Source organism: Mobula hypostoma, chromosome 26, assembly GCF_963921235.1.
Source record: "Mobula hypostoma chromosome 26, sMobHyp1.1, whole genome shotgun sequence".
In the NCBI taxonomy this organism is placed as follows: domain Eukaryota; kingdom Metazoa; phylum Chordata; class Chondrichthyes; order Myliobatiformes; family Myliobatidae; genus Mobula; species Mobula hypostoma.
In genome coordinates, this window is record NC_086122.1 from 35,422,154 (window position 1) to 35,710,511 (window position 288,358).

Genomic DNA, 288,358 nt, shown 5'->3' on the forward strand with positions numbered 1-288,358 from the left:
AGAACCATCCCATAATGGACATCAGTGTGGAACTGTAACCCATGGAATGGGAGTGTGGGACCAGTGGAAATGTACCCACAAGGATTCAGTGTGGGTACTTCACCTCGGTTAAGTCAGCTCCTAGAACTTTTGCCCCATGCAGCTGTGCCACAGAGCGAGTCAGCACCAGTGGAACTGAATCCTGGTGGCAGTCAGTGTAAATAGCCACCTGCAGAGAGAATCAGCGCCATGCAAGAGCTCTGTTCTTTCTGCCTGCTCGAGGGTAGGAAACAAGGTGCAGCGCAAGCAGAGCTGGCGATTCTCCATGGGTGCAGTTTTGTCTTCCACGCAGTTCTGCAGCTGTGACCGGCTTCAGTTCGGTGCTGCTCCGCTCTTGAGGTTTGCACCATGGTCGCAGTTTGAGATGAAGACAAACCCGAATTGTTACAAGGCAGCCAAGTTCCTACCTAATTAAACCTACTTCCTGTTTGAGAAGGAACGGGCGACATGATGAAAGGAACCACAACAAACGGAGTCACCAATAACCTCATCCTCTCACATCCTGAGAACAATGGGAGGAGGGGGCGGGGAAAAACTCAACTTACATAAATAGCGGACGATAGGGAGAATGACTAGAGAAGAGCAGTGCACATGTTCATCGAAGTAGCTGTCAGCACTAGGCACAGAAGGCTACTCCCCAGCACAGAGAGCTCACAATAGAGGCTGCATCAAATCTAATCCCTGTGACGGAGTGTCTGAAGGGCCTGTTTACAACTCATAAGACTGTGTGATATAGGAGTAGAATTAGGCCATTCAGCCCATTGAGTCTGCTCCGCCATTGCATCATGGCTGATTTATTATCCCTCTCAACCCCATTCTCCTGCCTTCTCTCCATTACCTTTTATCTGTTCTCATTGTTACCATCAGGGAGGAGGTACAGGAACCTGAAGGCACACACTCAACGATTCAGGAACAGCTCCTTCCCTTCTGCCATCCAATTATTGAATGGACAGTGAACCCATGAGCTCTATCTCACTGCTTTTTTATTTTTATTTTTGCACTACATATTTAATTTAACTATTTTATATATACATATATATACTGACTATAATTCACACAGTTTTTCTCCATTATTGTGCATTGCATTGTACTGCTGCTGCAAAGGCATCAAATTTCACAACATACGATGATGATATTAAACTTGATTCTAATTCTGATTCTGACATCCTCACTAATCAAGTACCTATCAACCACCGCTTTACATGTACTCAATGTCTTGGCCTCCACTGCCGTCCGTGGCAATGATTCCACAGATTCACCACCCATGAGGCACAATTGCTTTTCAGGGCTCTTTCTCTGCAGGTGTCGACCAACCTCTGCTCCTCACTCACTGTGTTACTTACGCAAAGCTCATGAAACCTTTGCATAATAGAGAAATACAAACGCAGAAACGTAGTACGGAAATGGCCCATTCAGCAGGTGTTTACCCACTCTACAAGCTTTTCCCCATTTGCTACATCAAGCTTTCAACTTTCTGATTCCTTTTCCCTCATTTGTGTTTCCTCTTTTGCCCTTAAAATACTCCTTAGAAACTCTGCATTTATGGACTGGGGTACCGGGGCCATTTTTGCTGTAAAGCTCCAGAAAACTACTTGTCATAATGCCATCATCAGTTGGTGGCACTAGCAGTTCAAGCACTGCTACAGGAAAGCAACATCCACACCAACCAGACCACATCCTCTTCTTGTTGCTACTGTTAGGCTGGAGGTCAGGAGCCTTGGGTCCCATACCACCAGGTTCAGGAACAGTTATACCCTACAACCATCTGGCTTACGAACCAATATAGATTACTTCCAGTAATTGCACCTCCACCTCCCCTTCACCATTCCCATTCCCATTTCCCTCTCTCTTCTCAACTCTTAACTGCCCATCATCTCCCTCTGGTGTTCCTTCCCCCTTCCTTTTCTTCCATGGTCTTCTCCCTCTCCTACCAGATTTCCACTTTGCCAGCACTTTATCTCTTTCACCTATAATCTCCCCAGCTCCTTACTTACCCCCACCCCCTTTCCCAGTTTCACCTATCACCTACCACCTTGTAATTCCCTCCCCCCAACCCTCTTGCTCTAACTTCTCATTTTTTTTCCAATCCTCAGGAAGGTTCTTGACCTGAAGTGCCAGTTGTTCGCTCTCGGCCTGGCCTGCTGCGTGCCTCCAGCATTTTATGTGTGTTGCTCGGATAACTTCACTCACCTTAATTCTGAACTGACTCCACAACCTACAAACTCACTTTCAAAGGCTCTAAAATTGATGTTCTCAGTAATACTTACTTGCACAATTTATCTTCTGTTGCACATTGCTTCTTTGTCAGTCTTTGTTTATGTATAGCTCTTCATAAATTCTGTTGTAATTCTTCATTTTCCTGTAAATGCCTGCAAGAAAATGAATCTTAACGTAGTATACTGTGACATATACATACATTGGGAGTAGTAGTGGGGATAATCTCCCACCACTTATTAAAAGTTCCAAATGGAGTACATCTCAAATAGCCTCTGACAACCAAGTCCAGCCTTGGCCTTCATGTGTAGTTTGGCTATTAAGCATGATGCAACCATTTCTACTGACAGAATTGGGTTACCGGCACCTTAAAACTAGTCGCTTCAGGAAGATGGAGCTCTTTAGCCATGGCTGGCAGCTCATCTAGGAGAAGGAAAGCTCTTATCTCAAGCCTCCACTGCCTTGTGTCTATACCCACACATGGGGAAGGCTTCTAGAGCAAACCCTGAGAAAAAATCTGGAGTTGGAGTCCCTAAGGCAGTCTTACGATGAGTCCAATGCTGACAGGCAACTCCTGCAACATGGTGGGTACCAAACTGTATTGGCCTCTGCTGTTTCTTTGGGTTCATCAGATGCATGGAGTGGAGGAGCCTGCTACATGGGCAACAGCTTGCTCTCCATATCGTACTGGCTTGCGCATCACATAGACAGTTAGGACTCAGCATCCATCGTCAACTCTGAGCAACAGAGGACCTCAATACGTACTTCAATAATAAATTGGGTTTGAACTTTGACTTTGTTCCAGACCTAAGGATAATGCCATTCAATCAATGTCTCCAATTCCTGCACTCTTGTACGTGCTACTGTAATGTAGAGTAGATCTTAAATCTGCATAGTGCCTCAAATGGTAATTTTTCATTCGTTATGTGCTATGTCATATGACGTGGGCGATCATGGTCTTTCTGTGACCATGATTGTTCTTGCAAATTTTCCACTCGTTTGCCATTGCCTTCTTCTGAACAATGTCTTTACAAGATAGGTGATCCCAACCACAATCAATACTCTTCAGAGATTGTCTGCCTGGCGTCAGTGATCACATAATGAGGGCTTGTGATGTGCACCAGCTACTCATACGACCATCTATCACCTGCTCCCATGACAGGTGCTATACCTTGCCCAAGGTGTGACCTGCAGGATAGCAGAGGAAATGAGTGTCTTACGTCTCCTTTGGATGACATATCTCAACCCTGCCACCCTCAAAATGGAAATACTTCATTGAAACTCTCTTTCACTTGATCTACTCCTAGATTTTTCCTCCAATTCCCCTGTCTTACACCTCCCAGCTTCCCACCTGCTCCACATTCCAGTACATTCAAAACTTCCTGAGGACTTCATGAGATCGGTTCTGTGGTGATTGCTCACTTGGATATTGTCATATCTGACATGTGAATCCCAGCAGTGTGAGACATAAATTCACCACATACCTTCAACTAATATAAAAAGCCATCTAATGCATGTAGTTGGTCATGGTCCACAAAGGATTCTTTGCCAACTCAGGAGCTTGGAAGCTGATATCAGACCATTTATGATCTAGCTGTATGTTACTCAGTAACTTCTCATATTTAACCCAAATCGGGAGGTTGAAATCATGGCCTGAAGAAAGCTGGATGAGGAATATCAGCTACTGAGTGTTTCCTGAATTTTCCCAACTTACCTTTACATTTTGAGAGGAAGAAACAAGAAAACTGGCCTCTAATGTAAACGAACAATCATACTTCATCCCAGGGATTTCCTTGGTTAACGGTTGGGGACCTCTGCTTTAGACAAAGAATTCTGGGCAATTAGGCAGCCAATCTTCAGAACGATCATTGGACGTACTGTATTGAGGTAAAGTGTTCAGCCCAGATTAGATTAAGAGCCTCCATTTTCTATTGCAGATTCTTGGGCTGACATTTCTGTCCCTGTATCACCAACTTCAGCACTCGTGCAATATTTACCCAGTCTCTTTAATTGTCATCCTGTGGCCACAATGAATATAAGTGTGATTTATCACTGGAACGAAGATGGAATTTAATTGTAAGTCCATTTCTACTAGGAGTTGGACTGATGAAATTACTCTGCACCCAGAACTGGCATAGCATTCAGTGGGAGTGATTGAATATAAAAGATGCAACACTGGAACAATCCCCTCAATTCCCTGTTAGTTCATGTTCAAAGTACATTTATTATCAAAGTACATATATGTCACTATACACAACCCTGAGATTTCTTTTCTTGCAGGCCTACGCAGTAAATTCAAGAAACAACAGAATCAATGAAAGACCGCACCCAACAGGAGGGACAGACAACTGATGTGCAAAAGACCACAAGCTGTGCCAATACAGAAGAAAAGAAAAGAAATAACAAATAAATAAACAGCAAATATTGAGAACATGAGATGAACGTCCTTCAAAATGAGTCCATAGTGTCATGGTCCCAATTGGTTATTCCCTGATTCCCTTTAGATTTTCTTTGTGTTACGATCGGGACCGTTGACTCCTTGCTTTCCTTTAATTCATTGTTTCCCCGTGTTTCTTGGGCTCTGTAATTAAAGGCACTTGATTCTCAGCTGAACGGTCGGTATATAGTGTCGGGCTTACAGCTGCTTGGGGCTAGACCGTCACCTCACGTCACTGAAGCAGGTGCGAGTAAGTCACCTTGCTGGAGCAAGCTAACTCACATCGCCAGAGCGAGTCAAGTCTTCTCCCCGAAGTGAGTGCCAGTAAGTCGTCTCTCCTCGCCAGAGCCAGCCTGTCAAGTTACTGCACCTGAGCGAGCCTGCTATGCTACCTCACCAGAGCGAGACCGTCAAGTTAACCCGCCGGAGTGAGTTTAGAGCCGCTATCTGTAGATTCAGGGTTGAGTCGAGAGCTCGCTGCTACTTGGAGCCACTTCGTGCCAAGATAAAAGAACTGTCTATCGTTGTGTTGTTTTGTCTCTTCATGTCCTTGTCTCTGCTGGGTAGGTCCAGCTGTTTGCCGCCACCCTGAGTGGGGAACTGTCTCTTCGAGTTCTGTGTTCTGTGTTCTGTATCCAAGGAAGAGTCCTGGCTCTGAATTTCAATGTTCTGAGTTCCGAGTTCCAAGTCCAAGTCCCAGTCTAAGTCCAAGTCCAGGTCCCGAGTCTCAGGCCAAGCCCAGGCCCTGAGTCCCAGTCTAAGTCCAGGGTCTGAGCCCAACTCCAGCCATGCATATTCCCGCTTCCACTTCATTCACTCCTTGATGTCTCTCTGTGCAATCCTTGCTTTCTTGCTTCCCTAGTAACTATTAATAAACTCTATTTTAGTTAACGCTACAAAACATGTTTGTGTCCTGCATTTGTGTCCACCCGTGCTCTGCACTTGTGACACATAGGTTGCAGGAACACTTCAATGATGGGGCAGGTGAAGTTGTAAGAGGTTATCCCCATTGGTTTAAGAGCCTGATGGTTGAGGGGTACTAACTGTTTCTGAACCCGGTGGTGTGAGTCTTGAGGCCCCTCTGTACCTCCTTCCTGATGGTGGCAGTGAGAAGAGAGCATGTCCTGTATGGAGGAGATCCTGGGTGATGGATGCTATTTTCCTGCAACAGCGCTCCTTGTAGGGGTGCTCAGTGGTGGGGAGAGCTGTCTGAATGTTTCTTAAACTTTATTATCCTATCTGCTTCTACCCCTAACCCTGGAAGTTTGTTCTAAGCACCTGCCACTTTCTTTTGCCCAAACATCTCCGTTGAATTTTCCCTTTCTTACATTAAACCGATGTCCTCTAGTATTTGATATTTCTAAAGATTCTTTATATCAACCCTATTTATTCCACTCTCAAGTTTATATGCTTCTGTAAGGTCAGCTCTCAGCCTCCGATGCTTTGGAGAAGATAACCCAAGTGTGTTCAACCTCTCCTTATTACTAACATACTTCAGCTTAGGCAGAATCCTGGTGAACCTCTCCTGTAGCCACTTCAAAGCCTTCCGTTCCTTTCCACCATGTGCGGACCAAACCTGCACACAATGCACCAAAAAATGGTCTAGCTTTAAAATATATTGCTAACTTTCATTATCCAGTAACCTGACCAGTGAAGGCAAACAATCTGTCCACCGATTTCACCCCCTATCTAGTTGCATTGCCACTTTCAGGAAGCTATTGACTTACACGCCAAGATCTGTCTGTACATGATTGCTCCTAAAGTCCTGCGATTTACTCTGTACACGCCCCCCTCACCCAGTATTTTAGCTCCCCAGTTCCATCCAGGCAATACCCATTGCCCTATCCCGATCAATTATCTTTGCACTTTCTCAAAAAAACTCAATCAAATTTGTCAGACAGGACTTCCCCAACACAATGCTATATTGACACTCCCCAGTAAGTCCATTCTTCTCAAAATGTCAGTAAATCCTGGCACTAGGAATCTTTTCCAATAATTTCCCTATCATTGATGGAAGCATCACGGGCCTATAATTTCCTGGCTTGTCCCTCTTGCTTAGTTTAGTATAAGGAAATGCTTTAGCTATTTGCCAATCTTCTGGGCCTTTGCCTGTGGCTAAAGGGGATACAACCATCTCTGTCAAGGCCTCCCCTGCAATCTCCTCCCCTACCTCTATCAATATCCTGGGGTAGATTCCAGCATTCCCTGGGAACTTACCCATCTTCATGTTTTTCATGCAATCCAATACTTCCTTCTTGTTGATGTTGACATGCTCTAAAGCAGGAGTTCCCCACCTGGTGTCTACGGACCCCTTGCTTAATAGTATTGGTTCAAGACATAAAAAAAGGTTGGGAACCCTTCTCTAGAATGTGAAGATCTCTCTTGTATCTCAACGTCATCCATGTCCTTCTGCTTCATGGAAGCTAATGCATATACTCTTTTAGGACCTTACCCTTTTCCTCCGGGAGCAAGCATAAATCCCCTCCTGGGTCTATTAGACCTATTGTTCCCCTATATACCCTCTCTTTCCTAATATACATCAGGATACTTCGGAATTTTTTTTCAACCATCTTGCTAAGAACACTTAATTACCTGATTCAGTTTAATATCAGAGAATGTATACAGTATGTAACCCGAAATTCTTACTCTTCACAGACATCCATGAAACAGGAAAAAACCCAAAGAATGAATGACAGGAAGTATTAGAACTCCAAAGCCCTCCTCCCCCTTCCACACACAAGCAGCAGCAAATGCATCAACACCCCCACCACCCACCATACAGCAATAGCAAAGCCCCCAAAGAGGCCATGGTCTAGAGTCCATCAAAAACTACTGTCCACCTCAACACTTTGACAACTCAGACAGGCTCTCTCTCTCCCCCTCACTAGCAAGGAAGAGAGAGATATCACTCCTGCAACAGATGAACCTGCTGTTTTGATGTTACCATCTGCCATGTCGCTTGCCTGAGAGAAAGAGAGAGAGAGAGGGAGAGAGCAGGGGCCTTCTTTCAACAGCAACACGCCCCGACTGCTGTCTCAATGGTTCAGTCTCCCATGATGCTTCAGTCAGCGACATTGGCAAGGAATTGGGTCACCCATGGGGCTTTTACCTTTTATGTTCCTCAAGAGTCTTATCTAACTTCAGCTTCCTAAACCTGACATATGCTTCCTTTTTGTTTTTGACAATATTTCCTGTCATCCAATGTTTTCAGCCTTTGCAGCATTGTCTCTCACTCTCACAGAATCATTCTAAATCTGAATTCTAACCAACTGGCCTTTAAAACACTCCCACACTCCAGATGCGATTTTTTCTATGATTAGCCGCCCCCAGTCTACATTCTTCAGTTCTTGCCGAGTACACTTGTAATTAAATCTTCCCCAGTTTAGCACATTCAATTCAAGACCAGTCTTATCTTTATCGAAAACTATTTTAAACCTTTGTCTGAAGGGCTACGTAATTCATATTTCACAAATTTTGACACCAGGAAATATCCAGTGGTTGAGACTATAAGATATTGAATAAAACATTTTTAATGATCAAGGCAGTAAAACTAACTTGGATGAAAGAGCGTGTGGTACATAGAAAAAGGTAAATATGGTTAAATTTTGAAGGAGCTAGGGTGAATTTAATGATTCCTCTAGGTCAGTAACTGAAAAGCAGATAAAGACTTTGTTGCTGATGCATCAAGATGTGTTTTTCACAGAATTTGGTCACATGTTTATAGATTCCCACGTCTGTATTTTGCACTTGAGATAGAGAGAGAGACGGGGAGATACAGACTGGGAGATGCATAGTCAAAGAAAGAAAGAGAAGAGAGAGAAAATAAAATGAAGAGAGCCACAGAGAGACAACATACGTGAGAGAAAGGTAGTGACAATGACAAAGATAGAGATGGAGACAGATTTTCTGAGTAGAAAGCCCTTGGATGAGAAACAGGCTTAAGTGGCTGACAGGAATATTCAGTAGATTTGGTTAAGATCATTGTAAGTGCAAAGGCCGAGACTGAGGACAACTACTACCCTGTGCTATTGACAGTAATCATCATGAAGTGCTTTGAGCACATGTCAAAAACTCTGCTCCTGCCACACTGGAACTCATCAACATGCTTCCCAATGGCAGGGCTCAACACCAACGTTGATCAGACGGCTTACAGAGGAGAGATGGAACAGCCTGAGGCCTGGTGTTAGGCAAATAAACTTTTAGTCAATGTCAACAAGACAAAGAAAATTATTATTGACTTTTGGAGAACTTGCCTCACAGTCCTCTTTACATCATGGCACAGCAGTGGAAACTGCGAGCAGTTTCAATCTCCTGGAAGAGCACATCTTGTACAGAACAAATCCTGCACAGTCAAGAAAGCTCACCAATACCTGTAGTTTCTGATGAGGCTGAGCGAAGCTGGGCTATGCACATCAATGCTCATGACCTTTGTTAACAGATTTGCAGTAGAGAGCATCCTAACATGTTGCATCACTGGATGGTGTGGTCACTGCACCCTGCCGGACACAAGGGCCTTTCAACGGGTAATCGAAACAGTCCAACACATCACTGGCCCCAGCCTACCTGCCAGCAAGCACATATCGACAGAGAGGTTCCAGAAAAAGGTCAGTTACACCCTGAAGGATCCCACCCACCCTGCTCATGGACTGTTTGTCCCACTTCCACCAGGGAGGAGGCTATGTAGCATCCACACAAGGACCACCAGACTCAAAACCAGCTACTTTCCCCAAGCAGTAAGGCTGATGACCACACTCCACCCACTAACCCACCCCCACCACCACTACTTTATCATTTCCTTTCAGAGTCACTTTATGTACCTAGTGCTACTTTATCTTAGGTATTTATAATTATTGCATTTTTATTATTGTGCCTTTTATCTTATTGTGTTTTTTTATGCTACACCAGATCTGTAGTAACTATTATTTCATTCTCCTTTATGGTTGTATACTACAAATGACATTAAACAATCTTGAATCTTGAATTTGAATTCTCAATATGCTTTGAAACGAAGCTTCACCCAGTGAAGATAAAGATAGAGCGCAGTCATGACTCAGATCGAGAGCATGAGCAAGAGCACAACCCATGCACCAATGAGTTAACTCACCCAGTCTTTAATGTTGCAAGTCATCTGATTATAAATGTTGCAAGAATTAAATAACATAGAAAGAAATATTGCCGTTGGCTTTCCATTGACTCTCCTCTTCAACACCACCTTTGTTTAATTAAGGTTGTGTCAGACTGACAGACGGCTGAGTCCACATTTCATAAGACCATAAGACATAGGAGCAGAATTAGGGCATTCGGCCCATAAAGTCTGTACCACCATTCCATCATGGCTGATTTATTATCCCTCTCAAACCCCATAACCTTTGACACACTGATTCATCAGGAACCTATCAACTACCATCTTAAATATACCCAAAAACTTGGCCTGCATAAATCTTGGCATCGGTTTGCTGTCCTGGTCCCATTCCTGCTTGTCTGGGTTATTTGGACAACGCTGACTCTTATATGTATATAGTTGACGCGAACAGTCATACAAGAGCACAAGTGAAAAAGTTACTGTCAAAACCAGTACTGCTGCTATTCGTCAATGTGACAGCACTGCACCACAAAAACATAGCAAAATACCACATAACTGATATCGTCTAGGGTAGAAATTTTTAAAAAATCACAAAATGACTAGAGCCTGTTCAACAATCTGCACAGTGCACATAGAGTCAATCCCACAATTGAAACCACCCACTAATAATCTCTCCCTACACTGGACTCCATCACACTTTCGATAAGACGCAGTTAGAAAATATGCATCCATCGCCCCTCTAATCATCCTCCAAGAAAGTAAATCTTCAGTCATTACTCAAGTTTGACATGTGATCCCAGACCCCCTTGGCAAGGCACATGGCCAGTGACCACTTTCACAAGGAAGTGGCCTAGCAAGAGACGCAATTAAATGTAGGCCATGCTTCTGATCCCCACATCCTGTCGAATAACGAAGGCTAAGCAAACAGTCAACACATCAATGACACTGTTCTTTGTAAACAATCTCTTCTCATGCCAATGTAGACCCTATCCCATCATTAATGAGATGAATAGTAGATTAGTGGACAGAACTGTCTATACATTTCTGTGTCAAATCCTGTTTGATCTGCCCCATGATATGTTTTATCCACTAATCTACTATTCACCTCATCATCATCATTGTGTGCAGTGTCATATGGCATCATCATTATGCGCCGTATCATATAACATCATCATTATGTGCCGTGTTGTATGACTTGGACAATCATGGTCTTATGACCATGACTGTTCTTGGCAAATATTTCCACAGAAGTGGTTTGGCATTGCCTTCTTCTGAGCAGTGTTCTCACAAAACAGGTGACCCCAGCCATTACTTTTCAGGGATGGTCTGCGTGGCGTCAATGGTTGCATAACCAAGACTTGCGATATGCACCAGCTGCTCATACGACTGCCCACCATCTGTCCAAGGCTTTAAATGATGCTGATTGGAGGGCTGAGCAGATGCTACACTTTGCCCAAGGGTGACTTACAGGCCAGCAGAGGGAAAGAATGCCTTACACATCCTTTGGAAGAGATGTATCTCCACCCTGCTGCTCCTACACACTACCCAAATAATAAACACTTCCAACAACATTTGAACCTTACTCTATTAATCATATCACCTATCAATTTCTTCCATCGCCTACAGTAACTTCACTCAATCATTGAAACTAACAATCATAATATCTCCTTCACCAATCCACCTACAACTGTAATTATCCGATGGACTGTAACCTGCAATGTTATGTGCACGTCTCAAGTGTTCTCCACCATATCAACCCAACCCACGGATGACCTTGTACATTCCACTCTACCAGGGGCTCCATTCACCCAGTTATTCTTCCATCAGGCCTGCACAAGCAAGGTCCTCTTAGTCTCCACCCAGGCAACAGGAGTCACCTGCCACTCTTTTCCAACTCCATACCTGTAACCTATTTAAACCCAAGTCTCATCCATAGTCCTTGTTCGCCCGTTGAACTAGGCAGCCTCTACCAGTTGTTCCTAGTCTTCAGTTACCTTGTTGTGTTAAGTATCTGTTCTGTCTTGATTTGTGACCCCTCGTGGCTTGTTATTTTGCAGTTTATTATTAAAGTGATTGCTCCCCGCTGAATCATCTCTGCTGCTTTGTTTTTGCTCAAGCCCCCTCTATATTTCCTGACTTCTTCTATACCACATGTACCATACCTTGTCACAGAATATGCACATCTGTAAGGTCTTTTGGGGACTAAGACTCGTCACCGTTATGACTGGATGAGGATACGTTGCTGGTGATTTGCCGTTTGGTCCTGATGATGTCATTTGATTCAGATCAGCATATTTATAGAAGGTCCATACTCCCGTTTGGGGCCAGCTAGGCTTGTTCATCCAGCTTCCAAATAGATATCAATTTCAGGTAACCCACTCCTCTGTGGATCTCTCCCATTGTCAACAGTCCACCCAAGGGCTCTCTCCCATTGTTCACCATTTCCAATCCTCCTTCCAACCCTCTTGGTCCAGATTCATCACTCTGCCCCATTTGGCTCCATCTACCATCACCCAAAGGGTTTCTTCTCCCTTGGATCATCTTTCCTATTCTTTCCCCATCTGGTTCCCCCTGTCCATCATTTTCCCTCATTCTGTTCTCCCTATCACCTACCAGCCTCAGTCACTACCCTTCCTCTCCCCTACCTGGCTCCGTGGGGTTAAAATGTTTTTTCTGCTTGTGCTTCCACCTATCACAGATAGCGGGTTAGAGATATGTATCTACCAAAGGAGGTGTAAGGCATTCCTTCCCTCCATCAGCCTGCAGATCACCCTCCGGCAATGTGTGGCACCTGCTTAGGCCCCTGATCAGGGACAAGTAAAGCCATGGGACCAGGTGGCGGATGGTCATATTTACTGAGGAGACTGAGGTCCTTTAACATCTGCCGGATGATGTTGAGGATGTTCTACGAGTCTGTGGTGGCCAGTGCGATCATGTTTGCTGTTGTGTGCTGGGGCAGCAGGCTGAGGGTAGCAGACACCAACAGAATCAACAAACTCATTCATAAGGCCAGTGATGTTGTGGAGATGGAACTGGACTCTCTGACTGAAAAGAGGATGCTGTCCAAGTTGCATGCCATCTTAGTCAATGTCTCCCATCCACTACATAATGTACTGGGTGGGCACAGGACACCAGAGACTCATTCCACCGAGATGCAGCACAGAGCATTATAGGAAGTCATTCCTGCCTGTGGCCATCAAGCTTTACAACTCCTCCCTTGGAGGGTCAGACACCCTCAGCCAATAGGCTGGTCCTGGACTTATTTCATAATTTACTGGCATAATTTACATATTACTATTTAACTATTTATGGTTCTATTACTATTTATTACTTATGGTGCAACTGTAACAAAAACCAATTTTCCCTGGGATCAATAAAGTATGACTATGACTATGACTAAGCATATCACAAGTCCTGGTTATGCGATCACTGATGCCAGGCAGACAATATCTGAAGAGTACTGATAATGGCTGGGATCAGCCATCTTGTAAAGACACTGCCCAGGAGAAAGCAATGGCAAACCACTGCTATAGGAAAATTTGCCAAACAATCATGATCATGGATAGACCATGATTGTCCAGGTCATAGGACACTGCACATAATGATGATGACAATGTTTCCAACTATCACCCACCAGTTTGTCTCAGCACCATCACTGCCCACCCCAGATCCATCTGCCTACGGTCCAATCCAACTCCTCAGCATCAACCAGATTCTTGTCATACCTTTCCTCAATACCCTCAATCCCAATGCAGGCCTCAATCATCCCTTTGCCACTGTTGATGGCATTTGACTCTTTGAACTCCCCCAGTGGTAGACTTTTGTGCTCCGGATTCCAGCATCAACAGTCGCTTGTGTCTGCAAAAATCACATGTATCTATTGCTTCTCTGTCAGTGAGGGGTAGTTAATACCTTGGGATTTTCAGGGCCCAAAGCAATCCTTCCAGGTGAGGCAACACTTCGCCTGTGAATCTGCCGCCATCATCTATTGTGTCTGATGCTCCCAATGTGGCCACCTCCACACTGGTGAGACTGGTTGTAAATTGGGGGACCGCTTTGTCAAACACCTCTGCACCATCCACATGAAGCAGAATTTCCTGGTGGCCAAACCTTTTCATTCCAATGCACATTCCCATTCCAATTCCAACATGTCAGTCCATGGCCTACTCTTGTGCCAAGAAGAGGCCACCCTCAGGGTGGAGGAGCAGTGTATTCTTATATTCCATCTAAGTAACCTCCAAGCTGATGACATGACTAACCAATTTCTCCTGGTAATTTTTTCCCTCCGCCTCCCTTCTTCTACTTCTCAATTTGGCCTTTAACCACCTCTCACCTGCCTATTACTTCCCCCTGGATTCCCTCTTCCTTTCCTTTCCTCTGTGGTCCACTCTTCACCCCTATCAGATTCCTTCTTCTCCAGCCCTTTACCTTTCCCATCCACCTGGCTTCACCTATCACCTTCTAGCTCTCCTCCGTCCCCTCCCATGCCTTTTCATTCTGGCATCTTCCCCCTTCCTTCTCAGTCCTGACGGAGGGTCTCGGCCTGAAACGTCGACTGTACCTCTTCCTAGAGATGCTGCCTGGCCTGCTGCGTTCACCAGCAACTTTGATGTGTGTTGCTGGGATATTGACATCAGTTTCATAGATGTTGCCAGACCTGCTGAGTTCCTCCAGCATTTTGTGTAACTAGGGGTAATGTCTGTAAAGCAAATTTAATTTGACATCGCATGTTGAGGCATGTGATTCATATCGTAATGAAAAATAGTTTTGGTTTTCTGGCATGTGTCACTCCCACATGATCAAGTGTGGGTCAAGGCTGCAGTACACCAGAAAGTCAGCAAGATTATCCTGGGTATATTTCCGAGCCTTTGCAGCTTGCCCGGTTTTCCAAAAGTTTTTCATCTCTTTATTTCCTTCATCTTCCTCTCTTTATCCTGCATGATCATTTCTCTCTTTCCTCTCTCCCTCTGCCACTCTCTTCCTTCCTTCCTCTCTGTTCTGTACCCTTCTGCTTCTGTCTCTATTCCTAGCTTGCTATCTGTCAACCTTGACTCTCTCTCTCTGACTCACCCCCACATTGCTGCCCTCGTCCACACCCTCTTTATTTCTTCCGCATTGTCTGTTGGCTCCTCACTGTCTTTCTTCCTGTTGTCCTACAAATGCCATCCACCGCCACTCCTCAACCCCTGTGTTTCTGCTCGTTTAACAGCTGAAGTCAAAAACCAGTGGAGCTGGACTTTATTTCCTTCTGGCATGTGCTGGGGCATCAGTCAGAACTGCAGTTTTAACTCAGGCACCCTTCTACAAAATAGAAAGTGTGCCCCTCAATCGGAAATCTGTGTCAGCAGCTTTTTTTTAAAAATAATTTCACTGATCTTGGCAGTAGATGAGGAGAAAGTTATAACTGACTTTCTTCAAAAGTAAATACATATGATAGCGACAGTGATAAATTGCAGATATAAACAGTGGGCGCCCCCTGAAGGCATTGGCAGGTACTACCATGTCAGGGAATTGCAAGGAAATGTGCAACTTCTTGGAAATTGGACCATGGTGTGCCAGATTTTCCACACTATGTGATTGAATTTCAATGGAGAATTAAAAACTGAAAGTTTCCTCACAGGTGGATAGGGTAGTTAAGAAACCTTATGGGGTGTTAGCTTTCATAAGTCGAGGGATAGAGTTTAAGAGTCGCGATGTAATGATGCAGCTCTATAAAACTCTGGTTAGGCCACACTTGGAGTACTGTGTCCAGTTCTGGTCACCTCACTATAGGAAGGATGTGGAAGCATTGGAAAGGGTACAGAGAAGATTTACCAGAATGCTGCCTGGTTTAGAGAGTATGCATTATGATCAGAGATTAAGGGAGCTAGGGCTTTACTCTTTGGAGAGAAGGAGGATGAGAGGAGACATGATAGAGGAGTACAAGATAATAAGAGGCATGGATAGAGTGGACAGCCAGTGCCTCTTCCTCAGGGCACCACTGCTCAATACAAGAGGACATGGCTTTAAGGTCAGGGGTGGGAAGTTCAAAGGGGATATTAGAGGAAGGTTTTTTACTCAGAGAGTGGTTGGTGCGTGGAATGCACTGCCTGAGTCAGTGGTGGAGGCAGATACACTAGTGAAGTTTAAGAGACTACTAGACAGATATATGGAGGAATTTAGGGTGTGGGCTTATACGGGAGGCAGGGTTTGAGGGTCGGCACAACATTGTGGGCCGAAGGGTCTGTACTGTGCTGTACTATTCTATGTTCTATGTTCTATGAAAATTAGGGCCTTACGCAGAAGATCACAAAATTTGCAGCATTCTCTTTGGGCCCATGAATATGATGTTGTGTCTATCGCAAAGATGACTGAATTGGCGAAGACAAGAACTCAACGCTCAGGTCAGTTGAGGGGGTGTGGTGATATGAAATATTGAAATATTGCTTCAGGAATTTAGTGCTGCACTAATAGATGACAGTATCCTAGAAGATTCCTTAAATGAGGTCACCTTTGTAAAACTTTGGTAGAAAAATATCTACTAAAATTCTCGAGCCGGAGAAAGTGCAGATAAAAAATTATGAGGCCAAAAGGGCCTGTGCTAAAGAGATTGGCCACCATGAAAATTTATCCCTTGGACATAGGAGAATAACTCGTAGACGCTTGCAAAATCATGAAGAGTATGGATAAGGCGGAAAGGATCATGGTCCTTCCTCCGGAGTTGGGGTGGCCAAATTAAGATGGGGGCAGAGATATAAGATAGGAAGTGAGAGATTTCAAAGAGATCTGAGAAGTACCGCAACTTCTTTCCACAAAGGGTAGTGAGTGCCTGGATTGTGTTGGCAGAGGAAGAGTTTGAGATGGGTAAGTGCATGAAGGGGAAGAGCTTGGAGGGGTTTGGGCTGAAATCAGGTAAATGGGACTAACAGGAGGATGCTGTGGTCAAGTGTGGACCAGTTAGTCTGAAGGTCTATTTCAGTGCTGCATTACTCTGAGACTCTATCATCTGGTCATAACCCACTCTTCAACCATGTACTCTTCACCTATCTCCTTCCAGCGTGTCTTCCCTCCCCCTCCCCCTTTTTTATTCTAGCATCTTCCCCCTTCCTTTCCAGTCCTGATGAAGGGCCTCAGCCCAAAAAGTCGACTGTTTATTCCCCTCCATAGATGCTGTCTGACCTGCTGAGTTCCTTCAGCATTTTGTGTGTATTATTTTACTGTTTTTTGGAGCTTGGTGGGCATATTGACAGCTGTAATCTCCACATGGCACAAAATATTGGCTGGAAAGTGTTACATTGACAGGTGCTATATGAATGAAAGGCCCTCCGATCATTGAATTTCTAGGAACTTGCTGAGTTCATAGGGATGTATTGGCCTTGTCAACAGTTCACAATTAATTCATTCACTGTGAGATATATTTTGTGAAAGATTCTTAAAATATTCTTTTATATCGAGGATATAATAAACATGCCTTTGTGTAGTTGTTATTGTTTATTTTAAGATGATGATGACGACAGTGACATACAGAAGGAAAAATTTGGAATTTTCCCCACCCATTATATCTCCTGAGGGAAAGTTTGGTATAACACTCCAATACAAGCAAAACCAGTTACATTCCTCCATCCCCAGGTTATGACTCAATCCTGGCCAGTTACATTCACCTTGTGATTTTGAGTTCAACTATCAGAATCAGAATTAGGTTGATTTGGTGACCTATGAAATTCTCGTCACTCCTAATAGGGACCTTCAGAGGGCAGGGAAAGTCCAGCCTAGTGTAGATCCATGCTCAAAGTTTGGGACTGATGTCTTTACCATACATGATCATCAGCAGGGGATTGTCTCAACTCACACAATGAAGGCTGGCAATATTGGAACCCAAGTGCAGAGGGAAGACCGACTCCAATGTAGAGATGGTGACAAGAGTTTATTCATAATAATTCCAAAAGAACATAGGCAGCACCTTACAAAGAGCGAGTCACTCAAGAAAAACACAAGGACCACTAAATCTTGCCCTCCCCCCCCCTGCATTCCGCAGGGATCGCTCCCTACGCAACTCCCTTGTCCATTCGTCCCCCCCATCCCTCCCCACTGATCTCCCTCCTGGCACTTATCCGTGTAAGCGGAACAAGTGCTTCACATGCCCTTACACTTCCTCCCTTACCACCATTCAGGGCCCCAAACAGTCCTTCCAGGTGAGGCAACACTCCCCCTCCTGTCTTCTCCTATCATTTTGGATCTCCCCCTCCCCCTCCAGCTTTCAAATCCCTTACTCACTCTTCCTTCAGTTAGTCCTGACGAAGGGTCTCGGCCTGAAACGCCGACTGCACCTCTTCCTATAGATGCTGCTTGGCCTGCTGTGTTCACCAGCAACTTTGATGTATGTTACTTCACCTGTGAGCCGGCTGGGTTGATATACTGCATCCAGTGCTCCCGATGTAGCCTTTTATATATTGGCGAGACCCGACGCAGACTGGGAGACCGCTTTGCTGAACATCTACGCTCTGTCCGCCAGAGAAAGCAGGATCTTCCAGTGGCCACACATTTTAATTCCACATCCCATTCCCATTCTGACATGTCTATCCACGGCCTCCTCTACTGTAAAGATGAAGCCACACTCAGGTTGGAGGAAAAACACCTTATATTCCGTCTGGGTAGCCTCCAACCTGATGGCATGGACATCGACTTCTCTAACTTCCGCTAATGCCCCACCTCCCCCTCGTACCCCATCTGTTACTTATTTTTATACACACATTCTTTTTCTCACTCTCCTTTTTCTCCCTCTGAATATACCCCTTGCCCATCCTCTGGGTCTCCCCCCCCCCCCCCCCGCCTGTCTTTCTTCCCGGACCTCCTGTCCCATGATCCTCTCGTATCCCTTTTGCCTATCACCTGTCCAGCTCTTGGCTCCATCCCTCCCCCTCCTGTCTTCTCCTATCATTTTGGATCTCCCCCTCCCCCTCCCCCTCCCCCTCCCCCTCCAACTTTCAAATCCCTTACTCACTCTTCCTTCAGTTAGTCCTGACGAAGGGACTCAGCCTGAAACGTCGACTGCACCTCTTCCTAGAGATGCTGCCTGGCCTGCTGTGTTCACCAGCAACTTTTATGTGTGTTGCAGGAACACTAAATGATTAATGACTCTCATTAAGCAACAATTAACCAATTTAGGTACTCTAAACACCTCAGATCTCAACCCTCTTCAGCACCCCACACAGGCTCAAAGAACTCATTACACCCAACAGTAAATTAATAAATGGAAATGGAGAATTTCTTGGAAAGAAGAATAGATTGCAGTCCATGGAGAAGTAACAGGAGAATTGATGTCATTTGATCTCACTGAGACTTGTAAGAGGATTCTGGATGGTTAGTTACTCAAATGGTTAGGATTTGGTGGTTCCTAAAGGTTGTCATATTAGTGGGGAGTGAGTGGGTAGTGGGGATAAGCTCCTACTACCTATCAAGTGCTCTCAAATAGCTGCTGACAACCAAGTCCAGTTCCTGGCCTTCACATGTGACTTAGCTACTAAGCCCAGTGGAACTGTTTCTACTGACAGAAGAAGGGGCAAAAGCAGGTTACTGGTGCCTTAAAACCTGTCGCTCTGAGCAGATAGGGCTTGTCAGCCACGGCTAGCAGCTCGCCTAGGAGAAGAGAAGCTCTGGTCTCAAACCTCCGCTGCTTTGCGGCTACACCCACTCATGGGAAGGATCTGGGAGTAAACCCAGAGCTGGAGTCCCTAAGGCAGTCCTACTTTGAGTTCAATACTGACTGGCAACTCCTGTGACACCACTGCTGCCAAACTGTGTTGCTCTCTGCTGTTCCTTCGGATTCATCAGCTTTTGCACTGGTTTCCTCCCACATTCCAAAGACATCCAGGTTAGTAGGTTGATTGGTCTCAAGGCGTAATTGGGTGGGGCGAGCTGGTTGTTAACACCAAGCCACAGACATCATGATCGGTGACTGACAATTTGATCTTGAGATAGTATAAAGTGGCATCTTAAAGCAGGAGACGGAGAAATAGGAATGCAAGGATGTCACGGGTGGGAGGTCTCACTAAATGCTTCGGCAGCTGAAAGCACAGAATGAGATTAGTATAACACACACAGAAAATGTAAGAGGAACTCAGCAGGTCAGGTGGTATCTATGGAGAGGAATATAGAGTCAATATAGGGCCAAGATGAAAGAGACCAGAAATCAGGAAACAGAAAGGTTGTGGTGGGGTTTGCAGGGTTGGACATGGTTTAAGAAAAAGGGAAGGACAAAGGCCAGGATGTGATTTGGAGGGCTCTTCCAAGGCATCAGAGGGCTATGCGTGTGTGGTAAGAAATCCTGTGGGTGTTACACACGACTGAATGCCATTCCACATGGCTGACTACTTCTTTATATGCTAGTGTGTTAGATTTACAAAGGATTTTGAGTAAAAAAAAAGACATTGGAATCCACATTCTAAGTCACCAATTTCCTCCAGAAACAATTCACTGAGGGAACATTTACTGTGTAGCAATATACCATGGATTTAAACTGGTGGGTTTCAGACTGGCAATTTTACCGTGGATGGATGTAGAACTGGGAGGCAATCATGTGCAAGGGGATGTAAAGGGAGGTTAGGGATGGGTTGCAAATCAAGGCCGATGATGAACTAAGGGTAAGTTATAAGGAGAAATTTTTTATTGGGCCCATTAACAATTTGGCCAAATCTCAATTCAAAACAAAAACAATTAAATGCTTTAATATCAATTATCCTTGAAGTTTTGAAGAATACAGCAAAATATGTTAACAAAATAGTTGTATGTAATTCATCAAGTGAAGAAGAAGCACTCTGTTATTTTGGTCTCATATATACTCCTCCTGCTAAGTGTTAAGAAGTCAACTATCTGAAGAATAGTTAAGACTATTGGAGTGAAGAGCAACTGACATTTGAAAATAAAATTCTTTTCCAATGAGGTGTGAAAGCTTGCTTGGTGATTTTCAGTATTTATTAAATTCTTTGTGCAGTTATGGTAGTCACTGTCTATTTCTGTACAGCTTGTCTGTGGTTGAAGGGCTTTGGGTTGAGTCAGTGCAATTAGGGCATGGCTGTCACTCGAAACTATGCATTTATTTCGTTTTGTTGTTTTTATTCAAATTGCTTTCCTGTGCACCAGCTAACAGGCTATTGCAGGTTAGGTTAGCTGACTCCATCTCTGCTTCAAGACCATCCTTTGCAGAGATCTTCACCCTTGCTTATAGCCGTAACACTGGATTCTTATTTCTGGACCAACACTTTCCATTCTCTGAGCCTGAGCTGAGGAAAATCTCTACTTCTCATGTTCGAACAGGCACCTGCCATTATTAATTCAATTTCTCTTGGTTACAAGTTGGCCAATTCACTCTCAGAACAAAACAAAGTCAATAAAATGTTTTATTATGAATGACACTTCTGGTTTAAGTTGGTGCTACTGAAGGCAGGCGAAAACTTACTGGTAATCTTTGAACACCAGAGATTCTGCAGATCTGGAAATCTGGAGCAATGCACATTAAGTGCTGGAGGAACTCAACAGGTCAGTCAGCATCTATCAAATGGAATAAAGAGTTAACATTTTGGGCCGAGGCCCTTCATCGGGGCAATTGTCAATTATCCTTAAGTTTTGAAGGTTTCAGCAAACTATGTTAACAACACAGTTGTGTATAATTCACCAAATGAAGAAGAAAATGATTTACTATTCTGGAACTGCACTGGCTCCTGGCACAACAATACCTCCCATTGTTCATCATTCATAAATCACCCATGGCCTCACCCTGTTCTATCTCTGTCTCCTCCTTCTGTCCAACAGCACAGTGAGATTTCCGAAGTCTTCCGTTCTGGACTCTTGCACACCCTCCATTTTAATCACCTATGGCAGTTGGGCCGCCTGCTACCAAGAACAAAGCTCTGGAATTCCATTCTTAAACTTTTCTGCCTACTTCGTAAAGATGGTTGTAAAACTGACGCTTTAACAAGAGCATTGGTATTTCCTTTTGTGTATTGGTTCTATGTTCATCTCACAATGCTCCAGTTAAAGGTTCAAAGTAATTTTATTATCAAAGCACATGTACGTCACCATATACAACCCGGAGATTCACTTTCTTGCAGGCATTTGAAATAAATACAAGAAACAATAGAATCATTGAGAGACTGCACCCAACTGGACAGACAAACAACCTATGTGCAAAAAAACAAACTGTGCAAATACAAAAAGGAAAAATAAAGTAATAATAAATAAATAAACAATAAATGTTGAGAACATGAGATGAAGAGTCCTTAAAGGTGAGTCTATAGGTGAGCGTAGCCCCATCTCCAGTGAAGTTGAGTGAAGTTATCCTCTCTGGTTGAAGAGCCTGATGTTGAGGGGTAGTAACTGTTCCTGAAACTGGAGGTGTGGGTCCTGTGGGTCCTGAGGCTCCTGTGAGGCCTGGGTGGCAGGGGTCTCTGATAATGGATTCTCCATTCCTGTGACAACGCTCTATGTTGATGCTCAATGATCGGGGAGGGATTGTCTTATAACCATATAACAATTACAGCATGGAAACAGGCCATCGCAGCCCTTCTAGTCTGTGCCGAACTCTTACCCTATCCTATTTCCACCGACCTGCACTCAGCCCATAACCCTCCATTCCTTTCCTGTCCATATATCCATCCAATTTAACTTTAAATGACAACATCGAACCTGCCTCAACCACTTCTGCTGGAAGCTCGTTCCACACAGCCACCACTCTCTGAGTAAAGAAGTTCCCCCTCATGTTACCCCTAAACTTTTGTCCTCTAATTCTCAACCCATGCCCTCTTGTTTGAATCTTCCCCACTCTCAATGGAAAAAGTCTAACCACGTCAACTCTATCACTCCCTCTCATAATTTTAAACATCTCTATCAAGTCTCCCCTCAACCTTCTACGCTCCAAAGAATAAAGACCTAACTTGTTCAACCTTTCTCTGTAACTTAGGAGATGAAACCCAGGCAACATTTTAGTAAACCTCTTGTGATGGACTGGGCTGTATCCATGATACTTATCTATTTATTTATTGAGATACGTTGTGGAGTAGGCCCTCCCAGCTCTTTGAGCTGTGCTGCCCAGCAACATTCCGATTTAACCCTAGTCTAATCACGGGCTAACCCTAACCTATCAACTGGTACATCTTTGGACTGTGGGAGGAAGCCAGAGCACTCAGAGGAAATCCACGCGGTCATGGGGAGAACGTATAAGCTCCTTATAGTGCCAGGAATTGAACCCAGGCCGCTGGTACTGTAGAGTGTTGCTCTAACCACTACGCTACTGTGCTGCCGCCCACTTTTTGTAGGAGTTTCCATTCGAGGGCATTGGAGCTTCCGTACTGGTCTGTGATGCAGCCAGTCAACATACTCTCCAGTACACATCCAAAAAGTTGGTCAAATCTTCGCAAACTTCTAAGTGGAGGTGCAGCTGTGCTTTCTTCAATGATTACACTTACACGAACGTTAAAGGCATTATAAAACTGAAAACAATGTGGTTAACATGACTGAACTACATACTCAGCTAGACACTAAAGTTTTCTGTTGATGTGCTTCCATTCGGTGCCTTTCCTCGCATTCAAAACATGGATTTGGTGCAATGGAATGAGAAACATCGTCAGCATCCTGCAGCTAAAAGCCACCATCCAGATTTGAATTGTCACCCCGCTTCACATCAGCGAATTCCGGAGTGGCTGATAGATAATTATCATTGCATATCTCGTTTCCAATCTGAGTATTAATATTAAGAAGAGATCTAACAGTCAAAAGAATTTCACACATACACCATCATTAATCATTATGCAAAGTCACTTCATGGCTAATACTCACTTAACAAGTACTTTGTACCCTTTTCTTTTGCTGGGTCTTACTTTCCTGTCTTTAAGGAAGATTTTGGATGATCCAATCACTCTAACCTAGTGCTAGAAGGAATTGTCATCGACCATGTATGTAAAGATTTTGTTTTACTTTTTCTTTTTTATGGATATGTGTATATAGAGTACTGTGCAAAAGTCATAGGGACATATATATATATATATAAAATATAGGTTACCTCACACTTTTGCACAAAACTGTAGTAATTCTATGTATTGCACTGTACTGCTGTCGCAAAAAAAATCATAACATATGAGAATAATGATAAACCTGAATCTATTGTGGGTTAAGGGTGGGAGGGGGACAGGCAGAGGGAAATTATGGTTGGGAAAAGGGGAAGGGAGAGATGAGGGAGTGGGAAGCACCTAAAGAGACATTCTGTAATGATTAATAAACCAATGGTTTGAAATCAAATGTGCTTGCCCGGTGTCTCAAGGCTGGGTGTGTCTGCACTCATGCCAACTCCCTCCTCTAGCAATTCTTCTCTCCCACTTGTCCCATAGCGCTCCACCCTCACCATTCCCAACATCTTTGCTCCCATCAGATTTATAAACTCGCTCTCCACTCCACAGTGATAAATACAGTACTGTGCAAAAGTCTTAGTCACCCTAGCACTATATATGTTTGTGTGTGTGTGTCTGTCTGTCTATGTAGTATATATAATGAGTAAAACTTATTTTTTAAATTGAAAGAATCTTGTTTTTTTTTTCAGCTACCTGAACAGTTGTAAGGAAAGGATTGGTGCAACATGGATTGGAGAGTGAATCTTAATTCTCCATCTCCTATCTTGTGTATTCCTCTATAGTTGTTTTTTGCCCTCAGTTGAATTCTATGAACTGGAGGCCTTTCAGCCCATTGTCAATAATTTACTTTCTTTGATTTGGTCCGATTTTCCATGTTCTTTTCCCAGAGTCTGGCAAATTTGCCTTTTTTAAGAGTTAACTATTCAGCCATGGATTCCACACCATCTTGCATTGTAAATGAGACATGTGGTATACTTTCTGATCTTTTTCTCAGGTACAAATCCACATACCTACTTCACCTAGCCAATGGGAAGGGGATGGTGTGTGTCAATAATTGTACTGATCTTCCTTGGCCAATTATTTAATGACAATGTCCTTTGGTTACCGTTTTCCTTGTCATGGGAAAGAGTATCTCACATCAGAAACCTCTCTGCAGTGGCAGCTGCCCACCTGCCCATAACTTGCATCATCTTGTTCAACCAGCATGTTTTATTTTGGAAATGTTTTGTTCTAAATATGAAACTTCTTGGGAAGTATTCTGAAATTTAACACAAAAGCTTAAATGACCAATTATTGTAGTTGAATCTTAAATGACAATGATGATATTTAGCTTCTAATTATTGCTGCAAACTGAAGTCAATGTTATCGAGTCAGAGAACACTACAGTGTAGAAACAGGCCATTTGGCCCTTCTAGTCAATGTTACCGAGTCAGCGAACACTACAGTGTAGAAACAGGCCATTTGGCCCTTCTGGTCAATGTTATCGAGTCAGAAAACACTACAGTGTAGAAACAGGCCATTTGGCCCTTCTGGTCAATGTTATCGAGTCAGAGAACACTACAGTATAAGAACAGGACGTTGGGTCCTTCTGGTCAATGCTGAACCAGTATTCCAAACACAAGAAAATCAGCAGATGCTGGAAATCAGAAGTAACACACACAAAATACTGGAGGAACTCAGCAGGCCAGGCAGCATCTAAGGAAGCGACTGAACAGTCGATGTTTCGGGCCGACACTCTTCTTCAGGACTGGAACTATTATTCCACCCAGTCCACTCGACAAGCACCTGGACCATAGCCATCCATGCTCCTCCCATCTGTGTTCTCATCCAAACTTTACTTAAACGGTGAATCTAGCCCGCATCCGTCTCTTCCACTGGCAGCTCGTTCCACACTCTCAGCACCCTGTGAGTGAAGAAGCTCTTCTTAAATTTTTCACCTTTCACTCTTAACCTATGACTTCTAGTTCTATTCTCACCCACCCTCAGTTCAATTCTCACCCACCCTCAATTCTATTCTCACCACCCTCAGTTCTATTCTCACCCTCAGTTCAATTCTCACCCACTCTCAGTTCTACTCTCACCACCCTCAGTTCTATTCTCACCCACTCTCAGTTCTATTCTCACTCACCATCAGTTCAATTCTCACCCACCCTCAGTTCAATTCTCACCCTCAGTTCTATTCTCATCCACCCTCAGTTCTATTCTCACCGACTCAGTTCTATTCTCACCACCCTCAGTTCAATTCTCACCCACCCTCAGTTCAATTCTCACCCTCAGTTCTATTCTCATCCACCCTCAGTTCTATTCTCACCCACTCTCAGTTCTATTCTCACCACCCTCAGTTCTATTCTCACCCACTCTCAGTTCTATTCTCACCCACCCTCAGTTCTATTCTCACCACCTTCAGTTCTATTCTCACCCACCCTCAGTTCAATTCTCACCACCTTCAGTTCTATTCTCACCCATCCTCAGTTCAATTCTCACTCACCCTCAGTTCAATTCTCACCACCCTCAATTCAATTCTCACTCACCCGCAGTTGAATTCTCACCCACCCTCAGTTCTATTCTCACCCACCCTCAGTTGAATTCTCACCACCCTCAGTTCTATTCTCACCCATCCTCCGATGAACAAGCCTGCTTGCATTTAATCCTATCTATACCCTTCATAATCTTGTACACCAAAGTCATAAAGACAAATAGTACTTTAAATACTACCTTCTCTCTTTGCACAGATTACATCTGACTTGTAATTTTTTCCCTACAGTACACAGGATTTTTAGAAAAGATGATGCAGAATGCCCACAAAACCTATGAAGGTTTTATGTATTTATTCAGAGGTACAGGGTGGATAGGCCCTCTGGTCCTTAAGCAGCACCTCCCAGTAACGCCCAATAACACTAATCACAGGACAAATTACAATGACCAATTAACCCACCCGGTACCTCATTGGACCGTGGGAGGAAACCAGAGGACCCGGTGAAAAGCCACATATTCCATGGGGAGAACATACAGATACCCCTTACAAATGACACTGGGATTGAACCACGATTGAACTCCAGAGTCCGACGCAGCAAGCTGTTATCGTATCACGTTAACCGCTGTGGTACAGAGGCGACCAGTGATGGCAGCATGATGGTGAACATGATAGCAGACAAATTAAGGCACAGAGATGGAGATCCAGTCTGCTGCCTACCACTTGGCAGAGATGTTGTTAAGCCAGAAGTTACAGGACCTCAAACCAATAACAATGAAAAAATAAACAAAGAAAATAATTGGAAGTTTGGATGGTGTTTAACTTGGGGAGCTTGGAGCTGTGGTGTCCTGCCCACTTTTTTCTGTGAACTGTCCTTAACACAAACAGTTTACAACCTGGTAATGCAGTCACTAAACAAGCTCTCTCCTGCCCGCAGATCTCAGCAGTAGGCCAAATCCATATTCCTCGTCTCCTGGGCTCTGCTTAAGTTTGGCGTCCGTAAGCTGGGGAGGGAGAAGAATCTGCAAAAGAGATTGTGGATTTGGGAGATGGTGCTGGTGAAGATGTGAAGAGCTGCTTCTTTGCATCCAGCAGATGGAATGGCCAAGAAGGAGTGTAGACAGTTTTAAGCTGTTCAGTGAATCACTCTGTCATGACTTGTTCACTTCAAAGTCTGAAGAGTAAAAAATTACCGCATTGTTATGGCTAGAACAATTGTATTCATCACTGACAAACAAAGAATTAAATGATTTTCTTCTGAATCTATAATTTTCTTATGCTAGTCTTTCGACTACAAAAATATTTTGCTTCCTGAATACTTTTGGGTGTATCCTATGGAGTTTGGGCTGCGGATCATGAAAATCACCATGAAATTTCCCTATCACACGCCATTTTTTTGAAAGTGCCTGTATTTTTTTTATTTCAATTCATAATTCAAGTCAATTAAAATGTTGGCCACAATGTCAGCTGAAAAGCCTTCTAGCTTGTCCAGGCATGCCTGGGCATGCTTAGGCAGGGCAGATGCTGCATGACAAGGCAGGTTTTAAAAGCATCACACCACACTGTTCTATGCATTGTGTTTACATGTATATCGGTTTGCCATCACATTGATGCTTATACTCTATGTCAATATTGCATCAGCTCTGATACTTTCTGTTATATTTATGGGTAATATACACTTAAATCTCAAAGACAGAGCATGACTCCTCTTATTAAGAAAGCCTATGAGCTCCACTTCGGGTGTAAATGTTGACCTTAGAGCTTAGCTCAGAGAAACTCGGAAGTCAACGCCATTCGCTGTCGCGGTGATATGGCGAGAGCAGAAGGATCATGTGACAGACTGCTATTTCTGTCTGACTGGTGTGTTTGGCTTCTCTGCTAAAAACAGGAAATCCATTGACTACCCCAGTGTCCCTTCATCAATGAAACTTATACCGCATGATGATACTCTTCCAGTACCAAAGCCACTGGAGACATGGAGACTAGAGGACGCAGATGAAGATGCCATGATGCACGAGTCTGGAATGGAAAACAACACTGATACTGATACAGATTTTCAAACCTTTATGTTGGGTGAATCTCATCTGATAATTCAATCTGAGTTAAATGTTCTAGTCAGAAACGTGGGTTTGCCAATGGCAAAAGCAGAGTTACCAGATTCAAGACTGCAAGGATGGAATCTGCTGTCTCCAGGCACAAAAACATTTCCATGAAGGATTTTGATATTTGAGACAGATGTTTTCTACAATAACTGATGCCAAGATTAAGCAAGGCATTTTTGTTGGTCCACAAATCAAACAGGTCATCAAGGACAGACAATTCGAAGAACTTCAAGAGGAGCTGGAGAAAATCACATGGAAGGCATTCTAGGCTGTTGTTGAAAATATTCTTGGCAACCACAGAGCTGGTTGACAACGTCGCTTCAAGCATACAAAACCATGAAATGCAGCATGTCACAAAACATTCATTTTCTACATTCCCATTTAGACTTCTTCCCTGCAAAGCTTGGTACTGTCAGTGACGAGCATGGTGAAAGATTTCACCAGGACATTGCAGTCATGGAGAAACGGTATCAGGGCAACTGGAATTCTTCAATGCTGGCTGATTATTGTTGGACACTTAAAAGGCAGGCCTCAGTCACCGAGTACAAATGAAAATGATAAAAAAAAACACTTTTAGCTAGGTTGAACTATTGCAAAGCGTCAACACCATTATTCAAATAAATGCATTATATTCAATAAAAGTTAATTTTTTGTTTCTCCAAATTCCGTTTTGTGATTATAGTCTGAGATTATATTTGTGTTCAGCTTCAAGTGGTCTATCATAACCACAAAACATTTCAGAGGAAGCAACAGATTAAAATAAACTTTGCTGTCCAGTGTTATTTTTATGTTAAAGAATGTATTTAGATTGTTTTTGCAGAAAGTAACTGAAATTAGTATTTATGATCGCCTGTGGTTTGCTTTTCATCTATTTGTCAAAAGATTGTGGACTTGAATTCTGCTGCAGAGAAATCGATGGTTAGTGAACGATTTTATTGCAATGATAGAAAGGCAGGGGAGGTCACAGAGAAATATTCAACGGTAAAGTGGTGGGACTCTGGGGCTCACTGTCTGGAGGAACAGAAGAAGTTGAACCCCTCGTTGCAGATAAGAAGTGGAATGAGTATTTGAAGGACTGTAACTTGAAGCAGAGTGCTGTGGACTGAGAGCTGTGGAATGAATGGTATTTTTTGAATTTTGTAAGATAAATGACATTCTTCGTTGCATAAATTCTAATTTAGAGACCTGAAGGCAACATTTTCTATGAATCTCCATAATACTACTTAGGAAGAGATGAAGACTTGGAGGAGACATCTTTCAAAAGGAATATTAAACATGTATTATCTGCTCTCTAAGGCTGAACAGTAAAATAACTTCCGATGATGTTTCGTCGGTGAGTGATCTCAGCACGAAATACTTGTCATGCTTTGTGATTCTGTGAAATAGACAGATTGATTACCTGGTAATTTGTCTCAATATACTTTACGGGGGTTCTGTCACATAACTTGCAACACTCTGTGAGAATGTGTGGGCTTTGAAAGAACCCGAGATCTTGAAAGAGATTTTATAATTCATTCATTCATTCCATGAAGAAAAAATTGCAGCTCTGTACCTGGAATTCACAGTGGAGACACAAGGTGCTCGAACCTGGATCAACAATCGGGCCGGCGTGCACAGGCTCTGAGACAATATGGATAAATCATACAACAGCGCCATCTACAGATTGAACTGAATAATTTCTCCCATTTTGCAGACAGTCTCACACAAGAAGAAATGATAAATTATGACTTCATCAGGGTTTACCTCACCCCAACTCAACACCTAAACAACAAAGTGTTGCATTTTATTTGTTTGTTTGTTTATTTATTTATTGAGATACAGTGCGGAATAGGTCCTTCAGGCACCTTGAGCTGCACCACCCAGCAAACTCCCAATTTAATCCTAGCCTAATCACGGGACAATTTACCCAACCATATCGCAGCCACCACCCTGTGACCAGACATTGTCCTAGTGTCTGAGTCGACTAAGCAAGTGGTGCTGCTGGAGCTGACAGTCCCATGGGAAGATAGCTTGGAAGAGGCCTTTGAAAGGAAGCTCTCCAAGTACGCAGGACTGGTCAGCAACTGTCAGCAGGCTGGATGGAGAGCGAGGTGTCTCCCAGTGGAGGTTGGTTGTAGGGGATTTGCAGCCCGTTCTTTAGTTAGAGCCTTCAGCATTTTGGGCATCGAGGGAGAGATGAAGAGGAGAGCCATCTGCAGTACCACCGATGCGGCAGAGAGGGCCTCAAGATGGCTGTGGCTCAAAAGAGGGGAGCCATGGAGTCATAAGTAGCTAGCCATCTGGACACAAGCTGGGGTCTGATCAGCCCCGGCTGGGTCACCTGGAGGAGGTTGTATGATGTTGAAAGACCCGAAACACCCGATGATTCCAGGAACATCACTGAAGATGTGTCCAGAAGCATCAGTAGATGTATGTACACAATATTGACTGATTAACCTACCAACCAATACATCTATGGACTGCGTGAGGAAACCAGAGCAACACACACCAAATTTGGGAGGAACCCAGCAGGCTAGGCAACATCTACGGAAAACAGTACAGTTGCTGCCTGGCCTGCTGGGTTCCAGCAATCTGTGTGTGTTACTGGGATTTACAACACCTGCAGATCTTCTTTTGTTTGTGAGGAAACCAGAGCACCCAGAGGAAATCCACACGGTCACAGGGAGAACGTACAAACCCCTTACAGGCAGCTGTGGGAACTGAACTCAGGCCATTGGTACTGTAAATTGATGTGCTAACCACAATGCTACCATGCTGGGGAAAACAAGAATGATTCCAAATTCATAGATCACTTGCATTACTTTATGATCATACAATCAGTTCATGTATATAGCAATTACTAGTACATTGTGTTTTATAGAATTGCATTTACATTGATATTTCGTGTGTTCATTATGATAACTGTGCTTTTTTTATGCTGCATCAGATCTGTAGTAACAATCATTTTGTTCTCCTTTACACTAGTGTACTGAAGAATGACAACAAGCAATCTAGACTCTTGAATAAGATTATCAGGAAATTGCATAATCTTAATGCTTGAATTTATATATTTATGCACACTTTATTCCAAATCTGCACTTTAACTTCTAACTTATTTTATATAATTCTTTATTATTTATAATTTTTGAACAGTGTTTTTTGTTGCATGTCGTACCCTGACTAAAACACCACAGCAAATTCCTAACACACGTAAATGTAAATCGCAAATAAAGTGCAGGCTTGTTCCTTGATCACTGTACGAAGTTTATAAACTGAGCTGAGGGTGGAAAGAGCAGGGTTGAGAAGTTATGGTAAAACTTTGGTAGTGAAAAAAAAATGGGGTCATCTTTGTTTTCTTGAACGATTCCAAAGTTGAGGCCTTGTGGAACCTGACATGTTACTGCCAGAGCAGGTGTTGGACAGCAAAAGAAAGATCAAGACTGTGCCAACAAGAATAACCAGGAGGAGAGAGGGACATTCATCGAAGGTAAAAAGCAAGTAAGTTAACATCTAGACAAACATTACAATCAACACGGGTTCTAAAGACCCATTTCGAGAGGACTAGAATATGAAATCAATGATGTAATGATCAGGCTTTATAAAGCACTAGTGAGGCCTCACGTGGAGCTTTAGGCCCCTTATCTTAGAAAGGATGTGCTGACATTGGAGAGGGTTCAAAGAAGGTTCATGAAAATGATTCTGGGATTGAAAGGCTTATTATATGAAAAGCATCTGATGGCTCTGTGCCTCTGCTCACTGGAATTCAGAAGAACAAGAGGGGATCCCATTGAAACCTATCGAATGTTGAAAGGCCTTGATAGAGTAGATTTAGAGAGGATGTTTCCTGTGGTGGGGAGACTAAGACCCGAGAACCCAGCTGCAGAATAGAGGGCTGTCCTTTTATAATGGAGATGAGGAGAAATCTCAGCTTTTTATGGTCATGGATTCTTTCTCCCAAGCATTTGGGAGCAAAAAATTCCAAGGACTCTCAAAATCAGAACCAAATCCTTCTTCGTCTCCATCTTAAATAAACTCCAAAAGACCATAGATATAGGAGCAGAATTAGGCCATTTGGCCCGTCAAGTCTCTCTACCAATTCATCATGGTTGATCCATTTACCTCTCAGCCTCAATCCCTTGCCTTCTCCCCATTTCCCTTTATGCCCTGACCAATCAAGAATCTATCAACCTCTGCCTAAATATAACCTAAATACTTAGCCTCCACAGTTGTCTGTGGCAAAGAATTGCACGAATTCACCACTCTCTGGCAAAAGAAATTCCTCCTCATCTCCGTTTTATAAGGACGTCCTTCTATTCTGAGGCTGTGTCTTCTGGTCTTACTCTCCTACCATAGAAAACATCCTCTCCACATCCGCTCTATCAAGGCCTTCCAATATTTTTAATAAGTGTCAATAAGGTCACCTCTTACTCTTCTGAATTCCAGTGAGTACAGACCCAGAGCCATTAAATCACATCTTCTACCAGTCTGCCGTTGTCAGTACAATCTTCTATGCGGTGGTGTATTGGGGCAAAGGCATCAACACAGGTGATGCCTCAGGCTCAATAAACTGATTAGAAAGACTTTCTCTGTTATAGGAGTCAAACTGGACACCCTGGAGGCTGTGGTAAAACAAAGGACCCTATGGAAAATCCTGGTAATTCTGGACAATGTTTCTCATCCTCTGCATGCCACCTTGGCCAAACAGAGGAGCACTTTCAGTAACAGACTAATACAACTGCTATATGAGGCCATACTAGCCTGATTGAATTTTTTGAGGATGTAACTAAACACATTGATGAAGGTAGAGCAGTAGATGTAGTGTATATGGATTTCAGCAAAGCATTTGATAAGGTACCCCATGCAAGGTTTATTGAGAAAGTAAGGAGGCATGGGATCCAAGAGGACATTGCTTGGTGGATCCAGAACTGGCTTGCCCACAGAAGGTAACGATGGGTTGTAGATGGGTCATATTCTGCTTGGAGGTTGGTAACCAGTGGTGTGCCTCAGTGATCTGTTTTGGGACCGTTACTCTTCGTGATTTTTATAAATGACCTGGATGGAGGGATGGGTTTTTATAAATGACCTGGAAGTGGAGGGATGGGTTAGTAAGTTTGCTGATGACACAAATGTTGGGGGTGTTGTGGATAGTGTGGAGGGCTGTCGGAGGTTACGGCGGGACGTTGATAGGATGCAAAACTGGGCTGAGAAGTGGCAGATGGAGTTCAACCCAGATAAGTGTGAGGTGGTTCATTTTGGTAGGCCAAATATGATGGCAGAATATAGTATTAATGGTAAGGCTCTTGGCAGTGTGGAGGATCAGAGGGATCTTGGGGTCCAAGTCCATAGGACCCTCAAAGCAGATGCGCAGATTGACTCTGTGGTTAAGAAGGCATACGGTGCCTCCTCCAGCATTTTGTGTGTGTTGCTTGGATTTCCAGCATCTGCAGATTTTTCTTGTTTGTAATATCTTCATTCTAGTCTTTGCCTGTCTTACTGTCGATATAAACCTGCACCCAACACCCCCCCACACCTTTCTCATGTTACATATTCTCTATTTAATTGTAAATAACAAATTACTATAAGATTACCAGCTGTTCCACCCTCATGTTCATACTTCCTTATCTAATTGGTTCCCTCCCTTATTTAACTTGCAGGTAGTTTTCACACTGAGTTGATAGTAAGCAGGTGTTGCCCTTTGTGTGTAAGTCCTCCGGTTTCCCGTTCCGAGAGGTCAACCTGCCGTTGGTTTCAGCCAACTCTCGGCACAGCTGGTCTGAAGACAATGTGGGATCCAAGCGGGTCTCCTGAAATCTCGAGCACACCCAGAAGCCCAAGTCAATCTCCAAGCCACTCACCTGAAGTGAGCAGTTTGAGGGAATTCAATGAGGCAGAGAGGTTGGACAAGAGGCATCTAGGAGGAAAGAAGTCTAGAAGAAGACGCAGAAGAATCCGGAGAACGCCTGCTGGTCAGACTGCCGTAACAGGATGGTAAGTACTTGTTGAATGCCCTGGTAACCTCTGTTGAAATGGCAAAGAGTGATTCGATCCATTGGTTAAAGGGGCAGGCTCACCCATGTTAATTATGTGACCTGACTTAAACACAATATGCCAATACTAAGAGCCTAAGACCTAGAAGCAGAATTAGGCCATTCAGCCCATTGAGTCTGCTCTGTCATTTCATCATGGCTGATTTATTATCCCTCTCAGCCCCATTCTCTGGCCTTCTCCCCGTAACCTTTGATGCCCTGACTAATCAAGAACCTATCAACTTCCACATTAAATATACACAATGATTTTGCCTGCACAGCTGTTTGTGGCAAAGAATTTCTTAGATTTACCACCGTTTGATTAAATAAATCTTTCCTCGACTCTGTTCTAAATGGACGTCCCTCTATTCTGAGACTGTGTACTCTGATCCTAGACTCCCTTAATATAGCAAACATCCTCTCCACATCAACTCCATGCGGACCTTTCAATAGTCGATAGGGTTCAATGAGGTCCTCCCCTCATTCTTCCAAACTCCAGCGAGTACAGGCTCAGTGCCATTAACTGCTCCTCCACATTAATTCGTTCATTCCTGGGATCATTCTTGAGAACTTCCTCTGGACTCTTTCTAGTGCCAAAGCATGCTTTCTTAGATAGAGGGCCCAAACCTGCTCACTATACTCCACGTGCAGTCCGACCAATAAAACCTCAGCATTATACCTTTACTTATATTTTCTAGTCCTCTCGAAATGAGATCAGTTGACACTGGAGGGTGGGAACTGTAGAAAGACTGAGGAGGTCATATACAGAAATCACTAAAAGCCATGGCAAGTGGAGGACTGGCCTTTGTCCTTGGGGTGAAAGTGCCCAATGGTAAGGCAGGTGTGCAAACTAATCTCAAAGACTGCGGTCCATTCTCACACTGTACCCTTGAGATAGGAGAGTTGTTTCTGCAGAAGGAGCTGGGCAGGTTAACTGGAACAAAGTCCAGAGTGAAAAGTAAATATATGAGATATGGTAATGGTGATCGAGTTTGCATTTTCTTGTGTATAAAGATGATTGAAATAATTGAAGCAGGATAGAGAATTTGGGCGATCATAATTGGGAATGCAGTCCTACTACTGGAGATGGTTGTCCAAATAGTGCCAAGGAGAACTTCCACATACTCTGAGACGGTCCTGACTGAACAGTGGCCGGCATCCAAGTTTTGGCGCTCCAGTTCCCCAGCGTACAGTTAGCTGCCATTGTCCCTTTAAGAGTCAGACTGCCAGTTATTGTCTGTCACATTCCCTCATGGAAAGCCTCATGCTAAACACTCAGTCCTCAATTGTAGGAGTTCAATTTCTAGTGCTACTGTTCGTGATTTTACTTTTGGATTGTGTGTGTGACATCGTGTTTATTCTGAGTCTGAGTCAATTCTAGACCTTACTCTGAACTTGGGTTCACCACTGTGCATACAGACGCATGGGAGAAAAAATCTCTCCCTTCCCAATCTCATCTCAGTTTCAAAATGTGTTTTGCACTCATTTCAAAGTTGAAAAGTGAGTGTTATTAGGTTTTTGTTAAATAAGACAAAATTGTGATTGAAGAAATTGGAAGGAAGTAACATTTAGATCCTCCGTGACTGAGTTAAATGGAAAATGAAGTTCCCCATTGCTCCTTGTTACATCTTGTATGAGGTATCAATGAGTTTCTCTTTGTCCTGTTAAGGATCTTCACTCTGATTTGAGTTGTAGTTTTATTAAACCACATCTACCAAGTGGTCATTCAATTTATGGAGCCCAAATTGTTAAAAGATTTCTCTATAATAACTGACATCATTACCAATGAGCATCATTTCTTTAACGCTGTGTTTCCTCTGATTGACCTTTCTCTCCAGACCTTCTGAATGAAAGTCCAAGCTGTTTCATTTTCCTTGGATCTCTGCATAACTCATTGTCCTCTCCAGTTAGTGGCAGTCTTTGCCTTGCCACAGCTTCATGAGAAAGCTCTTGTGCTTTAATGGATTTCTAAATGAAAACAATGCTCAATCCACACAAGGACGTTGATGGAAAGGCTAGTTTGCAGTCAATAATTTTCCTACTTAAACTCATCACTTGATCACCCAGGGATGCTCCACATCCTCGTAATTGGCTTAAGGACACCCAACTACCCTATCTCGTACCCTACAAATCTGAAACACGCCTTTCTTCAGAAAAGGAATTGGCTGATGGCAATTTATTGGGTTCTCTATTGATTATTCAGCAAAGAATAGAACCATGGAAACCCATCTAGCATCACTGGTCGAGGAGAGCTGAGCCCTCTTCCACCTAATCATTCGTTACTCTGAAGCCCTGATGCTGATGTTTTGTAAGTAACCACAAGCACTTATCCATGACAAAGGTTGCATGGATCACTGTATCCTATTCACATCGGCTCAAAGCCTTGGCTCTATTTTAACAATAAACTTCTTTGACAAAATTGTTAATAATTAAGGGGAAAAAGATGTCTACACTGGCTGTCTTTGGTGATTTGCACTCTCCTGCACATCACTGGTGTGGTATGGTTTGTGAATGATCAAGCCTTGCCAAGATATCTTTATTGAATAACCATTCAAGGTTTATAATTAATATTGAAAAATGCTGTAAACAATCAGGAAGTAGACATCATCTGTGGACAGAGAGACAGTTGAAATGTTTCAGGTCAATAACCTTGAAAGAAGTTGGAGATTAGTTCAGTAAAGCTGCTCTTATTGCTTGTCTGTTTGCAGTTGGGCAAACCATTACCAGTGCTCACAGAAGGTCAAGTGTACATTACGATCTGTGCAAAACTCACTCTTAATCAAATATCCTAGAATCCTGCTCAAAAAAATAATACTGCTCTTGCTTCCAGACTGACCTCCAAGTGGTTATCAACCTTGGCGTGGTCTGGAGGCTTCTGTGCCTCGGTGACCCGGAGAGCTATGTTGGCTGGAGTCAGGGCTTTGTGCTTTGGCTCTTGGTAGGGTCACCCATACCAAACAGGTCAAAGGGTAGAGGCCAAACTAAGAGTGGTCCACTGGTGTTCCAGGTTTGGGGGTTCAGCTCAGGGCTAACAACCCTGACTGGTCAAACCAAACTGTTATGGAAACAGCAATGAAGAATCCTTCTACATCTGAGTGTGACAGTATTCCTGAGTCTCAACCCAGGACTTGTGTAACTGACAGTAGTGAAAAGCAAGAGGAAGTTACAGACATCATGAAGGAAGCCCTGAACACCGCCAGAGACGAAGGTCATTCATTGCTGCCTTAAATGCCAGTGTGTAATGGGCAGTGAGTGAGTTTCAGACTGAATTAATTCCCATTGGTAGACTTCAGTAATTGTGCTCACTTGAGGGAGGTCCTAGACATGAAGTGTTATTTTTAGGTTTAATGATAAATTGGGAATCCTTTTGCAGGATTCCCTAAAAGTTAATTTACAGGTTGAATCAGAGGTGAGGGAGTAAGCATCATTTCAAGAGGACTATAATATAAAAGAAAGGATGTTATGCTGAGGCTGAACAAGGCACTGGTGAGGCCTCACTTGGTGTACTGAGAGCAGTTTTGGGCCCCTTATTTATGATTCTGGGAATGAAAGGGTTATCATAAGAGTAGTGATTAAAGGCTTTGGGCCTGTACTTGCTGGAGTTTAGAAAAATGAGGAGGGATCTCAGTGAAACCCATCAAACGTTGAAAGGCCTAGATAGAGTGGATGTGAAGAAGATGTTTCCTTTGGTGGGGGAGTCTCGGACCATTGGCACAGCCTCTAAATAGACAGACATCCATTTAGAAGAGAGGTAAGAAGGAATTTCTTTAGTCAGAGGGTTGCGAGTCCTTGGTTTTCATTGCCACAGACAGCTGTGGAGGCCAGTCCCTGGGTGTTTTTGAGGCAGAGGTTGAGAGATCCCTGATTAGTCAAGCTGTGAAAGGCTATGGAGAGAAGACTGGACAATGGGGTTGAGAAGGAAATGAATCAGCCATGATGAAATGGCAGGGAATGCTCGATGGGCCAAATGGCCTAATTCTACTCCAATGCCTTACGGCATTATGTAAGTGTTTCACTGCAATCTCATTGTCCTCACCAATGACAAGAAGCAAAATCATTTGAAATCATAGATTTTTTTAGTCTAATCAGAAGCTGATCATTGTACACAGATGTTATTATATAAGTTTCACTGTCGCTTTGAGGACTTAAAACAAAGTTGCTCACTTGTACCTGGGGATTGTAAGCTGACACATCTAATTTAAATTATTTTTAAAAACTGCAATATTATCATTTTTAAAAATGCGAAAGAATACTATCAAAACAACTTCTGCTTAAAGAATGATGTCCTGGCAAGTTTCTATATTCGGTAATTTTCAAGCCCACTTGAACAGAATCTTGAGCAGGAACAGGGATTATTTGTCAATGTGCGTGCCTGAGAAACCAGAAACCTTAAACATGTTGTGCAATTAGACAACAAAAGTTCAAGTGCTTATCAGATTTTTCCTTTTTTCAGTTCGGAGAAACCATGCAGTTTCCAGTCAGTACAGGCTGGAAAGTCTTGGCTTAGCAGTACTTTGGGTGAGATGTGGAAACAGACTGACAGATATAATAGAAGTGATCAGGGAACTGCTACGTCTTTGAGTTGCATTTTCTAGGAGGGAAAAAGTAGGAACCAGATAATTCACAACACCAGGCGCAGAATTAGGCCATTTGGCCCATCGAGTCTGCTCTGCCATTTCATCATGGCCGATCCATTTTCCCTCTCAGACACAATCTCCTGTCTTCACCCCATATCCCTTCATGTCCCAACCAATCAAAAATCTATCAAGCGGTATTCATTTAGTATTAAGTTACTGCTTCCAAGCTGTAGTGTCAGCATTAGCTTTCAGTTTGAGAGTTTAAGTTAACATCCCTGTTGGCCTAGCCTCTATAGTATTTCCTTTAATTCTGCACAGATCTTATTAAAAGTCAGTTAACTGTTCATCTGCTTCAAGGTCTCTCTTTCTGCACTTGAGGTATAACCGCACATTTGTGTCACTTACTGTTGTAATGTAAGCATTATTAAAAGTACGTTAATACTAATTAGGATAATGGGGGGTTTTACTTCTTTTTCTTTTACTTCCGGTGGTCTCTGTATATAGTGTTCCTGCCATGCCGTACGGGTTGTGAAAGCCTCTGTGTATACATAACGGTTTTAAAGTTTGAGATAAAGTTGTTTCTTTGGCATAAGGTTGTCGAGTGTGCCTTTTTCAAAGTAGAAGTTATCACACTTGCCATTACAGGTTGCTGCCTGTAAGGGGTTTGTACATTCTCCCCTTGACCATGTGGGTTTCTCCAGGTGCTCTGGTTTCTTCCCACAGTCCAAAGATGCACCAGTTGGTAGGTTAATTGGTCATTGTAAGCTGTCCTGTGATTAGGCTGGGGTTAAATCGGGGGAGCCACTGGGCAGCATGGCTTGAAGGGCCCGAAAGGCCTTATTGGCACAGTATCTTTCCATGACCATGATTGTTCCTGGCAAATTTTTCTACAGACCTGGAGTACCATTGCTGTTTTCTGGGCAGTGGCTTTACCAGGCTCCTCAGAGACTGTCTGCCTGGCATCAGTGGTCGCATAACCAAGACATGTGATATGCACCAGCTGCTTTCATGGCTTAACATGACCCTGATCGGGAAGGGGGGGGGGGGCTAAGCAGGTGCCACACCTTGCCCAAGGGTGACCTGCAGGCTAGCAGAGGGAAGGAGCACCTTACACCTCCTTTGGTAGAAATGTATCTCCACCCCGCCATTTGTGGCATTGTATCGCATTGGCACATAGGACAGAGAGAGGATGGTGTGAAAGACTTCAATGTGCAGTCAACATAAAACAAGAATAGGAATGAGCGACGGAAATCTGGTCTGACCTTTGGTCCGACCTTTGGTCCACGGTGCATCGATTCCTAGTGATTGATAATGTCCAACTGATCTGCATTCCCACACTCCACTGCTCTCAGTCTCCATCTCCATCAACACTACATTAAAGAGAAGACGAGTTCAGATTAGGGTTGTAGCTTCTGACTTCTGCTTTGAACCTGCATCAGCAGGGCGCTTGTGTCTAAATTAGCGATGAAGTCAGAATTTGAGACTGCTCGCAGCCAAGTGGCCTGCTAACACTCCCCAAACTTAAATAATGAATCATCTCACAACCCATTCACCCTCAGTGCAATCTTGTAAAGACAAACAGGTTGTGGATGCTGGAAATCTGAAATGAAAGCAGAAAATGCTCCTGTCAGACAAGGTGCAGAATGAGAAACAGAGTCGATGTTCCAGGTCAGAGACCTTTCCCCAGGCAGATATTGCCTGCCCTGCCAAGCGATTCCAGCACCTAGTTTTTATTTTGATGTGGTTTTGCCTTCAGTAAAGCTTTGATTGTGGGTCCTTTCTTTCTCCAACGTTGACGAGCCTTCCTTCAGCTGACTGGGATGTGGAGTCCGGAACTGTTGTCTTTCCTCTCTATCTCTTTGACTTCTTAAAAAACATCTTTTTAAGCATTCAGTCCTACAAGTGCTCCCCCTTCACCACACTGATTTTAGTTACAGTACATTCCTTGTGTTCCTGGGGGACTTTTTTTTTTAACATAAATGCAAGTCCTTTCACATTTTCTTCTCCTCCTTCAAAATGACTTCTTGCCGTATTTTTGCCATTTTCCATAAATTTAGAGGTATGATAGTCACCCCCCTCCCCTGTCCTGGAATCTCCTCTCCATCAGACTCCCCTCCAGAATCCGAATCAGGTTTAATATCTCTGGCATACTTGTTGCCCATAACTGCTTTCAACCCTTCCTTCCAATGTTGACACTAATCCTCCAGCAACCTCCTACCCCCCACCCTCACCCTCTACATCTTGAACATTACCACTGACCATCCCCTCTGTCATCTGCCTTCTGTACTCCCCCAGCTCTTCCGGTCCACCTTACATGTTCCTGCTCTGAGTGAAAGACCGGGGAGAAACCCCATCTCCACTGTCGGCCAAGTTCAGGCTGGTTTTCAGCTGACTATCCAGTGCAGAGTGCATGAAGTCAAAGCAACATGCACCGAACAATTAGGCAAGCTTTTTCTTTCCCAGCTGCAATGCTCTTTGTTTTTGTCCAGAAGGTTCTCAGGTTTTGTTACGCCAATTTATTGGAATAGTAGTTGCTCCCTGGCAAGGAAATCTTCCACTGCTGAGCTCACAATGGAGATGTCTGGGGAAGGAGTCCTCGATTCATTGCAGATGCATTGTGAGGATGCACAGTACAACTCCCACCCCACACCTAGCTTTCTACAGCGATCATTCCCTCTGTGATTTCCTTCTCCATTCATCCCTCCCCACTAATTCCCTTCTGGCACTTATTCTTGCAAGCGACTAAAGTGCACCTCCCCCCTCACCTCAATTCAGGGCCCCAAACAGTCCTTCCTGGTGAGGTAACACTTCACCCGTGAGTCTGCTGGGGTCATCTATTGCGTCTGGTGCTCCCGATGTGGCCTCCTCCACATTAGTGAGACCGTGTAATTTGGGGGTCCCCTTCGTTGAGTACCTCTGCTGCATCCACCACAAGTGGAACATCCAGATGGCCCAACATTTTAATTCCAAACCCCATTCCCACTCTATCATGTCGGTCCACAGCTTCCTCTTGTACCAAATTGAGGCCACCCTCAGGGTGAGAAGCAACACCTTGTATTCCGTCTGGGGAGCCTCCAACTTGATGACATGAATATCAATTTCTCCTTCCAGTAAAACTATTCCTTCCTCTTTCCCTCTTCTTCTGTTTCCCTCTCTGGCCTCCTAGCTCTTCTCACCTGCCTATCACTTCTCCCTGGTTCCCCTCCTCCTTCCCTTTCTACCTTCCCACCCACCTGGCTTCACCTGTTACCTTCCAGCTATTCCTCTGCCCCTTCCCCCCACCACCATTTTATTCCAGCATCTTACCCCTTCCTTTCCAGTCCCGCTGAATGGTCTCGGCCCAAACCATCAACTGTTTATTCCCCTCTGTAGATGCTGCCTGACCTGCTGAGTTCCTCCTCCATTTTGTGTGTGTCACTTTGGATTTTTGGCATCTGCAGAATCTCTTTGTGTTTAAACATTGAATTGTTTTGTTAAGTTCATGATGCATCTGAGGGGGAGACATAACAGAGTGCAGGAGTCAAACTTGATTTTGAAAGGATGATCCTATGTCTTACACTAGGTGTGGGTCACATTTAGGAATGAATTAATGAAGCAAAGGTGAAAGGTTGTACGTATTTTATCTGTTCACAGAGTCTGGAATTGGACGTGTAGGGACTCCAAGGACCGCTTCTGCCTGTGTTTCACTGTGCCTGCTTAGCCGGTGATAGTGACGAGCACACTAGTACATTGAAGTATGGTTCTTTCTCACGTAATCTTGACTGGCTGAATATTTCCCCCCTCAGCATGAAATGGTGTCCCAGCCTGGAATTTTATGCTCAAGTGGCAGCTTTTAAAGTTGAAACTTTTGACTCAAGAGGAAACTGCAATCCACTCTGCCTTGTGACCCTTGTGTGTCTGTGTTTGCATAAGTGTGTATTTATCATCGACTCCTTGCTCTCTGTCCCCATTACCAAATACCTAATGTTAAGCAGGTTCAGGCAAGATAAAAAAGAACATAAAGTGAAGAGCTTTGTACATGGATACTAGGGATATGGAGGGCAATGGTCCCGGGGCAGGTCGATGGGAATAGGCAGTTTAAATTGTTTTGGAATGGACTAGATGGGCTGAAGGGCCTTTTCCTGAGCTGTACTTCTCTGTGACTCTTATCCGGTCATGTGGAAATGATTGGAAGTTTCAAAATGGGAAAAACTTAGATTTCTTTGGATTGGCAGGATACTAGGTTACAGAGCTAATGCACGTAGAGCTGAGGAAGTCTGCATGAACCATCAGTTAAAGTGAAAGGCAGAGCAGAATTGCCCACTGTTCCTTCGAAAAGCTGACGGTGAGTTTTCTTTAAACCCTGCCATCGATCTGTCGTAAGCTGACACACTGCGCCACATCAGTTTGCAGTTAGGAATCAGTCATCTCAATGAGGGTTGAAAGGTCATGTAGAGTGCAACATCAGGCGAAATTCCTTCCTCTTTTTATAAAGAACAGCTGGACTCAGCAAGCTTTGTTACTGAGATGAAGCTACCCTCACGGTGAAGGAACAACACCTTATCTTCCGCCAGGGTACCCTCCAACCTGATGGCATGAATATCGATTTCTCCTTCTGGTTTTAAAAGAAAATCCCCCCTCCTTCCTCCATTCCTCACTTTGACCTTTTACTTCTATCACTCCCCTGCGTCCCTTCCTCTTCCCTTTCTCCTATGGTCCACTCTCCTCTCCAATCAGATTCTTTCTTCTCCAGCCCTTGACCTTTCCCACCCACCTGGCTTCACCTCTCATCTTCCAGCTAGCCTCTTTCCCCTCTCCCCCCACCATTTTATTCTGGCATCTCCCTCCTTCCTCCTTAGTCCTGAAGAAGGGTCTCAGCCTGAAACGTCGACCGTTTTTTTTTGCCATAGATGCTGCCTGACCTACTGAATTCCTCCAGCATTTTGTGTGTGTTGCTTTGTAATTGAGAACTGTTGCCACTGTGAGCTGCGGTAAAGACTGATTATTCCCAATCCCGGTCTAAAGCCCCCTCAGTCCCTAGGTACCACTTTTGGCTATCAGTAGGTTGACCTCACAATGTATGTGCGTCAGAAAGTCAATGTCCTTGACCCCTTTATTATCTAATTACAAAACTGGGGGACTCCAAATGGTGGCAATCTTGTTCGTCATAATTTAAGGCATCATGATGAATTCAACAACCAGTCTGAATTACGGTGGCGTGTGTCCCAGCCATGGCCGTTCATTTACACTCAGCATGCACTAGAATCTTACCCCTAACCTTCCTGAGGCGGGAGGGAGGAGAAGATGGCGGCGTGATGCAGCGCGCGCAGCCGTTCCGAATGATATCGTATGTGTTAACTAGGGGCCGTGCACAATCCTGATTTGATGGAGACAGCCGTGAGAAGCACGGAGGAACACTTGGAGAAACTTCTGAAATACCCGCTTCGCTGCCGCTGCTACTGTGCGATCAAGAATCTCCGGAGGGGAAGGCCCCAGATCCTCGGCTTTGCCTATTGCCTGTTGCTGGGGCCGGGGTGGAAGCGCTCGGCAAAGATGGTGCTCGGTGCTCGGTGTTGGAGAGCTGGTCGGAGGCTCGGAGCTTTCGGACGGACTCGGAGTCGGACTGTGGTCAGATGCTTCCAGGATGCTGCATCAGCAAGTTTGCGGCGCTGGAGGTTCACCATCTGCATGAGATGATGGGACTTTCGAGAGACTTTGAGACTTTTTACTGTGCCATGGTCTGTTCTTATCAAATTACGGTATTGCTTTGCACTGTTGTAACTATATGTTATAATTATGTGGGTTTTGTCAGTTTTTCAGTTGGTTTGTCAAGTGTTTCTGTGATATAATTCTGGAGAAACATTGTATCATTTCTTAATGCATGCATTACTAAATGACAATAAAAGAGGACTGAGTGTCCTCATAATCTAATCTAATCTAATTAACTTCCAAGGTGACACCTGCAGAGTGGCTGCTGGTCCATTTGTGACAGCAGTGAAAGATCCCAGGCAATTCACACATGCTAGAGGAACTCAACAGAGTCAACATTTCAGGCCAAGATCCTGATGAACCTTCTAGCTACCCTCCTTCCCCCTTCACCAACCTTTATATTCTGGCATCTTCCTCCTTCCTTCCCAGTCCTGAAGAAGGGTCTCGGCCCAAAACATCAACAGCTTAGTAATTTCCATCGATGCTGCCTGGCCTACTGGGTTCCTCCAGAGGGACTGGATTTAAGAACAGGAATGTTATTCTGCAAGTGTACAGGGTATAGGTGAGGCCATATCTGAAGTACTGTGTGCAGTTCTGATCTCCTTAGTTGAGGAAAGACAAACTGTTCTTGGATGCAGTACAAAGGAAGCCAGGTTGATTGTGCATATGAGGTGGTTATCCTATGAGGAGAGATTGAGTGACCTGACAGTATGCTCGCTGAAGTCAGAAGGTTGTCAGCAGATCTCATATAACATGTAGGACAGGCAGGAAAATTGTTTCCACTGCCAAATGAGTCTAGAACGGTGGACAGAGCCTCAAGATTTAGGGGGAATAGATTTAGGATGGAAATGAGGAGAAACTGCTTTTCCCAGAGAGTAGTGAATCTGTGGAACTCTCTGCATGTTAAGCAGCGAAGGCCACCTCACTAAATATAGCTAAGACACAGTTAGATAGAATTTTGCATAGCAGGGAATTCAGGTTAATGAGGAAAAGGAAAGAAGGTGCATCTGAGTCCATGACCAAATCAACTATGATCTTATTCAAAGTACAGATGTGTCCCTCTACACAAACTTGAGATATATTTTCTTGTGGGAATGCTCAACAAAACTATAGAATAGTAACAGGATCGTCCAGAGTGCAGAAGACAACAAACTGTGCAAATGTAAATATAAACAAAAAGCAATAAATAACGAAAATATGGGATGATGAGTCCTGAAAGTGAGTCCATAGGTTGTGGGAAAAGTTCAGTGTTGGGGCAAGTAAACTAGAGTGAAGTTCTACCTTTTGGTTCAAGAGCCTGATGGTTGAGGGGTAATAACTGCTCATGAACATGGTGGTGCGAGTCCTGAGGCTCTTGTAACTTCTATCTGATGCCATTAATGAGAAGAGAGCACGTTCAGGATGGTGGGAATCCCTAATGATGGATGCTGCTTTCCTACGACAGTGTTTCATGTAGTTTTATAGCAAGTGTACATCATCAATGAAAGACCGCACCAACTTGGGCTTTCAACCAGTGAGCAAAAAGCAAATACAAAAAGAAAGAAATAATATTAATAAATAAATAAGCAATAAATATCAAGAATGTGAGATGAAGAGTCCTTGAAGTGAGTTGTAGGTTGTGGAAACATTTCAGAGATGGTGCACGTGAAGTTATCCCCTTTGGTTCAAGATCCTGATGGTTGAGGGGTAATAACTGCTCATGAACATGGTGGTGCGAGTCCTGAGGCTCTTGTAACTTCTATCTGATGCCAGTGATGAGAAGAGAGCATGTCCTGGGTGGTGGGAATCTGTAATGATGGATGCTGCTTTCCTATGACAGTGTTTCATGTAGATGTGCTCAATGATCGGAGGGCTTTATCCGTGATAGGAAGGGAGGTTGTCATGAGATTGAATGTGCCTGATGGTACAATTAAGGTGGAGTGCTGTGAGAGTGCTGATATTCGGAGACCAGTAGCAGAGGAGAGGCAGGTGAATACAGCAAATGACATGATGATGCATCTGGGAATATGCCCAATTACAAAAAAATCCATGGATTTGTGAGAATTTTCTCATCTGTGTAGCCCTTAAAGGCTGATTCAAAGGGGAAGAGAATTTTTGCCTTCACGGTGAATCAGACACCTTAATGTTTCTCCATTTTGTTTCATTTCAGGTATTTGGACTGGGGCCAGAGGAGACAGAGGTTCAGGGGTTCACAAAAAGAACATTTGGATCCTTCACATGGGATGGATAAATCTTTGGACATAGAGTCAGAGGATGATTTCCACTGGAACTCCACTCAAAAGTCAGAGGTGAGGAAGGAGGGTGATAGAAGAATGAAGTGGCAGTATAAATGAGCAAAGAGAATGGCTGTCTTCCCGGAATGCTAAAGAAAGCATTACTTGCCTTTTGAGAATGCTGCAGCTTTGGCTCTTTTAAATAACACCGTCTGGACCACTCCCCACATTCAGGTCCAAGAGGAGATTCTAAGAGGCAAGTGCTGACTTTCATTGCAGGTCTGGCTAGGGTAGATGTTCACTGTTAGCAATCTAGCCCATGAGCCATTGTTCTAGACCAGGGGCTCCCATCCATTTTTATGCCATGGATCCCTGTCAGTAGTCCAGTGAAGCCTATGAACCCCTTCTCAGAATGATATATTTAAATATATAAAATAAAATACATAGTATTACAAGAGAAACCAATTATATTGAAATACAGTTATCAAAATATCAAAAAACAAATAGTGCTATAGTAAAATATGTGCTTCTTTGTTAACACATTAAATAAGACTATACATTTAAAATACAGGTAAGTTAAAATTAAATTTTATTTTTCAAGACCTATCAGTGGGAAGCCGTTGTTACTTACCTGGAATAAGAACATGAAACTGGGGTGGTCTTTGACAATGCAACATGCATGTCATGTTGGCCATCCAAGCGATTTCAATTTTTTTTTGTTTTAGTGGTTGCAAAGGTTGAAAATCCTAATTCACAAAGAACGCTTGGTGGCTGAACAATCACTAGGCACAGGGCTGTTTGATAGTTGGCCAGCCACATTGCACAAGCATCTGCAGACTGGAAACCTTGATCATGTTCAATCTAGTGGCAAGTCTAATAACTACCATAACCTCGAAGTAGTGATGAGCATGCGGTAAACAATATTTTGAGATGTTTGTAACAACTGAAATGTGATATGAAAATGTCTGTGATTTCTATTGGTGACAAAGTCACAGGTACTGAGAATGCTACTCTGGTTTGTTGCCTACATTCATAACTGAAGGAAATGCTAAATTTCAGTTAGAGGTTAGTGAAAGTAAAGATGTGAATTTTTTCCCCATCCAAGTTCCCAGACACCCTGGAATCCATTCATGCACCCCATGCTATAAACTTCTGCTCTAGTAGGAGACTTTGTCTGAAGTTTGTGAATTGGAGGTCCAACATGGACCAGAAATATTACCTCTATTCTCCTTGGTCAAAATGTTTTAAAGATGCTCAAGCATGCTGAAAACACTCAACAGGCTAGGCATCTAATGGGAGAGAAAAACAAGTCAATAGCTGGTCATCTGGTTGGTGGTAACATCATTGACCTGAAAGAGCAGCTCTGTTTTGTCTCCACTGATGTTCCCCGGGACCAGAGCGTGTAATCTGAGGGTTTGCTCCCAATGCAATACCATGGGAGTGCTGCACTATTAGGGGTGCTGACCTCTGATCAGCTGAAGCCCCAAAGTGTCTCTGGTCCCACGAGTATTTCCAAAAAGTATTGTAGCTCAGCTCCAAATTGACATCAATATTTATCCCCCACTAAAATACAGCTATGTCAGGAGATGACAAAGACTTCGGTGGGGGAGCTTCTCAGGAAGGGAATAGACGGTGACTCCCAAAAGTGAGGTTAATTTACTCTTCCTATCATCTCCCTGTGGATTCCATCCTCCTTCCCTTTCTCCTATCCATTCTCCTCTCCTATCAGGCTCCTTCCTCTCCAGCCCTTTACCTTTCCCACCCAGCTGCTTTTCCAATCACCTTCCTGCTATCCTCCTTCCCCTCTTCCCACCTTGTTATTCTAGTGTCTTTCCCCTTCCATTCCAGTCCTGAAGAAGGGTCTCATCCTGAAACATCGGCAGTTTATTCATGGCTATAGTGCTGCCTGGCCTGCTGAGCTCCTCCAGCATTTTGTGTGTGTTGCTTAATCTATGAAGCTTGAAGTAGGATAATGGGGAAAGGGCTTAATGTTCATCTAGGGCCAGAGCAGAGAGGTGAAGCCTTCCCGTGGTCTGTATGATTCCATAGCTTGAGGAAAGGGTAAATGGGAATTGTAGGCTAGAGCCTATAGATGGAGTAAGATGTGGAAGAGACAGGTGTGTGTATCTGAAGGCAGCAGTGAGAAATGGCCAAAAGACTTTAGGAATGGTGAATGGTGAAGGGTTTTGATAGCTGATCCATGGGGAAGGCAATGCCAGCTGATAATTGGGAGGCTCTGCCAGTTGCAGGGGGGCTAGTGGCAGCATGGTAGCGTAATGGCTAGCACACACTTTTCAGGACATGTGACCTGGATTCAACTTCTGCCCCTGCCTGTCAGGAGTTTGTACGTTCTCCCTGTGACCGCATGGGTTTTCTCCAGGTGCTCTGATTTCCTCCTGCAGTCCAAACATGTAACAGTTGGTAGGTGAATTGGTCATGGTAAATTGTCCAGACATTAGGCTAGGGTTACATCAGGGGTTGCTGGGCGACATGGCTCGATGGGTCACAAAGGCTGACTCCGTGCTCTATTGTAATAAAATATAAAAAATAAAATATTGGTGTGAGTGCTGATGACAAATGGAAAGTAGGAACAGGAGTGAGTTATCCTAAACTAAAAATCAAAAAAATAAATAGTGGTTTAATTAAAAATTCAGTTTCCAACACAATAGTGTCCAATGCAATTTAGAACTCTTGTTAACCAGCTGGAGCCCGTAGATATTCGGAGCTTCAGAGAATACAAGGAAACCCAATCATCATCCTCGCTGTCTGGGCTGACGCTTATCACAGTACCTCGGTTGCTTCTGCCTTTCTAATTTATGCAGCTGATTCTTCATCTTGCACTGAACCACCAGATGTCACTCCGAACCTTTAGATATATCAGAGCACATTATTTGTCGCAAAACAACAACTTGTATTTTTTAACACCATTTGCCACTATTCAAATTGTCAGCAAGCTTTGAGGGGAAGCTAGGATTTTGGTCAGAGGTATGTTTTAAGGTGGACAGAGGTTGTAGGTACCCAGAAGGTCACACATCAGCCTTTGGGAGAATAAAACAATGCTAATCATTTGGGTCAATGGTCTTTTATTGACTTGAGAGGTCATCTCTTGAATGAAACGTTTTTGACTTGAAACATTAACATTTTCCTCTCTTCACACATGGTGTCTCACTTAAATATATTCACATGTTTTTGTTTTAGTTTAGGACATAGAACATAGAACAGTACAGCACAGAAACAGGCCATTCACCCCACAATGTTGTGCCGAACCAGCTAAAATGCAAATCAAAAACACCCAGGCACTAATTCCTCCTACTTACACAATGTCTATATCCCTCCAACTTCCTTACATTCATGTTCCTATCTCTTATAACCCTTTAGTGTGTTTGTCTCTACCACCATACCAAGCAGTGAGTTCCAGGCATCCACAGCACCCCGAGTAAACCCTGGAACCTAACTTTTTAGATCCCCCTGTATCTGCAATGTTACTTTTCCCTTACTTTTCTTTCCAATAGTTATTTTAAGGCTGATCTTAAGGTGGGTTGGGGGGCAATCGAGAGAGAACTCCAGAGTTGATGAACGAACATGTGATACTGTAGGCGGAGGACGGATGCTGTACATGTGCAGGAAAACTTGACTGTTGGATCACAGGGGTCTCAGGCTGAGAACCTTAAAGTAAGGAATTTTAAAAACGAGGGTTAGAGTTTCCAAATCAGAGTGGTGATTAGGAACCTGAATGGCTGAATGAAGGTTAATGGAACTTGGCGTGATTAGGGATGCGGCCAACAGGCTTTTGGCCAAACTTGCCTTTCTGGAGGGTAAAATCGTGAGCCAGCAAGGAATGCACTAGAATTATTATGTCCCACGGTAGCAAAAGCAGGGATGATTATTTCAGTGACAGGTGAGCTGTATCTGTCAGTATTACTGAAGTGGAAATAGATGATCACCTGTGTGTGCTGCACTTGCCAGTTCATGCACCAGTGGATTCCTCCACACCCTGAATCTGGATTCTCATGCCAACTGGCTGACAAATCAAATTACAAATTATAATTGTTTTGAAATATGAAGCTATTCTGACAATAGGAGTTTCAGTGGTGATTATTGTGACATGAGGATGTAACGGTGAGAATATCTATAAAAATGCTGACTGATAGGTTTCTAATTCACAGACAGGAGCACAATAAATGACTTGTTTATAAACACTCTGTGGCCACTTTATTAGGAACACCTGCTCGTTAATGTGAATACCTAGTCAGCCAAACACGTGGCTTCAATCCAATGTATAAAAGCATGCAGACATGGTCAAGAGATTCAGTTCTTGCAAAGTTATAATTTGTTCAGATTCTTTTTCGGTTTTGACTAATCTTAAAACTGGTCATTCCAGCAGTAGGTCAGATTTACTGCTAGAAGCTCTTCAAACTATTTCATATTCAAAGTATTGGTCTTCATGTCTGCTTCTAAAGGGTTCCAGCACATAGAGGTGCTGAGGGGAATAAGTGGCCAAAAAAGCTGTTAAAAGTTCATCTGTGGATATAGATCTTCTACTCAGCAAATCAGAAGCTAAGGGGTGGGTTGGTGGGGCTAAGAATTGGGATTATAGCAAGAGTTGTGGGATTGATGGGAGAAGAAGGTAAGGCAAGAAAGGAAGGAATTATATTGACTTGATTTACAATTGAGCATACTATACTTAATTATTCCTTGTATCTTGTTGGAAACCAACACTCTGGGGTGTGTAGGTTTTGTCACCATTATGAAACCATTGAACACACCCTTTTACAATATGAAGCATACAAGGTTGAAAGAAAGCAATTGCAGGTTGCACTACTAGCTTTGGGGATTTTCATTTAAAAACTTTTAAGTTATGGAAGTGATTTTAATTTACTTCACAGTATTGTCTTTCATTATTTACAAGCTATAGGGCTTTTTAGGTAATTTGGATTTCATTTGATAAAGAATTAGTAGGGGGTTAATTTCCCAGCTCTCTGCACCACACACCAGTCCAGTGGTGGCGGTAATGCACCTGTAAGTCGGACTGCAAACTGACATTAAAAGTTAGAAGAAGAAGAGATTCAGTTGTTATTCCGCTCAAATATCAGAATAGAGAAGAAATGTGATTTAAGTGACTTTGACAATGGAATGATTGTTGATGCTACACAGGAAATGGAGGAGGCAGAGACCAGAATAAGGAGGCGGGGAGAGGGGGTGGAGTACAAGCTGGCAGGTGATAGGTGAGTCCAGGTGTGGAGGAAGGTGGGTAAGTGAGGGAGGGGCAATGAAAAGCAATGATCATAGGTAGAAGAGGTAAAGAGTCAAAGAAGACAGAGTCCGATAGGAGAGGACAGTAAACCATGGAATAAAGGGAAGGAGCAGTTCTCAATTTGCTTCTGATCTGTGTAACTGTACCTGGCAAAATAATGCCCTTTCCCTTTTCGAAAGAATGCTGGAATTGCATTAAACTCCATTTCCAAAATCTAGTTCCACTGGAGTCCAGTGCATCAACTTCAGAAGCAGTGTTCAATACACATCATCTATTTAGAGCAGGAGTTCCCAATCTTGGACTCTGATTAGAGGATACAACGGAGGACAAATGCTTTTATCCCTATGATTTCTGAGTCTCAGGCTATGTGTCTGATTTCCACTCCAGACGGCTGACCTTACACAAATGAGTGCAAGATCTTAATACGAGGGTGAGTTTCTTTGGGAGGGAAATTCAGCAGCACTTTTTTTTAATGGAGGGTGGAAGAAATTTGGAAAGCACCCCACTTTAAGGAATTGGGTTGAGGGAGTTAACTTAAGTTTCCAAATCTGAGATCAATAGATTATTCTTGGGTGATAGTACAGAAATGATACATACTTAATCCGATTTGCATGTCCTTATCCCTTATTCCATGATGGAATAAAGTGGTGGGACTGGCCAAAGAGACTGAAGGGCCTAGTTTTAATTTGTTCCAATCCACACCAAGAAATAACCTGTCATGGAGTTTCAGGATGAAGTAGTCAATTGGTTTGGACATTCAATTAATGGTAGTAGATGGCTGCCTCTCTGACTAGAGGCCTGTGACTAGTAGTGTGCTGTAGGGATTACTGCAGGCGTCCATTGTTGTTTGTCATCTATTTTAATGATTTAGATCTATATTAATGACTCAGGTGACACCAAGATTGGGGGTGTAAAAGACAGTGAGGAAGGCTATCATGGCTTGCAGAGGGATCTCTCTCTGCATCCCATCTTTCTTTACAACCATATCTACCTGTGCCACCACTTTCAATAAGTTATAAACCTGCATTCCCAGATCCCTTTGTTCCACCACACTCCTCAGTACCCTACCGTTCACTGTGCAAGACCCCCTACTCTGGTTGGTCCTGCTGAAGTACAGCACCTCACACTTGTCTGCATTGAATTCCATCTGCCATTTTTCCAGCAGGACTAGATGGGGCAAAGGGCCTGTTTCTGTGCTGTACGTCTCTGCGACTCTATAAGATGATAAGCTGGTGAACTAGATCAGCAAATTTGCAGGTGACATCAAGATGGTGGGCGGAATGGACAGCAAAGAAAGCTATCAAAGCTTATACGAGGAAATCTGCAGATGCTGGAATTTCAAGCAACACACATAAAAGTTGCTGGTGAACGCAGCAGGCCAGGCAGCATCTCTAGGAAGAGGTACAGTCGACGTTTCAGGCTGAGACCCTTCGTCAGGACTAACTGAAAGAAGAGCTAGTAAGAGATTTGAAAGTGGGAGGGGGAGGGGGAGATCCGAAATGATAGAAGAAGACATGAGGGGGAGGGATGGAGCCAAGAGCTGGACAGTTGATTGGCAAAAGGGAGATGAGAGGATCATGGGACAGGAGGCCCAGGGAGAAAGAAAAGGGGGAGGGGGGGAAACTAGAGGATGGGCAAGGGGTATAGTGAGGGGGACAGAGGGAGAAAAAGGAGAGAGAGAAAAAGAATGTGTATATAAATAAATAACAGATGGGGTACAAGGGGGAGGTGGGGCATTAGTGGAAGTCTGAGAAGTCAATGTTCATGCCATCAGGTTGGAGGCTACCCAGACGGAATATCAGGTACTGTTCCTCCAACCTGAATGTGGCTTCATCTTTACAGTAGAGGAGGCCGTGGATAGACATACCAGAATGGGAATGGGACGTGGAATTAAAATGTGTGACCACTGGAAGATCAAAGCTTATAGCCTGGTTTTGATCAGCTGGGAAGATGGGGTGAAAAATGGCAGATGGAACTTAATGCGGACAAGTGTAAGGTATTATACTTTGGGAGGACAAACCAGGACTCTGAGGTGTGTGATAGAACAAAGGGACCTAGGAATACAGATCCGTAATTCCTTGAAAGTGGTTTCACAGGTAGATAGGATAGTAAAGAGAGCATTGAGAACATTGGCCTTGGTAAGTCAGGATATTGAGTGCAGGAATTCGAATATTATGTTGAAGATGTATATATGTTGTTGAGGCTAAATTTTAAGTATTATATGCAGTTCTGATCACTTGCCTACAGGAAAGATAGCGATAGAGAAAATTTACAAGGTGCTGCCACGTAGATCAGCGGTCCCCAACCACTGGGCCGCGGACCGGTGCCGGGCTGCAAAGCATTTGCTACCGGGCCTTGAGGAAACGATATGATTTGGCCATATGAGTCAGCTGCTCCTTTCCTCATTCCCTGTCACGCACTGTTGAGCTTGAACGTATGCAAGGTCATTACCCGCGCGTCATCCATGTCAGCGCGGGAAGATCAACTCCTTGAGCTTGCAAATGACGGCGGGCTGAAAAGTATGTTTGACATAACATCTCTGCTGGCATTCTGGATCAAAGTCAAGGCTAATATCCTGAGATAGCCACGAAAGCACTGAAAACGTTGCTTCCATTTCCAACTTATCTTTGCAATGAATGCAACGAAAACTAAATTGCGGAATAGACTGGACATAAGGAACCCCCTTTGAGTATCGCTGTCTCCCATCACCCCTCGATGGGACCGTCTTGTTGCAGGGAAACAAGCCCAGGGCTCCCACTGATTCAGCGATATTGGTGTGTTGCAATGATTTTATATGTTCATACAGGGAAAATATGTGCTGTATGTTTAATATCCAAACGTTACTTAAAATGTTATGATGCTATTGACTGAAAAGTGACTTATATAACCATATAACAATTACAGCACGGAAACAGGCCATCTCGGCCCTTCTAGTCCGTGCCGAACACTACTCTCACCTAGTCCCACTAACCTGCACTCAACCCATAACCCTCCATTCCTTTCCTGTCCATATACCTATCCAATTTTTCTTTGAATGATAATATCGAACCTGCCTCTACCACTTCTACTGGAAGTTCGTTCAACACTTACTTCAAGCTCCCCTGTCCTCCTCTGATAATTGACTTATCACTATATTCATGCGAGGAAAATATGCGCTGTGTGTTTAATATTAAATTCGGTAGATAAACCTTTTTAGAAACGAAATTGAGTGTATTAGCCACTTATCACTTATATTCCAGTTGTGATTAACACCTCCCCCCCCGAACAGAATTACCAAAAACGATTTGTAGAAAAAAATCGTCAGGTACACGCATGCGCACTGGTGCCCGCGCAAGGCTTCATGGTCATTGTAGTCTTTCTCGGGGTAAACCCAACGTATTTGACCGCTACTCTTGTCCGTTGGCAACCCTACCCACCCCCCCCGCCCCCGGGTCGGCCGGTCCGCAAGAATATTGTCAATATTAAACCGGTCCGCAGTGCAAAAAAGGTTGGGGACCCTTGAGGTAGAAGACCTGCATTATAGGGAAATGTTGAATCCGTTAGGACCCTATTCTCTGGAGTGCTGGCAAGTGGGGAAAGATCTTATAGAGGTATAAATAAAGTGAATGCTTGCAGTGGTAGATGTGGGTTCAATTGTAACACTTGGGAGAAGTTTGGAGAGGTACATAGATGAGAGGGTATGGAGGGATACAGCCTGGGTGCAGATAAATGGGACTGGTAGAAGATCAAGTTGGCATGCACTGAAAGGCCTGTTTCTATGCTATAACTTACTCTATGTGAAAAGAACCCTCTTCCACTCAACTCTTCCCTCACACCTTCACAGTTTCTTTTAAGATTTAAGACCTTAGTTTCTGAATGAGCTGTGTCATTTTCATACACATTGCAAGATTTTCTCAAGTTCTGGTCTCTTACAACAAAATTATTGGCCTTTTCTCAATATCGAGGGTTATTGTTGTCCTTCTCAATCTCCTAAAATGGATATTTTAGTCTCCCTTTCTGAAAGTGAGATATAAAATATCATTACGGGTGGTACGGTAGCGTAGCGGTCAGCACACTTTACAGTACCAGTGACCTGCGTTCAACGCCCACTGCTGCCTGTAAGGGGTTTATACGTTCTCCCTGTGACTGCAAGGGTTTCCTCCAGGTGCTCCAGTTTCCTCCCTCAGTCCAAAAACACACTGGTTAGTAGGTTAATTGGTCATTGTAAATTGGCCTGTGATCAGGCCAGGGTTAAATCAGGGGTTGCTAGGCAGCACAGCTCAAAGGACTAGAAGGGCCTACCCTGCGGTGTATCTCAATAAGTGAAACAATAAATAATTTGACGAAGATCCCTTGTGATTAAGGTTTTACTTTTGTTATGTAGAACTCTCATTTCATGGTTTATGCTGTGCCAAAGGCTAAAAGTTCAAAGTTAATTTGTAAAAGTATGTATATGTTACCATATAGAAACCTGAGACACATTTTCTTGGGTGCATACTCAGTAAATCCAGGAAACATAACAGAATCAAAGAAAGACCACACCGGACAGGATGGACAAACAACCAATGTGCAAAGGACAACAAACTGTGCCAATACAAAAGAAAAAAATAATAATAAATAAATAAATAAGGAATAGATATTGACTCTACTGTGTATTCATCTCTACTGACAAAATTTCTAACCAACCGCCAGGTAAAGTCACCAGTCAGAACAAAGCAGCCTGTAATTAGTTCACCATCTATCACTAGCAGTGCACACCTTCAACACAGCAACCCACATTGGTTTATCAGCAACACTTACGAAACCCACAGCCTTTACCGCCTAGAATGGCAATGTGAGTGTGTGAACAAGAACACTACTGCCACCTGCAGAATTCTCTCCAAGTCAGACTCCATCCCACACCTCCATTCCTTTGTTATCACCAGGTCAATATCGGGAGCCTTGCCAATGCTCAGCACGGTGGATCTAATTTCACAACACTGTGCTGGAGAATAAAGCATTTCACAATCACTTGCTTACTAATTGCTGACCTTCTAGCAACGGCCACTTCACAAGAATGAGTAATTTCCAATGGAATGTAGTGGCTTATTGCAATATAAGCATTCTGTTAGTACGCACAGGGATAAGATTAGTTCCCTCTACTCCTCAAGCCTGCTCCACCTCTCAATAAAATTGTGGCTGATCTGATTGTATTTTGAACTCTGCATTACACCCTATTCCTGGTCATTTTTCATGCTTTACTTATCAAGAACCCATCTATCTCTGCCTTTCATCACCATTATGTGCCCTATCGAATGATTATGGTCTATGGCCAAGATAGTACTTGGCAAACCACTTCTGTTTCTGTCAAAATTTGCCATTGCCTTCTTCTGGGCAGTGTTTTCACAAGATGGGTGACCCCAGCCATTATCAATACTCTTCAGAGATTGTCTGCCTGGTGTCAGTGGTTGCATAACCGGGACTTGTGATCTGCACCAGCTGCTCATACGACCATCCACCACCTGCTCCCATGGCTTCACCTGACCCTGAATGGGGGTGGGGGGGGGCAATAAGCAGATGTTACACCTTGCCCAAGGACGAGTTGCAGACTAGCAGAGGGAAGGAGCGCCTTACACTTCCTTAAGTAGAGACGTATCTCCACTCCAACACTTAAAGATTTTGCCTTCACAGTCCTGAGGAAGGGATTCAAAGGATCTTGATTCTCTCAGAAATAATGATTGCCCATCTTTCTACGATGATGTGATTTCCCTTTAAATTTGATACCACCCTTAACTTCCTTGGTTAACCACAGATTGTTGGTTCTCCTTCATATTCTAGTTGTATCTGATACGTGCACTTTGAAATACCTGCTGCTGCATTTTGCCTGACCTGATGCCTTCACTAATTTGCGAGTTCGGTTTAGCTCATTCTGCTTTTGTGCCTTCATGGTTGCCCTTATTTAATTTTAAAATATTAACCTTGATCCCATCCTTCTATCTCTCAAATTCAATCATATATGAATCATAATTGCTATAAACCAGGAGGCACCTTCACTAAAGATCACTGATCTTTTTGCACTTTGTCTTTTCAACTGCAGTTTTGATCTCCAAAAACATATGCTTAGCTTCTTCCCAAATCCTCTAAGATAATGGGAACAAGCTCCTCATTCAGTATGATACTTTATTACCTGCTCCAGTTCTTTACTTCTGTGTTAGCTCCAGATTGTTCTCAATTCCCTGGCATTTATTTATTTGTCTAATTCCCCTTTAAATGCCTCCAATGATCTGGCTGGGTGGTGGGGTGGGGATACGACTCTACCAAAGGAGGTGTAAGATGCTTCTTCCCTCCATTAGCCTGCAGATCATCCCTGAGCAAGGTGTAGCACCTGCTTATCCTACCCACACCCCAATCCATATCACGTGAAGCCATGGGAGCAGGTGGTGGATGGTTGTATGAGCAGCTGGTGCACATCACAAGTCCTGGTTATGCGACCACTGACTCCAGGCAGACAATCTCTGAAGAAAATTGATAATGGCTGGGGTCATCTGTCTTGCAAAGACACTGCCCAGAAGAAGACAATGGCAAACCACTTCTGTAGAAAAAAATCGCTAAGACAATCTTAGCCATAGACCATAATCGCCCATATCATATGACACAGCACATGATGATGATGAGTAATCACAGTAAGCGATACTGTATATCAGGAGCATTTTGAATAACTTATTTCAATGCAAATACCAAAGGAAAACAAAATATTTCCTGAATATATTCAGATAATAATAGAAGCAGTCCATAATTCTTTAATAAGGAGCATCAAATTCTTTTTTCCAAAACTACAGAAAATTATATTATTAATAATGAAAATTTAAATTCAACTTTAGCAAAAATCACCACAGAATCATCAAAAACTTGATAGCAAATAACTGTCTGGAAAATTGGTTGATTGATGTCAAGATTCCTCATCCTCAATCCCATGAGACCATGACGGCCTTCTTTATATGACACGGCTCATAATGATGAAGAGGAATGTCCACAAGCCTCCCGGATCTTAATGACATGCCAATGTGCATTCTGAATTTCCAAGTTTACCTCTCCCAATCCAACACTAAAATTGACAATGGAAACGATGGGCCGGATTATGCAGAAAAACAAGAGCTCTGTGCCGGGAGTGCTAGAACAGAACTCAGGACAATGGGATGAAACAGGAAATTACTGCAAGGATGGGAGATGAACTGTGACACTCCATTAGCAAACTGAAGAAGCAGCTTAGCAGATGCTTGTGTATTCTGTTTACCCATTCCTGACCAATCAATGCCTCGTCTAAAAAAGTCTCATCCCTGTTCTCACTCTCATCCAAGTTCTCACTCCATTCTTTGTACTATCCTCTGATGACTCAGCATTCTTTCTTTTTTGCTACACTGCATAGTCATAGTCATTGAAAGTACAGCACAGAATCAGGCCCTATGGCCCAACTAGTCTATGTCAAACCATTTAAACTGCCTACTCCCATTGACCTGCACCGGTACCATAGCCCTCCACATCCCTACCATCCATCTACGTATCCAAATTTCTCTTAAACGTTGAAAGCAAACTCGCATGTTTCTTAATTTTCTGGGCACCTTCATTTCATCTGCCTTTCAATTGCTTCGGTGGTTAGCTCTGTATTTTTTTCCTTAATCTGTTTTGCTTCACTCTAGTTCTTCAAGATGTATCTTAAAATCTATACCTTTCACTAAGGTTAGGGTGCCTGATCGAATACTTCCTGTGAAAAACACAGTGGTCACTTTATTAGATACCTACATGAGGTACCTAATAAAGTGGCCACTGAGTGTATGCTCGTGATCTTCTGCTACTGCAGCCCATCCATTTCAAGGTTCGATGTGTTGAGCATTTAGAGATGCTCTTCTGCACACTGCTGTTGTAACATGCAGTCATTTGAGTAATTGTCACCCTCCTGTCAGCTTGAACCAGTCTGGCTATTCTCATCTGACCTCTCTCGTTAACAAGACATTGGCACTCAATAGACATTTTTTATTTGATGCATCATTCTCTGTAAACTCTAGAGACTGTTGTGTGTGAAAATCCCAGGATATCAGCAGTTTCTGAAATACTCAAACCACCCTATCTGGCACCAACAATCATTCCACAGTCAAAGTCACTCAGATAGCATTTCTTCCCCATTTTGATGTCTGGTCTGAACAAAAACTGAAGCTCTTCACTGTCTGCATGCTTCTATGCATTGGGTTGGCTGATTAGATATCTGCATTAACGAGCAGGCGCCCTGGTATACCTAATAAAGTGGCCACTAAGTTTATGTTCAGTGTCAAATTTTAATTGTTTATTGCCTTCAAGTATGTTACCATTGTTAATGTGCTACTCAAATTCAAGAAAAGGTTGAATCCTTGAGAGAGCAACTTTGAAACTACCTGGCTGCTGAACATTTATAATTAGCAGCAGATTCAAATTGCAATAATAAAACCAAGACTTGATATGACCCTTTGCCAAAAAAAAGGATGTATTAAAGCTTTCAACATTGTAATGTTCAGCTAACCCCTGGAAAGATGGATATACTTCAGAAGAGTCTCATCAAATTTGCTTGCTTGTGGTGTATACATGTACACCTGTTCCTCCAGGTTTACAATAGGACGATTTGTTTTCATTTTCAATCTCACCTCACCATTATCAGTGGATGACAGCTGATTGGTTCAAGAATGTCAACCAATTTCTCTGCATTGAGAGGTGGCTCAGGTTATGGAAATGCTCCAACCTGCTGCCTTCGATGGAAGTCTGGCAGATTTGGTAGACCCTCAATCAGGAATTCCACCTTCCTTCTCCTCACCTGGTTTTCTCAGCTCGAATCTGTCATCAGACTGCTTTGTTTGTAACTTCATCTCACACCAACACTCAACTCCAACCCCTGCTCTGCCTTGATCGCCGACCTTAAACCGTTGTATTGATAAACTGTTGCATTGGAACTTTGCAGTACTCCCTCACTGATATACAGGGATGACATTCTGGAGAACAGGCTAAGCCTACACATGGAGTTTGATCCCATGAGCAGAATTCCTAATATTCCTCCTGCTGTGACTTTGAATAAGTCACATCGACCAGAGCTCCAGAAAGAGTTCTACGTCCTAAATGAACACAAACATTCAGGAAGAGCCCGGTGGGAAAATCTCAAAAAGAATCTTGAAGGACATCTCATTTTCAAACTAATTTGCAAACTACAAAGAAAAAGAGTTTCAAATAAAGTGAAAATCCTTTGCAGGGAAATAGTCACCATTTCAGGTCAGGGCTCCCCACCTGGCAGAGGGGAAACAGACAGAACATAGGACTGAGAAGATTACAGCACAGTACAGGCCATTCGGCCCACAATGTTGTGGCAACCTTTTAACCTACTCGAAGATCAATCTAACCCTTCCCTCCTCAATAGCCTCTATTTTTCTATCTCCATGTGTTTATCTAAGCATTACTTAAATGTTCCTGATCTTTCTGCGTCCACTGCCATCCCTGGCAGTTCAATCCACACACCCACCAGTCCCCGTGTAAAAATCCTACCAGTAACACCTCCCCCAATACTTTCCTCCAATCACTTTAAAATTATGCCCCCTCATATTAGCCATTACTGCCCTGGGAAAATGCTTCTGGCTGTCCATTGAGCCTACCATATACCTGCGATCATCTTGTGCACCTCGGTTAAATCACCTCTTATCCTCCTTTGCTCCAGAGACTAGGCCACTCCCTAGCTCACTCAGTCTATACTCAAAAGACATGCTCTCCAATCCAGACAGCATCCTGGTAAATCTTCTCTGAACCCTCTCTAAAGCTTCCACATTCTTCCTGTAATGAGGTGACTTGAACTGTACACAATGTTCCAAGTGTGGTCTAAAGATGTTTCTACAGAGCTTCGTGGCTCTTGAACTCAATCCCCCAACCAATGAAGGCCAGCAACACCATTTGCATTCTTAACAACTCTTGTCAAGTTGTGTGACAGCTTTGATGGATCTATAGACAGGATTGAGGAGAGCTGGTTTCAACAGGGGACGAGTATGTGGTAAAGGTTGAACTAAGGGGAAGGCCACACTCATCCATCCTATCAGTGGGGACAGAAAGTATTGACACTTGGTGCTTGTATACTGGGATTCTATGCACAGCTTGATGCAACTACACACAGAGACAGTCATCAGGTGGAGGGTTGACACCCACCTCCATTGATCAGTGAGACCAAAGAATTGATTGTGGAGTTCAGAAAGGGCAAGATGAGGGAACACACGTCAGTCCTCATAGAGGGATCAGAAGTGAAAACTGTGAACAGTCTCAAGTTCCCGGGTGTCAATATCTCTAAGGATCTGTCCTTGGCCCAACATATTGATGCAGTTACAAAGAAGGCACAGCAGTGTCTATATTTCATTAAGAGTTTGAGGAGATGTGGTATGTCGCCAAAGACACTTGCAAGTTTTTACAGATGTACCGTGGAGAGCATTCTAATGGGGGAGGGTGGTCACTGCACAGGATCTAAATAAGCTGCAGAAAGTTGTAAACTCAGTCAGCTCCATCATAGGCAATAGCCTCCCCAGCATCCAGGACATCTTCAAGGAGCAATGCCTCAAAAAGGCAGTATCCATCACTAAGGATCTCCTTCGCCTTCTCATTTCTTCCATCAGGAAAGAGGTACAGGAGGCTGAAAGCACACACTCAATGACTTAGGAATAGCTTCTTCCCCCTGCCATCAGATTTCTGAATGGACATTGAAACCGTGAACACTACCTCACTACTTTTTTTTAATCTCTTTTTGCACTCCTTATTTAATTTAAATAAAGTACTATTTATTTAGTAATATATCACTATTTAGGACTATTTTATTAAGTATTGCAATGTGTTGCTGCCACATAATAACAAATATCACTGGTGATATCAAACCTGATTCTGTGAGTATCTGCATATTGCACCTATATGGACATGATGCATCTTGGATCTCCAGGTGAAATGGAAGATTGCTCAGATGACTGCCATGATTCAGGAGCTGGGTTTGGGTCACACATATTTACATGCAGTACTGTACCTGATGACCACAAGGAGGGAGCACCACTCTCATGTCACCTGCTGGTGTTCACTCCAATCATTTCTTGCTGCCTGCCCAGAAATTGTACAGGTATTGGTTTATTCTTGTCAGATGTCCCAGGGACACTCACTGAGACATACACCAAGTCCTTCTGGCAGATCATCAGCTCTCTGGTTGACCTGAAACTTGTTGGTCTCCCAGCACGTTGAGATGTCCATGAAGGAGTGCTGTTGGCGGGCAGAGGAGTAGGTGCTGAAAGATGCAATTGAAGCTTGATGCAGCCATGCAAGGGCTCAGTGGTGAAGAATCACGGTGCAGGGTTCTTCTTCTGGTGAGGGAGGGGCTAGGTGGGGCAAGGAAGCCCTTCAATTATTGTAGCAGTTATCACACCACCCTACAGAGCCACATTGAGTGGAAGCAGTGCTAATGATGTGTGTGAAGGTAATAGAACAATACTTAAAGCATTAGCCATGTATGTAAAAATGAAAAGGTACTGAAAGTTTACTCGTGTAAACCATTTTTATTATGAATAAATTTTATTTTGTGAATTTGAAAAAATGTTGTCAGATATACCAAGATAGAGTGAATTGCTTGTCCTGCATGCTGTTTATGCAGATCAAATCATTACCCAGTGCATTGAGCTAGACAAAGGTAAAACAATAACAATGCAGAATAAAGTGGAAAAGCTACTGAAAAAAGTGCAGAACAGATAAACAGTGAAATTCAAGATCGTAATGAGGTAGATCATGAGGTCAACAGTCCATCTTATCGTACAAGAGGTCTTTCCTAGAGTCTGACAACAGTGGGATAGAGGCTGAGTTGGAGCCTGGTGGGATGTGCTTTCAGCCTTCTGCATCTTCTGCCCAATGGGAGAGGGGAGAACAGAGAACGTCCGGCGTGGCTGGGATCTTTGATCATGCTGACTGCTTTACCAGGCCGGCGAGAGCTTCCTGTTATGGGCTGAGCTACATCCATAACGCTCAGCAGTTTCTTGCAGTTGCCAAGCCAGGTCATTATTCATCCAGACAGAATGCTTTTGTTGGAGCCATACATCGGTTCTCTACTGGCATTATATTCTGACTTGTGTGTCTGTTATATTTGCTATGGTAACTAGTCATATGGGTGGGGGAATGGTAAAAGTGAAGGCAATAAGTTACATCTTCATGCTTTGTTCTAGGCAGTTTGTTTGTAGATAGGGACTGTTGGAGGTCATATCTTTTGCTGACTGCTCAATAACACTTAATTACACTTAGCTTACACTTGGGTATGCTTAAGTTTCATCGTTTCAAGATTGTACATTTGCTAAATGCTAATAAAGGATCAAATACATATCCTTGACTTTTGGAGCAATCATTAATGGAATGAGGTTGCATCATTCCAGTACAACAAATCTGTAGGTTTACTGGCAGTGACAATTGTTTTGGTTTGGCCATGAAATTATGTCAGCAATAGTTTTCGGCAGTTATACCGAATGAATATCAGCATTCGGATATGTCCGTGAGATTAGATGCACTGCAGCCTGGAGCAGCTCGTGGCCAGTGATGACTTTTTGTTGGTTCATGCTGTGTGTCTGGGTTTGAAACACAGTTTTGAATGGTCAGTGCTGCTGGTCGAATTAGGGACTGAAAGCTGTATAGTGGTGTTTGCCTGAGTAGTTCAGCCATTGGTTCTGTTGAAATGCTGAAATGAAATACTTCCACTGCTGACAGTTGAATTGAAATTACCAGTGTTCTGTCTGGTTCATGCACTAGGAAAACAACGTGAATCAAACTGGAAGCAGTGACCTTGAAAGCAAGACTAAGAGAAATTAAACAAACATGTGGAGTGGAAGGTCAATTTGCTGGAGGAAATGGAAATATTTAGAAAGCCATAGAACAGGCTGTGACTGTGTACAAAGCTAAAGACAATGCATCTAACATGAGTGCAGCAGGTTCTATTGCTAGCCGAGTGACCCATGCACCTGATACCTCATTTGAATGGAGGCTGATTTAGCTGAGTTATGTACAGGATAACAAATATTGAGGGATAAACACACCTGGAAAAACAGATGGAACAGCTTCAAAGAAAGATGAAGCAGCTTAGGTTGAGGAAGAAATTGCGGCCAAGATGTCTAGAGTTAAAGTGCTAAGCGCGTCAAGTGCCGTGGGTGCTAAATGTGCTCCAGCAGAGCAGCTTTATGGTGGGATGTTGACATGGAACAGAAAAAATCCAGCATACTCAATGTCAATGTAGATACATTTGAGGAACAAATGTCTCTGAGCTATGAGTTTGAACCCCAAGGCGTAGTTCAGGATGTTCATTCTTAGCCTGCACCATATCCAGTAGCACAGTGTGATGACATTGGTGTTTCAGACAATGAAGGTCTAAATGCCACATTGGAGGCCATAGGGACAGGAAAGGAAATAACAAGCATAGTAATGCAACAGCCCATTGCATCTCTGACTAACGGAGAGATCCAAATCTTCGATGGTGACCCACTGCAATATCATTCATTTATGACAGCTTTCAAGAATAGCATTGAGGGCAAGACTGCTAAAGAAAGAAAAGAAAAGGCATCCGTTAGTCTTGCGAGACCATGGATCTGCGCCTGGCAAGTCTTCACTCTCCAGGGCGCAGGCCTGGGCAAGGTTGTATGGAAGACCAGCAGTTGCCCATGCTGCAAGTCTCCCCTCTCCATGACACCAATGTTGTCCAAGGGAAGGGCATTAGGACCCATACAGCTTGGCACCAGTGTCGTCGCAGAGCAGTGTGTGGTTAAGTGCCTTGCTCAAGGACACAACACATGTTGCCTCGGCTGGGGCTCGAACTCACAACCTTCAGGTCGCTAGTCCAATGCCTTAACCACTTGGCCACGTGCCTACAAGACTGATAATTATGGCGATTATCTCTGTTTTCTTGACTAGCTCACTGGAAGTTACCCTTAGAGTGCTTGTCAAAGGTTGACATCGGGCTGGTCCGGAGGAAGGATGTGTAAAGCCACAAGGTTTACTACAGGAACATTTTGCTGGTGAGCCCAAAATTGCTGCCGCCTATATGGAAAAGGCTCTTTCTTAACTGCATATCAAATCGGAAGACGTGAAAGTTCTTCAAGATTACAGTCTTTTTCTTACTGTCTGGTGCAATGCCATGGAAGATGTGCAGGACATGCGTGAGTTGGATCTGCCTGCTAATATGAGGATTGTAGCGAATAAATTGCCGGATAACCTTTGGGGAGAAATGGAGATTGGCAGTCTGTAAACTGCAGGAAAGGCATAACCGTAAGGTTACTTTCACTGACATTGTAGATTTTATTGAAAGGTAAGATTGCTACACACCCAGTCTTTGGAACAAAATACAATGTTACACCACCAGCAGTAAGTAAAGGTGTGAACAAGACTGGATCACAAGCTCATTCTCAAGCTAAAAGAAACTGCTTTGCCACTACTGTGGCCACTGTGGGGAGTGAAACTTAAACTGAACCCGGAATTGATGAAAGGGACGTGGATTTGAAACAAGCCGTGAGTGAAGCAAACACAGCAGTGAGTACCGCCCTGGTATCTAATGGCCTTACGGGGGCTGTAAGCTTCCTGTAATTCCAGTTCAGGTGAAGTCTAAGAAGAGTAACAAGACAGTGGTTACTTATGCTTTCCTAGATCAGCGGGGCAGCACAGCTCAAAGGAAAGGTCTATTCTACGTTGCATCTCTAAATAAGATCAAATAAATAAGCAACAATAAAGCTCTCTCTCTGGGCCTACCAGTTCAATTTTGCGCTCAAAAAGAAAATTTACAAGGATGCTGCTGGGTCTGGAGGCCCTAAGTTATAAGAAAAGATTGAATAGGTTAAAACATTCTGACATGTCAGTCCATGACCTCCTCTACTGTCGTGATGAGGCCACACTCAGGTTGGAGGAGCAACACATTATATTCTGTCTGGGTAGACTCAAACCTAAGGGCATGAGCATCAATTTCTCGAACTTCAGGTAATGTCCTTCTTCAACATTCCCCATTCCTGTTCCCCTCTCTTACCTGCCCATCGCCTCCCTTTGGTGCTCCTCCCCTATTCTTTGTTCCATGGCCTTCTGTCCTTCTATCTGATTCCCCCTTCTCCAGCCCTGTATCTCTTTTACCAATCAACTGCCCAGCTCTTTACTTCACCCCCCCTCACCTCCTGGTTTCACCTATCACCTTGTGTTTCTTCCTCCAACCCACGCCCCCCACTTCTAATTCTTATTCCTCGTCTTTTTTACTCCAGTCTGACGAAGGGTCTCGGCCTGAAACGTTGACTATACTCCTTTCCATAGATGCTGCCTGGCCTGCTGAGTTGATCCAGCATTTTGTGTGTGTCAATAGGTTAAGACTTTATTCCCTGGAGAGTAGAAGATTGAGAGGAAATTTCAAGTTCAAGTTCAAGATCAAGTTGCTTTTATTGTCACTTCAACCATAACTGCTGTTATAGTCATAGTCATACTTTTTTGATCCCGAGGGAAATTGGTTTTCATTACAGTTGCACCATAAATAATTAAATAGTAATACATAAATTATGCCAGGAAATAAGTCCAGGACCAGCCTATTGGCACAGGGTGTCTCACCCTCCAAGGGAGGAGTTGTAAAGTTTGATGGCCACAGGCAGGAATGACTTCCTATGACGTTCAGTGTTGCGTCTCAGTGGAATGAGTCTCTGGCTGAATGTACTCCTGTGCCCAACCAGTACATTATGTAGTGGATGGGAGACATTGTCCAAGATGGCATGCAACTTGGACAGCATCCACAGTAACACAGTAAAAACGAAACAATGTTCCTCCAGGACCATGGTACTACCTGAAACAACACAAAACTACATTGGACTTCAGACCTACATGGGACTACACAAAGTGCACAAAACAGTGCAAGACAGTACAATAATTAATAAACAGGACAAAATAGTATACAAAATTATGAGGGATATAGATAGGGTAAATGCAAGCAGGCTTTTTCCCATTGTAGTTGAGTGGGACTACAACAAATGGTCATGGGTTAAGGGTGAAAAGGGAAAGGTTTAAAGGGAAGATGCGGAGAAACAGCTTCACTTATAGGGTGCTGAGAGTGTGGAACGAGCTGCCAGCACAAGTGGTGCATGAGAGCTTGATTTCAATGATTAAGAGAATTTTGGATAGATGGGGCTATGGAGTGCTATGGTTCTGGTGCAGTTTGTTGGGAGTAGGCTGTTCAAATACCTCGGTATGGACTAGATGGGCTGAAAGGCCAGTTTCTGAGCTGTACTTTTCAATGTCTCTATGATTATAAGACAAGGAACAAATTTTGCTGAGTCCAGCAGAAAGAGTATTGATTAATACAGCTCCCATCTCTCCAATAACTTGATAAAAATACTCATCCTTTGTTTCTCCTTGCTCCCACTCAAGGCTGGGAAACATACTGGAACGAAACAATTTCTTCTCTGTAGGTGATGACTGCCCACCGAGCTTCTCCAGCATTTGTTATGTGTTTTGTTATAATGACAATACTGTTCCCGTCAGCAGATTAGGAAAGCTAAAAGGTTAAATCTTTCTTTCAACACAACTCTGAGAAGAGTTCAATACGGTTTCTGTCAGAATTTCATAATGTAAACGTGATTAACTGGCAACACCCTGCTACTCTGGAAAGGTGCTGATGCAGATATTTTCATTCAGAACCTGGATATACTGAAACTTATAGAACCAGGTACTTTTAAATGTCAGCCAAGTGACTCACCCAGGGCTAGCACCCTCAGAGGAAAACAAAAGGAGCTGATTTCACCAGAGATTTCATATTTTTCACATCAATTCAGAACTCCTTTTCTGAACATCAGAGATGCTTGATCCAGAGGGTTCTGCGATCCTTCCACCCACACATCACCGGGTGTCAGACCCTAGTTAGTGTCACTTGCTCACTTGGCTCTAAATCCCACAAGCACAAATGAGCTGTAGAAATAGCCATTGAGAACTATGAAATAACCTGGTACCACATTTCCCTGATATAATGTAACAAGCAAGTGAACTTAATCAAAAACCTGACTGCTCCATGTATAGTTCTGTAAATTCAGTCAGGGATTCCGTGGGTGCTAGTAATGTGCTTCTGCCCTCCCCAGTCCCTCTGATTCCATTCCACATTTTGGCTCCCCTCTAAATCTTCCCTTCTCCTTGCCTTCTTCTGGAGCTTCTCCTCCTTCCATTTCTCCCATGTGCTCTCCTCTCCTATCAGATTCCTCCTTCTTCAGCCTTTTACCTCTCCCATCAATCACCTTCCAGCTTCTCCCTTCATCTTCCCTCCCCCAAGCAGCTACTTTTCCCCTCACCTGGTTTCACCTGTCACCTGCCAGCTTGCCCTCCTTCCCCTCCCCCACCTTATTCTGGCTTCTTCCCCCTTCCTTTCCATTTCTGATGAAGAGTCTGCGACCAAAACATCCACTGTTCATTCCTCTCCATAGTTGCTACCTGGCCTGCTGAGTTCCTCCAGCGTTTTGTGTTTGTTATCCTGTGCTCGTGCTGAGAATAGGAAATTGTGTCAAACGCTGTGCATATTATGTTCTGGCAACATCTTCTTTAGCACGTACAAGGCCTGAGAATGTAGGGGCCACTGGCATTGAAACAGGCCTGAAGAAGGGTCTCGGCCTGAAATGTCGACTGTTTTCCAGAGATGCTGCCTGACTTGCTGAGTTCCTCCAGCATTTTCTGTGTGAGGCCTGTTCAAAATTTAGGTTCATTCCACAGGTTTTAAGGTATCTGTCAATGCTACCCTTTGCTACTGACCTTCTCAGGGCTCTTGGTTCCAGATTTAAACTGCACCCTCAGGCCCACTCTCCTGGCTCATCTCATACCATTGCAACAACCAATGACATAACTAACCCTGATCCTCTGTGACTGAGCCCGTCACCCCACTCTTGTGACTCTTTCCTCACCACCAAAACTGTGACCTACAATTCAAATAGATCCCACTTGACTTGCTGCATTGTGTGTGTGTGTGTGTGTGTGTGTGTGTGTGTGTGTGTGTGTGAGAGAGAGAGAGAGATAGACAGACAGACAGACACACTCAGGATTTCCAGCTTGTGCACAATAATTTTGTGTTTGTGATCTACAAACTGAACTCTTCTGCCACAGTGGAGGAGCTAACAGAGGAAAGTCCTTTGAAAAAGGGTTGTTCTGTTGTGCACCATGCACGGTGACCTGTCATATTCTTCCTATACAGTGGCATTTCAATCAACTTTTCAGGCAACTTTGTACAAATTTCTAGCTCAGAATGCTAATGGTGTTTAATACATTTCTGGACATGGGCTGGACATGTCTCCTGTGCCAAGCTGTTGTGACGGATATTCATTTTCCAGGACCCGAGAGGCGTGTTGCCAACCTCAGCTTTCCAGTACAGCAGCATAACCTTTCCAAAGGGTCCGCGTTGTTTGTGATGAGGTTAAACTTGTAACCAGTATTCTTTGCTCAGCTTCTTATTGTAAGCAAGATCAGGTCTTCAGTTCTTAATGTAACTAGCAAGCATTAATTGGCCTGAAGTTAGAAGAACAGCTTGGCAAACAAACAGAACTGTCTTGCTGACTGACTGTCCAAACAGATTTGGTTTGCAAAGTTTAGTGACTCTGAGATGTTTTCATCAACATCAGTCAAACGTAAGACAATGAGGATATGTTAATTGGCCTACATCAATCCAGGCAACACTGGCTATGTTACTAAATTCAAGGACATTTGCAGACCAGACTGTTGTTGCCACTTAGCACATCAAATATGGTTACAGGTGTAGCTGGCCAATTGATTGTTGGGATATTTGAGTACTCAGAGAGTATGCCCACAAATCATTAACTTTGGGTATCTGGAATCTCTGTCCTCAAAAGCTGTAAGATCAACTGTGAGAACCACTTTGTCCCAACACATATCACATGCAAATAATGTCAAATAGTGGCAAAACAGTATAAATGCTACAGTTTATTGGGGATTGTTAGAAATAACAAGGAGAGTGACAGAAAAACAGGGTGAAAGAAAGGAGAATTAGAATTAATTCCTCAACCTCCGGTTTCTGCGGTCGACAATTCATTCATCTGCAACTTTTGGTATTTCTTTTAATTGATACTATTGAACCTATGTTTGGAAATTCTTTGTAGTTTACAAATCATTTGTAATTCAGATTTTCTTTTGCAATGCAGAAATCCTTGATAGTTTTAAATATGCGTTATGAGCTGTTTGTCTAAAATTACATGTGTACCATTAAAAATAAAATAAATTGTGTTTAATCAATTTTGCTGGCTGGAAGTATCTCCTCCTTCGTATGAGGAGGGAACCCACCACTCAAATAGTGGATATTGGCAGCAAGATCTTGCTGTGGAGACTAGGAGAAGCAAGCTAGTCTTTGAAGAGTAGGTTGATACAGTGTAACTAGTGTATGGGAGAGTACCCATAGATATCTACATCAGATAGCGCTTAAAATCTTCTTCTGGGTTTTAGGGACAATGTACCCAATACATTCACACTGCACCGAGGCGGGGAAGATACTACAGCCTCTATGTTTCCAGATTTTGTTGTGTTAAAGTTCATTGGTTGATACACTAATAGTGCAATATTTTTTCTGTTGGTAAAATACTATCCAGTCCTCTCAATTCAAGTGAACTAAAAGAGCAGCAATTACCCTCGAACTGACCGTACCATTAGCTGTATCCAATTACTCTACTACCTGTATCCAAACCTGCAGCAAGTCCTGTTTCGGATTCAAGTTTCATATTCATTTGTTCATTCGAATTTAATATTTAACCATACACATGTATACAGCTAAATGAAACAACATTTGTTTGGGGCCGAGATGCAGAACACAATACATATATCACATAAAATAATATTAACACAGTAACATTGTTGTGTATTTAATATTTCAGTAATATTTAATATTGTTTGATTAAGCATTCTTTGAATAATTCATGACAGGTTTTATGTAAAAGTACATACATAGCATATGTCACTGTGCTATCATGTCATAAGGGCATGCCTTGCTCAAAATAAAAATGAAACTTAGACCCCTTCTCCTGGTCTCCCATCTTTGTCCTGCAATTAGTTTTAGGTTTTAGAGTTACAAAACATAACGATGGTGGAAGTTTTAAATGAATCTGAGATGACTAACTACCTGTTGAAGTGCAGCAAGACGTTTGAGTTTTTAAAAAAGCACATCAAGATGTTTGTTCTTTTAAAAAGTGCTGCGAGAAACGGTTGAGTTAAAAAAGAAAGTGCAGCAGGTGCTTCTTCAGGAAGGAAAAGAACACTGTCATTTTGGAAAAAAGGCAGGAAATGATCAAATTCACCGGTTCATAAACTGTCAGTACCAGGTGATAAGAATCATAAATAAGCAGAATCAAAAGGAAGGGGAGTCCTGACGAAGGGTCTCGGCCTGAAACATCGACTGCGCCTCTTCCTATAGATGCTGCTTGGCCTGCTGTGTTCACCAGCAACTTTGATGTGTGTTGCTTGAATTTCCAGCATCTGCAGAATTCCTGTTGTTTGAGAATCATAAATAAGCCTGATTCATTCGATTGCATAAGAGATAACTGGGTGTTGTATACTGAGTTAATTGAACAGTATTTCAAATCAAATGGAGGAGAAAAGGGTGCCAATTTTGCTGAGTGCATTGGATTTAAAGGCATACAGTTTGCTTCAAAGTTTAACCAGATGAAATGAGCTTTGCTAATATTATGAAAGTAATGCAGGAACATTTAGAACCAAACCGTTGTTGATTACAGATATCTCATAAGCAGAATCAAAAGGAAGGGGAGTCCATTTCGGCGTATGTGGCTGAATTGAAGAAGTTGGCTGAGTATTGTCAGTTCAATGATGGACTTAATCATATACTGAGAGACTGTTTAGTTTGGGGAATCTTACAAGAAAGTATTCAAAAACAGCTCCTAACTGAAGCACAACTTACGAGGGGTGATTGATACATTCGTGGCCTAAGGTAGAAGGAGTTAATTTTAGAAGACCTAGCACATTTATTCTTCCTACATTTACACACTTAGTCCAGCAGTCGTGGAGCATACGGATCTCTTCTTTGTAGAAGTCGGCGTCTTGGACCTCCAGAAGTGGTCCACAGCAGGGGTGATAGATAAGTTCGTGGCCTAAGGTAGAATGAGATGTGTTATTAACTTCAAACTTTCTGCATTTTCACACAGAGTTCAGCTGCACGTGCATGTAACGAGAGCTGTATAACTCACCTCCTTCTACCTTAGGCCACAAACTTATCAATCATTCCTGCTGTGGACCACCTGGAGGTCCAAGACACTCTCGTTACATGCGCGTGCAGTTCAACTCTCTGAGTGATAATGCAGAAAGTTTGAAGTTAATAACTCATCTCCTTCTACCTTAGGCCACAAACTTATCAATCACCCCTGCTGTGGACCACTTCTATAAAGAAGGGATCCGTATGCTCCACGACCGCTGGACTAAGTGTGTACATGTAGGAAGGGACTACAATGAAAAATAAATGTGCTAGGTTTTCTAAAATTGACTCCTTCTACCTTAGGCCACAAACTTATCAATCACCCCTTGTACATATAAAAGACCAATTGAAATAGCTGTATTAACGGAAGCAGCAGACAGAGACAATTGAGTTGCAATCAGGAATGAAAATGAGCATGAATAAAATTGCAGAGTCTAGGCAGAAACCAGCCAGGTTGAACAAATATTGCTACTATTCTGTCAGGGCATCACATACACCCGATCAATGCAGGTTTAAAGGCAAAACTTGCAGAAAATGCAACAATGTAGAACACAGACAACGAGCATGTTGGACAGACAAAAATAAATGAAGAGAAAAAGATAAATGTACAAGTTACAGTTTCAAAAAGAGCACCACTGTGCATACTATTGATGAAATATTGGATAATGATGTGTGTGACACAGGACAGGGTAGTCTTGAGATTTATATTGTGAAGATTAACAATAGACAAGAAATATGGCTTACACCAGAAGTGAATGGCAAATTAATTAAACTGGAATTGGACACTGGCCTGGCTGTTTCAGTCATTCCACAAAATGATTTGAATGGCATTTCAAAGATACTGACCTGAAGCCTGCAGCTATCTAACTAAGAACTTATACTGGAGAAAAGATAAATTCTGTGGGAATGACCTTCATAACAGTGAAATACAATAACCAACAAGCCACATTGGGCTCGTATGTGGTAAAAACAACTAGGCCAGCATTGTGGGACTGTGATTGGCTGAGACAACTACAACTTGAGTGGAGATCCATCCACCAATTTTTATGCTGCGTCCCCTGCTATAAAGTCAATTGAAAGCAAATTAAGAAAGATACTGGATGGTGCCACAGCAGTGTTAAAGGATGGCACTGGAAAACTCAGACACATCAAGGGTAAAGCAGTGCTAAATGAAAATGCCAAGTTTTACAAACCCCTTTAGGTTCCTTATAGCATCCATGATAAAGTAACCAGTGAGCTTAATAGCATGGAGGCTGAATGAATACTTTCCAAGGTTGAGTGAAGCCCAAGGGTAACACCAGTGGTCCCAGTTGCTAAGAAAAATGGATCTGTCAGGATCTGGAGTGATTTTAAGGTCACCATCAACCCTTTTTCCTCCAAACATAGCAATGTGCATTTTTGTCAAAAAGTTCAACTTTTGTCTCATATGTCTATAGAACATTGTCCCAGAAGTGTTGGGGGAACATCCAAGTGCTCTTTTGCAAACTTGAGACGTGCAGCAATGTTTCATTTTTGGAGAGCAGTGGTTTCCTCTGTGGGGTCCTTCCATAAACACCATTCTTGTTCAGCGTAGTTTTATACAGTCGATACACGAACAGAGATTTCAGCAAGTTCCAGAGATTTCTGCAGGTCTTTTGCTGTTACCCTTGAGTCCTTTTTCACCTCCTTCAACACATTGTACTCTTGGTGTGATCGTTCCAGAACACCCACTCCTAGGGAGAGCAGCAACAGTACTGAATTTCCTCCATTTATAGACAATTTCTCTTACTGTGGACCGATGAACACTCGGGTCTTCAGAAATGCTTTTGTAGCCTTTTCCAGCTTCATGCATCTCTACAATTCTTCTTCTAAGGTCCTCTGAAGAATGTTTTGAGCGATCCGTGGTGCACATAAACAGATCTTTCTTCAGAAGAGCAGGCTCTGTCAGTAACCTGACTTTATGCTCTTTTATTTATAGGGCAGGGCACCTCTACAACCCGCACCTCCAATCTCATCTCTTTGCTTGGAACACCCGACTCCAAATAGCTTTTGTAGAAGGCATGACCCCAAAGGTTCACATACTTTTTCCATGAAATACATGTAATATTGGATCATTTTCCTCAATAAATAAACGAACAAGTATGTTTTTTGTGTAATTTGTTTAATTGGGTTCTCTTTGACTAGTTTTAGGACTTATGTGAAGATCTGATCACATTTTAGGTCATGCTTATGCAGAAATAGAGAAAGTTCTACAGGGTTCACAAACTTTCTAGCACCACTGTACTCACTGTAATACACTGTTTTTTTCTCTCTTTATTATCATGTATTGCAGTGTACTGCTGCTACAAACTTAGCAAATTTCGTGACATATCCATTGATATTAAACCTGATCCTGGTTCTGATTCTGAGCTACAGCGGGCAGTATTTTAAACCAAGTAATCAAAAGCTTGGTTAATGAGTGAAGTAGTGAGGAACATTTCAGAGTAAAAAAGTAAAACAGTAAGATATAGGGAAGAAATTCCAGAGTTCGGGCACTGGTCGGCCAACATGGTGTGCCACGAAAATCGAAGAGGTGCAAGAAAACAGGGTTGGAGGAGCATCAAAATTTCAGAGCAGTTTGGTAACTGATTCATTTGCACAGTCGTGACCTCCAGTAATTTGCTCTTTCTTTGCAGGTGGTCAGATAGGGAAACCTGATTGTGTGCACATCAAATAGATCTGGACTCTCTTTAAGTGAATTCAGAGTTGCTGTTAAGTAATTGCAGGGGTTGCTTTGCTGGATTCCAGTTAAGGTCTGTGCAATTCAAAACAGGATCCTTGGGCAAGTTCTCAGATTGGAACAACAGGGGCGAGCGTGAAGCAATGAATGCTGCGTTTCCACTCTGTAACTATCAACAAAAGTTAAAGAATTAATTATGTTTACTTCCTCCTTGGGTGCAACGATTCATCACATGCTTGCTCTGTTTGGTAGTATTTTGATGAAAGTGCAGAGGCCCTCTCTATCCATGAGCTTGCTTTATTTGATAGTATTTTGATGGAAGTACAGAGGTCCTCTTTGTTCTGTTGCTGCTCGGCAATTCTGCTGAAAATCTGGGCACCTCCGTTGCTAGCATGAGAACCCTGTTCAACTGAAGGTATGAATCAATCACCTTGGGGAGTGAGTGTGTGTCCTAGTGAAAGTGAGTGTCAGTGCAAGAATGCCTGTGCACAAGTGGGGGATATGTGCTGTGAAACCATACTATTTTATCCGGAGTGACGCACACGAAAATGCTGAAGGAACTCAGCAGGTCAGGCGACATCTATGGAGAGGATTAAACAGTCAATGTTTCAAGCCCAGACCCTTCACTGAGACTGGAAATGCAGAAGAAGTCAGAATGTACTGGGGTGGCAAGGTAGCGTGGTGGTCAGCACAACGCTTTGCAATATAGGCGACCCCGGTTCAAATCCCGCCGTTGCCTGTAAGGAGTTTGTACGTTCTCTCCGTGACCGCGTGGGTTTCCTCCAGGTACTCTGGTTTCCACCCTCGGTCCAAAGATGTACCGGTCAGTAGGTTAATTAGTCATTGTAAATTGTCCTGTGATTAGGGTCAGATTAAGTTGGGGGATTGCTCGGCAGCACGGCTCGAAAGGCCGGTAGGGCCTATTCCGTACTGAATGAAAATCAAAATAAGAGGGCAGGAGATGGAGTACAATCTGGGAAGTGAAAGGTGAAGCCAAGTGAGTGTGAGAGAGGAGATGAAGTGAGAAGCTGCAAGATGATAGGTGGAAAAAGTGAAGGGCTGAAGAAGGAGGAATCTGATAGGAGAGGAGAGTGAATGATGGGAGAAATGAAAGAAGGAGGGGCACCAGAGGGAGGTGAGGAGCTGTGAATATCCCTCAGCCTGTTTCTTCCTGATGTTATTAATTTTTGTGACTACTTCCAGTTTATTTCATTCCCAGATCCTTGTATGCCAAGCTTCAATGGGGTTAACAATTAAACTGAAGGTTGTTGCCCTTTGGATGGGCTGGTTCCTTTTCCCCTTCCTCCGATATGCCCTTAAGGCCGTCACTTGAGATATGACTTCTCTCAATATCTTCTGCTCTCTAGTTCAAGCATCCCTTCTTTTGCAAGAGTTTGAACAGTATTGACAGCGGGATTATTTCCTCATGAAGAGAGTCAGAATAACATCAGTCCTACAACCATAAAAAAAATTGAATTTGTATAGTACCCTTATCATGGTAAAACACTCAAAACCTCTCAGCTCCCTAACAAGACTTCCCCAAGGAAGTATTAAGTGGTCAAGAACATAAGCTGAATGGTGGATTTCAAAGTGTCCGGAAATGGAAGAGATTGGTTAAAAGATATCAAAGTGAGAGGAGGGAGATTTAATAGGGACCTGAGGGACAACTTATATGGACTATTCTCTGTGAAGCAAAGTTGCTTAAATGGAAATATTGGTCAGGATTAACCAAATGGGCTGAAGAGCCCTGATTCTGTGCAGTATGAGTCTATGATGAAACACGTACTGTGGTTCTAGGGCAATAAACCCAACATTTCAACCAGCCAAACAATTAGAGAGACTGAATCTCTAGTTCAATAGAACACTTCTCTGCTGCCATGAAAACTGAAATAGTTTCATCTCTGTTACTTTTACTGGATTTCTTTCACTCTCGCATGAGCAAACATATCCCAAAGCAATATCCTTCAGCTAGATTACAGAAACAAAAATATGATAGCAAGCAGGGAAGAGTGGTGTAATAATCCCATTCACTTGGTTCTGCAGCCTTGCAAAGATACAGCACGGTTCGCTGGAGTACTATATGCATTTCATTTGGTTTTGTATCTGTACTTGGCACAATGACAGTAAAGTTGAATCTAATCTAATCTAATCTAATCTTAATACCTTTGGCATTAAACAATATGCCAGCTCCAAGGCTTCACTCAAAGTGACTCACTCAATATGAGTTTTTGTGGAAATGCTAACCAGCAATCAGGACAATAAAATCAGAAATCCGTCTTATTCACACGAGTTTTTGTAGAAGTTGGAAATCCAGGGCAACGCACACAAAATGCTGGAGGAACTCATCAGGCCATGCAGCGTCTACAGAGAGGAATAAAGAGCCGATATTTCAGCCCGAGACCAGTTGCTCCGTTGAGCCGACACCAGCAGAGAGAGAAGAAAGCACAATGAAGGGCCTCGGTCTAAAACATCGACTCTTTACTCCTCTCCATAGATGCTGCCTGACTTCCTGAGTCCCTTCAGCATTTTGTGTGTGTTAATCCATTTTATTATTTTTTGAAGTAAAAGAAGAAATATTTGCACTGAATTAGAACCTTCATAAACATGGGAGACCATCAGACCCTAAGGCCTAGGAGCAAAATTAGGGAATTTGGCCCATCGAATATTCTCTGTTATTCCATCATGGCTGATTTATTATCCCTCTCAACCCATCCTCCTACCTTCTCCCCATAACCATCGATGTCCTGACTAACCAAGAAGCTATCAACTTCTGCTTTAAATATACTCAATGACTTGCCTCCACAACCACTTGTGGCAGTAAGTTCCACAGACTCACTACTCTCTGGCTAAAGAAATTCCTCTTTATCTCTGTTGTAAAGGGTTGTCCCTCTGTACTGAAGCTTTACCGTCTGGTCCTGGAAACTCCCACTATTTGAAACAAACTCTCCACTTTCAATATTCAGTCGGTTTCAATGAGATCCGCCATCCCCCCACCCCCCGCACCTCATTCTTCTAAACACAAGCAAGTATAGGCTCAGGGCCATCAAATGGTCCTCATACGTTAACACTTACATTCCCAGAATCATTCTCATGAACGTCCTCTTGCACACTTTCCAATGCCAGCATATCTTCTCTCAGGTAAGGGGGGCACGATGCTCATAATACTTCAAGGGCAGTCTGACCAATGCCCTATAAAGCCTCAGCATTACATCCTTGCTCTTATATTCTAGTCCTCTGGAAATGAATGCTAACATTGCATTTGCCTTCCTTGCCACTAACTCAACCTGCAAGTTAACCTTTAGAGAATCCTGGACGATTCCCAAGTCCCTTTGCACCTCTGATTTTTGAATTTTCTCCACATTTAGAAAACAGGCCTCAAAGTCACCAACGGAATCCATCTACAGAGTGTTCAGGTGTAGACAGTACAGAAATAAAGTACCCAGTCTGTGTGTAGCAAAGTTCAAAGTTCAAAGTAAATTTATTATCGAAGTTCATAGACGTCACCATATACATCTCTGAGTGGGCATACTCAGTAAATCCATGAATCATAATATAACAACAAACTGTGCAAATTCATAAGAAAAAAAATACTAATAATAAATAAATAAGTAATAAATATCGAGAGCCAGATATGAAGAGTCCTTGAAAGAGAATCCGTAGATTGTGGGAACAGTTCAGTGATGGGGCAAGTGAAGTTATTCCCACTGGTTCAAGAGCCTGATGGTTGAGGGACAATAACTGTTCGTGAACCTGGCGGTGTAAGTCCTCAGACTTCTGTACCTTCTTCCTGATGGCAGAGGCAAGAAGAGTACATGACTTGGTTGATGGGAATCCCTGATGATGGATGCTGCATTCTTGCAACAGTGCTCCGTATAGATATGCTCAACGGTGGGGAGGGCTTCACCTCTGATAGACTCATCCGTATCCATTACTTTTTGTAGGATTTTCAGTTGAAGGGCATTGGTGATTCCATACCAGGCTGTGATGCAATCAGTCAATATACTCTCCACCACACATCTATAGAAGTTTATCAAAGTTTATCAAAGTTTTAAATGTCAAGCCAAATCTTTGCAAACTTCTAAGGCCATAGAGGTTTTCTTCATAATTGCACTTATGCGCAGGGCCCAGGACAAGTCCCTTGAAATGGTAACACTGAGGAATTTAGAGTTGCCGACCCTCTCCTCCTCTGATCCCCCAGTGAGGACTGACTCATGAACCTCCGGTTTCCTCTTCCCGAAGCCAATAATCAGCTCCTTGGTCTTACTGACACTGAGTTGCGATGAAGTGTGGCCTGGGAGGGGTAGATGCAAGTCTGTCTGTTCGGGTGCCAAGGAACACTATGTGAGTCCCTGTGGTGCCCCAACCCAGGACGTCCTCCACCTGGTCCAAACATGCCCTCTCACCAAGATCCAGGTGCTTTGCCGCAGTCCATTGATGCGGCCACAAGCTGGAGGGCAGCTTGACGAAACCAGTTTGAAGCGTGAAGAGAAAAACACCTACCGTACGAAACACTATAACTGACACTGAGAGAGAGGTTGTGTTTGTAGCACTACTCAGCCAGATAGTCAATCTCCCTCCTAAACGCCAATTCATCACCACCTTTGATTCGGCCTATGATAGTAGTGTCATCAGCAAAGTTAAATATGGCATTGGAGCTGTGCTTAGCCACACAGTCATAAGTGTAAAGTGAGTAGAGCAGGGGGCTAAGCACACAGCCTTGTGGTGCACCTGTGCTGATGGAGATTGTGGAGATGTTACTACCAATCCGAACTGCCTGGGGTCTGTAAGTGAGGCAACCAAGGATCCGATGACACAAGGAGTTATTGTGCCAAATTCTTGAACCTTATTTATTAGTTTTGAGAGGATGATAATATTGAATGCTGAGCTGTAGTTAATAAACAGCATCTGATGTATGCATCTTTGCTGTCCGGATGTTCCAGGGTTGCGTGGAGAGCCAATCAAATAGCATCTGCTATGTCAGCTACAACTAGATTAATGAATGGATTATCTGTTTTAGGCATTGGTTTGAAAGAAGAGGAATTCTGAAACATGAGATGTCTATTTTTATCACTCACTGATTAGAGTAAGGTGGATGTTCCTTTGCGCATTGTCATTTGTAAGAAAAGAGATGTCCAACATGTTCAATCCAGGACTTGACTGAACCATCAAAAGAATCTAATTATGCTCTCTTAATGTGAGCATGCCACAACACATCTTGTAAAGCACAAAACAGTAAGTCATTGACATTCCTTATGGTCTTAGGAAAACATATTTCTCCACAGTTCTGTAGGAAGAAGCTTCAGATTTTGTATGAAGTAAGTAATACTTACTCCTGTGAACTTCCTGGTTGGTCCTTTTTCATCTTTGTCACTTGTTGTCATTAATGGCACCATTCAGTGTGTTCGAACGACTAAAAAATATCTGAGCCAGCAGTTTAATTGATCTGGAGTCCTTTTACAAAGAGATATTTATCTTTGTGTATTCATCCATCAGAAGGCCTTGATAGCCAAATGGACTACAAGCTACACTCGGTGACCACTTTTTTAGGTACATCTGCTCATTAATGCAAATATCTAATTAGCCAATCATGTGGCAGCAACTAAATGCATAAAAGAATGCAGACATTGTCAAGAGGTTCAGTTGTTGTTCAGACCAAACATCAGAATGGGGAAGAAATGTGATCTATGTGACTTTCACTGTGGAATAATTGTTGGTGCCAGATAAGGTGGTTTGAGTATCTCAGAAACTGCTGATCTCCTGGGATTTTTACACACAACAGTCTCTAGAACAAGGGTTCCCAACTTTATTTTATGTCATGGATCTCTACCATTCACCGAGGGATCTGTAGACCTGAGGTTGGGAACTCTTGCTCTAGAGTTTTCAGAGAAGCAGATCCATGGACAAAAACTCTATGTTAATAATAGAGGTCAGGGGAGAATGGCCAGACTGGTTCAAGCCAACAGGGAGATGACATTAATCAAATAACCACACATTACAACAGTGGTGTGCAAAAGAGCATTTCTAAACACAGAACACTTCAAACCTTGAACTGGATGGGCTACAGCAGCAGAAGATCACATCGGGTTCACTCCTGTCCCTAATAAAGTGACGACTGAGTGTGCAAGTTAAAAGCACATTTATTATCAAAGTATGTATTCATTATACAACCCTGAGATTTGTCTCCTTACAGGCAACTAAAAAACAAGAAACCCAAAAGAACCTATTTAAAAAAAAGACTGACATAAACACCCAATGCAGAGAGAGACAGGGAAAAAAAGATACAGATCATGCAAACAATAAAGGCAAGCAACAGCATTGATAATGAATTCCACAGATTCACCACCCCCTGGCTAAAGAAATTCCTCCTCACCTCTGCTATAAAGGGGTTTCAAAGTACTCCGTGACCACCTTTGTTTCCCCTGGGTGCTCCAGCAACTGCCCCCCACCCAGTCCTAGAATCTCCCACTATAGGAAAAACCCTCTCAGAATCAGGTTTAATATCACTGGCACATGTCGTGAAATTTGTTAACTTAACGGCAGCAGTACAATGCAATGCGTGATAATATAGAACAAAAAATAAGTGAATCAATTACAGTAAGTATATATACAGTATGTAACTTAAATAGTTAAATTAAAAATAGTGCAAAAACAGAAATAATGTTTAAAAAAAGTGAGGTAGTGTTCATAGATTCAATGTCCATTTAGGAATCAGATGGCAGAGGGGAAGAGGCCATTCCAGAATCACTGAGTGTGTGTCTTCAGGCTTCTGTACCTCCTTCCTGATGGTAGCAATGAGAAGAGGGCATGTCCTGGGTGACGGAGGTCTTTAACAATGGATGCCACCTTTCTGAGGCACCGCTCCTTGAAAGTATCTTGGATATTACAGAAGCTAGTATCCAAGATGGAGCTGGCTAATTTTATAACTTTCCGTAGCCTCTTTTGATCCTGTGCCGGGGGTGACACAGCATGGTGTAGGCCCTCCTGACTCTTCAAGCTGTGCCACCAATTTAAAGCCAGCCTAATCATGGGACAATTTACAATGACCAAATAACCTACCAACAGGTATGCCTTTAGGCTGCGGGAGGAAACCAGAGCACCCGGAGGAAATCCACACTGTCGCGGGGAGAACGTGCAAACTCCTTAAACAGGCAGCAGCAGGAATTGAACTCAGGTGGCTTGGGAGTTTGAAGAAGACAATTCTAAATGCTTACTGTTTGGAGATGGCATTGACTGACATTTGAGTGACACAAGTATTATTTGCTACTTTTCAGCCCAAGCCTGAATGTGATAGAACTCTTGATGCTTATTGATGTCACATGTAGTCAATAGCTGCTTTCTTGGCAAGGTGGTCATTTCACCCCCTACCAGTTTGTCCATTTTTACAACTTCCAAAGGATCAACAAAAGTACAATACTTCAAGTGGTCTCCTTGCGTGCTTCGTTTTCCAAGTTACCAACAGGGAAACAAGGATCACGGAGAAAAGGCAGGAAAATGGACTTGAGTGGAAGGTGGACTGCCTTCGAACGATCTCTCTCTCTTTTCCTCGATGCATTCAGAGGATGGTAGCGGAGCCTTGGGCAAGGTTTAAGTGACGTGGTTTGCGGATTGGAGTTCACGTTATGATGTGTATCTGCTTCCTCCTCCTTTTGTTGATATTTTGGGCACCTTTGATCAGGACAGATTGCAGATAATGACCAACACAGTGCTAGACTGAACTGAGATGAACTGAATATGCCTGAACTCTTCCAACTTTTGTGTTTTATATTTTGTGATTTGCCCTCTTTTTATTGCTGTTTGCACAATTTGTTTTTTTTTGTGTGTGTGGGGGTATAGTTTGATGTTTTTCTTTGAACAGGTTCCATGGTTTTCAAACACCCTGCCTTTTCAATCCACCTGGCCCGGCGCTTAAATCGCCAAACGCCGGGTCATTCCTCGCACTAAGACCTGGGCCCAGTAAGTTTCCCCCGTTAATCATAAAGTGCCTTCACTCCACAGATAGCCGTAAGAAAAACGATTAAAATTTTGCGCAATCTTGTACTTGCTTTAGAAAGTGCCAAACAATCTATCTGAGGAGAGTCTCCCTCCCTCAGTCACACCTGCCACGCACTGTCAGTCATGCTTTAAAGGTCACAGCTGTGACAGAATAATGGAGAAAACGCCCACTGTAGGAGTGATAATTAGAGCATACAGATTGCAGGATAAAAAACAAATCTTCCAGATGTAAGTTTTTCCACACACCGAGTTGCTAAGATCCTGGAGACACTGGATGAAAGGAAGGTGGAAGCAGATTTGATTCACTTTGAATGGGGAAGGAAAATATATAGTAATTTTTCAGAACTATGAGGAAGTCTAATGAACTGACTGTGATACAATTAGCTCCCTTTGTCTGTAAGAGTCTGATATATCAGATTTTCATCTCTCTGTGTGCATTAGCAATGAAATCTGACTGTCCACAAAGTGTTAGGAACAAACCATCTGAACAAGTCAAAATTCATCTGTAGTTATGTTGAATTGTAAGGAATACTTCGGTGAAATTATGGAAATTTTGAAGTTTTCTGATAAAATTTCTGTGTGCCTTGTATTTGGCCCTTTTCTGGCTACCTTTTGGACCCTCAAGCTTGCTTCACATTCAACAGGGTCACAGCTGATACAACATTCCTCAAGATTCAAAGATTCAAAGTACATTTATTATCAAAGTCTCCAACCCTGAGATTTGTCTTCCTACAGACAGCCATAAAACAAAGAAAACCATGGAACCTGTTCAAAGAAAAACACACACACACAAAAAAACCAAATCGTGCAAACAGCAATAAAAAGAGAGCAAATCACAAAATATAAAACACAAAGTTAGAAGAGTTCAGGCATATTCAGTTCATCTCAGTTCGGTCCAGCACTGTGTTGGTCATTATCTGCAATCTGTCCCGAACAAAGGTGCCCAAAATATCAACAAAAGGAGGAGGAAGCAGATACACATCATAACGTGAACTCCAATCCGCAAACCACGTCACTTAAACCTTGCCCAAGGCTCCGCTACCATCCTCTGAATGCATCGAGGAAAAGAGAGAGAGATCGTTCGAAGGCAGTCCACCTTCCACTCAAGTCCATTTTCCTGCCTTTTCTCCGTGATCCTTGTTTCCCTGTTGGTAACTTGGAAAACGAAGCATGCAAGGAGACCACTTGGAGTATTGCGTTTTTGTTGATTCTTTGGAAGTTGTAAAAATGGACAAACTGGTAGGGGGTGAAATGACCACCTTGCCAAGAAAGCAGCTATTGACTACATGTGACATCAATAAGCATCAAGAGTTCTATCACATTCAGGCTTGGGCTGAAAAGTAGCAAATAATACTTGTGTCACTCAAATGTCAGTCAATGCCATCTCCAAACAGTAAGCATTTAGAATTGTCTTCTTCAAACTCCCAAGCCACCTGGGTTCAATTCCTGCCGCTGCCTGTTTAAGGAGTTTGCACGTTCTCCCCGCAACAGTGTGGATTTCCTCCAGGTGCTCTGGTTTCCTCCCACAGTCTAAAGGCATACCTGTTGGTAGGTTATTTGGTCATTGTAAATTGTCCCATGATTAGGCTGGCTTTAAATTGGTGGCACAGCTTGAAGAGTCAGGAGGGCCTACACCATGCTGTGTCACCCCCGGCACAGGATCAAAAGAGGCTACGGAAAGTTATAAAATTAGTCAGCTCCATCTTAGATACTAGCTTCTGTAATATCCAAGATACTTTAAGGAGCGGTGCCTCAGAAAGGTGGCATCCATTGTTAAAGACCTCCGTCACCCAGGACATGCCCTCTTCTCATTGCTACCATCAGGAAGGAGGTACAGAAGCCTGAAGACACACACTCAGTGATTCTGGAATGGCCTCTTCCCCTCTGCCATCTGATTCCTAAATGGACATTGAATCTATGAACACTACCTCACTTTTTTTAAACATTATTTCTGTTTTTGCACTATTTTTAATTTAACTATTTAAGTTACAAACTGTATATATACTTACTGTAATTGATTCACTTATTTTTTGTTCTATATTATCATGTATTGCATTGTACTGCTGCCGTTAAGTTAACAAATTTCACGACATGTGCCAGTGATATTAAACCTGATTCCGAGAGGGTTTTTCCTATAGTGGGAGATTCTAGAACTGGGTGGGGGGCAGTTGCTGGAGCACCCAGGGGAAACAAAGGTGGTCACAGGGAGTACTTTCAAACCCCTTTATAGCAGAGGTGAGGAGGAATTTCTTTAGCCAGAGGGTGGTGAATCTGTGGAATTCATTATCATAGATGGCTGTTAAGGCCAGTCATTAGGTATATTTAAAGCAGTGGTTGATAGGTTCTTGATTAGTAAATCTTCTCTTGCACCATCATCTTTGGGTCCTTTATGCAGCGAATGCAGGAGAACACAGTGCTTTACCTGTATTCTAACTAATGGACTGGACCAGCTTTTGATGTTTCTTTTTCATATTTAAAAACTCATACTGTCATTAAATTTGTTGTTAAAGACTGTAGCCTGGTTTGTTTGAGAGGAATGGCATAAATACTTCCAAACAGAATCTTCTAGAAGAATTAAGTAGGTGGTTAACATCAGTAACAATGCAGAATGATATATTCCTTTGCTGTAATTTTGTTCGTTCTTTCATTGATTTGTCACATGCCGTGTCATATGATGTACATGATCATGGTGACCATGATTGCTCTTGACAAATTTTTCTACAGAAGTGGTTTGCCATTGCCTTCTTCTGGGCTGTGTCTTTACAAGACGGATGACCCCAGCCATTATCAATGCTCTTCAGAGATTGTCTGCCTGGCATCAGTGGTCGCAGAACCAGGACTTGTGAATTGCACCAGCAGCTCATACAACAATCCACCACCTGCTCCCGCTGCCTCATGACCATGATTGGGGGGGAAAGCAGGTGCCACACCTTGGCCAAAGGTAACCTGCAGGCTTGCGGTGGGAAGGAGCACCTTACACCTCCTTTGGTAGAGACGTATCTTCATCCCACCACCCTAATTTACCACAGGAACATCAAAGTCTGGAGTCTTGCCATCAAGTTGTCTAAAGTAGAATTGGAAAGAATTTTCAAACTTGTCAAAAGTTTAAAATAAATGCTGACTAAGGAAGTGAAATTAATACAGATTATATTTTTGCCACAGGCAGGAGATTGAACATCATCTAGTTACATGATAAAACATCAAGTCAACCAAAAAGCACAAGGATTGGCCAATCATGACTGTGTGGGCGTATATTTACCAGAATTAAGAAATAATTTGGGAATTTCACGCCGTTTTAAATTTATTTAAGAGCTAGACTTAGTAAGGTATACATCAGGATCACAGACTCCCAAAAGGGAGTCCATGCACAGGCCTCAACATCATTCCAGCATTTTGACAATGCAACTTACATAAACGGTTTGCATTTCTTCCAAGAACATCAACTCAAGGAGATTTTAAGTTGACGCAGAAGCCTCCCTAAATCTGACTAACTGGTTGGTGACAATTAATCAAAGGTAAGGATATTTTAAGGGGCAATTACAGCAAATTGACTAAAACTGGCAACTATTAAGGGAAATGTTGACGCTAGCGTCACACAATAGTAATAGTGATGTGTTTTCAAGTCAGAGATTATGCTGTATTAACAAAGGACAAAAAATGTGACAATGATTGAATTATAAATGTTTCCATTGCAATTGCCTCTCACAGATTCAATGGTTTCAACCCTGGTCTCTGGCACTAATGTGCATGGAGTTTGGAAGTATTCCCTGTGACCATGTTTGTGTCCCCTAGGTGCCTCAGCACCACCCTCCCCCACCACAGAATGCAACAGTCTATGTTTTGGAATGTTAACTGGCCACACTGTAAATTGCCTCTTGAGTGTGGTGCAGGGTGAAATCTGTGAAAAGTCAATGGGGAAGCGAGGGGAATAGAATGAAATTAGTAGAACATTGACTGGTACAGGCACCATGTCTGTGCCAAACATGGCACCAATTTAAACTAACCCCGTCTCCCCGCACAAGGTTCACATCCCTCTATTCTCTGCCTGTTCTAAATCAGGGGTCCCGAACCTGGGATCCACTAATCCCTTGATTAATGGTATTAGTCCATGGCATAAAAAAGGTTGGGAACCCCTGCACTAAACACCAGACTTTACTATTGTATTTGTTTCTCCCACTTCCTCTTGCAACATGTTCCAGCCACCTACTGACCTCTGTGTAAAAATAACTTGTCTCATATATCTTCAAACTTTCCATCTTTAAACTTAAACCTATTCAGTATTTGACTTCAGCCTGAGAAAAGGACTCTGTTAGTTTATCCTGTAACGTCAAAGCCAAAGTAAATTTATTATTTAAAGTATGTATATGTCACCATATATTTCCTTGAGACTCAGCTTCTTGCAGGTATGTAAAAGAAAATGAAGAAATACAATAGAATTTATGAAAAACTCTACTTAGTTTCTCATAAATTCATATTTACGGATTGCAGTGGTTTTCAGACACTGCAGTCCTCTGTTTCTGTTTTCTGCTTACACCTTTTGTAATTGCTATTTTGCACAATTTTGATCCGGCACATTGACATGGATTGGCTCTGCAGTTTACAGCCAAAGAACAACACAGCGCTAATTTGAACTGAACTACACTGAACATTCCCAAACTATTTCAAAGACTTTATGGTTTGATATTGACTTTTTTGCAGTTTGTGTGACTTGTTTTTTGTTTGTACGTCGGGTGTTTGTTTTTTTTTAAAAAAGAGTTCCACGGTGTTTCATTTTTTTGTGTGGCTGCCTGCGGGAAGACAGGTCTCAGGGTTATATACTGCATACATAATAAATGTACTCTGGATCTTTGATTCTTCAAACCAAGGCTGATAAACAACCAATGTGCAAAAGAATCAAATTGTCCAAATAAATATTAGTGAGAAAATGAGTTGTGGGGTCATTGGAAGTGAGTCTGTAAATTGTGGAATCAGTTCAGAGTTCAGCTGAGTGAATATTCAGTGGGATTAAAGCAACAATTTCCCTGTAATTCGGCAGAGTAAACTGACGAGACTCCTTTTCCCAGGATGAAGCCAAATACTGAATGGTATAGGTTTAAGTTTAAAGGGTGGAAGTTTAAAGAGTTATGAGACAAGTTTTTTTTTTAAAAAGTACAGAGACTAGTGGGTGCCTGGAATATGCTGTCTATGTATCTGTGATTGTCTTTAATGGAGTAAGTACAGAGAAATTGTTAGTGGCAGATTGTGTGGCACTGATTGGCAAAAGAAGTGGGAGCAACACCATACATGCTACATGAGTGATCTGGAAAGCAATGGAACCATGTTCAATCGTAATGTACAAAAAGAGTTTGAGAATTACAGGTCAGGAAAAATATCACATGTTGTAGGGGAAGAATGGGGGAATTGAAAGTAAGGACACTGGTAGACAGAGTGGTGAAAAGGGTGCTTTTAGCATGACCAAATGAGACTTTTCAAGTTTTCATTTGTTTTTGACCCAAGAGAGGTGCATGAAAATGTACGACGTAATTAACCCTGACATTTACAGTGACATGCAAACGTTTTGGCACCCCTGGTCAAAATTTCTGTTACTGTGAATAGCTAAGCGAGTAAAAGATGACCTGATTTCCAAAAGGCATAAAGTTAAAGATAACACATTTCTTTAATATTTTAAGATTACTTTTTTATTTTCATCTTTTACAGTTTCAAAATAACAAAAAAGGAAAAGGGCCCAAAACAAAAGTTTGGGCACCCTGCATGTTCAGTACTTAGTAACATCCCCTTTGGCAAGTATCACAGCTTGTAAACGCTTTGTGTAGCCAGCTAAGAGTCTTTCAATTCTTGTTTGGGGGATTTTCGCCCATTCTTCCTTGCAAAAGGCTTCTAGTGCTGTGAGATTCGTGGGCCGTCTTGCATGTACTGGTCTTTTGAGGTCTATCCACAGATTTTCCATGATGTTTAGGTCGGGGGACTGTGAGGACCATGGCAAAACCTTCAGCTTGTGCCTCTTGAGGTAGTCCAATGTGGATTTTGTGGTGTGTTTAGGATCATTATCCTGTTGTAGAAGCCATTCTCTTTTCATCTTCAGATTTTTTTAAAAAAAGACAGTGTGATGTTTGCTTCCAGAATTTGCTGGTATTTAAATGAATTCATTCTTCCCTCTACCAGTGAAATGTTCCCCGTGCCATTGGCTGCAACACAAGCCCAAAACATGATCGATCCACCCCGTGCTTAACAGTTGGAGAGGTGTTCTTTTCATGAAATTCTGTACCCTTTTTCCTCCAAACATACCTTTGCTCATTGCGGCCAAAAAGTTCTATTTTAATTTCATCAGTCCACAGGACTTGTTTCCAAAATGCATCAGGCTTGTTTAGATGTTCCGTTGCAATCTTCTGACGCTGAATTTTGTGGTGAGGGTGCAGGAAAGGGTTTTCTTCTGATGACTCTTCCATAAAGGTCATATTTGTGCAGGTGTCGCTGCACAGTAGAACAGTGCCCCACCACTCCAGAATCTGCTAAATCTTCCTGAAGGTCTTTTGCAGTCAAACGGGGGTTTTGATTTGCCTTTCTAGCAATCCTACAAGCAGTTCTCTCAGAAAGTTTTCTTGGTCTTCCAAACCTCAATTTGACCTCCATCATTCCTGTTAACTGACATTTCCTAATTACATTACGAACTGAGGAAACAGCTACTTGAAAATGCTTTGCTATCTTCTTATAGCCTTCTGCTTTGTGGGCATCATTTATTTTAATTTTCAGAGTGCCAGGCAGCTGCTTAGAGGAGCCAATGGCTGCTGATTGTTGAGACAAGGTTTGAGGAGTCAGGGTATTTATAAAGCTTTGAAATTTGCATCACCTAGCCTTTCCTAACAATAATTGTGAACAAGCCATAGCCCTAACAAGCTAATTGAGGTCTGAGACCCTGGTAAAAGTTATCTGAGAGCTCAAATCTCTTGGGGTGCCCAATCTTTTGCATGGTGATCCTTTACTTTTTTCCCCACTCTAAAATTGTACAAAACAAAAATAATACACTAATCTTGCTTAAAATGTTGGAAAGGATGTTTCATCTTTAACGTTATGACTTGTGGAGATCAGTTCATCTTCTACTCACTTAACTATTCACAGTAACAGAAATTTTGACCGGGGTGCCCAAACTTCTGCATGCCACTGTAAATCTGTATCGCGAAGAGCCTGCCAAATTCTTTCGGCATCTCTTGAGCAATTTAATCTCACGTTTATGGCTCTCTTTTGTTCCCTTTCCCCTCCACAGAAACGAAATTTCCGCTTTTCCGAGACAGACCTGAGCGGCGACGGAAAGGCTTCGGAAGATTTTGAAAGTTTGGGTAATCGGAGGGAGGATAGGAAGGGTATCGTTCTCTCGGATTCCTCCACAGTCCTGCCACAGGTGGCAGTAGCCGAGCAGAGGGAGAAGGGAGCGGGGAATTCAGAAGCCAGTCAGGTAGAACTGCCACACTGCGCGCACACACAAGGTTCAGAATTAGACTGTCAGAATCTATTCTCAAATTCTGGGAGACTCGAGTCACACCCAGTAAAACAAATCGTGTACCCAACTGGCAGCATTCCTGACACCCAAAACCAAACAAGTTCTTCGGAATTTGATGCACAACAGAACCACCCTGACTGGGCTGAGGACATTTTAAGTACTTACCTGGGAAGAATAGGGTGCACAGATCAAAGATTCCGCAGTTGTTCCGCCCCAGTTTCAGAGAATCATTGTGAATCCTCCAGTCAATCCCGAGGTAAAGTTTCCAAGGTGACAAAGACTAGATTGGAAGTCATTATCACACTCTCCAAAGGGGGAGGAGGTGGGCAGGCGGGGGCACACGGGCATGCGGGTGGCCTAGTTTCGACAGAGGCAAGTGACCCAGGGAGACCACAGGTACTAATGGCAGAAAGCGGAACCTCGAATCCGAGCGAACCTGCGGAGGAATGCCAGAGGAATGCGGCGAACGCTCGGGAGCCGCCTCTCGCTGGATCCGCCGGGCAGCAAGTGCAGAGCAGAGGACAATCTTCGCTGCACGTCCCACCACGTCCCCGCTACCAGGACCCAGGCTTCAGTCGCTTCCTACCGCCGCCGCCCGCCGCCCAGGCTCTCAGGTGGGTCCTTCCCGCGCGGTCCGCATCAACCTGCTCCTCTCTCGTTTTGTTGCTATGTTTCTGTGGGTAACTCGACGCAGGAAGTAGGTTGTGCAGTTTAAGATTTGTCAGCAGCTTCTCCCCGGGCGGTGAGTCAAAGACAGGACACCACGTCCGAGTTAAGGATGGCAAAACTCTCGCCCTAATTACAGCCTTCAAGCAGAGTCTGGTTTAATCAAGTTGGAGAGGAAGAGACAGGCACCTCTCCTGCGTCAGAAACTTTATTATTTTAAGGAAAGAAGTTGAGAATTTGTGGCGCCGTTTGGCTGGGTTAAAGGGCAGCGGGGCGGGTTAAAGAGGGTCTAGTTTGACCTTAGTGGGTGAAAGGTCACCTCAGTCGTCTTATAGAAAGTTTCAGGTATTAAATATCGTTAGGTCAGAGGTGGCTAATTACTTCCACGGCAGTCTTGAAGTACAGGAATCTCCAATCTTGCGGTATGGGTTTGAATTGTTATTAAAAGGATGAAAAGGGGCAGCGTAGAACAGACACCGATCATTCACTGCAGCAAGGAAGCGTCTAATCTATTTGGCTAAAATGTTTTAACATTTGGTTCCAAGTAAAAAGATCAGTATCTTTTTTTAAATTATAATAGCTCTCTTATTCAGATTCAAGTAAACTTTTTAAATGGTCTTGTTTGATGTTGCATTTGAGGAATGTATACTTACAGTGAATTGTAGATTAAGGGAATGAAATTGGACATTATCCAGCAACCATTTCCAGCTGATCCGGTTCCTGTGTGGTTCCATTCCTTTTTGACCAGAGTTTGGTGAGACTGACATTCCGAATGACTTCCGAGGGTCACTCACAAAGAAGGCATTTAAATTTCGACATCACTGTTAGTTCTTATATAATGCGTAGTTAGAGAAACAACATAATTTATTAACAGCCTGGTTTCTTGTCCTAGTGCTGTCAAATATAAAGTCAATGTTATTTTCTTCTTTAATGTACAGAGAATTAGAGTAATACAGTATAGCAGTGAAATAGGCCATTCGGCCCACAACATCCATGTGAACCGGTGAGCACCCATCCATATTGATTCCATCAAGCTGCACTTCATCTGAAAGACTGCAGCAACTTGGGCGTTCATCCAGTGTACAGAACACAACAAACTGTGCAACTTCTGAAAGAAAACAAAATAATAATAAACAAACAAACAATAAATATTAAGCAAGTGAGTCCATAGGTTGTGGGAATATTTCAATGATGGGGCGAGTGAATCTCTTGGATCACCTCCACATGTTGCCTCAACTGGTAGGTAATCTGAATCAGAATCAGGTTGAATATACTGTGAGTTGTGCAATCTACTGTTTTGTTGCAGCAGTACAGTGCAGTACATAAAAGATACTTCAAATTACAATAATAAATGTATAACCATATAACAATTACAGCACGGAAATAGGCCATCTCGGCCCTTCTAGTCCGTGCCGAACTCTTACTCTCACCTAGTCCCACCGACCTGCACTCAGCCCATAACCCTCCATTCCTTTCCTGTCCATATATCTATCTAATTTAACTTTAAATGACCACATCGAACCTGCCTCAACCACTTCTACTGGAAGCTCGTTCCACAAAGCTACCATTCTCTGAGTAAAGAAGTTCCCCCTCATGTTGCCCCTAAACTTTTGCCCTTTAACTCTCAACTCATGTCCTCTTGTTTGAATCTCCCCCACTCTCAATGGAAAAATCCTATCCACGTCAACTCTTTATTTATTCCCCTCATAATTTTAAATACCTCTATCAAGTCCCCTCTCAACCTTCTACGTTCCAAAGAATAAAGACCTAACTTGTTCAACCTTTCTCTGTAACTTAGGTGATGAAACCCAGGTAACATTCTCGTAAATCTTCTCTGTACTCTCTCTATTTTGTTGACATCTTTCCTATAATTCAGTGACCAAAACTGTACACAATACTCCAAATTTGGCCTCACCTATATATATCTATTATAGAAATAAAAATATATAAATATATTTTATAGATATAATTAAATTAAATAGGTGGTGCAAAAGGAGAGCGAAAATGCTGAGGTAATGTTCATGAGTTGCTTCAATGTCCATTCAGAAATCTGCTGGCAGAGGGGAAGAAGCTGTTCCTAAAATATTGAGTGTGTGCCTTCAGGTTCCTCAACCTCCTGTCTGGTGGTAGTACTAAGAAGACAGCATGTCTTGAGTAATGCGGGTCCTTAATGTTACGAGAATACACATAAAATTAAGATGTTTGCTGGCCTGGGCTAGCATCAGTGGCATCAGCAGTTGGTCTGCCACCTGCCCTCAGGGGAAGGAGAGATAAGGAACAATGGAGCAGCGTCTGGAGATGTGTAATGAAGGGATGTGGGAGGAAGAGCTGTCTGGAGCGGCTCCCCCCTTTGAACCCTGAACTGTTTGAAGTGATGGACAGGCGATACCCCAGCAGGGAGATAAAAAGGGACAGGTTCGCTAAGACAGACACACACGCCACCCGAGGTAACGAGACCCTGGAAGCGGTGCGCCTCTCACGAGTGGTGAGAAGTACCGGACAACGCACAGGGTGGAAAGGTACGATCAGCGGGAACCCGGTGTGTGTCCGCCCTTGCCTGGGTGCCGGGTTCACTGCAGAGGATCGACCGCATCTGGAGGAGGGGTCACAGTCGGTGACCTCAGGTGACATCACCAAGGACCCGCCCAAATGCTGTTTGTGAGCCATCCCGCTGGTCTGTGAGTGAAGCTGTGCTGAATGATCAGTTGTTCCTATTCTGTCTCTCTTCCCCCACCTTGTCCATCGCCATGGAAACGATTACTGCAAACTGAACTACAAACTGGACTGAACTTTGAGTCATTTTGAAATTGGTCATTTACCCCTAGACAACGATAGAGCTTGATTGATGCTGTTATCTTAATTCTGTGCACATGTGTGTTTATCATCACTGAACTGTTGCATTTATTATCCTTTCAATTACTGTGTTGCTTGTTTCTTTAATAAAACTTTCTTAGTTCTAGTACTCCAGACTCCAACTGAGTGATCCATTTCTGCTGGTTTGGCAACCCAGTTACGGGGTACGTAACATTAATGACTGATGCTGCCTTTTTGAGACATTGCCTTTCAAAGATGTCCTTGATGCTGGGGAGACTAGTACCATGATGGAGCTGGTGACTTTGCAAGCTTCTGCAGCTTTTTCCGATCCTGTGCAGTGGCCCCCATCCTCCAGATGGTGATGCATCCTGTTAGAATGCTCTCCATGGTATATCTGTAGAAGTTTGTTGTAGTCATACTAAGACTCCTCAAATTCCTATAGTTGCTGTCATGCCTTCTTTGCAATTGCAACCAATATGTTGGGATCAAGATAGATCTTCAGAGAGATTGATATCTAGGAGCATGAAACTGTTCACCCTTTCCACTTCTGAACCTTTAATGAGAATTGGGTGTGTTCCCTCAATTTCCCCTTCCTGCCAAGTCCACAGTCAGTTCCTTGGTCTTACTGACACTGAGTGCAAGGTTGCTGTTGTGACACCACTCAACCAGCCAATGTATCTTATTCCTGTACGCCTCCTTGTCACCATCAGAAATGCTGCCAACAACAGTTATGTCTTCAGCAAATTTATAGTTGGCATTTGAGTTGTGCTGAACCACATAGCCATGGGTGTAGAGGGAGCAGAACAGCCTGACCCAAGTTCTGATCCGAGCATAATGTCCAATTTTCAGTGTTTCATTAGCTGGCATTTATGACCTCATGTTAAATTATGTTCTACCATTCTGACCCTGAAATACCGGAAAATAGTTAGCAATTTAGATTGATTTAAATTAATTTAATTATTTACTGAGCAAAGCAACATTTGGTGCAGTGCCTTTCTTTATAGAATTTACCATATCTTCAAACTTCATAGACATCACTCCTTAGCATGCCAATGATCTTCCCATCCATCCAGCCTCCTACCATCAGGCAGGAGGTACTATAGCATTAGGACAAGAACTGTTAGGCTAGGAAACAGCTTCTTCCCCCAGGCCATAAGACTACTGAACTCCCTGCTACCGTGTATGAATATCATCATATGATCTCATCACGTATGAAGTGCCAGTAGTGTTATACTGTTTACTTTAAACTTGTATCATATATGCACCTTATTATTTGTTAAGTTATTCCTGATAATATTACTTTAGGTTTTATGTGTTATGTATGTGAATTATATGTGCACCTTGGTCTGAAGAAAGATTTCATTTGGCGGTATACATGTGTAGAGTTGAATGACAATATACAGAACTTGAACTTGAAATATTGTAGCAATGTTCAAAGCATGGTTGCTCTAATTCTTAAACATAATATTCTATTTGTTTTCTTGACTGGTTCTAAAAAGTTTAATTCGTTTACCAAGACAACGTGTTAATATACATCTGCTGGACTGCATATGGAGTTAGTCTTTAATAATTTACTGATGCCAGTTTCAATGAATACTTGGAAAGGAGGAACCAGCTATAAAAATCACTTAGTCACTGGACTATTGAAAGCTGAAAAGTATGGTAGTCTGGAATGGTTTTAGTATTGCACTGACAATGAGGTGGTTGCAACCTGGCTTTTGGCAAATTTAATTATAAAAAACTCTATGCAGGAATGTTACAAAGGATTATCAATTCCACAAAAGAATAGCATTTCAATTGGCTAACATGAAGTTTTATATTCATGTGGAAAGAGACAAAGGTTAATCTGCAGGATGAGTCAGTGGTGAAGGCGGCAAATGCGATTTTAGCATTCACTTCAAGAGGACTAGAATATAAAAGCGCTTTATAAGGCACTGGTGAGGCCTCACTTGGAGGCCTCATGAGCAGCTTTGGGCCCCTCTTCTAAGAAAAGATATGCTGACGTTGGAGAGGGTTCAAAGGAGGTTCAGGAAAATGATTCTTGGATTGGAAGGCTTGTTATATGACGAGCATTTGATGCTCTGGGCCCCTACTCACTGGATTTCAGATGAATGGGGGGGCGGGGAATCTCATTAAAACCTACCAAATGTTGAAAGGTCTCGATAGAGTGGATGTGGAGAGGACCGGAGTCTAAGACTAGAAGATGGAGTCCCAGAATAGAGAGACATCCATTTAGAATGGAGACGAGGAGAAATTTCTTTAGCCAGAGAGTAGTGAATCTGTGGAATTCAGGAGGCTATGGAGATCAAGTCTCCACACCCGCCTGAATTTATGGCAGAGTTTTGATAGGTTCTTGATTAGTCAGAGCATGAAGGGATACGGGGAGAAGGCAAGAGACTGGGGCTGAGAGGAAAATGGATCAGCCATGATGAAATGGTGGAGCAGACTCAATGGGCCAAATGGCGTAATTCTGCTCCTATATCTTAAGGTCTTAATCTAGAGGATTTACTGTCATGTTGGAAGCTCTGAAGAAGGCCAGAAGTAAACATCTCGGAGGCCAGACATATTCCAAATGCCATTTTTGTTGGATGTCAATGGTGTATTTTTAAACTGCTACTGCCTATATTAACTGACTTCAATGTCTCCAATGGCAGGGTGATTTATTTTCCTTTATTTTACTGAGGCAGTTTCCATTATAGCAATAGAAGTAGGGATTGATAATGTAAAATATTGATACCAACCACACACAGATGTTCATTCATTCGTTATGAGCCATGTATAACGTGGCGATCATGGTCTTTCCATGGCCATGACTGTTGTTTGCAAATTTTTCTACAGAGCTGGTTTTCCATTGCCTTCTAGGCAGTGTTTTTACAAGACCCTGATCCCAGCCATTAGCAATACTCTTCAGAGATTGTCTGCCTGGCGTCAGTGGTCGCATAACCAGGACTTGTGATATGCAGCAGCTGCTCATATGACCATCCACCACCTGCTCCCATCACTTCACATGTCCCTGACCAGGGAGACTAAGAAGGTGTTACACCTTGCCCAAGGGTGACCAGCAGGCTAGTGGAGGGAAGGAGCTCCTTACACCTCCTTTGGTAGAGATGTATCCCCACCCCGACACCCAACACAGATGTAGCAGTGTTTAAAATGTAATAGAAGTTCCAATATAAGGTTATTCACCTGTTCATCCTTGGTCCTTCTCTCTTTGTGCACTTTTCCATTCCCTCCATCTTCCCTTCTCCACATGGCTCCATCTGCCCATCTTTCCCTCCCTCCACCCAACCCCCATATCAGTCTCTGCCCCACCAACTCCTCCTCCTTCTTAGTAATGACAATCTCTCTGCTTCCCTCTGAGAATGCTGGAAGAAACTGTAAAGTCAGTCAGTATCTGTGTCTGTCCTGATGAAATGTCCGGACCTGAACCATCGACTGTTTATTCCCATCCATAGATACTGCCTGACTGGCTGAGTGCCTCCAAAATTTGTGCTTGTGTGTTGCTGAAGATTTCCAGCATCTGCAGAATCCTTTGTGTTCATGTGTATCTGAATACATTGTTGCTTTGGGTGAAGATCTGCATCAGCACCAACACAGATTCTTCATGACTTGCTGAGTTCTTTCAGCATTGTGTTTACTATTCTGGATGCCAGCATCTGCAATCTCTGTTGTTTTCTGACTAATGTCTGTATGTCTGGTGTTGCTGTAACTATTAAACATAGAACATAGAATAGTACAGCACAGTACAGGCCCTTCAGCCCACAATGTTGTGCTGACCCTCAGACCCTGCCTCCCATATAAGCCCCTAGCTTAAATTCCTCCATATACCTGTATAGTAGTCTCTTAAACTTCACTAGTGTATCTGCCTCCACCACTGACTCAGGCAATGCATTCCACGCACCAACCACTCTCTGAGTAAAAAACCTTCCTCTAATATCCCCCTTGAACTTCCCACCCTTTATCTTAAAGCCATGTCCTCTTGTATTGAGCAGTGGTGCCCTGGGGAAGAAGCACTGGCTATCCACTCTATCTATTCCTCTTATTATCTTGTTCACCTCTCTCATGTCTGCTCTCATCCTCCTTCTCTCCAAAGAGTAAAGCCCTAGCTCCCTTAATCTCTGATCATAATGCATACTCTCTAAACCAGGCAGCATCCTGGTAAATCTCCTCTGTACCCTTTCCAATGCTCCCACATCCTTCCTATAGTGAGGTGACCAGAACTGGACACAGTACTCCAAGTGTGGCCTAACCAGAGTTTTATAGAGCTGCATCATTAAACACAACAGGAGCAGATATTTCCTTAAATAAAGCATTCTATCTTTTTTGAGTCTAATGTTTAGACCTATGTTCCGATCACTTCTATTTTAGAAAACTCTGGCTAAGCCACATCTGAAGTATTGCATACAGGTCTGGTCACCTCACTACAGGAAGGATGTTGAGGCTTTGGAGAGGGTGCAGAAGAGGTTTACCAGGATGCTCCCTGGTTTAGAGGACATGTGCTATCAAAAGAGGCTGGATAAACTTAGGTTCTATTCTCTGGAGTGACGGAGACTGAGGGGAGATCTGATCTGAGAGGCATTGATAGAGCAGACAGGGAGTGTATTTTTCCCAGGGTAGAAATGTCTCATACCAGGGGGCATGCATTGAAGGTGAGAGGGGGTAGTTTCATAGGGGATGTGGGGGTAAGTTTTTTATTCAGAGAGTCATGGATGCCTGGAATGCACTGCCTTGTATGGTGGTAGAGGCAATTATATTAGAGGCTTTTAAGAAATGTTTAGATAGGCATATATAAGTGAGGAAGATGTCATGAACATTGGGCATTGATATTGTCAAGGTAGGAGGGATTACTATTCAGGGGTTTTTGATTTGCCTCTTAGCTGGTTCAGCACAACATTGTGAGCCAAAGAGCCTGTCTCTGTGCTGTACTTTTCTATGCTCTATGTTCTAAGTGCAATTTTGTAGTTTAAAACATTCAGTCAGTTTGAATTTGCTTTTATTCAATCCACTGTAGCAAGTTTATATATAGCAAGCTTGGGCCTATTGTTCTTTAATTGTTCTCTCACCCACAGTAACATTCCTTTTGTAGTTGTCACCAGTCAAGCCCCATTCATTATGTTTCCACCTTCAATCATGTCGCACAGCCTGACCAATTTTACTCAGAGCTTCAGTGAAATAGCAGAGGGGCCACTTTGATGAGTATGTGAGAGATTATTGATTATAAATGAAGAGACGGGATTGGTTGAAAGCTCTGAGAGCTGGCACGTTCAAGTATAATTGTCATTCCACCATTCATGAATACAGCCAAATGAAACCGCGTTCCTCCAGTGCCAAGGTACAAAACACAAAACCAACAGTCATACACAGCACAAAGCACAAATAGCAGTAAACAAAGTTACACAAAAAAATATGAACTTGATCAGCTGAGCAGATCTGAGAAATGCATTGCTTCTTAACCTTGTCTTAAGACTCGGTCTGTCTATCTAATAATGTGTTCCCTTTGAAGTATTGTACCTACCTTTCTTGTATCTGAAGGTTTCTGGAGAACGGTGTTATATCTTTAGAAATTTGTTTTCTCAGGAAACCTGACCTTCAGAAGCCGGCCAGCCTGCCGGAGCCCCTACAGCAAGCAGGAGGTTTGGTAGTCAGCTGCAAGCAAGAGGAAGGTGACATCAAGATAATGAGCACTAACAGCAGATTTCTCCCTGAGACTGACCTATACCCATCCAGTGTCGTGCCTTCTCAACCTGCAGGTAGTGCGAACTTTACACATACAGCAAGCACTGCCACTCTGCAGAACGTCAATGGAGGTCTTGGTGATGGTGGGAGTGGAAATTCAGAGAACTCCTTGCAGCCAAGACAAGAAGGTTTGAAGCATAAAGTTTATAATGTGTTCATTAAGGATGAAATATTTGTGAATGGAGTTGACCCAACTACAACAAATGATAGCACTAATCAGAAGGTTCTCTCTTTGCCAGACAATCCAACATGGAGTGAGAGTTTGGAAAAGCAGAGTCCTATGAATTCAGTCATCTCTATTGGGACAATTAGGCAGGAACCTTCTCAGCAGCCTGGCAAAGACCCTCAATGTGATGGAAGTGGCTCTTGGAAGAATGTGAATTCTTCTGGATCTGCTCAGCAGATGAACACTTTGTATCAACAGAGCCCTGACCAGAATGGTCGTATTACTGAAACTGTTCCTTTCCTGACCACTGAGGAAAGTGGATCTCAAAAGGTAAAATTGGATTCAGTACCATACAGCTCTCTTGGCAGTCTCCAAGAAGGACCACCACAAAGTATTGTAAATTTCCCCGAAGAGTCTATGAAAGTGCAAACTGCTGAAACCCTGACGCTTACTTCTCAAAGTATGCCGCTGCAAAAACCTACGGATAAATCAGAAAACATAAAGATTGAAAGCTCCTCAATGGTGAATCCAGAGCCTCAACGAGAAGCCCTCAAATTCCCATATGTGAGTACAGGATTAGGAGGAAATAGAGTTCAACACCTTCATCTATCTGGAAGCCCCTTGTTAGAAAATCAGCTGTCACTTGATGATGCCATCTTTCAAGGTAACATGAAGATTAGTCTCACAAGTGCCCTGGATGACTCTGATGGTCAGTCAGAAATCGATGGCTTTGTCGATACTATTCGTAACTTGGATGTTCCCATACTCTTGAGTCGTAATAAAAATGCAAGGAACCAGAGACCTCATTCCTCCACTTCTCCCTTTGCCACACTGCCTCCCATTGAAGAGGATCAAACTAATCCAATACTTTCTCCATCTTCCTCAATCACCGAGGAGCCACCGGAAACACCAGAGGCAGCAGAACCTGTGGCAGTTGATGGAAAACTTTTGCCAAGCTTGCCCACCCAACCTGTTTTGGAACCTCCTCAAAAAAAATTCTCAATGGTATTGACAAACAAGGCAAGTCTCACTCCTGGGCAGATGATGAAGAAGCTGCTTGAGGAGAAGTTTGAAATTGGAACCCAACGTGTTTCTGTGCAAAACAGCATAGTCTTCCAATCTTCTTTATCTGGGAGAAACAAATTAGATGACAGTGCAAGTTCAGAAGGCACGAAAGCCCTCGTTGGAGACAGCATTCGGTCTAGGATTAGCAACAGTTTCTTGTATAACTTATATCGCAATCCTACAGAATCGTTCTCCAGCAGGTCACTTGATCTCTCAACGACTAAAAAGCAAATCAGTGCCGCACCAGCAACGTTACAAAATAGAATGCAGAGAAGCCCGTCACAAGAGGATGTTCCCACAGCAACAGTAGCTTTGGATAAACTATCAACACCAAATTCACTTGCCCAATCATCCAATGAGAGTTTGGGCACCAGAAGGACTAACCTTCTATTCAGCACCCCTGAGAAACTGATACCTGGATTCACTTGTCTGTCAGATAGTGGACAGGATCTTCGGAAGAGTAAGATTTCTTTTCCTTCTGAAAAGAAACCAGCAAGATTGACAGCTTTTCCAGATGGATGGGTGAGTACATTATATCTGTCCATAACCTTTAACTCTATTTTTATATAATTCTTTGTGTTTGTTCAATATTTTTGTTGCATGTCGCACTAACACAGTACAACAAATTCCTAATACATATATAAATGTTTATGGCGAATAAAGTTGAGTAGAGAACTTCCCTTACCAGCATTAAATATACATACGTAGTTCCAGACAATGTCTGATTATCTGCTGGACCACAATCTTCCTCTGAACTCCTGCATCAGTCCTTTAATTTCAAACCATTTGCAAGTGTTGACATTGACTCCCTATTAACTAATTAAATCCTCTCCGCACCTTGTTTGGCGCATCAGCTGTCCGTTTCCTTAGTGCTTGTCTGTTTTTTTTTACGAGGTCAAGTTTCCAGCTGGATGCTCAACCCAGCACAGATTTGAGCCGGCTGGATTCGAACCATGGGGCCGCTCGGTTCAAAGTCCAGTGTGGATGTCACCGGCCAGCTATCGGCTCCCTGTGGCCCTGTAGAAATCAATTCTGTATTTGATAAGCTCAGTTAATTCTCTTTTATCCAAGAGTACCATTAATTCCAAGAAATTTCCCCGTTGCAAACAAGTCTTTTTACTTGTCATTTGATCAAGCCATTTGATTTTCTGCCTCTTGATGAGATCCCAGAACTGTAAATATTGATTTTATACTAAACTATTGACTACCATATATAACTTGAGAAAAGATGGATGATGGAATTTGCTGGGTACAACTTATTAGATCCACATTTATCTAGTATGAGTCTTCAAGTGATAGCTGAATTCTGATGCTGGTTTCCCCCTTACAACAAAAGGCTGTAAGGGGGCATTTATAGCAAGAGGATTCGAGTACAGGAGCAGGGAGGTACTACTGCAGTTGTACAAGGCCTTGGTGAGACCACACCTGGAGTATTGTGTGCAGTTTTGGTCCCCTAATCTGAGGAAAGACATCCTTGCCATAGAGGGAGTACAAAGAAGGTTCACCAGATTGTTTCCTGGGATGGCAGGACTTTCATATGAAGAAAGACTGGATAAACTGGGCTTGTACTCGTTGGAATTTAGAAGATTGAGGGGGGATCTGATTGAAACGTATAAGATTCTAAAGGGATTGGACAGGCTAGATGCAGGAAGATTGTTCCCGATGTTGGGGAAGTCCAGAACGAGGGGTCATGGTTTGAGGATAAAGGGGAAGCCTTTTAGGACCGAGATTAGGAAAAACTTCTTCACACGGAGAGTGGTGAATCTGTGGAATTCTCTGCCACAGAAAACAGTTGAGGCCAGTTCATTGGCTATATTTAAGAGGGACTTAGATATGGCCCTTGTGGCTAAAGGGATCAGGGGGTATGGAGGGAAGGCTGGTGCAGGGTTCTGAGTTGGATGATCAGCCATGATCATGCTGAATGGCGGTGCAGGTTCGAAGGGCCGAATGGCCTACTCCTGCACCTATTTTCTATGTTTTCTATGTTTTCTATGCTTTCTGGTCAGAACCTATCAGAAGGGATGGCTTGACCTACATCCATCCACAGAAATGTAATGACTAGACAAAAGAGGCAGATGCTGGAAATCTAGTGCAATACACACAATGTGCTGGAGGAGCTCAGCAGCTCAGGCAGCATCCATGGATGTGAATAAACAGTCAAGGCTTTGGGCCGATACCTTTCATCAGGACTGAAAAGGAAGGGGGAAGCAGTCAGAATAAGAAGCTGAGGGGAGGAGAGGGAGAAGTACAAGGTGGTAGGTGATAGGTGAAAATGGGAGAGGGGAGGGGGTGAAGTAAAAAGCTGGAAAGTCGATTGGTGAAAGAGTTAAAGGGCTGGAGGAGGGGAATCTGATAAGAGAGGACAGAAAACTATGGAAGAAAGGGAACGGGGAGGTGATAGGTATGAAAAGAAGGTGTGAGAAGGAAACAAGAATGGGAATGGTGAAGGACGGATAATTACCAGAATTTCGAGAAATCGATGTTCATGCCATCAAGTTGGAGGCTACCCAGATGGAATATAAGGTGTTGCTCCTCTAGTCTGAGTGTTGCCTTATCGTGGCAGTAGAGGAGGCCATGGACTGACTTGTCGGAATAGAAATAAGAAGTAAAATTGAAATGGGTGGCCAGTGAGAAATCCTGCTTTGTGTGAGGGGTGGAGCAAAGGTGCTCGACAAAGAGGTCGGGTCTCACCAATATACAGGAGACCACATCAGGAGCACCGGATACAATAGATGACCCCATCAGGTTCACATGTGAAGTGTTGCCTCAACTGGAAGGAATGTTTGGGGCCATGAATGGTGGCGAGGGAGGAGGTGTGGTGGCGGGCTATGTTCCCTCTAAGCTGTGTGCGTATGCACACATGTTTTTCAACCAGCCCAGAAAGGAAATTAATGTGCGCACAAAAGGTTAGTTACCTAAAATAATGTAGTAATTAATAATTATACTTATTGAAAATAATCTTTTAGCTAAATGTTTCTGCTAACTAGTTCGTCGGTTTTCCAAATACCACAATGCATGTCACTAACTTACGTCACTTCACCTTTCCTGTTCCGGTTTGTACAGCTGCATCACGGCGGCAGCCATCTTTGGCGGACAGTGTTCATATCGTAAAGTTTACAAAGATCTATTTCAAATCCTGTAGATAGCTCACTAAGTTTTGATTGAAAAAGATCAGTCAAATGACCCTGTGGCTAAATACTGTCACAAGAAATTGATAAACCTCACGTACAAAGTAGCTTTACAGGCTTTAAGTGATGTCTTTGATGAACTGGCCGCACTGTGCAAGATTCTGCAAAACAGTGGCCTGACACCGATTGATTGACTTCATCTTGCGCGAGGTAAAATTATCAAGGTAAGAAAGCAGTATCGGGGAGACAGTGTTTCGTGGAGTGACAAAGTTAAAGTTTTGCTAAGCCAACAACGTAAACAAAACGTCACAGTACATACAAGTTCACTGCTGACATATATAAATAGTCTTTATGTTCATTTAGAAGAAAGGTTTCCTGAAGATGAGGTACAAGAATGGTCAGCTTTTGATTTCTCCACAATTGCAGATTGTGACTTCACATTTCGCGATGAACAAGTTAATGCCTTATGTCTAAAATATCATGATTTTCTAGCTGAAAATATTGTAATAGATTAATGATTTCAAATTTTCCGTGCAAAAAAAAATTAAATCCAAACTGATTTCAAACTTTGCTGAAATGGTGACATTTGTACTTCAAAATGAACAGTTTTGCGACCTTGCACAGTTGATGGACATTGGGGAAACCTTTCTTGCGTCTAGTGCAGACTGTGAGCAAGGTTTTAGCCTAACGAAACAACTCAAAAACAAGCTGAGAAACCATTTAGGTGAACGTCATTTGGATATGTTAATGAGAATCAAAAGCTATCAATTGGATGCAAGTTCTAGTAGTCTAGATAGAGTTTACAAAGAATGGGTAAATGCCAAAGACAGGAGAGAGAGAAAATAACCCAGGAACTTAAATATGTACGTTATTTTGTTGTTATTCTGTGCAGTTTTATGTCAAATATTTTGTAAACCTACATAAACTGTGCAATGCGTGCATTCAGTGCGCATGTACTTTTGTCACGAAAAAAATTTGCACAACGTAAGATTTTTGCGCATACTGACTGCTAAAAGTTAGAGGGAACATTGGTGGCAGGTGTGGCACTGTTCTATGTGCAAGGATAAGTAGCAGGAGGGAGATCAGTGGGGGGGAGGAATGAATGGACAAGGGAGTAGTATAGGGAGTGATCCCTGTGGAAAGCAGGAATTGGTGGGGGGGGGGGAAGATGTGCTTGTTAGTGGGAATCCGTTGGAGATGGCAGAAGTTATGGAGAATTATGTGCTGGATGCAGAAGCTTGTGAGGTGGTAGGTGAGGACAGGAGGAACCCTATCCTGGTATGGTGGCTCTGATGAGTACCGGTTAAGCCATAACCCCAGGCTGAACCAGGTGGCAAAGCTCTCAAATAGCTTGTGTTTGCGATTGTCTCAATCTTGAACTTATAAAAATGTTTTTAACTCAATTAGATGATGTTTTTAGAGGTTCTGTAGAGCCACATTCCTGGGGCCAGTGAAAGAGTAACCTATGCATGGGATAGGTTCCAGGAACAACTGCATTAATTCTGAGAATTGATCATTGTTGAATATTTGAAATATCGTACAATACTCTAGCAGGTAATTATTGTTTTTAATTACTTAGCAGGTATGTGGTTTTGGGGAATGCAAATAATCCAAGTCAAGTATTCTAAATTGTGACGTGAGACTGAGATCAGAATTTTGACTGACTATCTGCTGGAATGTTTGATCTGAGGTTTCTTAGATTATATCACCCTGTATGTCATGTGGGCTTACAAGTGCTGGTTGAATATTTTCGAAGACGTTTCATCGCATAATCTGTCAAGCTTGTTGGCCCACTTACTAGTCACCTGATATGATCATCTTCGCCTTCACACAAACAGACCGAGAAGCCAATAGATCTTCCTTTATCCAGTTGGATATTTCTCAACTTAATTCAAACCAACCGTTGTCCCACCCTTTTTAATATCTGAGGTGGGTGGGTAACGGGGGTCAAGTCCTGATGGAAAATTGTCTCTGTAACATCGTAAGACCATAATGGCTGTTCCCCTCAATAATAAATATACTGCTTTGGATACTGTTGGGAGGGGAAACAACCTACCAGGTAAAAGTCACAGCAACCAGGTCTCTGCTCTGAGTTTGGCTGTATGGCTCAGAAGAGAATGGGGAGAAGAGGATTGCAGTAGTGACAAGGATTCCATAGTTAGAGGAACAGACAGGAGCATGAAAGAGACACCCAGATGGCACGTTGTCTCCCAGGTACCAGGGTCAAGGATGTTTCAAATCAGGTCCTCAGCATTATAGAGGGGGAGGGTGAACATCTGGATGCCGTGGTACATATTGGTGCCAATGACATAGGTCGGAAAAGCAATAAGGTCCTGAAAAGAGAATCCAGGGAGTCAGGTAGAAATCTGAAAAGTAGAACCTCAAAGGTAGTAACCTCTGGGTTGCGCCCTGTGCCACGCGCTAGTGAAGGTAAGAATAGGATGGTTTGGCAGATGAATGTGTGGCTGAAGAATTGGTGCAAGGGGCAGGGGTTCAGATTCCTGGATCATTGGGATCTCTTCTGGGGAAAGGATGGGTTACACCTGAAGTCAAGAGGTACCAATATCCTTGTGGGTTGGTTTGCTAGAGCTTCTGGGGAAAGTGTAAACTAACTTGAGAGAGAGAGATAGGATCCGGTGTGATAGGGCAGAAGATGGGGCTGCTGGTGTACAGATACAGTGTGCAGTGAGATTGTGAGGAAGGATAAGCAGATAACAGGACAAAATTGCAGTGGAATAAGATGAAGTGTGTATTTGACCTAAACAGTAGTTTCAGCAGTTCAATGGTTTGGAAAAGTGGGGATAAAGTAAAAGTGAAGGAGAGTGCAGTAGAGATTTTGAAAGTCGCCAGGAAGGCCAAAAAGGTCAAAAGGTTTAGAAAGGGAAAAGGATTTAACTTTCAGTAACAAAGGGTGACGAATACAGAACTGAAAATTTTATATTTGAATGCACACAGTATATGGAATATGATCTTGTAGTGCAGTTAGAAATTAGCAGGTACAACTTTTAGGACATCATTGAGGGAAATGTCCTGCAAATTGATGGTGTATTTCTTGGCAATGCACAGACAAACAGACAAATGTGTGCACCAAATCTAGTTTATCATTCCAATTGAACACTGGAGGGCAGCACCGATGGGAGAGGCTAGCCCCCACCTGAGCACAGAAGCCATGCTACACAGCCTCCGGTGTCCTCTCTCCTGGACTGCAGCAGCAGACAGGCCCGCGGCTTGAGGCCTAGTCCTTCCTACAGCCGAGGCCACGCAGCTCCCCTGTCATCTGTTTGGGTCACCAAACAAGGAAAACAGGCCTGTAGCATCTTACAGTGTCAGTGCCCAGCAGAGTCTCGCAATCTCAAGAGAAATGTCCAAGACAATCACCCAGGGTAATATTGCACACCACCTTTGTGCAGCAACTCAGATACCTTTGATGCCTTCCGTTAGCAGGCAGCACCCCGTCCAGCACCTCGCCAATGAGCAAGTCACTGATGGGGTAGGCTTGCTATCATCATCATCATCAGGTGCCATACCCAGTTTGAGCTTTGACTGCCGTGGCCCACACACTCCTGTTTCAGGTCAACAGGATCAATTCATTGGTATTCATTTCCAGTTCTCTGACTGCTGTCTCCAACATCATTTGTCTTTGTCTTCCTTTTGCTTTCTTCCCTTCAATCTTTCCCATAATTACCGTGCATTCTAAGGCCTGATTTATACTTCTGCATTAACTGGACGCCGTAACCTACGCAAGTGACTTACGCACATTGTGAACATTTATACTTGTGCGTTGGTGTGTCTGCGTCGCTCTGCAATTTGCGCACGTCACGCATGCGCACTCTCCTATCCATGCAAGGCTTCGTGGTCATGGTAGTATTTCTCGGGGTAAACAAGACGAGAGCGTCTTTTTTCGTAAAAGCGAAATGTGTCCTCCATAATTTCGGAGCTCTGTAAAGCTTTATGGAAAGCATTGCAGCCAGAATTCCTTCCCTGCCTTTCAGTCGTCCAATGGGAAGCTATTGCAGCGTAGGATGAAATGCGATGCTACCAAGCAGACCAATCACAGTTCTTACGGTCTGCGTTGCCACGATGTGCCGTTAGATTTTGGGAGAGGTGCGCGTCGCAGCAACGCAGGCTCTCGCGTATGGTTCTGCGTCAGCTTTGCACAGGGTTTGTGGCGACGCAGAACTTACGGCGACGCGTTGACGCAGAAGTATAAACCAGGCTTAACTCCTCTTTCCTAATCACATGTCCAATGAAGTTACGTTGCCTTTTCATGATCTCATACATTATTTCTCTTTTTGTGTTTGCTCTGTTCGTGTCATCCTCGTTAGATATTTGTTTCGTCCATGATATTCTTTGCATCCTCCTCAAAAACCACATCTCTGCTGCTTCAATTCGTTTCCTCATGTTACTAGATATTGTCCAACATTCTGAGCCATATAATATAACTGGATAAACGTAACCTTTCAGTACTCTGAGGCGGGTTGTCATGCCTAGTTTAATAGTGGTCAGTATAATCTTCATTCTTGTAAAGGTGTCTTTTGCTATCCCTATTCTTCTTTTGTTATCCAAGTCACACCTGCCATCTGATGTTACCCAGCTTCCTAAGTAGCAAAAGTTCTGTATTTGTTTTATGTCTTCCCCATTTATTCTCAGCCTGCAGATAGGATTCTCCTTCTTTTTGAATATCACCATACATTCTGTCTTTTTGCAATTGATAGATAGACCCATTTTTGCACTTTCTTAAACAACTATATCAATTAAGTTTCGTAGTTCTTCCTCCGTACTTGCAACTAACAGTGTCATCCGCATATCTGAAATTATTGATGTTTACACCACCAACTTTGATTCCCAAGATGTCTCTTATTTTTTGTAATATTGTTTCACTGTACACATTAAATAAATCAAAGGAGAAAATGCACCCTTGCCTAATACCTCTCTTGATTTTTGTAAACTGACTCACTTCTCCATCTATCCTTACAGTGGCAGTTTGTTCCCAGTACAGATTTCTGATTAGGTGGAGGTCTTTCAAATCTAGATCTAGAGTTTCCTATAATATTTCAAATGACTTACTGTGCTTCACTTTATCAAATGCTTTTGTGCAGTCGATAAAACAAACAAATCTTTTTGCACTTGAATAGCTCATTTTGATAGTATCCTTAACATCAATATTGTGTTTCTTGTACCATTGTCTTTCACAAAACCATATTGTTCTTTACCTATTTCAGCTTGGATCTTACCTTTAGCTCTTGTTATCAAAATTCTTGGAAGTATCTTGGTAATATGACTCATTAAACTTTTGGTACTATGTAATTCACATTATATTGCTCCAGGTTTCTTAGGAAGAGTGATAAATACTGATCTTTTTTCATCTCTTCTGGCATTATTCCAGTCTCTTAAGTGTCATTAAATAAATCAGTAATTTTTCAATTCCATAATCTTCAAGGGCGATAATTTGTTCTATTACTAATTCATCAGGACCTACTGACTTTCCTTTCTTCATCTTATTTATTGCATTACAAGCATCAGATTTTAAAATACTTAGACCTTCAATGTTTTTCTTACATAGACTTGCTATGCCCTAAGTTTTTGGAGTCCAGCATTGTCTTGCGATTGTAAAAGTGACATTTAACAATGGAACAAAGCACCTTTGGCTGGCTCACAAGAGGCAGCTGCCTCCGAGAGCACCAGCAGCTCACCAGAAGAAGATCGTAGTTGGGAACTTAACATCCAAGGATAAACATTGTCACGAGCAACCAATCAGAAAAGGAACCCTTTATTGCCATTCTTGACCTCCTGCCAGTGAGCAAAACTTGTATTCATGCTAGTGTCTTTCCTGTAATACCATAGGTTCTTGTCTTACTTAGCAGGCTCATGTGTGGCACCTTGTCATAGGCCTTCCGAAACTCCAAGAAAACAATATCCATTGACTGTCCTTTGTCTGTCCTGCCTGTTATTTCTTCAAAGAGTTCCTTAAGGATACCATTCTGACTCTGACCTGTTTTATCATGTACCTCCAAGTACCCAAAACCTCACTCATAACAATGGGCTCCAACATCTAACCAACCACTGAAGTCAGCCTAACTGGCCTATAATTTCCTATATTCCATCTTAAAGAGTGGAGCGATATTCAGTCCATCTGGTCCAGGTGATTTATCTACCATCAGACATTTCAGCTCCCTCGCACCTTCTCCTTAGTAATGGTGCCCACACGCAATTCTGCCCCCTAACACTCTCCAATAACATCCTGTTGCCTCTCGAGAGGACATTGCAACACAGTAATTTAGGACCTCAATAAATTATTAAATATAATTTCTTTCATTCCATTATTTCCTGTCTCATTTCCCTAATTTTTTGAAGATGCCCAGCACAACGTTAACTTCATGTGGCTCTATAAAACATCTGATGATGTTTTAAAGCCATTTAAAGTCATAGAATCATAGAAAAATTCAGCACAGAAAGAGGCCATTCAGCCCACCTAGACCATGCTGAGCCATGCAAACTGCCTACTCCCAAAATCCTGCACCGGAACCATAGGTCTCCATACCCCTATATCCAAACTTCTCTTCAATGTTGAAATCGAGCTTGCATGCACCACTTGCGCTGGCAGCTTGTTCCACACTCTCATGATGCTCTGAGTTAGGTTAAATCCTTCTGACAAACTCCACAGATGAAAACATGGACAGTGATGTTTGTGGCATCAATGATGTCCAATCTATGCTAATGTCTGCACTTACCAATTTGCAGTTCTCCAAGCAACAGCTACCCCCATACTTCCAACCAGTGACTATTCTTCAAGCAACTATCTAGACCAAGGGTTCCCAATCCAGGGTACACAGAGTCCTCTGTTAATAGTAGAGGTCCATAGCACAAAAAAATTTGGGAACCACTGATCTAGACAGAGAGTATTCACAATATTTTTGATTATAAGATACATGTATCTGTGGGTCTATTCCTGCTTTTCTCTTCCAAGATGAACCCTCATGCCAAGACACAAACAAGAGAAGATCTGCAGATGGTAGAAATCTGAGTGACACACACAAAATGCTGGAGGAACTCAGCAGGCCAGGCTGTATCTATGGAAAAAAGCACAGTCGACGTTTTGGGCTGAAACCCTTTGGCAGGACTGGAAAAAAAAGCCGAGGAGTAGATTTGAAAGGTGGGGAGGGGGAGAGAGAAATGCTAGGCAATAGATGAAACTTGGAGGGAGAGGAATGAAGCAAAAAGCTAGGAAGTTGATTGGTAAAAGAAACAGGCCAGGGAAGAAAGAAAAAAGGATCTGGGTGGGGAGATAAGCACCAGAGGGAGGTGATGGGTGGGCAAGGATCTAACGTGAGAGGTGGACAAGGGGATGGGAAATGGTGAAGGGGGCGGGGAGAGGCATTACTGGAAGTTTGAGAAATTGATGTTTTTGGTGGTGGAATCCAGTTAGAGGTGGCCGATGTTTTGGAGAATTATGTACTGGACGCGGAGGCTGGTGGGGTGGTAGGTGGGGACAAGAGGAACCCTATCGCTGGTAGCGTGATGGGAGGATCGGGTAAGAGCAGATGTGCATGAGATGGAAGAGATGCGGTAGAGGGCAGTGTTGATGGTGGAGGAAGGGAAGCCCCTTTCTCAGAAGAAGGAGGACAACTCCGTCATTCTAGAATGAAAGCCTCATCCTGAGAGCAGATGCAGCGGAGGTGGAGGAATTGAGAGAAGGGGAAACCCCAACAGCCTCCGCATCCAGCACATAATTCTCCGAAACGTCCACCACCTCCAACTGGATCCCACCACCAAACACATCTTTCCCTCCCCTCCTCCCCCACTTTCTGCTTTCCGCAGGGATCACTCCCTACGTGACTCCCTTGTCCATTCGTCCCTCTCCACTGATCTCCTTCCTGGCACTTATCCTAGCAAGCGAAACAAGTGCTACACCTGCCCCTACACCTCCTCCCTCACTACCATTCAGGGCCCCAAACAGTCCTTCCAGTTGAGGCAACACTTCACCTGTGAGTCTGTTGGGGTCATAGTACTGCGTTCGGTGCTCCTTGTGTGGCCTGTTGTATACTGGTAAGACCCAATGTAAATTGGAAGACCTGACCAATCTACGCTCCGTCCGCCGGAACAAGTGGGATCTCCCAGTGGCCACCCATTTTAATTCCACTTCCCATTCCACACATAGATTGGAGGAACAACTCTTTATATTCTGTTTGGGTAGCCTCCAATCTGATGGCATGAACATCGATTTCTCAAACTTCTAGTAATGCCTTCCCCACCCCCCCACCCTTCACCATTTCCCATCCCCTTGTCCCTCTCTCATGTTATCTCCTTGCCCACCCATCGCCTCCCTCTGGTGCTCCTCCCCCACCCCCACTTTCTTTTTCCTTCCCTGGCCTTCTGTCTCTTTGACCAATCAACTTCCTAGCTTTTTACTTCATCTCTCTCCCTCCAAGTCTCACCTATCACCTGGCATTTCTCTCTCCCTTCCTTCCACCTTTCACATTTACTCCTCAGCTAGTTTTCTCCAGTCCTGCCAAAGGGTTTCGGCCAGAAACGTCAACTGTACTCCTTTCCATAGATGCTGCCTGGCCTGCTGAGTTCCTCCAGCATTTTGTGCATATCCCTCATGCCAAGAAACCACATCAGCACCTCAAAAGAAATTCAACATGTCCAGTTTAACCCTCATCAGTTTTTATAGATGCACCATAGAAAACATCCTTTTGAAGTGCATCATGGGTTGGTATAGCAACTGCTTGGCCGCGACACCAGAAACTGCAGAGAGTTGCGGACACAACCCTGTTCGTCATGGAAACCAGTAAGCCCTCTATGGGCTCTGCCTACACTTCCCTCTGCTTTGGTGAGGCAGAGACTCCTCTCCTCCCCCCCCCCCTCCACCCCCATACTCCGGATTATTTCTTTTCTCCTTCTCGCCTTTGGGAAAATGATATGAAAGCCTGAGAGCATGTGCCACCAGTTTCAAGGACAGCTTCAATCCTGTTGTTGTCAGACTATGGAATGAACCCTTTTTGCAATAAGGAGGACTCTTGACTTCCCAGTTATAATGAGTTCTTCAGGTCTGTGTGGGGCACCGGAGAGCACTGGGCTCCAAGGTTTTGAGAGGACCTGAATTAGTTAATTGTGCTTTAATGAGAGAGTTAAAGTTCATCAGAAACCTGATGGCAGTGGGGAAGAAGTAATTCCTAAAATGTTGAGTGTGTGTCTTCAGGCTCTTGTACCTCCTCGATGGAAGTGATGAGGAGACATGTCCTGGGACATCATCATCATTACTGTCATCATGAGCCATGTTGTCTGATGTTGGTGAATATGGTCTAAGACAATGATTGATCTTGGTAATTTTTTTTTGCCATTGCCTTCTTCTGGGCATTGTCTTTACAAGGCAGGTGGTCCCGACCATTATCAATACTCTTCAGAGATTGTCTGCCTGGCGTCAGCATTCGTAAACCAGGATCTGTGATACGCATCGTACCCATGCATCCACCACCTGCTCCCATGGCTTCGTGTGACCCTGATCGGGGTGGGGGGTGGGGGAGGGAGCTAAGCAGGTCCAACACCTTGCCCAAAGGTCACCTGCAGGCTAGCGGAGGGAACGAGCGCCTTACACCTACTTTGTTAGAAATGTATCTCCACCCCACCATCCCAGTCCTGGGTAATGGAGGTCATTAATGACAGATGCTGCCTTTTAGAGGTATCGCATTTTGAAGGTGTCCTGGATACTGGGGAGGCTAGTAGCCATTATAGTGTTGGGTAAGCTTTCTTCAACTTATATCAATCCTGTGCAGTGGCCCCTCCATACCAGATGGAGATGCAACCTGTTAGAATGCTCTCCATGAAACAGAGATAAAAACTGTATGTTATTAAGCTACAGACTCATTTCAACACTCCCTACCTAATTTATAACCAGAGTCACTGATCATGAAGGAGTTCTCATTAAGCAACAGTTTCACCTAATTGTTACTTTGCTTTTCAGAATTCAAAACCAAAAGAACAGGGAAAAATTACCCCACGGCCTGGCAAGGTAAGAAATGTAAACTGCAGGGGAAGGAATGCCTTTGTATTTCTTAAATTGACTGAGCCTATCCTGAATTTTAATGTGCACTTTACCTTTATTTATCTTCCCTTAGTAATTTTGAATCTGCCCCTGAACCGCTGAGAGTCGATAATTTACTGACATAAGGTGTAACAGTCACAAGATGCTGGAGGAACTTAGCAGGTTAGCCAGCACCTATGGAGAGAAATAAAGAGCCAACTTTTCAGGCCGAGACCCTTCATCAGGACGAGGCGAAGGGTCTCACACTGAAATGTCAGCTCTTTATTCTTCTCCATAGATGCTGCCTGATCTGCTGAGTTCCTCCAGCATTTTGTGTGACTTCCAGTATCTGCAGAATCTCTTATGTTTATGATTTAATATCATAAAGGTGTCTTTCAATTGTACTCCAAAAATAAGGCAAATTCATGGTGCTCTGAGGTAACTGGATATTTTCCTGAGATAAATTCCTGCCACTGCCTGCAAGGAGTTTTGCGTTCTTCCCGTGACCACGTGGGTTTCCTCCCACAGTCCAAAGACATACTAATTGTTACATTAATTGGTCATTGTAAATTATCCCGTGATTAGGCTAGGATTAATGTCAGGGGAATGCTGGGTTAGGGTTGGAGCAGCTCAAAGGGCTGGAAGGGCCTACACACTGTATCTCTAACTAAATAAATTTTGGAAAATTAAAACTTTTAACCAATTTCAGAATGTTCTCAAGGTCTTAGATATATTATAGTTTCTGAAATGAGGAGAGAACATTTATATGGAGATTTAGGAGGATCTAAGTTCATTTCCATTGGAACAGAGTGGGAAAATGAAGGGTTATAATGGAGTATGCAAAGAACATTCACCACAGTAAATGTTGGCTAGAGATTTAACGATTGGCATTGCATTGCTTGAAAGGGTGATACAGGGAAATAGAAAAGATTGATTCAGAAGGGGGCAGCTGTTAGAGCTTGAATGAGCCACATGGAGATGAGATGTAAAAGATCCTTATTCAGCAAAATGAGCAAGCATTCTGAAGGAATCCCTTTGAACTCAGAGTACAGATTCATTTAAGCAGAAAAATAACAGTAGGCGATTAAATAAAGTTTCAACTTCACCATTTTAGATGAGGCTCAATTGCCTCTGTAGAATTGCATCTTTACAATGGGGTTAGTAGGTTAATTGGTCATTGTAATTTGTCCTGAGATTAGGCTAGGATTAATTTAGTGAGATTCTGGGCAGCACAGTTTGAAGGGCTGGAAGAGTGGTTAACTGGATCAGCAAATTTGCAGATGACACCAAGATTGGGGATGTAGTGGACAGGAAGACTATCATGGCTTTCAGTGAGATCTGGACCAACTGGAAAAAAGGGCTGAAAAAGGGCAGATGGGATTTAATGCAGAGATGTGCTTAGTATTACACTTTGGTAGGGCCACCCAGGGTAGGTCTTACACAGTGAATGGTCGGGCATTGAGGAATGTGGTTGAACAAAGGGATTTGGGAATACAGGTCCATAGTTCATTGGAAGTGGCATAACAGGTTAATAGGGTCATAAAGAAAGCTTTTGGCACATTGGCCTTTATAAATTAAACAACTGAGCACAGGAGATGGGATGTTTTGTTGAAATTGTATAAGACATGAGTGAGGCCTAATTTGGAGTATTATGTGCTGTTTTGGTCACCTAAAGATATAAATAGGGTTGAAGGAGTTCAGAGAAGATCTACAAAAATTTTGCTGTGTCTGGAAGACCTGAGTTAAATGGAAAGATTGAATAGGTTAGGACTTTGTTCTTTGGAACATACAGTAGAAGATTGAAAGAGATTTTACAGAGGTATACAAAATTATGAGGGGTATAGATAGGGTAAATGCAAACAGGCTTTTTCCACTGAGGTTGGGTGGGACTACAACTTGAGGTCAAGTTCTGGGTGAAAGGTGACAAGTTTAAAGGGAGCATGAGGGAAAACTTCTTCACCCGGAGGGTGTTGAGAGTGTGGAATGGGTTGCCAGCACAAGTGGTGCATGCAAGCTCGATTTCAATTTTTAAGAGAAGTTTAGATAGGTACATGGTCGCGGTGTAGGTCGATAGAAGTAGACAGATTAAATGGTTTGGCACAGACTAGATGGGCCAAAGGGCCTGGTTTTTTTGCTGTACTTTTCTATGACTGTAATAACCTGTTCCACACTAAATAAAGAAATAAAATAGCCATCCCAAACAGCCTTTGTTTTCCATTGTAGTGTGTGATGACAGCACTCTGCAGACAACAGTGTGTATTCATAAGGCCAAACTATCCAGTGCATGATGCCAGGGGCGCTTAATGTTTGTCACACGGCTGAATAATAATAATCTGAGGTGTGCAAACAATCTGAATTCTGTAGATTCCAGAATGGAGTCAGGTTTGCATTGAACTTAGCCGGTCTGGTGTACACGTATGCTTGGAGAGAGAGAGATCAAGCAACATCAGCAGAATGCTCCAAAATCTCAGTCCTGTACCATCAAGAGGCGCAATGACAAACTGCTCTAAAAAGCCATCTCACAGGCATTCAATAACTCTCTCTCTTGAGATCCATTACCGACCTGATTTTTCCAATCGACCTGCATGTTGAAATCTCCCATAACCTTGCCCTTTTGACATGCCTTTTATATTTCCCATTGTAATCTGTGGTCCACATCCCAGCCTCTGTACATAACTGCCATCGGGATCCTTTTACCCTTGCAGTTTCTTAACTCAACCCACAAGGATTCAACATGGAATGCAGCTTGCAGAGAGAATAAATGGTGGGGAAGAGGACTTAGTTTAAGTCTCAAATAGTGAGCTGCAGCTTGAAAAGGGTACAAAGTACCTAAGCAGTAAAAGATGCAGGTGTGTACAGCCGAGGCCTTGTGGTCTGGAAATGGCATTCATGCTTCGCCAATTATTCACACCTGTGAGAAACCAGAAGACTGAGGAGTGCCCGAACAAAGGTCTTTAAAATGACTGAAGGGTGAGGTAGAGAGGTTTATGTTTCTGGGGCTGGTCCGAATGAGAGTGGCATTGGTTACTTCAAGGCAAAGCTGGAAGCGTGCATTCAAGTAGAGAATCGTGTTGATTGACTGGGATGAAAAGTTGGGGGTCTTGTTAATGGTTAACACTGGGTTCGAGTTATTGGCCTGAGTGAACTGCGTCACTGCTGTAAACTTACTGTTACAAGAATCAGGTTGTTTGCTCCTCTCCTCTTAAGGAAGCATCGCAATTAATTGGTTGCAAGTCCAATGCTTCACAGAGTTTATCACGCAACACTAATGACCTGTTTTTCAAGAAACAAAATTCTGTCCATCCTTTTCAAATTAGATCAGATAAAGATGGAACATGAAATGCAACTTCACGACAATCGTAAAGAAATGTTTACACTTCTGGCAAGTATAGTCCATCTCACACCATCAAATGCTTTCACCATAAGGCACAGGAGCAGAATTAGGCCACTCAGCCCATCGAGTTTGCCCTGCCATTCCAACATGGCCGATTTATTATCCCGTTCAACCCCATTCTCCTCGTAAGCTGTGACACCCTGACTAATCAAGGATCTACCAACCTCCATTTTAAAGGCTGAATGTCTTGGCCTCCACTGTGTCCATGGCAACGAATCCCACAGATTCACCACTCACTCATTAAAGAATTTATTTATTTATTTATTTATTTGGAGATAAAGTCCCACCCCATTTAATTCTAACCTAATGAAAGGACAATTTACAATGACCAATTAATCTATTAATCACTATGTCTTTGGACTGTAGGAGGAAACTGGAGCACCTGGAGAAAACTCATGTGTTCCACGGGGGAGGACATACAGGCTCCTTACAGATGACGTTGGAATTAAGCCCTGAACTCCAACACCCGGAGCTGTATTAGCATCGCACTAAACTCTGCAGCACCACGGCACCCAATTCCTCCTCACGTTGGGTCAAAGCAGTTCTCTCATATCAAAAGAAAAGTTGTAAACCAAATCAAGCTGGTGCACCTAAAGTGAAATTTAGAGCTGAAGGAGAAGCATTATGAGTGTGGGAGATCTGACATAAAAACAGGAATTGGTAGTAAATGCTGAACCCGTTAGGCAGCACCTACTGAAAGGGAATTTTCAATCTGAAAACCCTGTCTTCTAGCATTTCATTACCAAAGGGATATCACAGTAGTGTGGCTGTTAGTGCAATGCTATTGTAACCAGTGACATGGGTTCAATTCCTGGCCGCTGTCTGTAAGGAGTTTGTATGTTCTCCCCGTTACCTGGTGGGCTTCCTCCACATGTTCCAGTTTCCTCCCACAGTCCAAAGACGTATGGTAAAAGATTAGATTAGATTAGATCATGAGGGCACACAGTCCTCTTTTATTGTCATTTAGTAATGCATGCATGAAGAAATGATACAATTTGTTCCTCCAGTGTGATATCACAGAAACACAAGACAAACCAAGACTAAAAGAACTGACAAAAACCACATAATTATAACATATAGTTACAACAGTGCAAAACAATACTGTACTTTGATAAAGAACAGACCATGGGCACGGTAAAAAAAAGACCTCAAAGTCTCTCGAAAGTCCCATCAACTCATGCAGACGGTAGAAGGGAGAAAAGATGTTAGTAAGTTAATTTGTCCCATGGGTGTAATTGGGCGAAGTGGGCTTGTTGGGTCAGAAGGGCCTGTTACCACGCTGTATTTCTAACTAAAGATAAATAAAAATCTCAGTTTATAAAGCAAGGCTGGCTAGTGCGCAGAATGTCTCTACACTGTTAGCATTTCTGGTGTCTACACCACAAGGGTGAACTGTAATGCCGTAAAAATAAGAAATCATGTCAATTATTGAAACTGAAATTTATAACCATGCAGAAATAATTGATGGAATGGGATAACTTTATCCCGATGACTCTAGAAATGACCCGAAAGGTGTGTTTAAAATTATGCAGGTGTTTTGATAGTGTGATGCGGAGAAAATGTTTTCATTCATCAGAGTCTGAAACCAGTCAGCAAAACTTTTAAATGGATCACTAATAAATCTAGTGAGAAATTCAGGAAAAAATGTTTTTTAATTAAACACGGAGATCTTCTGAACTAATCCTTAGAGCAGAATACTACTGCCACTATATCATGTATTTAGGCATGCAGATTTAAATAAACTCTCACCAACCTCCAAGTATACTCAACAGTCATTCATATAACACACTGACATAGTGGTGAGAATGGGGAGCTCAAAAACCACTTTGTGTGGTTGAGCTGAACAGAAGTTATACAATTACTACGAGATGGAAGGAAGCTTTTTGGCCGGTTCCCAGTAAGGTAATCCCCTCAGTTCCATTCCACACGCTCTCCTGCAGCTTTGCAAATTATTTTCCCATAACTGCCTATCCAATTTTCTTCAGTAGGCACAGATCCATTCTGTTTCATAGAACATGGGTCAGGACAGCTCAGGAACAGGCCCTTTGGCCCACAAATGTTGTACCGAGTCAGCAAAAGAGTAAATCGAAAACCCCCAAAAACTAATCCCACGTACTTACGCAATGTCTATATCCCTCCATCATCCTTGTGCCTATCTAGACGTCTCTTAAAAGTCTCTAATTGATTTGCCTCAAACATCACAGTGGATCCACCACTCTCTGAGTAAAAAAACTGACCCCCTCACATCCCCTCTGAACCTACTCCCCTCACCTTCAATGCATGCCCTCTGGTATTAGACATTTCTACCTGGGACACAGATATTCCTTGTCCACTCCACCTATGCCTCTCATAAATCTTATAAGCCTCTATCAGATCTCTCCTCAGCACTTGCTGCTCCAGAGAAAACAATCCAAGCTTGTCCAGCCTCTCATGATAGCACATGCCCTCTAAACCAGGCAGTATCCTGCTAAACCTCTTCTGCACTCGCCCCAAAACCTCAACATCCTTCCTGCAGTGGGGCGACCAGAACTATCTGTATGCAATACTCTAGATGTGGCCTAACCAGAGTTTTATAAAGTTGCAGTTCCACTCCCTCAAACCAGTGAGTTTCATATCATAATTGCTGTCTGAGTTAAAAACAAGTTCCTTGTGCAAAAGAAGTTAGAGATGTGACAGGATGCAATGATGTGTAGTGCGCAGAGATGTAGATGGTATAAACTGTGGTCCAGACTGGTTGGACTAAGGGGCCATCTGTGTGACTGATGTTTGCTCATGGTTTCTCATTATCTTCTGTCTCCCAAACTATTATCGGGATTTAGATCATCATATACAACGAGCCGAATTTCTCCGGTTTCAAGAGAGAAATCAGCTGTGACGTTCCTGATTGTATGCCCTGGCAGTTTCCAGCTGCCATCTCCATAAAGGTTATTCGAGGATGGTAAGTCCAATTAACACTTCACAATTAGATATTTACAGTACATTGAACTTGATTGAAGCAAGATTAACCACTCACTCTGGTTTTTCTCCCCATGCCCCTTTCCTCTCCCAATAGATATTGATTATTTTATTGGCAATTCCTATTTGTGGGTGGTTAAACTGGGCTGCGTGCAAACATTCAGGTGTTTCTCAGTCTCCTCAGGACCAAAAATGGCAAACAGGAAGTGCGTGCACATCCCTGGAAGGAAGTGCTGTCCACTCTTTTGGAAAAGAGCAAGTGGCAAGCATGAAATATGAGTTAGATTGTCTGCATGACAACCCATAAGGTCTGGTGTCCACAAGGAAGCCTATGAGATCTGATGTATCAACTTTTCTCATCACACCTACGATTACTGTGCGCTCCCTGAGCCTGGCTTCTTGATCATGGCATCCATGGTCCAATATTCAAAGGCATCCCAAACCTTGCTATGAAATCCAAACATGTGTTTAGACCTGAAGAAGGGTCTCAGCCAAAAGCGTCGAATGTTTATTCATTTCCATAGATGCTGCCTGATCTGCTGCGTTCCTCCAGCACTTAGTGTGTTTTGCTTTGGATTTCCAGCATCTGCAGAATCTCATGTTTACCTGTAGCCCTTCGCTGTTTTAATAGTTTGCTGCATGGCACAATGGGGGCAGCACAGTACCATAGTGGTTAGCACAATGCTATTACAGCTCAGAGTGTTGGAGTTCAGAGTTCAATCCTGGCATCCTCTGTAAGGAGTCTCTGTACCCATGGAATGGGTGGGTTTTCCCTAGGTGCTTCGGTTTCCTCCCACAGTCCAAAGACATAGCGGGAAGGTTAATTGGTGATTGTAAATTGTCCTGTGATTGGGGTAGGGTTAAATCGGGGCAGTCAGGTTGTTGGGCAGCATTGCTCGAAGGGCTGAGAGAGAAACTGATACATCAGATCTTAGCGATTACCTCGTAGACACCAGGCCTCATAGGCAGCCAGGCAGCCTATTCTGCACTTAATCACTGACTAAATAAACAATGCTCCAGTATACCCATACTTAAACATCTGAAACACACAGAATCACTGTCTTGACATGGGACAGAAAAAGTCTGTTTTGTGATGATTAAGTGATGTGATTTACAATATTTGAAAACCTTGCCTGTTTAGTGACTGCCACCACATATTCCTGCTGCTCTGACCTACATCAACTGTTTATTGAGAACTTTCTCCAGAAGGCCACTTTCCATCTGACTGCAGCCAAGAAAGCACCCTTTATGACAGATGTTAGGTAACTGTGCTCCTCCCTTTTTGACTAAAAGTTACAAAATAAAAATGAAATGTTAGAAAGTTTAGTTTAAATGTACTTAAGTGATTTTACCCCAATCGTCCCTTGCTACAGGACTTTGCCATTCACATGGGTGGTAACGCAGCTCTTGAATTGGGTCTGATCTGATGCATATTGTGCAGACAGAATTCCCAGTATAACTGCTGGGAAATCTATGGAAGACCAGTCTCTCTTGGATTCTGTGAGAGTTTTGCATCGGGATAACTGGGTGAAAGGTGTTTGCATGGGAATCCTGAAATTCCCAGCAGGAATGAAGTTCCTCAGATTCCATAATTAACCACTAGACTTTTAGCAGTAGATATATGAGTATTGTGTTACTTGCATGTATAACCCTCTCACCAGGGCTCGTTAACAGACTTGGCTCGTGAGCTAACTCTGCGAAAAGCCACACGACTCAGCAGTGAGAAAGCTACCTTACATAAGCAATATACATCTAGGGTCGGTATGACTTGGGGTTCAACCAAAGGGGAAAGTTAGGATGTTCCAATTAAGGAACATGGGTTGTAGCGAATGCTGTGTAATTGCTGCCCAACACTGTTATCAGTAGCCCAGAAATAACAGATCATACACCAGCATAAAATTATATTGGAAATATATATATTTACCAAATTGTTAACTTTAACAAACAGTTACAGAAAAGGAAAAGAAGAATAAAAGATCTCATTACAGTTAAACCAGTCCAATATGCACATAAACGTTGGAGCTCATTCTGGAGTAGTCGGGGGTGTATCTCTTTACTCACACACAGGATGCGCAAAAGCATGCACCACATTCTGAACTTCCCTCAGAAATGATCTTGAATGAACTGGCTCTCTTTCAGGAGTATTGACCCTTCCTCCTCGGAGCTATTCATCTGTCCAATACTTGCAATGGGGGCTCTTCTTCCAACGGCATTCTGCAGCTTCTTCCCTGTGCTCCACTCTGCAGCTCCTGCCAAAAGACCCAAAAAACCAGACTACTGTTCTTCGTAAAACTCTTCCCCACAGCTCTCCAGAACCTTCTCTCACATTTCACAATCATGATTGGCTGACACACATTCCTAGGTTGGACAACATGTGGCTCCTTTAGCTGAAGACAAAACACTCTTTCTTGCAGGACGCATTGCTTTTACAGAAAACTGCTAAAATTAAATCCATCACAGCGAGCAGTGGTAGAAATCTTAACCAGCATACAGCACATTTTACATATGACATGATCATCAGATGTCCAGTTTTTAACAAAGAGTACGTGGTATTCACTAAGGCAGAAAAGGCGATTTTATTTACAAAGGAACCTGTCACTCGAAACCTGATGGCCATCTAACCGTAAAAAGCTTGCCTGATACCCTGATCTTCCTTAGCTGGGTGATATACGAGAAGCCAGAATATAAAGGAAAGAAGATCTTCCTTGCAGAGGAAGAGGTGGAATTGGCGGACCCGTGGGCAGAGGAAAAGGAAGAAGATCAAGATTCCGAACCACCACCTACCAAACCCGTAGTCATCGGTTCCCTTCGGAGAGCCGTCAGGGTAAGAGAAGTTCAAAGAAATATTTCCTGAGTACATTTTTCAAGTTAATTTTCAAGATCATTGTTAGTTGCATTACTAAATTATGGTGAGTTGTCTTCCTGGACATATACTGCACAGTCCAGTTATGAATAGCATACTAGATCACTTTATTACGTCAATTCTGCCATGCCACATCATATTCTACTTTCTGTTTTCAGTTGACAACATCAGTATTGTTTTGTATGGCATGATCTGTTGTGGTAGCATGTAAAAGAAACGATTTTCACTGCATCTCGGTACATTAATGAAGCTGATACCAGTTTTAAAGTAAAAGTCCGATAAGATAGTAGTGTATTCAATCACAGCAGATTCTGTCGGGTCAACCAAAGGTGTTATTGTCCTTTTTAAATGTATTTTTCTGCTGGAATTAAGAACTTGAAGTACTGCAGGTCTACCTCGTCAGTGCATTGCTTTTTAGTGGAAACACTAGAGGAGCTGGACACAGTGCGAATCGAGCTGCTGTTTGTGAGTATGTGGTTCACTGCACTGAAACTTCTTTCAACAAGGAAGGAGAATGGAAATGCAATGAAGAGCAGTTTGGCTCTTCTCCAAAGACCAAGAAACTTCAATTGACAGTATAGCCACATATCATAAAAGCTGACATTTTTGAAAAGCATTTTTGCTTCTTTATCATTATGAATTTTGATAATTTCTTCTTGTAAGTTTTCTTCCTGTTGTTTCACCTTGCAAAGAAATGGGTTAATTACCCAGTCTGGAATTTCCAGATCATTCAAATCATTGAATCAATTCTAAAAATCCCTCTTCAGTGGCTGTAAGTATAAGCAGTACTCTGGCAAATCACCGTCTGTGAAACAGAGTGCCATACTTTCCATGCAGGAAAACTATGAGAACATTCTTCTCCCAATGTTTTGCTTATATATTTCCAATTTTCCGATAAAAGTGGACACTGCACTTTTTGCCTGGATTAAATTGAAATTCTCACCCTGCAGTTTCATAGTTAGAATGTTCATTTTGTCATACAGAGATGCCATGTTTCCATGTAGAAGTTCAATCTTGTTTCCCAAGCTCGTCAACTTTGAGCAAAAGTTCAGCCACAGTGTCAAAAAGATCAAGGAAACATTTTAAGCAACAGCCTTTTGACAACCAAATCACTTTAGTGTGCAAAAGCAAGCGTTCAAACTCTTCATTATTATCTTGGCAAAACTAGTGAAATATTCTGCTATTTAATGGATGAGCTTTAATTTTGTTGATAGCAGATATTATGAGAATCATGCTTGAAAAATGTCACTGGCTGAGGATTTTGGCTGTGAGACATTGGTGATGAATGACACAATGGATTGCAAACAGACTTGAAATTTCTTTTCTCAAAAATGCCACTAAACCAGCATGGCAACCTGTCATATATGGTGTTCCATCTGTTGCACATGAAATCGTGTTCCTAATAGGAATACTTTTATCCTCAATATATATTTTGAGCTCATTGTAGATTGATCCTCATTGAGCACTTCTGATACAGCAGACATTATTAATCTTTCAGCAACTATAGAGATTTTCCACACTTTGCTATCATTTTGGAAATGTATAAGAAGCAATGAGACCACTATCAAGGTCATTTTTAGCTCTTTTGGCAAATGACTGGAGTGTGTAACGCTTTTCTATTGCTTCTTTCATCTTCTGGAACTGAGTAATACCATAAGTAGCCTATCCAGGGTGCCTTTTACGGAAGTGTTCCTGCAATCTTGATGGTTTCATGGCTTCATTAGACAGTACAGTATTACAAATAAGACACATTGGGGGGGGGGGGGTCACTGATCTGACGGGAATGGAATAAAACCATACCTCAGGTATGTAACATTGTATTGATGCACTTTCGGTAGTTTCTGTTTCTCAGCAGGATTAGAATTCAAAGCTTCACCTCCTTCAGACTCTTAGAGATTGTACCGTACATATTTATCCATCATTAATGGGCTAAATTAAAATTAAAAATGAGCACAAACTGGGAATGCCTATTGGATGTTGACGACGCCAGTGAGCTGACCCAGATGGAATGATGGTAGTGGTGTGCAAAGGAACGGCGAGGCAAAAATGAAGATGATCAGAACTGCAAATATTACGTTGACCAGGATTCAGATTGGAATCTGAATGTTAGTCAGGATTGACCTGGTGTTCGGCAAGTTACTTATAGACTATGCCAATTAGCACGACTGACCAATCACGTAAGGTCTCATAATCCCCAAAGATGGCTCTTGACCGGCGGTCACTTCAAACACCTCAAAAGGAGTCCTCAGGGACAGCAAGTTCACTGATTGGCTCTGTTTCACCGTTTGGTTCCGGCCAGCACTGTACCATTGTGTGACCTGTTTTCTGTAGATCTGTTGAGAGGATGTACTCGACTTACCAGCTGTTAAATTGCATAAACTCGCACTATGACATGAGGGAAGGGGAACCATTGGGTACCCTGGATGTTAGTTTATGCATCCCCAATAATATGTTTGGCTGGTAGGGTTGGATGAGATTACGGAGATTCAGGTGCGGTGTGACAAGTGCTCACTGCAAGCAGAGCGATGGTTCTTCCTGTGTCCCAGTGCCTCATCCTTTTCTTTGGAAGTGCCTGCTCTACTAACGGTCGGTCAGGTCTTGTGCCTCAAGTTAGGGTGCTGCTTACCACGCCCCCCCCACCAAGAATCTTGAACACCCCCCCCCCCCCGAAGACTTCTATTTCCCCTAACGCCCCTTTAGGACACGTAACTGCCCCCATTGGGAATCACAGTCTTATGGTCTTAAACACTTTTTCACAAAAATGCTTTTGGAAATCTGGGATTCCCCTCTCTTCAGGTTATTGAGACTGGATACCCATTGAAACTTTCCAAACTGATATTGATATAACTTTTCCAAGGGAGAAGGTCAGGTTCTGGAATCGAGGTGGATAGGTGGGTTAGGATGCTTCACCCCTCATCTAACTGAATGGCAGACAGTCTGGTGGGGCTGAGGTAGACCTCCTGCAATATATAAATCAAAATCATGCCTACCAAAGTAAGACCCAATGAACCAGAGGGCATGCATCTAAGGTCGAAAGGGGGAGATTGCAAGGGAGATTTGAGGGACAAATGTATTCCAGAGAGTGGTAGGTGCCTGGAATGCACAGTAGATTGGTGGCAGAGGCAGACTTTTAAGAGATGTTTAGATAGGCACATGGGTGTGAGGAAAATGGAGGGATATGGACATTGTGTAGGCAGTAGGGATTAGTTTTGTTAACTAATTTAATTGGATCAGCACAACATTGTGGGCAGAAGGGCCTGTTCCTGTGAGGTACTGTTCTATGAAAATACTCAGTATTCATTACTATTCACAAATTGCTATTCATGAAAATACTCTATTTATTACTATTCATGAATTTGAACAATTCCATGATAAACCTATTACTGTGTTTCAGGACTACACCATACCGCAAATATCCTTGTTCCCAGATGCCGATGGAGAGGGGAAGAAGCTGTCATTTTACAGTGCGTCTGAGGATATCCGAATATTTGGCTATCCACCAAAAATCACGTCCATCATCGTGAACTCTGGATTGTGAGTCCCCCACCCCTGCCGATTACCTTATGGAAGGCTCGTTAAATCTAACTTGGAGCGTGTGCAATGCCGAATGTGGTGTCATTCTTCCAGTGCTCGTTATGCCCGGCACTGGCCCCACAGAACGGTGGTGAACGCTGTTCACTGTCCACCAGTCCGTGTCGCTATGTGATGGTTTTGGAAATCTGATGAAAGTATTTGCATTTCAGTAGCACCAGTCTCAGTCTCTGGACAACCTCCAGGTGCCTTACAGCCAAATACACGCTTTCATTAAGTGTTTGTAATGTGGAAAAAGCAGCAGCAAGTTCGCACTCTGCGAATACTAAAACGGTACAAGCAGTATGGGCGCCATGGTAACGTAGCAATTAGAGTGACACTATTACAGCTTGGGGGGGCGTCGGTGTTCAGAGTTCAGTTCTACGCTCTCTATAAGGAGTTTATACCTTCTCCCCGTGCAATGCGTGGGTCCTCCCCAGTGCTCTGGTTTCCTCCTGAAGTTCAATGTCAGAGGTAAGCTTTTCACACAGAGAGTGGTCAGTGTGCGTAGAATGCGTGGCTGGCGACTGTGGTTAAGGCGGATACAATAGGGTCTTTTAAGAGACTCTTAGGTAAGTACATGGAGCTTAGAAAAATAAAGGGCTATGCAGTAGGGTAATAGAACATAGAACATAGAATAGTACAGCACAGTACAGGCCCTTTGGCCCACAATGTTGTGTCGACCCTCAAACCCTGCCTCCCATATAAGCCCCCACCTTAGATTCCTCCATATACCTGTCTAGTAGTCTCTTAAACTTCACTAGTGTATCTGCCTCCACCACTGACTCAGGCAGTGCATTCCACGCACCAACCACTCTCTGAGTGAAAAACCTTCCTCTAATATCCCCCTTGAACTTCCCACCCCTCACCTTAAAGCCATGTCCTCTTGTACTGAGCAGTGGTGCCCTGGGGAAGAGGTGCTGGCTATCCACTCAATCTATTCCTCTTATTATCTTGTACACCTCTATCATGTCTCCTCTCATCCTCCTTCTCTCCAAAGAGTAAAGCCCTAGCTCCTTTAATCTCTGATCATAATGCATACTCTCTAAACCAGGCAGCATCCTGGTAAATCTCCTCTGTACCCTTTCCAATGCTTCCATATCCTTCCTATAGTGAGGTGACCAGAACTGGACACAGTACTCCAAGTGTGGCCTAACCAGAGTTTTATAGAACTGCATCATTACATCGCGACTCTTAAACTCTATCCCTCGACTTATGAAAGCTAACACCCCATAAGCTTTCTTAACTACCCTATCTACCTATGAGGCAACTTTCAGGGATCTGTGGACATGTACCCCCAGATCCCTCTGCTCCTCCACACTACCAAGTATCCTGCAGTCCTAAGCAGTTTCTAGAGTAGGTTACATGGTCGGCACAACATTGTGGGCCAAAGGGCCTGTAATGTGCTGTAGATTTCTATGTTCTAAATATGATTTACTTTAGATGTGTTAGTTGAGGGTTGGACATTGACTTGAATTCTGGAAGCTTCTGATTAAGTTAAGGTGAGAGAGTCAGAGGAGAATTTGAGAAAATTTGCGGCCATTGACAGTACTTGTTACTAAGTCACTGGAGAAATTGAAGATGCTGTGGATATGAAAGTCCTTATTCATTCCCAACAACCAGACATTCTCATGTAGACCCGCTCAGTAGAGTCCCACAAACTCACGGTACATCACATTCATATACCCTGAAGACCAATGATAACAGCAGGTGGTTCAATACGATTTTGATAGTCACAAAGATATTGTTTATTTCAATACTTTGGGTTGACAATGCTTCCTTTGATGTCGATGTGCACTGCACAGGGCCCCACAGGGGTACATGGACTATCAGAGGGCAGTCAATGCATGTGCAGTTAACTGAGAAACAACTGACGTCTTCATGAAGGGAGAGAAAAGGGTCAACATAAAACTGAAATTATATGGAACCTGAACTAACAACGAAGCTTGTTAAGCTGCCACTGGGAAAATCAAAACCCAGTGTCTGCAAATCCACGAGTCAGCAAGAGACTGAAGACGGCCTGTCCTGGGGTTGAAGGCCTGTGTAGATTTGTGAGTGGGTGGATGGTAGGGAGGAAAGCAGTTTGTTCTGCTTTTCTTGTTTTCTTCTTTGTTGTGTTTGAAGTGTTCCACTGAGCATTGATTGAAGATTCAAGAGTGTATAAATTAGACAGCCTTGAGACTTGCTTGCTCATAGGTAGCCACAAAGCAAGAAACATGAAAGAACCCATTTAAGAAAAAAAATAATAAGAACAAGATTCCAACACTCAATGCGCAAGAGAAAGAAAAAAATACAAATCATGCAACCAACTGAAGCGAACAACAAAATTCCAAACCAAAATTGAGTCCTTAGATCTGAACCCCAGAGCACCCTGGAGTAGGCCCAAAGCCTCGCTTATCAGTTCATTGTGTTTATGGCACAGAGTATAGGAGTAGGCCTGAAGCCTCGTTCATCAGTTCATGGTGTTTGTGGCACGGAGTACTGGAGTAGGCCTGAAGCCTCACTTATCAGTTCATTGTGTTTATGGCATGGAACACAGCAGCTGGGGCAGTCTCCATAGCAGCACCATGGAGATGACTATCGCAGAGAACAAGCCAACACTCTTGTCTTTTCAGTTTATCTGGGCCGCTGTTGAAATTGTCCAAACCACGGAATACCAAAAGGCTCTGGTGCCCTGAAGAGAGGAGTGAAGATTGTGGAGAGCGAGTGAAATTGTGGAACATAAAAGTAGAACTAGTGGGAAATAAAGGGGTAACCATTCCTGTGAAGTAAAGGATGGGTCGAGTTTCGAAGCTGGTCAACTCCATTCACGGTGAGCTATTCAGCTCCTTTCCCTGCCTCAGAGGCTGCTGGGAGCTGGTTCAATAAGAACTTTCAAAGATGAATTGGATAAATACTTGAAGAAGAAGGATCGGCAAGGCTGTGGGTTGTATTGGTTGTTTACACAAACAATGCATTTCTCTGTATGTTTTGATGTACATGTGATCAATAAATGAATCTGAATCTGAATTAACAAGTCACAAAGGAAGATATTAGTCCAGCTGACCAAACAGCAGAGTGATGGGCATCAGGCAAATGCAAAAGGCTGAAGCTGAAGGAACTCCAAGATTTTAGGGGGTTGTAGGCATGGTGGTTACAAAGTAGAAAGAGGAAAGAGACACGGGGGGATTTTGAGCACAAGGATGAGAATTTTAAAGTCTGTTTAAAAGATCGAAACTAATGTATGTTTATCTCTGCAGATGGCTGGTTTACTCTGAACCTTTCTTCGAAGGGCAGCTATGTGCCTTGGAAGTCGGTGGCTATCGCACACTGCAGGAATGGGGAGCAGAGAAAGCACAAGTGGGGTCACTATTGCCCCTGCAAATGGTACACAAACTCATGCAGCATTAAAATCCAACTAGCGGGAGATCGGGGAGTAACCATTCCTGTGCAGTGAGGGGTTAGGTCGGGTTTTAAAGTTCGTCAACTGCATTCGCAGTGAGCTGATCAGCTCCTTTCCCTGCCTCAGAGGCTGCTGGGAACTGGTTCAGTAAGAACTTTCAAAGGTGAACTGGATGAATACTTGAAGAGGAAAGATTGGCAAGGCTTTGGGGAAGGCCATAAAGCTCAGCCAGTTAGTACGAATAGATGGGCTGAAACAAGCACGGCATCGTAGTGTAGCATCTACCACAATACCTCCCAGCGCTGGCAATTGGAGTTTGATTCCTACCGTTGTGCTTAGAGGTTGTATACTCTTCCCGTGACCACATGGGTTTCCTCCAGGTGCTCCGGTTTCCTCGAAAATTCCAAAAGTGTACGGGTAAATATGGGTCAATAAGTTATGGAGACGCTTTATTGGTGCCAGAGGCTTGGCAACACTTGTAGGCTGCCCCCAGCACACCCTTTGACCGTGGTGGTCATTGACGCCAATTTCACCGTATGATGCAATGTTTTGATGTATGTTTGACAAATAAAGCAAATCTAATCTTTAGGCTGACCAGTTAATTTCACTCACCCCTCCCCTCCGCTCTTTGTAGGATCATTGTATGTCACAGCCCCCTCCATCCATCACACTCCCCACCCTTACAATTTCCATGCCACGTCTGTCACCCCCAGCCATTGCTGTGGGTCTGGTTGTGGTCCCAAGCCACCTCAGACTCAGGGTTAGAGGAATTTCTCAATGCTGTGCTCCACGGTTGAGTTGTTGATGTCTAACCACTATGCCACTGAGGCAGCACAATGGTTAGTACAGCACTTTACTGTACGGGCGATCAGGGTTCAATTCCCACCCTTGCCTGTAAGGAGTTGGTACATTCTCCCCTGTGTCTGCGTGGGTTTCCTCCAGGTGCTCCAGTTTCCTCCCACAGTCTAAATATGTACCTGTTGGTAGGTTAATTGGTCTTTGTAAATTGTCCTGTGATTAGGCTAGGATTAAATCGGGGGATTGCTGGGCAGCACGGCTTGAAGGGCCTATTTCGTGCTATATCTCAATAACTAAATAACTGAATAAATATATATATTGTCTTCATTTGCAGACCATGTGGTTAAATATTATTACTGATATATTTGCAGAGTGGACCCAGAGTGGAGAAGCCATACGAACCAAAGGTATGAAGTCATCAGCTGGAAAGGATCATTTATTTTACTGGCAATAGGTAACATTGAACTACATCGGGAAAAGAAGAGAAGATTTCTGCATTTTTGCAAATGAAATCCTTTAAAATGTTAAAGCTCTCCCCCTCCCCCTGCCTTCACCCCTTCCCCTCTCCTGGTTTCACCTATCACCTACTGCCTTGTACTTCTTCCTCCCCCCACGACCTTCTTACTCTGACTTCTCATCTTTATTCTCAGTCCTGATGAAGGGTCTCGGCCTGAAACGTCGACTGTTTACTATTTTCCATAGATGCAGCCTGGCCTGCTGAGTTCCTCCAGCATTCTGTGTGTGTTGCTTGGCTTTCCGGCATCTGCAGATTTCCAGATGTTCGTGGTCCTTTAAAATGTTGCCAGAGAGAATAGTTTCACTCTTTCTCTGTCTTCTTCTCACCCTGTTCTCCCACCTGGTAAAGCTGACATTTATTGCTTGTTCTGCCTTGATGAGAATAAGAAAGTACAGGACCCGTGGGACTCACACCACCAGGTTCAGGAGCAGTGATTACCCCTCAACCATCAGACCGTTGAACCAAAGGGGATAACTTCACTCAACTTCACTTACCCCATCACTGAGATGTTCTCACAACCAACGGACTCACTTTCAAGGACTCTTCATCTCATGTTCTCGTTATTTATTGCTATTTATTTATATTTGCATTTACACAGTCTGTTGCCTTCTGCACTCTGGTTTGTCTTTCATTGATCCTGTTATAGTTACTATTCGATAGATTTGTTGAGTATGCCCACAGGAAAATGAATCTCAGGGTTGTATATGGTGACGTACTTGTATTTAAATAATAAAATTTACTTTGAACTTTGAATGGGAACCATAGCAACAGGAGATGATTGATACTTCTGAAGTTACCTCGTCAGAGGGAGTGTAAGGGCCAACCACATCAAAGTAGGTTTGCAGTCACGTGTTCATTCAGCCAAGGCAGTAGAGTTTCATTCTGCATTAACATTGATGGACTGTGTCTTTTCAACGGACAATATTTTTGTGGTTACTTCAGTTGTTTACTTTTTACTTTTTCATTTTGAAAGTTTAATTCAGCTTTTCAGATTTCTGATATGCAGAATATGGTAATAAATGGTCTTTCGTAGTATAGTTATGTTTCTGAGCTGATAATTCAGATACTTGGACTAGATATATAAGTTTGAATCCCAGCAGGGCAAATAGGAAGTTTAAGTTCAACTAATGAAATCAAATCAAACTAAAACACGGCGAGTCCCAGTGAAACTTTGACTCTTTATTCCGCTCCATAGATAATTCCTGACCTACTGAGTTCCTCCAGCATTTTGTGTGTGTTACTCCAGAATAAAGAGTTAGTGTTATTAGTGATAAGAATGAGATGGGTGGCAAGGTATCAGAATCAGAATCAGGTTTAATATCACCGGCATATGTCGTGAAATTTGTTGTCTTGGCAGCAGCAGTACGATGCAATACACAGTAATAGAGAGAAAAAGAAAAATGAATTACAGTAAGTATCTATATTAAATAGTTAAATTAAATAAATGGTGCAAAAATGGACATTAAAAAAGTAGTGAGGTAGTGTTTACGGGTTCAATGTCTTTTCACGGAAGGCTATCTGCTGTTGTTCCGTGATCTGGATTGATGAGCTTGTTGTGTTGGGAGGTGACATTAGATTTAAGGGTTGACTGCTCTCCTCAGTACTGTAATAACCTTCTCATTCTGTAAATGGCCCTGGGTGCACAGCTCCAAATTACCCGCTGTTCAAATGCGGTGAGTGATGGCTACTAAATTCTGCCCTGATGAACAACTTGTATCTCCCGTGAGAAATCAAAAGGGCACCTGGGATGCCCGTTGTGATTCAATCACATTGATGTGGGCCTGTAGTAAAATAGGTCGTCTCGACTGCCCATGGCATTTAGGGCAGCAATGAAACCCTCCGTCTCTGGCGGTGTTCAAGGGTTCTTTCATCATGTCAGTAGCTCGGTTTTCACTACAGTCACTCATGCAAGTTCCAGTTGGAGATTCAGGAATACCGTCACACTCAGATGGAGGAGGAGACTTCATTGCTGTTTCCATAACAAATTTGTTTTACCAGTCAGGGATGTTAACCCTGAACTGAACCCTCGAACCTAGAGGACTGGTGGACCACTTGTAGTCTGGCCTCTCCCCTTTGAGCTGTTTGGCGTGGGTGGCCCTACCAGGAGCCAGAGCATAAAGCCCTGGATCCAGGCAACATAGCTCTCCAGGTCATTGGAGGCGCACGAACCACAACAAGGTTGTTGTCCTCTTGGGGGTAAACAGGTTCAAAATTAGTAAAAAGCTTCCTTCCCTGAAGGAAGTTATTGAATCAGATGTGTATTTATGGTTTAATGGTCACTTTTACCCACGAGAACATGGAGCATAAAACAGTATAGCCCTTTTGGCCTAACGTCTGTATCCATTATGTCAATCCAAACTAATTCCTTCTGCATGCACGTGGTCTGTGTGCCACAATTCCCTGCCTGTTTATGTGCCTGTCTGAATGCTGCAAAATGTTCCTGTTGTACCTGCTTCCATCATTTCTCCTGGCAGCACGTTCCGGGTCCAACCAAACTCAGTGCTGAGAACGTTTTGCCTTAAAGAAAATGTTATTAAGTTTTTAAACTTAGAAGCATTCCCAAGCTTCTAATGTGGAATTCAAATGCTTGTTTTCTGGATAGCCCTGCCCTCAGGACTAACAAGGCATCATAATCAGAACTCCATGGTGTTTAGATGGCGAATTGCATGCGCCCAAGTTAGTGACTCTGTTGTAATGTTCACTCCTTCCTTCCCGGTGGGCTGTCTTCCAGTATCCCGGGTTCCGGATTTGTAAAAGGATGCTCTTTTTTCTTTCAGCTCACCATCTTTGAGAGGCATTATTACACGGGAAGAAACAAAGACATGCGTGAAGATTCCTCAGACTTCCTGTCCCGTTACCCCAGCAGTGGGTCACTCCTCTCCTATGCGGGCTCTATTAAAGTGCATGGAGGAATGTAAGTACCTGGCCACAAGAAATTTGTTAAAGTACCAAAAGCATTAAAGTTGCTCTTCAATGCAGCTTCCTTGCCACTGATCCTATAGAGCGGGTCTTCCCGACCTGGGGTACACAGACCCTTCAGTTAACAGTAGGGGTTCATGATGTAAGAAAAGCACTGGGAACCCCTGCTGTACAGGGATGAGTGAAGGAGGGCCTTTGGGATGGGCTGGGGAAGGACTATGATCCATCATTCTGTCTGGTTGCATCCGCACTTGCTGCAGAGGCTCCAAAGCACAGGATGGAAAAGAGGATGCAGGAGATTGTAGACTCCGCCAGTTCCATCGTGGTCACAAGTCTCCTCGCCATCAAGGACATCTTCAAAAGGCAGTACCTCAAGAAGGCGCCCATCCATCGTTATGGACCCTCACCATATAGGACATGGCCTCTTCTCAAATTACTTCTGTCTCAAATCACTACTTAATATTATAATGTATTGTATGGGAGCTGGCTGCTTCACCGTCTGGTATGGGGGAAGCAGGCACTGCATAGGATCGAGACACAAAGTACTCTGCAGATGCTGGGGTCAAAGCAACACTCATAACACGCTGGAGGAACTCAGCAGGTCGGGCAGCATCCATGGAAATGATCAGACAATCACCTCCCTCATGGTTCTACCTCCTTCAACTACCCATTGTGTTTTCCAGTATTCCTTCTTCACCTTTCCTGCCTATCACCTCCCTGCCTCCCCTCCCCCACCCCTTTATCTTTCCCCTTACTGGTTTTTCACCTGGAACCTTCCAGCCTTCTCCTTCCCACCCTCCCCCCACCTTCTTTATAGGGCCTCTGCCCCTTCCCTCTTCAGTCCTGACGAAGGGTTCCGGCCCGAAACGTTGACTGATCGTTGCCACGGATGCTGCCCAACCTGCTGAGTTCCTCCAGCGTGTTGTGCGTGTTGCACAGGATGGAGATGCAGAAAGTTGTAAACTCAATCAGCTCCTTCATGGGCACTAGCTCCCCCAGCATCCAGGAGATTTTCAAATTGCAAAGCCTCAAAAAGGTGGTGTCCATCACTGAGGACCCCCATTACCCAGAACATGCCTGGTTCTCATTGCTACCGTCCAGGAGGAGGTACAGAAGCCTGAACACACACTCAACAATTCAGGAACAGCTTCTTCCCCTCCGCCATCAGATTTCTGAAGGGACATTGAACCCATGAACACCACCTCACAAATTGTTTATTCCTCTTTTTGCATTACATATATACTTACAGTTTTTATTATTGTGTATTAGACTGCACTACTGCTACATAACAACAAATTTCATGACATATGCCAGAGATATTAATTCTGATTCTTATTCTGATTTTGATTATTTTAAACCATTTTTGTAGCTTTCTTGTAACGTTTATGTCTTGCCACAAAACAACAAATTTCACGACATACTGTATGTCAGTGATAATAAATGTGGTTCCAGTTCTGGTTCAGGAGCTACTTCCTGGGGAGCTAGCTGCCAAGTAAGTAATAAATCATTGTGTCCTCGGCGTAGCGAAGGGTTTTCGCCAGTCTGAGGCATTCTTGCACTGACTGCCAAATGTGTCCCTGTGCTTAGCGGTCTTGGGTATAACTCAAAGGATAAGTGGTTCAAAACCTCGGCTGATGCAGCCATGGAGTGCTGTGTTGCTGGCAATGTTGCCTCTCCAATGAAGCAAACTGTGGCACCCCTGGCCCCACCATTCATCATAAATGATTGCACTGAACCGTTTGAACAAAGAGTAGGACTAATTTCTCATGTCTTCTGGAGAAACACAATAAATGCTAGAGGAACTCTACAGATCAGACAGCCTTAATGGACAAAAATGGACAGTCACCATTTTGGGTGAGACCCTTCATCTGGACTGAGATATAGGAGATGGGGAGCCAGTGTAAAAAGATAGAAGGAAGCGGCGGAGCAAGAGCTGGTAGGTGGATCCAGGTGCCAACTCCTATTCATCGATCACCAATCGGATTTCCCCTCTTGGACTCCATCAAGTTGCGCATTCCTGTTGGATCAAATCCTATGGCCAGTTCTCTCAAGCTTTTTCTCTCCATCTCTTGTCCGTCTCAGTGTCCATCACAAAACCTCTCTGCCTGGCATTCTCTAAAACCTTCTCCCAATTTCACCATCCTGATTGGATGACACTACATTCCTAAGCATGAGTATCACAACCCCCTTATCTTCAATAGTAACCCAAACACTACCAGCAGAACATACTGCTTCTACAGAACACCGTTAAATTAAATATCCTACAACATTAGCAGTAAATCTTAACCAGGATGTTACACCTCACCTGAGGCCCACCATGGATGCTCCCCCACCTGATGAGTTAATCCAGTATTTTGTGTGATGCTCCAGATTCTGCAGTGTCTTGTGTCTCTCTTCTGGAACAATGTTTCTCCCTCACTGTGAGGTCCTCCATTGGTTGGAATGTTGTATCCCAGCGGACTACACGATACACAAGCCAGGGCAATATGATAATGGAGAGCAAACTGCTGCCCTTGTAGCAGGCTCCCCTCTCCACGAGGCTGATGAATCCAAAGGATTGTCAGAGACCAAGACAGATTAGTACAAGTGGTGTCACAGGAATTGCCAGTCAGCATTGAACTCAACACTATACAGCCTTAGTGACTCCAGCTCCGGACTTTTCCTCTGGATTTATTCCCGAAGCCTTCCACATGAGTGGGTATAGCTACGAGGCAGCAGGGGTTTGAGATCAGAGTTTTCGTTCTCCTAGATGGGCTGCCAATCATGGCTGACAAGCCCTATTTGACAAGGCCATGATCATGGCTGACAAGTTCCCAAAGCAACTAGTTTTAAGTATCTATTCCCCTTCTCCTGTCTGTAGAAATGGTTCCAGCAGGCTTAGTAGCTAAGCCACACGTGAAGGCCAGGAGCTGGACTTGGTTGTTAGAGGCTATTTGAGGTGCACAATATTGGGAATATTTAATAGCTTATCCTCACTACCTCCCCCGGCTATGACAATTTTAAGGAACCTTGCTCACTGAGTATCACAGAACAGTAGAAAGAGTGACTTCACCTGTTACTTAACTCCCTCTAAGAAATTGACATTTGCCTTTCCACTGTACAACAGTGACTGTAACTCTGGAGCATTTCATTGGCTATGAGGTTCTGAAAGAACAAATACAGAGCTTCTTCCTGCTCCCTCCCTCCTGAAAATATTTGGTTTCAATTGCTGACATTAAAACAATGTAAAGCTGACAACTGGTTCTTGAAAATGTCGTTGCAGTTGGGTTGGCTACTCGAAGGAAGGGTTCAGAGGTCACCAGTATCTGTTGGAGGAAGGCGAGTACCCGGACTGGAGGTCATGGGGTGGCTACGATGAGGATTTAAGGTCCTTGCGTGTCATCCGGGCAGTAAGTGTTGAGATGGTGGTGGTAGGTGTTGACCATGTACGGGGGCAGCAGTGCTTTAGCTGCTGAGGATCGGTGGAGTTGAGGGAGGTAATAAATCAGCAATGATGGGATGGTGGAACGTACTCAATGGGCGCCGAATGACCTAATTGTACTCCTATGTCTTACGGACTTGTGGAACAGTTCAGCCTCGAGGGAGGGAAGGCTGACCATTGGTTGGTTTCCAGTTGATCGTCTTGGTTGGGGGGGGTGTTCAAAGGGTCATAGAAAAGTACAGCACAGAAACAGGCCCTTTGGCCCATCTAGTCCATGCTGAATCACTTAAACTGCCTGCTTCCATTGAGCTGCACCTGAACCATACCCTCCATACCCCTACCATCCGTGTCCCTATCCAAACTTCTCTTCAATGTTGAAATCGAGCTGGCATGCACCACTTGCTCTGAGCTAGTGGGAGATGAAGTAGCAATCCAGAAGAGACTAATATCGAGAAAAGAGCAAAGGGATTGGTACAAGTTGGAATGTAACTTCAAAGAATATGATGAGCGGAAACCTCTGTGCTGTATGATTCTGCTGGAAGTAGTAACATTGGGTGCTGGAGCTCCTGGACCCAGGGGCAGGGGAAAAAAATCAGCTTTGATTCCTGCTCCTGATTGGTGTACGCGGAGGGATTGGCGTAGTGTATGTGCTTCGGTGTGGTGATTGGGACTGGGGACTGGCGACTGGGGACAGGCACTTTGCGCTGACGGCTACTGCTTTCTAACATACGAGGCACAAATAAATAAAATACACATGACAGTGAAAACCAATTAACTTAATGTGAAGCTTGCCAGTGTCTGTGGCATCCACTCACTCTGTAAGCTTTTCTTTCCTTTAAGGAAATTGCCTTTGTTTTTAGTTTGAATAACTATTTTCCAATACCCTTGTCGGTGAAAGGATAAGAACCTGAGGGACGGACCTATAAGTTCCTGAGCAATGTTGCCCTGTCAAATGTATGATTACGGTGCCAGGGGAATTCTTTCTTTTCTTTTTAAATCTTTTTAATAATTTTCCAAAATTATAAACAGAATAACAATGTTGATACGGAGAGATTGGAATAATCTTATTGTTGATAAGCATGTACAAAAATGATTTCAAATAATACAAGTATAATAGACTTCCAAACTCTTGATATAATTAATCATAGAGAAAACAGAAATAAAAAGAAAAAAAACAAAGAAAACCACCCCCCCAAAAAAACAAAAAAAAAACTAAATACTAAACCCAAAAAAAAGCAAACGGAAAAAGCAAGGCAAGACCATTATCTTAAATCGAACACGTTCAATAATGTCGTCAACTCCGCTCCTCTATTTATATATTTCAAGTTAATAAGGATTCGGAAAGGTCAAATTACATCATATGAAAATGTTGAATAAGGGGAGTTCAAGTTGATAATTAATGTTCTTAATGTTAAAGTATGTTTGGAAGGTGACCGTCTTTGATGTGCTTTGTTTTGAAGGACTTTTCCAACCCGATGATCATTTTGTACCCGGGAAATAATTGTGAGGGAGAGGATTCAACTACTGCGGTTGATGCAGTGGCAGACATGGAAGCAACCGATTCTGGGGATACTATACAGTCCATTAATGTACTGAGTGGCGTGTAAGTAAGAGCAGGCACGCTGAGTTATACCTTCATCAGCACAGACACGGAGTGTGCAGGCCCACTCGAGGACAGCTGTGCCCTGTGGCAAACCCTAGGCTGCTGTTTCATTTAGGAAAAGCTTCTGTTCTGTACATCAGCTGAACCTGTGTGGTCTGCTGACCCCTAGTGGCAGAGGGAAAGATACCGTTGCAGGGTCGTTCTGAGGAGGTGGATCTGAGCTCGGCATTATCCTTTCAGCTGACAGATCCTTGGGGAGGCAGGCAGCGCATGTAGAGAGAGAAGAGTAGACTTAGCTCTTCAGGTCACTGAATGCTACCTGAACTGCTCAAAGATTGCAGAAATTAGTTTTTTTTATCTCCAATTTCCAGCATCTACAGTTTTTTTGACTGTTAATAATTGGCTTATTATTGTCGCATGAACTGAGATTCAGTGAAAAGCTTTTGCTTCCTTGCCATCCAAACAAATCTTCTTCTTAAGCCCATCACCTGTACTGGGGCATAGGCCCCAACAGCAGCTCGCCAAAGTCCTCTGTCCTGGGTGTAAATAGGTTGTCCCCAGGTGTAGCCCATCTACAAAGACCCTCCCTCACCCTGCGATGAGGCCTTTGGAGCTTCTGTTGGTGTCTCTGTAGCTCTGGGTTTTACAGGATGGGTTGGTAGCCCTACGCCCAGCCCCTCTCCTTCCACAGCCAGCTTGGGACCATTCATGGCGGAGTTCTCCAGCCAAGTCATTCCATGTATAAGTACGTACAAACAGCAAATAAAACCGAATGCAGAATATTGTTGGCAATGGGAATGGAATTGGCTTATCGTTGTCACATGTACTGAGATGCAGTGAAACGTTAGTCTTGCTCACTGTTCACACAGATCAGATCATTACGCAGTGCATTGAGGTCGGACAAGGTCAAACAATAGCAATGCAGAATAAAGTGTAACAGCTACAGGGAAAGTGCAGTGCAGGTAAACAATAAAGAGCTAATCTATCTCAGGGGCTTTGGGTCTGTGTGTGGTGGAGGGGTGTAATGAAATTTGCGACTGTTTATTGTGGAGCGTCGTGTTCCTAGTGAGACTGGTATCGGTTGAACTTGGGCTTAGAGTGGGTTGTGACCCATTGTCAGTTCTGGCTACCTGACAAAAACAAGAGACTATTGGCCTTCAATGTCCCCGGGAGAAAATGGCAGAAATACAATCAGATGTCTGAAGAATTTGTATGCAGGTAACAGGACAGACTGTGGTACAGGACTCAGCCCTGAGGTGAGAGGGTATGTCTGAAGATGAGATTGTCCTTCAGTATCTAGTACTGTGGGAGACGTTCTTCAATACCCAGCTCACAGGAATGTTTCAATGTCATTTTGGTTTCTGCTAAACTCACCACTTCTTTTTCAGCTGGGTAGCCTACGAGGCCGCCAACTATTCCGGAGCTCAATACATCGTAGAGAAAGGGATTTATCGGAATCCTCAGGACTGGGGTGCTCAGAGCTGTAAGATTGGCTCACTGCAACCTATCTTACCGGTAGGTACAACGATCACCTGGATGAGGCCCTCTGCTGGTTAGGGTCAACCATGGATGTTGCGCCTTAGCTGTCTATGTGATACACCAGTTTGGGTCCTACAGTGTGGAGAGTAAGCTGGTGCCCACGTAGCAGGCCAGGCAGCAGCTCTAGGAAGAGGTATAGTCGACGTTTCGGGCCAAGACCGTTCGTCAGGACTAACTGAAGGAAGAGCTAGTAAGAGATTTGAAAGTGGGAGGGGGAGATCCAAAATGATAGGAGAAGACAGGAGGGGGAGGGATGGAGCCAAGAGCTGGACAGGTGATTGGCAAAAGGGATATGAGAGGATCATAGGACAGGAGGACTAAGGAGAAAGATAAGGAGGTGGGGGGGAAACCCAGACGATGGGCAAGGGGTATAGTCAGAGGGACAGAGGGAGAAAAAGGAGAGAGAGAAAAAGAACGTGTGTATATAAATAAATAATGGATGGAGTACGAGGGGGAAGTGAGGGATTAGCGGAAGTTTGAGAAGTCGATGTTCATGCCATCAGGTTGGAGGCCACGTCCCATTCCCATTCTGATATGTCTATCCACGGCCTCCTCTACTGTAAAGATGAAACCACACTCAGGTTGGAGGAACAACACCTTATATTCCGTCTGGGTAGCTTCCAACCTGATGGCATGAACATTGACTTCTCAAGCTTCCACTAATGCCCCACCTCCCCCATGATCCTCTCATATCCCTTTTGCCAATCACCTGTCCAGCTCTTGGCTCCATCCCTCCCCTTCCTGTCTTCTCCTGTCACTTGGGATCTCCCCCTCCCCCTCCCACTTTCAAATCTCTTACTAGCTCTTCCTTCAGTTAGTCCTGACGAAGGGTCTCAGCCCGAAACGTCGACTGTACCTCTTCCTAGAGATACTGCCTGGCCTGCTGCATTCACCAGCAACTTTGATGTGTGTTGCTTGAAATTCCAGCATCTGCAGAATTCCTCGTGTTTGCGCATGTAACAGGCTTACCCTCTCCACGTAGCTGCTGAATCCATAGGAATACCAAGGACTGGTACAGTGTGCCAGTCCGCATTGAACTCAGCATAGGACTGCCTTAGGGACTCCAGCTCTGGCCTGGCCTGGCCTGCTGAGTTCCTCCAGCATTTTGTGTGTGTTGCTCGGATTTCCAGCATCTGTAAATTTTCTTTTGTTTGTGATTGGATTACTACACTGCAAAGTCTCTTCCAGGGATGCCTACCCTGAAGAAGTTTAAATCTTCCCTTCGATGGGAGTTCAGTGAGACCCTCTCTCACTGCTCCCCCCCTGTGGCCCCCGCTGCTCCCCAACTCTTTGACCACCAATCAACTTCCCAGCTCTTTACTTCGTCCCTCCCCCTTCAGTTTTCACCTGTCACCTTGTGTTTCCCTCTCCCCTTTCCCCACCTTTTAAATCTACTCCTCAGCTTTTTTTCTCCAGTCCTGCAAAATGGTTTCAGCCTGAAATGTCGACTGTACTCTTTTCCGCAGATGCTACCTGCCCTGCTGAGTTCCTCCAGCATTTTGTGTGTGTGCACGGATTTCCAGCATCCGCAGATTTTCTCTTGCTTGTGTCTGGATTTTTCACTTCCACTCACGAAGCCTTCCCCATGAGTGGGTATAGCCACAGGGCAGTGGAGGTTTGAGATCAGAGTTTTCCTTCTCCTAAATGAGCTGCCAACTGTGGCTGATAAGCCCCATCTGTCCAAAGCAACTAGTTTTAAGGTGCCAGGAGCCCACCTTGGCCCCTTCTCCTATCAGCGGTAAAGATTCCACTGGGTTTAACAGCTAAACCAAATGTGATGGCCAGGAGCTGGACTTGGTTGTCAGCGGCTATTTGAGACACACGCCATTGGGAGCATTTAATAGATAATGGGAACTTATCTCCACTACACGGCCCCATGGGCTATAACAATCTTACGGAATCATTACCTGGATACTGTGTGTATAAACTGGTGCTTCCCAGGCTTCATGAGCGAAAGGCCCATTTCCCCAATCTCGGTAAAGTAAGCAATCTCCTGAAATACCCGGAGGCGGCCTATCCTTTTACGGAGTTGGCCTGTCGCAAGGATTCCCAGGGACTTGCCGCAGCTTTGCGGACCGGAGACAGCATGTTAACTTTGGTATTAGCAAAGTGTATATGGTAATGGAAACTAGCTTCAGAAAGGTTATTGTGTCCACTCTGAATTATTGACCTTGTGAAAGGATGTGAACAAGCCTGCCACCACACTAAGCATTCTGAAGGAGCCAATGTGTCCAAATTAGATCTTATGAAATGGAGCAGCAGAATTTTTCTAGCATTTAAAAAATAACTTTACAAATTATAGGATTAGGTAAAGTTCAAAGTAAATTTTATCATCAAAGTACATATATATCACTATATAAAACCCTGAGGTTCATTATCCTGCGGGCACACCCAGCAAATCTTTTAGAATAGTAACTATAAGGTTCAAAGATTCAAGATTCAAGAAACTTTATTGTCATTCTAACCGTACATCAGCTCTGCAGGGCAGAATGAGACAGCGTTTCCCAGGAGCAGTGCAATCATAACATAACAAATGCAACACTAAATAATAAACATAGCAATAAATAGTAAACACAACAGCCACATGTCATTTAAAATCAAGTTATTAGTGTCCAGTGCAAGTTAAAAGTGTCCGAAGCAGAGTCAGGTAGAGCAGCTATTTAGCAGTCTGACTGCCTGTGGGAGGAAGCTGTTTAGTAGCCTTGTGATTTTAGTTTTGATGCTCCTGTAACGTTTGCCTGATGGCAGAAGAACAAACAGTTCATGGAGAGGGTGTGAGGGGTCTTTAATGATGTACCGTGTCTTTTGAAAGAGGTCTTGGACAGAAGGTAGGGAGACCCCAATAACCTTCTCCAATAACAGGATCAATGAAAGATTAACCAGAATATTGATAGCAACAAACTGGGGAAATGCAAATATAAATAAACAGCAATAGCCCTTAGAGTGAGATCATTGGTTGTGGGAACATTTCAATGATCAGCTCCTTGGTCTTGCTGACATTGAGCGAGAGGTTGTTGTTATAACACCACTCAGCCAGATTTTCACTCTCACCCCAGTATGCCGATGCATCACCACTTTTAGCTTGTGAAGTTATTGTATCTCTTTGCTGGTCTTGGCACAAATCCATTTATTTATTTAGAAATACAGCACAGAACAGGCCCTTCGGCCCCTTCGAGCATCCCCTATGTTTAACCCTAACCTAATCATGGGACAATTTACAATGACTAATTAACCTACCGACTGGTATATCTTTGGACTGTGGGACAAAGCCAGAGCACCTGCAGAAAATCCAAGCATTCCACAGACTCCTTACAGGTGACCTCGGAATTGAACTCTGAACTCTGACACTCCGAGCTGTATTAGCGTCGTGCCATTTGCTACACTACTGTGGGGTCTACCTTTGTTAGATAACTCTCACAACTATCAAAACTCTGCCAATAAACCTATCACAACAGATTCCCACGTTACTGATTTCTGTATTATTCATCATGCATAAGACACAAACTGACTTCGAGTGACACTGTCTCGTTTTTTTGTGTGTTCAGGTAGAGCCAAGTGGTCAGCAGTTCAGACTGAAGGTAAGAATTATTCTCCATGTAAGCTGGTTATGTTTATTTTTTAAATAAGATTAATTTGTTTTTATTGATAGAGACAGAGAGTACAAAAGCAAGGAAGTTATCCTTTATGGAATGCCGGTTGGGATACAGCCGGGGAATACAGGCTAGTAGTGGGTATCACGCTTTAGCACAGACGATTGAGCCCTGGAGAGGATACGGAAGGGTTAACTGGAAAATGACTGGGGCAGAAAGGCTTCAGAAATGAACAGCGATCAGCAAAGCTGGAATTGCTCACCCTAAGCAGAAAGATTGATGGGGAAATTTGGTTGAAGTACATCACAAGGGGATGAAAATGAAAAGAAACTTTCTATTGGCAGTAACCAGAGCAGATAAAAGGAGTTGACATAAAGCATCAGATTTGACCTGTAAAGTGTTTTTTTAATAATTTATGAGATACAGTGCAGAATAGGCCTTTCCGGCCCTTCAACCCACACCACCCAGCAACTCCCAACAACCCCAATTTAACCCTAACCTAATCATGGGACAATTTACAATGACCAATTAACCAAAGAAAGGTGTGTGTCTTTGTGCGAGGAAACCGGAGCACCCGGAGAATACCAACGCAATCCATGGGGAGGATGTATAGAGACTCCTTGCAGAGGACTCTGGGATTGAACGCCATACTCTGATGTCCCAAGCTGTTACAGCATTGCGCTAAATGCCACACTACTGTAAGCCCTTAGCGTTGACCAAGTTGTGTTTATTTGGGGCAGGGGGTAGTTATTTACATTCTGACATATCCTGTGGTGAGCTACAATGGGGGATAAAAGCCTATAAGGACATCAACCTGCTTCACTGTTTTGATGACGCCACCTAATAGTCTGCGTTGGAGATTAGTTGTCAAACTGGTACAGAGTCAGTCACAAAATGCTGGAAGAACTCAGCAAGTCAGGTAGCATCTGTGGAAGGGAATAAGCAGTCAATGTTTCAGATCGAGAAGGAGTACAATCTCGAAAGTGATCAGTGAAGCCAGGTGGGTGTGTGGGGCTGCGGGGAACGAAGTAAGATGTTGGGAGCTGATAGGTAGAAAAGGCAAAGGGCTGGAGAAGAAGGAATCTGATAGGACAGGAGGGTGGACCATGACAGAAAGGGAGGAAGGAGGGGCAGCTGAGGGAGGTGATAGGCAGGTGAGGAGAAGAGGTAAGAGGCCAGACTGGGGAATAGAAGCAGAGCGCAGGAAGAGAGGGCCGAATTACCGGAAGGAGAATTCAATTTGTGATCTGTTGCCTGTCCTTTTGGTTCCAATTTTGCTGGTTTCTGCTGTTATCGTCTGCTTTTTACTTCCTGTTTCTGTCCCAACGCAGGTACAATTAAAACAAGTTTCAAATTCTTTTCTTTCACCACTTAGATGCAGATCTTCTCTGAGTATGACTTCAACGGACGCTGCTTAGAAATTGAAGAAAGCAAGATGGGGATTCCAAAGGAGTTTAAGCTCCAGTCCTGCAGGGTCCTAAGTGGCAGGTACAACCACTGATAGTCAATTCTGATACTGATATGTCAATACTGCAGGGTCCTAAGTGGCAGGTACAACTACTGATAGTCAATACGGTGTGACAACCCTGGAGCTGGTTTCTATCCAGGACCTGCTTCATAAATGGGCCAGTCGGTACAGGGTAAATACTGGATGCATTGGATGAGATTTAGTTCCCAAAGAACTTCTACAAGTGTCTGATTTTTGTTAGATTAGATTATGAGAACACACAGTCCTCTTTTATTATCATTTAGTAATGCATGCATTAAGAAATGATACAATATTCCTCCGGTGTGATATCACAGAAATACAAGACAGACCAAGACGGAAAAACTGACAAAAACCACATAATTGTAACGTATAGTTACAACAGTGCAGCAATACTGTAACTTGATGAAGGACAGGCCATGGGCACGGTAAAAAAAACTTCAAAGTCTCTCGAAAGTCGCATATCTCACGCAGACGGGAGAAAGAAGAAAACTCTCCCTGCCATGCCAGACCAAAGTCCGACTCTGAGTCGTCTGAAAACTTCGAGCCTCCGACACTGAGCACCATCTCTGCGAACGCTTCGACTCCAGCCCCGGCCGCCAGCAGCAGGCAAAGCCGAGGGTTTGGGACCTTCCCTCTGGAGATTCTTGATCGCACAGTAGCAGCGGCAGCGAAGCGGGCATTTCAGAAGTTTCTCCAGATGTTCCTTTGTGCTCCTCACGTCTGTCTCCGTCAAATCAGAATTGTGCACGGCCCCTATTTAACAAATACGATATCACTTCACCGGAGAGGCTACGCGCGCTGCATTGCGCCGTCACCTTCTCCTCCCACCTCCCGCCTTATGTTCACCTTTGTACGTTTAAGCTCAAGTACTTTGATGAATTACTCCAAGCCTGAGCTAATAACGCAAACAGGTCATCAGATTTCTAAATGAGCAGGGCAATCAACTGATTCTTTCATTAAACAAGGAGATTTAAATAATAGCAGCTGGACCAAAGAAAGTGAATTCAACTGCCGGTGACTGTAAACTCAGTCAGCTTCATCATGGGCACTAGCCTACCCAGCATCAAGGGCCTCTTTAAAAGATGATAGCACCATGTGTGCACTGAATAATTTCTTCAATAAAAATAGTATAAATAAGCCAGGTCTAAAATCTGCAGACAAATCATCACAAACTCCATGTTGTCAACACCATCAGCATGAGAAACAGGAAAAAGGAAATGTGATTGTGTATGATCGTGAAATATACTTACCGTGCCAGTGAGATCGAGGGTGACACCCTTCTGTGTGCAGTTTAAATTGCTTTGTGCACATGTAGCAAAAGATGTGTGCACTGGCACACCTCAGAGGCAACACTGTTCTGATCTATTCAGTGAACTTCTGTATTATGTCAGAAACTGAGGCACTATTTTTGTAAAGCTAGTTGTGGAATGTTATGTGTATGAGAAGATCGGACTTGTAAGCCACTTGAGAGCCCATAAGTAGATCAACAGAACAAAGACCATGATCCTCGACTTCGAGGGATAGCCACGACGACGATGTGTGCGATAGAGGGTTTAGGACATTCTGCAGACACTGTGCACTAGTTAGTTGCTGGAAGCTCTGTAACAAATCCAGAAATTGTAGGTCTTGTTTCCTTACAGAGGCAACATCTGCATTTCTGCTCAATGGCTCCTCACACTGGAAGCCCAGAGCACTGCATCCCTCAATCAGCAAGCTCTCATTTTGCAATTGGGGCAGGCTAAACAAACGTTTACCCTGTTCTGCAATTTGTAGTTGACCAGTAGCTCAACTCTATTTAAATGATTTAATTGCCCCCAGGACTGCAACTTAATATTAATGTCTCCAGTTTTATTCTGGTAGCTTTAAATGACTTGAAGCATTCACTGTTCAGAGGAAGAGAGCTCGAGATTTCAGCTGCACTTTGTGTGAAAAAATCTCCTGAGTGATATCTAATTTTAAGAACCTACTTATTAATTCTCGTCTCCTCCATTAGAAGAAACATAGATTTATTTATCACTGTAGACGTCTTGATCAGCATGTCAATATTCTCAATTCAAGGAATTGCAGGCCAGTTCTGTGTAACCTGCCCTCATGAAGTCATTCTGTTGAAATTGTGCGGGCTTCCTTGTCAAGGTGTGGTGGCAAGAATTGAGCTTGAACGTGATCCATACAAATTCGAGGAGTCAAAGTACATTTATTATCAAAGTATGAATGCAGTGTTCAACCCTGAAATTCGTCTTCTCTACAGACAGTCACGCAACAAAGAGCCATGGAACCAACCTGTTCAAAGAAAAACATCCAACGTCAAGCCCCGCCTCCCCGTGCACAAAAATAACGCAAAAGGCAACAAAAAAAAAATGGGCAAAAGCACAAAATCAAAAGGCATACTTCAATGCAGTTCAGCTTAGTGTTCATTATCTGCAGGCCACCCCGATTCAAACGCCACCCAAAAATAGTAAGGAAACAGCCACCAGGACTAGAACCGGAAACTAGAACACGAAGTGAAATGAAGCAACACCTTTCTCTCTTTGCATTTCAAAACCTTGGAGTAAAGAGAAATATTCCATTAATTACTCAATCATTTCTGCACTTGGGAGGATCTGAGTTATGTGGATTGAGAGAGAGTGGCTGCGAAGAGGGTAAAAGAGTAGAAGGTAGACTATGTTCCTAGAGTTAGACTTGGGATAGAAAGAGGCTCTTGTTGAAGTACGTGGATCTGTTACGCCTAAGTCTTCATGTTCTCAGAGATCGATCATATATAATTTAGTCCGCTATCTTGAAGGAAACTAAAATCTTGTGTTCCAGTCTGGTCTTGCGTTCACTGATGCAGCTGAGGTTTATTTTCCAGCTGGGCTCTGTATGAAGGCCAGGACTACAATGGAAGGGTTTTTGTGGTTAGTGAAGGAGAGTACCCAAACCTCCAATCGATGGGTTGCAAGATGACCACGCACATCCGGTGTGTCAAAACTATTCCACATGTAAGTGTCCAACATTAACTCCGAATTTCTCTGTGCTCTGGAATGCAAAACCAACTGGTTCATTCAGATTTTAATTTATTTATATCTTTAGTTGTATTTAGAGATACAGTGCAGAATAGGCCCTTCCGGCCCTTTGAGCCGTGCTGCCCCCGACAACCTCCGATTTAACCCTGCCCTAATCACAGGACAATTTACAATGACCTATTAACCTACCAACCGGTGTGTCTTTGGGCTGTGGGAGAAAACTGGGGCACCTGGAAGAAGCACAGGCATTCCACCTGCAGCAGCTCCTTACAGAGGGTGCTAGGATTGAACTCCAAACTCCGAAGCCACTAGCTGTAATAGTGTCCCGCACACTGCTAGTGCTACCGTGTACATGGCATGACTAGTCTTGAGGGATAACGAAGATAAGCATTAGCTTTATTTGTCACATGTACATTGAAACATACAGTGAAACATGTTGTATGGGTCAAATCAAATCTGTGAGGACTGTGCTGGGGACCGTCTGCGAGTCTTCCAGCACCAAAATGGCATGCCGACAACTCACTAACCTTAACTGTGCGTTCTTAGACTGTGGGAGGAAACCAGAGCACCCGGAGGAAACCCCCGTGGTCACTGGGACAACATGCTACAAGCTACTTACAGACAGCAGTGGGAATTGAATCCCAGTCCTATGGTTTGTGCTGTAAAGCGCTGCGCTAACCACTATGCTATTTTAAACTTGTTCTCCTCCCCGTGGAATCCAGGAAGAATGTTTGTTAAAGACTGTTCTTCCTCGTCCCCCGACTGCATGGAGCCATGGAGGTTTACAGCACGATGCAAGTACTTTGACCCATCTCACCCATGTTAAGACTATTCCTGGATCTTTGTGTCGGTGCTAAATGAAAAGAAGTCTAATATCACCTTCGGCATTTAATCCTGTAGGACATGCCTTCTCAAGTATACAGTTTGGTATTATTCAAGGATCCTTGGACCATCCGCCTCCAACGCCCTTTCAGGCAGAATACAGGACTTCCACCCACTATCTGGGTGTAAAAGGGTTTTTTTTTCCGATCTCCTTTACTCTTTTTTGAGGCCTTCCATTGGTTGGAGTCAGCCATAGATATTGTGTCCCAGCTGTCTACATGATACGCAGTCCAGGACAGTACAGTATGGAGAGCATGCTGTAGCCTGTGTAGCGGGCTTCTCCTCTCCACTCAGGTGATGAATCCAAAGGAATGGCCGAGACCAATAAAGTTTGGTATTAGCGGCATCGCAGGAGTTGCCGGTCAGCGTTCAGCTCAACACTAGCCTGCCTGAGAGAACCTAACTCCAGATTTCTCCTCAGAGTTTACTCCCAGAGCCTTCCCCATGAGTGGTTATGGACACAAGGCAGCGGAGGTTTGAGACTAGAGTTCTCCTTCTCCTAGATGAGCTGGCAAGCCCCATCTGCCTGAAGTGGTAGGTTTTAAGATGCCAGTACCAGTTACCTCTGAGCTGCGTGGGTGCGCAGTAACTGAAACACTCCCATGCAAATAGTCTTTGTTGCCACGTGGCTGTAAATGTTTTAATGTTAACACACCTCTTTATTAGGGGGAGGAGGTACCTACTAAAGTGGCCACTGAGCGTGTGTCTGAATGATAAAGAAATGAACACGGAAAGAACATTTGGCAGAATGTAACACAGTCAATTTGTATCCAACTGTGTGCTAGTTATAACCTGATTCATTAACTGGCAATAATTATTGCAATGAAAAAGTAATTCATGCCTTTGAAGGATGCTGGGACACACTGAGATTGCTGTGGGATTGCTAGTTTATTGAGGAAAAATTGCCTTTGATCCCCACTCCGTTTTCCCATAATTAATTAATTTAGCAATACAGCATGGAGTGGGCATGTCCGGCCATTCCTGCAACCCCCCAAAGCACCGATTAACCCTAACCTAATTACAGGACATTTTATAATCACCAATTAACCTACCCGGTACGTCTTTGGACTGTGGGCAGAAACCGGAGGAGTCGGACAAAACCCACACATTCCACAGGGAGGACGTACAGAGACTCCTCACAGATCTGAACCCTGAGCTCTGGAACACTCGAGCTTTAAAAGTATATGTGTCTCTCAAGAGAAATGTGCTGGAAAGCAGTGGGCTTGGAACAGAAAGTAATGGTCAAGTAGGTAGGGGTCCATCAGCAGGCAGACTGACTGACTGATTCTCTGTGTTGAACAGATCTTCTCTGAGCCTTTAATCACTTTGCATGGTTTGGAGAACTTTGAAGGAAAGGAGATTGAATTGGACTCGGAGGTGAAGAATCTGGTCTCCGACGGTTATAACAATCAGGTTCTGTCTCTTCATGTTCATGGTGGGATGTAAGTACAAACCTAAATTTAATGAACAATATCGCTTACACTGACTTAGAAACCGCATAGCCAAACCTATCATAGTGATTTTTTTTCCTGTGAAGGAAGGAATATTTCTACTCTACTGTTTGTATACACTCACATACTCACATCAGTGAGACCAAAGAACCGTTTGTGGGCTTCAGAAAGGGTAAGATGAAGGAACGCACACCAGTCCTCGTAGAAAGATCAGAAGTGGAGAGAGTGAACGATTTCAAGTTCCTGTGTGTCAATATCTCTGAGGATCTATCCTGGGCCCAACATATCGATGCAGTTACAAAGGAAGCACAGCAGTGGCTATATTTCATTAGGAGTTTGAGGAAATTTGGTATGAGTTCAAAAACACTCATAAATTTAAACAGATCTACTGTGGAGAGCATCTAATTAGCTGCATCAGTATCTGGTATGGAGGGGAGGGAGGGTAGTTGGTAATCTGCACGGGATCAGAATAAGCTGCAGAGAGATGTAAACTTAGTCAGCTCCATCACTAGTCCCCATAACATCCAGAACATCTTCAAGGAGCGGTGCCTCAAAAAAGCAGCATCCATCATTAAGGACCCCCATCACCCAGGGCATGCCCTCTTTTCAAATCCCAAACTCCCTTCATCGTGCAAATAGCAACAAGAGAATAATGGGTGAAAACAGAATATAAAGCAGTCCAACTGAGCTAAAGTCCAATTCATAAATCGTGGACCAGACCGCTGGTGTAATCCTCCAACAACACTGTGGGAGAGAGAGAGACCACCCAAATGCAGGGGCCTTCCCTTGGGAGCAGCGAGACCGTTGCACACAGATACTCTCCTCCGGTAGCAACAAGTGAGAGGCCAGCAGACAGCACTGAATCCTCACTCGCATTCCGCATCCCCATCGATGTCTCTATCTTCATTGGCACTTTAATCGGTGAGAAATGGAGTCAATCCTGAGCTCACACCCCTTCTCTAAGCTCCCGGACCCCGTGGATGCTCACCTCCTGAAACCTTCACAGAGACAGCAAAGTGTCAGATCACTTAATCGATCGTAAAAGTGTAACTCCCAGGCTCCAAAGCTACCAGGAACACATATGAAAGAAAAAAATGTGGAAGAAGTGAAAGAAATGGTTTCATGGACCACCTGGGAGATGTTACCCCGGGCAGCAGTGTTCACTGGCACCATCTTAAGCAAAAAAAAAACTGATTCTGATTCTTATTCATGAATGCTATATATTTGCCCATCAAGGACAGCACAGTGACATAGTTAGTAGAGTATTGTGAGCAGCTTTGAGCTCCTTATCTAAGAAAAGATGTTCTGGCATTGGAGAGGGTCCAGAGGAGTTTCACGAGAATGAGTCCCGGAGTCTGGTTAATGTATGTAGGGTGTTTAATGGCTCTGGGCCTGTACATGCTGGAGTTTAGGAGGATGAAGTGCGATCTCAATTGAAACCTATTAAATATTGAAAGTCCTCCACTGAGTGGATATGGGGAGGATGTTTCCTATAGTGGGGGAGTCTAGGACTAGAGAGACACACATTTAGAATGTAGATGAAGAGATTCTTTAGCCAGGTTGCTCCAGTTTCCTCCCAGAGTCCAAAGGCGTACTGGTTAATAGGGTAATTGGTCAATTTAATTTGTCCTGTGATGAAGCAGGGGTTAAATCAGGAGTTGCTGGCCAATGTGGCTTGAAGAGCTGGAAAGGCCTATTTGACACTGTATCCCTAAATAAATAAATAAATAAATAAGTTTCTTTAGCGAGAGGGTGGAGAATCTGTGACATTCGATGCCGCGGATAACCGTGGAAGCCAACTCATTGAATCTATTTAAAGCAGAGGTTGATAGGTTCTTGATTAGTCAGGGCATCAAAGGTTATGGAGAGAAGGCAGGAGAATGGAACCGAGAGGGAAAATAAATCAGCCATGATGAAATGGCGGAGCAGAGCTGATGGGCCAAACATCTAATTCTGCTCCTATGTCTTACAGTCTTGTTCTTGCTCTGTCACGTGTTGTCATGATGGTTATGCACTCGTTTAACTCAAGATGGTGTCCGACCATGGCCACACAATGCAAGCAGACCCACCACTTCTTGTTCCAAATGATTAGTTGCTTGGATTGAAGGGCCTCACATTTCAGTGCAGATGCAGGTTGGACAGCGTTTTTTTTAACAGTTATTATCAGGGGACTTCCTGTTTCCGTCATGCTGCCTTTGTAGAACAGCCTCTTCTTGTACCCACTGGAAAGACAAACATTCTTTTTCTTCACGGGTTGGATAGTTCCAGCTGTCAGTTAAATAAACATTCAATGTGAAAAATATAATTTTTAAATGTCCCAGTGATTTTTATTTTGTGGTGCTCGCAGCAGAAACCTAGAGAAGATGCCCTGTTTTTCGGGATTTCTGAGGGATGGGTAGACTATTTTTCTGCTCTGCTAAATAGCATAATGTGCAACAAATGCTGGAGGAACTCAGCAAGTCAGGCAGCACCTAAAGAAAGGAATAAATGTGAGATGTTTTGGCTGAGACCCTTCATCAGGACTGGAAAGGAAGGAGGCAGAAGTCAGAATGAGAAGGTAACTCTCCATTATGCTACTGCTGTCCTCCGTCTCTGCCGGTGTTCAGGGCTTCCTTTGTCATGTCAGTAACTGCCTCTCAGTTTTCACTGCTGTCAAGTCATTCAAGTCACCGGGTGGAGACTCAGGAATACGGTCAAGCTTAGATGTAGAAGGATTCTTCATTGCTGTTTCTGTAACAATTTTGTTTTACTAGTGAGGGTTGTTAGCCCTGAGCTGAACCCTAAACTTGGAAGACTGGTGATTCTTAGTCTGTCCTCTACCCTTTGACCTCTTTGCCATGGGTGACCCTACCAGAGCCAAAGCCTCAAGCCGTGACTCCAGCCAGCATAGCCCTCGGGGCCTTTGAGGCACGCAAGCCTCCAAACCATGGCAAGGTTGTGGTTCTCCTCAAGGAAGGAGAAGGTGGGAGTCTCATCTATCACCTGCCTTTTTGTATTCCTCCCCCTCCTCCCATCTTCTTGTTCTGGTTTCTGTCTCTTTCCTTTCCAGTCCTGATGAAGGCTCTTGGCCAGAAATGTAGACTGTTCATTCTGCTCCATAGATGCTGCCTGACTTGCTGAGATCCTCCAGCACTTTGTGTGCATTGCTCAAGAATCAGATTTAGATTTGTTTCTTTATCACATGTACATCGAAACATACCGTGAAATTTGTCCAGTGATCTCCAGCTCCTGCACAATCTCCTGTGTCGGACTCTATGTTGCGTGTTAGTCTTTACACGTGACATTGGATAACACTCCTGGACAAGCAAGCGGAACTAGCAAAACTTCCACACTAACATCTCCCGCCTGCTAACTGTGCTGCTAGAGTGCATACTGATAGAGTGCTTGTTTATTTATTTAGTGATACAGCACAGAACAGGCCCATGCAGTCTTTCGAGCCACACCACCAGCATACCATCAATTTAACCCTAGCCTAGTCACGGGACAATTTACAATGACCAATTAACCTACTAACCGGTACATCTTAGGACTGTGTTTCCAGGCTATGCTTGTCCAAACTGTCAAAGCTGGCAGCTACACAGTAAACAGAGGTTTAAGAGCACTGAGAGAGCTTGCTTTAGTTTGCCAAGGTGTGACTCAAAGCCTTGTCCTCTTTCTCTTCTTGTCCGCAGCTGGGTTATTTTCGAGTACAGCAACTTCCGAGGTCGGCAAGTTCTGTTGGAACCCATTGAGATTTCAAACTGGCCCAAGTACAGCAGCTTCACCAGGATTGGATCATTAATGCCAATCACTCAGGTTAGTGCAGGGCCCTGGCCTTATACCGTACATCAGCTGCCCAGCTTGAACCTCCGTTCCAACCCCAACCAAGGTAATGCGGTGCACGTGTAAGGAATGTGAACCTCAGCACCAGTGTGGTGGTAACTGGACTGTTACCACTGGCTCCTCTCCCCTAGCCTGACACCCATCAGGACTACAATGCAATAAACTGGTCACCTCTAACATCCAGCCCCGCGATGTGAATGAGTAAGCAGACTGACCCGTGCCTGTGGATTTCTGCAACCTTAACTTTGGGATCATTCACCATAAGACCATAAGATATAGAAGCAGCATTGGGCTATTTGGCCCATCGAGTCTGTCCTGCCATAGCTGATCCATTCCCTCTCAGCCCTAATCTCCTGCCTTCTCCCGTAATCATTCATGCCCTGACTAATCAAGAACCTATTAAACTCTGCCTTAAATATACCCAATGGTTTGGCCTCTACAGCTTGGCAATGAATTCCACAGATTCACCACTTTCTGGCTAAAGAAATTCCTCCTCATCTCCATTATAAGTGGACATCCCTTTATTCTGAGGCTGTGGTTTCTGGTCTTAGACTCCTCGACTACAGGAAACATCCTCTCCACATCCACTCTTTCGAGGCCTTTCAGCTTTCGATAGGTTTCAATGAGATTCCACCCCAACCCCACCTTCTGAATTCCAGTGAATTCATGTCATACCCATGGGATACATGACCACAAGCCAAGAGAATTACTCATCTCCAAAGCATGAACATTTTGATTTGGATTACCTGTCCTTTAAATGGTGGAACTCTCCAACCTTAATCTTTAAAACTTTTTCCTTTCCAACACTTTGCTTCTCTTCTCCAAACAACTGGCTTAGTAAACCCAGATGTGCAACCAGCAGGAGCATCTGTCTGAATTGTGTTAAACACAATGTGTATTCCAGCAGGTGTCTCTGTCTGGCTTGTGTTAAACACAAAGTATATACTCCAGAAGGTGTATCTGAATGGCTTGTGTTAAACGCAATGTGGATTCCAGCAGATGTATCTGCCTGGCTTGTGTTAGACACAAATATGCATTCCTGCAGGTCTAACTGTCTCACTTTTTGTCCTCTGTCTTTCTCTTACAGCACAATACAGGCCCTTTAGCCCAAGATGCTGTGCTGAACTTTTATTCTACTCTAAGTTCAACCTAACCTTTCCGTCCCACATAACCCTCCATTTTTCTTTCATCTAAGAGTCTCTTAAATGGTCCCAATGTATCAGACTCCACCACCTCCCGCAGGGGTGTATTCCAGTAGTGGATTCTGTGTTTAAAAAACCCTACTTCTGACACTTCCCCTAAACTTTCCTGCACTTGCCTTTAATGCTGTCCTCCAATATTAGCCAATGGAACTTTGGGTAAAAGACACTATGTGTTCACTTTATCTATCCCTCTTATAATCTTATACATCTCTATCAAGCCTCTCATTCCTTTTTGCTCCAAAGAGAATCACCCCAGCTCATCTAACCTGTCGTCGTCCTCCTTCCCCCGCCTTTTTTATTCTGGCATCTACTCCCTTCCTTTCCAGGCCCTTGGTGAAGGGCCTTGGCCTGAAACGTCGACTGTTTTTTTCATTTCCATCGATGCTGCCTGGCCTACTGTGTTCCTCCAGCATTTTGTGTGTCTTGGTCTGGATTTCCAGCATCTGCAGAATCTCTTGTGTTTGTAAGATATGCTCTCTAATCTGGTCAGCATCCTGGTAAATCTCTTCTGCACCCTCTCTTAAGCTTCCACATCTTTCCTATAATGAGGTGACCAGAACTGAACACAATTTTCCAAGCGTGGTCTAGCTAGGGTTCTACAGAGCTGTAATATTACGTTCTGACTCCTAAATTCAATCTCCTGACTAATGAAGGCCAACACACCATACATCTTCTTAACCACCCTATCAACTTGAGGGATCTATAGACTTGGACCCCATGATCCCTCTGATCTTCCATACTATTTTCCTGTTGTTAACCCTATACTCTGCCCTCAATTACATCAGATGGTCCCTTCATGCCCAGACCTTCAGTTTCTGACCTTTGAGCAACTTGCAATGCACTGTGACATCTCCCAATCGTTTCTCTGCTGACCCCTCTTAAGCAATGATTAACACAATGTATTGTATGTTCCAAAGCCCTGTGCTTAATGCCAAAACATTTTGTGTTTACAGAAACAAAGATACTTCACCATCAAGAACCAGGAGAATGGTGGTCTGCTGTCCATCGTTCCATGTGGGGAAGATGTAAAGTCAGCGCGGGTTATTATTGCTCCTGAGAGTAGGGAACTGGAGCAGCTCTGGTTCTATGAGAAAGGGATGCTGAAGCCCAAGGTAAGGATCACTTGTTTCTTCTGTAGTACACCAGGGCTTAGTGATCATCCATATGCCACCTCTGCCTTAAGGGAGTGCTCAATATCAAGGCCCTCCTTTCAACGTTAAGTGCTCAAAAATGTTTCTCAATGACACTTGTGTCAATTTGGAGGGTTGGATGTTAATGGGCAGCAGAAGATGCTGCATGATCTGCTGAGTTCCTCCAGCATTTTGTGTGTGTTGCTCTAGATTTCCAAGATCTGCAGAATCATTGTGGTCCCATCCCATCCTGTACACTGTTCGTTCAATCTCCTGCCATCTTACAGAAACAGAAATGGATACAGAAACATCTTAGGCAAGACAGTAAGACTGAAAAACAGCTTCTTCCCCAGGTGTGCAGCTGAATAATGCTACACCCCGGCTTGCCAATGGCCTTTGAGTGTTATGGACTATTGAAGTCACTTGTTGAATGTAAACATTAGAATTTTTTTTAAATTAAGCCATACCACATGCATTGTAAATACGTACCTGTTTTTCATGACCTGGAGTTGCCCACAATCTTGATGCCTTAAGCAATGACGATAAGTTCTATTCTATTCACCTCTGTGATTTAAACTGGTAGGAGACGGGAGTTTAGGGTACTGGGGTGGGGTGGCACTGTGGGTTGACAGGATCAAGATGGAATGTTAAGGTGGTGAGGGCTTTTTGGTCTTTGATCACAATCTCCAGCTCCACTCTACCATTGTTCCTTGCCTCAGTTCATTTAGGAAACAATCAAAATCAGAATCAGGTTTAATATTATTGGCATATGTCATGAAATATATTGTTTTGCAGAAGTAAGTGACAATACATAATAATAAAAACTATAAATTATAATAAGAAATATATTAAATAAGTAGTTCAAAAAGAGAGTAAAAAAATTTAAAAAAGAATGAGCTGGTGTTCATGGGTTCAATGTTCATTCAGAAATCGGATGGCAGAGGGGAAGAAGCCGTTCCTGAATTGTTGAGTGTGTGCCTTCAGGCTCCTGTACCTCCTCCTTGATTGGAGCAATGAGAAGAGGGCATGTTCTGAGATGGTGGTCCTTAATGATGGATGCCACCTTTCTGAGGCATCGCCTTCTGAAGATTTAATGATGGCCGTTCATCGTTAAAGACCATTGTCATTTTGATAAGCACTAACCTCTGCACCAGAGGTTCCCAAACTTTTTTATGCTAATGAACCTTAGCATTATCCGAGCCGGTCCACGAACCGCAGCTTAAGTACCCCTGCTCTACACACTTCAAGCCAGCAGCCAGAGAAGAGAAGAATTAATATAATCAATCGGAGATGAGAACTGGCTCACATAAAAACAGCCCATGCAGATTGCTGCAATGAGGTGATGGTTTAGGTGCAGTCTACAGGGAGAAAAGAAGGCTCTCCAAAGACAGAAAACATTAAGGCAATTCATATGAGGCAGTCAAAGGGTAAATGCTAGAGAGCAGACAGTATGCAGAAAGATCATGTCATCATCATCATGTGTCATGACTTAGGATAAGGGCGATCGTGGTCTATTGGCCATAATAATTCTTGGTAAATTTTTCTACAGAAATGGTTTGCCATTGCTTTCTTCTTTACAAGACAGGTGGCCCAAACATTATCAACGTTCTTCAGAGATTGGCTGCCTAGCATCAGTGGTCACATGACCAGGACTTGTGATATGCACCAACTGCTCATATGACCATCCACCACTTGGTCCCATGGCTTCACATGATCCTGCTCAGCGAGGGCTAAGTAGGTGCTACACCTTGCCCAAAGGTGACCTGCCCTCTAGCAGAGGGAAGGAACACCTTACACCTCCTTTGGTAGAGATGTATCTCCACCCCGCCACCCAAAAGAACATAGGAGAGTGGAAAAGGAAGAAATAGAGACAAGAATGGTTTGGAAATAGATTGGGAGCTAACAAAACAGTAAACCCACCAGTGGTCTATAGGATATCTGCTGTGAGAAGGTTGCCAGAGTAGGTAGTGAGCAAAATAAAGATCTACTGTTGTCAGCAGAAGATGCTAGATAAATCTTTTGCCCCAGTGTTCATCAATGGAAGTTGCTTTACCAGAGTTAGGGAAAATGAGAAATAAGAACAGGAACCTCTCAAAAGGTCCATACACAGAGGTGAAAAGAGCAACTGAGATAATGCAATAGGTCTGAGACCCTTTATCAGAGGTTCATCAGCATTTTCTGTTTTTGCTCAGCTTTTCAGCATCTGCATCCTTTTTTGATTCTCACTGAGGGTTCTGCTGGAATGCATAGTGTCTTAAGATAGAACTGTTACTCGAAAGCCTGGCAGCACTTAAAGTGGAGAAATGTCTTTATTTGTGTTTGGATTTGCAGTTTGCCCCAGACATGAGTCTTCAGACCATTGGCGCTATGGGTGACACTGGAAGCAAGGTGGTGATCTGGTCGGACACACGGATGCCGAAGCATTGCTGGACATTTGAATTCAGTGGCACCATCCGAAGCCTCTTGTATGAAGAATTTGTGCTCAGCATCAAAGGTAAGTGTTCTGTAAACCACGAGTTTGTGTATGACGCTCCTTTAGCTCAGACAAAGCTAGCTCCTCAGGTTGTTCGGGGTATTTTGGAGCTAGGGTAAATAGCAAATATTAATTTCACCAGCAACCAATCTTCAGACCCAAATTTGGATTGTAGATTGAACTTAAAATGCAGCCCTGCACGATAGTTTTCCTGGAGTTGGTTGAAAACCAGGCAATGCTGATCAGCATTCATTTCGGGTGTTTAGAGTGTGGGTGTAAAGAAGGACGTTTGTGACAACTGTATGTAATGCAAAGGAAGCATTGTAGATACATTGTAACTAAAGAGTTGTTCTGCTGTTATCTTCGATCTTTAGCATATAAAAATGTCATGTAATATCGGGTCCGGCAGGCCTCTGCTTACAAGAGTGTCTCAATATGATGCCTATTGCTCATTTTTGCCGAAGAAAACATTTCTATATCCATTAGCTTCAGTGTCTATATCCATTAGTAACGGTATCACCAGTCTTCTTAACTGCCTAAATACTGGGAAGACTAGATCTGTTCTTGTCAAGTCCAAGCGACAAATTCTACTGCCTAGACATTAACTTCACTCCTTTTACTGAAATTAGCATAAGACTTTGCCAGATTGATCATAAGCTTAGTATCATTAGACTCTAAGATGAGTTTTCAAACACACACAAGCATCATTCCTGATGAAGGGTCTCAATCTAAATCATCAACTATTTATTCCTCTCCATTGATGCTGCCTGACCTACTGAGTTCCCCCAGCATATTGTGTGTGTTGTTCTGGTTTACGACAAGCATCATTGCCTAGATAATCTCACCCATCTCCACCCCTGCCTCAGTCTAACCCCTAAATCGTATCTTTATCAGTCCTACACTTGCTGTCCCCCAATGTTCTACTTTGGGATATTTTCCTAAAAATTACATAAAACTGCAAAGTATTACTACTTTCCTCAGCCATGTGACTTCTATTGGTACTGTCTGTTTCTCCATCTCATTCATGAGAAAACTTGTTCAATCCTCAAAAACCTGTGACTGTATAAACCCTGTCCCTTTCTGCCCTCTGGTATCACACCCCTCATAACTCTCAGCAATGTGAGGGAAGTTTGTTTTCTCAAAACCAGTACTGCTGCTAATTTCCTCTCCCCTTCACTGTCTAATCTGATTGTGACCCACACTGCAGACTTTTGTTTGCCCCTTGCTTTCATACTTCATAACAGATAGCTCAAAACAAAAGCGGAATAAAAACTAGTTTATTTTTGAGAGAGAAAGATGAGGCATAATGTGAATGGCTTTCCATCCATCAGCCCCTATCCCTTCATGCAGCCCACGTACATTCACCCCATTACCAAGAGAACACCAGCCATTACTGCCTAAATCGAGGGAAGGGGAAACTCCTTTGATCTTCGGTCTTGTGGTATCCAATCCTTTGGTCTGTGAGCGTCAATTAATTCTCACCCGAAGTAGCAGTTCAGAGGCAGATTGCCTGTGGTCATGGTGATGAACACAACTTAAGGGCCAGTGTCCTCAGAAAGATGGGGTAAAGAACCCTCTATCCATTGAATAACATGGTGAAACATATCAACTACCTGAGAAGCAACTTGGATCTGCTCCATTTTACCTACTGGTGCAACAGGTCCACAGTAGATCCCATCTCATTGGCACTTCACTCAACTTTGGAACATCTGGACAGCAAAGATGCAGACATCAGGATGCTCTTTATCAACCACAGCTTGACATTCAATACTATCATCCCCCCCAAAGCTAATCAATAAGCCTCAAGACCTTGGCCTCAATAGCTCCTTGTGCAATTGGATCCTCCATCACCTCACTTTCAGATCCCAGTCAGTCTGAATTGGCAACAACATCTCCTCTCCAATGTCCATCAGCACGCGTGTACCACAAGGCTGTATGCTTAGTCCCATTCTGTACTCGCTTTACATTACGACTGGTGTGCGCTCACACGTCTTTTGCTACAAGCACACAAAGGAATTTAAACTGCACACAGCATGTGCTACCTCATTGGCATGTTAGGTATAGTTCATGATCGTACAGAATCACATTGTTTCCAGTCTCTGCTGCGGATCATGTTCACAATGTGGATTTAGAATGATTTGTCTGCAGATTTTAGAACTGGCTTATTTATTCTGTTTTATTGAAGAAATTATTCAGTGCGCACATGTTGTTGTCACTGGGCAAACAATTGCCCAGCACAAGATTTTTGCACTCACTGGTCATTACAAATTAGAAGGAACATTGCTCCAATGCCATATTCAAGTTTGCTGATGACACCACTGTCGTAGGCTGAATTAAAGGTTGTGACAAATCAGCATATGGAACAGAGATTGAAAATCTGGCTGAGTGGTGCCACAACACCAACCTCTTACTCAACGTCAGCAAGACCAAGGCGCTGATTATTGACTTCAGGAGGAAACCAGAGGTCCACGAGCCAATCCTCATTAGAGGATCAGAGGAGGAGAGGGTCAGCAACTTTAGACTTCTCAGTAATATCATTTCAGCAGACCTGTCCTAGGCTCAGCACCTAAGTGCAATTATGAAGAACGCACAGCAGCAGCTCTACTTCTTTAAGAGTTTACGAAGATTCGGCATGACATCTAAAACTTTGACAAACTTCTATAGATGTGTTGGTGGAGAGTAGGTTGACTGGCTGGATCACAGCCTGATATGGAAACACCAAAGCCCTTGAAATGAAAATCCTACAAAAAGTATTGGATACAGACCAGCCCATCACAGTTAAAGCCCTCCCCATCATTGAGCACATCTACATGAAGCGTTGTCGCAGAAAAGCAACATCATCATCAGGGACCACTACCACCCAGATCATACTGCCTTCTGGCTGCTGCCTTTGGGAGGAAGGTACAGGAGCCTCAGGACTCACATCACCAGATTCAAGATTGAGGGGTTACTACCCCTCAACTATCAGGCTCTTGAACCAAAGGGAATAATTTCACTCAATTTCACTTGCCCCAACCAATGAACTCACTTTCAAGGACTCTTCACCTCATGTTCTTAATATTTATTGTTTATTTATTCGTACAATCTCTTTCTTTTTGTATTTGCAGTTTGTTGTCTTTTACACACAGTTTGAATGCCATGGTAGGATAGTCTTTCATTGATTCTATTATGGTTATTACTCTACCGTGGATTTATTGAGAATGCCTGCCAGGATATGATTATCAGGGTTGTGTGTGGTGATATATAGTACATGTACTTTGTTAATGAATTTACTTTGAACTTTGCCAACCACATTTGTCAGATTTATGACTTCTTTTTTGCCTCCTTTGTTTTAGGTGGGAAATCTTATGACCAGGACTCTGGAATGATCTGTAAACATGACGATCAGAACCCAGTTCAACAATGGGAGATTCAGATGCTGTAACAAAACCAACTCCCTAAGACCGAAGTACTGGGCCTCTGATGCCGGAATTATCTTTCCCTCTAAGCATCTTCTCTGCTGCTCTCTCCCTGACCCCTGCAGTGCCTCACAAGAGGGTGGTCAGTAGTTGAGGGGGACATGAGGGATAGGAAGAGGATGAGCCCCCATTCACTAGCTGATGTCATCCATTAGAAAATGGTGTGGCACAATGTTGTCGTGATTAGTGTAACGCTGTCACAATACCAGTGACCTGGGTTCTATTCTGCTGCTCCCTGTAAGATGATTGTACTTTCTTCCATGATGTTGTGAGTTTTCTCCGGGTGCTCCAGTTTCCTCCCACATTCGAAATATGTACAGATTCAAGTTTAAGGTACATTTATTGTCAAAGTAGGTATGCAGCATACAACCCTGAGATTCGTCTTCATCGCAGACAGCCACGAAACGAAGAAGACCATGGAAGCCATTCAAAGAAAATCATCAACCTCCCAGCATGCAAAAAAACAAATGGTGCAAACAGCAACGAGAACATCAACTTCCCCCGAGCACACATTAAAAACTAATCATGCAAGCGGCAACAAGAACATCAAAATCCCCTCGGCGTGCAAAAACCAAATTGTACAAACGGTAGCAAGAACATCAACCTCCCCCCATGGAAAAAAAAAACATGCAAGTCGTGCAAACAGCATCACAAAAACACAGAATATAAAATAAGACTGAAAGAGTCTAAGTGAACTAAGGTACAATTCATAAAGTGCAGGACCGGAACTGGGTAGTGGTTTCATTGGTCACATGGTTGTAATTGGGTAGTAGGGTCTCGTTGGGCTAAGGAGCTGTTTTATCTCAATGTTAAATAAAATCGCAGGAACCAGATGTAACTACACCTGCACGACACTGTCCATCCTTATAACTTCCACCAATACAATTTTTGAAATGATTCCCTTTGAAAGAAATAATTCCGCCGTTCAATCATTCCCTCCAGTTCAGCACTTATTACATGTTTTTTGCTACCTTGACACCACACAGAATTCAGCAGATAGCGTAGAAATGGAGTTATACCTAATTCAGAGTAGAGAGACAGTGACAGGTGCTCTTTCCTGTATGATGCTGAAAAACATCCTAGGATGCACTAGGACACATCATCAGTGATTAAACTGTAGTCATAGGGTGTCTCGGGGTCTTTTAACATCAGATACTCTCACCTAGGTGACCCACCAGTGTTGATCAGTCCCCAGCTTATGTCCCAGTTGTGTGCACGGGTCACACCTCTTGGTCCATAGCCATCTGGAGGCTTGCTCAGCAGCCTCTGTGATGGTCCTGATGGCTCTTTTCTCTGTCGCCCCCGTAATGCCAAGGGGAGAGTAGGTTCTGCAGAGCGAGCAGCCAGTAAAACCTCTACACCCCACCTCTATAGACTCACATCGTGCCCTCCACCCCTATCCCTGGCACTGTTCTACCAGCTCATTGTATTTGGCTTTCTTTTGCTCAAATGCCTCCTCAATCCAGTCTTCCGAAGGCACTGTCACTTCCACCATGACCAGCTGCTTCGAAGTTTCTGACAATTCCAATGTCATCAGTAAGGAGTGTCTACATCCTCCCCTCGAAATGCATGGCCTTTCTCTAGGTCCTCCAGTTTCCTCCCATGCTCCAAAGATGTACCGGTTAATAGGTTAATTATTCATTGTAAATTGTCTTGTGATTAGGTTAGGGTTAAATTGGGGGGTTGCCGGGGGTTGCTGGGCGATGCAACTCAAAGGGCCAGAAGGGCCTATTCCAAGCTGAATCTCTAAATAAAAATAGAAATAAATTATTTGAGCCCAATCCTAACTCCAGGTATGTTTGATACCTTTCATACAAACAACAGGCAGTAGAGTTAGTCAATGGATTTTTTTTTTACTAAGTCATGGGTTTGGGTTTTTTTTTTAATTTCTAACTTTGGAATTGGTATTGGGGAGAACCACTATCCGTAGAACTGTAGCCATGTTAAAGTCAGAGACAATGGAACCGTAGCCCAGTAAGAGTCAGTGCCCCGAGACCTGTAGCCTGGCGGGACACCGTGATGTGGACGGTGAGTCCCTGGGGAGCTGCACTCCTCTGAGAGCTGCTGGGATTCTAGCCAGTGAGCAAAGGGCGAATGTAAAAGGTTTACTGCGTGATGTACAAGCCTCTGCTTCAGGCTTATTACAGTTCAGAATTTATTTAAACATCCCCAATCTATGTATGATTTGTGATGGTAGACATAAGAAGTGCTTCTTCTATCTATTTTATACAATAGACAAAAATGATATTAATTTTTATTGAGTTTTGTAAATGACAAAGAATTTTATAAGCAAATAAATGATAACTATTTAAAAATGGGCAATGCAGTAAATTTAGTGTTTTTTTTATTTAGCTGTCTGTTTAATCTAACTTTAAAATAAAATTTGGCTACGGCCAATAATTAAAGGGGAGGAAATTATTCCTTGGTTCCTTCTCTTTCATCAGTTCAGTGAATTGGAGAAAGGATGTGTGGAGTCTTACCTCGATGTAGAAGGTGTTTAACCCTTGCTTGCCCCTCCCCGATCTCCAGTACTAATAGGGAGGAGGACATGGTGTGATCTGTGCAGGGACTTTCAGGATGGGAGCTGGAAGGAACCATTTGTGCAAAAGCAGTGAAAGTGCATCTTGCAGTGTGTTTACAATATCCATCCATCCATGTTTGTGTGAAGTGAGAACAGTGGCTGAGTTTACTCCGCTGATTGTCTTTCTTCCTACATTCAGTGACAACTTGCAGGAACTTCATCTGAGGAGAACTAAGTCAAATATTTTGAGAGATCCACAGAAGGCTCTCCATATCTGTTGTGAGGCAGTTGTCATTACCAGGAAAGCTGAACATTTACTATAAATGACTCCTTCAGAATCCAGTATGATCAGCAGGTGCTTTACATCATATCTGCACAAAGCAAGGTCCATGACTGTGTGGCTAAGCACAGCTCAAATACCATCTACAGATTTGCTGATGACACAACTATTGTTGGCAGACTTTCAGATGGTGACCAGAAGGCGTACAGGAGTAAGATATATCAGCTGGTTGAGTGGTGTCACAGCAACAACCATTCACTCTATGTCAGTAAGACCAAAGAATTGATTGTGGACTCCAGAAAAAGTAAGACAAGGGAACACATACCAGTCCTCACCAAAGGATTAGAAGTGGAAAGGATGAGCAATTTCAAGTTCCCGGGTGTCAATATCTCTGAGGATCGGTCCTGGGCCCAACGTATTGATGCAGTTACAAAGAATGCACGACAGCAGCTATATTTCATTAGGAGTTTGAGGAGATTTGGTATGTCACTGCTTGCAAATTTCTACAGATGTACAGTGAAGAGTATTCTAACTGGCTGCATCATTGTCTGGTATGGGGATGGGCCACTGCACAGGATCAAAATAAGCTGCAGAAAGTTGTAAACTCAGTCAGCTCCACCCTGGGCACCAGCCTCCCCAGCATCCAGGACCTCTTCAAGAAGCAATGCCGCAAAAAGGTGGCATCCACCATTAAGGACCCCTACCACCTTTGGGTGTGCCCTCTTCTCATCGCTACCATCAGGAAGGAGGTACAGGAGCCTGAAGGCACATACTCGGTGATTCAGGAATAGCTTCTTCCCTGAACTATCAGATTTCTGAATGGACATTGAACCCACGAACACTACCAAACTACTTTCAGAATCAGAAACAGACTTAATACCACTGGCATAGGTTGTGAAATGTGGTGTCTTTGCAGCAGCAGTACAATGTACAATTTAACATACATATATATATATATATATTACTGCAATTAGCAGTTTTTATTATTATGTATTGCAATGTACTGCTGCCACATAACAACAAATTTCACAGCATATGCCAGTGGATATTAAACCTGATTCTTCATTTAAGTCCTATAAAATCCAATGAGAAAGGAATGCCTTTCCTAATGTAGATTGATGGGTATTTATTGACACAGGAAATACAGAATAATATTTACATGCTCCACAAATTGTGCATGAAATCTTTTTCCATCTATTCATTCGGCCAGATGGGACCTTTAATAACTCAGTTAATAGATAGAGTTGTAGATAGTGAAACAGTTCCTCACTCCACTTTGGACTTTGCACTCAATTCCTCAATGGGGCACATAACTGCAGGATCTTAACACTGCTAAGAGTGCAAGTCTGTCTTTGAATGGGTATTTTTTTCAAAGAATTTCTTTCTTCAAAAATTTGGATTGAGCTGTCCATTTGTAGGACTCATCGAACCTCTTGATGCTCGTTGCTGAAACCACTCAGGTCGCAGAATGATTGTCTTTTTTCCCATTAATCCTGCTTCATCAGGGGTCATGTAGAAGACATTCTTCATCGCGACAAACAGACGTGCTTATGGAGACACTCTTGGCAGAGGCTCACAACCCCAAAAGTATAATGCATTCGTATACCCTGAAGATCAAAGGTAACAGGTGTTTCAATACAATTTCAATAGTTGCAATGACATGTTTACTTCAATACTTTGGGTTGACAAACGGTTCCTTGGAATTAGATGTCCACAGTGGGAGACACCTCTCAATGTTTAAACAGCATGTACACAAAATGCTGGAGGAACTCAGCAGGCCAGGCTAAGGAAAAGAGTACAGTCAACGTTTTGGGCCAAGACCCTTCATCAGGACTGGAGAAAAAGTTGAGGAGTCAGAGTAAGAAAATGGGGGGAAGAGAGGAAGAACCACAGTGTGACAAGTGAAACCGGGCGAGAGGGGCATGAATGGACAAGGGAGTCATGTAGGAGGCATTCCCTATGAAAAGCAGAAAGTGGGGAGGGGGGAGAAATATACTTGGTGGTGGGATCCCACTGGAGATGCCGGAAGATGGTGAAGATCCCTCCCCACTGATCTCCCTCCTGGCATTTATCCTTGCAAATGGAACAAGTGCCAAACCTGCCCCTGCATCTCCTTCCTCAGTGCCACTCAGGGCCCCAAACAGTCCTTCCAGGTGAGATGACGCTTCACCTATGAGTCTGTGGGGGTCATCTACTGCGTTCGGTGCTCCCAGTGTGGCCTCCTGGATATCAGTGAGACCCGGAGCAGATCGGGAGACCACCTCGCCGATCACGTATGCTCCATCCACCAGATAAAGCAGGATCTCGCAGTGACCACCCATTTTAATTCAAATTCCTATTCCCATTCCAACCTGTCAGTCCATGGCCTCCTCTACTGTTGTGATGAGGCCACACTCGGGTCAGAAGAACAACACCTTATAATCTATCTGGTTATCCTCCAACCTGATGGCATGAACATTGATTTCTCAAACTTCTGGTAATGCCCTTCCCCCTCACCATTCCCCATTCCTGTTTCTCTCTCTCACCTGATCTCCTTACCTGCCTATCACCTCCCTCTGGAGCTCCTTCCCTTTTCTTTCTTACATGGCCTTCTACCCTCTCCTATCAGATTCCCCCTACTCCAGCCCTGTATCTCCTTCACCAATCAACTTCCCAGCTCTTTACTTCCTCCCCCTTCAGGTTTCTCCTATCACCTTGTGTTTCTGTTCCCCCCCCCCCCAACCTTTTAAATGTACTCTTTAGCTTTTTTTCCTCCAGTCCTGCTGAAGGATCTCGGCCTGAAACGTCGACTGCACTCTTTTCCACAGATGCTGCCTGGCCTGCTGAGTTCCTCCAGCAATTTGGTGTGTTGCTTGGACTTGCAGCATCTGTAGATTTTCTCTTGTTTGTGAACGTTCAAACATCTCTGTTGGCACAGATATTCTGAAAAATTCTAAAGACAGAGAGCTAGATGCCAAAGTACACAACAGATGGGCTATTGATTGCAATTACTTGGGCTGATATGTGACAACATGTGTGCCAGTCACTAATCACTCCCAATTTAAAAAAATTAGTAACCAGTTTCCCATGGCTTTCAATTAAATTATTACTGTTCCCTGGTTCCCACATAACCAGTGTTGTTGAGGTCACCTTAGATTAGCCACATAAAAACTTACTTACAGGAACAGATCTGATACTGGGTTACACACACACACACACACACACACACACACACACACACACACACACACACACACACAAAATGCTGAAGGAACTCAGCAGGCCAGGCAGCATCTATGGAAAAAACGACAGTCAACGCTTTGGACCGAAACCCTTTGGCAGGACTGCAGATTCCAGAATCTGCAGATTTTCTCTTGTTTGCAATCAGATACTGGGTTAATTTCTCTTGCATTTTTTTAAACTAGTGTCAATTCCTTTGAGCTCCTCATTTGCTGTAGATTGGTGATTTTGTTTGTGGGAGATTTTCTGTTCCTCCTTCCACGAAGGCACAAAAAAATCTTTGTTTAATTTCTTTAGCATTTTCTTAATCCCGATGTAATTTGGGATCCTGTTTCAGTCTGTAAAGGAGCCATGTGAACTTTACCTAATCATTTCCATTTAACATCAGTTATACAAACTGTCACAGTGTATTTGTATGATTTCCATTAATCTATTCTCAAATTTGGCTTTCTTTTCTCTTTCCTTTCCGTTGTGTACTTAATATTTCAGTAATATTTGAGTAATCTTGTGTGTGTATATATGGGTTGATTAAGCATCTTTGTTTAAATAATTTATCACAGGTTAAATGTATAAATACGTTAATTGCGTACATGATCGTGCCATTACGTAATACAAGTACGATTCGCTTGAAGTAAAGGTGAAGCTAGACCAGCATTCCGGACTCCCGTGTGTTCCCTTGAGTTAATTTAATATTTTGAAGTACAAAACATAGCACTTCCATTTGCTACATTTTGAACGTTCAATATTCTCAGTTTTATGCCTCTTTTTAACAACGTTATTCTTTTCCTTCCCTTGTTAGCCACATCTGGCCAACTACCTTGGCTTTCCTCGTGCCTTAATAAGATACATGCAATGATATTTCTGTGGAGTTTGTTGCCACAAGCGGCTGTAGAAGCCAGGTCATTGGCCCGAAACGGTGACTGCTTATTCTTTTCCAGAGAGGCTGCCCGATCTACTGAGTTCCTCCAGCATTTTGTGTGCGTCGCTTTGGATTTCCAGCATCTGCAGACTTTCTTGTGTTCATTATTGTCTAGCTATTCACAGGTAATTTATTGTGAATGTTTGAATTGCCTGCCACATTTCCTAGGTTAGGATGGACAAAGACTCCTTGGAATCTCCTTGAAATCTATACCTTCTTGTTGGAACCTTCTTGGAATCTCCTTGAAATCTATACCTTCTGCTTGGAACATCCTTGGAATCTTCTTGAAATCTATACCTTCTCTGCATTGCCTTGCATGATATCAGGCACATGTAAATATTGATTATTTACCTAATGGTATAGATAGGGAACAAACAAGTGTCACTGTCACCAACACACATAAAAGTTGCTGGTGAACGCAGTAGGCCAGGCAGCATCTCTAGGAAGAGGTACAGGCAACGTCTCGGACTGAGATCCTTTGTCAGGACAAAGGGTCTCGGCCCGAAACGTCGACTGTGCCTCTTCCTAGAGATACTGCCTGGCCAGCTGCATTCAACAGCAACTTTTATGTGCGCTGCTTGAAATTCCAGCATCTGCAGATTTCCTTGTGATGTCACTGTCACCAATCCCACTTTTCCTTCAAAAAACAATAAAGTTCTTGTTTCCTCGATTTCCCTTCAGCTGGTGACTTTACTCTGCATTTGTGTGAAAACCTCCGCTGCACTGTTGGTGTGCGACCCGCAAGGTGTGATCTTGTGATTTGTGAAACCCGTGTAAAGTGCAAACTTGCCGAAGTGATCAGCATTGGACGGTGGCTTCATTGATTACCCGTCCTCACTTTTTGCTGTGCGTTCTGCAAAAGAAAAAACAGGGTCTGTCAGGAAATGTAGAGGAGGCTTGACCCAAAAGTAGAGCGGCGGAGACGATTTAGTACTAAATGATACTCTTACTGATGGATGGCAAAATAATGAGCCACGGGGGACCACAAAGCAAGAGAGAGCAGAAACTAAACACGACAGGCAGCAAGGTAAACTTCAGACAGGGGCTGTGAAAGCTGGGGGCACCAGGTTGAGGCCAGCTGAGTGAGCAAGGACTGTGGTGGGTGCCAAGTACAACTGTGGGGGGGTGGGGGGTGGTCCCTTGGAGCACGTACTGTGGGGCTTGCTCCTGGGCCTGGCTAAGATTAATTTTTTTGTGGGCATATTCAATAAATCCCTAATAGAATAATAACCATAATAGAATCAATGGAAGACCTCACCAACTTGGGTGTTCAACCAGTGTGCAAAAGACAACAAACTAAAGTATGCAAATAAAAAAGGAAAAAAATAATAATAATAAATTTTTAAAAAACAATAAATATTGAGAACATGAGATGAAGAGTCCGTGAAAGTGTGTCCATAGGTTGTTGGAACATTTCAATGATGGGGCAAGTGAAGTTTTGTTTGAAAGCATGAAGGTTGGGGGGCAATAACTGTTCCTGAATCTGGTGTTGATGCATATCAGCTCCTGTCTGAATGGTGACTTGGATCCGCTCCAATTTGCCTACTGAAACACCAGGCTTACAGCAGATGCCATCTCATTGGCTCTTCATACAACCCTGGAGTATCTGGACAGCAGCAATGCATACATCAGGATGCTCTTTATTGATTGCAGCTCAATGTTTAATACCATCAACCCCTCAAAATTAATCAGTAAACCAAGATTTGGGCCTCAATAGCCCCTGTGCAATTGGATCCTGGATCCTGGATTTCCTCACTTGCACACCCCAGTCAGTTTGGATTGGAAAAAACATCTCTACAATCTCCTTCAGCACAGATGCACCACAGTGATGTGTGCTTAGATCCCTGCTCTGCTTGCTTTACACCTATAACTATGTGGCTAAGTACAGCTCCAAAGCCATATACAAGTTTGCTGATGACACCATTGTTGTGGGCTGTATCAAAGGTGGTGAGGAATCAGCATACAGGAGGGAGATTGAAAGCTCGGCTGAGAGGTGTCAAAACAACAACAACCTCTCACTCAATATCAATATGGCGGGAGGAGAAGATGGTGGCGTGACATAGCGCGTGCAGCTCTCCAGTGAAATGATATCGTATCCGTTAAACAGGGGCCGTGGACAATCCAGATTTGATGGAGACAGACGTGAGAAGGCACAGGGGAACATCTGGAGAAATTTCTGAAATACCCGGTTCACTGCCGCTGCTACTGTGCGATCGAGAATCTCCAGAGGAAAGGCCCCAAAATCCCCGGATTTGCCTGCTGCGGGCGACCAAGTCTGGGGTCGAAGCGTTCGGCAGAGATGGTGCTCGGTGCTCGGTGTCGGAGGGCTGATCGGAGCTCGAGGTTTTCGGACGACTCAGAGTTGGACTGTGGTCGGGCATGGCAGGGAGAGTTTTCTTCCTTCTCCCGTCTGCGTGAGATGTGGGACTTTCGAGAGACTTTGAACTCTTTTACTGTGCCCATGGCCTGTTCTTCATCAAGTTATGGTATTGTTGCACTGTTGTCACTATGTGTTACAATTATGTGGTTTTTGTTAGTCTTTCAGTCTTGGTCTGTCCTGTGTTTCTGTGATATCACACCGGAGGAATAATGTATCATTTCTTAATGTATGCATTACTAAATGACAATAAAAGAGGACTGCGCGTCCTCATAATCTAATACGTACCATGGGTTACTAAGAACAAGCCATATTCTGGAAGAATTAAAACTAGAACTTTTATTTACAACAGCAAACAGCAACCATGTTTTCAAAATACAGTTTCTAGATCATTCTGTCATTTCTGCGCATGCTCCAAACTCTGTTCAATCACGTTCTTACACGTGACACATGATATCACCACATCTTCCTTTCCTTAAAAAGAAAAACAATTAGCAACATCGATCAGAACAAATACGTAATTTAACATGTCTCTATCAGTCTCTCTGGGGGTTTACGAACACGAGTAGACCTTCTAAGTGGTTCACACGGTTCTTGTGGTTCATTGTTATTTTCTTGTGTTGTCTGGTCTGCATCAGTTAACTGAAACTCTGAAGTTGGCTCTTTCTTGAGGTCTTTGAGAAGAAATCGCAATTCATTCATTAACTGTGTAATCTCTTTTTTATGCTGAGACTTCATCATTTCAATAAGACTTCTCATTTCCTTCACTTGTGCTTTCACTTCTTCAATTGGATCCTGATTCTTGTCACTCTTTGGCTTCAGATCTGTATTGTACTCTACCGGCAAGTTTGGTCTCTGTATGACTTCATACTCTTTCATCAAGTCACTGTATTCAGAAAGTCAGAAGGCATGGGATCCGGGGAAGTTTGGCCACGTGGATTCAGAATTGGCTTGCCTGCAGAAGGCAGAGGGTTGTGGTGGAGGGAGTACATTCAGATTGGAGGGTTGTGACTAGTGGTGTCCCACAAAGATCAGTTCTGGGACCTCTACTTTTCATGATTTTTATTAACGACCTGGATGTGGGGGGTAGAAGCGTGGGTTGGCAAGTTTGCAGACGACACAAAGGTTGGTGGTGTTGTGGATAGTGTAGAGGATTGTCAAAGATTGCAGAGAGACATTGATAGGATGCAGAAGTGGGCTGAGAAGTGGCAGATGGAGTTCAACCCAGAGAAGTGTGAGGTGGTAAACTTTGGAAGGACAAACTCCAAGGCAGAGTACAAAGTAAATGGTAGGATACTTGGTAGTGTGGAGGAGCAGAGGGATCTGGGGGTACATGTCCACAGATCCCTGAAAGTTGCCTCACAGGTGGATAGGGTAGTTAAGAAAGCTTATGGGGTGTTAGCTTTCATAAGTCGGGAGATAGAGTTTAAGAGTCGCGTTGAAATGATGCAACTCTATAGAACTCTGGTTAGGCCACACTTGGAGTACTGTGTCCAGTTCTAGTCACCTCACTATAGAAAGGATGTGGAAGCATTGGAAAGGGTACAGAGGAGATTTACCAGAATGCTGCCTGGTTTAGAGAGTATGCATTATGATCAGAGATTAAGGGAACCAGGGCTTTACTCTCTGGAGAGAAGGAGGATGAGAGGAGACATGATAGAGGTGTACAAGATAATAAGAGGAATAGATAGAGTGGATAGCCTGTGCCTCTTCCCCAGGGCACCACTGCTCAGTACAAGAGGACATGACTTTAAGATAAGGGGTGGGAAGTTCAAGGGGGATATTAGAGGAAAGTTTTTTACTCAGAGAGTGGTTGGTGCGTGGAATGCACTGCCTGAGTCAGTAGGGGAGGCAGATTCACTGGTGAAATTTAAGAGACTAGTACTAGACAAGTATATGGAGGAATTTAAGGTGGGGGGGGTTATGGGAGGCAGGGTTTAAGGGTCAGCACAACATTGTGGGCCGAAGGACCTGTACTGTGCTGTACTATTCTATGTTCTATGTATTCTGACTCTGTGTCACTATCCAGGACTAAGACTCTTTTCACCAAATTCAGTCTCTCACAGGCAGATAAACCCAGTATGTACTCTACATTTTTTGGCATGACCACAAATGAAAGCGTGTGCACCATATTTTTGTGTGATACTTTTGCCACACATGTTCCTTTAACTGGAATGTCTGCACCTGAATACCAAGTCACTTTTATATTTGTCTGATGTAACTTTGGTCTAGGCTTTAATGCATTAAACTCCGATTCTGCAAGAACATTTACGTGTGCTCCAGTATCCAATTTAAACAGAATATGTTTTGGTTAACTTGCAATGGCACAGTCCAGTCATTCTTACTTTGTTTGTTTTCACAAAGCACATCTATATAAAACACCTCATGTTCATTTTCAAGCACTGCATTTACGTGTTTTATTTCCCTTCTACTTCTGCAACAGCGTGAAAAATGATTACTCTTACCGCAGGTGTTGCACATTTTCCAACACGCTAGACACTTTTTCAGATGATGTTGCCGCCCACAGCAATCACAAAGTTTTTTTTCTTTCAGATGACATCTTGCTCTCTGCCGGTTTTGTTGTCGCTGCATTATTTTTTCTAATATGTTCACGGTTTACAGAGTCTATGCAGCCATTCTCGATAAAAAGGTCTTTAGCCTGCGACATCACAGTCTCAGAAGTTTTGCAGAGTGCCACAGCTTTTTCCAAATTCAAATCTTGTTCTAACAGTCTTTCTCTCAGACCCAGAATGCCGCAAGCAATCCTGTCTTTAATGAGAGAGTCTGTCAGCTCTGCAAACTCGCATCTTTTACTGTGGTTTCTCAGCTTCGTAACAAATTGATCAATCGTTTAACTAGGTCTCTGCCAACATTTGAAAAATTTATAGCGCTCATACGTCACATTATGCTTCGGTATACAAAATGCGTCAAATTTGTCAATTATCACCTTTAGATTCAAATTATCTCCATTTTCAAAAGTAAAATGGTTATATACCTCAATTGCATCATCCCCTATTACGTGGAGTAGAATTGCAGCTTTTGTTTACTCCTTTTTATCGCTCCGATCACCAATAAATAAATTTCAAAACGCTGTTTAAATCTTTTCCAGTTTTCTGCTACATTTCCAGTCAGCTAAGGCATTGATGGGGGTTGCAAAACTTCTATTTTTAAAGCTGTGAGCAAACAACAAAAAAGTTTGTGCTTTTTATTTCAACTATCTTCGTTTCTCCCATGTTAGCGAAACATACTATTCTTCCAGACCGACTTCTGACATCATGTTGTGTTCTTTATACCTACCATGGGTTACTAAGAACAAACCATATTCTAGAAGAATTAAAACTAGAACTTTTACTTACAACAGCAACCACATTTTCACCATACAAGTTTCTAGATCATCCTGTCGTTTCTGCGCATGCTCCGAACTCTGTCCAATCACGTTCTTACAGGTGACACGTGATATCATCACACACCATCCCCTCAAAATTAATCAGTAAACCAAGATTTGGGCCTCAATACCCCCTGTGTAATTGGATCCTGGATCCTGGATTTCCTCACTTGCACACCCCAGTCAGTTTGGATTGGAAAAAACATCTCCTCTACAACCTCCTTCAGCACAGATGCATCACAGGGATGTGTGCCTAGCCCCCTGCTCTACTTGCTTTACACCTATAACTGTGTGGCTATAGGGCACGTGGCCAAGTGGTTAAGGCATTGGACTAGCAACCTGAAGGTCATGAGTTTGAGCCCCAGCCAAGGCAACGTGTTGTGTCTTTGAGCAAGGCACTTAATCACACATTGCTCTGCGACAACACTGGTGCCAAGCTGTATGGGTCCTAATGCCCTTCCCTTGGACAACATTGGTGTCATGGAGAGGGGATACTTGCAGCATGGGCAACTGCTGGTCTTCCATACAACCTTGCCCAGGCCTATGCCCTGGAGAGTGAAGACTTTCCAGGGGCAGATCCATGGTCTCGCAAGACTAACGGATGCCTCTAATTGTGTGGCTAAGTACAGCTCCAACACCATATACAAGTTTGCTGATGACACCGTCGTTGTGGTAATGAATCAGCATACAGGAGGGAGATTGAAAATTCAGCTGAGTGATGTAATAACAACAACCTCTCACTCAATATCAATAAGACTAAGGAACTGATTGTAAACTTCAAGAGTAGGACACCAGAGGTCCATGAGCCAGTAATCATCGGAGGATCAGAGCTGGAGTGGGTCCATAACTTTAAATTCCTGGATGTCAGTATCTCAAAGGATCTGTCCTGGACTCATCATATAACTATAATTGCGAAGAAAGCACGACAGTGTCTCTACTTCCTCAGCAGTCTGTGGAGATTCGCATGTCGTCAAAAACCTGGCAAACTTCCATAGATGTGTGGTGGAAAGTGTGCTGACTGGCTGCATTACGGCCTGGTATGGGCAGAAAATCGGCCCAGTACATCACGGGTAAAACCCTTCCAACCACTGAGCACATCCGCATGAAACGTTGCTGCAGAAAAATAGCATCCATCGTTGAAGATCCTCATCACCCAGGCTCTCACTGCTGAAGGTACAAGTGTCTTAGGATTCACATTTGCAGATATGGGAATAGTTACTACTCCTCAACCATCAGGCTATTGAACAAAAGGGAATAACCACACTCAGTTAAGGACTGCATATTGTTATTTCATGCTGGTTATTTATCACTATTTATTTATATCTACATTTGCACAGTTTGTTGAAAGTTATCGGTTCCTGATGTTTACAGTTTACAACTACTGTTCTATTGATTTGCTAAGTATGCCTGCAGAAAAAGAATCTCAGGGTTGTATATGGTCAAATATATATGTACTCTGATATTAAACTTTACTTTGAACTTTGAACTTTGAATTGGATTAGACATCGGCTTTGCGGGAGAAGCCAGAGAGTGGTAGTGGAGGGTTGCCTCTCTGACTGGAGGCCTGTGACTAGCGGAGTGCCACAGGGATTGGTGCTGGGTCCGTTGTTGCTTGTCATCTGTATCAATGATCAATAGATTGGAAGAATGGGCAAAGAAATGGCAAATGAAATACAATGTTGGAAAGTGTATGGTTATGCACTTTGGCAGAAGAAATAAACAGGCAGACTATTATTTAAATGGGGAGAGAATTCAAAGTTCTGAGATGCAACGGGACTTGGGAGTCCTCATACAGGATACCCTTAAAGTTAACCTCCAGGTTGAGTCAGTAGTAAAGAAGGCGAATGCAATGTTGGCATTCATTTCTAAAGGAATAGAGTATAGGAGCAGGGATGTGATGTTGAGGCTCTATAAGGTGCTGGTGAGACCTCACTTGGAGTACTGTGGGCAGTTTTGGGCTCCTTATTTAAGAAAGGATGTGCTGACGTTGGAGAGGGTACAGAGAAGACTCACGAGAATTATTCTGGGAATGAGAGGGTTAACATATGAGGAACGTTTGTCCACTCTTGGACTGTATTCCTTCGAGTTTAGAAGAATGAGGGAGACCTCACAGAAACATTTCGGATGTTGAAAGACATGGACAGAGTGGATGTGGCAAGGTTGTTTCCCATGATGGGGGAGTCTAGTACAAGGGGACATGACTTAAGGTTTGAAGGGCGCCCATTCAGAACAGAGATGCAAAGAAATTTTTTTAGCCAGAGGATGGTGAATCTATGGAATTTGTTGCCATGGATGGCAGAGGAGGCCAAGTCATTGGGTGTATTTAAGGCAGAGATTGATAGGTATCTGAGTAGCCAGGCCATCAAAGGTTATGGTGAGAAGGTGGGGGAGTGGGACTAAATGGGAGAATGGATCAGCTCATGATAAACTGGTGGAGCAGACTCGATGGGCCGAATGGCTGACTTCTGCTCCTTTGTCTCATGGTCTTATGGTCTTATGATCTGGATGATAATATGGTAAACAAGATCAGCAAATTTTGCAGATGACACCAAGATTGGGGGTATATGGTCAGTGAGGAAGGCTATCATGCCTTGCAGAGGAATCTGCATCTGCTGGAAAATTGGCAGATGTAATTTGATGGAGACAAGTGTGAGGTTTTGGACTTTGGTAGGACCAACCAGGGTAGGTCTTAAACAGTGAGCGGTAGGACACTGAAGAGTACGGGAGAACAGCGGGATCTGGGAATACAGGTACTGTACATAATCAATTGAAAGTGGCATCACAGGTAAATAGGATTGTAAGGAAAACTGTTGTCACATTGGCCTTCATAAGTCATTGAGTACAGGAGATGGGATGTTATGTTGAAGTTATAAGATGCTGGTGAAACCTAATTTGGAGTATTATGTGCAATTTTAGTCACCTACCTACAGGAAAGATATAAGCAAGATGGAAAAATTGCAGGAAGTGTTCACCAGGATGTTGCTGGGTCTGGAGGACCTAAGTTATAGGAATGATTAAATAGGTTAGGACTGTCTAATTTAGAATGTAAGAAGATTGAGGTGAGATTTGAGAGAGGTATACAAAATTATGCGGGGTATCAATAGGGTAAATACAAACAGTTTTTTTCCCACTGTGGTTGGCTGTTTCTACAACTAGAGGTCATGGGTTAGGGGTGAAAGATGAAAAGTTTAAGGGGTACATGATGGGAAATCTCTTCATTCAGAACATCATGAGAGTGTGGAATGAGCTGCCAGCACAAGTGGTGTATGTGGGCCTGATTTCAATGTTTAAGAGAAGTTTGGATAGGTCCATGGATGGTAGGGATACGGAGGGCTATGGTCCCAGTGCAGGTCGATGGGAGTAGGCAGTTTAAATGGTTTCGGCATGGGCTAGATGGGCAGAATGGCCTGTTTCTGTGTTGTACTTCTCTATGACACTCTGACTCTATGATCATTGTCCTGGCTGCATTTTAAACTTAATCGACAATCCACGTTCAGGTCTGAAGATTGGTTGCTATTGAAAGTTAATATTTTGCTATATGCCCCAACTCCAGAATATGCCCTAACACCCTTTTCCTGGGAACTGCACTATATACTCCCTTAGCACTTGTTAAGCTTTCGTGATTCCTTTGGAACCATCATGAGCAATGTCTAAAACATGTTCTGTTAGCAACTGCAGAAGAGCAATATGATTATCTTGTAGTCTAGGATCTGAGGTAGGTGGACTCTTGCCACTGTCTGCAAGGAGTTTGTACATTCTCCCCGTGATTGCGTGGGTTTCCTTTGACAGGAGATGGGATGTTATGATGCACCATCTGGTAGGCCAACTGGACGTTGTGAATTATTTCATGATTAGGCTGGGATTAAATCGGGGGATTGCTGGGCAGCGTGGCTCAAAGGGCCGGAAGGGCCCATTTTGTGTCGTATCTCAATAAATAAACAAATAATTTAATTGCAAACTTGGTGCAAATTTTGCAGTGTATGTGTGTCATCACTAGAGGGTGCTGTGTCTATGTTGTAACTGATTTGCTGCTGGGGCAGAATAGCACCCAATCAATGTTCTCTCTGAGGTGTGCGTGCACACATCCTTTGCTACTAGCACACAAAGGAATTTAAACTGTGCACAAAAGGTTATCACCCTCCACCTCATTGGCATGTTAAGTATATTTCACGATTGTCCACAATCACATTTCCTTTTGCAGTTTCTGATGCAAACGGTGTTGACAACGTGGAGTTTGTGATGATTCGTCTGCAGATTTTAGAACTGGCTTATTTATACCGTTTTTAATTGAAGAAATTATTGATTCACTATGTCGAATTCCGAAGAAGCAAAGGATGTGAAGCGCCAAAGGACTGCTAGTTCATTTAAAGTGGAATGGCTTAATTAAACAGTAGAAACTGATACATCGAAAGCTCATGAGGTCAGGAACGTGCAGCTACGAGAAATATTTATGTACAATACAGAAACTGGTGTTACCTGTATGTATTGTTGCAATGTAAGAGTTGCTGGAAAATTTGCAAGTGGGTAGATGTGGAGTGATATTTGGAAACTTGACTTTTTAAAGAGTAATTTAGCAAGCAAATCACATATGGACGGTGTGTAAAAGCTCCAGTGAGAAAATTCTTCATTACCCGCTACAAGCCTGCTGCATATGTTTTGTGAGAGTGCAGATGAACGAGAGTGAAAGTAATCAAACCCAGAGGAGATCAAAATTCTTATTGATAGTATTTTGCTAGCTGTTAAGTGTATACCTCTTCACATAAAATTCGGTGTGCACATGTTGTTGTTACTGGGTAAAAAACTGCACTGCACAAGATTTTTGTGCACACTGGTCATTACAAATTAGAAGGAACATCGCAGCCAGATGGTCGCAGTTTGAGATTACTTTAGAGTCATCATCTGGGTATTGTGTCCTTGCTTGAATAACTGTGAGGCTACTCTGCAATTTCTTTGTTGCTATTATTGGGCTGATTGAGCGTGTGACCTCAAAAATGATGCCATACTGAAACTTATGCTTGAGTATCACAGATACCTGATATTACGTAAAACATTTTATTAACCTTCTTGGATTTGAATATCATTTGCAATGAAAATATTCCCAGAACTTGGCAACGGTAAAATTTTCATATTAAAAACTCTAGATCAGAACTGACAAAATGTCTGAAGAAAGACCTTTGACCTAAAACATTTACTGCTTCTCTTTTCAGCCTGATTGCTGAGTATTTACAGGATCGTTTGTTTTGTTTTAGATTTCCAGCATCTGCAGTTTTTTGGATGACTTTGATAAAAAGGTGTTGACCATTTTTCTCACTCATTTAGAGCGGAAGGTTTTTTCTCTCACCATGTTGACTGATAGGCTCAAAGTTTAAAGTACAGTCAATGTCAAAGTATGCATTCAGTATACAGCCCCGAGGTTTGTCTTCCCACAGACAAAGAAAACCATGGAATACGTTCAACCCGTCAACCCTTCCCACGCACAAAAAACAAATTGCACAAATGGCAGCAAGAAAGAACGAGTGAAAACACGGATTATAAACAGACAACAATTGAAAGAGTCCAATCGAATTACAGTCCAATTCACAAAATGCAGACCCAGAAGTTTGGTACCACCCTTCAACAGCTTCAAGGAGAGAGAGAGAGAGACCATTCGAATGTAAAGGCCTTCTCTCCAGAACAGCAAACAAGAGAGAACGCGAGACCGTCACACGCGGACACCTTCCTCAGGCAGCAGTGAGTGCGAAGGTGCTGAACACGCTCTCGCCTTGCTGCTTCAATCTTCGTTGATACTTTAATTGGTGATATCGGCAAAACAATGGAGTCGATCATGGGCTCGTGGCCCGTCTCTAAGCTAACCAGGCTTCGAGGCTGTTTGCCTCCCCAAACCGTCTCAGAGACAGCAAAATGCCAGATTAGTCAAATAGCCCAAAAACACGCCTCCAAACTGTAGATGAAAGGCTCCAGCAGTCCCAGATGACATGTAAAAGAAAGGGAAGACACAAAAGAAGCTTGAGCCTCTAACGATCAACACATCTCTGGGTTGCGAGTATGTACAAGTCCTGAGGAAGGGCCTCAGTCCAAAATGTCGACTTTTTATCCGACGCTGCTGACAGACCTACTGAGTACCTCCAGCATTTGTGTGGGTTACTCAAAATATATACCTGTGGCTGATTGTTCTGTTAATTGCTGGGAGTGAAAAGCGGTGGGACAGTAGCATAGTGGTTAGCACAATGCTCTACAATACAGGCGGCCCGTGTTCAGTTCCCTCCATTACCTGTAAGGAGTTTGTACGTTCTGCCCGTGATCGCGTGGGTTTCCTCCGGGTGCCCCGGTTTCCTCCCACAGTCCAAAGACTGGTATGTTAACTGGTATATTGTCCTGTGATTAGACTAAGTTTAAATGGGGGAGGTTTGCTGTGGTGGTTTAGCTCAAAGGGCCTATTCCGCATGGTATCTCAATAAATAAATGATCAGAATTATTGTTGACATCGGCATTAACAGCAGCACCTGCTACATGATCTGCTGAGTTCTGATGCACAGATGCTTGATCAATGACAAATGAAGAGGAAACGTGCACAGCCAGTCAGGCAGCATCTGTGGAAGTCAGGCAGCACTGAATGCAATGCGCCAGCTGTGCTGTAAGCAGAATTTTATCCAGCTGCACTGCAACCTCTCGCTGTATGAACCCACAGTCACGACTCAAAGACAGGCATGCTGTGTATCCTCTTTTCTCCTGACTGGATACAAGATCGGGCCAGAGCTCCTCACAAAGGACTGTGAGAATGGCCAAGAGTATCATAGGGGGTCTCCCTACCATCCATCAGGGACTGCGTACGCAGGGCTATATTATTATTAAGGATCCCATCCATATATCCAGTATGCTTCTTTGACTTTGTACCATCGGGCAGGAGACTCTGATGTATAAAAACAAGGACGGTCAGCAAGAAAAACAGCTTCTTCCCTCAGGCCATTAGGCCTCTGAACTCCCTGCCGCATGGCATTCGAAGTGTCACTGGATAATTTGTACTGTACCCCCCCAATATTTAATTTATCCACTTCACTCTGTTTATCTATGCATAATTCATTCATAGATTTAATTCCTATTTTCCTAAGTTATTGTGTGTTATGTGTACTACTGTGCTTTACACCCTGGTCTGGAGAAACATTGTCTTGTTTGATAGTTAAATATCAATAAACTTGGCTTATCTTGAGGTTCAACTTTAAATGTATTGTCATTCAACCATACACATGTACACCACCAAACAAAACAACATTGTTTTCCGAACCAAGGTGCACAACACAGTACACATAACTCTCGCATGAAACATAAAGTTACGTTACCACAAATAAATTACAAATCATATGGTGCTTTCTTGACTGAAGAGGTGGTGTTGAGGAGACAGGTGATATCATCCATTATGTGCACTCCCAGAAAGCTGATTCTTCGAACTCTCTCCACAGAGCAGCTGTGTATGTGCTGTGAGGAGTGGTAAGCCTGCACCTTCCTAAACTCCACAATCCTGACGAAGGGTTCCGGCCCGAAACGTCAACCGATCTTTTCCACGGATGCTGCCCGACCTGCTGAGTTCCTCCAGCGTGTTGTGAGTGTTGCTAAAGTCCACAATCATCTCTCCAGTCTTGTCTAAATTGAGATTCAAGTTGGCCACCAGCGGCTCTACTTCTTCTCGGTACACTGTCTCATCGTTCTTATGTTATGGGATCAGAGGGAATCTTGTTTTATGTGATCTTTGGGATGTTTTAAAATAGTTCATGCCATCACTGGAAATCTGTTACTATACCATCAGCTTGTGGAAGTGTGCCGATATCTTATTGGAACCTCGGAATCAGAATCAGCATCAGGTTTATTATCACCGGCATGTGATGTGAAATTTGTTAAGTTAGCAGCAGCAGTTCAATGCAAAACATAATATAGAAGAGAGAAAAAAAATAATAATAATAAATCAATAAGTAAATCAATTACAGTATGCATATATTGAATAGATTAAAAAACATGTACAACTCAGAAATACTGTGTATTTTAAAAAGTGAAGTATTGTCCAAGGGTTCAATGGTATTTTATGGTGTTTGTTAATATTTCAAATTCACTGCAAGCATCCAAGTATTGGATTAAATTTCTGCCAGAGTGGTCAGAATCAGAATCGGGTTTAATATCACCGGCATATGTCATGAAATTTGTTAACCTTGGGGCAGCAGTACAATGAAATACATGATAAATTTAGGAAAAACTAAATGACAGTAAGTACATATATGTATGTTAAATAATTAAGTTAAAATAAGTAGTGCGAAAACAGAAAATAAATTATTAAAAATGTAGTGAGGTAGTGTTCATGGGTTCAATGTTCATTTAGAAATCAGATGGCAGAGGGGAAGAAGCTGTTCCTGAATTGTGGAATGTGTGCCTTCAGGCTTCTGTACCTCCTTCCTGATGGTAAAAGTGTGAAGGGGACATGTCCCGAGTGATGGGGTCCTTAATGATATGGACACAGCCTTCCTAAAGCACCTCTCCTCGAAGATATCTTGAATACTACAGAGGCTTGTACCCATGATGGAACTGACTAATTAGCAGCACGGCTAATGTAGATGGACTGAACACACTGATGAGGGAGAGGGAGAAATGGAGAGTCCGTCATTGTGCCCGATGCCAGCCCCCTAGGCCTGAGTCGACGTAGTAGTAGTACTAGTAATTTTACAACTTTCTGCAACTTACTTCGATCCTGTGCAGTAGCCACCGCCCCCCCCCCCAATACTAGACGATGTTGCAGCCAGTTAGAATGCTCTCCACAGTACATCTGTAGAAGTTTTCGAGTGGTGATGATTTAGTGATATCTGGTGTATGTCTTGATTTAGTGACATCTCAGAGACTACTTATATATAACAGTCCATTGATAACAGTGGACACCAATTTTCTTTCAAAGTGTTGCTTCCTCAGGATTTTCTTTGTTTATGATATACCAATTGAAATTGAACACAAGTATAATTTCAGACAATTTGTATCACGTAGGGATTTGGAGAAACAAAATAACTTTTATTGAATATAAAACATATGTTAGTGCATAGCAGTGGTGTTGCTTTGCAATAGTTCAACTAAGTTAAAGATATTTTGTTGATGATTTTTATTTGTACTCAGTGTCTGAGGCTTCTCGCTTTAAGTGTCCAACAATAATCAGCCAGCATTGATGAATTCAAGTTGCCCTGATACCGTTTCTCCATGACCGTAACGTCCTGGTGAAACCTTTCACCGTGCTCATCACTAACAGCGCCAAGATTTGCGGGCAAGAAAAGTAAGTGGGAATGCAGAAAATGAATCTTTGGTGACATGTTGCACTTCATGATTTTGTATGCTTGGTGCATGTTGTCAACCAGCTGCACGTAGTTTGGTGATCTGTACTTGCCAAGAACGTTTTCATCAACATCTATGAAAGACCTCCATGCCATTTTCTCTGATTCCATAAGAGGTCCTTCAAATTGCCCGTCATTGATAACCTGTTTGATTTGTGGACCAACAAAAATGCCTTCCTTAATCTTGGCATCAATTAGTCCGACTTGAATTATGATTTAAAATATCAAGTACAGGCAATTTCCAAAAATGGTGTCTGTAAGAGAAATTTCATGGCGATTTTCATTGTCAACAGCCCAGCATCTGTAAGATGCGCCCAAAAGTATTCAGGAAGCAAAACTTTTGTTGTCCAGTTTAATTTGGTGAAATCTTTTGCATGAGGTTAGAGTATGTTTTGGGGTTAGCACATACAGCAAATAATTTCAGCGACTGACTTCAGCTACCAGTCTTCAGATGCGAATTTGAACTGTGGATTAAATCTGAAACAGAGCTCTGAACAATGGTTTCCTAAGAACCGTGAACCGAGTTAATTGGAAGGCCGGATAACGCTGATGTAAATGTGTTATTTGTGTGTGTATTTGAGTGTCTGTAGCACAGGTGCGAAGAGGGGGGTGTGAGGGTGGTGTGTAGTTAAAAGGAAGCATTGTAAATATGGAATTGTCCTGAGCTTTTCTTTGATCTTTAGCATATAAAATGCCATGTGCTGTTGGGTCAAGCAGACCTCTTGCTCCGAAAGGGACTCTCTCGTAACTCCAAAAGGCTGTCAGCTTATTTGTGAGTGTGTATATTAAATAAAAAGACAACTTTTCATATCTACCAATTGTGTCTATCTGAAGACTTTGTTCACACGAATCACATGACGTCACATGCAATGGGAAGTTTGAAATGTTTCATGGAAATTCTGGAAGTGTTTAAATATTTTATGGTCTCTGGGGAAGTTTGTCAATGCCTTGCCGATTCGTTGGGATCTTGTTGATATTTAATATTGTAGCCAGGAATGTGATAATACTTTATTGTGTATCTGGCAGTGTGTTAATATTTTAAAGAGTTGTAGAAGTATTCATATTTTATGGGATTACTGGGACAGTATTAATATTTTACAGCTTCTCTGGGAGTGTGTAAATATTTTATGGGTTGTCTGGAAATGTGCTAATATTTTATGGACCCCTAGAAATGTGTTCATATTTTATGGGATCTTTGGAAAAGTTATCATTTCTTGGAATCTCTGGGAATGCACTAATATTTTTAATCTACTCCCAGGGAATTTTTTATAGAATCCCTTCAATACCGTTAATTTTTTAGAGAGCTATTGGGGGTGTATTTATATTTGTGGGATGTTGAAACTCTATTAGTAATTTTTAGAATGGGTGGTAAATTGTTAATATTTTATAAGTTCTCTGAATGCCCTTTAGTGTTTGACAGAATCTCTGCAAATTTGTTCATATTTTCCTCAGCTGATGAGAGATTGGAAATATTTTGATGGGATATCTGGAATTGTGTTAATTTTTTATGGAGTCATGGTGGTATGTTTATATTTTATGCAATCACTGGGAGTGTACTGGTATTTGATTGGATTACTGGGAGTATGTTAATATTTGACAACATCTCTGGGAGCGTGTTAAAATTTAATGACTATTGGGATTGTGTTTGTACTTATGGAATCACTGAAACTGTGTTAATAATTTACAAGCTTTCTGGATGAAAATTAAAATATTTCTGAACATCTGGGATTTTGTTAATGGTTATGGAATGACACGGTGTATGTTCGTATTTTATTAACCTACTGGATAAATTTATTTTATGAAGTCATTGGATTTTTTTGTATCTAATACTTCACAGGTTTTGAGAGTGAGCTAATATTAGATGGGACCTCTGTGGATGTTAATGAATTACAATCTCATTAGCAATATTCTTGGTTTGTTAATACATTGTAGGATCCGCAGGAGCCAGAGAATGCCTGCGAGTTTGCTCATATTTATGTAATTGTTGGAAGTGAGTTAATATTTTACAGAGTGTATTATGTACTGCTATTTATTAGGGCTTATGTAATATTTTACAGCATTCTGGAATGTGCGAATATTTTATGAGATATCTGAGAGTATGCTAATATTTAATGGGACTCCTGGGAGACTGTTCCCACTTTGAGAGCTGCTGTGGTGTACTATTACAGACGCTCTGGGACTGCTAATATTCTATGAGATTTCTTGGGAAGTACTAAAATATTACAGAGTAACTGAGAATGCTTTGGTATGTTATGCAACCTATAGGTATGTGATAATTTTCCATGGGCTCTCTGGAACGCTTCAGTGTTTTATAGAGTCTCTTGCAGTGCGTTTATATCACATTTGGGGGATTCGCTTAGACTGTGTTAATATTCTATAAATTTCCTGGGAGTGCATTAATACGCCAGGAGTAAGTGCAAATCTGTTTAGATTTCATGACGTCTTTGAGAGTGTTCTAATATTTTACGGGATTGTTGGGATTTTGTTATGGATTCCCTGGGGGTTTTCAATATTTTTAGAGTGGGAATTTATAATGAACTCTTATGGGATTTTTTTCCCTAATATTTTGTGGAGCCTCGGGTAACATTCATATTCTATGGACTTTCTGAGTGTGTAAATTGGTGGAACCTCTGGGAGTGTGCTAACCTACAGTTCTTAGGAATAGCAAGAAATTTATAGGTTCTGGTGGAGTGAAATATTTTGTGTGTCATTTCTTAAGAGTTAATATTCTTCAGCTTTTCTGAGGGTATTCTACGGAATTGGTGATCTTTCATATTTTGGGGGCTCCTGGCACAGTTTTATTTTACTTTGCGATACAGCGTAGAGCAGGCCCTCTGGCGCTTCGAACCACGCTGCCCATCAACGCCTTGAATTAACCCTAGCCCACTCATGGGGCAATTTACAATAACATCTTAACCTAGCAAGTACGTCTTTGAACAGTGAGAGGAAACCAGAGCACCCGGAGGAAACCCACTGGAAGGAATGTACAAATTTGCTTACAAAGCACACCCCAATTGAACTCTGAACTCTGATGCCCCAAGCTGTAATAGCACCACAATTACAGCTACGTGACAGTGGCGCCCCTTGTAACGTTACTTGTAATCTCTGGGACTCAGTCAGTCTTTTATGGAGTCACTGGAATTTTGTATTACATGGGCTGAGTTTGTTAAATTATTAACACACTCAAAGCTTTAAAATATTAACCAAGTTGCTGGAAGGATATTTAACAGAGTGTGTTAATACTTTATGAATTAAGAGTGTGGGAGTATTTTCCAGATACTGGGAGTCTGCTAATATATTATGAAGTTTCTGGCAGTATATTAACATTTTATAAAACTACTGGGAAGGTAGGTTAATACAGTTGATAAGTTAATACTTAATAGGTTTGCTGTGGGGAGTGTATAACATTTTACAGTGTTGCTAGTTTATTATTTATGGGATGCTGGGGAACCATTAATGTTTTATAGAGTTTCTGAAAGTCTGTTAATATTTCAAGGGGTCTTTTGAGAGTTTGAATGTCTTACCAGTTTCCCAAGTAGCTGATATATTACAGGATCTCCTATGTTGTTAACTTTAGATGGGGTGGGTGAGTAAATCATCAAAAAAAATGCAGTAGTACCAGGTCACCTTTGCAAAGAAGTTCTCCATTGCTCCAGGTTCAGGAGCCTCAGGACTCATACCACCAAGATTCAATAACAGTTATTGTCCATCAAGCTCTTGAACCCGAGGGGAAACATCACTCAACTATTCCCACAATGCATAGATTCACTTTCAAGGAGTCATCATCTCATGTTCTCAATATTTATTGCTTATTTGTTATTTTTCTTTTTGCCGGCTATTTGCAATTGTTGTCTTTTGCACACTGGTTGGTTGTCCATCCTGTCTGGTGTGGCTTTTCATTGACTATTGTGTTTCTTCTATTGTGAATGCCCACAAGAAAATTGACCTCAACGTTGTACATGGTGATATATATATGTACTTTTGACAATAAATTTACTTTGAACTTTGATTCCTAAACATTGAGAATTTTAACTCATTTGGGAACTTCCAGGTGAAAAAACCTTGTTTCATCAGGTTTACCCACCTTTGCAGTAATTCTCACGTGTTATAGGATTAATTTCCATCCCTTTGCTTCAAGAAAGAAGTTGCACTGTCAGTTGTTCCTCTCACACACTATCATGCCTCTCACAGTTTCCACTCAATAACTGACATCATGTTTATAAATGTATTTTTATTATGTATAAAATTTACATTTCCATAAACTTTTATAAAAAGTTTTTTAAAAATATCAGAAGAAATACATGTTTGCAGGAAAATTTCTCCCCACAAATATACAAAAGATACTCTAGTATAGAGTTCGCAAAAGTTGGGGAACTTCACTCCCCTTTCTACAGATCAGTGATACAGCATCTACTTGAAGCTCTTCTCCAAGATTTGTGCACTTCCACTAGTATGGACATAAGATTCCTCCTCCCAGTACAGACATGTTTCAAACGTTCCAACAGCAATTATGTTTGGGATTTGTTTAAAAAAATATTTAGAACACTGCAGTACTGCATGCACAAGTTTGAATTGCGAAGTGGTAGTCATCACAAGTGTTAAGAAATCAGGAGATTTCCTGATCTGACTATTCACAAACCGTGCTACAGGCTTAACTGGAGAATCCTTGGGTCCACATGTTGAAATTTGGGCATGTCTTAAAATCCTGATACTGCACTTGGAGCCAACAGGGAAAATGAATCAACCATGATGAAATGGTGGAGCAGACTTGATGGGCCAAATGGCCTGATTCTGCTCCTATACCTTATGGCCTTAATTGGTGGCTCTATTTAAACTTTTAAGGGTAAAAGAGTAGTCCTAATTAGTAGATCCAGCAATAGTCCCCTACACTGTTGTAAATTGTTACTGTTCCCGCATGCAACCTGCTCAGATGTTCCCCTCACACACCAGGAAGTAGTAGTTCTCTCACCGGAGTCAAGAGAACTTCATCCATCAGTAACTCAGGAGTGAGTGGCCAATAAAGTAGCGAGTACCAGGAATGGATTGCCAGAAGTGATGTGGCACAGACCATTGCAACACTAAAGAGGTATTTGGATAAGTACATGAAGGGGAGGGGACTTGGAGGATTTTAGTCCCTACAAAAAACAGACCAACTAGCAAGGACGATGCTGTGGTTGGCATGGATTAGATGGGCTGAAAGGCCTGTTTCCATGCTGTACTTCTCCAGGACTCTGTACCTTTGAAGGCAATAGCCCCACCAGAGAGTCCGAAATGCATCTACTCACTCTGCAAGAGGGTGATCCATGCTATGTGAAACTGCACCCTACACTGTATTGGGGCACAAATTCTGGTTATCTTTGCCACAGAAAGTTCTGAGCAAAAACAGAGCTTGAGGCTTGAACACTGTCAGAGCTCTGATTAATCTGGAATTGTGAATACACTAGCCATTCTAATATTGAGTTCCAGTCCAGCCAAATCCTCACCGTTTGGTCCCCTCAAAAAAATTCTCAACTAAACTTTTTGTTGCTTTTCATCAAGTTCCAATCAACCAGCACCTTCCAAAAGATTAATCATGAATCACATAATTTCTCCATTAATTTCTAAAAATATCTTTCAAGAAATCAAGATGACTTCATTAAAATTCTTTGGTCCTTAAGATAAAATGCGAGGTGTTAAAATAGAGTACTCTGGGTGCCAAACCGAAAGCGTTCCCCAGATATGTACAGGCTCGTTCCTTTTTTTTAAAAAAAAACACACGATTTGTCCTTGAAATGGTTGAAATGTTCAAGATATCGTTGGAAGTGGAAACGGGAAGGGTGGGGAGGGGGTGTGAGGTCTTGACGCTTGATTCGCTGGCAGGACATTCGGAGCGATGCGAGAGCGGCGAGTTGAATGCACACCTGCAGCAATGAATGGGAGAGAGGCGTGTCAGTCAGTGAGATTGCGAGAGCCAGGCCAGACACATTGGCACCAGGCAGGAACCCCGCACAGCCCCGGACGATAAACCATCAGCACGGGAGGGGCGGGGGGTGAGAAGAAAAGAAACCCGGCTTAAACACACAAACACACACATATAAGCCTCTCTCCTCGGCACGCAGTTTCCTAACTGGCACCGTTCACTGCCCCTAAGTCTTCACAGATGTTGCTACAATTACCCAGACCAGAAAGAGCAACAACAATACGAATGTTTGGTGGCGCCTTCCTGCGGGTGGGGGTAATATCTCGATGCACATCTGTAGCTCTTCAGCATCCGAGCTCAGCAAGGAGGATACAAACGATACAACTCCCTTCCTGTTGCTAAACACGTCCCAGCTATTAAATATTTTCCAAAAAAAACGCTCTCGTTCTATACATAACTCTTTCTGCTGAGTTCGATTTTCCCACATTCATTCATTAAATCATTTTTGCAAGAGTTTATTGAGTCTCAAGACTTTAAAATTATAAAGTTATTAAGACTTAATCATAAGTTATTTAAAAATCTTGCAATTTTTTAAATTCAAAAATCCAACTATACCCATATTCATATCTCCACTACACATTTATAATGTAACATTAATATTGTACTACTGTAGACATTCTAAACGTTCGAATTAAATTAACAGTTTCCAGTGATAGTACTGGCTACATGTTCCTGCATCCAACTGCTAATTACTAATGTTACTTCTACAACCTTTATACAGTAACTCACCGTGGCTTTTATCAGTGACACAAGGTCAGACTCTCTCCTTCACTAGACAGTTCCGATCGCTGAAAGTGGGAGAGGAGAGATGTTAACAGAGAAGCTACAGGAACTTTGTTTCAACAAAAAAGCGCGAAAACATACTTTCATATCCGTAAAGAGTCAGGTGAGTGGATTACCTGCAAGGTTAGTAGGGAGCTGCTCGATGCGGTGTTCTCGGGATCCTTTTGCTGGCTTTCTAATGCAATCTGTAGGTCAAATATATAATCGATAACGTGCTGGAGGATTTCCATTTTGCTGACTTTTCTGTTCTGGGGAATGCTAGGGACCAGCTCCATCAGTTTACAGTAGCAGTCGTTCATGTCGTATAACAAGGTGATGGAGTCTTCCACCGGGTTCTTACCCCGTGAGATCGCCAAACTCTGATCAGACAAGCAGCACACGGCCTCGTGACAGCTTCTCACTGATCGCATGGGGCTGATAGCTTTCATCTCTTCCTCCCTCAAAATCCCGCTTGAGGATTGCTTGCGACTATAAATGTATATATATATATTTTTAAAAAGATCCTCGTTTTGGAGAACGGTCCTGTAAAGCGCAGCCTTTGTGTTCTCGCAAATGATAAAAGCAGTAATGCCAGCTATGTTTTGGACTTCCCTCTATTTATGTCAGTCGAGTTGCAGCCACACCCCCCGTCATTTGCACGGAAAGGCGACGTCAGTTCACCTCCTCTCGGCGCCCAGTGAGAACCTGCCTTTGGAAAGATGAGCGGCAATGCTTGAGAAACGGCCCGGCCCATAGGACAGCTCGGAACGGATGAGCAGCGCCGCCGGTGGAAGGAGAGACAACAGCCGGACAGCTGGGGGTTGCGTGGAGCGGGGGGAGTAGTGGAACAAGCCGGCACTTACGGTGCGAATTCCTTCACAGCTTTTTGAGTATCAGAACGCAGGAGAGAATAATCAGTTTGAAAACAGATGATTGTCAATTTATATTTTCAACAGCCTTTTAGAGATATAGCAATACTCCCGCTAGAGTGTCTTTTTCCAATTACGAAAAGAGACTAGCTATTGTCAGCAGCTAGAGAAAGAAAAAACACTGATTCATAACTATCGAGTTCATTTATTTGTCAAGACGTTTCGGGGCTGTTACTTTAAAAAAAAGTAACCGGTTATTTCTAGGTGTCATTGTCTCCATTATTCAAGATTTTTGTTTAATTTTTCTTTCATCCGGTTCCATGCATTTTTATACAGAATCTCTTGCGTCTCATTCTTCATTAATTCTGTCAACTGCCATCCGTGCAGTTAGCTCCTGTCCTACACTTCCTTCTTAAAAAAAAGTCTTAAAAACTCACAAAGACCGTTTGCTGTAAAAATTCTCGTTGTGACTAATACAAGTGGCGGTTTGACACAGCTGTGCAAAGCAACAGTTGTTTTAAAAACGTCTTTTTGCATCATTCCAAACCGTTTTAATCTGCAAAATTACTGGCGCCTAAAATTCGCTTTCAATTTGCATGTATATATTTCACATGCCTGATGTTCTTTCGTTGCTCTATGATTTGTATAGAAAGTCTTCAAAAGCGTAACATGCCTAAACTTGGTCTCAAACTTTTAATACATTGTTATTCCAATTTCTAATATTAAAAATAACAAGTTTACAATTTTTAAAAAAGATTAACATTTTGTAATTTATGAACTTGTTACGAAGCTTGCAATGTTTCAACTTTTGCACACATTTTGTCAAAACTTTTTTTTAGGACCGAAAAGTGATCTTTACACATCTGGCTGTTCTTGCCAGCTGTGTTGATCTAGGTAGATTCGTTTTCTCAAGGCAAACAGGGCTAGTTTTGACAGGTGATGAATTGGCAGGAACAAGGAGCAATCAGCAGATTCAGTTCCAGACTCCCTGGCGCCAGCCCCGTGACGTCACCCATTCATGAGAGCCAGCGCTGGCGCCGCTACGGCGGTTTCCAAGGTGATTGTAACCAGGAGCCCTGACAAGGACTGTCAATCAAATACTTTCCCCGCACTGTCCAATCAGCGAGGGGCGGGGGCTGAGCCACTGGGCTGTATAACGTTGGCGTCGTTGTTTGTCATGCGCTGGGCTGCCGCAATTTGACCAAAGTCTGGGATTACTCCAAAACTGTTTGTCAGAAGTGTCAAATCTGTAAGGAAATGTGTTTGTCCCCTTCATGCCACCGCGACCGGGGATGATTTTATGGCAGGGCCACCTGCATATTTCCATTTGTTCTCCTTTACACCGAGTGTTGTATTGTGAAGCAAATGTAAATCCCACGAATAGGAAGAGCCAAGAAGTATTTTCTGCTTTAGTAAGTAATGATTCCAGTGTGCAAGAGTCGTTCTTTCAATAAACTCACCTTTTGTCTTCGCCCCTGCACAGAAGCCAACATCTAACCAAAATTTGGTTGCTTCCGGACTTGAATGGTTCAGCTTCCACGGCCCTCCTTAACGGTGGTTTCAGAGGTGAAAATGAGCCGGTACGGGCTGACGCTGCTCATCCGTGAGAATCAAAACCAGGCTTTTGCAGTGGTTTTGTAGTGTGATAGGTTAAGAAATCGCTGTCATCGGGTCATAGAAAAGAACAGCACAGAAACAGGCCCTTCGGTCCATCTAGTCCATGCGAAACAATTTAATCTGCCAGCTCCCGCATACCTGCACCAGGACCATCGCCCTCCATACCCCTACCACCCATGTACCTATCCAAACTTCTCTTAAACGTCGGAATCGAGCTTGCATGCACCACTTGCACTGGCAGCTCATTCCACACTCTCAGGACCCTCTGAGTGAAGAACTTCCCCTCACGTTCACCCTAAACCTTTCACCTTCCACCCTGTCTGTTACAATAAGAAACATAGTAAATACATAGTGCAAAAAAAAAGGGCAGAATGCTGAGGTAGTGTTAATGGGTTCATTGTCCATTCAGAAGTTTGTTGGTAGCAGGGAAGAATCAGTTCCTGAAACAGCATGTCCCTCTGCCTCCTCCATGGTAGTAATGAGAAGGGGTATTGTCCTGGATGGTGAAGGCCCTTAATGATGAATGGAGCCTTCCAGAGGTGCTGCCTTTTGAAGGTGTCCTGGATGGTGGGGAAGCTTGTGCCAGAGACCGAGCTGTCCCTGTCTGCAACCTTCTGCAGTTGAGTTTTTTTCAATCCTCTGCATTGGAAATTCTCTACCAGCTGGTGGTGAAACCATTCAGAAAGCTCTCCACTGTAAATCGGCAGAAATGTGCGACAGTCTTTGGTACTAGATACATACCGGATCTCCTCGAACTCTTTAACTGTCATGAAATTTGTTGTTTTGTGGCAGCAATACATAGTAAAATTATAATTACACTGAGGAAGAAGGTTCAAAGTAAATTTTATTATCAAAGTACATCTATGTCACCATATACAACCCTGAAATTCATTTTCTTGTGGGCATACTCAGTAAATCTATAGAATAATAACGATAACAGAATCAATGAAAGATCCCCCAACTTGGGCATACAACCTGACTGTGGGATGCAACAAACTGTGCAAGTACAAAAATAGGAAATTATAATAATAAATGAGCAATGAATATCGAGAGCATGAGATGAAGAGTCCTTGAAAGTGATTAGATTGTGGGAGTATTTCCAGAATGAGGCAAGTGAAGTTATCCTCTCTGGTTTAAGAGCCTGACAGTTGAAGGGTAATAACTTCCTGAACCTGGTGCTGGAAGTCCTGAGGCTCTTGTATTTTTCTCCTGATGGGCAACAGTGAGAAGAGAGCATGTCCTGGATGGTGAGGGGTGAGGATGCCTGACGATAGATTCTGCTTTCCTGCAACAGCATTTCACACAGATGTGTTGAATGGTGGGGAGGGCTTTAGGACTGGGCCGTGTCCACTACTTTTTGTCAGATTTTCCGTTCGAGGGCATTGGTGTTTCTGTATCGGGCTGTGAGGCAGCCAGTCGATTAACTCCCCACCACACAAATAAAAAACATTTTTACGAGTCTTAGACGTCGTGCCCAATCTCCAAACAACTCCTAAGGGAGTGGAGGTACCCCCATGCTTTCTTTGAACTTGCACTTGCATCTGGGCCCCAGCCTCACAGTCATAAGTGCAAAACGAGTAGAGCTGGAGACTGAGCAGGGGACAGCACCTTGTGGTGCAGCTGTGCTGATGATGGAGATTTGCTGCCAATCTGAACTGACTGGGCTCTGTAAATGAGAAATCGAGGATCTAGTTGCACAAGGAGGTTTTGAGGCAAAGGTCTTGGAACTTATTGACTAGTTTTGAGGGAATGCTGAGCTGTAGTCGAGGAAAAGCATCCTGATGTATGTACCTTTGCTGTCCAGATGTTCCAGGGTTGAGTGAAGAGCCAGTGAGGTGGCGTCTGTTGTGGACCTGTTGCCCCAGTAGGCAAACTGGAGCAGATGTAAGTCGCTTCTCAGGCAGGAGCTGATAAGTCTCATCATCGGCACAGGTACACCACAACTCTTTACACCTTTGACTGTGACAACTCCAGTACCAGTTTGTTGATGACACCACTGTTGTGTGCTGTATCGAAAGTAATGCTGAAGCAGCATTCAGGAGGGAGATTGAAAATTTACCTGAGTGGTGTCACAACAACAACCTGTCACTCAGTGTCAGCAAGACCAAGAAACTGATTGTAGACGTCAGGAGACGTAAACCGGAGGTCCGTGAGCCAGTTCTCATTGGAGGATCAGAGGTGGGTCAACAACTTTAAATTCCTCAGTGTTACCATTTCAGAGGACCTGTCCTGGACCCAGCACGTAAATGAAATCACGAAGAAAGTATGTCAGCACCTCTACTTCCCTAAGAGTCTGCTGAGATTTGGCATGATGTCAAAAACTTTGAAAAAATCCTATATATGTGTAGTGTAGAGTATATTGACAGGGCCTTGTATGGAAACACCAATTCCTTTGAATGGAAAATCCTACAAAAGGTGCTGGAGTCAGCCCAGTACATCACTTGTAAAGCCCTCCCAACCATTGAGGACATCTGCATGAAATGCTGTCGTAGGTATGCAGCATCCATCGTCAAAGATCTTCACTACCCAGGCCATGCTCTTTTTCTCACTGCTGCCACCAGATAGAAGGTACAGGAGCCTCAGGACTCACACCACCAGGTTCAGGAACAGTTACTACCCCACAACCATCAGGCTCTTGAACAGAAGGGGATAACCACACTCACCTGCCCATCCATTGAGATGATCTCACTGCAAGGACTCTTTATCTTGTCATCTTATGCTCTCATTATTTATTGCTATTTATTTATATTTGCACTTGCACGGTTTGTTGTCTCCTGAACTCTGGTTGATCTTTCATTGACTCTGTTATAGTTCCTATTCTACTCTTCCTGAGTACGCCGGCAGAAAAGTGAATCTTAGGGTTGCATGTGGTGATATACACAGCATCTACTCTGATAATAAAGTTTACCTTAAACTTTGACCAACTTCTGAAAACACTTCATTACTGCTAATGTTAGTGCAACTGGAGAATAGTCATTGAGGCAGATCACCATGATAGCCACCAACCTGATGGCATTCAACACCTTATATTCCGTCTGGGTAGCCTCCAACCTGATGGCATGAACACTGACTTCTCAAACGTCCGCTAATGCCCCACCTCCCCCTCGTACCCCATCCAGTATTTATTTATTTACACACATTCTTTTTCTTTCTCTCCTTTTTCTCCCTCTGTCCCTCTGTCTATACCCCTTGCCCATCCTCTGGTTTCTTCCCCCCCCTCCCTCTTTTCCTTCTCCCTGGGCCTCCTGTCCCATGATCCGCTCATATCCCTTTTGCCAATCACCTGTCCAGCTCTTGGCTCCATCCCTCCCCCTCCGGTCTTCTCCTATCAGTTTGGATCTCCCCCTCCCCCTTTCAAATCTCTTGCTCACTCTTCCTTCAGTTAGTCCTGACGAAGGGTCTTGGCCCGAAATGTCGACTGTACCTCTTCCTAGAGATGCTGCCTGGCCTGCTACGTTCACCAGCAACTTTGATGTGTGTTGCTTGAATTTCCAGCATCTGCAAATTTCCTCGTGTCACCATGTTCTTCCTGGGCACTGGTATAATTGAAGCCAGCTTGAAGCAGGTGGGTATCACACTCTGCCAAAGTGAGACGTTAAAGACCACAGTGAACACACTAGCCAGTTGATCAGCATAGGTCTTTAGTATGTGACCAGGTGCCCCATCTGGGCCAGATGCTTTTCCTGGGTTCATCCTCCCGAAGGCAGCTCGGACATTGGCTTCAGAAACTGAAACTATAGGATCATTGGAAGCTGAGGGAGTTTGTGATGTTTCCTCCAGGTTTCGATAGTCAGAGCGAACAGAGAAGGCATTGAGCTCACCTGGAAGCAAAGCCCCGCTGTCCCCTATGTTGCTTGATTTAACTTTATAAGAGGTGTTAGTTTTCAAGCCCTGCCACAACTGTTGAGAATCCATTGTTGATTCAGGTTTGGCCCAGAATTGTCCCTTCGGCTGTGAGATGGTTTTCCAGAGATGGTACCTGAACCTCTTGTTTGTAACTTTCTTGGTCACTGGACTTGAATACCTCTGATCTGGTTCTCAGCACATTTCAGTTCTCATGGTTCATCCAGGGCTTCTGACTGGGGAAGACTCTGAATGATTTTCTGAGGGCATACTTGTCTACAGCTGTTTTAACGAAGTCTGTTACAACCATGGTGCCTTCATTCAGAGTCTCAGGTCATAAACACAGAAGATTCTGCAGATGTTGACATTGAATGAGAGGTTGATGTTGTGGCACCATTCAACCAGATTTTCAGACTCCCCCCATACGTTGATTTGTCACCACTTTAATTTGGCCTACGACAGTGGTGTCTTCAGCAAGCTTAAATGTGGCATTAGAGCTGTGCTTTGCCTCACAGTCTTAAGCAGTAAGTGAGTAGAGCAGGTGGTTAAGCACACAGTATTGTGGTGCACCTATGCTGATGGAGATCGTGGAGGAGATATCGTTGCTGATCTGAACTGACTGGGGTCTGCAGGTGAGGAAATTCAATTGCACAAGGAGGAATTGAGGCTTATTGATTAGTTTTGAAGGGATGATGGTCTATAAATTTGCTGACGATACAACCATTGTTGGCAGAATTTCAAACAATGATAAGGGGGCGCACAGGAGCAAGATGTATCAGCTAGTTGAGTGGTGTGGCAACTCACTGTCAGTAAGACCAAAGAATGGATTGTGGACTTAAGAAAGGGAAAGATGAGGGAACACATACCAGTCCTCATAGAGGGATCAGAAGTGAAGAGTGAGCGGTTTCAAGTTCCTGGGTGTCAGTATCTCTGAGGACCTCACCTGGACCCAACATATCGATGCAGCTACAAGGAAGGCATGACAAGAGTTATATTTCATTAGGAGTTTGAGAAGATTTGGTATGTCTCCAAAACACTTGAAAATTTCTACCTATGTACCCGGAGAGCATTCTAATTGGGCTGCACCACTGGTGTGGGGGTGGGGCTGGGCACAGGGAAGCAGGATCGAAGTAAGCTGCGAAGGGTTGTAAACTTAGTCAGCACTAGCCCCTGTAGTACCCAGGACACCTTCAAGGAGTGATGCCTCAAAAGGGCAGTGTCCGTCATTAAGGACCCCCATCACCCAGGTCATGCCTTGTCTCATTGCTGCCATCAGGAAGGAGGTACAGAAGCCTGAAGACACACACTCAATGATTCAAGGACAGCTTCTTCCCCTCTGCTGTCCAATTTCTGAATGGATATTGAACTCATGAACATTACCTCACTACTTTTTTACCTCCTATTTTTGCAGTACTTATTTAATTTAACTATTTTTATGTATATACACACTTACTGTAAGTCGCAGGTTTTTTTTCTCTCACATTATGTGTTATACTGCTGCTGCAAAGTCAACAAGTTTCAGGATATATGCCAGTGATATTAAACACGATTCTGATTCCGATTCTGAATGTCTCGCGTCTCCAACTCCGGAGCATCATGCAGATTCACTCCGCGTATTCTCCCTTCAAGCCCTTGACTGCCAGACCCTTGGCTTCACTTCCTAAACCTCCTCCACCACCCATAATTGTTGAATGACAACTTACCTACACAGTCTGGCCACTTTTGGATAGCCGCATTGTTCAAGTTAAAGGGCAGTACCTCATAGGTTGGGGGGGGGGGGTATGATGCAGAAAATGGTGGTCCAGGTGACGCCAGTGTGCGAAGCTCCGTTGGTCGACGTCTTCCAGATAGCTCACGAAAATATCTTTTTTACTTCTGTTGGATCTGTTTTTCACCTTAAATGTGTTTCTGGGACTGTTAAAGCCTGTGATTTACAGTCTGGAGTTTGATTGAGAGTTCCAGCGCTTTGCCGTCTCCAAAAAGAGTCTGGGAGGCGAGCGCGAGCTTCGAGGCGAAGAAACTTTGAGGCACGGCGCAAGCTGATTTATGACTATGTTTCGCTGGTTAACGCTCGATTAATTGGCGATAAAAGTGTCAAGGAAGATTGAGACAGCAAGGCAAATGCAGAAGGCGAGTGAGAGACAGTTCAGTGCCGCCTGCTTTCCCTTTGATCACTGGAATAATTGTGTGAGCAGCCGATCACTGTGTGTCTCGCTGTGGCAGACAGGTAAGTCTTGTGTGGTGACATCAGGGGATAGTATCGTAGGTCTGCATTTACAGATTGGACTATTGCATTTATGGATTGTAGACTTCTTCAGACTTATGATTTTTAGATTCTGTGTTTTTTACAGCCCATTCCTGTTCCGTTTTGTTGTATGAGGGATTGCTTTTGGGGGTTGATGTTCTTGTTCTGTTTTTTTGTGTGGGGGAGAGGATTTTAAGGGTTAATGATCGGTATGCTGCTCTTTTTTGTGCAGTGAGTGGTGGGTTTGATATTTCTCTCTGAACAACTTCCACGTTCTTTCTTTGTTTCGTGGCTATCTGGAGAAGACAATTTTCAGAGTTGTATATGCACACATGCTTTGTTTATAAGTGAACTTTTGAAGAAAGAAGTTGAATTCCTTCATGGGCCATCCTGGATCGTACTTTGATTGAGGACTTTCACCAGCACCATCCTGATCACCCTGGGCCATCAGGAGCTGTCCATAGGAGGAGCGGGGTGTGGGTTCTGTCACGGTGCCAACTCAACAGCAGCAGGCACCTAAGTTTTGGCGCTTCAATGCCCCAGGAATATGATTTGCTGCTGCTGCCCCTTTAAGACTCAGACTACCAATTATTGCCTGCCACGGTCCTTCATGGAAAATCTGTCACGGTCTTATGCTGAGCACTCGGTGCTCAATTGTAAGAGTTCCATTTCTAGTACTACTGTTTGTGATTTTGCCTTTGGATCTCGTTTGAGCTGTCTTTCCTATGTTAATTCTAGACCCCAGTCTGCACAGGTTCACCCTTATCCACAGCTCTTGCGTTACACCCATAAACATCTTTCCAGTTTCCTCAACAGGGGCTGAGGGAACCGACATCAAGTCCTTCCTGCTGAAAGGCTTGCCGACACACCGGACTGTATATTCCCTGCACTCATCCACTGGACAAACACAGGATGATACAGTAACCAAGGAGACCGCTGGCCCTCTGTGACTATGTGTAGTTGTCTTGTTTATTTCGAGTCTGAGTCTAAGTTAATTCTAGACCTTAATCTGCATTTGGGTTGCCCACCATCCATACCTCTCTTGTTACACTACCCCACTAGTTGTGTCCTCGGTACTACAATAAATTTATTAAGCATGGTTTTCCCTTCAGAAATCTATGTCAACTCTGCCCAGTCATATTCCAGTTACCATTTCCCTCTGGCACTTTATTACTGATGAGCCGAACGAACAGGTTTGTAGTCTTGTCCATTTTTTCCTAGCGGGGAAGCGTTTACTGTCTCACAATCTCTCAAAAGGGAACTGTACCAGAACCCACTGATGACCTCCAGGGTGTTTGGGATACAGGGAATGATGAGATGGATGGTATCCTTCAAGAGTCACATGGAAACTAGTGCGGTGATGGTTCCTTGAATGAACACCAATGTAGTGGGAAATTTGTCTCAGGTGTCCAGATCCTAAACAAAGGTCTTTGAGTTTGTAGAGGTGGTTCTTGGCACTTCAGGTTTGCTCTAATTGTAAATACGTAATTCTAGAGAGACAAGTGCCTATGCTAAAGAGAGAGAGATAGATACTTTATTGATCCCAAAGGAAGTTACAGTGTCACAGTAGCATTACAAGTGCACAGATATAAATATTAGAAGAGAAGTAAAAATAATAAAAAAATAAGTTACCTCAAACAGCGTAACAGGTGGGGGTCATCACTGCCCGGCTATAGGTTGACTCATTATAGAGCCTAATGGCCGAGGGTAAGGATGACCTCATATACCACTCTTTGGAGCAGCACAGTTGTCTTAATCCATTACTGAAAGTGCTCCTCTGTTTAGCCGAGGTGGCACGCAGAGAGTGAGAAACGTTGTCCAGAATTGCCAGGATTTTCCGTAGGGTCCTTGTTCTACCACAGCTTCCAGTGTGTCCAGTTTGACTTCTACAACAGAGCCAGTCTTTCCAATCAGTTTATTGAGCCTGTTGCCATCACCCGTATCGATGCCATTGCCCCAGCACACCACCGCATAGGAGATTGTACTTGCGACAACGGCTAGTAGAAGGTGTGGAGGAGAGACATGGATACTCCAAAGGGCTTCAGTCTCCTCAGGAAGTAGAGGTGACTCTGGCCCTTCTTGTACACATCCTGTGTGTTGGCGCTCCCCTCAAATCTGTCATCCAGGTGCACCCCTAGGTACTTGTAGGTAGGCCCTCACCACAGCCACATCCTCACCATCAATAGTAACAGGGAGCAGTATGGGCTTAGTCTTCCTAGAGCCCATCACCATCTCCTTTGTCTAACTGATGTTGAGCTGCAGATGATTCAGCTTGCACCATTTGACAAAGTTTTCCACCAGGACCCTGTATTCATCCTCCTGTCCTCCCAACTGTTGCTGAGTTATCAGAGGATTTCTGCAGATGACATGCCTCAGTGTTCTATCTAAAGTCCGAGGTATACAGGGTCAACAGGAAGGGAGCCAAAATAGTCCCCTGCTGCTTATAGCTGTGACTGACACACAGCTCTGAAACCGCACGTTGTGTTGAGTCTTTGATATTTCAGTCATCTTGTATATATGATTAAGCATTCCTGTTTGTTTAAATAATTCATTATCTGTATAAACACATGAATCACATACATCATCACACTACCACATGATACGTGCGCGCCTCGCGTAAAGTAAACTCGAAGTTAGACCTGCATTTTGGACTCCCGTGTCTTCCTTTGAATTAGTTTAATGTTATAAAGTTACAAATCATAACAGTTAGTGCAATGCTGTTACAGCTCGGGTGTCAGAGTTCAGAGTTTAATCCTGGTGCCCTCTGTAAGGAGTGCGTGTACATCCTTCCCATGGAATGCATGGCTTTTCCCCAAATGCTCCCATTTCCTCCCACAGTCTAAAGACGTTCCGGGTGGTTAATTGGTCATTGTAAATTGTCCCATGACGATGTTAGGGTTAAATCAGTTTGTTGGGCGGAGCAGCTCAAAGGGCCAGGCGAACCTATTCTGCACTGTACCCTAAATCAGGAATTCCCAACCCGAGGTCCACGGACTCCGTGTTTACTGTATCTTCCAGAGCAGGAGTTCCCAACCTTCTTTATGCCATGGTATCATTTGCTGAGGGGGTCTATACCATTAAAAAAAGATTGGGAACCTGTGTTCCAAATAAATAAAATATAGAAAAGGAAGCTGTAACTGTGAATATTAAAACTTATTCAATCGGTTGCTTTTATCTATTGCTTACAGAGTATGAAACCTGAATGGGGTTTTTTTTAAAGGGAGATGCTTCCAGAATGCCTGCTTATTGTGCGCTGGTCTCTCTGTGGCTCATTCAAAATCATAACAGAGCTTGTCCACTCTTTCTGTAGCTGCGTCTTCCTTGGGGAGGAGGTAATTAGATATTCTGAGGATTCTTAAGCTCTTAAGTCACGTTATTTTCTCCACTGCTATTTCCTTCACTCGGGATAACTTCTCTTAGTTCCTCATTAACTCTAGAGATGTAATTCACCATTTCTAGAATAGTTTCTGTGCTCTTTTCTGTGAAGGTAGACAAAAAAAATTGTTTAATTTCTTTGCCATGTCCTTTTCCCAAAATAATTTTTATATTTCTTCCTGTAAAGTAACATTTGCTTTATAGACATAGGCACACTCTTTATTTTGTGTTTTATTTTTCCTTTTGTTAATAGTGCTATGGTCATCCTTTACTCAATTCTCAAACTTTTCCAGTCCTCAAACTTATTGCTGCTTGTTCTGAAATTGTCCTTGATCCAGTGATGTCTTTAATTTCTTTACCACTTCCAGATCTCTTTACCTGTCACAATTTAGTGTGTTAAAACAACATGCTTGCAGTAAGTTATGAGTTAATTCCTTAACTGTTAGCTATTGCTTGTTTGCAGTCATTTCCTTTAATGTAATTTCCCAAACTCATGCTTTGTAACTTCATGCTTGGGTGCTACAGTAGTGTAGCCGTTATTGTGATGCTATTAAAGCTTGAGACATTGGAGTTTGGAGTTCAATTCTGGTATCGTCTGTAAGAAAGTTTGTACGTTCTCGTGCGTGCTTGTGTTTCCTCTGGATGCCTCTCACAGTCCAAAGATTTACGAGTTAATAGGTTCATCGGTTATAATAAAAAGTCCTGTGTAAGAAAGTTTATATTTTCCTACCGTGTGCATGTGGGTTTCCTCTGGGTACACCCATTTCCTCTCATGGTCCAAAGATGTAGGAGTTAGTAGGTTCATTGGTCATTATAAATTGTCCTGTGTAAGAAAGTTTATGTGTTCTTACCGTGTGCATGTGGGTTTCCTCTGGGTGCTCCCATTTCCTCTCACAGTCCAAAGATGTGCAAGTTAGTAGGTTAATTGGTCATTGTAAATTGTCCTGTGGTGAGATAAGGGTTAAATAGATGAGTTCTTGTGCATCATGGTTTGGTGGGCCAGAAAGCCCTGTTCTGTGCTGTATCGCTAAATAAAATAAAAAGGAATACATTTGTAGTTTGCTTTTCTTGCTCATTGGTTTTACAGTGAAGTAAGTCACTCTCAGTCTTTAAATAGAATTTGATCAGCTCTGTAACATGACGGTTACCATGACACTGCTACAGCACCAACAACCAAGATTCAGTTCAGCCGCTGTCTGTAAGGGGGTCTTCCCGTGACCACATGGGTTTCCTCCGGGTACTCTGGTCTCCTCCCACGTTCCTGAGACATACAGGTAAGTTGTGGGCATTCTATGTTTGCATCAGAAGCACGGCGACAATTGTGGGCTGTCCCAGGCACAATTCTAAGGCTGTGTAGGTCGATGATGCATTTCTTTGTATGTGAAGTCTAGTCAAGTCAAGTTTATTGTCATTTAACTAAATACACGTGCATCATCAAATGAGACAATGTTTGCCGAAGCAGGGTATAAAACAAAGTGATACACATAACACACAAATGACAGGCAAAAACTTAGTAAAATCTACCAAGGGACTTAGGGATAAATAAACAAGGTGAAATGCGTAAATTAAATATTGTCAGGTACGGAACAGATTAACCGGTGACACTTCCAATGCAATGCAGCAGGGAGTTCAGAAAACCGATGGCTCGAGGGAAGAAGCTGTTTCCCATCCTGACTGTTCTTGTTGTTATGCATCAGAGTCTCCTGCCTGATGGCAGAAAGTCAAAGAGGATGCTGGATGGATGGGTGGGATCCTTAATAACACTAAGGGCCCTGCATACACAGCTCTCCAGATAAATGTTCCTGATGGATGGTAGGAAGACCCCAGTGATCCTCTCGGCCATTCTCACAATCTTTTTAGGGACTTCTGGTCCAACGCTCGGCTGCCCCAATACCAGATAGAGATAAAGCTTGTCAGGATATTCTCAATGACGCTCTTGTAAAGAACAGTTTTGATGAACATGTGACAAATTACGCTTACCTGATCTTTTATAATGATTACTCTTTTCTAAGGGTTCCTTAACTATCAGATCATTAATTAACCCATTCCCATGGCACAATATTAGATGAAGTATAATCTGCTTCCTCATTGGTCCATCAATACATCTCTTATATGTACGCATATACCACGAATTTATGTCACTAATTTGGTTTAACCAGTCCATATACAGATTAAATGGTATAGCCATTGGTATATGAACATATAATTTTTTGATTTAAGCTCATCAAAGTTTCAAACTACATTTATTATCAAAGAATGTATAAATTATATAACCTTGAGATTTGTATGCTTACAGGTAGCCACAAAGCAAGAAACCCAAAAGAGCCCAATTAAAAAAAATAAAGACCAACACCCCATGCGCAGAGAAAGGGGAAAAAGCACAAATCATGTGAACAACAGAAGCGAGCAACATCATACTGAACCTAAATGAGTCCTTAGATCCGAGCCCTGGTGTAGCCCTTTCACTGATTAAGCTACGCCCTGCATTACCGCTAGAAAGGAAAATCACTTTATTCGTCACATGGGATATATGGGGTGTCCAGGAGGGTTAGAACCTCTGGTGAAGGGGCTTGTCATGTCCATTCCAGGGCAGCTCACTCACTTTTGGTTCCCATCAGACACTCAGCTCTCACCTGTGGCTCCAAGTAACTGGATGCGACAGCAGACACACCCCAGTACACCGATTCGACAGGTGGGCTAAACCAGGGGAGGGTAGCTGGCGGGGCCCATACCCCAAGCAATGCACACAGAATGCTGGAGGAAATCATCTCTTCTCCAGTCCTGATGAAGGGTCTCGGCCCAAAACGCCATCTGTTTACTCCTTTCTATAGATGTTGCATGGCCTGCTGAGTTCCTCCAGCATTTTGTGTGTGTTGCCTGGACTTAAAACATCAGTAGATTCTCTCGTGTTTGGAGCTCCCATACCCTGGTGAGGTAGGGACATGCCTGTCCCAGCTTGTGGAGTCAGCTGCGGCGGAATGGACGGAAGAGAACTACAGTGAGATCCAACAGTCACGAAGGCGGTTCTGGAACGCTCCATGGAGGGGGAAGGGCATGACAAGGCACAGAAGAAGTTGTGGTCATCCACTGCAAACAAGGAAGACCCCAGTTTGTGAAGAAGAAATGGAGTGATATTTGGAAATCTGACTTTTTAAAGAGTCATTTAGCAAGCAAGTCACTTATGGACGGTGTGCAAAAGCTCTGGTGACAAAATCCTTCATTATCCACTACAGGCCTACTACGTATGTTTTGTGAGAGTGCAGATGAACGAGAGCGAAAACAATTAAACCCAAAAATTAAACTTCTTATTGACAGTGTTTTGCTGGCTGTTAAAATGATAACCCCTTTATATAAAATTCGGTGTGTACATGTTGTTGTCACGGGGCAAAAAATTGCACAGCACAAGATTTTTGCACACACTGGTCATTACAAGATAGAGGGAACATTGCCATTAGCATATTTTCCCTATTACTGTTTCTTAGTTTCGCCCAAACTTTTGAGCCTGTAGGTATGGTAGTAAAGTACATGTTGTCTACTGACTTGCTGACCCTATGAATGTATTATCTGATACTATTGTACTGACTTGACAATGCTGTAAATGTATAGACATGATGACGTCGTGAATACAAATAAAACCATGTACTGTTTTGTAATTCCTGTGTACATTGTCAGGAACAATGTTTACTTTAAAACAAGTCAAAATTAAAGTTAAGTTTATTGTCATGTGCACAAGTTCATGTATGCACAGGTGGAATGAAAAAATTGTAATGCTGCTGCAAATTTTTCATTGCATAAATGTTAGCAGGTAATTGTGCTAATGACAATTAACTCAACTTTAACTTTTATAAATAAGAGAATTATGATAACTATAATAGTTTCTCCCTATTTTATCCCATCATTTAAGTCACATCTATCCTTCCTCTTTTTACCTTTTGCCTATTGCTCCTAAAGGTTGATATTCTGGAATGTTAAATTCCTAATCTTAGGCAAGTTCAATGAGATTTCTGCATTGGGCTATGAAATTGTACATACAGTACTGTGCAAAAGTCTTATGCATGTATGCATAGCTAGGGTGCACAAGACTTTTGCATAGTACTGTATTAGTCAACGTGGAGCGAGTTTGTAAATCTGGTGGGAGCAAAGGATGTTGGGAATGGTGAGGATGGATCGCCACGAGAGGGGTGTGGGACAGGTGGCAGAGAAGGAGTACTGGAGGAGGGGGCTGGCACGGGTGCAGACACACCCAGCCCTGAGACACCAGGCAAGGTTATTTGATCCAAACAATTGGTTTACTGATTAGTACAGAATGTCTCTCTGGTGCTTCCCATTCCCACCCCTCTCCCTTCCCCCTTTCCCAACCATGATTCCCCTCTCCCTGCCCCCTTCCCACTCTCAGTCCACAGTACAAGCTCGTATCAGAATCAGGTTTATCCTCACTCACATATGTCATGACATTTTTTTTTGCGGCAGCGCTACAGTGCAATACATAAAATTACTACAGTACTGTGCACAAGCCTTGGGTGCCCTAGCTCTACGTTAATTTATTTATTGAGATACAGCATGGAATAAGGTTCTTCTGGCGCTTCGAGCTGTACTGCCCAGCAACCCCCGATTTAATCTGAGCCTAATCAGGGGACGAGTTACAATGAGCAATTAACCTACCAATCTGTACATCGTTGCCCTGCGGGAGGAATTGCGGAGCACCCGGAGGAACCCACGCGGTCACGGGGAGAACGTACAAACTCCTTACAGGGAGCAGCAAGAAATGAAATGAGGTTGCCTGCACTGTAAGGCGTTCTGCTAACCACTACACCACCATGCCTAAGACTTTTGCAGACTACTGTATTTATTTATCTCTGTGTTGTGAAATCACCTCTCTTGTTGTGAATATTGTGTGCATTCATATAAAGAGCTTTCAGTGTTCTTTCTCTATTTTGCCCTGCTGGGACTTAAAATGGAATTTGTCTGTGTTGTGCCTTCCCGACACATTCTGGTTATCTCTCCCCGTAAGCCTTGTCTTTTCACCTTAACTTTCTTAATTTCCCCTCAGTGGATCACTTCCCCCCTCAGGGCAGTCCGTTAAGTGACGATATTGTTGTATTTATGCATCTGCACCTTTTAGCCTGCTGATGACTTAGCCTTAAGGTGACTGAGAGTACATGGATAGCTTCCAAATTAAGCCTTGTAAATCATCAATCTGTAAACCGCAGAAGCCCCAGGATGTACTAACACACTTTATAGCCAGTGAAATAGGAATTAAAAAATGGGGCAGTGTGCTATTGAGCTTCAAGAGATCGCACAAACAAGAAATTATAATCACCAGACAATCTATTTTAGTTATGATTTTTTTTAGACTAAGAATTGGCCCATAATACTGGGAAAACCATAAACAAGAACAGACAACAGATGCTGGAAGTCTGAAATTAAAATGGAGAATTCTGGAAATACTCAGCAGGTCAAAAACAAGAGATTCTGCTGATGCCGGAAATCCAGAGCAACACGGACAAAATACTGGAGGATCTCAGCAGGTCAGGCAACAACTGTAGAAAGAGGAAAAGAGTTACCCTGAAATGTCAACCCTGCTCCTCTTTCCCCAGATGCTGCCTGGCCTGTTAAGTGTTTTCAGAATCTTCAGTTGCTGTTACTGCAGGAAGCTCCCCTACTGTTATTCAAAACAGTGTTGAGGGATTTCTTTACATTTATCTGAGAACACTAGTGGACAAGGAGAGAGTTTTGAATGCTGCAGATTGGAGAATACTTCAAAAGGCGATGCCTTAAAGAGGCAGCATCCATCAATAAGGACATCCATCACCCAGGACATGCTGTCTTCTCATTGCAGCCTTCACCGAAGAGGTACATGAGCGTGAAGACACACTCAATGGTTCAGGAACAGCTTCTTCCCTTCTGCCATCAGATTTCTGTATGGATAATAAGCACATGAATTCAGTATTTTCCCTCTTTTATTTAATTATTACTTAATTAACTTAATTTTGTCATTGCATATAGGTCTCTACCAAAGGAGGTGTAAGGCACTGCTTCCCTCTGCTAGCCTGCAGGTCACCCTTGGCAAGGTGTAGCACCTGCTTAAACCACACCCCCTCTCAAAAAATCAGGGCCATATGAAGTCATGGGAGCAGTTGGGGGATGGTCGTACGAGCAGCTGGTGCACATCACAAGTCCTGGTTTTGCAACCACTGACGCCAGGCAGACAATCTATAAAGAGTATTAATAATGACTGGGGTCACCCGTCTTGTAAAGACACGGCCCAGAAGAAGGCAATGGCAAACCACTTCTGTGGAAAAGTTTGCCAAGAACAATCATGGTCATGGAAAGACCATGATTGCCCACATCATACAATATGGTACATTATAATGAACTATATATATATATATGTGTGTGTGTGTATACAGTACTTACTGAAATTTATAGTTCTGTTATTATATACTGCAAAGTGCTATTGCTGCAAAACAACAAATTTCACGACATATGCCGGTGATATTAAACCTGATTATGGTTCTGAATCAATACTCAGTGTTAGCTTTAAGTGCTGGAAGTTAAAAAAAAGAATATTTTATGTTTCAGATATCTGAAAACATACGGGAGCTAATTCAATCGTTATTGTGATGTTGGAAGCATGGAAGCCAATTTACACCCAGTAAGGATGAACAAACAGAAAAATGACACGGACCTGAGGGATTATATCCTTAAGTATGAAAACCATACAAGTGACTATTAGAAGAACAGAAGGACATATATATGAAGGTAATTTATATGTTTCCACAATGATTTAATATTGTACTGATAATGCTGTAGGGATATTCTCCCACTGGCGATGTTTGGCTCATGAGGTTCCCAGGGGTCCATGCTCTTCTCTATATTTATAAGTGACGTTCAGGACCGGTGCTGTGGTAAATCAATCCACATGAGGAAGTGAGGATTTTGTCGTCAGTGCTCAGTAAATCCATGAGACCGATACCACAGCTAAACACGTCGCAGTTAGGAGAATAGTTTACATGGTCTACGGTTCTATTTCCTGAAGCACAAAAAATTAAAAGGTGATCCAATTAGTGTATTCAGAACAATTAAAGGCATTGATAAGATAGAGAGAGTATTTTTTTCTCTCTCTGGATGAGGAATCGATTGCAAGGCAGGGCAACATTAAAATTACTGTCATCAGTAAATTCTTCACAAAGAACGAAAGAAATTTGGAACTCTTTCCTTCAGAGTTATTAAGGCTGGAGGGGTGGTTGTTGGGAGTGGAAGGGAGGGAGGTTGCAGAGCCACGGGACATTTAAATTCAATAAAACAATATCTGATCATTTTTTAAAGATTTTGGAAACAAGACACGCTTGTGGAGTTAAGGTACAGATCAATCATGATCACGTGGATTAGCAGGGGTTCTAGAGATGCATGGTGGAGAGTATCCTGACTGGTTGCAACAGTAGTGCCCAAGAATGGATGAGCCTACAAAAAGTGTTGGATATAGCCCAGTCTATCACATGAACAGTCTCCCTACCGTTGAGCACATCTACAAGAAAGCAGCACCCATCATCAAAGACCCCCACCGTCCAGGCCACGCTCTTTTCTCACTGCTGCCATTGGGAAGGTGGTACAGGAGCCTTAGGACCCACACCACCAGGATCAGGAACAATTATTACCCTTCAATCATCAGAATCCTAAACCAGCATGGATAAGTTCGCTAACCTCAACTCTGACTTGATTCCACAACTTGTGGACTCACTGTCAAGGGTTCCACAACTCATGTCCTCAGCTTTATTTATTTATTTATTATTATTATTATTTTTTTCTCTCAGCTCAAGCTGATAAAATCTGAGCTACAGGCATAGCCAAGCACACTCATTTTTCAATTGCGCATCTTGCTTAAAGTAAAACAAAGTTACACTCGCATTCCGGACTCCTGTCTTTTTCTTCTAATTAGTTGTACGTTTTGCAGTTACAAAACATAAGAGTTTCTCTTTCCACATACAGTATGCTGCATGGTTGAGCTCTTCCACCATTTCTCTTTTTGATTCTGATACCACACTGCTCAGTTTTGCATGATATATGTGAAAGATACTGAATTCTCTCCAATACTAGTTGCTCACATGAACATGAGGTTTGGACTGGCAGTTAATGGAGTTGCCAATAACAGACTTAGAAATGGGCATTAATTGACAATGATCATCTGCACACACAACAAGTAATCATAAGCTGTCAGTCAGCTTTTGTTCTATCTAAATTTAGTACAAAGCAAATTTTTTCACCCATTAAGTTTTTAAAGTGTGATGGAGTTGGAATCATAAAATCACAGAATGGTACAACATGTAAAAGCCATTTGGCCCAACTCAATGTCAACAAGTGGGAACGCTCCTGTTTAATCCCACCCACCAGCCGGCACAGTGCACAGCCCTCTGTGCTGAGGCGATTCAGGGGCCCTTCTGGACCCCTGTCTGTGACCCAGCTTCAACTGCTCTCTCAGGGAATGCATTTTGGGTAACTTCCCTCCTGAGGCACAGAAGGGGCCCCTGCTGCCTCCTCTAAAATTCTTCTCCCTTTCTCTAATCCTATGTCCTCTAGTTTTCTCTCCCTCTGATGCAGTGATATGAGGGAATCCACCAGATGGCTGGTTGAAACCCAACATGTGGCAGGAAGTAGATGCCAGAGTGGAAAATGATGCAGCGCTGATTTGCCTAATTGGGTAAGTGTTTCGGCTGGGGCATTAAGATTCAAAGTACATATGTAAACAGTAAACAACCCTGATATTTGTCATCCTCACAGACAGTCACAAAACAAAGTAAACCATGGAACTCATTAAAAAAAAATCAACCCCCCCCCCGCGGCTGAAAAGCATGTGATCCTGCAGCTTGAGGCCTGAGTCCATCGAGTGCCACTAAAATATCGGCAGTCGGCCACAGCAGAGCGTGTCTTCTGCCGAGTGAAACCCTGGGAGGGCAGCTCCGACTCTGTTCTGGACACCATACCACACCTCAATGGCTTCATCCTCTCACTCTGGGCAGCTGCAAACAGGTGACACCATGGCTTCAGGCCTAACCCTCACTTTGACCAAGGACTAGCCCCTCCCCCCATCTACCCCCACTTGCATCCTATAAATCCTATAAATTGGACCTGCGGCGTACCGGATTAACAATGTCCAAAGGAGTCTTGCGTTCATAACCAAGATGGCCACTCATTATTGATTGTAAACCTGGTGGTGCGAGTCTGGGGCCATTGTACCTTCTACCTGGTGGCAGCAGCGAGAAGAGAGGATGGCCTGAGTGGTGGTGATCTCTGATGATGGATGCTGCTTTCCTATGACAGCGTTTCATGTAGATATGCTCAATGGTTGGGAGGGCTTTACCCGTGATGTACTGAGCCAAATCACTAGGATTTTGTAGGATTTTCTGTTCAAAGCATTGGTGTTTCCATGCCAGGCCATGATGCAGCCAGTCAGTACACTCTCCATTAGTCATTTATAGAGGTTTGTCAAAGTTTTACATCTAGACACAGACTCTGAATCCAGTAACAGGAAACATTTTTCGTGCCCATATTGCTAGTCTGATCATAAACTCCGGCTGTTGTGATTATGATTGAAGTCACCAGAGAGACACTGAAGCTGGTGATATAGAAGTGGTGCAAATGTTGCAAACAACTTAGCCATGTTTCCTGGTTTGATGCAAGCCAATTAACACAACCCCATGGTCTTAACATTTGGTTCTTGCATCTCTTAGTCTGCAGAGCAGCCTGTGCTTTTAACTTCAATTTACTGTTCGTAATTTCCAAAAAAACTGAAGGCTAATTGCAAGCCTTTGAACTTCTTTACATTGTTAGAACAATTTTTGGGTTTAGCCCATTTACATTTAGCAAATGTCTTTGGCTACCAGTCTGCACATCTGAATACGTATTGTGGATTTAATTTGGAGTGCAGCTCTGGACAACAGGTTCCTAAAAGCCTTGAATCCCAGACCAGACAGTGCTGATTAAAATTCATTTGATTATCTGTGGTGTACATGTGAATTGGGAGGTGTGAAGGTTGTATGTAGTTTCAAAGAAAGCATTGTCCGTACATTGTAAATATGGAATTATCCTTTGATGTTTAGCACATAAAATATCGAGCCCCATGTTGGGCCAGCAGACCTCTTAAACCAAAAGTGTCTCCATATGATGCCTGCAGTACCTCGATTTGTTGAATAAAGAAGCTGCTTTGTATCTACCAGTACTTTCCTCTGGTGACTTCATTCACGCAATAACAACATTTACAATAAGAACCGAAGCCTGATTCTTGTTTGAATTAATTTCTGCTGTCAAAACCAATGTATACTATATACAACTTCAAAATTCATCTTCTTGTAGGCAGTCACAAAACAAAGAAACGCAATAGAATCCATTAAAAAAAAGACCGTCAAACACCCAATGTGCAGGAAAAAAATCAAATTGTGTAAACAATAAAAGTAACATTCACAAGTGAAGTTCACAAATGTGAGTCCACAGCCACAAAGCCAGTCATCACTGCAGTTGATTCAGGAGTCCATTAGTAGCAGGCCACCGCCTCAGTCCAACGCAGAGATGAATAAACTTTGCCGAGCAATGAATTGAACTGGCCTGTCCCTCGCCTCCGGCCCCAGCACCGTGACCTTTTCAATCTGGCCTGGTGCATAAATCATCCAAACCTCAATTTTTTTCTCGCTCTCGGATCTATGTTCACATAACCCCAGTGTACGCCCTAACACAGCACTAAACCACCACCGGCCTGAAGCAAGCAAACTGTGGCTAAGCAGTCCAAATGGATTTAGCAGCTTTCAGCTGCTCCCATCCAAGTAAGTTCCAGTTTATGTGGAGCCGCTGTGTGTCTGGGATGCGCTGAGTGACAGATGCCAGTGCAGAATTTATGTCTGATTGGGCAACGGTCCACCTGATCACCCACCTCCATCATCCAAATCCCTATTGAAAGACAGGTTTACATTCATAAAGCACCTTTGACATCTCTTCCAGACATCACAAATTTAACCTTAATCTCAAAATGACCTGATTACGTAGAATCACCAAGCACTTTTCAGCAGTAGTCATTGAATGAACTGAAGTATAAGGAAAGATTAGCGAAATTAAGGTATTTAGTATGGGCAGGTGACCATATAAGGGAATATAAGATGACAAAAGAATTGAAAAAGATTAATACAGAATATTAAACAAACTCTAATTATGAGAGTATGGTAAGAGGACAAAGGTTCAGAAGTAAGTTTTTTACACAGATATTGTGCAGGCGTATGTGAAGAAGACAGTGTTGGTCAATAATGACCCCATCACCCTGGAAACGCCTTGTTCTCATTGTTACCATCAGGGAGGAGGTACAGGAACCTGAAGGCACACACTCAGCGATTCAGGAACAGCTTCTTCCCCTCTGCTATCGGACTTCTGAATGGACATTGAACCCGTGAACACAGCCTCACTAGTTTCTTATGTCTATTTTTGCATTACTTATCTATTTTAACTATTTAATATATTTACTTACTGTAATTCACATTTTTTCTATTATTATGTATTGCATTGTTCTGCTGACACAAAGATAAGAAATTTCACAACATATGCCAATGATATTAAACCTGTTTCTGCTGCTGATTTAAGAAACCCTTAGATAGACCATAAGATCATGAACTATAGGAGCAGAATGAGGCTCCTTGGCCTGTCGAGTCTGCTCCGCTATTTGATCAAGGCTGATCTATTTCCCCCTTAACCCGTGGATACAGGAGCAGAATTAGACTGTTTGGCCCATTGAGTCTGCTGCACTAGTTCATTATGGTGGAGATAGGCAGATGGATGAGAGAAAAATGGAGGCCACGTAGAAGGAAAGGGTTAGATTAATCTTAGATTAGGTTAATAGGTCAGGACAACATTGTGGGCCTGTACTCTGCTGTAATATTCTATGTTCTATATTTTATTGTAAAAACATGCTTTTAAGTAGCACTTTTAAAGCAAGAAATTATTCCAAAGCACTTCTCAAGACAAAAACTGATGATAAACCAAAGGACATGTGACTAAATCCTTGATCAAAGGAATTGATTACATGAAGGTGGAAACTCTGAATTTAAGACCAGGATAACCAAAAGCGTGGCCTGAACATCAGTGTCCTGAATGCTGCTGCAAGAGGAGTGTTTTACAGTGTTGCAAAACCAGAGGCTGTTACAGAGCTCAGGGGTTTGAAAACAAGTTTGAGACTGTCAAAATGGAAGCATCGCCGGATTTGATCACATTCGAGGTGAGGAAGTGAGGTGTCATGAGTGATCTTGATTCAGTGCAAAAGTGAGGAAGCAGAAGGTTCTCAAACTATATAAAGGATGGGAAACAGGAACTTAGGAGACCAGTGGTATGGTCAGGCTTGAGAATAGTGTTTGAGTAGCCGAAATCGGCGGCATAGCAGCATCCTCTGTAAGGAGTCTCTGTACGTTCTCCCCATGGAATGTATGAGCTTCCTCCGGGTGCTCCGGTTTCTTCCCACAGTTCAAAGATGTACCGGTTAGAAGGTTACTTGTTCATTGTAAATTGTCCCGTGATTAGGCTAGTGTTAAATCGGGGTTGCAGGGAGTTGCTGGGTGGTGCGGCTCAAAGGCGGGAAGGACCAATTCCACGTTGTCTTTTGAAATAAAAATAACCAAGTGCTAGGGTGGAGTGGAGATAGAAACTGTGTTGTTCTTCATTATTAGCCGATTTGAGTACAGAAGTAGAGATGTCTTCCTCTAATTATATAGGGTTCTGAACAAACTGCATCTGTGTATTGCGTACAGATTTGGACACCCGACCTAAAGAAGGAGTAGGTTTTCATAAATAAAACAACAGAGGCATTTTTAGTTTAAGGGAAATGCTGTAACAACTCCTTTTATGTCAACTAAACACAGAATATAACGTGCGGTGAAAAGCTTCACCATTATGTCATCACATCAGACGGTTCTTAAGGTGAACCCCAACTCCATGTCAGGTGGCTGTGAATTATGCACATGTTTCCACCCATTATGTAACCCTATTCTTGGAGGGCAGGAAGTGCTGAGAAGATGCACCTGATCATTCCTCGGACAGTAGGTTTGTCATATGAGGAGAGTTGAATTTAGGAGAATGAGAGATGGTCTCATTGAAACCTGGGGCTTGACTGGGTAGATATGGAATGGATGGGAATCTGGAAACAGAGATCACAAGTTGGCTAATCAGTTAAGAAAATTCTTCACCCAGAATGTGGTGAATCTTTGGAATTCTATAGCCAAGCCACCAATGGAGTTTCTCTTGATTCAATATAGAGATCAGTAGCTTTTATAATAAGAGTTTTAATGTACAGAGGGATTTGGGGGTCCAAGTCCACAGCTCCCTGAAAGTGCCCACACAAGTTAAAAGGGTGGTAAAGAAGATACATAGTCATAGTCATAGTCATAGTCATACTTTATTGATCCCGGGGGAAATTGGTTTTTGTTACAGTTGCACCATAAATAATTAAATAGTAATAAAACCATAAACAGTTAAATAGTAATATGTACATTATGCCAGGAAACAAGCCCAGGACCAGCCTATTAGCTCAGGGTGTCTGACCCTCCAAGGGAGGAGTTGTAAAGTTTGATGGCCACAGGCAGGAATGACTTCCTATTACGCTCTGTGTTGCATCTTGGTGGAATGAGTCTCTGGCTGAATGTACTCCTGTGCCCAACCAGTACATTATGTAATGGATGGGAGACATTGACCAAGATGGCATGCAACTTGGACAGCATCCTCTTTTCAGACACCACTGTCAGAGAGTCCAGTTCCATCCCTACAACATCACTGGCCTTACGAATGAGTTTGTTGATTCTGTTGGTGTCTGCTACCCTCCGTCTACTGCCCCAGCACACAACAGCAAACATGATCGCACTGGCCACCACAGACTCGTAGAACATCCTCAGCATCGTCCGGCAGATGTTAAGCCAGATACATGGCTTAACCTATCACCTTCTATCCATCCTCCTTCCCTTACCCCCACCTTCTTACTTTGGCATCTTCCTCTTTCCTTTTCAGTCTGTTTCGGCCCTAAGTGTTGGCTGTTTATTCATTTCCAGAGATGCTACCTGACCGGTTGAGTTCCTCCAGGATCTTGTGTGTTTTGCTCTGGATTTCCAGCATCTGCAGGCCTTCTCGTGTTTATGGCATGCTTATTCAAAGTTCGAAGTTCAAAATAGATTTATTATCAAAATACATATACGACACCATATACAATCCTGAGATTCATTTTCTTGTGGGCGTACTCAGCACAAGAATAATAACTATATCTATATAGTTAACTATATAGATAACTATATAAAAATAGTAACTGTATCTAATAACTATAACAGGGTCAGTGAAAGATCAACCGGAGTGCAGAAGACAACAAACTGTGCAAATGTAAATATAAATAAGTAGCAATAAACAAGGAAAACATGTAATAATGAGATAAAGAGTCTCTTCCAGGATGATCTCGTTGTGGCACAGCTTGATGGGCACATTAAATATTCCCATTTCAGCGTGCTATAGCTGAGGATCACAACTGCATCCAAGGTCTGAACAGTTAGTACAGATGTTTTAAAAGCGATTGAACTATCTATGGCTGCGTGAAACCAATGAAGACAATGCCAATTGTGGCCGTATTTCTCATTGGACTCCTTGAAGGGGACGTGGCTGCTAGTCTGGGCTGCAAGAGTGTTTTAAAAAAATGGGGTTTTCGACTTCCTTTACCGACTATATTGCTGGTAAATGTACAGTCTCCAGTAAATAAAATTGATGATCTCAGACCTAGGGCACTGTATCAGAAGGGCGTTAGGGCAGCGTGCATCCTCTGCTTCACAGAATCCTGGTTAACCCCCTCCGTACTGGACACAGCGACTCAGATTAGTAGGTTTACTAGACACCATCAGGATAGGAAGGTTGAGTCCCTCGAAAACAGAGGTGGAAGTGTATGCCTCATGATCAACTCCTCGTGGTGCACAAGTGTATCAGTGACGTCCCAATTCGGCTCACCAGACCCAGAATGTCTCGTAAGTAAGTGCTGTCCATTTTCCCTGCCACGGGAGATCTCTGTGATCATTTTGGTAGCAGTGTATAATCCACCTTGGGCCAATGTCAACAGGCTCTGGATGATCTGAGCAATGGGATTAGCCTGCGTGAAATAGCACACCCAGAGGCCTTCACCATCATTCTGGGGGATTTTAACCAGGCCAGCTTGAAAAAGTCACTAAATAATTACCATCAACAAATCACTTGCAGTACCCGAGGAAGCAGTACACTGGACCACTGGTTAGACCGCGTCTGTAGTATTGCCTTCCGTTCTGCTTGTGTTTGGAGAGGGTGCCGAACAGGTTTACCAGGATACTGTCCAGTTTCGAAGGCATGTGCTCTCAGGAAAGGCTGGACAAAATAGTGTTTTCTCTGCTTCAGCGGCGGGAGGCTGAGAGGTGGCACCTGATAAAAGTGTGCAAGATTGGAGATGCATTGACAGACAGAGCCAAGGTGAAACGTCTAAGACTAGGAGGCATGCACCTAAGGTGAGAGGGAGAAAGTTCAAAGGAGGTGGGAGGGAGCCGGTTTTGAACGCGGAAGCTGCTGAGTGCCCGGAATGCATTTCCAGGATACATTGTGGTGGTGGAGACAGATGTGACAGGCACACAAGTAGAGGAATCTGGACCATGTGCAGACAGAAGGGATTAGCTTAATTAGGCATCATTAGTGTAATTAGTTCGGCACAGCATCACGGGCTGAAGGGCCTGTTTCTCTGCTCCGTGTTCTGGATGTGTAAGGAATCAAAGGGTTTGGAATACTGGAGGAAAACAGTGCTGAAATGAAAGATCAGCCGTGATCTTATTGAATGACAGAGCAGATATGGGGGCGGGGGGGGGGGTGCAAACTAGCCTACTCCTGCGACTATTTCTGATGTTCTTTTGTTCTTATTCCCATGTTGGGCAGGGCTGAATAAGCCACAGAGGAAGCTTCTAACTGTGGGCTCTGTGTTGAAACAGAAATGAACTCTTTCAACTTGCCCTCGCTGTAATTTTAATCTGCAGACACTACAGTTCCTATAACGTTCAATAGCTTTCGGATTCCATTACTTCCCACACAGTTGCAGATCAGGTGGGGTGGGGACGAGGGCAAAGAAACAATGCTGGAGTTGCTGTAGTCCGAGTGGGAGAGTTGAAGTCCTGGCGTCAGTCAGTCTGCAGTTCCTTTCTTTCACCCTGTTGTTCAGGCTCCGTGCAGCTGCATACAAGACAATCAGCCATCAACAAGCACCGTTTATAATTTGCAATCAGCTCCCCCCTTCTTTTTATTTCCACAGCGCCTTCATTCAACTGCCCTGCTGTACAAAGGATCTCTTTTCTCCCTTGCCAAATGAAAGTTGCACAATAAAGAACAGAATGGTGCCCAGTCCCAGAATAAACCGTATACCCCACCGTCACGAAGGGATCTTTTGAGTGCAGCTTGTGGGAAAGGTCTTGGAATTTGCCTGTAACTGCAGTGCTGATAATCCAACAAATCAAAAAAGACAGCTATTCTCCACAATTGTCCTTAAACTGGGACTGTTCAGCTCCACTTCAACAAGATCAACTTTTCGTCAAACTCCAGCACGAAGTTTTCCCTGGAAGGATGAAGCAACCCCCTGCATATTCACATGACTTAAACAAGATTCCGGTGAGGATAGGACTGCATATTTTGCAGATGTTGGATTCCTTCCAGCAACTTCTGGCCTAGCGTTTGTAGATGCATGAAAATTGTCAGGCTTAAACATGTTGAACAGAGATACTACCCTCTGTCCCACACACACGTGCTTGTCGCATGCCTCTCTGTTTTAACAATCAGTCGGCGTGTGTCAGTACCACTGGTGGGAGAGGCTTCCACTGTAGGTCATTGTGCAATCAAGTGAATGGAACCCCTGGAATGATGTTCCTGTTGGAGTGCTGCACTGTCAGGCTGATCCCCTTTGGGTGATGCGTTGCGAAGACCTAAGTTCTAGGGAGAGGTTGACTTTATTTCCCGGAGTTTCTGGATAATGGGGGGAGACTTGATAGAAGTATACGAAATTATGAGGGGGCGTAGGTGGGTTTACATCCCTCAAGAAGCCAGCAGGCTTTTTTTCCACAGAGGTCTGAGTGAGACGAGGACTAGAGGACTTAGGACAGAAGATGGAATATTTCAGGGAAGGCTGAAGTGGAATTTCTTCACTCAGAGAGTGGAACGAGCTGCCAGTAGGAAGTGGAGGATGTGGATTCAGTTTCAACAGTTATGATAAGTTTGCATAAATACAGGGACGGGAGGGATATGGAGGGCTGTGGTCCAGGTGTAGGTTGATGGGTCCAGGCAGAATAACAGTTCAGCACAGACCTGATGGGCAGAAGGGCCTGCTTCTGTGCTTCCACACTCTAATATACATTAAACCAAAGCCCCATGGTGCAGCTGACAGCAGGTTTTTCACTGAACTGTGCTGCACCTGACTTGTACACATGACCATAAACTTGACTTGACTTGCCCCAGTCTTTCTCCAGGGCTTGGATGATCCTACTTCATTTTTCAGGGAAAAGGGTACATGGCGGTGGGGGGGGGGGGTCTGTGAAAAAGTTCTATTCGAAATGGGGACCTTTCTTGTCATATTTTGGGAGTCTTAAGGAATTACCTACCATTTGAGGGCATTTGATTGTACTTGGGGATTTGCCCCCTTTTATCGCGCATAGAGTGGTTGATGCATTGTCATATGGGTGTATTCTGGATCATCTGACGTGTTGGGGATGTGTGTGGGCCTTCGGTTTGAAGGAATGTCGGGGTATGGCTGTGAAATATTCGTACCTGTATTTGTGAAGTGTTGTATTGTAAGTACATTAGCTACCATGGTATGTTCGGGAAGGGCGGGTGAGGGCAGTTCTGTTTAGGGGTAAGATATAAAAGCAAAATGGAGGAAAATGTAATGCATTACTTACTCTGTATGTGTCATTCCGTCAATAAAAATAATAGAAAAAAAAGAAAAGATACCCTCCGTGTACTGAGCCAACAATTGTCCCTCAGTTAAATACCTTTAATTGGCCATTGTCACATTGCTCTTTGAGGGATCTTGCTGTGCACCTTTGACAGATACACTTCCTATCTGAGAATTATAAAGATTGGTGTTATCACTCCCTCCTCTTTTAAAACTTCCCTTGAACAACACACATAAAATGTTGGAGGGTCTCAGCAGGCCAGGCAGCATCTACGGAAATGAATAAACAGTCGACATTTCGGGCTGAGAAGGAAGGGGAAAGACACCAGAGTAAAAAGGTGGGAGGCGGGGAAGGAGGATAGCTGGAAGGTGATAGGTGATGGAAGAAGCCAGCTGGGTGGGAAAGGTCAAGGACTGGAGAAGAAGGAATCTGATTGGAGAGGAGAGTGGACCATAGGAGAAAGGGAAGGAGGAGGGGACCCAGGGGAAGTAATAGGTAGGTGAGAAGTGAAAGGTCAGAGAGGGGAATAGAGGGAGTAGGGGTGAGGAGGAATTTGTTTAGCGGGAGGAGAATTTGCTCATCATGCCATCAGGTTGGAGGCTACTTTCCTTTAAACAGCATTATTATGTGGAGACACAAGAAACCTGGCCTCAGTTTTTGTTTGTGCAGCTCCTGGGACCTTTTACCATTTGAGGTGACAGTATGAATATAAGTTACTGTGGTTGTCAGTTTTGTATCCGGTCTCAGCTAACGTGCAACTAGGAATAATGGGTGTGACCTGCTTCTTGGCTTCCTGCAGTACACCAGCCATCTACTGGGCCATATCTTTGGTGAAATAAAGACTGGCGATGGAACCGGAGGATTGCAAATTACAAAAGCATTATTTTCTTTGAAAAGGGAAGGGTTCCTGTCTGTTTTAGATACAAGCTGCGAATGATTCCTGGTCAAGCACCTGGAAGATAGGGGTGGGGAGGGATGAATATCCTTTACTATTCTGGAGGCTCCTGCTAAATGCAACAATCGTCCCAGCGTCAGCACTGAGAAATGACAACATACTCGGCAGCCTTTCAGCTGCACAGGAAAGGAGAGCTGCCTGCAAGCTTTGTGCCCCTCCAGGCAGCGTCTGAGATGAACTAACCTGCTGCCCTGCTCCATCACTGTATAAACTTGTACTGTGCATTGGTGAGACCCGACATAGACTTGGGGACCGCTTTGATGAGCACGTCCACTCCATCCGACAAAAAGTGGGCTTTCCCAATGGCCAACCGTTTTAATTCCAACTCCCATTCCCATTCTGCCATCTTCAGCTACGATGAGGCCACTCTCAGGTTGGAGTAGCAACACCTCATATTCTGTCTCCGTAGCTCCAACCTGATGGCATGAACATCAGTTTCTTCAACTTCCAGTAATTTTCTCCTCCTCCTATTTCCTTCTTCTTCCATTCCCCCACTCTGGCCTCTTACATCCTCTCCTCACTTGCCTATTACCTCCTCCTGGTGCCCCTCATCCTTCCCTTCCCCCCATGGTCCACTCTCCTCCCCTATCAGATTCCTTCTTCTCCAGCACCTTGTCATTTCCACCTATCACCTCCCAGCTTCTTACATCCTTCCCCCCTCCCCCACCGACTTGGCTTCACCTATCACATTCTACCTTGTCCTCCTTCACCTCTCCCAATCTTCTTATTCTGGCATCATCCCCCTTCCTTTCCAGTCCTGAAACGTCGACTGTTTATTCACTTCCATAGATGCTGCCTGACCTGCTGAGTTCCTCCAGCATTTTGTACGTGTTGCACTGAATAACCTTGTTCCTTCCTTTGTCTCCAAGGCCAACAGAGATCTGCATTAATTTAACAGATCTTCATTAATATAACATGGATCTGCATTGAAGCAATCTACTGAAACACCTGTAAGTTGCTCAGCATGTTGTGTGTGGTACTAGAAAGTCAGCGATCTTTACTGGTGGCTGGAAAGTCTCAGTACAAAAAGATACGTCTAGGATATCAGACCAGTGACTGAGAAGATTTTAAACGCAAACAACAGGAATACTGCAGATGCTGGAAATTCAAGCAACATACATCAAAGTTGCTGGTGAACGCAGCAGGCCAAGCAGCATCTATAGGAAGAGGCGCAGTCGACGTTTCAGGCTGAGACCCTTCGTCAGGACTAACTGAAGGAAGAGTGAGTAAGGGATTTGAAAGCTGGAGGGGGAGGGGGAGATGCAAAATGATAGGAGAAGACAGGAGGGGGAGGGATAGAGCCGAGAGCTGGACAGGTGATAGGCAAAAGGGGATACGAGAGGATCATGGGACAGGAGGTCCGGGAAGAAAGACAAGGGGGGGGGTGACCCAGAGGATGGGCAAGAGGTATATTCAGAGGGACAGAGGGAGAAAAAGGAGAGTGAGAGAAAGAATGTGTGCATAAAAATGAGTAACAGAAGGGGTACGAGGGGGAGGTGGGGCCTTAGCGGAAGTTAGAGAAGTCAATGTTCATGCCATCAGGTTGGAGGCTACCCAGACGGAATATAAGGTGTTGTTCCTCCAACCTGAGTGTGGCTTCATCTTTACAGTAGAGGAGGCCGTGGATAGACATGTCAGAATGGGAATGGGATGTGGAATTAAAATGTGTGGCCACTGGGAGATCCTGCTTTCTCTGGCAGACAGAGCGTAGATGTTCAGCAAAGCGGTCTCCCAGTTTGCGTCGGGTCTCACCAATGTGTAAAAGGCCACATCAGGAGCACCGGACGCAGTATATGACCCCAGTCGACTCACAGGTGAAGTGATGCCTCACCTGGAAGGACTGTTTGGGGCCCTGAATGGTGGTAAGGGAGGAAGTGTAAGGGCATGTGTAGCACTTGTTCCGCTTACACGGATAAGTGCCAGGAGGGAGATCAGTGGGGAGGGATGGGGGGGACGAATGGACAAGGGAGTTGTGTAGGGAGCGATCCCTGCGGAATGCAGAGGGGGGGGGAAGGGAAAGATGTGCTTAGTGGTGGGATCCCATTGGAGGTGGCGGAAGTTACGGAGAATAATATGTTGGACCCGGAGGCTGGTGGGGTGGTAGGTGAGGACCAGGGGAACCCTATTCCTAGTGGGGTGGTGGGAGGATGGAGTGAGAGCAGATGTACGTGAAATGGGGGAGATGCGTTTAAGAGCAGAGTTGATAGTGGAGGAAGGGAAGCCCCTTTCTTTAAAAAATGAAGACATCTCCCTCGTCCTAGAATGAAAAGCCTCATCCTGAGAGCAGATGCGGCGGAGACGGAGGAATTGCGAGAAGGGGATGGTGTTTTTGCAAGAGACAGGGTGAGAAGAGGAATAGTCCAGATAGCTGTGAGAGTCAGTAGGCTTATAGTAGACATCAGTGGATAAGCTGTCTCCAGAGACAGAGACAGAAAGATCTAGAAAGGGGAGGGAGGTGTCAGAAATGGACCAGGTAAACTTGAGGGCAGGGTGAAAGTTGGAGGCAAAGTTAATAAAGTCAACGAGTTCTGCATGTGTGCAGGAAGCAGTGCCAATGCAGTCGTCGATGTAGCGAAGGAAAAGTGGGGGACAGATACCAGAATAGGCACGGAACATAGATTGTTCCACAAACCCAACAAAAAGGCAGGCATAGCTAGGACCCATACGGGTGCCCATAGCTACACCTTTAGTTTGAAGGAAATGGGAGGAGCAAAAGGAGAAATTATTAAGAGTAAGGACTAATTCCGCTAGACGGAGCAGAGTGGTGGTAGAGGGGAACTGATTAGGTCTGGAATCCAAAAAGAAGCGTAGAGCTTTGAGACCTTCCTGATGGGGGATGGAAGTATATAAGGACTGGACATCCATGGTGAAAATAAAGCGGTGGGGGCCAGGGAACTTAAAATCATCGAAAAGTTTAAGAGCGTGAGAAGTGTCACGAACATAGGTCGGAAGGGATTGAACAAGGGGTGATAAAACAGTGTCGAGGTATGCAGAAACGAGTTCGGTGGGGCAGGAGCAAGCTGAGACAATAGGCCGGCCAGGACAGGCAGGTTTGTGGATCTTGGGTAGGAGGTAGAAACGGGAAGTGCGGGGTGTGGGAACTATAAGGTTGGTAGCAGTGGATGGGAGATCCCCTGAGCGGATAAAGTCGGTGATGGTGTGGGAGACAATGGCCTGGTGCTCCTTAGTGGGGTCACGATCGAGGGGTAAATAAGAGGAGGTATCCGCGAGTTGTCGCTGTGCCTCGGCAAGATAGAGGTCAGTACGCCAGACTACAACAGCACCCCCCTTATCAGCGGGTTTAATAATAATATTAGGATTAGTGCGGAGGGAGTGGAGAGCAGAGCGTTCTGAAGGAGTGAGGTTGGAATGGGGACAAGGTGCGGTGAAGTCGAGACGGTTGATGTCCCGTCGGCAGTTGGCAATAAAGAGATCCAGAGCAGGCAGAAGAGCAGAGCGGGGTGTCCATGAAGAAGAGGAGGGTTGAAGACGGGAGAAGGGGTCATCGGTGGGGGTGGAAGAGTCCTTGCCGAAGAAGTAGGCTCGGAGACGGAGACGGCGGAAGAAAAGTTCCGCATCATGGCAAACACGGAACTCACTGAGGTGTGGGCGAAGGGGGACAAAGGTGAGGCCATTACTGAGAACAGAGCGTTCTGCCTTCGACAGTTGAAGGTCGGAGGGGATGGTAAAGACCCGGCACGGATGAGAGCTGGGATCAGAGGGGGGAGGGGGGAGGCTGGGGGTGTCAGTGGAGAGGGGAGGGTTGGGGTGAGAGGAAGATGGAGCCTCTGAGGGCCCAGGAGCTGATGGTGGGATCTGAGGGAGACGGGATTGCAGAGTATTGGTGGGGGAAGGGGAGACGGGAGTCACAACAGCAGCACATAAAGACCCGGCCTGGAGTTCAAGGCTGGAGTTGCAGTTGGTGGTTGCGCAATCGCTGTGAAGGTGTCCATGGTCGTTGCTGGAGTCCGGGTTTTGAATATGTCCTGAGGTGTTGGAGCCACCGAGATCAATGGCAGGAGCCGCAATTGAAATCCTGAGGTGTTGGAGAAGATTTATTGGGATTCATTCACGTCAAGTATACCAGGGGTACCATGGTAGCATTGTGGTTGGTATGACACTTTTAGCTTGGCGTTCAATTCCAGCAAACTCTGTAAGCAAACTTGCACGCTCTGTGCCATGAGCATATGGGTTTTCTCCATGTGCTCTGGTTTCCTCCCACAGTCCAAAGATGTTCTAGCTAGTAGGTTAATTGGAGATTGGAAATTGTCCGGGGACTAGGCTAGGGTTATATTGGTGGGTGTCCTTGAAGGAGCAGGAAGGGCCTGTTTCACTCTAAAATAAATATATCTTTCTAAGCATTTCAGTTTCAGTCAGTTTGGGATATGGTAGACTTTCTACTTTAACCACGGTGATATCAGTAGCTGCCAGAAAAAAGTCTTACCAGGGACTTACTTGTGCTGAATGGCAGGTTGAATTTTGGGTGCAAGTGTTAAGTTTGGCTTGGTATCAATTGATGGATTGCTGCATCCCAACCATCAACAAACTGCAGAACAGGTATCTATTCTAATCAACTCCACGATGCTCAGCAAGCCAGGGCACTGGAGACCTTACTCCATCCTGCTGCATGGTGCTCTGTGTCACAATCAAGTGCTGACGTCCACCCAGGGAGTGGCTGAAGGACTTCACCTGAATAAACACACCTGGCTATCGAGATGAGCATTCTCTTAGATATCTAGTTGTGTCTGTGTTCAACTTTGTATGGTAGTTCAGCAATGACTCTTTGCGCACACAAGTTTTTAATAAATCGCCCTTTTCGAACACCAATTCCATGCGATCTTTCGGTTTGCTTCTGCATGTGGGAACTTAGAAGCTGTAATCTTGGAGATGCTGGAGAATGGAATGTCATTCTCACCATATCTAAGTGCTTCTATAGATGTCTCCTTACTACCAACGGTGGTGGCACTGATGTGGAGAAATCTCTCACCACAGCTGGTTTACCGGTTTATCAATGATGGATCGGTTCCTGATGGCTCCCAAGGTGCTCAACAGTCCCTGGGAAGTGATTTATCTTTTACAATGTATAGTAAACCCCCTTACAGCCTCATTATATCTCCCCAGGAAACCCTGCATCACTGACATCCATGCAAAGACTGAAATTAAAGGGACTAAACCTGTTTGAGTATACTTAAACACAGAAGATTCTGCAGGTGCTGGAAATCCAGAGGAACATACACAAAACGCCGGAGGAATTCAGCAGGTCAGGCAGCATCTATAGAGAGGAATAAACAATCTATGTTTCAGACTGAGGACACTGATTTCTCCAACTTCCACTAATTGCTCCCCCCTCCCCTTCTCTCTTTTACCATTCCTCAATCTGGTATCTTTCTCACCCCTTCTCTTCTCCTCATGTGTCCATCAACTTCCTCTAGCTCTCTTTCTCTTTCCTTTTCTCCCATGCCCACTCTCCTCTCCTATCATCAGCCCTTCAACTCTTGCACCTATCACCTCCCACCTCCTTCACCCACCCCCCCTCCTTCACCTGGTTTCACCTATCACCTGCCAGCTTGTACTCCTTCCTTTCCCCACATCTTTTTTTGGCTTCGTCCCCCTTCTTTTCCAGTCTTGATGAAGAGATCTGGGCCCAAAACGTCAACTATTTATTCCCCTCCGTAGATGCCGCCTGACATGCTGACTTCCACCAACATTTTGTGTGCGTTGCCTGACATATCCACGAAACTTGCACTCTTCTAAAATGCAAAGCGTATTTGAGTGCATAAGTGAACTTCAATCCAAAAGATCTAGGGTGGAGTGTTTACCCTGCAATACACTGCATAGTGATGGACAGATATTGATCTGAATATATAGGGATGTATTTCAGATCTGACGATGACTCTGGGTCCCTGAATAGCAATTACAATGTCTAAAGGACAATGAGATAGGTATATGGATTGAAAATATTCAGAGGCTTATGGGCCAAACTAAGGCAAACGGGACTCAATGTGGATAATGGTTATCTGTCATATCCAACAATGATTGGAGACCTGTGCAGGTGAGATTTTAGGAGGAAAAGCCGTTGCGCTGGGGCAGTTCTGATCTCTTGACCTTGAATGGCTGGGTCCAGTAGTACAAGTAGGCATCACAAACTGGAGTCTTCCTTGGTTGCAGTAGATGACCGTAAGTTCTTCTGTGCCTTGTCATGCCCTTGTATCCTCAACAATCTCCTGCATGGATGTGATACCTGGACCACGTACAGAAGACACCTCAAAGTGCCAGAGGGATTCCATATGCATAGTCTGAGCTCGATCCTTGGTGTCTGTTGGCAGGACCAAACCAAGAGGTCCTCGATAGGGCAGTTACGACGAGTGTTGAGGGCATGATTGCAAAAGCAGAGCTTCGGTGGACAGGCCATGTCATACTCACGAAGGAATCCCGAATCCTGCATCCCCAAGCAACTTGGGCAAGAGGAATCGAGGCAGCCCCGGTAAGAGGTCCAAAGACTGCATGAAAGCTAATGTTGCACAAGCTGGGTTTGTACCAAATTGGCTGGAACAGAGCGCGCAAGGTCAGAGTGGGTGGCGAGCCTTGGTTGGAACCGTTCCCAGCAAGCTGGAGGAGAGACGCCAAGCTGCACTAATCGTCGCCCAGCAAAGAAGGAAAGCAAAAGCAGCATCTCCACTTCCAGTTCCAGCACAGTTTTCACGTCCTTATTGTGGACACCTAAGTCACTCACTAACTGGACTCAGCAGCCACCTATGAACACACAACAGAAATGCACTCATCCAACAGTCAGCATTGGGTACAATGGACAACCAGTCACTTCATGCATTGTAAATATTTGATTTGCACAGACTGGAGTAGCACCACAACCTCGAAGTCTTGAACAATGACAATAATGTTCTATTCTATCCCATTCACCAGAAGTCCATGTATCAAATGTAACAATGCTAAGATTCAAAAATTGGTCTACTCCAGGTGAAGTTAATTTTCAACCACAAAGTACTGATTTCTTTTCAAATTGTCGAGAGAAATTTCTCATTCACTGTGTTTTACTGAAGCTGGGTAGCAAGGAGAAGTGGCAATGGCAATCAGCCTCCATTAGAAACCACACCATTTCAGGTCAGAAGGCAGCTCACATTAGGGGAAAGCTCCATAATTGGGCTTGATAAAGAAGTTGAAAGACAAACATACAATTGCGGCAATTAAGAACAGTTAGAACATTGTTCATTCCCGGCAGTGTTGCACAGATGTGAAATCTGGACTTTGCAAAAGGATGAGAAAAAGAAGAAAGGGGTGACTCATTTGAAGGAGATTGCGCAAAGTTGTGTGGCTGCAGAACCGATTAGTCTGGACCAAATGAGGTTGACTCGTTTCCTGGAGATCACAACGCACAAGCAGGAACTGTGATCTGCATTAGACTGCCAGACAGTGGGACAGGAAATAAAGCAAAATAATGTTGGAAGCACTCAGGAGATCAGGAAAGTTAAAAAAAGTTAAAGTTTCATGTCCAGAACCCTTCATCAGGTCTGGAAAAGAGAAAAACAAAATTGTCTAAAGTAGTTCTATTTCAGGTGAGTCCAATTTTGAGCTGCAATGTGCTTGAGTCTGAAGTTGTCAAGATAAAGTTGCGCAGAGAAGTAATTTATTTGCTCTTCTTCTCTTTCCTAGTTCTGCTGAAGGGTACGAGAACTGAAGTGTTAACCCTTTCTACACAAGCTGTCTGACTCGCTGGGTGTTTTTATGACTTGTGCCATTTCATTCAGATTTTCAGCATCTGCAGTGTTTGATTTTCAAACAGTACAACATGGCAATCTTTGGTCATGTCAAAGTCAAAGTTGAAAGTTGAAACAGGGAAGGAAGCAGAAGGGCAGGAAGAAAGCAAAATATTTGGATGGGGAAGCTACGCGTCTCTTGGTAGGGGCTTCGGATGTAGTTGGTGATAGTGAGAAGGATCTGCTGCAGCCTCTTTGAGCCTCCTACAAAGCTTAATTTCAGCCTCTCTGATCGAATCAAAGTTCAAAGTAGAATTATTATCAAAGTAGATATATATCATGCATACAAAGCTGAGATTCATTTTTTGTGGGCATTCACAGTAAATCCAGGAAACACAGTAGAATCAAAGAAAAACCTCACTTAACAGGATGGATAAACAACTAATGTGCAAAAGTCAGCAAAGTGCAAATAGAAAAGAGAAGAACAAAAGTAATAGTAAATAAGTAAGCAATAAATATGGAGAACATGAGATGAAGAGACCATAGGTTGTGGGAACAAGTGATGGGGCAAATGAAGTTATCCCCTCCGGTTCAATAGCTGATAGCTGAAGGGCAATAACTATTTCTTAACCTGCCCTGTGTTCCACCTTTGACGGTATGCCCATTCCCATGAGGGTCTGGGTTAAATTTGCTGAAGAGGGAGAAGGTCCCAGAGAGAGATACAGAACCAACATCAATCCAATTTATTTTCACTGACGTATCTCATAAAATGTCCTGTTTTGTGGTATTAGCACTCTGAGAGACATAAAATTACACTAAGTTATAAAAACAAATAAATAACGCAAAAGAGGAATTAGTGAGGGAGTGCTCATGAGTTCACGGACTGATCAGAAATCTGATGGCGGAGGGAAAGAAGCTGTTCCTAAAACATTGAGTGGGTGTCTTCAGGCTCCTGTAATAAGAAGAGAGCATGTCGTGGGGATAGTGGTGGACAGTTAAGGAAGGGAAACTGGAGTTTGGGGTGGTGGAGAGGGGGGAACGGGTTTCATAACATTATGAATATACAAATACCAAAATGCTAGATAGAGATGGAAGACCCAGTTCCTCTTGGCTTACAGAACTAGCTGATGCTTGTGAAACCAATGCCTCATATGAAAATAATACGTACCTACAGACAATGTTCTAAGGGAGTTCTCAAGTGGACCACAATTGAGACACTGGTTAAGGCCCTGTGGTCCTCATTTCCCATTTTCTGTTTCTTCTTGACTCAAGAGGCTTTGCATCATGAATAAACTTTTCCTGCAAATTTTCATTTGTAATCAAATTGCAGTTATTTCATTCGCAACAACTAGCTTTGATACTTCTCTTTCCTAAGTCACCTCACTGGAGTGTTGTCACACAAAGGTCCACACTGAAGATATTAGAGAAGGTGGGCAAAAACTTGAACAAGGAGGAAGGTTTCCAGTTAAGTCTTACAGCATTGTGGCAGACAGGAAGGCTTTACAATGGGTCATCAAAACTGCCCAGTGTATCACTGCCAGCAGCCTACCCACCGTCAAGGACAGAAAGGAGCTGGGAAAGGGCCAGCAGCATCACAAAGGATCACACGCACCCTGCTCATGGACTGATTGTCCCACTCCCTTCAGAAAGGAGACTATGTAGCATCCACGCCTGAGCCACCAGACTCAAAAACGGTTACTTTCCCCAAGCAGTAAGTCTGATCAACACCTCCACCCATTAGCTCCACCTCATTCTCCTCACACTTGTATACATGAAAAGACATTAAGCAATCTTGAATAAGGGAGAAGCTTTAGATGTGCAAGTCAAGAGATTAAGGTCTAGGCAACTGAAACATGGGTGCCAGAGTAAAAGTGAAATTCTCATTTAAGGGAGCACAGAGATCTTAGAGGGTTGGGGAGGGGGGCAGAAGAAGTTTATAGAGCTGGGAGAGGCAGGATATGAAAACAAGGAAGAGATATTTAAAATTGATGTGTTATCTGATCAGGAGTGAACCGCAGGGACAGTGGGGGAATGGAGTTGGGTGTGGTTGAGATTGTATGCAACAGAGCTTTGGATAAGATCAAGACTATATGGGCTAGAAGATAGGAGGTACTAATAGATCGCCAAGTCCAAAGGTAATCATAAATACAAGATGTTTTCAGCAGAAGAGAGGAAACAAGGGATATGGAGATAAGTAGGGGCATGGAAAATTGCAGTTTAACTCAGAGTCAAATAAGCATCTAGTTCAGATTAAAAGACTCAGATCAGATGTGTAGATTAAGATATCTCTTTGTAATAAGGAGATATAATAGAGATAACTCTCTGTAATGAGTGTCTCTTTGTAATACAGAGCTATCTCTCTGTAATGAAGTCATTGTGCCATATAGCACAGGCACCCCACCAATCACCCAATAGGCACTTACGCTAACTTGAATTTGTTCTCCCTACTTTCCCCTAAAATCTGCCTAGATTTTACAAGTGGGGGCAATTTACCGTAGCCAACTGACTTGTCAACCCATGGGTTTTTGTGATGTGCGAAACTAGAGCATTCAGGACAAACCCGTATGTTTAGAGACTAAACATGCACACTCCACGCGGACAGTAGAGGAGGTCAGAACTGGACCTGTGAATGAGCAACTTTGTTTGGATTGGAGAAACAGGAGGATTTGAGACTCATTCCCAGGTTGGAGTAATTGACAACAACACACATTCAATGCTGGAGGAACTAAGCATGCCAGGTAGTGTCTATAGAAAAGACTAACCAGTTGACGTTTCATGTCTGGACCCTTCTTCAGGACTGAAAAGAAAGGGGAGAAGCCAGAGTAAGAAGGTTGGGGCATTGGAGGAAGAGGTACAATGTGGGGAGTGATAGGTGGAACCGGGAGAGGGGAAGGGGGTATTGACAGAGCTGGGAAGTTGATTGGTGAAAGAGATAAAGGGCTGGAGGAGCGGGAATATGATAAGATAGCGTGTAGAAGATCATGGAAGAAAGGGAAAGATGAGAGGAGCACCAGAGGAAGGTGATGGCCAGGTCAGGAGATAAAGTGAAAAAGGGAAACCGGAATGGAAAATGGTGAAGGAGAAAGTGGGCAATTACCAGAAGTTGGAGCAATGATTCAATGCCATCAGGTTGCTACCCAGACAGAATATAAGGTGTTGCTCCTCCAGCATGAGTGTGGCCTCATTGCGGCAGTAGGGGAGGCCATGGACTGACATGTAGGAATGGGAATGGGAAGTAGAATTGAAATGGGTGACCCAGTGGCAGTGAGGTTTCAAGGTATGTGTAAGGCAGACAGCACATTCTCCCCGTCCACTGCCTCAATTGCCCAAGGTATCTTCCTTCATGTTCAAACTGAAACAGAGTGTTTCAGTTACCTGTCAGTACATTACACTTGCTTTTATACAAAACAGACTTTCCAGCAAGGACATGCACAGCAGATGGGCAAAGAACCCTGTCTAATTTTTGCTTTTCGAGTTGTATGAACATAGATTTCAATGGAGGTGACCTCATTGAAACCTATCAAATGTTGAAAGGCTCCGATAGAGTGGATGTAGAGAGGATGTTTCCTGTGGTAGGAGAGTATAAGACCAGAGGATACAACCTCAGAATAAAGGGACATCATTTTAGAATGGAGATGAGGAGAAATTTCTTTAGCAGAGAGTGGTGAACCATTGCCACCCACAGCTGTGGAGGACTAGTCATTGGATATAATTAAGGTAGAAGTTGATAGGTTCTTGATTAGTCAAGGCCTGATGGGGATACAGGGAGAAGGCAGGAGATTGGAGCTGAGAAGGAAATGGATCAACCATGATGAAATGGCAGAGCAGACTCGATGGGCCAAATGGCCTAACTCTGCTCCTATATCTTATGGTCCTATGGTCTATGTTAACATAAGAAACAGGGGCAGGAGAAGACCAACCAGCAATGGAACAATGCAACAAGATCACAGTGTCAATGAGTGTCCCAAATGACTGAACACCCAGGTCTCTCAATCCAGTGACAGTGAAGTCACAGTGTCCCTAAACCTAAATAAATTCACAGAACTAATTCACTCACAGTGTAAGGGTCATAACAATGCTGGAAGACAGCAACAAGCAGAGGCAACTCAGCGTCTTGAATCGGTTTCTCTGCTTAATTAGTCCAATCTTTCAAAACGTTAATAACCTTGTTCAATTTCTTTTTCTTAGGCATTCACCTGAGGTCAAAGCTGTCTCATTTCCATTCTGAACAGTCCTGATGAACCGAAATGCCGTCTGCTTACTCCTCTCCATAGATGCTGCCTGACCTATTGAGCCCATCGAGCATTCTGAGTGTGTTGTGTAGCGGTTACTTCAAATACAAATGAAAACCGCTGGGAGACTGAGTGAGGGAATTAATACTGGATGACGTGCTTCCAAATAACTGAGTTCCATGTCAAAGAAGCTATGTTTGATCCTTTATTATGAAACCAGCAAGAGCTAACAAAACTAGTGGGATTAGCAATAACAGAATTAGAATTATAAGTGAGGCTAGTGATAACAGAATTAGCAAAATGACAGTAACTAACAGTACCAAAAAACATCTAACCCCTACTCTCTCTATCTCTAACTAAACTAACAGCTCAAAGACTGGATACGTGACTACACTCATTTACTTCTACCACGCCCAAACGCATGTGAGGAATTACTGAAACCCATAATAAATGTGCGACACAATGCAATATGGACAGACAGAAAATAAATACTTTGCTCCTACATGTTTTTTTTTGTTATTTCCACTCTGAGTTTGTGGATTCTATGAGGCCTGTGTGGGCACTTATCCATGAATGGGACAAGAAGTGACTGTTGGAGTGGATGGCCGGTACTTTGTGAGGTGGTTTGTTGAAGACTTGGCCTCTGTTTGCTCCTGGTGCAAGCCCTTGAGATTTGGAATGCCACCCAAAATGCTGATACTTTCCTTGGAGTGACCTTGGACCAGAGATTCCCAGGAGTTAGTGGGGATTTTGCACTTTCTCAAAAAAGCTTTCAGTATCTTTCTCTTCAGTCTTCCCGGCAATCACATGCCATGACCGTGCTCAGAAAAGCTCAGGAAAGTTTCAGGCGACGCGTGTTGACTGTGAAAACAAAGTGGCTTACCCAACATAGTCGGCTATATAAGGACTGGCCTCAGTACAAGGGATGTCGGAAGATACCAAAGTTGGCTCACTAATCCTTCCAGTGAGTTTGGGAGATTTTGTAGAGACAATATTGATGCATCTTTCCAGTGTCTTGAGATACCCGCTGAAGGTAGTCCAGGTCATAGAAGCATATCTGCTGGCTAGTAGACATTGAACTTCATTGAAGCTCAGATGCTTCATCTTCAAAACCCTTTTTCTTTATCAATTAAGAACAATAATGGCACATAGGTGAATTTATTCACTCTTGTCTGCCTTTGCCCAGAGTTGGCTCTCAAAATATGGAAATGGCCCATTTTTCCAGGATCTTGCCATGAACCTTATGGTCATGGGGCAATGTAGAGCAGTACTGCAGGTTGGTGAAGAACTTGCCAATATTACATCCTTTTCTATGCCTCTGTGATGATAGCTTAGATCTCAGCCTCTGTTTGCATGCAGAAAATTGTGTCTCAGTATACTACAATCCATGAATGAGCTTTGCCCTGATCTGGACTGTCATCGCCGTAGGTGGAATGGCTGCCTTCTGGTCATTAAGATTAGTCGCACTCCTGCAGAAAGTTTGAAGAAAGTGAGTTTCAACTTCTCAGGCCTATTTGAAGATAAGATTAGCTTTATTTGTCACATGTACATCGGGCCATCAAAACATGCAGTAAAATGCTTCATTTTCATCAAATCAGATCAGCGAGGATTGTGCTGGGCATTGCGTAAGTGCCACAACACTTCCAGCACCAGCATTGCATGCCCATCTTCACTAACCCTAACCATATGTCTTTGGGTGTTTTGGGGGTTAGCACATATTGCAAATAACTTCATCAACCAATCTTCAAATATGAATCTAGACTATAGATTAAATTTAAAATGCAGCTCTGAGCAATGGGTTCCTAAGAGCCGTGAATCACAGTTAAAGGGAAGACCAAGCAATGCTGATTAAAATTGATTTAGGTGTCTGTGGTGTGGGTGCAAAGTGGGAGGTGGAAAGTTTGGGTGTGGTTCAAAGAAAGCATTGTGAATGTATTGTAAATATGGAATTGTCCTTTGATCTTTAACACATAAAATGTCATGTAGCGTTGGGTTGAGTAGGCCTCTTCTTCTGAAGGCGGAAACAGGAGCAGCTGGAGGAAATCCATGTAGTCACGAGGAGAATGTACAAAGAAAGTGTTTGTTTATGGTGGAGCCATTGGTTAATATTATGACTTGCATACCATTGTAGACCAAATGTAACATGGAGATGAATTTCTGTCTATAGCCAAATTTAAGGTGGATGTTTCACAATCCCTCCCAATTGATGAACTCAAAGACGTTGGCAAAGTCCAATAAGGTCATGTCAAATTGTTGCTGTTGTCCTTTACATCTTTTCTGAACTCGTGTGGTGAAGATCATGTCTCCTGTTCCCCTGAAAAAGACAGCATTCACACTGTGATGTGGGGAGTGGCTGTTTGGCCCCTGTCAGGATTGGTTGAGGATGACCGTGGCAAAGAATTCTTCTGTGGCAGATAGCAGGGAGAATATTCTGTAGTTCCCACAGATGGTCATCTTGGAGTTAGAATTAATGCAACATGCACTGAGATACAGTGAAAAGCTTGTCTTGCATTACTGTTCATACAGATCAAATCATTGCTCAGTGCATTGAGGAAGAACAAGGTAAAAACAGTAGCAGAATGCAGAATAGAGTGCAACAGCTAACGTGCAGTATAAGTAGGAAATAAAGTGCAAGATCATACTGAGGTAAATTGTGAGATTATGAGTCCATCTTATACTATAAAACCATTCAATAATCTTATAACAGTGGTGGAGAAGCTGTCCTTCAGCCCAGTGGTATGTGCTTTTAGGCTTTTTTATCTTCTGGAAGAGGGGTCCACAAACTGGGGTCCTCAGATTTCTCAGTTAATGGTAGGGGTCCATGGCATAAAAAAGATTGGGATCCCTTGTTACAGGTATATAACACCTTGGTCAGACCCCAGCTGGAGTACTGTGTTCATTTCTGGTCACCTCACTACAGGAAGGATGTGGATACTATAGAAAGAGTGCAGAGGAGATTTACAAAGATGTTGCCTGGATTGAAGAACGTGCCTTACAAGCATAGGTTGGGTGAACTTGGCAATTTCTCCTTGGAGGGATACTGGATGAGAGGGACCCCCGGTAGAGATTTATAAGATGATGAGAGGCATTGATCGTGTGGATAGCCAGAGGCTTTGTCCCAGAGCTGAAATGGCTAACACGAAGGGACATAGTTTTAAGATGCTTGGAAGTAGGTACAGAGGGGATGTCAGGGGTAGGTCTTTCACACAGAGAATGGTGGGTGCGTGGAATGCACTGCTGGCAATGGTGATGGAAGCGGATGCAATAGGGTCTTTTAAGAGACTCTTAGATAGGTACATGGAGCTTACAAAATAGAGGGCTGTGCGGTAGGGAAATTCTAAGCAGTTTCTAGAGTAGGTTACATGGTTGGCACAACATTGTGGGCTGAAGGGCCTGTAATATGCTATAGATTTCTGTGTTCTATGTTTTATGTTCTAACCCCCACTCTAGATCTTCCCTCTTGCTGATTCCAGTCCCCTCCTTAAGAATCTTTTTTTGGAAAAGAATGCTCCAAAATTTATCAGCTCTCTGTATAAAGATATGTTATCTAACATCATAAACAAGAGAAATGCTGGAAATCCAAAGTAACACACACAAAGGTCTAACATTAGCTCTGGATGTTCACACTGTGTTTCCAAGTTAACCCTGGCCTTGTGGATCCTCTCACTAGAATAAACTATTTCAAAGAGCAGATCTTTATTTATTCATTTCAGGGGTTTGAATTAAAGTATTGTTAATGGTTCCATGTGTCTCGAGTGAGGTGAGTCTGCTTCAGCAGGATCGCGTCCTGCAACTCATGTTCTGTACCACACGGGTGCTCATTTATTTATGCAGGAATTACGTAAAGTCATCATGTGTACTCCACCGTTCTAATGTCCTAATGTCCAAGGCTGTACAATTGGAAGACTTCTACCTCCTGTATATCGTGAATTTTACAATTTTTGTTCGTTTTTACACCTTGTGGCGTATTGGGCCTTTTTGACTGTATTTTTACAAGGCCAACGGAAAGCATGTAAGTAGCTGGCTGGATCTGAACTTGGGACCATTTGGCTTAAAGTCCAGTGCTGATGCCACTACGCCACTCCCTTTGTCTTTCAAATCAGCCTCGCGGAATGAGGGCCAAGAGACACCAGGAGCTCCTATGATAGCACAGAAAATGTCGCCTCTCAGATGTAATGCTGCAGGACAGAGCAGCCTGTGATCCTCAGTAAGCTCCAGTGATTTATTTTTATTTCGAGATACAGCATGGTCACCGGCCCTTCCTACCCAATGAGTCCTTGCTGCCCAATTGTGCCCATGTGACCAACGAACCGACCAACTGTACGTCTTAGGAGTGTGGGAGGAAATCAGATCACCTGGAGGAAACCCACGCAGTCATGCAGACAATGTACAAACTCTTTACAGACTGCGGTGAGAAGTGAACATAGTATGGTGGTGCTGTAATGGTGTTACGTTAACTGCGACACTACTCAAATCAGTTCGTTTGTTCTGTGTGAGTTTTTGTACTTGTTTCTCTGTGTGTGTGTTCAAATCTCAAAGTACATTTATTATCAAAGTATGTATACTATATACAACCTTGAGATTTGTCTCCTTACAGGCAGCCACAAAATAAAGAAACCCACACCCGATATGTGAAAAAAAGGAACAAATTGTGAAAAGGATAACAAGTAAATGAATAACAGTCAGAATTAAAGCTTATGAGAGCGAGTCCACGGCCATGAAGCCAGTTCATCACTGTAGCTGGTCCAGGAGCCCGTTACTTGCAGGACACAGCCTCAGTTCAAAGCAGAGATGAGTAAACCTCGAAGAGCAGTGAGCTGAACCAGCCCATGCCTCGCCTCCGACCTCATCACCCCAACCTTCTCAATCTGGCCCTGTGCTTAAAGCGCCCAAAACATCGGCTTGCTCCTTGTTCTCAGGGCGGGGCTCCACTGCCTTAATTCAGCCCTCAAGTCCGCTCCAGCAATGGCCAAACATCAGCTTGCTCCTGGGTCTTGGGCCTGGGCCTTGCCACCTCAATTCAGCCCCCAAGTCCGCCCCAGCAGTGGCCAAACATCAGCTTGCTCCTGGCTTTCGAGCCCGGGCCTTGCCACCTCATTCCGGCTCCTCCCCGCCAGGCCACCACACCTGTACTGCACCTTTGAGACTCCAGTTCAACTGATCCCCCAGAATATCACAGAAATGCCAGATTGTACAAGTGGTTCGAAACCACAACTCCAAAAGGGAAGTTACAGGCTATTGATTGCGTGATCATTTTCCAGAAAAAGTGTGATTAATAGTGTAGATTAATACACTATAATAGATTTGTTTAATTAATAGATTTGTTTGCTGCCAGTAAAGTGTCGTTGTTTCTCACCAGTGCGTGCGTGCGTGTGTGTGTGTGTGTGTGTGTGTCTGCGTGAGAGAACAGTGTCCATGTTTGCCTCTGTGGTGTTCTTCAGTTTCTCCATGTGTTTATAATGATTGAAGATTCAAGTACATTTATTATCAAAGAATATACAAATTAGACAACCTTGAGATTAGCTTGCTCACAGGTAGCCACAGAGCAAGAAACCTGAAAGAACCCAATTAAAGTAAAAAAAAATAAAAATAAAAGACCAACACTCGATGTGTAGGAGAAAGAAAAGAGAATACAAGTCATGCAAACAATTGAAGCGAACAACAGCATTCCGACCCAAAACTGAGTCCTCAGTTCCACACCACAGAGCAGCCTGGAGTAGGCCCAAAGCCTGGCTTATCAGTTCATCGTATTATCAGGCACAGAGCACAGGAGCTGGGATGGACTTCATAGCCTCAGTGCCATGGAGATGGCCATCGCGGAGAACGAACGAATTGGCTCTCGTCCTGACCAACATCCTCTCTTTTCAGCCTATCTGGGCTGGTGTTTAGATTGACCCAACAATGGAACAGCAAAAAGCTCCGGGCCCTAGAGAGAGGAGTGAAGATCGCGGAGTGCGAGCGAAATTGGCTCTCGCCTCTGATCAGGACCGATGTTTAAATTGTCTAAGCAGCGCTCTGTACCTTGTACTTGTGTGTCCCTTTGCAGCTTTCCCATGTCTGTGTGCACACAGATACACAAATGTATGACTGTGTGCTTAGGTGCCATTCTGAGCCAAACAGTAGCCTCAGATAGATGATCAGTGCTTTCCTCTCAGAAATGATATATCAGAGAAGGCAAACAGTGTTTGTTAAACCACCTCACAATCAGGCATTTGTTAGCGGTAAATAATATTTCTAAAACAGGTACACATGATGTGTATGTGTCTCTAAATTCAGACAGTGGAAAGGAACAGCCCATGTGAAGGAAGGTTCTTGAACCTTTTAGATTTTCATTTCAAAGATGAAGCAGTGTGTGGTGGAGAAGTCTGCAGTTGCAAGCAAACTGAAGTGAGCTCAGCTTGCCACAGTGTGACCATGTTCTGCCCAGCTGTTTCCCACTGCAACAGCTGTGGTCAGTTTACACATATCACCAGGGTCTTGCTTCTCCTTGGGGAAGAGGGTGGAGTGACCAGTCATGGGCTGCGTGTCTAATTAGCAGCCTGTCTCACTTCCTACATCTTGGCAGCAGCTGTCTGGGGCTTCACACGAGGGAAAGTGGTGTCATAATAATCAAAATATATCTGGCATCAAAGTTTGGTACCCGACTCTGCTCAGAGTGATTCCCTGATGGTGCCTGAGGCCTTGTCGTGTCGCACTCTGTAGCAACCAATGGAGTAGTTCTGAGGTTTCCGCAAGGTATTACCACTGACATACATCGTGAAATATGGTGACTGTGGCAGCAGTACAGTGCAATATATCAAAATACTATAAATTACAATAGGAAATTTACTATTATGTTTTCTAACTCCAAAAATGGATCAGAAGGATAGCACGGGAGCTTGGGATAGACATGTCTACTTCGTTTTACTTTAGTGAGGTGCGCACATATGATGTGGTGGTGTGATACCACATGACCTTCACGTACTTCTGACATATGTCCCATAATGACTTCTGTAAGCAAACAAAGAATGCTTAATCAAACAATATATTTACAATAGTGCTCAAGTCTTACTGAAATATTGAATACACAACATATAGAGTACATAAAAAATTAAGTAAATGGTGCAAGAGAGCAAAACTCGTGAGGTAGTATACATGGATTCATTGACCATTCAGAAATCTAGTTGTGAAGGGGAAGAAGCTGTTCCTGAACCATTGAGTTGGTGTCTTCAGGTTCCTGTAGCTCCTCCCTGATGGGGGTAATGCAAAGAAGGCACGTCTTGGGTGATGGTGTCCTTAATGATGGATGCCACCTTTTTGAGATATCGCCTTTTGATGGTGTTCCGGATGTCGGGGAGGTTAGTGCCCATGATGGAGCTGGCTGAGTTTACAACTCTCTGCAGCTTTTTCTGATCCTGTGCAGAGCCCCCTCCATACCAGATGGTGATGTAATCAGTTAGAATGGTCTCCACAATGCTTCTGTAGAAATTTGTAAGTGTCTTTGGCGACATACCAAATCTCCTCAAACTCCTCATGAAATATAGCTGCTGCCTTCTTCGCAATTACATCAATATGTTGAGCCCAGGATGGATCCTCAGAGATCTGCCTGAGGTCCATAATCAGTTCCTTAGTCTTAATAATTCAGAGTGCAAGGTTGTTGTGGCACCACTCAACCAGCTGATCTGTCTTGCTCCTGTACACCTTGTCACCATCTGAGGTTCTGCTGACAACAGTTATGTCCTTGGCAAATTTATAGCTGGTGTTTGTCCTGTGCCATGCCAGGGGAAATAGTATTTTTCAGCTGAAACATTATATTCTTTTTCTTTGGATGGTTCTTGAACTGCTGATTGTTTTCAATATAGAAAAGATTCAAGGTGCATTTATTATCAAAGCATAAATGTGATATACAGCTTTGAGATTTGTCTTCCCACAGACAGCCACAACACAAAGAAGAATCATGAAACCTGTTCAAAGAAAAAAATCATCAAACCCCCCACCCCCACACGCAAAAAAAATCAAATCTCATAAACAGCAACAAAAAATGAGTGAAAACACAGGACACTAAACACAACATCAAAAGATATATTTCAGTTCAGCTCAGTGTACTGTATCTGCGGGCCTCCCCAATTCAAAATTGCCCAAACTAGCAACGGAGAAAACCAGTGACCAGAAACTAGAGCACATCATAAACGTGAACCAGCGTTCACAATCCACAAACCATATTGATCAAATCCTGCTCCATCATCATCCTCGGACAGCATCGAGAGAGAGAGAGAGAGACAGAGACAGAGCGAGGGAAAGAGAGGGAGACAATTTTAGAGACAGTTGCCTTCGATTAATGGTAATGGCACAGTGACTGATTAATGATGTAGAAACTGAGTAGAATTATACAATGTTTTTGTGCACTAAACGATTCACTTTCATGCTGCAGCATGTTTGTAATGTATGCAAATTTTCAGAATCAGGTTTAATATCACTGGCATATGTCATGACATTTGTTCTGTGGCAGCAGTATATTGCAATACATAATTATAAAAAATATACATTACAATAAGCATATATAAAAAGAGAAAATTAAATTATATAAGTCGTGCAATGAGAAAGGGGAAAAAATACCAGGGAAGAGTTCATGGATTCATTGTTCATTCAGAATTCTGGTGGCGGAGGGGAAGAAGCTGTTCCTGAAACATTGAATATGTGTTTTCAGGCCCTTCCACATTATGCATGTAGGAGTCCAGAGTCCCTTTCCCGTAGGATGTTACACCTGACAGGATGTCACGACGGATTTTGGATGTTGTCTGTGGATGACTCAGATTACTTCTGGAAAAGTGGGCCTTCATGACTACATTCTGTAAAAGGAACTTGCCTGAGCTGATCCTGGACCAGGAAATCTTTACTTTGCATAAAAAGCATACCTGTAGCTATAGCTTTACCTTGTACCTCACCACCTCTTCACTCAGCTGTGATCTACATCATTCCTGCTGACCTTTACATTCCCTTTCACAATCTCTAACCTGAACCCATAATTCAGTAATGAGGCATTTATTTATCATATGGACATCAAAACATGCAGTGAAATGTGTTACTTAATTAACAACACTCAACTTCACCCTCTCCATCACTGAACTATGGACTCACAACCCATGGATTCACTTTCAAAGATTCTTCATCTCATGTTCTCAATACTTACTAGTATTATCATTTCATTTCTCTTTTTGTATTCGCATAGTTCGTTGTCTTTTCCACACTGGCTGTTCGTCCATCCTGTTGGGGCTGTTTTCCATTGATTCTATTGTGTTTCTTGTATTTACTGTGATTGCCTGTAAGAAAATGCTGGCTGGGGTTGTACATAGTGACATATATGTACTTTGACAATAAGTTTTCTTTGAACTTTGAACTTTTGAAGCAAACCAACCTAAGGATGTGCTGGGGCAGCCTATAGGGAATCACCACAGAGTCTGGCGCCAACATAACATACCCACCACGTTCAGCACAGCAACATGAACAGCAACAGAACAACACAGCACAGCTCCTGCTGAAGGGTTTTGGCCCCAAACCTCGACTGTAATTTTTTTCCACAGATGCTGCCTGACCTGCTGAGTTCCTCCAGCATTTTGTGTGTGGTACCCAGCAAAATAAGCCCCTTTCCCGTCTCCCACCCCCACACACAGATAGACCCCAATCCCAGGACGTAACTGCTCCAACCTCCAACTTCCAGTCCTTGGCCCTGGACTGTCAAACTCACAGACATCATGCCTCCAAATATCAGCCTCCTGTCCCAGACTCTCAGACTTGCAAACCTCCATTTTGACCTTTAGGTTTTGACTTCCAGACTCACCAGTGACAATATTAACAGGTGAATAAACTATCGCCTGCCCTTCCCGACATCACCTCTGACCTCCAGGTTGACCCTGCACCCACCCCTCACACAAGCCTCAGCCTTGCCACCAGCACCATCCCAGACAAACATTTGCCACTGTCCTGGCACTCAAGATTCTGGGAACAGAAGTTTGTGATGAGAACCAGATGTCACAATCAGGTTTAAAATCACTGGAATGTATTGTGAAATTTGTTGTTTTGCAGCAACAGTACTTTGTGGAGCGCTAAGGGCACTTCAAGACACTTAGACGTCCTGGTCATCCACTGCAGCGGGAGAGGTCTCCAGCCGTAATGATTGTCCGTGCCACTGGATCAAGGTCTCTTCTGCCGAGAGAGTGGGATTGTCCCTGTGCAACGGCTGTTCCACTTCAAACTCCATCGCGCACAGGTTCCGTGTCTTCTTCGAATCCAAAGGTCTACCACTACATTGTAAAACGAAATAAAAAACTATACATTACAATTTAAAAAAAAATTATAAATATGATGAATTAAATGGGGTCATTGTCCATTCAGAAATCTGATGGCAAGGGCAAGAAACTATTCCTTAAGCACTGAGTGTGTGTCTTCAAGCTCCCGTACCTCCTCCAATGAAACAAGTGCATGTTCTGGGTGATGGGGGTTTTTAATGATGGATGTCCTCGATGTTGGGGAAGCTACTGAGCCCACGATGGAGCTGACTGAGGTTGCAACTTTCTGCAGCTTATTTCAATCCTGTGCAGTGGTCCCTCCATACCAGACAGTGACGCATTCAGTATAAATTTGCAAGAGTCGGTCACAGACACGTGTCGTAGAGAATGATATAAGGATAATGGAAATGCTGATCATTCCCGTAGCCGTTAATATTAAAGTAAAGGAGCTGCTTGATTGTGCAAATTAGACAGTAGGGTCTGTAAGGAGTTCTGTTACCATGGATGGAGACAAAAGAGACTGCAGATGCTGGAATATGGAGCAAGGAACAAACGATTGGAGGAACTCAATAGGTCAGGCCACATCTGCAGAGGGAAATGGACAATCGAGGTTTCAGGTCCAGACGAATGGTCTCTTTCTGAAAAGTTGGCTGTCCATTTTCATTCACAGATGCTGCCCAGCCTGCTGAGTTACTCCAGCTGTTTGTAAGTGGCTGTTACAGCACTTTCCTGAAAATATACCTCAGAGCAACTTTGATTAAATAATGGTTGTTGTCCATCATGTCTGACGATGACAGGAAATCTATGCGGGAGAAACCACTACCATTGCACTGGGCAGTTCCACTCTCTCGACCTCAGAAGTCCTGGTCCAGTGGTGCGAAGAGGCATTACAAACTGGGGTATTGCTTGGTTGTAGTGGATGACAATGATGTCTCCTATGCATTGCATTGTCCTTCGCTCCCTATGGAGCGTTGCAGTACTGCCTTCCTAGCTGTAGATCTCATCCGCCCAGTCTGCCAGAGATGACTTAGCATGCTAGGACAGGCGTGTCCCCATCTCACCAGGCTACGAGGCCCGCCGGCTACCCTCACCTGGTTTAGCCCAGCTGTTGAAGTGGTGTACCGAGGTGTGGCTGCTGTCGTGTGCAAACCGCTACTTGAAGCCGCGGGTCAGAGCTGAGTGTCAGGTCAGGACAAAAGGTGAGTGATTTGCCCCGGAATGGACACAAGCCCCTTCACCAGAGGTTCCAACCCTCCCTGGACACCCCACACACCACAACAGTACAGGCATTTTAAGCTCCATATCTTGTGTTATTAGCAAGCTCAAAGGAATCCCTTCTGATGAATATTTTGTTTCTCTGAGTCAAAAGTAAATTACCCACTCTTTCCTGAAAGAGCTGTACTTTTAAGAAGTGCCTGACCTTTGTACTTTTTAAATAAGTATGTGTCTGTTCCTTCTGTTTCTTGAAAGAACCTTCCTTTCTGGTGCCTGTTGAAATGATCCTATGCCCCCAGCTCTTTTGGTGTTGTTTCCTCTTTACTGTTAGCATATCCTTGCTGGGGACAGGCAGTGGGTTATGCCTCAAGGCATGGTGCCTTCCATGAGATCCAGTGGTGCAAGAGTATGTATCACAAAGTGATGCAACCCAGCCTGCCACCTGCACTTCCTCTCTGTGCTGCACCCTGCTTTCATTCTTGCTATGAAGGGACTTGCCGAGCGGCTTATTCATTCTGGTTAATACATGCCAAAGTGGAGCTGGACTTCAGGAACACTACGCTACACATTCCCCAGTGCTAGGAAGTAGAAAAAAAACAAGAGATCATTAAAATAAGACCCTAAAACATAAGAGCAGCAATTGGCCATTCGGCTATCGAGTCTGCACCACAAGCCCTTTCTCCTGCCTTCTCCCTGCAACCTTTGACAAGCCTTACTAATCAAGAACCTCTCAAACTCTGCTTTCAATATACCCAAAGACATGGCCTCCTCCAGCGTTTGTGAAAATGAATTCCGTAGATTCACCACTAGGACTAACGAAACTTCTCATCTCAGTTCTAAAGGGATCTGAGGCTGTGCTCTCTGGCCCGAGACTCTCCCAATGGGGAGCATTCAAAGTTCAAAGTTCAAAACTCAAAGTAAGTGTATTATTAAATTACATATATGTCACCGTACACTACCCTGAGATTCATTTTCTTGTGGGCATACTTGATAAATTTATAGAATAGTGACCACAACAGAATCAATGGAAGACCATACCAACCAGTAAGCAAAAGACTACAAACTGTGTAAATACAAAAAGAAATAAATAATAATAATAATAATAAATGAATAAGCAATAAATATTGAGAACATGAGATGAAGAGTCCTTGAAAGTGAGTCCATAGGTTGTGGGAACATTTCACTGATTGGACAAGTGAAGTTCAGTAAAGTTACCCCTTTGATTCAAGACCCTGATGGTTGAGGGGTAATAACTGTTCCTGAACCTGGTGGTGTGAGTTCTGAGGCTCCTTCTTCCCAATAGCAACAGCAAGAAGAGAACATGGGGGTCCCTGATGATGGATGCTGCTTTCCTGCAACAGCGTTTCATGTAGATGCGATCAACGGTGGGGAGAACTATTACAGCACCAACATCCCGGGGTTCAGAGGTACTGCTGTCAGTAAGGAGTTTGTATGTTCTCCCCATGATCAACTGGATTTCCTCAATCTTCCCAGCTTTCATTCCACATTCCAGAGATGAATGGGTTTTAGGTTAATTGGTCACATGGCTGTAACTAGGTGGTATGGGCTTGTTGGACTGGGAAGTCTTGTATCTGTGACGTCTCTCTAAATAAAAAAATAGAAATGAAAAAAAATAATTTGCACACAGGTAGATCCTACAGATATTAAAACAATTGTGATAAGTGTGCAGAGAAAATTTACAAGGATGTTGGCGGGACTTGCAGACTTGAGTTATAGGGAAAGGTTGAATAGGCTAGGCTTTATTCCTTAGCACGTAGAAGACTGAAGGGAGATTTGATAGAGGGATACAAAATTATGAAGGGTACAGATAGGGTAAATGCAAGCATGCTTTTTCCACTGAGGTCGGGTGAGACTCGACCCTGGGTTAAGGGTGAAAGGTGAAATGTTCAAGGGGAACATGAGGCATTATTTCTTCACTCAGAAAGTGCTGAGAGTGCGGAACGAGTTGCCAGTGGAAATGGTGGATACAAGTTTGATTTCAATGTTTAAGAGAAGCTTGGACAGGTACATGGATGGGAGAGGTATGGTGGGCTATGGTATGAATGCAGGTCATAGGACTACGCAGATTAAGAGTTCGGCATGGAGTAGATGGGGCAAAGTGTTCTATGACTCTATGACTAAGGTAAGCGATTTTTCATAATGTTAATTGATGATGAATTTTGGCCCAGGGGACTCTCCTGCCTTCTGTTGAGTGGTGCGTACTTACACACGAGAGGAGGCAGGATTCTGTTCATTGTTTCAAGTGATAAAGCAGAGTCATTGGACACCACAGTCGTGTAGCGGTTAAGGTGACGCCACTACAGCTTGGGCTGTCGGAGTTCAGAGTTCAATCCTGATATCATCTGTAAGGAGTCTGTACCGTGGAGAGCATTCTAACTGATTGCATCACTGTCTGGTACGGGGAGGGCCACGGCACAGGATTGAAGTAAGCTGCAGAAAGTTGTAAACTCAGTCAGCTCCATCGTCGGCACCAGCCTCCCCAGCATCTAGGACATCTTCAAAGAATAAAGCTTCAAAAAGGCGGCATCCATCATCAAGGGCCCACATCACCCAGGACGTGCCCTCTTCTCATTGCTACCATCAGGAAGGAGGCTCAGGAGCCTGAAGACACACACTCGGTGATTCAGGAGCAGCTGCTTTCCCTCTGTCATCGGATTTCTGAATGGCCGCTGAACCCCTGGATACCAGCTCACTACTTTTATTTTCTCATTTTGCATTACCAATTTGATTAAACTTTATGTTTGTTTACAGAGTTATCAGAAGAGAACTTTGCTTCTAAAAATTCTTGCGCCTGCTTTGTGTTTGCCTGCGCCAGAACCCCGGCGTAGTCCCAGTTACAGTGGTGTCTTTCTCGGTCTTCATAACTAAGAGCCAATAGAATTCAAAGGTCACCTGGAGGGGTAGCCAGCCAGGACCAAGGCAAGTGAACAGGGGCCTATATAAACGCAAGCACTGCCAGAGAGAAACGCCAACAACTTCACACACTGAGGATGCCACCGCAACTGGTGATGAAACATCTGCAAGCTAATTGCCCAGCTGGGAAAACATCACAACATCAAACAAGGAGCAGTCACCAACTAGACTGAATCTTCACCTTGCCATCATGACTAAACATTGAAACAGATGCAGTCTGCTGTTCTCTGTAAATCCTGCAGGATGACATCTATCCAGTTTTTCTGTGTGTATCCCTGTCCAATGATCTCTAACTCTAAATTCCTTTGGAAGTTTGTCGGAGGAGAAGAGAAAGCTCCTGACATCACATAAGTGAAATTCAGTTGAAGGTTACCACCTAGACATGCTGTAAAATATGAATCACGCTGCAGAGATATGATTGTAGGTAAAGTCAGAATCAAAATCAGGTTTATTGTTACTGACGAATGTTGTGAAATCACAAACAAGAGAAAATCTGCAGGTGCTGGAAATCTGAGCAACACACGCAAGATGCTGGAGCAACTCAGCAGGCCAGGCAGCATCTATGGAAAAGAGTACAGTCAACGTTTCGGGCTGAGACCCTTCATCAGGGTTGAAGTATCTAACACCAGAGGTCATGCATTGAAAGTGAGAGGGGGTAGGTTCAGGGGGAATGTAAGGGTAAGTTTTTAACTCAGGGAGTCATGGATGCCTGGCATGTGCTACCTGGCACGGTGGTGGAAGCAAATACATTAGAGGTTTTAAAAGATATTTGGAGAGGCACATGGATGTAAGGAAGACGGAGGGATATCGGTATGGTGTAGGTAGGAGGGATTAGTGTTTGAGGGTTTTTGATTTGATTTCCAGCTGGTTTGGCACAACATTGTGGTCCGAATAGCCTGTTTCCGAGCTGTACTGTTCTTTGTTTGAAGTTCTACACACAAATTGCTGGAGGAACTTAACAAGTAGAATTATTTCTTCCTGCTGGAGGCAAGCAGAAAGAAACTGCCCTTGGTATCAAGGTAGCATTTGACTGAGAGTGGCAGAAAGCACTGATATGACTGAAGTCAATGGGAGTCAATAGGGAAGTCCTCCAGTGATGGAGCAAGCTGTGTCTGAGAAATAGTTGTGATTCTTCTTGTCAAACCCATCATCCCTCCTGCGGCATAAGCCACAGACAGCAGCTTGCAGGAGTCCTCACGCCTGTGCGGAAGATTGATCAGCCCTACGGCTTCCACTTCTACCACACAATTTCATTCGTTTTCGAGATGAAGATACTTCCTCGCCCAGGGAGGAGGTCTTTGGAGCTTCCTTTGGTATTTCTGTAACTCTGGGTTTTTAATACGATGGGGCTGCTGATCCCACGCCCACCCTACCCCCTTTCACAGCCTGGCGTGGGACCATCCATTGCAGAGTTAAACGGTTCTGAGTCAGTCATCTCGGATCGAGGACATCGTTGCAGCTGTCAGTTCTGAGCTTCTCAGTGAAAAGTAACATTTGTACCTCGTACATTCTAGACTTTAGACATCTTGCAATGCCGGCATTCCCTTCCAGGGGACTAGATATAACAGCAAGGATGTGATGCTGAGTATTTATAAGGCATTGGTCAGAGCACACTTGGAGTATTGTGAGCAGTTTTGGGCCCCTTATCTAAGAATGGATGTGCTGGCATTGGAAAGGGTCCAGAGAAGGTTCACAAGAATGATCCCTGGAATGAAAGAGAATGAAGAGCAGTCTGGGGTATGAAGAGTGTTTGATGGCTGTGGGCCCGTACTGGCTGGTGTTTAGAAGAATTAGTGGAATCTCACTGAATGCTTTTGAATACTGAAAGGCAGACAGAGCAGATGTTGAGAAGATGTTTCCTATAGTGAGGGAGTCTAGGTCTAGAGGGCACCGGGGCATCTCCACACACAGTATGCTGGAGAAACTACACACAGAATTCTGGAGGACAGCCAGACACAGAAAGTTGGAAGGACAAGACAGACTGAATGCTTGAGGAACTCCACACCCAGAACACCGGAGGAAACCTCACACAGAATTCTGGAGGAACTCCTTGCACAGATGCTGGCTGAGCTCCACACGCTGAATTCCAGGGGAAATCCAATGCAAAATGCTGAAAGTTGGAAGAACAACACAGACATTATGCTGGAAGAACTCCACACACAGAATGCCGGAGCAACTCCATACGCAGAATTCCAGAGGAACTGCAGCGCACAGTTCTGGAGAATCTCCACACATAGAAAGCTGCAGAATCTCCACACACAGAATGCCGGAGGAATTCCAAACACAGAATGCTGGAGGATCTTCATACACAGAATTCTAGAGGATGGCCTCACACAGAAAGCTGGAAGGACAACACAGACAGAATGCCTGAGGAACTCCACACCAAGAACACTGCAGGGAATCATCACACAGAATGCTGGATGAATTCCACATACAGAATGCCTCTGGAATTCTTACATACAGAATGCCTCTGGAACCCCACATACAGAATGCCTCTGGAATTCTCACATACAGAACACCTCTGGAACCCCACATACAGAATGTCTCTAGAACCCAACATACAGAATGCCTCTGGAACTCTCACGTACAGAACGCCTCTGGAACTCTCACATACAGAATGCCTCTGGAACCCCACATACAGAATGCCTCTGGAACCCCACATACAGAACGCCTCTGGAACCCCACATACAGAAGACCTCTGGAACTCCCACATACAGAATGCCTCTGGAACTCTCACATACAGAACGCCTCTGGAACCCCACATACAAAATGCCTCTGGAACCCCACATACAGAACACCTCTGGAACTCTCACATACAGAACACCTCTGGAACCCCACATACAAAATGCCTCTGGAACCCCACATACAGAAGACCTCTGGAACTCCCACATACAGAATGCCTCTGGAACTCTCACATACAGAATGCCTCTGGAACCCCACATACAGAACGCCTCTGGAACCCCACATACAAAATGCCTCTGGAACCCCACATACAGAATGCCTGTGGAACTCTCACATACAGAATGCCTCTGGAACCCCACATACAGAATGCCTGTGGAACTCTCACATACAGAATGCCTCTGGAACCCAACATACAGATCACCTCTGGAACTCTCACATACAGAACACTTCTGGAACCCCACATACAGAATGCCTGTGGAACTCTCACATACAGAACACCTCTGGAACTCTCACATACAGATCACTTCTGGAACTCTCACATACAGAACACCTCTGGAACTCTCACATACAGAACACCTCTGGAACTCTCACATACAGAACACCTCTGGAACCCCACATACAGAATGCCTCAGGAACTCTCACATACAGAATGCCTCTGGAACCCCACATACAGAACACCTCTGGAACTCTCACATACAGAACGCCTCTGGAACTCTCACATACAGAATGCCTCTGGAACTCTCACATACAGAACACCTCTGGAACTCTCACATACAGAATGCCTCTGGAACTCTCACATACAGAACACCTCTGGAACTCTCACATACAGAACACTGCTGGAACTCTCACACACAGAATGCCTCTGGAGCCCCACATACAGAATGCCTCTGGAACCCCACATACAGAACACCTCTGGAACTCTCACATACAGAACACCTCTGGAACTCTCACATGCAGAACACCTCTGGAACCCCACATACAGAATGCCTCAGGAACTCTCACATACAGAATGCCTCTGGAACCCCACATACAGAACACCTCTGGAACTCTCACATACAGAACGCCTCTGGAACTCTCACATACAGAATGCCTCTGGAACTCTCACATACAGAACACCTCTGGAACTCTCACATACAGAATGCCTCTGGAACTCTCACATACAGAACACCTCTGGAACTCTCACATACAGAACACTGCTGGAACTCTCACACACAGAATGCCTCTGGAGCCCCACATACAGAATGCCTCTGGAACCCCACATACAGAACACCTCTGGAACTCTCACATACAGAACACCTCTGGAACTCTCACATGCAGAACACCTCTGGAACTCTCACATACAGAGCACCACTGGAACTCTCATATACAGAATACAGAACGCCTCTGGAACTCTCACATACAGAATGCCTCTCCCACATACAGAATGCCCCTGGAACCCCACATACAGAATGCCTCTGGAGCCCCACATACAGAATTCCTCTGGAACTCTCACATACAGAATGCCTCTGCAACCCCACATACAGATCGCCTCTGGGACCCTCACATACAGAATACCTCTGGATCCCCACATACAGAATACCTCTGGATCCCCACATACAGAACACCTCTGGAACCCCACATACAGAATGCCTCTGGAACTCTCACATACAGAATGCCTCTGGAACTCCACATACAGAACACCTCTGAAACTCTCACATACAGAACACCTCTGGAACTCTCACATACAGAACACCTCTGGAACTCTCACATACAGAACACCTCTGGAACTCTCATATACAGAATGCCTCTGGAACTCTCACATACAGAACACCTCTGGAACTCTCACATACAGAATGACTCTGGAACTCTCACATACAGAACACCTCTGGAACTCTAACATACAGAACACCTCTGGAACTCTCACATACAGAATGCCTCTGGAACTCTCACATACAGAACACCTCTGGAACTCTAACATACAGAACACCTCTGGAACTCTCACACACAGAATGCCTCTGGAACCCCACATACAGAATGCCTCTGGAACTCTCACATACAGAATGCCTCTGGAACTCCACATACAGAACACCTCTGGAACTCTCACATACAGAACACCTCTGGAACTCTCACATACAGAATGCCTCTGGAACTCTCATATACAGAACACCTCTGGAACTCTCACATACAGAACACCTCTGGAACTCTCACATACAGAACACCTCTGTAACCCAACATACAGAATGCCTGTGGAACTCTCACATTCAGAATACCTCTGGAACTCTCACATACAGATCACCTCTAGAACTCTCAAATACAGAATGCCTCTCCCACATACAGAATGCCTCTGGAACCCCACATACAGAACGCCTCTGGAACTCTCACATACAGAACGCTTCTGGAACCCCACATACAGAATGCCTCTGGAACCCCACATATAGAATGCCTCTGGAACCCCACATACAGAACACCTCTGGAACCCCACATACAGAACGCCTCTGGAACTCTCACATACAGAACGCTTCTGGAACCCCACATACAGAATGCCTCTGGAACCCCACATATAGAATGCCTCTGGAACCCCACATACAGAACACCTCTGGAACTCTCACATACAGAACGCCTCTGGAACCCCACATACAGAATGCCTCTAGAACCCCACATACAGAATGCCTCTGGAACTCCACATACAGAACACCTCTGGAACCCCACATACAGAATGCCTCTGGAACTCTCACATACAGAATGCCTCTGGAACCCCACATACAGAATGCCTCTGGAACTCTCACATACAGAACGCCTCTGGAACCCCACATACAGAATGCCTCTGGAACTCTCACATACAGAATGCCTCTGGAACCCCACATACAGAATGCCGGAGGAGCTACACTTGTAGAATGCTCGAGTAACTGCTGACACTGAACACTCAATGATCTCGTCACACAGAACGATGAGGAAGGCTGCATGCAGAATGATGTTGGAACTGCGTGCGGAGAATGAGGAAGGAACCCTATGCAGAGAATCTGGAAGAGCTCCACATGCAAAATTACGGAGGAATTCCTGACACAGAATGTCGTAGGAATCCACACGCAGAATGCTGGAGGCACTGCCCAGATGGAATGCTGGATGAACGGCACAGACAGAACGCTGTAGCAACTCCACAGACAGAATTCCGGAGGAAATCCCGATGCAGAAGTTCTGATGAACTCCACACACAGAAAACTGCAGGAGCTGCGCTGGAGGAACTCTTCACACGGAATACTGCAGGAACTCCACACGCAGAATGCGGATAAATCTCCAGAGACGGACTGCTGTAGGAAACCAGCATACCGAATGCTCGAGGAACTCCACTCATAGAGTGCCGGAGATTCTCCACACACCGAATGCTCGAGGAACTCCACTCACAGAGTGCCGGAGGTTCTCCACACACCGAATGCTTGAGGAACTCCTCAGAGAGCACGCAGGATGAACTGCAGACACAGAATGCCTGAGGAATTCTGTACACAGCGTATGGGAGGATCTCTGCACTCAGAATGCAGGATGAGCTCCACATGCAGGTCAGGCAGCATCTATGAAGGGAAATAAACAGTCAACATCTCATGAGCATCTTGAACAGTATCTGTAAGAGGAAAGGAATTGCTGATGTTTGAGGTTGATAATCTACATCAGGTCTGAGAGTGGAGGAGGGAGATGGCCAGTATAATGAAGAGAAAGTGAACGGTGTGACAGTGGTCTGAACTGATCGGTTTACCGAGGAGAGATGAAAGCTGACAGGCAGGTTGTGGTACCTAGAGGAGAGGGAGTGGCTCTTTTTGTCCCTGGATGTTGGGAAAGGTGTTGGTGACTTACCGACTGTAGTTGCACGAGAATGCGCCATGGGGAGTGGATCAATTTCGGAGCAGATAAATTGCAAAGCAGGATAAGGCGGGAGGATGCGTAATGGTCAGACTGCATTTGGAGTATCATGAGCAGCTTTGGCCCGTTATCTAAGAATTGATGTGCCGAGCAACACTCACAACACACTGGAGGAACTCAGCAGGTCGGGCAGCGTCTGTGGAAAAGATCGGACAACGTTTCGGGCCGGAACCCTTGGTCAGGACTTCGTCAGTTGCTTTGACCCCAGCATCTGCAGATTATTTTTTGTTATTAGTTGATGTGCTGATACTGGAGAGGATCCAGAGGAGATTCACGAGAATGATTCTGGGAATGAAAGGGTTAAAGTATGAGGAACGTTTGATTGCTCTGGGTCTGTACGCACGGCAGTTTAGAAGAATGAGGGGTGATCTCATTGAAACCTATTGAATATTGAAAGGGCTAGATAGAGTGGATGTGGAGCGGATGTTTTCTATAGTGAATGAGTCCGGGACCACAAGGCAGTCTTAGAACAAAAGGACATCCTTTTAGAACAGGAATGAGTAGGAATTTCTGAAGTCAGGGGGTGGTGAATCTGTGGAATTTATTGCCACAGATGGCTGTGGATTAGTCATGGCTTCAAAGGTTATGGAGCGAAGGCAGGAGAATGGGGCTGAAAGTGATAACAAATCAGCCATGATGGAATGGTGAAGTTGACTCAATGATCTAAATGGTCTAATTCAGCTCCTGTGTCTTATGGTGTTATGATGTTGGAGCAACGGAAGAGAAAGAGGTTGATTTTCTTGTGGTGGCATTCCAATGGAGATGCCAACATTACAGAGGATGATCCTTTTGGTGTGAGGCCTGGTGGATGCAGTGTAAGCACATCCAGAAGCCTGGGCCTACTCAGGACTGAAGAGGAGTGGTGAGAATAGGTTTGCAGGAAATGAAACAGACACAGTTAAAAATTCCTTTAATTATTCTGGAAGCAAAAATGGTCGATGAAAGAACGAAGGTAAGTTGGAAGAGTCGGTGTGGAACATGGGGTCATAAGAACATACGTGACAGCAAAGAAGCCAGAAAGGGGAAGTTAAATCAAGATATCTGTGGGAAGAAGAGTGAAGATGAAAGCAGGGTGGGAATTGATAGCAGCAGGAATTGCTGGTTCAGTGTGAGAGTAGGAAGTAGCAGTGATACTGTCTGTGTGGTTACAGTGCACTGAGAACTGAGGAGATCTCAGGGCACAGTACTGGCAGGAAGAAAACAGTTTAGAACCCCAGATCCCATCTGCTCTTATCACATTACATGTGTCTGTACTGCATTAACAGCCACACACAGGCAACTCCCAGAGCTACATAGTGCTGGCTTCCGAAAGCTATATTATAATGACAATACGGTATAATTGGTTCCTGTTCAGCATAACTGTTCTATTATAAACCAGAACTTCCCAGCTTATTAAGTTAATTAGACATAACGATCTCCTATAGTCCACTCTCCTCCCCTATCAGATTTCTTCATATCTCGAGCCCTTTACCTTTCCCACCCACCTGGCTTCACCCATCACCTTCCAGCTCCTCTCCTTCTCCTCCCCCCACCTTCTTATTCTGTTGTCCTCCCCCCTCCCTTTCCAGCCCTGAAGAAGGGTCTTGGCCCGAAACGTCCACTGCTCATTCGTTTCCATGGACGCTGAGTTCCTCCAGCATTTAGTTTGTGTTGCTTTGGATTCCCCGTCATCTGCAGACTCCATCGTGTTTCTAACCATTTTTTATGTTGGGAAGGGTGCAGGTCTGCTGATAAGGTGGCAAAAGTGAGTGGGCACTGCACACTGATTAGAGAGAAGGTAAACAGACACTTTGCTGTGAAGCAATGCAATCTCCAGCAGAGGTACTTAGCCAGAATGTCTTAATCTAACCATGACAGAGAAACAGGCCTTCCGTCGGGTGGGCCAGTGTGGATTCCGGTGAGGCTATAGCCCAGTCCTTGTACTCCTGAATCTTATTCTCCATCATGCAGTCCCATCCCCTTCCTCGATTTCCTCACTTGCAGAACCTAGTCAGTTGAGATTGGCTAAAACATTTCCTCTGCAGTACCTATCAGCCAGGTGCACCACAAGGCTTTGTACTTAGAGCCCTGTACTACTCCCTTTCTACCTATACCTGTGAGGCTAAGCACAGCTCCAGCACCATATTGAAGTTTGCTGACAGCACCACTGCCGTTAGCCAAATCAAAGGTGGTGACGAACCGGTGCATTGAAAATCTGTCTGAGTAGTGCCACAACAACATCCTCTCACCCGGTGTCAGCAAGACCAAGGAGCTGATCATTGACCAGGAGAAGGAAACACGAGGTCCATGAGCCCGTTTGCATCAGCGGATCAGCAACTTTAAATTATTTGGTGTTATCATCTCAGCGGACCTGCCCTAGCCTCAGCACTTAAGTGCAATTACGAAGAAAGCACAGCAGAGCCTGTATTTCTTTAGTAGTTTGCAAAGATTTGGCATGACATCTAAAATTTTGACTAACTTATATTGATGTTTGGTGGAGAGTATATTTACTGTTCCATCACAGCCTGGTATGGAAACACCAATGCCCTTGAATGGAAAATCCTACAAAAGTAGTGGATATGCCCCAGTTCATCAGGGGTAAATCCCTCCCCACCATTAAGCATTGTTGCTGGAAAGCAGCATCCATCACCAAGGATCCCTAGTGTCCAGACCATGCTCCCTTCTAGCTGCTGCCATCAGGAAGAAGGTACAGGAGCCTCAGGACCCACACCACCAGGTTCAGGAACAGTTTCCACCCCTCAACCTAAGGGTATAACTTCACTTGAATTCACTCGCCCCATCACTGAACTGTTCCCACAACCTATGCATTCAAATTCAAAGACCCTTCATCTCCTGTTCTCGATACTTATTCAGACATCCCACCCTGCAAAAACTCATTTCAGGGAGGTAACATCATCAATTTGCGGGAGACTCCCGGAACTTCCGGGAGAGGTGGGATGTCTGCAATCGAGTAGCTCCTTAGCAGCTAGCCAGCTAGTTTAAATAACGTTAGCTATGCTAATGAACGAATGACACCTGTTAAACTCACCTCAACATGTCTTTTACAGTCTTAACCCACCATGGGCAATAGAAAAGTCACTGTTGCAAACAGTGCAGTGAGCAACACTGTCATTATTTTTGACCCCTATCAGGCAGGGGTACACTTTAGTGTAGTCTGGGATGACGTACATTTTATATTTTCTTTTTTTGGAACACTCTCCCATGGTGCGCTCTCTCTCCCTCTCTCTCTCTCTCTCTCTCTCTCTCTCTCTTGCTCTTGCGCTCGTTCCCTCGCTCTCTCGCTCGCTCTCTCTCACATGCTCTCTTGCTGGCTCTCAAAAAAATCGATTTCTGGGATATTGTATATAATTTGCGGGCACCAGGGAGCCACTATTAATATGCGGGAGACTCCCGGAACTTCCGGGAGAGGTGGGATGTCTGTTTATTGCTTTTCTCTTCTTTTGTATTTGCGCAGTTTGTTTTCTTTTGTACATTGGTTGTTTGTTTGTCCTGTTGGGTCTGGTTTTCCATTGATTCTATTGTGTTTCTTGTATCTACTGTGTATGCCCACAAGAAGATGAATCTCAGGGTTGTATATGGTGACATATATGTACTTAGATAATAAATGTACTTTTGACCTTTGAACTGGCCCCCATCAACCTATCTGTTTCACTTTCTCCACCATCTCCACCTGCCCATCACCCACAAATTCCTCCCACTGATTCCCCTCCCCATCTTCCTCAACTTAAGCTTTGGTCTACCTGTCCTTTCCTGTCAGGTTCCATCACCTCCAGCTCTTTGTTCAAAGGTTCATTTATCATCAATACATGTACCCCTACGCAACTCTGAAATCTGTCTTCTCCAAATAGCCATAGAACAAAGAAAGAACATGAAAGTTGTTTAGAGAGAAATATCAAACCCACCCCCCACCGCACAAAAAAGAACAGGTTCCCATTCATCAACCCTTAAACCCCTCTCCCCCACACAAGATGAAGAACATTGACCCCCAAACAAACACCCCGACACAAATAACTAACAAAACACAACAGAAGATCAACCCCCAAACCCCTCCCCTCGCACAACAAAACAGAAAAGGAAGGGGCTATAAAAAAATCACAGAATGTAAAAACCATTGGTCTGAAAAGGTCCACAGTCCATAAACACAATAGTCCAATCCATAAACACAGAACCACAATACCGTCTTAGGGTATCACTGACATTCCTCGAAAGAGAGGGACACAGCATGAGAGACCTACCCGCTTGCCACAGCGAGTCACACAGCGATAGGCCACTCACAGATTCCCTCTCCGGCAGTGGTCAAAAGGAAGGCAATTGGTACAGAACTCTCATTTGCCTCGATGTCTCAATCTTCCTCACTACTTGAATCAGCGATTAATGGGTGCAGCAACTGGTGAAGCGGAGTCCAACTTGGCTTGCGTCCCATTTTCAAAGTTTCTTTGCGTCGAGACAGTTCGAGTTCGCGCCTTGTCCCAGTTTCTGCCAATTACCCACTCACATGGATTCACTCATCACCTACCGTCTTTTTCTCTGTCCATATATACTGGTTCCCTCCCTCCTTTCTTTCCACTCCAGGTGAAGGGTCTCATCCCAGTGTTCCTGGCAACACCATGGTGACCGTGAATCTATGATGCCATGGTAACGTAGCAGTTAGTGCAACACTACTACAACTCGGGCATTAGAGTTCAGAGTTCAGTTCTGACATCCTCTATAAGGTAGTTTGAGTGTTCTTCCCATGTGTGTGAGGGTTTCCTCCAGGTGTTCCGGTTTCCTCCCACAGTCCAAAGGTGCACTGGTTAGTAGGTTAATTGGTCATTATACATTGTCCTGTGATTGGGCTGTGGTTAAGTTGGAGGTTACTGGGTGGTGTGGCTTGGTAGGCCGGAAGGGCCTGTTCTGCGCTGTACCTTGAAATAAAAAATAACGTAAATAGAAAACCCAAAAAGTTGACCGTCCAAGATCTTTGATGATCTTTCACCCAAGTACCACTATATCTTTATCCCTTGATGTTCTTATTATCTAAAAAATCTGTCTGTTTTTGTCTAGGAAGTGGAGGCCAAGGCTTTAGGGACTACCCCTGAAGAGGCTTGGAATGCACTGCTGTGTGTGGTGGCTGAGGGTTTTCATTAGGGACATCAAAGAGAATCTTAGATAGGCACATGGATAAAAGAAAAATTGAGGGGTATGTGCTATGTAGGAGGGAAGGGTTACGTTCATCATGGAGTAGGGTAAAAGACTGGCACAACATTGAAGGGCCCTGAACTATACTGTACCAGTCTACCTTCTTTCTCAGCTAGAAAAAATTGTTCGGTATCAAAACAGACTCCAACTGTGGGTTGGGGTTTTCTTTCCAGGGGCGCCGCTTGACTGGTGGGGTTCCTCAAGAATCTCGTGTTTTGGATTCTTTGTAACAACTTTCATCGTTCAGTGTTCACTACAAGCTAAATCATGTTCTTAAATCCTGGAACGACCTTTGATCCTTGAATACCTGAGGTGAGCTTCTCGCTCTCTGAGTCCAGGCTAACGTGACATTATTGCAAACCTGCTTCTCAAAGATTCAAAGTACATTTATTATCGAAATACGTATGCTGCGCTGAGATTCAACTTCCCACAGACGGCAACAACACGCAGAAGCCAGCTGTCCTGAACCTGTTTAGTTTCAGTCAATTAGAGATGCAAGAGCAAAAACAATTCAATGTGTACAATCATTTCCAAATAGTGGCCGCATTAGCATTTCTTTTCATGACAGCCTGCTGAACCTTCACAAGTTTTCCAGAGCTTGTTGTTATGTAGAATTTATCATAGCCCGACATCCCGTAAGTGCCTGACATTATGTCATCAACCAGTAAGCACCTGGTAGGAATCCAAGCCTCAGTCACATCTGACAACAGTTTTACCAGTGTTCAGTTTCCTCTTGCCACTAATTAGCTTCATGTGTATGTAACAATCTGTTACAATCTGCTGCTCTGCGATTTCTTTCATGGGCAGTGTGAACACCACATTCCACACATTGGTTGAACATTTTGTAGCATCATACGTGCCCACAAATGCCTCTGTGTTCTCCTCACCGCCCACTCCTCGTTTCCAAAAACAGCTCGTGAAATGCTCGGCAATTGCGACGCAGCCAGGAACAAGAACGTTCATTCACCAAGGCTGGTTTCCAACACCACCCACAGCCCTCCCACCGGAACAGCACCCAACAAATCTCCACTGTCTCCGTCAGGTATTGGGGAGGGCAGAGTGACACAGCTAACAGAGTGGCCGTCTCACAACTCTAGTGACCCAAGTTCAATTGCGTTCACCACAAGCTAAGTTGTGCCCCTAAATCCTGGAACAATCTTTGACCCGTGAACGTCTGAGGTGAGCTTTTCACTCTGAGCTCGGGCTGCCTCACAGCCTGGTTAGAAGGAGCCGCTGCACCGGATCGGATCGCAAAAATTCTCCCCGCCACTGAGGACATCTTCAAAAGGTGATGACTCAATCGTCATTAAGGACTCCCACTGTCATGTCTTGTAACTTCAAAAAATTAAATTAATTCAAAAGAAAACATGGAGTGTCCCAAAATACTGGAATAGTTTGAATTTTACTTGAAGCGATGTGCACGCATATCACAAGGCAACAGAATGATGTTCGCAATTTATGTATTTTTATGTATAACCCGTGATTAACTATTTAAACAGAGTAGAATATAAATCTAGCAATATGTATACAAGATTACTCAAGTATTATTGAAACATTAAATACACGACACCCACCAACCAGGACTTGCTCCCTCCTCATTACTACCATCGGAGAGGAGGTACAGGTGCCTGAAGACTGGTACACAATGTCTCAGGGGCAGTTTCTTCCCCTCTGCCATCAGATTTCTAAATGAACCCTGCCTCACTAATTTGTCTTCTCTTTCTACAGAGCTTATTGTGTGCTTTGTGTGTTGGATTGTGCTCCTGATGCGGAACATCAGATTCCATAACCTGCTGTATATCAGTAATAATAAACCTGATTCTGATTCTGATGTTGAGTTTGCACGTCATCTCTAGAACCATGCGGGTTTCCTCCAGGTGCTCCAGTTTCCACCCACATCCCAAAGATGTACAATTTAGTGGGAAACACAAGAAATTTTGCAGATGCTGGAAATCCACACAACAAAATGCTGCAGGAACTCAGCAGGTCAGGCAGCATCTATGGAACTGAATGTTCGAAGTCGATGTTTCGGGCTGAGATCTTTCATCAGGACTGGAAAGGAAGGGGGAAGATGACAGAATAAGAAGGTGGGGGATGCAAAGGAGGGCAAACTAGGAAGCAGTAGGTGAAGGCGGATTTATGGTAAAGGTAAAGGTCTGGAGATGAAGGAATCTGATAGGAGAAGAGAGTGGACCATGGACGAAAGGGAAGAAGGAGGAACACCAGCAGCAAGTGAAGAGAGGAGGTAAGAGGCTAGACTGGGGAACAGAAGAAGAGGAAAGGGGGAGGGGAAAGGAAAGAAAAAATATCGCTGGAAAGAGGAATCAATATTCATGCCATCAGGTTGGAGGCTGCCGAGACAGAGAATGAGGTGTCGCTCCTCCATTGCCGTTGATGAGGCCACATGCAGAGAGGACTCATCACGGCAAAAGAAGAGGCCATGGACGTATATGTCACAACGGTAATGGGAATAGGGATTAAAATGGCATCAGCTACACTCTGTGAAATGCCATCTACTTCGAAGGATGAATGACTGACTGACCAACGTTTCAGTGCACAAGAGCTTGAGCAGATTCTCTGAATCTTGCTTAACACACACAAGATGCTGGAGGAACTTGGCTCAAGATGGCGGACACCTTATAATGTAGCTGCTAACACACTTGGGGGAGCTTCAAATAACATCATAGGGTCATTTGAGAAAGCAGATAGGCCTTGCTTTTTGCTATATAGGAAAGGCAACACCAACAGAAATTTCAGCTGAGAAATTGTATCAGGTTTCCAGAAATCAGCTTAAACCCATGATCTTCTGACAGAGATGAGAGAAAGTATAATGCCTTCAGACCCTCAGACATAGTTAAGAGACATGTGGGAAGATTTCATTTTGGGAGTGACTGAGATTAGTTAAAGAGAGGCAAAATGGAAGGAGCAATTTTTAAAAATATTTTTTATTCATAAAAATATCTACTGGAAAGGCCGCATAATCAGTTCATGTCTCTTTTAACTTTTATGAGCTGTCAAATGAATTCATTCTACTCAGGGTAACTTTAGCAACATACCCATGATGTGTTTAGTCACATATAGTAATGGGCTAACTGACAACCCAGACTCCAGTGCGAAACGAAGAAAAGATTCAATAAAACCATAAAACCATAAGACGTGGGAGCAGAATTAGGCCATTCAGCCCATCAAGTCTGCTCCACCATTCCATCATGACTGATCCTGGATTTCACTCAACCCCGTACACCTTCCTTCCCGCCATATCCTTTGATGCCCTGACTGATCAGGAAACCATCAACTTCCTCCTTAAATAAACCCACGGACTTGGCGGAGCATTCCATTCATTCACTACACTCTAGCTAAACAAATTCCTCCTTACCTCTGTTCTAAAATGTCGCCCCTCAATTTTGAGCCTGCGCCCTCTAGTTCTGGATACCCCCACCATAAGAAACATCCTCTCCACACCCACCTTATCTGGTCTTTTCAACATTCAATAGGTTTCAATGAGATCCCCCCCACATTCTTCTAAATTCCAATGAATACAGGCCCAAAGCTGCCAAACACTCCTGGTATGTTAACCCTTTCATTACTGGAACCATTCTCATGAACCTCCTCTGGTCTCTCCAATGACAACACATCCTTTCTGAGATATGGGGCCCAAAACTGTTGACAATACTCCAAGAGCAGCCCGAGTAGTGTCTTATAAAGCCCCACCATTATCTCCTTGCTTTTATTATCTCCTTACCATTATAAACAGTTATAATGGTAACCGCAGGTACTACTTTGAACACAAGTGCATGAAAGGTGTTTAGACGGACACCCGAATGTGCAGGGAATGGCAGGACATTTATTGTGTGCACTCGGAAAAGATTTAGTTTAATTCGATATGGTGATTGGCGCAGACAGCAGATCCTGTGCTGTAATGTTCTATGTTCCGTGATAGGTGATTCAGCATGGTCTGCATTGACATGGTTCACTGAAAGACCTGTCCCTGTGCTGTGAGACCCCATGTCACATCTTTTCCCACTGGCTGCAAAATAATGTCATGGATGAGTGGTCACCTTCTACATGTATTTGTTTACTCTCTGTTACTACTTGCGTGATTTCATTGAGGCGCTTCAGTGCGGACGAGGATGTGTGGCTTTCAGCCATCGGCACGGCACTGAACTGACTGACTTGGTGACTGTGGCCTGCAGCCATTAAAATGGCGCTGAACTGACTGGACTTGGTGACTGTGGCCTGCAGCCATCGACACGGCGCTGAACTGACTGGACTCGGTGACTGTGGCCTACAGCCATCGGCACGGCACTGAACTGACTGGACTCGGTGACTGCGGCCTGCAGCCAACGACACGGTGCTGAACTGACGGACTCGGTGACTGTGGCCTACAGCCATCGACACAGCGCTGAACTGACTGGACTCGGTGACTGTGGCCTGCAGCCAACGACATGGTGCTGAACTGACTGGACTTGGTGACTGTGGCCTGCAGCCATCGACACGGCGCTGAACTGACTGGACTCGGTGACTGTGGCCTGCAGCCATCGACACAGCGCTGAACTGACTGGACTCGGTGACTGTGGCCTGCAGCCAACGACACGGTGCTGAACTGACTGGACTTGGTGACTGTGGCCTGCAGCCATCGACACGGCGCTGAACTGACTGGACTCGGTGACTGTGGCCTGCAGCCATCGACACAGCGCTGAACTGACTGGACTCGGTGACTGTGGCCTGCAGCCAACGACACGGTGCTGAACTGACTGGACTCGGTGACTGTGGCCTGCAGCCATCGACACTGCGCTGAACTGACTGGACTCGGTGACTGTGGCCTGCAGCCAACGACACGGTGCTGAACTGACTGGACTCGGTGACTGTGGCCTGCAGCCATCGACGCTGCGCTGAACTGACTGACTCGGTGACTGTGGCCTGCAGCCATCGACACTGTGCTGAACTGACGGACTCGGTGACTGTGGCCTACAGCCATCGACACAGCGCTGAACTGACTGGACTCGGTGACTGTGGCCTGCAGCCAACGACACGGTGCTGAACTGACTGGACTTGGTGACTGTGGCCTGCAGCCATCGACACGGTGCTGAACTGACTGGACTTGGTGACTGTGGCCTGCAGCCATCGACACTGCGCTGAACTGACTGACTCGGTGACTGTGGCCTGCAGCCATCGACACGGTGCTGAACTGACTGGACTTGGTGACTGTGGCCTGCAGCCATCGACACGGCGCTGAACTGACTGGACTCGGTGACTGTGGCCTGCAGCCATTAAAATGGCGCTGAACTGACTGGACTCGGTGACTGTGGCCTGCAGCCATCGACACGGTGCTGAACTGACTGGACTTGGTGACTGTGGCCTGCAGCCATTGGCTCCTGGTCTGGCTTCGCTTACCTCAATGGCTCCATGGCTGTAGAGTTTTGGGAAGTCTGCAATCTGGTGATCTTTAATGTTCTGTTTGTGAGTTGTTTGTGCAATTTGTTCTGCTTTCACACATTTGGCGTTTGGTGGTCTTTCTTGTGTGGGTTTTTTTTCTGAGATGGATTCTATTGTGTTTTGTTGATTTGTGGCTGCCTGCAGTGGATGAATCTCAAGGTTGTATGTTGTGTACATACTTTGATAATAAATGCACTTTGAAACTGTTGAAAGGTTAAGCGTGCCAGGGCTTTTCACATTGGAGTGAAGGAGGATGAGAAGTGACTTGATGGAGGTGTGATAAGAGGCATAGACTGAGTGGATGGCCAGCACCCTTTTCCCAGGGCAGGAATGGCTAATGGTTGAGGGGATGACTTTAAGGTAATTGGAAGCATGTGTAGGTTGAAATTCTGAGGAAGGTTTTTTACAGACGGTGATAAGTACATGGAACACATTGCCAGAGGTGGTGGTAGAGACAAACCATTGGCCAGATTTAAGAGACTCTTAGGAACACTGATGAGAGAGAAGCGGAAGACTTTGTGGAAGGGAAAGGTTAGATTCATCTTGGAGTAGATTAAATGGTCAGATTCAGATTCAGGTCCAAATTCAGACTAATTTAATACAAGTTGAAATGCATCATTAACAACTAACACACTGAAAGATGTGCAAGGTGAAATCTCCATGCCCTTGATGACCCAATGCTGAGCTCCAAGCCGAACTTCCTTTCTATCACTGAGGGACTTCCACTTTTTGAATCCACAGAGTAACCTGCTGTTTCTCTTTTTTTAAAAATCGTAACTGAAATATCACATGTAAAAATATGTAATTCATGCAAAAATTAGTGGAAGGTAGAGGGTTAGGAAGTTTTTTAAAACCAACAGAAGGCAACGAGAAAAGCTGAAGTATGAAGGTAAGCTAGCCAATAAAATAAAAAGGATACGGAAAGTATTTTTCAGATATACGAAGAATAAAAGAGAGACGCAAGTGGATATCAGACCACTGGAAAATGACAATGGAGAAATAACAATGAGAGACAAAGAAATGGCAGACAAACTTATTAAGTACTTTGTGTCGGTTTTCACTGTGGGCGACACTAGCAGAATGTTGGAGTATTAGGGGGCAGAAGTGCAAGTCATTGCTATTAATAAGGAGAAGCTGCTCTGGAAGCTGAAATGTCTGTAAGTAGATAAGTCACCTGGGCCAGACGGACTTCATCCCACGGTTCTGAAAGAAGCAGCTGAAGAAACTGTGAGGCATCAAAAATGATCTTTCAAGAATCACGAAACTCTGGAATGGTTTCTGAAGACTGGAAAAATACAAATGTCACTCCACCCTTTAAGAAGGGAGGGAGGCAGAAGAAAGGAAATTACAGGCCAGCAAGCCTGAGTTCAGTTGTTGGAAAGATGCTGGAGTTTTAAGGATGAGGTTTTAAGGTATTTGGAAGCACATGATAAAATAGGCCAAAGTCAACATAGTTCTCTCAAGGGAAAATCTTGCCTGGCAAATCTGTTGGAATTCCTTGAGGAGATAACAGGCAGGAGAGAGTAAGGAGAGCGTGGATGTTGTTCATTTGGATTTTCAGATGGCCTATGACGAGGTGCCACAGAAGGGTGCTTCACAAGATAAGAGCCTATGGTATTACAGGAAAGGTGCTAGCATGGATTGAAGATTGGCTGGTGGGCAGGAGGCAAAGAGTGGGAATAAAGGGAGCCTTTTCTGGTAAGTGGCTGGTGACTAGTGGTGTTCGGTAAGGGTCTGTGTTGGGACCACTTCTTTCACATTAGATGTCAATGATTTGGATGAAGGACTTGATGGATTTATGACCTAGTTTGCAGATGATACGAAGATAGGTGAAAGAGCAGGTAGTTTTGAGGAAGCAGGGTGTCTGCAGAAGGACTTAGAGAGATTGGGAGAATGAGTAAAGAAGTGGCAGATGGAATATATTGTAAGGAAGTAAGTGCATGGTCATGCACATTGGCAGAAGGAAAAAAAGCATAGACTATTTTCTAAATGGAGAGAAAATTCAAAATTCAGAGATGCAAAGGGCTTGGGAGTAATTGTGCAGGATTCACTAAATATTAACTTGCAAGTTGAGTTGGTGGTAAGGAAGGCAAATCGATTGCTAGCATTCATTTTGGGAGGACTAGAATTCAAAAGCAAGGATGTAATGCCAAGGCTTTATAAGGCATTGTTCAGACCGCATTGTGGAGTATTGTGAACAGTTTTGGGCCTCTTTTCTAAGAAAAGATGCATTGGCATTGGAGAGGGTCCAGAGGAGGTTCATGAGAATGATCCCAGGAATGAAAGGGTTAAGATATGAGGAGCATTTGATATCTCTGGGCACGTACTTGCTGGGGTTTAGAAGAATTGAGGGAGGGAGGGAAATCTCATTGAAATCGATCGACTATTGAAAGCCCTGGATAGAGTGCATGTTGAAAGAATGATTCCTACAGTGGGAATGTCTAGGATCAGAGGGCACAGCCTCAGAATTGAGGGATGCCCATCTAGAACAAAGATGAGGAAAAATTTCTTTAGCCATGGGGTGGTAAATCTGTGGAATTCATTGCCGCAGGTGTTTGTGCAGGCCAGTACATTGGATATATTTAAGGTAGAAGTTGATATGTTCTTGATTGTGTGTGTTCATCCATTGTCGATGTCAATGAGGACCTCGACACCATTTGATGGTGTTAAGACTAGCACTTGATTTGGATTTAAGTGAGGGAGAGTTGCGCAGCATCAGCCTCACTCTCTCTTCCCAATTCCCATCTGGATCCAGTGGCAAGAGTCGAGATGGCTGGAGATGGGACTAGGTGCAGTGGATAACCAGGACGTCTCCTGTGTCTTGTCATGCTCTACACGTTCCACGACGCTTGCAGAGACCGCCTTCTTGACCGTTGGACCTTCCATTGGCCTCGTCCGCTCAATCCACCAGAGTCTGTCTTCACATGCAGGGATAGACAACTCCCTATCTCACGGAGGGTTTGAGACCCGTCGGCTACCCTCACCTGGTTTAGCCGGCTTGTCGAAGCCGTTGCCCGGGGTGTGGCCGCTGTCGCATGCAAACAGCTACGGGGAGCCACGGGTGAGAGCTGAGTGCCAGGTGGGGACCAAAGGTGGACTAACCGCCTTGAAAAGGACGCGACATGTTACCCCACCAGAGGTGCTACCCCTCCCTGACACCCCAAACACCCCATGTTCTTGATTAACCAGGGTGTGAAAGGTTAGGGGGAGAAGGCAGGCTTATGGGGTTGAGAGGGATAATAAATCAGCTATGATGGAGGGGCAATGAAGGCTTGAAGGAGACTGAATGGCGTAATTCTGCTCCTACGTCTTATAATCTTATGGCCTTATGTAAGTCCATGGTCTTCAGGAAACATAGAACATTGAACAGTATAGCCCAGCAGAGGCCCTCAGCATTCGATGTTGTGCCAGTGTTGTGGAGGGCTCTCCATATATGTGAATAGGTGGGAGGGAGGAAAGGTGTTTGTTTTCCTCTTGTTTTCTTGCTTCTTACGTTCTCTTTTGTTGTGTTCTGCGTTGTTCTGCTGTGCATTGGGGGCATGCTATATTGGTGCTGGAATGTGTGCGGACGCCTGTGGGCTAAACATTCTCAAGTGGATGTAAAAGACCGTATGCCAGTATCCCAAAAAAAAAGGGCGAGCTTCTCCCCTTTGTCCCAGGCCAAGATGAGGCCACCCTCACAGTGGAGGAGCAAGACCCTTATATTCCGTCCGGGTAGCCTCCACCCTGATGGCGTGAATACTGATTTTCCTTCCGGTAAAAAAAAGTCTTTCTTTCCCCCTCCCCTTCTCTTTTATTCCTGGCTTTTTACCTCATCTCACCTGCCTATCACCTCACCCTGGGCCTCCTCCTCCTTCCCTTTCTCCTATGGTCCACTCTCTTCTCCTATCAGATTCATTCCTCTCCAGCCCTTTATCCTTCCCACCCACCTGGCTTCACCTGTCACCTTCTAGCTATCTTCCTTCTCCTCTTCCCACCTTTTTATTCTGGCATCTTCCCCCTTCCTTTCCAATCCTGAAGAAGGGTCTCAACCCAGAACGTGGACTGTTTATTCGTATCTACAGATGCTGCCTGAGTGGCTGACTTCCTCCAGCATTTCATGTGTGTTGCTTTGTATTTCCAGCATCTGCAGAATCTGACATGTTGGTGGACTAGTATTTGTGGTACGTATTTAATATGAGTACAGTTTATAACAGCTAAAAGCAGAGCACCAGAGTGGGTTAACCGTTCTGGAGCTCCCCGCCGCTGAGAACATCTTTGGAAGGCGGTGCCTCAGAAAGGGGTCATCCATCATTAAGGACCTGAACCAGCCAGGACACTACCTCTTCTCATCAATATCATCAGGAGCTTGAAGACACAACACTCAATGTTTTAGGAACAGCTTCTTCTCCTGTGTTGTGCATATGTAATATTTCAATAATATTTGAGTGATCTTGAATATATGATATTTGATTTGTATTCTTGTTCATTTAAATAATTCATTATGGGTTTATGTAAAAATATGTTAATTGCATATGTCATCACGCTACCACGTGATATGTGCACGTTTCGCTCTAAGTAAGCTCAAAGTACTGTACTTTCGGACCCCCTGCATTTTCCTTGAATTAATTTAATGTTTTGAAGTTAAAAAACATACACCCCCCCACCATCACGTTTCTGAACAGTCCATGAACCCGTGTACACCACTTCACCATTTTTCACAAACAAGAGAAAATCTGCAGATGCTGGAAATCGAAGTAATACACACACAAAATGCTGGAGGAACTCAGCAAGTCAGGCAGCATCTGTGGAAATGAGTAAATGATCTTAAGAAGGACCCTGGCTCAAAACAGCTCCCGTTTACTCTTTTCCATAGCTACTGCCTGGTCTGCTGAGCTCCTCCAGCATTTTGTGTGTTTGACCTCACTATTCCTGCTCACTTTTTACACTACATATTTTGTTATATTTTTTATTGAAACTTCATAGTTTTTTAATGTATTCAGGTGGCGGGGTGGAGATATGTCTCCACCAAAAGGGGGTGTAAGGTGCTCCCTCCCACTGCTAGCCTACAGGTTACCCTTGGGCAAGGTGAAGCACCTGTTTCACCTCCGATCAGGGTCACATGAAGCCATGGGAGCAGGTGGTCGATGGTCGTATGAGCAGCTGGTATATATCACAAATCCTGGTTATGCGACCACTGGTGCCAGGCAGACAATCTCTGAAGAGTATTGATAATGGCTGGGGTCACCCCTCTTGTAAAGACACTGCCCAGAAGAAGGCAATGGCAAACCACTTCTATACAAAAATTTGCCAAGAACAATCATGGTCATGGAGAGCCCAAGTCATATGATGCGGAACATAATGATCATGATGACCATTTTGCACTGTACTGCTGTGCAAGACAACAAATTTCATGACATAAGTGAATGATAATAAACCTGATTTAGGTACTGATTCTCCATTTCTACCCAACAATGGAACGAGGCGTCAGCATTAATCAGAAAGATTGTTGATAACGTCCAATCTGGTAACCCCCAGACAGTGACTAAATCATTTGAATTGAATGGATTTTCAAAAGAGGTGCAAATTATTCAACAAACAGGCCGTTGTGACTGATGGGGGATCCACTGAAAATAAAACTTGGCTGTGGAGTCTGAGTGTTTCAGTTACTGCAGAAGGTGCTTCTCTGCTTGTAGTACAGGAATGAATTTATTTCCTTGAATCAGTTTAGCACAGGGAAAGCTTGCAATGAATCATTGTAGCACTTCTTAATTGTCACAAACACAAGGAAATCCAAAGCAACATGCACAAAATGCTGGAGGAGCTCAGCAGGCCAGGCAGCATCAATGGAGATGAGTAAACAGTCGATATTTCAGGCCTGAAGCATCGACTGTATACTCTTCTCCATAGATGCTGCCAGGCCTGCTGAATTCCTCCAGCATTTTGTGTGTGTTACATCTCATCTAAGTGTTTGGGTGATGCTCTCCTGGTCTTGGGAGGACATACCGAGACATACGTACATCTCTGTTAAACTTATCAAAGCCAGTAAACTGTTTTTAAAATGACGGTCAACTGCTGCATTCCCTGCATTACAAGAACAAAATTTCACTCTGAAAGATATCAGATGCTCATTTCTCCTTTTCATCAAATAACAGAGTGGTCCAGTGTAGCGGAAAACCACAAACACTTCTTCATTGCAAAGGCACTTTTGTTTTATTTATTTATTATTACTTGTTTCCTTTTACATGTGCACATTTTTTAGTCTCTGTGAGTAGTTTTTCTAATGTAAATATGGGAAAGTCTGCAGACGCTGGATATCCAAAGTAACACACACACACACACAAACACACACACACACACACACAAACACACACACACACACACACACACACACACACAAACACACACACACACACAAACACACACAAACACACACACACACACACACACAAACACACAAACACACACACACAAACACACACACACACAAACACACACACACACAAACACACACAAACACACACACACACACACAAACACACACACAGACACACACACACACACAAACACACAAACACACACACACACAAACACACACACACACAAACACACACACACACACAAACAAACACACACACACACAAACACACACACACAAACACACACAAACACACACACACACACAAACACACACACAAACACACACACACACACAAACACACAAACACACACACACACAAACACAAACACACACACAAACACACACAAACACACACACACACACACAAACACACACACACACAAACACACACACACACACACACACACAAACACACACACACACAAACACACACACACACACACACACACACACACACACACACAAACACACAATGATGGAGGAACTCAGCAGGTCAGGCAGCATCTATGGAAATGAATGGATAATCAACGTTTTGGGCTGAGTCACTTCTACAGGACTGAGAAGGAAGGGGGGAAGATGCTGGGAAAAATGGTAGGGGGAGAGGAAGGAGGGTGGCTGAAAGGTGATAGGTGAAGCCAGGTGGGCGGGAAAGGTCAAGGGCTGGAGAAAAAAGAATCTGATAGGAGAGGTGAGTGGACCATGGGAGAAAAGGAAGGAGGAGGTGACCCAGGAGAGGGTGGAGTGATAGGCCGGTGAGAAGAAGCAATAGGTCAGTGTGGGGAGTAAAGGAAGGGATGGGGTGGGGGGAGGAATTTGTTTACTGGAAGGAGAAATCGACATTCATGCAATCAGGTTGGAGGCTACCGAAATGTTGCACCTCCACCCTGAGGGTGGCCTCATTTTGGCACAAGAGGAGACCATGGATCAACATGTCAGATCAGGAATGGGAGTCACAATTACAATGTTTGGCCATCAGGAAGTACTGCTCGTAGCCGATGGCGTGGAGGTGCTATTGTACCTATTGTATTCTATTGTACATTTTTGCTCTACTGTGAATGCCTGCAAGAAAATGAATCTCAAGGTTGCATTTGGTGACATATGTGTACTGTGATAATAAATTTACTTTGAATTTTGAATTTAAAATTCTCTTCTGTTCAGCCCAGAGCACACTGTTTATGTATTTAAATATGGTGGCCATTTACAAGCAAGAAGGTCCCAGAAAAGAGAACTGTTCACTAGAATCAAATTGGGGCATAGATTGATGAGATATGCTCATAGAATAATTTGGGAAAGTGTAAAAAAATCTCTATGAAGAGGCAATGAGCATGTGAGAGAGAATAATGGCTTTAGGGAAATGAGGAGAAGGGAAATGGGCAGATGTGATTATACTGCTGGGAGCTGGTGTGGATCCAGTGGGACAAATAACTCTCTTCGGTGTTGTGATAAGTAAGCAAATATTATTCAAACTCGGGGCAGAAAGACGTCAAGATGCTCTGAGGAAGGGTTGCTAACCCAAAACATCAGCTGCTTCTCTTTGCTTAAATGCTTTTGACCTGCTGACTGCTTCCAGCAATTTCTGTTTTGGTCAAAGGGTGCCAAGGGTCCTGCCCTGCTCTGCACATCATCTTTGTTAGGATTTCCTAAAACTAAACCTCCTCTTCTCAATGCCCTCGAGCTGCAGACAGATTTCACACTGATTGGAAAAGTGAATGCATAAGCCAGTCAGACAAGAGCTGAATCAGGCTCAGCCTGGTTCTCGAGGCTCTCATTAAACTCAGATGTGTATCCAGGGAATCTTCATTCAAAAGGAGATTATTCAAATTAATTAAATCAGGAAACTGGTTAATAGTGTCATATCAAAATGTGACTTCCTCGTTTCTCTTTTACGATGCTGAAGAGAAATCCCAGCATGATCTGTTCAGCTCACCATACAAGGCCCCATTCACATTCTCAGTGTTGTCCGCCCAGCCACCTTCCCCCTCACCTAGGACCCGCCATTTTGTACTCCTTCCTCTCTCCCCCACCATCCTAATCTGGCTTCATCCCCCTTCCTTTCCAGCTTTGACAAAGGACTTTCGTCTGAAATGCTGACTGTTTATTCCCCTCCATAGATGCTGCCTGACCTGCTGAGTTCCTCCAGCGTTCTGTATGTCTTGCTCAAGATTTCCAGCATCTGCAGAATTGCTCGTGCTTGCTCAGTTTTCCTTTCCACGGTCACCACAGTTACTTCTCGTGTTCTCTGGTGTTATCACATCCCCCACCACCACCTTCTAAAACACAACATCATCCAAAACGTTGTTGCCAAGATCCTAACTTGCACCAAGTCCCTTTAACACAGTAGACTAATTCTGTTCCTGCCATCATTAACTCTGTTTAAAAATTCTCATCCGAGCTTCCAATCGTTGCTGGAATACTCTTGCAGGACCTACCATCACTCTGAAGAACTCCAGAACACACCTTTCTGAAATCTCTGTTTCTCCATGTCTGGCCTTTCACTCCTCTTACATTGTTCCACCATGGTGCATTGTGTCTTTGACTGTCTAACCTTTAAATTCCCAGATTCTTTCTCCAGACCTCTTTGCCTATTGCCCCTCCTCCATTTCAAAAGCACATATTAAAAGTATGAACTTACTTATTTAGAGATATGGTGTGGTACAGGCCTTTCCGGCCCAGTTAGCCACACGCCCAGCAACCCAGTTACCTAACCCTAGCCTAATCACGGGACAATTTACAATGACCATTAACCTACCGACCGGTATGTCTTTAGACGGTGGGAGGAAGCTGGAACACCCGGAGAAAATCCATGTGTTCACAGAGAGAATGTACAAACTCCTTACAGATTTCACCAGAACTGATCTCCGAACTCTGGAACATTCCAGTTTGTAATACTGTTACGCTAACTGCTACACTACCTTGCTGCCCAATATAATCAACATTTTGGACACCTGTCCCAATATCTTAGTGGGTGGTTCAGCCTAACCTGTTGTGACCCAATACTCCTGTCTAGCATCCTTTACTCTGTTAAAGGTGCCATGGCAGCATAGTCTTTACCACAGCACTATTACAGCTCAGGGCATCGGGATTCAGAGTTCAGTCCTGGCAGCCTTTTTTTTTTGGGGTGCTCTGGTTTCCCCCCACAGTCCAAGACAGACCAGTCATTGTAAATTGTCCTGGCATTAGGCTAGGATTAAATCAGGGGTTGCTGGACGGCGTGGCTCAAAGTGCCAGATGGGTCTATTCTGCATTGTATCTCAATAAATAAATTGGTGGCAGGGTGAAGATACGTCTCTACCAAAGGAGGTGTAAGGCCCTTCTTCCATCCACTAGCCTTGGGCAAGGTCTAGCACCAGCTTAGCCCCCACCCCTCGATCAGGGTCATGGTAAGTCATCGGAGCAGGTGGTGGGTGGTCACATGATCAGCTGGTGCATATTTCAAATCCTGGTTATCAGACCAGGCAGACAATTTCTGAAGAGTATTGATAATGGCTGGGGTCACCTGTCTTGTGAAGACACTGCCCTGAAGAAGGCAATGGCAAACCATTTCTGTAGAAAAAATTGCCAAGGAAATCATGGTCATACTACCATGATCGCCCACATCACATGACATGGCATTTAATGATGATGATGATTATCTCAATCAATCAATAAATAAACTAGATATTCACAAGACTCCAGAATAGGAGATGCCAAGGATTCTGCAGAGCTCCCAGAGTTAAGGAAGGTTGAGTCCACAGAAGGCCTAGAAAGCAAGAATGATAACAACCTACTTCTCCTACTTCAGCTAACAACACCTTATATTCCATCTGGGTAGCCTCCAACCTGATGGTGTGAACATTGACTTCCCTAACTTCCGCTAATGCCCCACCTCCCCCTCGTACCCCATCTGTTATTTATTTATATACACACATTCTTTCTCTCACTTTCCTTTTTCTCCCTCTGTCCTTCTGACTATACCCCTTGCCCATCCTCTGGGTTCCCCCCCTGGTCTTTCTCCCTGGGCCTCCTGTCCCATGATCCTCTCGTATCCCTTTTGCCAATCACCTGTCCAGTTCTTGGCTGCATCCCTCCCCCTCCTGTCTTCTGCTATCATTTTGGATCTCCTCCTCCCCCTCCCACTTTCAAGTCTCTTACTAACTCTTCTTTCAGTTAGTCCTGACGAAGGGTCTCGGCCCGAAACGTCGACTGTACCTCTTCCTAGAGATGCTGCCTGGCCTGCTGCGTTCACCAGCAACTTTGATGTGTGTTGCTTGAATTTTCAGCATGCAGAATTCCTCGTGTTTGCGATGATAACAACCTGCTGGCACTCACTACCAAGGCTCATTGTTGACTGTTTACTAAGAGATCTGCCACTTGTGCAGCCGTTTCTCAAGTGAAAATCAACAAAATCAACAAATGGTGCAAATTCTCAGTGAGAGTCATGTGGGATTGGCATGAGGATGGGGTGTCGCCACATGACAGTCAGCACTTTTGGGAGAGGAGGGATTAATTTAAAGAGACGGCAGAAAGAAAACTGTAAAAGCTGTTCCTATTTGGAATAGGAATGACAGTTTAATTGGTTAGTTGAATGGATAGTGCAGAGACCCCTGATTTCTCGAATTTAGATTACATTTTAATAACCAGAGTATCAATTAGTGTTGAGCTGCAGTGCACTGTAGTCTGATATATATGAGTGTTGTGATTTCTGATCCTTAAGTTTCTAGAAGTTTGTTATAGCCGGGGTGCTAATGGGATAAGCTCCCACTACCTATTAAATGCTCCCAATGGCGTGTGTCTCAAGTAGCCTCTGACAACCAAATCCAGCTTCTGGCCTTCATGTGTGGCTTAGCTACTAAGCCCGGCAGAACTGTTTCTACTGACAGGAGAAGGGGTAAAAGTGGGCTCCTGATGTTTTAGAGCCAGTGGCTTTGGGCAGATGGGGCTTGTCAGCCGTGGTTGGCAGCTCATCCTGGAGAAGGCAAACTCCATTCTCAAACTTTCACTACCTTGCAGATATACCCAGTCAAGGGGAAGGCTTTGGGAGTACACCCCAAGGGAAAATCCGGAGCTAGGATCCCTAAGCCAGTCCTACGTTGATTTCACTGCCGACTGGCAAATCCTGCTGGTGCCATACTGTGTCAGTCTCCGGCGTTCCTTTGGGTTCATCAGTTGCATGGAGAGGGGGAGCCCGCTGCATGGGCAACAGCTCGCTCTCCATGTCGTGCTGCCCTGGCTCGCACAGCTCAACCCTGACTGACAGAGGCCCGAGAATTTTGATATCTTCACTCCTGATTCTGGAGAATACTAAATGTCCTCAGTCATTTTTTTATTCCCAATGATTTATTGCACAATAAAAATAATTGTTGAAAGTGATTTATAATTCAATCTTCTCAATCCTTCAATTAATCACTTTCGTGACATTGAGAGTGGAAAGATAAGGCCTGGGAACCTGTTGGCTTGGAATGTTTTGACTTGATTGATTAAAGTTGCAGAGGCCCTTCAGAAATATTTGCAAATATATTTTGTTTCCTGTGTTTATTCTGCTTCGGTGTACATTTACTGCAGGCTGCTGCCTTGGTCTGAAGCTATACAATTCTCTGCAGCTGTTGTTGGTGACACTGGTGTCGATGGTGACTCTGTGGGTGGGTCTGCTCTTTCTGGATTCGATGGTGGTGGGTCCAGGGCCTTAAAGTAAATTTGAGTTTCCTTCCTCTGCAGTGATGATAAAGTGCTAGACTGTTAAAACTTAAACACGAGGAATTCTGCATGCTGAAAATTCAAGCAACACACATCAAAGTTGCTGGTGAACGCAGCAGGCCAGGCAGCATCTCTAGGAAGAGGTACAGTCGACGTTTCAGGCTGAGACCCTTCGTCAGGACTAACTGAAGGAAGAGCTAGTAAGAGATTTGAAAGTGGGAGGGGGAGGGGGAGATCCAAAATGATAGGAGAAGACAGAGGGGGAGGGATGGAGCCAAGAGCTGGACAGGTGATTGGCAAAAGGGATATGAGCGGATCATGGGACAGGAGGCCCAGGGAGAAGGAAAAGGGGGAGGGGGGAAAAACCCAGAGGATGGGCAAGGGGTATAGACAGAGGGACAGGGGGAGAAAAAGGAGAGTGAGAGAAACAATGTGTGTATATAAATAAATAATGGATGGGGTACGAGGGGGAGGTGGGGCATTAGCGGAAGTTAGAGAAGTCAATGTTCATGCCATCAGGTTGGAGGCTACCCAGACGGAATATAAGAAGTTGTTCCTCCAACCTGAGTGTGGGCTTCATCTTTACAGTAGAGGAGGCCGTGGATAGACATATCAGAATGGGAATGGGATGTGGAATTAAAATGTGTGGCCACTGGGAGATCCTGCTTTCTCTGGCGGACAGAGCATAGGTGTTCAGCAAAGCGATCTCCCAGTCTGTGTCGGGTCTCGCCAATATATAGAAGGCCACATCGGGAGCACCGGGAGACCTGTTAAAACTACCTAGCAATATAAAGGTGCCCAACTGACAGGGTGCCGGGGTGGAGCTACGTGTCTACCAAAGGAGGTGTAAGGCAGGTCACTCCTGGACAAGGTGTAGCACTTGCTTAACCCCTCCACCCCACCCAATCAGAGTCACGTGAAGCCATGGGATTTAACGGTCACATGAGCAGCCGGTGCACATCACAAGTCCTGGTTATGCGATCACTGACGCCAGGCAGACAATCTCTGAAGAGTATTGATAATGACTGGGGTCACCCGTCTTGCAAAAACACTGCCCAGAAGAAGGCAGTGACAAGCCACTTCTGTAGAAAAATTTGCCAAGAACAATCACAGTTAAAGACTGTGACCATCCATGTCATACAATACAGCTGATAATGATGATGATAACTAGTCGTGGGAAACAATTCTGGCTTCTGTCCCTTCCTTTTCCAGACCCGCTGAAGGCCCCATACATCGACTGGTCATTTTCCTCCATTCTTGAGATGTTGATGCTCCAACAGTGTTTTGTGTGTGCTTGGCTCAAGATGTCCAGCACCTGCTGAATCTGTTGTATCGTGGTAAACAATTGGTTTGTTTGTGGGGGTCAGGGGGTGGTTGGAGCACAGAATGTAAGATGTGTGGGCCAGGTCCTGGGGAATTCAGTAGAGTACGAGGCCGATAGCCAAAATATGAGGTGCTGGAGGAACTCAGCAAGTCTGGGAGCAACTGTGGAGGGAAAATGGGGTCGACGTTTTGGGTCAAGACCGCTTTATCTGAACGGAATTAGAGGGCAGAGAGCCAATACCAGGAGGTAAGAGGCTGGTGAAATTCATTGCCACAGATGGCTGTGAAGGCCAAGTCATTGAGTGTATTTAAAACAGAGGCTGATATGTTCTTAATTAGTAAGGGTGTCAAAGGTTATGGAAAGAAGGCAGGAGAGTGGAATTGAGAGGAAAAATAAGCCATCCGTGAATGGTGGAAAGACTCAATAGGCAGAATGGCCTAATTCTGCTCCTATGTCTTATGGTCTGATGGTAAGTGGGTGTAGCAGGGCTGTAGATTGGAGATGGGACATTCAGCACTGACGGGTAAGTAAGGTAGTCAGGAATGGCGGCGTGGGCTTGCATTGAAGGTTAGTGGTGGTGGAGCACTGGGCTCTGTACTGGGTGGGCTGTGCAATTTTCAGACTGTTCAGTAGTTATAATGGAGAGGTCTATTGTCATGGTTAGTCAGAGTGGTCAGGTTAGCAGACAAAAATGCTAGTAAAATATTTAAAACTGAACTGCCCAGAAATTTCTTCTCTCAGAAGGTAGTGATTCTTTGTCCCCAAGAGTGGTGGAGGCCAGAACATGTATGTTTAAGGAGAAGAGATTTGAATATTTGAAAGCTTGAGGGTTATGGGGATCTGGCACAGAAGAGGGGTTAAAGCTAACAATCAAGTTCAATTGTCATACAACAACACATGAATACCCATGAATGCAGCCATACAAAACAGCACTGCTCTGGGACCAAGATACAAAACACAGTACCAAAAGTCATACACAGCACATAGTACATATACTACATATAAGATAACAGGTAAACGTACAGTCACACGAAGATATATATTTCTATATATATAGCTCAAGTCTCTGAGGAACATGTTCTGTAAATTGATGCTATTTTGGTGCCTGGGTATTATTGGCAAGAACAAGCCATTACAGAGCACCCATGATCATATTGAATGGTGAAGAAGGTTTGATGGACTGAGTGACCTACTCCTGTTCCAGTTCCTAATTTCTTGTGCTCTTATGACTGGTATCACAGGGAGAAGTATGTCTTCGCATTAAGGATAAGGAGCTGTCTTATACAATATTCATCCACTAGCAAGCTCTACAAAAATGTCAGTGGAAGGGTAAATAAGTACTTATGTGAGTCTTTCTAGACCTGAAGATGATTTGAAGAGCTTTATAAGCAGCAAATTCCCATAACTTCAAGTCCTCATGTAGGGTCTCAGCTGAAACAATAGCTGTTTATTCCCCTCTACAGATTGCTGAGTTCCTCCAGCATTTTGTGTGTGTTGATCAATAACTATTTTATTGCCCACTCTAATAAAAAATATTTTAAAATTCTTTCATTATCCTTTCTTGAATCAACAGCAAGAGGTATCCGCAAGTGAAGGAGACTGTGTACACGTGTTAAAGGTTATAGAAACTACTTTATTAAAGATAAAGTACAATTCTGAAAAAGGCCCTGAAGAAGTCTGAAGAAGAGCTTTTCTGAAGGGTCTCAGCCCGAAATGTCAACTGTTTCCTGTTTTCCACAGATGCTGCCTGGTCTCTGAGTTCTTCCAGCATTTTGTGTGTGCTTCTTTGGATTCCCAGCGTCTGCAGAACCTCTTGCGTTTATTATTAGATTGCTGTCCGAGTTGTCGGGATTCCAACCCCTGACTATTATGTCCTTGCTCTGATGGGATCTGCATTGTTTGCTGGGTTTTGGCTTTGTAGGGTGACTTACCCAATTCAGTTAACATGAGATTTTTCCTGTTCCAGGGATGCCACTTTCCCAGTAAGGTGGCCACTCATTGCCTGTTGCGAGTCAAGGTGCACAGTAAGATCCAAAAAGCCGCACCCTTTCTCTCCATTCTACTATATTGAACAGAGTGGCTATTCCCGGGGCCTCAACACCACTGCTCTCCGACCCGTGGGAGGGTGACACATGGACAATATCTAAAACTATGGCTGTTGTTTGTCCGCCCCAGTAACCTAAACTCTGCCCTGCCTGTAGTCACATCCTGTTGTTTGCAGAACATAATGCTGAATCGTGTCATCTGCTCTAACAGCCCCACCTCTGTTTTGCTCTCGGCTATTAGAGAACAGAGTTGACCACTAGGGTGACCACAGTCTTGGTTACATACAAGTAACGACAGACCCTCTGGCCCATCCAGACTCCCCACACAATTGCGCAACCTTTTTCAGCACGATATATGTAATGCTTTCTTGACCAGGACTATGTGATTGCCTGGGAGATTCAAGGCAACAGAGAAAAAGAAACTGAAAACAATATGGGGAAATTCCTCTTTCATTTTGTCCACAGCACATGAAATTAACTCAGGAGACTCTGGGTTTGATGGTTCAGCATGTTCTCTCTGTCATGTCAGAGGTGATTTTTACTCCACGCGGAAACCGGTCCAGTTCTTGTGTGTGAGAATTAAGTGAACCACTGTCACCACACAAAGACATAGCCTATCCCAGAGTACCACTGGCAGATGAACCAGCTCTCTACATCCACTTCCACCCACCGCAGGGGCACCACAGTAGTGCAGCAGTCAGCCAGCGCTATTGCAGCTCGGGGCATTGGAGTTCAGAGTTCAATTCCGATGCCAGCTGTGAGGAGTTTGTACGTTCTCGCCACGAATGTGGGGGTTTCCTCCAGGTGCTGTGGTTTCTTCCCACAGTCCAAAGACGTACTGGTTAGCAGATTAACAGGTCATTGTAAATTGTCCTTATGATGAGTCAACAGTTAAATCAGGGGTTGCTGGGAGGCACGACTGATTGGGCTGGAAGGGCTGTTCCACACTGTATTCTAGATTCAGAAAAGAAATGTGGACTGATGTACGTTTCAATTTTGACCCTGGTCTCATCAGTCTACTTAATTGGAATTAATCATTGACAAGCACACAATCAACTCCATTCATCATTCATTGGGCTACACTACTCTTCTGTAAACATTGCACCTCAATTCTTTTGGAGTTGCTTGTTAATTAAGCGGTTTTAAGCTGTTAATTAGATTAGCCATTTTCCTCTAAACTCTTTCCAGAAACTCAACATCACCCAGAAGACCATAAGAGAGAAGGGCCATTAAATAGGCCATTTGGCCATTGAATCTACAGCTCCATTCCATCCCAGCTGATTCATTATCCCTCTCAACCCCATTCTCCTGCCTTTTCCCCAGAACCTTTGATGGCCTCATTAATCAAGAGCCTATCAACCTCTGCCTTCTAGGAAGAAATCTGAAACTGGCCACAGTACTCGAACTGAGACCTGCCCGAGATAAGGCAAGATTCCAATTGGATACGCAGAGACTATAGAGGCTGGAATCTGGAGCAACAAGCAATTTGCTGGGGGAGCTCAGAGGAGCAAATTCAATAGTCTGAATGGCCTAATTATTATCCTTTATCTTGTGCTCTATATCTTATGGGCTTAGCAGCCTTTGTGGTAGGAAGGGAATTGATGACACTTTGGGTCAAAACTCTGCACCAGGACCAAGATACTGATGATTCTTGTCCGGCTTCAAATTCTGCTAGATCTGCTGAATTCCTGCAGCAGATTGTTCAAGTTCAATTATCATTCAACCATACGTGAATACCCATGAATACAGCCAAATGAAATACAGTACCAACAGTCATCCACAGCATAAGGCACATATAGCACATATCAGGTAGCAGGAAAATACAGTCACACAAAAAATATAATATGGCCCAAGTTCTTGAGTCTCACATCCTGTGGATTGACGGGGCATGGGTGTTGCCAACAAGAGCATGCTTGCAGCGGTCTGATCATTATGCGCTAGTGCAGCCATAGATGAACGCAATTCAGTTTGTCTTCCACTAAGCTAATACTAGAGGGCAGCACGGATGGGAGGAGCCATGCCCATCCTAGAATGAACAGCAACACGCTCACCACACCCTCACTCTCTCCCACACCGCCTCCGGTGTCTCTCCCTTGAGTGGCTGCAGAAGGCAACCTGGGGCATGAGGGTCTAGTCCACATCACAACTGAGGGCACATAGCTTCCCCCTTGTCACTTTCACCAATGAACCAGTGAACTGGGCTTGCAAAATTCTACATTGATTGTTTCTGCTGGGGAATCTAATGGTTCCAAATGGCTTTGTGCAACACCCACTAAAGAAGACAAGAATCAAAAGAAGTCCTCTGTGTTTCTAATTGGTCATTGTTGATCCCAGGCGGTTCAGCATTCACCTAAATAGAACTCATACTTGAGAACAGAGGAATAAAATTGGGTATAGAGATAGAAAAAGGAGAAATTACTCAACAGGTCAGGTCACATTTGAGGAGAGTGAAAAACAAAGTTAATGTTTCTGGTTAAATACCTTTCATTAGATCCTGTGTGATTCTAGTTGCCCCTCTCGAATATTGAAAGGCCTGAATAGCGTGGATATGAAGAGGATGTTTCCTATGTGGGGGTGTCTAAGACCAGAGGACACAGCTTCAGAATAGAAGAATGTCCTTTTAGAACTATGGTGAGGAAGATTTCTTTAGCCAGAGGGCGGTGAATCTGTGGAATTCTTTGCCACAGACACCAGTGGAGGCCAACACACTGGGTATATTTAAAACAGAAGTTGAAAGGCTCTTGATTAGTTAGCGTATCAAAGGTTATGAGGAGAAGACAGGAGAATACGATTGAGTGGGTTAATAAATCAGCCATGATGGAATGGCAGGGTAGACTCATGGTCCAATTGGCCTAATTCTGCCCCTCTGTCGTTTGGTCTAATGGTCTTCACAGGAAGGATGTGAAAGCTTTAGAAAAGATGCAGAAAATGCTTCCCAGCATGCCGTCTGTTCCTACGCTGACCCCATGTGAGGCCTAGATCTCACTTTAAACAAAGCCGCACAGGCCTTCTGCCAACCATCACGCTAATAAACCAGTGAACCTGATTTGCGGTATTCTACATTACCAATGTCCAACAGGGTCTTGCAATCACAACAAAAAACATGCAAGATAATCACTCACTGTTAGACTGCACACCAACGTCTCTGATGCCTTTCTGTAGCAGGCAGCAACACAAAGTCCTGAAGAAGGCCATCCATTTCCCTTCATAGATTCTCCTTGACCCTCTAAGTTTTTCTGGCTCCTATGTGTGTTCAAAATGCAATGAATAGTTTCTATGCTCCAGAATGTGAATGGGAAGTCAAATTGAAATGGGAAGCCACCAAGAGTTCGTGCTTTCCCCTTGCTGTGTTTTCCCCACACACTTTGGATTCTCCAGCCTAATGTTTCTCCTCCGGCAGTTGCTCGGGATTGAGAATAATTTTCTTTCTGCTTAACTTTCAAGCTTATACTCACTTGCCAGTTTGTACCACTTCCACTCCCCACCACCATATTTCTTATTATGGCTTCTTCCCCCTTCCTTTACAGTCCCAATAAAGGGTTTTGTCCCGAAACATCAACTGTTTACACCACTCTGTGGATGCTGCCTGACCTGCTGAGTTCCTCCAGCATTTCGAGTACATTACTCTGTACTTCCGGCATCTGCAGAATCTCTTGTGAGTATCTCTGACTTGTCTTATTTAAAAAAAATATACCTTACAGGCCATCCCATGGGAATGGACAAGTTCTATTCTTGTGGATGTTCATAAGTATATTTTTTACAAAAAACAGAGAATACAGAGAACTCACTTGATGTAGTAATTATATACCACAATATTTATTGTAATGAGTGGCATCAAAGGCAAATAAGATTAATCATAAAGAGTGACTATTAAAAGTGGGAGATAAAAGAAACTGGTTCTGTCGTTCAGAAGAACAAATATATGTGCGTACGTTGGCCTTTTAAATTAAGTAATATTCCACTGCCCTCTCAGTGCATATGTACAAATCTATGCAGCGAGTTAAACAGCTTCTCAAAAATTACCTGAGACAGAAGCTTTCTTCAAGGTTGTTAAGAAGTCTTGCTTGTGAAAAGATATTACTGTTTCAAGGGGAAATAAAGCATGGGTGGAGATGGATGCCTTTCCGCTATGTGTTGCAAATGTAATCCAAAATAATCTGCACAGGAAATGCTATTAAAAAAACAGCTTGCATATAGGAAAAATGACATCCATACAAAATGAACTGTGCCTCTAGAGGCGAGAACAAATATTGGTCATTGTAAATTGTCTTGTGATTAGTTCACGGTTAATCAGATTTGTTGGGTGTTGCTGGGGTGGTGTGCCCTGGAACGGCTTACACCACACTGTATCGCTGAAAAACTTAAAAAGGAACATCCATACAGTATGTAGTCAAAGGCAAAGTTGAGTTTATTGTCATATACACATGTACAACAAAAAACTTGTAGCAGTATCACAGACACATATGAGCAGCATTCACACAAAAATCATAAATTAATCATAAATTCTACACAATTTTAATAAGAAAGCACATTATAACAACAAAAGCAAAAGTCTATTTTATTACAAAGTACTGAGAGAAGCCATAGTGTTACTAAACACAAAACTCTGCAGATGCTGGGGTCAAAGCAACACTCACAACACGTTGGAGGAACTCAGCAGGTCGGGCAGCATCCGTGGAAATGATCAGTCAACGTTTCGGGCCAGAACCCTTCAGGCCAGAAGTCCTGACAAAGGGTTCCGGCCCGAAACATTGACTCATCGTTTCCACGGATGCTGCCCGACCTGCTGAGTTCCTCCAGTGTGTTGTGTGTATAGTGTTACTAAACTGCTGTGGTTAGGGTTCGGCAGATTGGTTTAAGAACTGAATTATTGAAGGGATAGTGCTGTTCTTTATCCCGATTATACTGGACTTCAGGTTTCAAGATTGAAGATTCAAAATTGTTTCACATCATTTCCAGTACACAAGCATAAAGGAGAATGAAATAGTTGTTACTCTGGATCTGATTCATCACAAAAAGATAAAGAACACAATAACAAAGAAAAACACAATGAGTATTCATAAGATAGCTTATACCCATAGATTGATTGTCCGTACAGAAAGTGACGCTAGGCACAGGAATGTGCATAAGGTGATTCTGACAGGAAATGATAAAGTAGTTGTGGTGGGGTGGGTTAATGGGTGGAGGTGTTGATCAGCGTTACTACTTGGAGAAAATTGTTTTTGAGTCTGGTGGTCCTGGTGTGGGTGCTACATAGTCTCCTCCTTGATGGCAGTGGGACAAGCAATCCTTGAGCAGGCTGGTGGGATCCTTCATGATATTAGAAACAT

The 288,358-nt window shown here is 43.6% G+C and overlaps 2 protein-coding genes and 2 long non-coding RNA genes across 4 annotated transcripts; 2 read left to right on the plus strand and 2 right to left on the minus strand.

Annotated features, from left to right (window-relative positions):
• Positions 1-26,545: 26,545 nt before the first annotated feature.
• On the minus strand, positions 26,546-91,654 carry LOC134338170 (uncharacterized). Its single transcript, XR_010016156.1, has 4 exons — positions 91,524-91,654; positions 44,890-45,010; positions 40,070-40,177; positions 26,546-27,297 (listed from the first exon to the last, which is right to left on the minus strand). It is a non-coding gene; the product is annotated as an uncharacterized LOC134338170 (long non-coding RNA).
• LOC134338169 (beta/gamma crystallin domain-containing protein 2-like) lies at positions 91,128-166,727 on the plus strand. The gene is made up of 20 exons (XM_063033782.1): positions 91,128-91,972; positions 100,416-102,327; positions 114,898-114,945; positions 121,171-121,289; positions 123,965-124,130; positions 127,564-127,703; positions 130,979-131,105; positions 132,291-132,326; positions 135,214-135,350; positions 138,618-138,744; positions 140,237-140,379; positions 141,768-141,894; positions 145,464-145,496; positions 146,884-146,996; positions 149,846-149,975; positions 152,184-152,323; positions 156,004-156,127; positions 158,310-158,468; positions 160,818-160,980; positions 164,295-166,727. The coding sequence occupies exons 1-20, from the start codon at positions 91,761-91,763 to the stop codon at positions 164,381-164,383; spliced, it is 4,245 nt and encodes a 1,414-aa protein (XP_062889852.1). The 5' UTR covers positions 91,128-91,760; the 3' UTR covers positions 164,384-166,727.
• Positions 166,728-190,701: 23,974 nt separating this feature from the next.
• Positions 190,702-193,794, minus strand: id3 (inhibitor of DNA binding 3). The gene is made up of 3 exons (XM_063033657.1): positions 193,333-193,794; positions 193,163-193,221; positions 190,702-192,374 (listed from the first exon to the last, which is right to left on the minus strand). The coding sequence occupies exons 1-2, from the start codon at positions 193,642-193,644 to the stop codon at positions 193,174-193,176; spliced, it is 360 nt and encodes a 119-aa protein (XP_062889727.1). The 5' UTR covers positions 193,645-193,794; the 3' UTR covers positions 190,702-192,374; positions 193,163-193,173.
• LOC134338111 (uncharacterized) lies at positions 193,197-239,664 on the plus strand. The gene is made up of 3 exons (XR_010016142.1): positions 193,197-193,319; positions 211,727-211,906; positions 235,942-239,664. It is a non-coding gene; the product is annotated as an uncharacterized LOC134338111 (long non-coding RNA).
• The last annotated feature ends 48,694 nt before the right edge of the window (positions 239,665-288,358 follow it).

Bases quoted from the DNA above. Each gene is read 5' to 3' on its own strand.
- LOC134338169 (XM_063033782.1), top strand. From the start codon at position 91,761: ATGGCAGAAAGCGGAACCTCGAATCCGAGCGAACCTGCGGAGGAATGC. The intron at 91,973-100,415 runs GTGGGTCCTTCC...TTGTTTTCTCAG, and splicing joins CCCGCCGCCCAGGCTCTCAG to GAAACCTGACCTTCAGAAGC. The intron at 102,328-114,897 runs GTGAGTACATTA...TTTGCTTTTCAG, and splicing joins CAGCTTTTCCAGATGGATGG to AATTCAAAACCAAAAGAACA.
- id3 (XM_063033657.1), bottom strand. From the start codon at position 193,644: ATGAAAGCTATCAGCCCCATGCGATCAGTGAGAAGCTGTCACGAGGCC. The intron at 193,222-193,332 runs GTAATCCACTCA...TCCCACTTTCAG, and splicing joins GCTCCCTACTAACCTTGCAG to CGATCGGAACTGTCTAGTGA.